Raw genomic sequence first — 283,718 nt, forward strand, 5'->3', positions numbered from 1 at the left:
AAAGATAAGGTGTCCCAGCTGGTACAATCCCATGTTGGGGGGGGTCCACTGTCAGGTCAGAATTTAGGGAATCTCCGCTCTTATGAAAGCATAGATTACTAAGCACAGAAAAGCTTTATATCGGGCTGGGAAGGTGGCTCAGTGGTAGAGCCCTTGCCTTGCATGCTGAAGAGCTGAGGGACAGCGCCCAGGCCCAGAGTTCAGGCCCCACGACTGGACCCAAAAAAAAAGAAAGAAAAGCTTTATAACAACTTTGTTAACATGGCACATTAGCATATGAATTGACCTTCGAACACTCCCTAGTGGACATCAATTTCAAGTGCCTACAAAGAGAACTGGGGGAAGGAGGGTACCCAACCAGACTTGCAGGGCTAAAGAAGAAGATACCTCTGCTTTTTTTATAGAAGGATCCAGCAGCCCCCTTCTTATACCAAAAGAGGTGCATTTTGACTCACAAAAGTTACTGAATTATCAACCACACATTTTAGGGGCGGGGTAGCCTAAACTCTGTTGCTCACCCATTTTTAGACCACAGTATTTTCTTTTTCCAGAATGAAGGTACAGAAAGAAAGCTTTCTTTGATTAGGGAGGTGTAGGGTGGTGGCAGTAGAAAGGGACTAGCTGAGCAATTGGATGGCTGTGATTAGGGAAAAGATGGGAAGGAGGGGTTCCCTCAGGGGGCCTTTTACAGCCTCTGTCTAAAGGGAGAAATTGAAATCCAGATCCTGAAGTGAGTAGAATGAAGAAAGACAAAAGGAATGGATAATTTTCTGAGTCCAACACACACACACACACACACACACACACACACACACACACAAAGAGGACAGGTTTGTTTGGGTATGCTATCTGTCTATGTGCTCCATTATGGGATTTTGAGTTGGGAGCAGAGGACCAGGACGGGGGGCGGGGAGGAGGAGAGAAAGATTGGAGGGTGGGAGAGAGAGAGACAGAGAGACAGAGAGACAGAGAGACTACCCCCAGTGTGTTTGCCAGCCAGCCACTGTCAGTGATAGGTAGCAGATGAGGCAGAGGCTTGTTTTGACCATAGTCTAGAATAGGGCATTTTATTTTATTTTTGGGATAAGGGTCCAGTTGTGGGGCCTGAATCCTGGGCCTGGGCGCTATCCCTCAGCTCTTCAGCTCAAGGCTAATGCTCTACCACTTGAGCCACAGCGCCACTTCCGGATTTTTTCTTTTTTGCTTATGTGGTGCTGAGGAATCAAACCCAGGGCCTCATGCATGCAAGGCAAGCGCTCTACAACTGAGCCACCTTCCCAGCCCCAGGCATTTTATTTTTGGGTTGCATGACAGTAGCTAAACCTTGGCATTTAACTTTAATAAGTCTTCTTCTTTCTTTCTTTTTTCCCCTCTTAAGCCAGATATTTAAAGATGTTGAAGGATACATTAAGTAGCTCTTGTTGGCATGTTTGGGGCTGAAGGATTTAGTCCTGCCTCATTCCCCACGGTCAAGCAAAATACCAGGTGTATGCTCACGTGCTTGTCTACAGGTTGGTCATTCCAACCTCGACCTATAGAAGACAATAGCCCCACCCCCAGGCATTCCACGGTGGGCCTGGTCCAGGACATCTTTCTAGGCCCCAAGAGACCATGACCCTATTTCCATTTTCTTGTTCCTTGTTACCCCATCCCCAAAATGCAGTCCTTGGCACAGCCTTCAATCCCGAGGGAAGGTCTGTGCCCCTCACAGTTCCTCAGTAAACTGTCCTTGCCTGTTCTTTTTCCATTCTCTATTTTCCCAACAGGGTCCCTGCTCTAGATTTTGGAGTTCAAGCTGGGCTGTTCACGCGTTGCTATGACTCTATTTCCAACATAATTAAAGTTGCTTTACCTTTCTGGAGGGGCTGGCTGAGGTAGAGGTTCACCCACCCACATGCTGTGTCAGCCCCTCAGCTTGGCAGGCTGCAGGGCAAGGTCTGCAGAAGGAGTCTGCTTGGAGTGGATAGACAGGTTCAGCTAAGAGAATCTGGGCAGCAGAGGGGAAGAAAGCAGTGGCAAGATCAAAGAAGGGAAAAGGCTTGGGCACAGAGAATCTCTGACCATTTGCCATTTCATTGGAAAGACTTATTTTGCAGTATTGTGGGGTGCAATTATAGGCCAAATCTGAATGCAAAGGTGAACAAGTTGTTTTATCCTGAAAAATTTCCCAAATACCAGAATGAGAGCCAGACACCATTAAGCAAGGATATTTTATTTCTCTGCCTAGGGACCACACTTTGTCATTCAGGAGACAAAGAGTAGCAACTCAGCTGAAAACCAGATCAGGTTATTTAGGCAAAAATCACAACATGCAAATGACCCAGTTTTGTTTCTACAGAACAGAAGCTAGACACACGTGGTTAACTTTGCCGGTGGCAGCAGAGTAAGTGGAGCAAGCCAGCAGAAAAGAGAAGCAGGGTACCTTGCAAAATTTTGGTGTCTCGAGCTAGCAGCTCGCTTCAGATGTGAAACTGTACACCTTCTGAGATTTCCCTCTTGTCTCTCATTACTTTCAGCTTCCTTGTCTCCAGCATCATCCAACCTCCCCTGCTTTGCCCTGTCTCCCATTGTATTTTCTCTAGGGTCTCGGTTCCTTCAAAGTTTTTGGGGGGAGGGTGTCAAATAAGGGCCCCCAGGTAATTTAAGACAAGCCAGAGGGCTGTCAGCTTGTCTGGACTGCTGGCACCCCATGTTAGAGGGCAGTGAACTAGGGGAGAGGGACAAGAACCTGTATTAGGGCATCCCTGGGTACCAGGTTAAGGCAAAAACAAATCCTCAGATGAATGAATGGATGTCCTCAAGTTCCATCAGCCAGAGGAGACCCCAGGCCCAGGCAGAAACGAAGCTGAACCCTCGGAGTATCTCCAAGAGAAAAGCCAAAATCCTTACTTTGCCCAAAGCAGAAATGGCTGGTAGTGGGTCGTCAAGGTCAAATCATGATATGGAGGTCTGGAGAACGGAGATTGGGAAGGTGCGGGAGCACCCAAGTGTTCTTAAAACTAAGCTCACTAGTTGCATCCACATAGGTCTAGGTCAAGACCTAGCCTCCCAGCCAGGATCTGAGCATTGCATTTCAAAGCCAGCCCAGGCAGGGAAATCCCTGAGACTCTTATCTCCAATAAACCACCAGGAAACTGGAAATGGAGCTGCAGCTCCAGGGGTAGAGTGCTAACCTTGAGCTGAAGAGCTCAGGTGGCCTCCCTTGGGTGGCAGTGAAGGAGCAAGAGCTAAGGGCTCCATGTCACATATGGCCACTGTTTAGCCAAAGTAAGCAGGAGGGACAGACTGGCTCTTAAAGGCACCTGGAACGGAAGGAAAAAGAGGGGAGAGGAAAGAAGGGAGAGGAGGTAGATAGAGATTCAAGGACGGGAGTCTCCCAGGGAGTTCTATCCTGGGTTTTGAAACCATGTGTTAGGACAGATCAAGCTGAGGCAAGGAAAGCAGAAGAGCAAGACCTCAACAGATCAGATCAGGCAGGACTGAAGCATGGCTGAAGAGGGGCACCAAGTAACACCGAACAGAGTCAGAGGTACAAGGGGTGGGGAGCGGGGGTATTAGGGTTTAAATATACTCGAGTGTGAGAGTTTTGGAGTTGAAATGCCCCTGTAGTTGTAGCAGGAAAGTCTGTGAGACTCTCATTATTATGACCTGAGGCTGAGACAATCCACAAAGGCGTGGTTAAAAGTGACAAAGGAATTTCATTTACACTATTTACACTAGAAAAGGGGCCTGTGACTACCTTGTCATGGGCTAGTTACCCAGAACGAAGAGTAGTGTGGACCTCCAAACCTCCACCCCTCCAAAGGGCAGCCCTGACCTTTATTAGTTGGTCTGCAAACCACCAATTAGTTGTCCTGCAAACCACCAATTAGTCAGTCTGTAAACATAAAAATCCCAGACCTCCAAAAGCTCCAAAGCTCCAAAATTCCTAAGAGGAAGGCAATTCCTGGTCAGAGAGCTGGAGGACATCCTGCCGCAGTGTTTGAACAGGAGATTTTGCAGTCTTCTGTTTACCTTTAGAGCAAAGAAAACTTCCTTGTTGGCAAAGGAGAGTGCGTTTGCCATTTTGTTTGGGAAAAAATTATTCATTTCACTTGATTCATTTGTATTTTCTTTTGGTTACACAACCATCAGCACTGACCTTTACAGTCAGATGCTGATTTTATTGAGATCATTGTATCCCCTGACAAGTCCCATGGCACAGGGTTATCATTACTTATTAGTTTGCATTTCATGTATTAGCTTTGTCTTTATTATTCTTGTGAAGGAGTTATACAAAGGGGTGACAATTCCATAAGTCTGGTAATAGTGCATGAATCTTAAGTCAGTATCATCCCTTCCATTGCTTTCCCCCATTTTCCCCTCTGCCCAGGCCCACAATTTGCATCGTTTGTTTGTTACTTAGGATACTGGAACACCATGACAACATCCACCCTTCCTCCCTCCATTCCTTACCATCACCTTACCCTCCCCTTACATCTCCCCCTTAGCATCACCTTTACTGAACAGAAGAGGAAACTGAGGCTGTCAGGTAAAGCAGACTGCTAAGGATGCTAGAGTAGAGACTGCCAGAGGTTAGCTTGAACCTGGGAAGCCAGTGCTGTACCATTTGAGCCACAGCTCCACTTTTGGGCAGAGGTAAGAGTCTCAGGGACTTTTCTGCCAGGGCCTGGCTTTGAACCACAAACCTCACAATTCTGCCTCCTTTGTAACCAGGATTGCAGACATGAGCCACTGGCATGAGCTGTAATAGAGTAGTATTAAGAAAGGCATTGTTATAGTAAGGCTGTCTTGACATACAGCATTACTGATGAAGACTTTTCTCTGTGTATTGATTGTGGTCAATCAATTATTTATGTATAAGTAGTGGTTGATCAAGAATCCATGATGGAGCTGGTGCCCATGGCTCTTGTAATCCTGTAAGCCTGTAATCCTAGCTGCTCAGGAGGCTGAGATCTGAGGATTGTGGTTCAAAGCCAGCCTGGGCAGGAATATCCGTGAGACTCTTATCTCCAATAAACCACTAGAAAACCGGGAGTGGTGCTGTGGCTCACATGGTAGAGCGCTCACCTTGAGCTGAAGAGCGCAGGGACCGCGCCCAGGCCCAGATTTCAAGCCCCACGGCCAACAACAACAACAAAGAATCCATGATGGATTGATTTATTAATTAGCTTACATTCATTGTACAGGGCCTTGGGGTCTTGAGTAAGCAGACATGTATACAGATAAAACTAGTAATAAAAACAGAAAAATAGCCACTGGCACTTAACCAACATGTCCCACATCTCCCAGATGACCTCCTGAAGAAGTCCCAGATGACCTCTCAAGGAGGTCCCAAATGGCTTCTCAATCAAGCCCCAGGAGGCACATGAGATATCCCATCCCAGCCTCAGATTCAGGGAAGTTATGCTGGGTTCAGCCTTCCACTGAGATGCAATCTGGCAAGCCTGCTCAGACTCACCCCTTCAAGGTTTCCAAATGACTCCTGTCCATGTTGGTCCTGGGGAAACAGACACTTGAGGGAGGCCATCTCCCCCCTGAAGGCCAACGCTTTCACCTGAGAACCAAGGCCTGGTGCCATCCAAATGGTTTCTCTCACTGGGGCCTCCAAATGTTATGACCTGAGAGCAAGACAATCCACAGAGACACAGTTAAAAGTGACAAAGGAATTTTATTTACACTATTTACACCAGACTAGGGAGCCTGTGACTACCTTGTTCTGGGCTAGCTACCCAGAACCAAAAGCTGCCTCAACCTCCAAACCTCCAAACCTCCAAAGGGCGGCCCTGACCTTTATTAGTCAGTCTGCAAACTGCCATTTAGCTGGTTTGTAAACCTCCAAACCCCAGACCTCCCAAAGCTCCAAAGCTCCAAACCTCCAAAGGGGAAAGCTTTTCCTGTTCCTTCCTTCCTCCTTCTCTGTAGGCCTCTTGACTCTCCACAGGCCTTTCCACAGGAACCTCCCAGCCCTACCCATAGTTCTCTTTGCAGGCTTCTCTGCAGGCCTCAGGCCTTTCCACCTGCCTGCCCTGCTCTGCTCTGGTAAAGCCCGCTCCATAGTCCTCTCACAGGCCTCAGGCTTACCATGCTCTGCCTCAGTAGGTACCTCTGGCCGTTTTCCTCTCCAGTGTGTCTCTCTACCTCCATTCCCTCCTCAGAACACGCAGCCTAGATATTAGCTGTGGCCCTCCCCCAGTCCAACAGTTCTAATGGTTTCACTGCCACTCATGCCCCTCCCCCAAGCCACCTACTGTGCAACTGCATGACGCCCTGGCCCCTCCAGCGGCTGGGCCTATCGGGAGATGAGGTCAGCGTGGTGGGCTTCGACCCCACTAGTTATTACCTTATCTCCAATGAACTATCAGAAGATCAGAAGTGATACTGTGAGTCAAGTGGTAGAGCACTAGCCTTGAGCAAAAGAGCTCAGGGACAGCATCCAAGACCTGAGTTCAAGCCCCAAGACTGGAAAAAATAAGTACTCTCGGAGAATGATAATAGTTATGATAAAATTAGGAGCATATATTCATAAACCTGTAGAAGGCTAGTATCATTATCAAAGCCCCAAGTCTCTGCTTCTCAATGTTAATGGAACATTTTATAAAGACAAGAACTGGAAAAACTTTATGGACAGTTTAATAGATTGACATCAAATGTATAAGGAGAAAAGAAAGCAGTTATTGACCACTTTGTCCACATTGAACTAACATAGCTTGAACTTTAATAACTTTGGAAAAGCATTTCAATAATGTAGATCTATAAATTTATATATTTGCTTGTCACAGATGTATGAAATAATGAATTATAATAAATAATAAAATAGTCATTTTAGAAACTTAACATTAAAGAGACACTTAAAAGTATTCCAATTTGATTAAGTTTGTTTTCTAAGTAGCGAAAACCTAACAAAATTATCAAGAAATACAAGAAATTCTCTTGATAAAATACAAAGATTTTGCCCATACATATCACTTTGCATAAACTTTTATAAAAGTTTTGGATTTAGCCAGGTGCAGGTGGCTCACACCTATAATCCTAGCTACTCAGGAGGATGAGATCTAAGGATCATAGTTCAAAAGCTAGCCTGGGCAGGAAAGTCCTTGAAACTCTTATCTCATAAACCACCAGAAAACAGGAAGTGGCGGTGTAGTTCAAGTGGTAGAGTCCTAGTCTTGAGCTGAAGAGCTGAGGGACAATGTTCAGGCCCAGAGTTCAAGCCCCACAACTGACAAAAAAAATTTTTTTTTAATTTAAAAACCAAGTGTTAATAAAAAGGTAATTGTTTCCCTTGTAGGTTCTGTTGTGTTTGTTTCTTTTTTTTTATCAAAACACAGAAAGGCTATTATTTGCATATAGAATTGTGCATGTTGTTTAGACTGTTGATTCCTAGTAACCTTACACTTAAAACCCTGGAAGAAAGCAACTTTAAACTTTTTTTGATGATTTATGAAAATATATTTATTGAGAGATCCAAATATTGAAAAGATAGTTAATCAAAGTTGTATTTATGTGAGTTTGGTCTCAACAAAGGCCCAGCAGCTTTGGGGGCCAGGAAGTATTGTTAGGGCTAGGGGACTTTATGACTATATGGCAGTTCATCCCCTGAGATGACTTAAGGTAACATCGGTTTCCAGGTAGGATAATTGTATTGACTATAGATCTCTTGCTGGTCTGGTTGCCTTGGGTAGTGGTGACAAGAAACATCAGGAGGAAATCACATCTTCAGTAATCAAGTGCATTCTGCACGTTGGAGGAAAACCACTGGAATACAACATTGATGTCTCTGAGTCAGTGATGATTTCACAAGTCAAAATTCCTGCAGTACTTTGGAGGCAGCTGCATGTACTTTAGAATGTCTCACCAGGTAAATATACACAATGGAATTTCATTCAACTGCCAGAAAGAATGATATTGTACCATTTGGAAAGAAATGAAAAGACTTGGGAAAAAATATGTTAAGTGAAGTAAAGGCCACAAGACAAAAGATCCATGTTTCCCTTTCTATTTGGGAGCCAGATTTAACTTTAAAGGTCCTTAGTAAATATGTTGGATGGTATGCAAGTGTACACTAATGTTACTAACTGAAATACGGTAGCTCCAATGGCTAATCCAAATAGTGTCATACCTTAGAAAGGCAAAGTCAGAGTTCAACAAAATATAATACCAGGAAGGAGGTACTTGAAAGGGGTGGGTTGGGGTCATGAGAAAAGTAGTAGACAAGAGAAGAGGAGAAAGGGGGGAAATGCAGACAAAAATCCAATGTATATTCTACAGAATTAGAAGGGTGAGGGAAGGAATATGTAAGGGAGGGGTGGGTGAGAATGTTGAAAGGGGTGACACTGATCAAGATATATTGTATTTGGAAACTGCTTTGTTGAATGGCCACTCTGTTGTGCAACTACTTCAAGATAGTCATTTAAATTATTTTGTTTGAAAACAATATCTCACCAGTTTTCTTATAAGCCATTACTATTGTTTCACTACAATATTAGCACACTGAAATTCTAGGACTTGCCTTTAGGTCACTGTACATTTCTGTGAATTTGAGGTCTTTGTTTTTGTTGCTGAGGCAAACTAAATATTGTTCAAATGCATCTATCTTGGAAGTGGAGCTGTGACACAAGTAGTACAGTGCTTGCCTTGAGTTGAAGAGTTCAGGGATAGTGCTCAGTCCCAGAGATCAAACCCCATGACCACCACCAACAACAACAAAATGCATGTAGCTTAGCTGGAGGCCTCAAGGTATCACAGAGAGAGAGAAAGAACAAGAGAGAGCTTTTTACAGCTTGGTAATGAGAAGAATCTATTGATCGCAGTTGATCTATCAAGTCAATTTACAGGCATATGAAGAGTCCCTAAACTCTAGCTTTTGTATTAAAGAGGACGTCAGTGTGCAAAATTAGAAGACATTATACTTAAAAATTCAGAGGTGAATCAAGCATGTATGATTTTTTTCTTCCTTCTTCCTCCTGGGATAGGGCACAAAATAAAGATTTAGACATCACAGTACCTCCTGGTTGTGCCAGGATTTTATGCATTAGCTCGAGGTAATCATCTCAGGTGTTTAATGAGGTTTTCTTAATGTAGAGTTACTTAACTTTGTGCCAGGATTTTATGCACAAGCTCAAGGTAATCATCTTAGGTGTTTAATGGGGTTTTCTCAATGTAGAGTTACTTAACTCTGAGAATGTGCAAGAAAAGAATGTACATAAACAAGTGGTCTAGGGGAGATTAGGGGCTAGTTGTATCAGCTCACCCAATACTCTGAAGAAATGAAGGGCATAGATCCCACAGCCTCAGCAGAGAACAAGGGATAAATTAAGAAAATAAGTCATGTAGTTTGCTGATTGTGTGTTTGATATTGACAATCATACATACATATATATATATGGTCACTAAATACATCACTGTGATAAGAATGTGCTCTTTTCACATTGTATGTTTAATACTTTTTAATGTGAACTGTGCAAGTTTAACATTTTTGTTCATGAAAACTACTCTATTATTTAATTTTATTATTATTTTTAGTTGCTATCAATAAGAAACTTATGTTAAAAAAAAATCCAAATGCTAGCATAGTCCAGAAAAATTGAACAGGCTTATTTATAATTGTTATAAAGTTGAACTGCTGGTGCTGGGAAGGTGGCTCAGTGGTAGAGTGCTTGCCTTGCATGCATGAGGCCCTGGGTTTGATTCCTCAGCACCACATAAGCAGAAAAAGCCGGAAGTGGCGCTGTGGCTCAAGTGGTAGAGTGCTAGCCTTGACTAAAGAGCTGAGGGACAGTGCCCAGGCCCAGAGTTCAAGCCCCACGACCGACAAAAATAAATAAATAAGTTGAACTGCTGACACTTGCTCACTGAACCATTTTGACGTGCATTAATGCTTTATATCCCCATATTAAAAATTCACACACAAATGAACATGGAAAAACTGCCAATACCTGATTTGTGTCTCCTATTTCTCCACTGGCAATCATATATATACTTAGGTGCATTTTGAGCCTATGAGGGAAAAAAGTCTCCCATTCAGGACTACTGATAACAAGAAAAGGGGTGGGGGGGCTTTGAGAATGAAATGCCTCCTATTTTAGTGGATTCTTGAGCCCGTTCTCCACGTATGCTGGCTAGCTTTTGGCACCATTGCTACCCATTTGGCATGGGTAGCACACAGATCAGTGTCTTCAGAGAGGCCAACCAGCTAGGCCTCACTGGCCTCCTGCAAAGCACCAATAGCTGCGCTCCGGAAGCGCAGGTCAGTTTTGAAGCCCTGAGCAAGGTCTGGGCCCAGCCGCTGGAGAGGGAGCTGGCGAATCGACTTCTGGGAGGGTCTCATCTCATGGCCGCGCCTCAGTCCCAGGCCCGCAGCCCTGTAGCTTCTTCACCCGGCCAGCAGGGGGCGCGCTCTCGCACGCGGCTTTTGTGGCCGGCTGGTCCTGTGCGCTCTGCGGCCGCTGGGCTTGCAGGCGGGAGGGCGGCATGGTGCGAGCCGCGGTGGGGAGGCCTTCCCCATCCCCTTCTCCTTCGGCTGGAGCTGGGCGAGCGGGAGGCGGCGCTGGCTGCGAACACGAAATGCATTGTTTTTATTTTGTTTTTCAAGCATCAATGCTACTAAGGAGTTTCCTGGTGAGGCTTTCGTACGCATGCGCAGTGTCGTTGAAATAGGCTCACACCTGCTAGTGCATTCCCGTAACCTTCCTCGGACATGCAAAGAATGCTGCTGTGTGGATTGCATCAAGACGCCTTCCTAGGCGCCGTCTTCATTCCCCCTCCTCCATCAGTTAACCACAAATGAGCACCTCGGGAGGCCGGAGTCCTCTGGTAATACCTCACTCCCTTTTTGGAATATTCTAACAATATGGTTATATTGTTCTGGGTTACCTCAACATTCTTGTCTGTGATTTCTGGACCGGCCGTAAACGAATATGTTCTCTCTTTTTTTGGTTTATTTGTTTATATTTGCTTTTCTACCCCTTTGAGCCTCAGCTCCACTTCCAATTTTCTGATGATTACGTGGAGATAAGACTGTCACGGTGACTTTTCTGCACAGGCTGGCTTCAAAACATGATGCTCAGATCACAGCTTCCTGAGTAGCGAGGATTACAGGTGTGAACCACCATATTCTTACTTCTAGTTAAAAATAAAAATATTGAAAACAAATATTTGCTTAGGCCAAAAAAAAAAACAAACAGAACTTGAAATTGATAGCCTGAGAACGAGAGCTTTGTATATTTGAAATTACTGTTACTGATCCCATTCCCGTGGATGCAGTGTAACTAGGCAGCAGAGGGACTATGACAGGGAGGTAGGAGTGAGATTCAGTGTCTGCACAGGAACTGAACATGGAAAGGTCTGCGTGGACACCGGCATCTTCAAGTGACCCTGCAGAAGGTTACACCCATAAGCACCATGTTCCCCAGCCCCAGGACCAAGCCAGAGAATCCCTGCTATATTCCCTCCACCAAAAGGACTATGGGGCCAGCTGTACTGTGTGCACAGCAAGGCCCACACTCCATCTACTTGGGGGTAAATATCCACTCCCAACCCACCACCCACAGGACTTTACTTCCATGATTCAGAACTGAAATCCTGGCAGAGGACAGCATGGCGGCTCCTGCCCATCATCTTAGCTGTGCTGGAGGCCATATTGAGTAGGATCACAGAGACTAACAGAGGCAAAGATGAAAGGTCCTTCCTAAAAGCACAGAGACATTGCTCCAGTGTTACAGTGCTGCTTAGCAGGCAGGGGGCCCTGAGTTCACACTCCAGTGCTGCTAAGCACAAAAAAATGAACAGAATAATCTATAATCATACACCTCTAAAATTGACTACAAAAGAAAATATTCAAGAGGTGAAATGTAACTAACTCAGCTTGACACCAAAAGTGCATTGGATGGGAAGCCAAGCACATTTTGTTAACGTTTAGGGTACATGAATACCCGTTCTTGACAGGTGAGCTTCAATTTGCTTGCTTTGGGCAGGAGGTGATCGGTTCATTATGCTGGACTTATTTCTAATTTTCTGGTTTTGTTACATGATTATGACCAGTAACATTTACTACCAAACTCTGGGCCCAGGATATTTCATTATTAATATTTTTTTCTGAGCCTAGGGCTTGAAACAGTTCCAGCTTGCTGTCCCTGAACTCTTTTATACAAGGCTAGCACTCTACCGCTTGAGCCCCAGCTCTACTTTCAGCTTTTGTGGTGGTTACTTGGAGATAAGAGTCTCACAGACTTTCCTGCCCAGGCTGGCTTTGAAGTGAGATCCTTAGATCTCAACCCCCTGAGTAGCTAGGATTACAAGTGTTAGTTATATTCCCACCTTGGGTCCTCAGCTCCACCCAGACCTGAGCTCCTCCCTGCCCTGGAGTTTGCACCCTCCTGCTGGCCCCTCCCTCTCCCCACCCAGACCCACCAGTGCATGCGCCTTACCTCCCTTCTGCCCTCACTTCCCCCTCATCTTGGATGGGGGCAGGTGCCATGTGCTCCCTCTCCCGGGACATATGGCCCCTTTAATAAACCTTATGTCTCTCCTGTGCTGCCTGCCTCTGCATGGTCCTCTGGGAAGGTCCCGAAGGATCCTTTCAACAAGCATGAACCAGTGGTGCCCAGCCCTGCATTGCTTCTTCTGTCTCTTTGGGAATCCGATGAGGTACGCTGTATTCTTAATATATTTATTATAGAGATGGGGGAATCAGCAAGCTGGAGCAATCTGCTGAGGATCCTGTCAATGCATAATGCCACAGAAGAGCTTGAACCCAGGTTGTCTACCCACAGATCAACCCGTTGTCCATTTCTCAGAAAGATCTAAACTGTAGTTTAGAAATTAAAACAAAGGAGCTGGGAGGGTGGCTCAGTGGTAGAGCGCTTGCCTTGCATGCATGAGGCCCTGGGTTTGATTTCTCAGCACCACATAAGCAAAAAGAAAAAAGCCGGAAGTGGCGCTGTGCCTCAAGTGGTAGAGCGCTAGCCTTGAGCTGAAGAGCTGAGGGACAGCGCCCAGTCCCAGGGTTCAGGCCCCATGACCGGATCCCCCCCCCAAAAAAAAAGAAAAGAAATTAAAACAAAGCATACACCAACCCCACCAGAATTCTGGTGGATGCTACATTGAGAGAATTTGACCTTTAACATTGTTCCAATAATTCCACAAGGAGCAAGGCGTGCACCCCCATGATATCCTGCCATGTCCAGAGGGAAAGCTGCATTTTTCCAACTTCATGTATGTGAGTTTTCATGCAAGTCAATTTGAACTCTGTGATGCTGCTGTTGCTGTTGTTAGCAATGCTTTTCTTTAGGTGCTATCTACTGCTATGCATTGGCTATTGGAAAATGATTTATTTTATTGAACTGATTTGGTATTCAGTAATGTTAAGGATTTGCCCTGGCATTCGATTGTTTTTCAGCCAATTAGCTAAATATAGCAGCCACTTGACCAAGTGTAAATTGTGAATTTCTGGAATTCATTCTGAAGAGTTAATTGTGACACTTCAGTTAATCTAATTTCTTTTTGTCTTTTTATTTGTTTTTTGGTGTGTGTGTGTGTGTGTGTGTGTGTGTGTGTGTGTGTGTGTGTGTGTGTGTGTGTGTGTGTGTGTTCTACTGCTTCAAGGGATTGAACTCAGCATCTAATACTCTTCCTTGTCTTACTTGCTCAAGTCTGGGCCATGGCTTTATTGTTGGAGATGGAGTCTCTAGCACCTTTATGCCCAGGCTGTCATACAATCTTGTGGGGTAAGTGCATAGTGAGTTACTTATGCACCTGCTCTCCCATTTCCAAAATCCTCTCTACCTTCTTGTCTGCTGGAAAATTATCCTCCCTTATCAAAACAATCATGTCCCCAGGATCAGAGACAGAACACAATGTAGTCATTACAAGAGTAGAAATAACAGGAAACTGATGGATTCTGTTATCAACTGTAGGGCAAAGTGAGAATGAAGCCAGGCACAAGTGACTGACACTTTCAATCCTTGCTGAAGACCTGCAAGTCATGACTTGAGACTAGCCAGAGAAGAAAAGCCCAACAGATTTCATTTTCAAAATAACCAGCAAAAGCCACTCTGAAGGCAAGACTCAGAAGGTAGACCCCAGCCAAGCAAGGAAGCTGAGTAAACAGGAGACCTTGAGTTAAAACCCACTAACTGGGCTGGGAATGTGGCTTAGTGGTAGAGTGCTTGCCTAGTATACATAAAGCCCTGGATTCAATTCCTCAGTACCACATAAACAGAAAAAACTGGAAGTAGTGCTGTATTTCAAGGGATAGAGTGCTAGCCTTGAGCAAAAGAAGCTCAGGGACAGTGCCCAGGCCCTGAGGTCTAGCCTCAGGACTGGCAAAACAAGAACAACAACAAGAACCACCACCACCACCACCACCACAGCAAACCCTATAAATTACTAATTTAAAAAATCCACTCAAAAATCAACCAGCCAACCAAAAAAAATCACAGAAAACCATTCCTGGTCAGAGAGCTGGAGGACATCCTGCTGCAGTGTTTGAACAGGAGATTTTGCAGTCTTCTGTTTCCCTTTAGAGCAAAGAAAACTTCCTTGTTGGCAAAGGAGAGTGCGTTTGCCATTTTGTTTGGGAAAAAATTATTCATTTCACTTGATTCATTTGTATTTTCTTTTGGTTACACAACCATCACCTCTGACCTTTACAGTCAGATGCTGATTTTATTGAGATCATTGTATCCCCTGACAAATCCCATGGCACAGGGTTATCATCACTTATTAGTTTGCATTTCATGTATTAGCTTGGTCTTTATTATTCTTGTGAAGGAGTTATACAAAGGGGTGACAATTCCATAAGTCTGGTAATGAGTGCAATGAATCTTAAGTCAGTATCACCCCTGCCTTTGCTTTCCCCCATTTTCCCCTCTGCCCAGGCCCACAAGTTGCATAGTTCATTTGTTACTTAGGATACTGGAACACCATGACAACATCCACCCTTCCTCCCTCCATTCCTTACCATCACCTTACCCTCCCCTTACATCTCCCCTTAGCATCACCTTTACTGAACAGAAGAGGAAACTGAGGCTGTCAGGTAAAGCAGACTGCTAAGGATGCTAGAGTAGAGACTGCCAGAGGTTAGCTTGAACCTGGGAAGCCAGTGCTGTACCATTTGAGCCACAGCTCTATTTCCCCCTTATTTGGGCAGATATTTGGACTCAAGGACTTTTCTGCCAGGGCCTGGCTTTGAACCACAAACCTCACAATTCTGCCTCCTTTGTAACCAGGATTGCAGGCAGGAGCCACCGGCATGAGCTGTAATAGGGACGTGTTAAGAAAGGCATTGCTATAGTAAGGCTGTCTTGAGCTTTTCCCTGTGCATTGATGTGGTCAATCAATTATTTATGTATAAGTGGTGGTTGATCAAGAATCCATGATGGATTGATTTACTAATTAGCTGATATTCATCATACAAGGCTTGGGGGCTTTAATTATTACTTTCCCACAAGCATATATAGTTTCTCCATTGAAACTCAAATGTTTCTCACTCCACCTGCTTTCATCAACCATTTCAACAGTTTTCCTTATTCTGTTCTCATAGTTGTAGATCCTCTGTTTTGACAATATTCAACCTCCTTCACCCTCTTATGTTTTTAAAATTCCTTTGGATATGACCTTTTCACTTTATTTTTAATTATTAGTCCAGGCAATTTAAGATGTCGATGTGTTTACAAGGGAAATGTTATATTCACAACATTCTGAAGTACTGGAACAAAGCTTTCTGCTGGATTTCAGAACAGCCACACACGACTACATCCCTTATCATGAACAGCTTGCATCAGTGCACTATTTTCTTATAGTAAGAGCACACACATAATAATATGTAGATGCCACACAGGTCAAGATTTCACCTGTAAAACTCATTTGATCTTCCGTATTTTATAGCTTGGACATATGTAGAAAGATGTGCATTCATGACGTGTCACACAGAATTACCTCATGTCCCCAAATCCTCGGGGCTCTAATTTTCCAACTCTTCCCAGAACCCTGGTCCCCACTTGTCATTTTCCTGTCTCCATCATTCTGTATTTCTTAAATATATTACTATGATAACACAATAGCTTTTGATATTTGCTTGTTTTCACTTGTTTACAATCTTTTTATTGGCAATAAAACCTTAATTCCTAGGTGCACCAAAGTGTATCTATTTACCTAGTGAAGGTCAGTAGGGTTGCTTCCACTTTTGAGAACGCAAAGGCCTTCCAGTTGGTTTATGATGCATTGGGAAGGGAATGGGTTGGTGAATTATTGAAATATCTCTTGTTATTTCTGTTTCTCCAGAGAGAAATATGCATTATTGCCATTTCTACTTTCCAGAGCTTCTTACTTTCTCTCCTTGTAGTAGATTTCACTCCCTGACAATAATTTTACTGGACTGAAAACGTAAAGCTCTTCAAAGATGTCAATTAATCAATTAAAAATAAGCAACAATCTGTCTATTGATTGAGATGAGCTGAGACACGTAAAACAGATTTCCAAAAAATGTTTTCATGAGGGGCAGTGCTGGCTCATGCCTGTAATCCTAGCTTCTCAGGAGCTGATATCTGAGGATCCTGGTTTGAAGCTAGCCCAGGCAGGAAAAAAAATCTGTTGACACTCTTATCTACAATTAAATCACAGAAAAAGCCGGAAATGATGATGTGGCTCAATAGGTACAGTGCTAGCCTAGCATAAAAGGAGCTCAGAGACAGCACCTAGGCCAAGAATCAACTTCAACACCAGCAAAAAAAAAAAAAAAAGAAAAGTAAACAAAGAAACTTTTCGGGTACATGGATGGTGAGGAGGTGGTGTTAGTAGATGTAAGTAAGTGATGGTTGCTTTCTGTGTAGGAATGTGCAATGAAGCACATCTTGACTGCTGTCACAAATGTCAGTTGAGGAGTCCAAATTCGGTCAGCTTATAAACAATCTCCCTTGCAACTAAAGTGCTCCCCACTTTCTTGTGTGTTGGGAGCCAACAGTAAAGCTCAAAGGTCATCTTGACCCCTGTGATCGCTTGAAGGCATGTACAAGGAACTGGCTTACTTGAAAGACACCAGGTACCTGGGATTGCTTTGCTATGTCTGCAGAGTTTGTTTTACTGTCAACCAGTTGACCTTGTCTTGTTTTTACTGCACTCTGTTTTTACTGAAATTTTCCTTGTTTTTCTGGACTATAGTAACCTTATGCTACTTCTTGACTTCTAACAGTATATATTAGGGAAAGTTAAAAATAAACGGTGCTGCAGTCTTGAGCTGCAGACCTCCTGACCCCATCCTTTGTCTCGTGTCTTTTTTTCCCCCCTCATTCTCGCCCCCTAAAACAGGATTCCCTTTCATTGCCGCCAGGCTCCGGCACTTGTGTGCTGGGGATTTGTCTTCTTCTTGTCCATTTCTCCCTGTGCACATAGACTGAGACAGAAACAGAGATTATTATAAAAATTTTAAGAGCAAGGAGACTTTTGTGGAATCTGTTAGTAGGGAACATAAATGGTGGCCTGGTGAACATGGCAAAGCTCCTGTGAGCTTGATTTCCTGGGCTTTGGTCCAAACAGGATGGAGGAAGAGAGTGCTATTCCCACTAAGTGATGGGTTCTGACTTCCTTGTGGACGGAGGGGTGCCAGCAAAGCCATGGGACCTGACACATGCTTCTACATGGAGGTTCAGTGAGGCTCACTAGGTATAAATAACCTTGAACTCCATGTACACCACAAGACAGAGAGCTCAAGACCAAATTTCTCTCTCCGCATTTGCTAAAGCTGATAGCTGAAAGCAAATTAAGTAGCATGAGGCCGTTGGTGTTCCTCCTGCTGGTCACTTTGGCCCTCTGCTGCTACGAAGGTAAGTGTTATTTATAGCCTGTCCAGCACCAGCTCTGGTAAGTTCCATCTCTCAACATTAGATATAATTTATTTGTGGTGGGGGTTGAGTTAAGGGAACTTTCAATATTTTCCATTTTATTTTCCTGACTTTCTTAAGGCAGCCTCCCATCCGAGCATAATGTCTTTTATTTCTTTAATACTAGGATCTTTAAGCAAATTTTAGGGATGATTCAGTGTGTCACTCCTTCAAGACTGTGACCTGTATTTCAGAAGTAGTGGATGGAATGGGAGTCTAGGCTCTATCCACTTCCCATCTGTTTTACATTTGGGACAAATGTGCACGTTCTGTGAGTTTCTCCTTATTAGTACTCACAGCTACAGCCACAGACACATCGGATGAGGGTGGGAGATGAATGCATGAAAAGCCTCATGGATTGTTCATGAGCATGGCATTATCAATCGTTTTTGTTCAACAGAGTGTCAATACAGGGTTCTATAGATTTTGAACTCCTAAATTTCAATTCTTCCCATGTAGCTAGAAGGCCCACAGCCCAAAAGATCCACTGTCTCTGAATCTCTGAATAAAACTACTTCAATACATTCTGAGATTTAGCACAGCCCTGCCTGCATTCTGGGAATCCTAATAGCAATGGAAGGAAAAGTGGTACAATCATTATTACAAAGATTTTCATTTATTCCAGATTTAATTCTAGCCACTCTTTCAACTATACGTGGTCTGTCATTCCCACCATGAGGAAGGAACCAAGTGTCACTGGCTTTTACTTTTCATTTGACTTCTGGATTCTCCCTCCTGCTCTCCCAGATGTCCCTGGCCTTACCCTGTCCTAATACTTCCCATTGCATGATGTTATTTGGTCAGGATCCCTACAGAAGACTGTTAAATCAACCTTTGGCCCTGTGAATGCCAGACCTTGGAGCTTGATCTGGTGGTGAAAACCTGTAATTCCAATTAAGATAAGGCTTGAGGTCTAAGTGTTTGTGGTCAGACCTGAGTAAAAGAAGAAAACCAGAAGATGTCCCATGGACATCTGGAAATCCAGGGTTTGAAAAATGGTTCTTCTTCATGTAACCACAATTTGAGAAAGAACCAAATAAATTCATTTTCCTCCTCTCATTCTCATTAATGATCTAGGCATCTATAGAAGGTAATAGAATGTCCCAATTTTGTGAAGAAGCTCTGGTCTTTGTTAAAATATTATTCCTAATTTTAGCTTTTCAGGCCACTCTACAACTAAGAACATAGACTAGATTATGAATTAATTTTTATATATCATTGTTTTTTGTTTTTTTTTTTGTTTTGTTTTGTTTTTTGTCGGTTGTGGGGCTTGAACTCTGGGCCTGGGCGCTGTCCCTCAGCTCTTCAGCTCAAGGCAAACGCTCTACCACTTGAGCTACAGCGCCACTTCCGGTTTTCTGGTGGTTTATTGGAGATAGGAGTCTCACGGTCTTTCTTGCCCGGGCTGGCTTTGAACCGCGATCCTCAGATCTCAGCCTCCTGAGTAGCTAGGACAGGCGTGAGCCACTAGCGCCCGGCTATTTTTTATATATCATTGTTTTTTGATTTAGGTAATGATTTATTTGATGACACTAATAGTGTGAGCAACAAACAAAAAAATGTATAACTTAACTTGATGAAACACCCAAATTGTCAAGGAGCCAGGAGCCAATAGCTCATGACTGTTTGTAATCCTAGCTGCTTAGAAAGCCAAGCTCTGAGAATCATGGTTCAAAGCCACTGCAGCCAGAAGTCTGTGAGACTCCAACCTCCAATTAACCCCCAGAAAACCCAGATTTGGTCTGTGCCTCAAGTGGTAGATTGCTAACCTAGAGAAAAGCACCTAAGGAAAGTCCCCAGGCTCTGAGTTCAATTCCCAGTAATGGCACGAAAAATATCCAAATTTTAAACCTCAACATTCCCTAATTTAACAATTTACTTCCTCAAGGTCTTGTGGTAGTTTTTTTTTTTTTTGTAAGAGTATGACTCTATGATTCATTTTAAAATTGTCACATTTAAAATTCCCCTGATCTACTATCCAAAACTAATCATGTGCAGCTCCATTGGTGGAAATAAATAATTTTCCCCAACATAGTAAAGGGAATTTAAGCCACCTAGAGAAGCCTTCAGAATGAATTTTTTAAGCAAAGTCAAAATGAGATCATAAAATCCTCGTTTTCCTGTTCCTGTGAGAGCTTTGGGAAGCCAGCCTGGAGTGTCGACCTGACCCTCTCTTTAGACAGGAGCAGAAAGCCCTGGTGGTTCTTCCCAGTTTCTAGTCTCAAGTCTGTGTAAGTGGGAAAATCTTGGACTTTCTAAACAACATTATCTTTCTACTCTCACGCCGCAGTGCATGCCGATTTCTGCCCAGATGTTCTCCGTGAACTTACCAGTTTGCTTATTCGTACCAAAATAAAACTGAAGCAGCGACTTGATGAATACAATTCACCTAGAGGATCTGCAGAAGCCTTACTGAAAGTGAAGAAATGCATAGATAAAATTCCCTTTTATGATAGAACACTAATGGCATCCGCACTGGTAATTCCTTTCTCCTTTATACATTGAGGTTTAATCAGCCAAGGACACGGGAAAGAGGTTGGCCTGTCATTTCCTGTGTGCACACAGAAGAGAGGCCACTTGATTTTCTGGTCACCTATGGGAAATTGATCTGGACCTACAAGGAGGAAGCTGAATTAAACTGCTGATTGAAACCCAGCTACCCACAGCCCCTATGGTAGACCTGTCCTTCCCAGGGCACATCCCTAGATGCCATGTTCTCTATGATGTCCTGAGAAAGACAAATGTGGCACCTGGAAGGGACCTTTCAGGGCTGAGTCCTGCTACCTCTGCCTTGTAGCTTTCCTGAGGACAGTAGAATTTTGTGCAGAATGTGAAGAATAAGAACAGAAACAGATGGGAGAGCCAGAACAGGAGCTAGCCACTGCCTGCGTGGGGTTGGATTCTCTGCCCACTTCCCTGACTGACAATTCCCTCCCTGGAATTCCCTCCACTACAAAGAGGGCTGGTCCTCTGAATCCCCCTCATCCCTGGCTAGCTCTCTATGCTGGCTCTCCCATGAGAGAGGAAAGTGTTTTTCACAGCTAGGATATAGCAGGACACAGAGCAGTTCTTTTCTTTTGCTCCTCCCCTTTCCAGTTCCAAGAACGCCTCAGTCTCATTCTTTATTAAAAATTATTTCACCTTTCAAGTTATCTTTAAGTGGTCTTACAAAGGAGTGGCCATTTAGCAAAGCCGTTTAGGAATATACAATGTAGCTTGATCAATGTCACGCCTTTCAATACTCTCACCCATCCCTCCCTTACTGGGGCCTTCCCTCACTGTTCATTTTGTAGGATTATTGAGTCAGCCCTCCTGGGATTTGTGTGGTTTCCCAAAGGATGCTCTCTCCTGTGCATTGTTTGTGATGTTATCTGTTGAACTCCTCAGGAGTTTTCCCAAGATACTCTGATTTTTGTAACTTCTGCCATCCAAAGTGTTGTTGTATGACAAAACTCTAGGATTATGTATTTTTGTTAGTATCTTTGCTATAGAATCTTTATGTCTGATCTCACATTTTTTCCCTTCTTTTTGTTTGTTTTCAGGTAAACGCTGGCATGAAATGTTTTCCTAACTAGGAATTCATTGTTCCTGGCATCATTCAGGGCTACAATCATGAAACAAACTATAAAGCTTTGAAAATTGGAAAACTTCAATAAATTACTTGCGCTGCACTTTCCATTTGTCTATTATTATCCTATGGTGTTTGGTCATTCACTGATGGTGCTTTGATTATGAAGTGAACTTTTGTGTTGTCAATAATGCCTTTCTGGGGCAAAACCTTGTGACCTATGGACACCTGATCATCAGGCAACAGAAAGGTAAATCTTTGGCAGGAATGGTTCTGCAATGTGATGCTACTTTCTCTTTCTGCAGACAGGGGTGTTCATGATGGCAAAGGTAACAAGCAATGGACACCACCAGTGCCACTGTGCAAGGCCAAGACTCAACACTGCCCCCTAGAAAGCATGTCAATCTATGTGCTTCTCTTCTACTATCTTGCCCTTTTACTCCATCTAACTGCCCTCTGGCAAGATTCCTATTCAGAAAAGGAACCTATTTTTTTAATTGTTTTTCTTAATTTTAACTAAATATATCTCAAATAGATTGTAGGATAAGCTGTCACATTCTCTGTCTATCTGTCTGTCTGTCTCTCTCTCGCTGGTCCTGGGGCTTGAACTCTGGCCTATGCAATGTCCCTGAGCCTCTTTGTGTTCAAGGTTGAACTAGGCTTCTGCCACTTGAGTCACAGTGCCACTTCCAGCTTTTTCTGAGTACTTTATTGGAGATAAGAGTCTCAGGGGCTTCCTGCCTGGGATGTGTTTGAACTACTATCACCAGATCTCAATCTTCTGAGTAGCTATGATTAGAGGCGTGAGCCACCAGCACCTGGCTCTATGGTTCTTCTGAGTGATTGAGTAAATGAGGAAAATCAGGTTAAAGAAAGACTATATTTTCAAGTTAATAGAGGAAGTTGTTAGGGATGATTAAGGATGGGAGATAATGGCTTTAAAGCACCAAAAAGAGTTAAGCTATATAGAGAAAGGTAGGAAATAGGAGCCATCTTCAGTTCCATATATATATATATATATATATATATAGAGAGAGAGAGAGAGAGAGAGAGAGAGAGAGAGAGAGATCGAGAGAGAGAGAGAGAGAGAGAGTATATATAGGTAGAGGAGGGAGCTAGGATTATAGACATGAGCCACCAATGTTTCGTTACATTATATTTTCTTTAAAGGCAAGAATACTAGAGTTTATCATGAATTGATAAACTCAGGTTTTGTTTCTCTGGCAAAGATTTCATCTAATTATATACATATATATTCATTTTAAAATTTTTATTATTAAGTAGTTTTACAAAGAGGTTGTAATTCCCTAAGTCACAGTATGAGGCCAATGCATCTTTGTCAATGTCAGCCCTTCCATCCTTCTCCCTCATTAATCCCCCTTCCCAGCTCATGTATGCTTTCATTCAAGTGGAGTGACTTCAAGGGAGAGTAACCCTCTTGCTTGGCTGTCACTACCACATCAAGTAGTTAAACCTAAAACCACTCTTCCTATTGATTTTTATATTGTTGGCTTTTCTTTAGTTTCAATAACAAGTATCCAGCAAGTTCTTCTAAAAACAGAATTAGATTATCTACTCAAGTGTTATTGCTCCTGAGTTATTTATGCCAAGTAGTGCTGGTCTATCTGGATTCTTTCCCCAAAAGGTAAAACTGATTCAGGGTTTCCTAAGCTGACTTATTTTTAAGTCTTGTATCCAGGAAAGATGCTGCAGGTAATGCTGAGAATCCCACCAGGTAATGCTGAGAATCCCACACTCAACTCCTCTGATTCCACTCTTTCATCACAGAGCTGCTAAAATTTGTGCTCAACTAACATTGTTTTACCATTTTTACTTGCTAAATCTAAAGCCTTAAAAGTGAGCTATCTCCTTCAGGGGACCTCCAACTTGACTCAGCACTCTGGAGCTCCACACCATAATTGTTCAAATCTAGTTTAAATTTTTATTGTTATTACAAATGTAATATATAGAGTGATTACAGTGACATAAGTCACAGTACATTTAGAGTACATTTTTTTTTTGGACAATGTCACCCCTTCCCTCATTCTCTTCCAATTTTCCCTCCAGAACAACTTTTAGGGGCTGGGAAGGTGGCTCAGTGGTAGAGCGCTTGCCTTGCATGAATGAGGCCCTGGATTCGATTCCTCAGCACCACATAAGCAAAAAGAAAAAAGCCAGAAGTGGCTCTGTGGCTCAAGTGGTAGAGTGCTAGCCTTGAGCTAAAGAGCTGAGGGACAGTGCCCAAGCCCAGAGTTCAGGCCCCACAACCGGACCCCCCCCCAAAAAAAAAAAACAGAACAACTTTTAATCTTAAAAACATCTCATTTTCTCCAGCTGCAGGTGATATTCCATTTGTAATTATGGTGTTGACATATTTCTAAGTTTCCTACAGTAGATTGCTTTAAATAGAATACTGGAACTTTAAATAATAAATCAGTAAATAATCAGATTATTTGTACAATTAGTGCAGTTTGTTTCAAGAGTACTAGAGTTTGAAGACAGGCTTGGCACTTACTACGCTGGTGCTTTACCACTTAAGCCACTCTGATAGCACTGTTTCTTTGTTGGATACATGAACTTATCTGCGTGGGCTGGTTCTTTCCATTCTCAGTTTCCAGAGCTGCTAGAACTTACAGGATGAGCCACCAGCACCAGGCTTTCACTTTTGTTTTAAACAATCTGTCTCCCATAGTTCTCAAACAGGAACCTACTCTACTTATGTTTGGGTGCCAAACTAAAAGAGTTTCCTGTATACCTGTATGGAAATCTGAATGTTAAATTATGTCAATAGAATAATATTCAAATGATTTTTTGGACTCTACCAAAGTGACTCTTAAGAGCTAGAATTTTCCTTTCTTTTTTTTAAATTATAATATTTGTCTTTGTTGATCACTGTAACAAATGTGGACTTCTTGAGTACCTGCTAAGTTTTGCCTTTGAATCTGTCTCCTCTGTGTGTGTGTGTGTGTGTGTGTGTGTGTGTGTGTGTGTGTGTGTGTGTGTGTGTGTGTGGTGTATACATTGTGAGAAATAGGAATTGGAAAGCCTTCTCAATATTTCTTGTCTTTTTCCATCATTTGCTGAGTGTTTCCAAAGTAAAGGAATTGGGACGTGGAGGGCTTTATTGTAATTATTATTAATAATAATATTGTGTAGTTGTACAAAGGAATTTCAATTCAACCTGGCAATTGATGACTATAATGTATCATGACCAGTCTCACTACTTCCATCATTTCCTCCCCTCTCTCCCAACACCACCCATCCCCTCAATTTTCCTGGTTCCATTTGCACAGGTGTACATTGAACATGGCGACTGCTTTCTCCCTCCTTCATTCATCTAATTCTTCCCTTGACTTCACTCCCTGACACCTCCAGTTCCTTGTCATCATTGTTTAGACTATGAGTTCGTTGTTGAAAGGAGTTATGCCATTGGAATTCTTGCCTGCATATAACAAACTTTAGTTAATGTGTTTGTGTACATGTGCATATGAGCTAATATGTGTTTACATATATATTCACAAATTAGATTTAACTTCCACAAGTGAGAGAGAAGATATGTCCTTTTCCTCTCTACACCTGACTTAATTCACTTTACATAGTTTTTGGAAGACTTTCTTAAAGGAAAAGACATTACATTCCATAAAACTATTCACACTATATAATTTTTAAAGAGTATATGCACCAACTGCTTTGACATTATCAACGACAATGTCAGCCTCTGATTTTCCTGTTAGTTGTGCTAGAAAGCATAAAAGGAGAAAGGAAATTCACTCTCATCACTTTCACACTGGCCAGAGTTTCATTGTACTGATTGAGAAAAGATTCTTTTTTTTTTTCTTTTTGCCAGTCATGGGGCTTGAACGCAGGGCCTGGGCACTGTCCCTGAGCTCTTTTTCTCAAGGCTAGCACTCTACCACTTTGAGCCACAGTACCACTTCTGGCTTTCTGGTGGCTAACTGGAGCTAAGAGTCTCGTAGACTTTGCTGCCAGGGCTGGATCCTCAGACCTCAGCCTCTTAAGTAGCTAGGATTACAGGCATGAGCCACCAGCACCCAGGAAGAAAAGATTCTTTTATTTATGCCATGGCATATCTTTCTTGGCAACTATTAACATAAGGCTCAACCACTTCCTAGTATTCACTCACAGACATTGCTGAATCCATTGCCCTATCAGTCACATGCTCAGAAGTGGAAGGAAATACTTAAAAACCTAATAAATGCCAAAGAAAATCAGTTTAAAGATGCATGAATGAATTAGGTGAACCAAGTGAAATAAGAGCTCATCCAAAAAAAGTTGGTAGTTTTGTGCAAAATGTAAAGCACCTTACAGAAAAAAGTTCCATTGTGTGAGGAAATCCTGCTCCACGGATAAGGAGTGTGGTGCTGCATTTTCCCCAACCATTAATCTAACAGAAACAGAATGGGAAGGAAGCCTATGACATTTGAAGCCAAGAGGAAAGGAACAAGAATAGGAAGTGAAGGAGAAAGAATGATAAAAATGAAAAGAAATAATTTAGCAGGAGGAAACGCTAGAAGATGAAGAGGAACATAAATATGATTCTAACTATGGATCTTTAGGCTGAAAAAGAGTGACGAGAAGGGGTGATTCCTTTTAAAAGCAACATTAATCCAAGTAATCAAAGAGGCAGGCTGGGTGCTGAGGACTCACGCCGATAATCCTAGCTACTCAGGAGGCTGAAATCTGAAGATCAGGATTCAAAGCCAGCCTTGGCAGGAAAGTCTGTTCAATCCAATAAGCTACCAAAAAAGCAGGAAGTGGAGCTGTGGCTCAAGTGGTCAAGTGTTAGCCTTGAGCAAAAGAAGCTCAGGGACAAAAATCAAAGCCCTGAGTTCTAGCCCTGGAACTGGGACCAAAAAAAAGGGGGGGAGGGGAGCATTTCCTTTGTGGAAGTTGTCCTTGCATAGAGCTACAAATAGTGCACCATTATTTTTCAGGATATGTCACCAGGGTCACAATTATAATTGTGAGAAAAGACATCTTTTCTATCAGTGTGAGCTGCTTAAAAGTTCATGCTAGCTGGGTGGCAGTGGCTCACACCTGTAATTCTAGCTACTCAGGAGGCTGAGATCTGAGGATCACAGTTCGAAGCTAGCTGAGGCAGGAAAGTCTGTGGGATTATTATCTCCAATAAATTACTCCAAAAAATCTGGAAGTGATGCTGTTGCTCAAAGTGATAGAGTCGTAGCCTTGAGTACAAAGAGACTCAGAGGGTCAGTGTCTAAGCCCTAAGTTCAAACCCCTGGACCAGCAAAAAGGAGGAGGAGGAGGAGGAGGAGGAGGAGGAAGAGGAGGAGGAGGAGGAGGAGGAGGAGGAGGAGGAGGAGGAGGAGGAGGAGGAGGAAGAAGGAGAGGAAGAAGAAGAAGGAGGAGGAGGAGGAAGAGGAGGAGGAGGAGGAACAGGAGGAGGAAGAGGAGGAGGAGGAGGAGGAGGAGGAGGAGGAGGAGGAGGAGGAGGAGGAGGAGAAGGAGGAAAGAAGTTCATATTTTGGCCTGACAGCTTGGCTCTTGTTGATTATTCTGCTATATTCTGCTTAGACAATATTAGCAAGTAAACAAAGGCAAAAAGAAACTGCTTTGGGATAAGGAAGGATTTTTTTAAAATGTAGGTTATTTCAAAATGGAATTAAGATACATCTCAGAAGACACACTTCAAATTGGTCAAGAAATAGCAGAGGATGTGGCTATGTTTTGAAATGACTTGTGTACTAATCTTATTTCAAAACCTTTTAATGGTCACTTTGTATAAATACATCTTGCCCTCTTCAAACTAGCCAGTCACAAGCAGAGCTCTGGCAATCCGAGCAGATGGGTGGGGCCTGCTGAATTGGGATAAATAGGAAGCAGCCTGCCTGCTCTTTGGCTTGCTCGCCAGATTTTGGCTAATGGTCCAAACTTGTGCACAGAAGTAAATTTACCTTGCTGAGATAATTCTTCATTTTTATGTCTTCAATTGTGCTTGGGAAGTGTGTTTATAACACCATGAACTCCAGGTTCAAATATCACAATTTCATATTTGAGTCAGGCCCTGAGCTGTTAATGACACTTCCATGCTATTGGATCCAGATAGATTTCTAAACCAAGCATCTATGTACCATTAATATAGAAAGAAATAAAAACTGCCCAGAGAGAAAGCTCAGGTACATACCACACACAAATACCAATTCAAAGTGGATCATAGACCTCACCATCAGACCTGAAATTTTGAATCTTGCAAGAGTGAGTAGGAGAAATACAACTCATAAACATAGGCAGAAACTTGTTGGAAAGAGTCCCACAGGCACAGCAGATAGGAGAGAGACTTGACAAATAGTATTACAACAAAATAAAGTTTCTGCACAGCAAAGGACAGTTTCTAAACTAGAACGACAGACAACAGACTGGGAGAAGATCTTTACCAGCAGTACATCAGACACAGACCTAATATCCAGTATGCAAGGAGCTCAAGAAACGAATCCCTCCCAAAGCTAATAAACAAATTGCCAAAGGCACAAAGGAGCTAAGGGGAGATTTCTCAAAAGAAGTAAGAATGGCAAAGAAACACAGGAGGAAATTGCTCATTATCCCTGCCCATTAAGGAAGTACAAATCAAAACTCTGAGATTCCATCTCACCCCACTTAGACTAGCCAACATTGTAAATTCAAACAGCAAGAAATGTTGGCAGGGATGTGGGGGAAAAAACCCTATTGCACTGTTGGTGGAAATGTAAACTAGTACAACTACTCTGGACAATAGTCTGGAGGTTCAACAAACACACATCTCCCCTATGACCCAGCCATACCATTCCTGGCTATCTACTCAGAACATCACAAGCCAGGATACCTTAAAGACATTTTCCTATCCATGTCATTGCTGCACTATTCATAATAGCCAAGCTGTAGAAACAGCCCAGATGCCCTATAGTAGATGAATAGATCCAAAAAATGTGGTACCTCCACACATGGAATTTTACACAGCCATTTGAAAGAATACTATAATCATTTGCAGGGAAATGGATGGACTAGAACAAATCATGTTAAGTGAGGTAAGCCAAATTCAGAGACATAAATGGAACATTTTTCCTCATATGTGAAAGCTAGGGATAAAATACTGGGACCTGATAAGTGATACAGGACTTTAGGTCTTCACACACAGTGAGACCAGAGGAGGATATGGTTAGGAGAGGTACAGAAAGGCACAATGCCTATGTGCAACTGATCATACAAAGTAATATTTCTCAAAATGAACTCCAGGAAATGGAAATACTTTTTCTTTATTCTTTTTGCTGGTTTTTTTGGTTCTGTTTCCGTCTTTGAGAGTGTAAGAGGAGGCACAGAAATAGAGTGAATTTAAAAAGAACAATTGATTTTTCTATGGCTTTGTCTTGTAACTTTTCTCCTTCTTGTATACACATAATTCATACATTAGGGCTTCTAATGGTGTCCCAGAGGTATTTCATGCTTCATTTGTGTGTCAGCTTTTTTCTCTAATTTTTTCTGCATGTCCAAATACAACCACCTTCTCTCTTCAAGCCTTGATGTTCTACCTTCAATTTGACTCAGTCTCCTGAAGACATTTTTCAACTGAGAGCTTGTTGTTTTTTTACACTGAGATTTTCATTTCTAGAATTTTCATTTGGTCTTTTCTCAGAACTTGAATGACTTGATCGAATTCTTCTTTCATGACCCACATTGTCTTATTTTGTTGTCTATTTGAGTTTTATTTGAATTCATTCATGTTTTTGTGCCCTCTAATTTCACTAGTCATTCAAAAGATGACTTTTTTCTGAGATATATTCCTACTCTCTTCAGAGTTTCTATCATAATTTTTCCCAAAGAGCTTGACCTCAGAGCATCAGCCTCTCACACAGCTTTCTTGCTGTGACAGAGTCACATGAGTCAGAGTCTCATGAACTTTTCTGCCCCAACTGGCTTTTTCTTTCCCACCCTGATATGGGGGATTGAACTCAGGACCTTGTGCTCTAGCTTAACTTTTTTTGCTCTACCACTTCAGCCATACCTCTACTTCCAGTTTTTTCCAAATAGTTGGAGATTCATATTTGCCTGCACAGGCTGGCATTACACCAAGATCCTCAGATCTCAGCCTCCTGAGTTACTAGGATTCCAGGTGTGAGCCAGCTAGGCCCAGCACCATCCTCCAATTTTTACTTCCTTACCTTTGGCAAAACATCAATAATAACTATATTTTTGCTCCTTATCTGCCCATAAGGATCAGCCTCAACTATCATAATTTCATCAGCCTGTGTTAACTTCAAATTTGCTTGTTTTTTTTTTTTTTGCTTTGTTGGGATGAAATCTGAGAACCATTACATACACCTGCATGACCATAATGGAGCAATACTTCCTTCTGTCAATAAGAGGCAAACAGAACATGAGTGGCATTTTATTTTGGTCATTTTGAGCATAGTGCTCAGGAATAGAATTTAATGGCCTCCACCTAGTGGCCAGTGGTATATTGCAGCTCTTTATCTGGATTCTACATGGACTGGTGTCACCTAGAGGTTCAAACCTCATGGTTATTCATCACCAGGAAACAAATAAATGTTATCAGGAGACCAAAGGTAAGGGACAAGGTCAGTGGAGGCAAATGCAGTCATAATATTCAATGCACATGTGTGAAAATGGTACCAGGTAATTTGAGGGGATGGGTGAGTTTGGGAGAGATAGGGGGAAATAATAGAAGGGGTGACATTGATCAAGATGCATTGTACAGCCAGGCACTGGTGGCTCACGCCTGTAATACTAGCTACTTAAGAGGCAAACATCTGACAATCGCAGTTCAAAGTGAGCCCAGGCAGGAAAGTCCATGACACTTTTATTTATTTATTTATTTTGGTCAGTCGTGGGGCTTAAACTCTGGGCCTGAGCCCTGTCCCTCAGCTCTTCAGCTCAAGGCTAGCACTCTAGTACTTGAGCTACAGCACCACTTCCGGTTTTCTGGTGGTTTATTGGAGATAAGAGTTTCACGGACTTTCCTGCCCGGGCTGGCTTTGAACCGTGATCCTCAGATCTCAGCCTCCTGAGTAGCTAAGATTACAGGCGTGAGCCACCGGCACCCAGCTATGAGACTTTTTTTTTTGTTGGTCATGGGACTTAAACTCTGGGCCTGAGCGCTGTCCCTCAGCTCTTCAGCTCAAGGCTAGCACTCTACCACTTGAGGTATAGCACCACTTCCAGTTTTCTAGTAGTTTATTGGAGATGAGTCTCAGAACTTTCCTGCCTAGGCCGGCTTTGAACTGCCATGCTCAGATCTCAGCCTCCTGAGTAGCTAGGATGATAGGCGTGAGCCATGGGTGAACAGAGCAATTTTGTTTTTTTAATTGATCAAGGAGCTTGAACTCTGGGCCTGGGCGCTGTCCCTCAGCTCCTCAGCTCAGGGCAGCATTCTACCACTTGATCCACAGTGCCACTTCCCCTGAGACTCTTATCTTCAATAAACCACTCAGAAAACTAGAAGTGGCACTGTGGCTCAAGTGGTAGAGTGTTAACCTAGAGCTGAACAGCTGAGGGACAGTGGCCAGGCCCAGAGTTCAAGGCACATGACCAGCAACAAAAAAGATGCACTGTACTCATATATAAACTGACAGGAAAATGATAGAATGGGTGATATTTATCAAGATGCATTCTGCTCATATATAAACTGACAGGTTGAATCAAAACCCCTTTGTACAGCTACTTAGAGAAAAGTAATAAAAATTTGTAAATGAGTAAGAATCATCATCAAGCTGGACACTCTAGTGCATGCCTATAATATCAGCTACTTGAAAGGTGGAGGAGATTTGTAGTTCAAGCCCACTTGTGCAAAGGCACCAAAACTCTATCTCAAAAAAATGAAATGAGGGGCTGGGAAGGTGGCTCAGTGGTAGAGCGCTTGCCTTGCATGCATGAGGCCCTGGGTTCGATTCCTCAGCACCACATAGGCAAAAAGAAAAAAGCCAGAAGTGGCGCTGTGGCTCAAGTGGTAGAGCGCTAGCCTTGAACTGAAGAGCTGAGGGATAGCGCCCAGGCCCAGAGTTCAGGCCCCAAGACTGGACCCCCCCCCCAAAAAAAAAAAAAAGAAAAAAAATGAAATGAAAGGGCTGGGGTTAAGCTTAAGAGGAAGTCTTATCTAGCAGTTAAAAAAAAGAAGACCCTGCCGGGCACTGGTGGCTCACGCCTGTAATCCTAGCTACTCAGGAGGCTGAGATCTGAGGATTGAGGTTCAAAGCCAGCCCGGGCAGGAGAGACCGTGAGACTCCTATCTCCAATAAACCCCCAGAAAACCGGAAGTGGCGCTGTAGCTCAAGTGGTGAGCGCTCGCCTTGAGCTGAAGAGCTGAGGGACAGCGCCCAGGCCCAGAGTTCAAGCCCCACGACCGACAAAAAAAAAAAAAAAAAAAAAAGAAGACCCGTTTGAGCCAAGTGCCAGTGGCTCTTGCCTGAAATCCTGCCTACTCAGGAAACTGAGATTTGAGCGTCATGGTTGGAAGCCAGCTTTGAGCAGATGACTCTTACCTCCAATTAAACCAATGAAAAGCCAGAAGTGGAGCTGTGGCTCAAGTGGTAGAGTGCTAGCCGTGAGCATAAAAGTTCAGGAAGTGCCCAATCCCTTGAGTTCACGCCCAGGATCAGCACACAAACACATATTCAATCATTCGAGCACTCCAGGAAAGTTCTATCTTGTACAGGAAGCAGAACTTTGAACATATTGCTTCAATATCATTAGCAAAGGCTTGGGTAGACTATATGTAAGAAACTGAGACTATAGAACAGACCCCCCTAAACTACCATAACCATTTAAAGGAAGCTCTTTTTTTGTTAAGGGAATGACAAAGGAAAACTAAAATGCTTGGGCTGGAGCAACTGTTTACCTTCAGCTAATTTGTATGGGTCAGTTCAGAGGAAGAGCTGACCATATTACATGCTCCAAAGTCAGCATAAGTTAATTCCCCATGTCATCTGTCAGATGATAACTCTGACGTCATGAGTTAGGCCTGAGGAAACCCCTCCATTCTGCTTAGGGATAACAGCTAACCTTCCTATAGCAGACTATGGAGGAAGCACAGATGGTACAGGGGCTCTGTGTCCTCAGTGCAGAAAGGATAAATACAGAGAAAGCTGGACTGATAAAGAGATAGACACACAGGCCCATCATTACGGATTAAAACAACCTGTGTCTTGCCCACATGGAAGTTGGTCATTGAAGAGGACGTCTGTCTACATGGGTTTGGTAGTTGCCCACATGGAAGTTGGTCATTGAAGAGGATGTCTGTCTACATGGGTTTGGTAGTTAGAACCTTAGAGCGAGCCAGGAAGAGGGTACATCCTTGTCCACCTGAGTGAGACAGGAAAGCCTCACCCCATAGCAACAAACTAGGCCTTGACAAAAGGAAGTGAGGCAGGTAGGGCAGAGGATGGGTCACAGCCAGGGAGTTGGCATTCCTGAACAGATCTTGCTAAAGCAAGAGAACCTCATTCATCTTCTCTGACCAGTGTGAAGACTAGGGCCCAGTCCATTCCTGGGAATATGAGTGTTGTTCACACCATCCCTCCCTAAGGTGAATGAAAATGAAAGATGATGAATATGTTTTCTTTTTGTTTGGGGGGGGGGGCGGTTCTTGAATTCATGTCCTGGGCACTGTCCCTGAACATTTTTGCTCAAGGCTAGTACTGTACCACTTGAGCCATAGCTCCACTTCTGACTTTTTTGGATGGGTAATTGGATGAGTCTCACACTCTCCTGCCCAGATTGGCCTGAAACCACCATCCTCAGATCTCAGCCTCCTGAGTAGTTAGGAGTATAGGCATGAGCCACCAAAACCCAACTGTAAGTAACTGAAAAAGCACAAAGGTTTACTTTTTTCTGGTGTAGGGGAGTCAGTTATGGGACTTGAACTGGGCAATGTTCCTGAGATTTCTTGCGAAAGGACAGAGCTCTACCACTGGGTTGAAATGGACTTAGAATATTTAGAGGTGCAGATACCAACATTTTAATAGTTTCCAGTCCATGAACACACTAAGTATATCCCATTTGTCTTCTTTTTCTCAGCAATGCTTTGTAGTTTGCTCTGCACTGGTCTTCTAGATCATTTGTCAAATGTATTCCTAATGTTTTTGTAATTATAGATGTTACAATCATTTGCATCATTTCTATTTCTGCTTACAGTTAACATGGAGAAATACAATAGTTTACATGTCTTGCATTCTGCAACCACGCTAAACTCACTCAGGTCTAATAACTTTTCAGTAGATATTGTATTTGCCTACAAGTCAACTCAGGTTTGGCTTGGCTGGTGCTGGCGAGTGAACTCAAACCCTTTGGCATGCTAAATACACACTTTATATACATACTTTATATCCACTCTATATCCACCACTGAGCTCTATCCCTAAGCCCTGAAGAGTTTAATTCTTCCTTCCTAATACATTTATCTTTTTCTTAGTGCTCTTGCTACAACCTTACCTGTTCAGAAGAGTGGGCATCTGTGCACTGAGCCTGGCAGAGAAGGAACATAGCCATTCCCCATGGACTGTTGGTTGCTACAGGATTTTGCTTCTATTTTTCCTTTTTTTTTTTTGTCAGTCATGGGGCTTGAACTCTAGGCCTGGGTGCTGTCTCTGAGCAATTCAGTTCAAGGCGAGGGCTCTATCACTTGAGCCACAGCACCACATCGGTTTCCGGGTAGTTAACTGGACATGAGTCTCATAGACTTTACTACCTGGCTGGCTTTGAACTGCAAGCCTCAGATTTCAGCCTCCTAAATTGCTAGGGTTACAGGAATGAGCCGCTGGCCCTGGCTTACCTATTTTTAAAATTAATTTTATCTTTTTTTGTGTTTGCATATGGTACTGAGGGATCGAACCTAGGGCCTCATGCATGCTAGGCAAGCCATTGAGCCACATTCTCAGCCCAAGTGCTTCTATTTTTTATACAAGTGCTTTATTAAAGTGAGGAAAACCCCTCAAAGTACACATTCACTTTTAATCATGAATTACTAATAACAAATTGTCAAATTGTTGAGTTTCTGTACCTACTAATTTAGTCCCATTTTCCTCTTGTATTAGTGAATGACACTAACTTTTGAATGCTAACTCTATTTTGTCGGGCTTCAATAGCTAAAACTGTGTTAGCAATTGACAGGAATGCTGGTGTATACCTGTAATCCTAACACGCAGAAGCTGGAGGTAGAAAGACAGCCAAGAATACATAGGAAGTCTGTCTCCCCATCCACTCCCCCAGGGTGCTTGGTTTATGAGGGCCAATGGTCTGCCTTTCTTGAAATATCTTTGGTTTGTGGCCAGGGCAATGTTTGTTTCATAAGAGGAATGGAGTATTCTTTCCTCCAGATTTCTTAAAGAAACCGCAAAAAAAAGTTTTTTTTTTTTCCCACAAAAATGTGGCAATATTCACCACTCAACTCTCTAGAATATAGTTTTCTGAAATTAAAAGTCCAACTAGGGCTTCTATTTCTTCAGTAAACTGAGAAATTCTTATTTCCATTTATTTAAATTGCCAAATACATTCTCATTTCGTTTTGGGATTTTTGTATTGTTTTCTCGTTTTGTTTGTGTCAGGGTCCTATTATGTGGCCTAAGTTGGCCCCAAACTCATTACACAGTCTAGGCCAGCCTACAACTCTAGATCCTCTGGCCTCACTCTCCTGTGTAGCACCAATTGGCTGTGATGCCAATGTCTCCTGATTTACAAGTTGGTATCTCACCTCTGTTCACCTCTGACCAGTCAATCTTGAATTTCTCAGTAACCAGTTTAGAATTTTCTCTTACTTTTCTAATACCAGTGGCTTCTTTTCTGCTACTGCTATTTTGGACCTTTCACTAGAATTTGCTCTTCCTTTTCTAGTTTCTTAACGTAGAAGAAATTGAGTTCACTGGTGAGGACTGACTTTGTCCTAATGAAAGCATTTAGGGCTACAAATTTCACTGAGTGTTGCTTTAAGTTGCGTTACAAGACACAGGTCCACACACAAGAATCAACTGTATTTCTACAAGCCAGCAATGGAACTAAACAAACAAAATCAGATAAACAATACCATTTACAGTAACTCCAAGAAAATAAATATATCTCACAAAATATATAGTTTATGGATGGTAAAACCACAGAATGCTGCTGGTAAAGAAACCAAAGATGTCAACAGAGGAGCTGCGGTGTTCATGGGTTGAAAGAATTATATCCTTTTCTCCAAAACTTATCTAAGGACAAACTGCAGTTCCAGCCAAAATCCAAGTGGAATGTTTCTGTAGATATTCAAAATTTCAAACTTTCCATGGAAAGTTAAAACAGAATAGCCAAAATAATTTTGAAAAGGACAATTAAACCTGGAAGAACTGCACCACCAGATTAAGACTTATTGGTGTTGAATTCCAGTGATAGGTGGAAAAGAAGAAACAAGCATCAATGGAGGAGGTTAAGAAGTCAGAAACTGCTAGGCACTGGGGGGCTCAAGCCTATAATCCGACTCAGGAGACTGAGTTCTGATGATCATGGTTGGAAACCAGCTCAGGCAGGGAAGACCAGGAGACTCTTATTCACCAGCAAAAAACCTGAAAGTGGAGTTGTAGCACAAGTAGTAGAGCACCAGCCTCGAGTGAAGGGATAGCACCCATACCCTGAGTTAACCGACATCAAAACAAACAAACAAACAAAAACCCTCAAAACTTGATCACATCAGTGTGGCTGATTCTTTCTTCCTTTTTCTCAGTCCCTACCTAGTCTGAACTCAGGAATTGATGATGATGAATTGAGTTTTGACAAAGACAAGAGGAATACAATGGAGAAAAGACAGTCTTTTTAACGAATATTGCTGGAATAACTACCAATAAGCCCTTAAACACAAACAAAACACAAATCTCACCCTTTAATTAAAAAAAAAAGTAACTCAAAAAGATCATATACCAAGATATAACATGTAAAATAAAGACATATTTAGAAGAGAGCACTGAAGGAAATCTTTGGGATCTGGGGCTAAAGAGTTCTTAGACATGACACCAGAAGAATATAACCTATAAAATAGTAAAGTTGGTCTTAGTCACATTAAAATTTCTTCTCTGTGAAGGAAATTTTTTAATGAAAAGCAAGCTGCAAGTGGGAGCAAATACTGCAGGACACATATCTGGCAAAAGATGGTATTCATCTTTTAAACTCAACAGTAAACCCAAATTTAAAAGCACTTAATTACCATTACGTCATTAGGGAAATGCAACCCAAAACCATGACCTATTAGAATGGACAAAACAAGAAATACTGACCATTGGCCATTGTGCTGAACAACTTTTCCTTAGAATACTATATAATTACATGCACAAGAAGTGACATTTTGGTATTGTGGTTTCAGACAAGACACCTGCTTTTCAGTCTACTACAGTCTCTGATAACAGGTGGCATCAGCTGGAACTGAATGAACCAAAGAAAGCTTTGCTTTCCACAGGCAGAGTCTTCTGAGCCTTCACTCTACCATGTAGGGTCACCATTTCCTCATTGCTTAAGGCACTGTTGTATTTAACCTTTATTTTTGTCCTAAGGCAGGAGTTGGCAAACTGTTTTAGTTCAGACAGAAAATGTTTCAACTTCTCGAGCTGCAAGTGTTCTGTAGAGTAGCAGTCTGCACAGCAGCTGGGGACAACAGGTGAGTGAATGGACATTTCTATTAGGTGTGTTCTCATCTAACTAAATACTGCCTACAGCTTGGCTGGACCCATAGTGTAGGGAGCCGAGGCGAGACTCCGCCCACTCCCTTGCAGCTTTGAGGTTTCCACCCCAGACGGTGCTTGGTGGGAGGCCTGGGCTGTGCGCGTGCACGAGCCAGGTAGAGTTCCCAGCCAATCCCATGACACCTGGTGACGGTGAAAGGCAGGCGACCAACAATAGAAAGACCTGTGTTCCAATTCCCTATATAAGCGGCTGTATTTCGGGTGCACGCTCTCTCGCGCCCAAGCTCTCCTACAACTAAAAGGCTCTCCAATAAAGCGTGATCTGAGAAGACTCCTGGTGTGGTGGTCGTTTTTCCTCGCTGGTCGAGTAGACGGTCACTACACCATAGGCCATAGTTTGCGACCCCCATGTGAGGGGCATGAGCAGTGGGCAGCTAGCGGGCAGGACCAGGGCCAGCCTTCCCTGATGCTAAGCACTGATTAAGCATTGCTTACAAGTACTGGTCCCAAGGGGGCTCAAGGGACATCGCTCTTCTCCATGGGTCTCAGGCTTTGGCACAGACCTGCAGACCTCAGCAAGAGTGGACCTTGAGTGGACACGCTGAGGAACACGCCCCTTTAACAAACAAGGAATATCTACCCCTAAACAGGAAGCAGCTATCACGAGATACTGACCCGTTTCCTGGGGGTTGTCTCACATCAGAATCACCCACACACCAGTACATCAGGGCAGGCCCCGCCCCCACAGGTGATCTTGAGGTACACTGCAGTGCCTCCAGAACATTCTACTGAAAACCCCCATCTCCACAATATCCACAGCAGGCTTCACGGCATATACTTTATTAATCTACCTCTCAGACACTAGAAACTAAAATTCAACTGAAATCGAAGAATCTATATACACAGTACTGCCTGAGGGCCAGTTGGGGCTGCTCCTAGTTCTTGAACCAACCTCCAAACTGGTCTGGGGCTCCCTTTCCCCTTGCAGCACAGAAGCCTGGCACTCAGAGGACAGCCACAGCCACTGCACGGCAGAACCCTCAGCAATGGCACACCAGGCGGCAGGGCACCAGCCCAACACGCACACCACACAGACAAAATAGACAGACAGACACAGACAAGACACAGGTCCCGAGACTGCCGGAAGGGCAGAGTGCACGCATGCCTCAGTACTTCAGGCTGTAGGCCAGGCTGCTGGGGACCCGGGGCCCCTGCAGGGGTGGTGAGTTCCACACGGCAGAGCTGGTGCGCTTGTGGTAGCGGGGCTTGCTCTTCTTGAAGATGTCCTCCAAGTCCAGGGGGAGAATGGTTCCAAAGAGCTCCGCAAGGTTCGGGGGGTGGTAGTACTGGTGGACGATGGCCTGGCTGAGCTGGGTGCCTGAGAGGAACACAGAAGGCCGGGTGAGCTTCCCTACTTCCTCCTCCCCACCCCCACGTGGCAGCGCTGCTCCTGCCCAGCCTCTCCTGCTGAGCCAACCCCCTGCCCACAGCACCTAGTACCCGGTTCTCCTCCTCCTCGCTGACATCTGCTGGCAGCCAAAGCCAAGAAAGCCGCCCCAAGAGAACCCAGGAGCCAGGCTGAGCTCCATGAGCCCTTGGCTGGGGTGCTGCTCACCCTATTTGGTACACAGGGAGACTTGCCTTATGACACACAGCACACAAGTGGCAGAGCCAGGTTGCAAAGAGGAGCCTAGTGCCAGAAGCACAGCACAGACACAGGAAGCCACCTCCCTCCCGCCTCCTTGGTGAGCTAGCTACTCTCATCAACTCTGTAGCCCAAGGTGCCGTGGACAGGGGGCTGAGGCTGTGGGAGTGCACAGCCCTGCCAGCCAGGATGAGGGAGACCCTGGGGCATGGGCCCAGCCCTTGTCCAGCAGCAGGTGCTGCTCCTGATTCGCTGTGCTCTCAGTAAAGCCCAGCTGGGCTGATGATCCCCCACAAAGAAGCAGAGTGAAAGCAGGCCACCTAAGGACAGCCACTGTCAGGTGACTTTGCTTGTCACACCCACACCGGCTGGCCACTTCTCAAGTGGCTTGAGACTGATTGATGGCTAAAGAGAGTAAGATTTCAGTTATTGTGGAGTTCAAATGATGTAAAACTCTCAAGAATGAGCAATCTGTACAGAGCTAGCCACCATGGGGTTTTCACGCTCTTCCCTTTGGGGCCTATGCCCTGCTCTAGCCTCCAGATCAGCAAATCTGCAAAGCACCTATCCTGGTCCAGTCCTGTTCCACACCTACAGGCCTCGGCCTCTGCTCCAGCCTTAGGTAACAGTCATGCACGCCTCCACTCCTCCAGAAATCTGAAAACTGTAGGTCACATCCTCTCCTGTGCCCCCATGTTCCTCCTTAGGGCCTGTGCTGGAAACCTAGGCTCCACTCTCAGCACACTGCCTAACCCCTACCAGCGCTCTCTTCTCCTCATACCCAGGTGCAATGTTACTCCAAGCCTTAGCAGCCCTACTGGGCAAGACTCTAAGGAGAGGCCTGGAGTCTCGGGTCAGTGCACTCAACACTTTTGCACTCAGAGATCAAAGGAACCCAATGCCCTAGGTCTGGTCTGCAGATGAACACTCAAGGCCCCAAGACAGGTTTGTTAGGTCAATACCTCATGGCCAGGTACTGGCACAACAGCCTGGACGACCTGCAGCAGGCAGCCCCATTACTGCTAGGCCCTGACAGGTAAGGCCAGGGGAGGATCCAAGTCTTCTGGGGAGCTCTGGGCCCCACTTACCTCTGGCCCAGATGGGGATGGGCTTCCGGGGATGAGCCTCATCATCAGTGGAGTCATCACTATTCAGGTCCATCCCATAGTTATCTGGGTTGATTTTGGGGTGGCTCTTGGGCCCTTGTGGAGTCATTGGATATGAAGTACAAACTGGAGACTGGGGGAGGGGGAAAAATCAACATGGCTGTCAAGCCTCCTGCCCTGCACTCCTGTATCTCACCGCTAGGAGGCCCTGAGCTCTCACTACTGCCCTCATCTCCCAAGGAAAAAACAAGTCACAGACTATGTACCACTTTGCATCTGCATCTTTTCCAGGGTAGTATGTTATCTTCAGAATGGCTCCAGCAGACCATGTGATTGAACAATAACTGAACGATCTACATGAACAGCCATTTAGCTAACTTAAGTTTTCACCATCCTAACTTAACTGAGAAAATCTCTCCTCATTCTAGATTTTTTTTTTTTGCCTGATGTTAGCACCGAACTGAAAAGAGCTTAAGTTCTCATTAACAAGAGCTGGAGAAAATCAGTTTAATTAACTGGAACACACACCAAAAATAAGACATCAACTGAGAGAGAGCAAGGAAAGGGGTGACATTGTCCATAAAGAAATGTATTATTTACCCAACTCAGGTAACCATAACCCCTCTGTACATCACCTTTATAGTAATAATTTAAAAAAAAAACAAGACATCTGCATGTATTAAAAATAGATGTCTATAATATACCAAATGAAAAGAAAAAACTCAAGCTTCCCAATGGGACCATTACTTATATGAGTATGTATGGGTGCCTATATGTCTGTGAATATAAAATGGCTATATTTGCCAGGTGCCAGTGGCTCACAGCTATAATCCTAGCTACTCAGGAGGCTGAGATCTGAGGATCACAGTTCAAAGCCAGCCCAGGCAGGGAAATCCATGAAGACTTTCATATCCAATAAACTACTCAGAAAAAGTCAGAAGTGGCACTGTGGCTTAAAGTGGTAGAGCACTACTAGCCTTGAGCCAAAGAAGCTAGGGTCAGTGCCTAGGCCCAGAGTTCAAACTCCAGGAATGGCTAATAATAATAATAATATGAACCCCAAGATAAGTATTCAAATATTTTTTTTTCTTTCATACAATTGTTTCTGACATTTTTGGGGGGGGGTCCGGTCGTGGGGCCTAAACTCTGGGCCTGGGTGCTGTCCCTTAGCTCTTCAGCTCAAGGCTAGCACTCTACCACTTGAGCCACAGCGCCACTTCCGGCTCTTTTCTTTTTGCTTATGTGGTGCTGAGGAATCGAACCCAGGGCCTCATGCATGCAAGACAAGCGCTCTACCACTGAGCCACCTTCCCAGCCCTGTTTCTAACATATTTATAAGATGATTTCTATGTTGCTTTGTATGTCCCTTCCCCACGGTATAACCCCTGCTTTCATTGTATTTGATGTTGGTATAATTTAGGAGGGAAAGGTCAAAAACAAATCGTTTAACTAGGGATACAGGTGGACCCATTGCAACAATGAGATGTACAACTCGTTATGTCGAAAAACAAACTTTACAACTTTGGTGGGGGGGGAGGATCAGGTGGGGGGAGGTGGGGGGAGTATGGGAAGGGATGGGAAGGGGAAACAAAGAGGAGGCAACAATGCTTGATAAGAAATGAACTCACTGGGTAGAGCGCTCGCCTTGAGCTGAAGAGCACAAGGACAGCGCCCAAGCCCAGAGTTCAAACCCCATGACAAAAAAAAAAAAAACCAAAACAAAACAAAAACTTATTAATAAAAAAAAAATGTAGGGGCTGGGAAGGTGGCTCAGTGGTAGAGCGCTTGCCTTGCATGCATGAGGCCCTCGGTTCGATTCCTCAGCACCACATAAGCAAAAAGAAAAAAGCCGGAAGTGGCGCTGTGGCTCAAGTGGTACAGCGCTAGCCTTGAGCTGAAGAGCTGAGGGACAGCGCCCAGGCCCAGAGTTCAGGCCCCACAACCGGACCCAAAAAAAAAAAAAAATGTACTCTTCCTACCCCACTTATGTAATGTAACCTTTCCTTTCCTTTTTTTTTTTTTTTGGGGGGGGGGTCGGTGGTGGGTCTTAAACTCTGGGCCTGGGCGCTGTCCCTAAGCTCTTCAGCTCATAGCGAGCGCTCTACCGCTTGAGCCACAGCGCCATTTCCGATTTTCTAGCGCCTTATTGGAGATAAGAGTCTGGTGACTTTCCTGCCCCGGCTGGCTTTGAACTGTAATCCTCAGATCTCAGCCTCCGGAGCAGCTAGGATTACAGGCGTGAGCCACTGGTGCGGGCTGGCATACTGTAACCATTCTGTACGTCTCCATTTCCCTAACAATTTGTAAAAATCAAAAGAGAGAGGGAGAGGAGACAACAACCCCTCATGCCCGACAAAAATGGAAATGGAAGCCACCGTAGCCACTGTATGGAGCAGCCTGAGAAACCCAACGGGCTTCTAACCGATCTGAGATTCTTTGAAGGTTTTTGCAATGTTAATCACAATCACAAACACAGATGGATGGTTTCTCCTGTCACTCCTTTAGAGGAACGGGAACAGGGTCAGGGAGAAGAGAGGCAGATCCTGGCCTGACCTGGGCGGGAAGATGGAAGGGAGACAAGACTCCTGAACTCCTTCTTCCCCTCTCTCTCCTCTGTCCAGAGGGTGGGAGCTTAGGGGTCGGCCACGGGACAAAAAGAATAAAATAAAAACAAAAAAAAAAAAGGAATGAACTCATTATCTTGCCCATGTAATTGTAACTCCTCTGTACAATATTTTCACAAAAAAAATAATAAAATCATTATATATGTAAAACATAGGACACACACTGAGCTACAGTTTTCTTCTGAAGACCCCCTTTTTAACTTTATACATTCTTATTTTAAAATTCTGGGGGTTTTTTTTCAAGTAAAATATTACAGAATATACCTATCAAAAATAGTAAAAACAGCCGGGCGCTGGTGGCTCACGCCTGTAATCCTAGCTACTCAGGAGGCTGAAATCTGAGGATCACAGTTCAAAGCCAGCCCGGGCAGGAAAGACTGTGAGACTCCTATCTCCAATAAACCACCAGAAAACCGGAAGTGGCGCTGTAGCTCAAGTGGTAGAGCACTTGCCTTGAGCTGAAGAGCTGAGGGACAGCACCCAGGCCCAGAGTTCAAGCCCCACGACTGACAAAAAAAAAAAAAAAAAAAAATAGTAAAAACAGAGCTGGGAATGTGACTTAGTGGTAGAGTGCTTGCCTATCATGCGTAAAGCCCTACGTTCGATTCCTCAGTAACATATAAATAGAAAAGCAGAAAGTGATACTGTGGCTGAAGTAGTAGAGTGCTACTCTTGAGCCAAAAAAGTTCGGGGACAGTGTCCAGGCCCTGAGTTCAAGCCCCAGGACTGGCATAAATTAATTAATTAATTAATTTTAAAAAACAGAATCCTACTGCAGTGTTACACACATAAAATCCCAGACTCAGGAGGCCAGCTTGGGCTACACTCTTGTCACCACCACCCCCAAAAGTATAAAATCAAGGGACATGAACCATCCCCTTTTAAAAAATGATTAAATATAATTTTATTGTTATTGTTACTGTGTTGTACAGAGGGATCACAATTCCATGAGTCGGATAATGAGTACAAATCTTTTTAATGTTACCCCTTCCTTCGCTTTCCCATTTCCCCGTCATCCCTGCCCACAAGCTGCATAGTTCATTTTTTACATAGTGTATATTGAATACTATGTCTGTATTTGTTTATCCTTCCTCCCTCCATTTCTGTGCTTCCCTTTTGCCACCGCCCCCCCCCAAATAACAACAAAAATATGGTCCCATTTCCTGAAATTCATTTTGATAAATAGTATTTTAGATGCTCAGAGGAGTTATGAACTTTTGGGTTCCTCTCTGAAGCATATCGTCCTCTATCTTAGAGTCCTAATATGCACAGACTGTATCTGTAACTACTAAGGCAGAAAATAATCGGAACAGTCAGAGCCCTGTGCGAGGGGCGTGAATCTCACCTGCACGTCCACGGTCACGTTCAGGTTTTTGCCGGCCCTTGCCTCCTCCTTGGCTTTCTTCTGCTCCTCCTGTAGCCGCTGCTCAGCCAGACGCTGCTGCTCCTCCTGTGATCCCCAAAGGCAAAAGGGTGTTGTGTGTATGCAGCCTCCCCTCCCCTGACCTCACTGCAGCCCATGCAGCAAGGCATGGTAAGCCTAAGCCCTGCTCCTGTGGGACCAGGCCTCTCAATCCCGCAGCTCACACAGGCCACATGGGGGAGCCCACGCGCCCTCTCCCCCAACTCCCCCCAGGCCCCTACCTTCTTTTTCTCCTCTAGTTCTTTCTGCAGTCGCTCCTTCTGTAGCCGCATGGCCTTCTCCTTCTCCCTAAAGATCAAGCAAGAGCTTGTTAAGGTGGAAGAGAGTCTAGGCCCTGGGATCTGTGCGTACCCTTTAGAGAGTGAGATAGCAAATGGGACACTGGCTTAGAGAACAGCTGCACCTTCAACCCCCACACTGGGAATATGCACTCCTGAAAGCATCAGGAGCACAAGTGGAGCCAGCGCCCACTGCAGTGGCAAGCAGACTTGAGGCTACAGACCTTTTCTTCTGTGATACCTGTCCCCCATCACTGTCACAAGAACTAAATGAGATGATCTGCACTACTTCTAGTCCTCTAGTCCTCTCCACCTGTGGGGCAGGCCCCCAATACTGTCCTGTGCCACCCAATTCTGAAACAGAGTACTTGCCACTTCTCCCATCTCCCCTTCCCAGACACTGAGAACGCTGACTCTGTCCCCAGAGGACCAGGAACACCAGTTAGCACCAGAAGACAGGTCTGATGGCCTCCCTGGCCCTCTTGCCTCACTTATTCATGAACCCTGTACCACCACAAGGCTGGAGGTCCCCAGGAGGTGGGGGCTGCAGATCGTAGCTGCTGGACCTGCATATCTGCACATATCGATGGTACAGTACTCATAGATCTCCTGGCCCACAGTAAGTGGGGATTATCCTCTAGATATCCCCAGGGCTCAGCACAACCAGGCACAGGAGGGGCCCTGGATAAGCAGTAATAAAACTAAATCTGTAATCCTGAGCTACTCAGGAGGCTGAGAGCTTGAGGATCCAGTCTGGGCAGGAAAAATCCATGAGACTCTTATCCCCAATTAATTACTAAAACCAAAACCAAAACCAGGAGTGGAGCTGTGGCTCAGGTGGTAGAGCACTAGCCTTGAGCAACAGAGCTCAGGGATAGCACCCAAGCCCCAGTACTAGTACAAAAAACAACAAAAAAAACCCAAAAATGCCATTTCTGTCTCTTGAACAGAAACACACACCACTGCTTCTGCAGAACCAGAAGAATGTAGGGCTCACTAGACCCCTGGTTCCCAACAGGGCCAGGCTGGTAATGGGGGCAACTCAGGAATAACCCGAGTCATCGTCATCACCAACATGAGGCTAGCTCATCCTAAGACTCCCCCCATCCTACTAGGACACTTGAGGAAAGGATTTCGGGTGAAGGTAGAACACAATGACCCAACCTTATGCTTCTTGACTCTCCCAGAGCCAATGTGCACCTAACCCAGTGGTCTAAAGCTGTAGACATCTGGCTTTGAAACCAAGGGAAAAGCTACAGAGTGAAGTGGGGAACGAAAAAGAGGTGAGGACCACATTTCCGGTCAACCTCTCACGAAGGCTTCCTTACTTCTCGGCCTGGAGCCGCTCTTGCTCCAGTCGCCGTCGCTCCTGCTCAGCCTGCTGCCGTTCTTGCTCCCGCTGCTCCGCCAGCCGCCTGGCCTCAGTGGCCTTGCGCAGCCGCTCCTGCTCCTCCTCCTCCTTCTTCTTCTTCTGCAGCAGCTCTTGGTGGCGCCGTTCCTCCTCCTCCTGAGACCAGGATGCAGGGAAAGGTGAGGGCACTGGGGCTAGGCCTGGGCCCACAGGGCAGGGGAGAAGCCGGCTGGAGGGGTCAGGGCCCACTCCTCTCCCAGGGGCTGCCACCAGTACAACAGTAGAGGCTGCGCAACAGGACCTCTCAGCAAGACCCTGCAAAACGCTGCAAGGATTGCCCCAGCCAGCCTGAAAGGCATCTGGCAACAGCAGCTGCAGATACAACAAGGGAAGCTCAGCACCATGCAGCCAGACTCAAGAGCTATATGAAGCTGGGCAGTAGTGGCTCACACCTATAATCCTAGCTACTCAGCAGGCTGAGATCTGAGGATTACTGTTCAAAGCCAGCCCAGGCAGGAAAGTCCATGAGACTATTATCTCCAATTAACCCCTCAAAAGCCATAAGTGGAACTGGGGCTCAAGTAGGAGAGCACCAAGCCTTGAGCAAAAAACGCTTAGGGACCACACCCAGACACTGAGTTCAAGCCCCAATACTGGCACCAAAAAAAAAAAAAAAAAAAGAACTAGGACATTGGGTGACTTGCTTGACTCCTGCAGCCTTTGATTTTCTCCTCCATAGGCACAGCAGTAGTACCTACGTCTCATGAAGTCGCTGAGTTAAGTCAAAATGATGCCTAACTTGGTATGCAATAAATCCTAATAGTAATAGAACTTCTCAGTGATGACCTTTTGTTTCTTACCATTTGGTTTCTAACAATTCCTAGAAAGAGGCAGGTTGCTACTCTTCCAATATTTGAGATGGATCTTGGCAGCAACCATGTGCAGAACATCCTAAGCACTACATCTATTAATGCATACATTCATTAACTCACCTAACCCTCAGGAAAACACCATTGCTACTTGTAGTAACAGAAGCACAGAAAGGTCAAGTAGCCTGCCCAAGGTCATGCAGCAATACATGGCATTGTGGAGATGGGAATATGGCTCCTAGAGAAGGTAAGGAGCAGGTGGCAGTCACCACCTTATCTCCAAGACACTGGGTGGACCTCCTCTGGGCTTGAAGATTTGCCAGGCTCAATCCCACAAGGTGGCGTATACCTGGCAGCAATGAGACAGTGCCTGGTCTGTGCACACAAACCTGTTGGAGCCACTTGAGCCTGCGTGCCTCCTCCTCCTGCTTCCTGCGGGCCTCCACCTCTTCCATCTTCTTGGCTGCAGCCTTCTTCTTGGCCTTCTCCTCGGCTAGCCGTTCCTCTTTGGCCTACAGAACCCACCCACAGGTGCTTATTAGAGCAGCCAGTTTCTCAGCCCTGTACAGAGGGTCCCTGAACTCTGCTTGATGGTCACCCTGTCTCCCTGCTGCTGCCCACAGGAAAGGGGCATTGGCAGCCATGCCTGCCCAGGACTCCCCATGCACCAAAGGCTCTAGGAAAAACCGAGGCCAGATACCAAATTCTCAGCTCAGAATGGACCCTAGGGCCCAAGGGACAGATGAGGCCAAACCTGGAGGTCACTAAGTCTGCGATGTGTGGGCTCAACTATGACCCAGCCCACCTAACAGCTTGGCCACCACCAACCCAGGCTCAAAACCTTCTCCGTCTTCTCATCAAGCTGAGCGAATTTCTGCTCAATCTGCTTCTTCTTCTCCTCCTTCATCTGTTCCACCCGCTCTCGGGCCTGCAGCACCTTACGGAGGCGCTCTTCCCTCTTCCTGTGGGCACAGGGCAGTCATGAGGAGCCCTGCCAGGGTCAGCGCAGGACATGCTGGGAGCCCGGCCACTTACTGCTTCACTTCCTCCAGCCGCCGCCGCTTGTCCTCCTCCACTTTCTGCCTACGCAGCTGCTCCGCTACCTCCTTCCGCCGAAGGTTCTCCAGGCGCTGCCGCTCCTTCTCCTGGGAGTTTGGGGGTGAACTGGGTTGTGAGTGAGGACAAACCCGAGCCCCCAGGCTGTCAGCTGTGTGCACCAACCCTCAGCCAAGTGAGCAAAAGCATCTGATTGCTTCTTAAATGCAGAGATGGCTCCAGCATGCCCTCCGTGCCCAGCCAGGCCAGCCCCAAGGCTTCCATCTCTGATACCAGGACACAAACACTTTCCCAGAGCCATAGTTGCAAATGCCTTCAACTGGGTGCTGCTAAGTTGTGGGTGGCACAAAACTCAATCTCAAAACCAAACATGTGCACTGCAGTTAGTTAAACAGTGCACTTGAAAAGAGAATGGGGACTGAGACTGAGAAGAGACAGAAAGGCAGCTCAGAAAGAAAGTTACAGCTAATGCTTGATTTAAGAACTATCATTTTTAAGTCAGGTGCTAGTGGCTCATGCTTGTAATCTTAGATACTCAGGAGGCTGAGATCTAAAGATAGCAGTTCAAAACCAGCCTGGGCAGGAAAGTCTATGAGACTCTTTTCTCCAGTTAGCCACCAAAAAGCCAGAAACTCGGCCTTCAGTGAAAAAGCCAAGGGAGAATTTAGAACTAGAAATACATTAACTGAAAATCTGAGACACAAGCTTTCATTACTTATGCTCTTAGGCTGAATTTTACCAATTTTATAAGAAAATTCAAGGTTTCTGAGTCTCATACAATTAATTTCTCCTCTTCCTCAGTCCTCAAGTGAGCTGGGTCATCCCTGCTTCCCGGAGCCACCCACAAGATCCAGAGGGTGGGAGGAAGCAACAAGCTGGAGCCCTTCCCTCTCCAGAGGCCTCACCCGACTGCCTGCTCTCTCTGCCAGGCACCAACCCCCCACTTTATACCAGACCCTGCACTCAGTGCCTGACTCAGTCATGCCTGGAGCCACCAAATCTCCACAAGTATTCGTGAGACTCTCCATTTTGTGACTTAGGACCAGAAGTTAGGAAGAGTGTCCACAATCCCAGGAATCTAGAACCTTCCTCGGTCCCTGGTCTACCAGCTAAGGACTAGCTATACCCACCAGATGTCCTTGCAGAGATCTGAACTGCCCAAAGCAGGTATGGGTAATTTCCTGGGCCTGGTAGTCAGGCCCAGAAAATTGGCCAAGGGAAAAAACATACATGACCCTTCCTAGGAGCCTAGTGCACAGCAGGTACCTGGCACAAAAACAGGTACCTAAGGTCACAAAGCTCACTAGTCAGTATATTGGAAGGCACGTGCTATCACCTTGTAAACTAGAGAGGTAAGCTCAAGACCCACTGGCCAGCTGCTGAGAAGCCCCTCCCACATGCCAAGGCCCTCAGCTAGAGGCAGAAGACCTCAGGGTGGCAGTGAGTGGCTTCTCAGAACTCCTATGGCAATAAAGAAAGGCACTGTAGCTTGGCAACAGACATAGAGCCAGGACTGTGAGCAACCCACGGCTCTTGCTCCTGGCCAGCAGGCTGGATCAGCTCAGCTCGGAGGTTTCTGAGAAGAGAACAGTTTGGGTGATCTTTTTCCAGAGGCCACTGCCAACAATTCCACTGTAACCAAGAGGGCAGACCCAGTCTCCAGCCTGGGTTCAGTAGCCAGAACTCCCTCCCCATCCCTTCCCATCAAAGTCACTGCTCAAGTGTGATCTAATACATCTCTCAGAGACTCTAAGGACCAGCCACAACCTGTCTGTTCTCTTCACAGCCTCACAGGCTCCAGTGCTAGGGGAAAGAAATGGCATGGGATGCACTTCAAACTGTGGCTATCACACCCCACTGTATCCTTCCCAGAGCAGTGCAATGTCAGGACCAGAGATAGCAGAGGGAGGACACAGGTCCCCAGCATGGATGAACACCTCAAGTGTCTCCCACGGCCTCATCTCTTTTCCAGTGATGTTAGTGATTATATAAGGACTATAAGCTATGCAAACAGGGCTACAGAGGAAAACCACTACACACTGCTTGGTTACAGGACAGGACAAGACAAGCTTTACTTACAACAAAGCTGCACTGTGGAGGAGAAGAGACAGCAAAAAGCTGAGAGTTAATGTCAGGCTAGGAGATGGCCCACAGAGCAGACCTTGCGCCCAACTGCAGCAGCACATCTGCTCTGGGCCTGCACCTCTAACGTCCATGTCAACCCAACCCTCTCCCCCAACCACTCGCACTACCTAGGCTGTGGGAATGGAGGGAAGCACAGTGGTCTGCTATGGCCACGCTGCTACCTGCCAGCCCAGGACTCTCTAACATGGTTAAGACTCTGGGTTACAGTCAGAATCCATAAGGCCCTTGCCCAGGGCCAGGCCAGACTTTCCTTCTCCTGGATCTAGGCTCTCAGTAGCCTAATAGAAGACCAGAACCTTCAGCCATGGTTCCAGTTCCAGCAAAGCCCAGTAGGGGGCAGCCTCTCTCACCTTAGGGTCCACGCGCAGAGGAGTATTGCGCTTAATGAAGGATTTCATGATGCTGCTGCGGGAGGCCGAGGTAGGGGTCATGAGCAACTGGTTCCTCTGTACTGTATGCAGGAAGGTCCGGAGGGGCCGCACCACCTGCCGACAAGGGCAAGCAAGGGTCAGCACTGAGTGGGCACACAGGGCAGAATGCAAGGTAAGGGCAGGAACCTGCTCACCTTGTTGGCTGGATAGGGCGGAGAAGGGGTCTTGGTCCTGGGGGGCTGTAGGTCCTCATCCTCCTGGAAATTCTCCTCATCCAACTCACTCATCGCCTGCTTATAGCTACGTTTCCTTCTGTCCAGGACAGGTGACAGCATTACAGGGCAAATCTAGGAACCTTCCCGCAACCCTGCCACACCTCATAAGAGCTCACTCTGTGAGCAAATCTGGGCCCAGACCATAGGACTCTAGATCAGAAGGGACTGTGCAGATCAAATCATGACGCCTACTCAGAGAAAGGGAAGTGTCCAGTCACACAGCCAGGAGGATAGAGAGAGTCAGGGTCTACAGCCACATCACCTGATTCCCCAGCCAGCTGCTCATCTCAGGCATCATGCTACTGTATTTGCTGAGACAGAACACCAGGCCACCACCCCAGACAACAGGTGACAGAGCTTGGGACCACATGTCCACACACACATGCTTGGGTCATGTTCCTGAGCCCCTCAGAGTCACTGGCTTGCCTCTTCACAGCACAAACCTGATGCTCTGGGGCGGCTCCCTGTGTCCATCTGCTGGGTCAGTCTTGGACTCTGGAAGAGAGCAATTTCAACAAGATTGGCGCATGATGTTGACGAGGGTAAGGGGTGCATGAAGGGCTCAAGGAAGGGGCCCACTGGTAGCGGCAGTGACCATAGCAAAGGCAAGGCTCCCTTTCCTGATAGCCTCTAGGTGGCCTGGGGCAGAAGCTTAACACCAACTGGCCTTGAGGAATCTAAATTCAACCAAAGCCCAAAACATCTCCAGGACAAAGCCCTCACCACGCCCAGACATCTATGGCAGGAATGGCAGAGCAGTCCCATCAAAGCCCTCACCATGCCCCACTCTCTGACACAAAGAGCAGTGTTTAGCACAGCTGCTACACGCGCACGGCCTGGCCTTCAGCGGGTGCCACCAGAACAGGAGGGGAGGCCTCCTACACAGGGCCACCATGAGGGACAATCAGTATGGTTGTTTTCACCATCACTTAAGAAAGCACCTTTGAAAGAGTGAGGGAAGGGTAGATACTGTATGAAAGGAAATGTGCCTGACTCATGTCATCGTAATCCCTTTGTATATCATCTAACAATAAAGTTTTGTTTTTATTTTTGCCAGTCCTGGGACTTGAACTCAGGGCTTGGGCACTGTCCCTGAGCTTCTTTTGCTCAGGCTACCACTCTACCACTTGAACCACAGCACTACTTCTGGCTTTTTCTGTGTATGTGGTACTGAGGAATTGAAACCAGGGCTTCATGAATGCTAGGCAAGCTCTCTACCACTAAGCCACATTCCCAGCTGATATTTTTAAAAAAGAAGGAAAGCACCTTTTATTCCAAAGGGTCCTTGCAGCACCCCTGGGGACTGTGGGGCTAGCATGACTACTATCACTTTAACCCCCCACCTTTTTTTGGTCAGTTGTGGGGCTTGAACTCTGGGTCTGGGCACTGTCCCTCAGCTCTTCAGCTCAAGGCTAGCGCTCTGCCATTTGAGCCATAGCACCACTACCAGCCTTTTCTGCTTATGTGGTGCTGAGGAATTGAACCCAGGGCCTCATGCACACAAGGCAAGCATTCTACCACTGAGCCACCTTCCCACCCCCTCACTTACCCCTTTGTAGAAGATTTTAAAACCAGTAGCCAACAATCTCAGAGCATAAGCCTATAATCCCAGCTATGCAGGAGGCTGAGATTTTGAGGATCTCCATTTGAAGTCAGCCCAGGCAGAAAAGTCTGAGAGAGTCTTACTTCCAATTAACCAGCAAGAAGCCAGAAGTGGAAGTATGGCTTAAGTGGTAAAACACCAGACTTGGGCAAAAAAGGCAAGTACAAACATGAGGCCCTGAGTTCAAGCCACAGAACCAGCTCCCATACACACAAAAACAAAACAAAACAAAACACCCACATAGTATTTTCCCACAAGAGAAAAAAAAGTGCCCTGCCGGGGAGACATCAGCCAGACTCCAAGACTCTTCCAATACCCTGGAAGCCAGGTAGATCCAGACCCGCTCTCAGAGCCCTCTGTCCTCTTTAGTCAAGAAAAGATAGAAGTCAGAAGTGCACCAGAAGACCAGGTGTGGTGATAAAGCTTGGAATCCCAGCTACTCAACAGGTGAAAGTAGGAAGACTGTTACCTAACTCAAGACTATCTTAAAAGCAAACTAAAGCAAATTAAAATTAAAATTCTGAAAAAAAAAAAAAGTTTAAAAAAACCAAGCCAGTGGAAGAGACAAAGCTGGAGGCCATGTAAGAGTTCAGACCCCCAACCTACAGCTCTTCCTGATTTAACCTAGGTTTCTTTCTGATTTAACCAGGGCTTGAGGCATGGCACTGGCACCTTTATATTCATAACCTAATTCCAGTCCTGCCCCCTGCTTCCTGGTCCAGCCAGCCACCATTATTCACACAAAGTACCCAGCAGCAACCAAAAGACCTGTTACCTAAAAAAAGGGGCTTCTTGTCTCTAGAAACAGGGCCAGGCTGAGGCCACCACAGCCCACTGCAGCTCTGGGAATCTGTGTGTACTCACCCTGCTGCTGTTGAGGGGATGTTTCTTGTCTATATGCCCCAGGCTTCAGTCTGGGTGTACTAAAGGTACACAACGTGCTCCCATCATTCTTAGAGTCCTGCAGGGAGACGTGAGGCTTGAGGACATTGCACCTGCAATCTAGGACTCAGGACAGCCATGTTGTAGTGCTTGAGCCCTGGAGGCCTCAAGGCCTTCCCTCCCTGGCCACCTTACCTCTGTCTCCGCTCCCTCTCTGGGCTCAGCCTCCTTGCTGGGATCCTGCTCGGGACTAAAAGCAGAACAAAGGCTCTGTGAGAGTTGCCCAGGGAATTGAAGCTCTCCTGACTCTCTGGGATGGGGTGAGTGTGGGATGATCTAACCTGGACCACAAACCCTAGCCCCCTCGGATGCAAGGACACGGCCAATGAACAATAGCTTCTTGAGCAGAGGAAGTTTCTGAATTCTACTTCATCTTATCCTATCAGCACTGATTCAGGCAGGCACCTCTATATTGTGGATCATAAATGTCCTCCAAAGGCCTAGGGGTTAAAGACTTCTTTCCCAATGTAGTGTTAGTGGGAGATAGTAGAAACTTTTGGGGTGGAGCCTAGTGGGTGGCCTTCAGGTATGGTCTCTACCACCACAGGCCTATCTGGACATGGACTGAAATCTCAAAAACTTTTCTCCTTATGAGTTAATGTATCTCAGGTTATTCGTTACAATAATGGAGAGCTTTGCTTCCAGCTCTGCCTCAATCTCCTGGGCCCAGATGAACCCCATCTCTTTTGAGGCTGCTCACTATACACCAGGGACTGGCCAAGCCAGCACTGTACTTAGTAATCCCATCTTCCTATCTCAAACACTGACTTCTGCCCCAGAGCAAGGAGGAAAGGGGCTAGTTTTAATGATGACAAGACATGGCCTCAGTATCTTGGCCCCCAGAAGTAACCCTGGATGTAACCCTAGAGTGGACAGTATTCCCTGACACCCCCATCCTGACTGAAGTTGGCTTCCCATGGCTGCTCAGCTACATTTACAACCCATGGAGTCCACACTCAAGAGATCAAGGCTAACCAGGGCTGACAAGTGCTATACAGAGACCTGATACCCACACTGCTCACTGCCTAGTTTGATAGGGGACCGTGGGGGGGGGGGGGGGGGGCGGGAAGCGGCGTGGACTAAAAGGAAAGGACTGCAGTAGGGCCATGGGCAGCCCAGGCTGAAGAAGGCAGGTTCAGCCCCAGGAAATGCCTCTGCCACAGTCTTCACTTGACCCTTCAGTTCAAGTGTGTCCTGCTCAGTATAGGATTATCCCTAAGCCCTGGAACTCAACTCACCCAGCTTTCTGAGGTACCTCAACATTCAGGAGCCTCTCCAAGTAACTGTGACCTGAGGAAACACAAAGGAACAAAAGGTGTCATCAGGAACAACCAAGTACCACACCAAAGGTCTACAGCATCCGCCTCTAACAGGGGTGAGGCAACCGCTCCTGTCACAGACAGAGCCCCAGTCGAGGCCTGGGCCTCACACTTGTATTCAACCTTGCACCCTCAGCAGAACTGTTGGCTTCATGTCTCCTGACAACACACTCATCCAAGGGCACATCTCTGCTCTTTCACTGGACTATGAGTTTCTTAGGGAAAAGGACAATGTCGCCAGAGCTGTGGGCCCAGCTCCCAGCCTGAGACCAATACAAGACAACTACTTACTATGTGCTGGGCTCTGACACAGGCTTTGGGACTCAATGGTAAACCAACAGAAATACTGCCAAAAAATCCCAGAAAGGACAATTGTGGTATGTGCAATGACAGAAAAGAGCAAAGATTCTGGCCCTAACTGGCCTGGATGATGGGATACAAAGATGAAGGATGGGAAGATGTTCAGGCCAGTTATGTGCAAAGAGTATTCTCTGACTTCTACAAATTTCCAAGAGCATTTCACGGCATCCCTCAGGTTCTGTTTTCATTATAATCCTAAAGTATTACTTCCCCTTTGCCCTGCATTAATGAAGCCAAGGGGAAAGGAGAAAATGAAGCTCAACACTAATCAAGGGTGTCCTATCATACACTCAGGAATGGCTCTGAAGAGGTACCAGTTGTATTACATCTGTACTCCAGTTGTGTCTCTAATTCTCTGCATAACAAAGGTGGACATATGCAAGATGTCCATTTGCTTCAAACCCAAGTCTCTATGAAAAGTGCCCAGATTTGAGTTACTGGCTGAACTAGTTCTGTCCTTTCTTTATTTTTTCCCCGGTCGGTCGTGGGGCTTGAACTCTGGAGCTTAGGCACTGTCCCTCAGCTCTTCAGCTCAAGGTGAGCACTCAACCACTTGAGCTACAGCGCCACTTCAAGATTTCTGATGGTTTTTATTGGAGATAAGAGTTTCACGGAAAGTCCGGCCTGGGTTTGAACCATGATCCTCAGATCATGATCCTCAGATCTCAGCCTCCTGAGTAGCTAGGATTACAGGAGTGAGCCACCGGTACCTGGCTAAGCCCTGACATTTTTTTTTTTTTTTTGGTCCGGTCGTGGGGCCTGCCTGAACTCTGGGCCTGGGCGCTGTCCCTCAGCTCTTCAGCTCAAGGCTAGTGCTCTACCACTTGAGCCACAGAGCCACTTCTGGCTTTCTTTTTCTTTCTTTTTTTTTTGGCTTATATGGTGCTGAGGAATCGAACCCAGAGCCTCAGCATGCAAGGCAAGCGCTCTACCACTGAGCCACCTGCCCAGCCCAGCCCTGACATTTATAAAGCACTGTTTCTAACTGAAAGAACAGCTGGCAATCTGTGGTGGTTCAATGTTAGATATTCAGAGAAGCCATTTTCTTAAGACTGAATGAAGTCTGTTAAACAACATACTCATTGACAACAATAAACTGAGCCAAAGAAAGGCCAAAAATAGAACTTTGAAAAACACAGAAGCACCACAGCTTTTTTTTATACCTAAAGATATCCCTGACAGATCAGAAAACAAGTGTTTATTTTAATTTCCTTTATTTCAATAAATTGTATTTTAAATGTTCAGAGAAGTTACACCTTTGGGTTCCTCCCCTAAGGGTATCCTTCTTTACTCTGAATGTGTGTGAATGCCTAGAGACCTGTATAAGTTATCATGTCCAGTTATATTTTAGATCTAGCTCCACATATGAGAGGAAGCATGCCTCATTTGTCTTTCTGAGCTTGGCTTACCTCACTTAGCATGATTTGTTCTAGGTCCATCCATTTCCCTGCAAATGACATAACCTTATTTTTTCTAGCAGATGAGTAAAATTCCATTGTCTATCTATGTCACATTTTATGGCACCTGGGCCATTTCCATAACTTGGCTAATAGTGCAGCAATGCAAATGTGCTTTTTAAAAATATTATCTAGGGGGCTGGGAAGGTGGCTTAGTGGTAGAGTGCTTGCCTTGTATGCATGAGGCTCTGGGTTTGATTCTTCAGCACCACATAAGCAGAAAAAGCTGGAAATGGCACTGTGGCTCAAGTGGTAGAACACTTGAAAAGCTGAGGGACAGCGACCAGGTCCCACAACTGACAAAAAAATGAATAAAAATAAAAAATAAAAATATTATCTAATAATGTGTGGACATTTGGAAGATGTATGTAACTCAGCAAAACATAGCTTCCAAATGGCCAATGTATGAAGTTCTAAAACCACACAGTTAAACAACCCATTCAAAGTGTGTGATAGACCAATGAGCTCTCTCATTGTATTGGACATAATAAAAATATGTACAACTATTTGAAAAAGCTCATTTCAACTACACTAGTGTATGAGGCCAGATTTTTTTCCAGATACTTTAACCCAAACCACTTTAATACAATAGATCAGATGCAGATGCTGGCTGTCTTTGGCTAAGCCTCTCCATAAAGAGATGTGTAAACTGTCCAATGAAGCCAGTCTCCTCTCTGCATTTTTGTTTTGGAAAAGATATTTTCATTTAATTAAAAAAAAAATTTCACTTGACACTGGTGGTTCACGCCTATAAGCCTAGCTACTCAGGAGGCTGAGATCTGAGGATCCTGGATCAAAGCCAGACCAAGCAGGAAAGTCTGTGAGACTCTTTTTTTTTTTTTTGGTCAGTCGTGGGGCTTGAACTCTGGGCTTGGGCGCTGTCCCTGTGCTCTTCAGCTCAAGACGAGCGCTCTACCGCTTGAGCCACAGCGCCACTTCTGGTTTTCTAGTGGTTTATTGGAGATAAGAGTCTCACGTGGACTTTCCTGCCCGGGCTGGCTTTGAACCAAGATCCTTAGATCTTAGGCTCCTGAGTACCTAGGATTACAGGTGTGAGCCACCAGCACCTGGCTTGTGAGACTCTTTTTTTTTTTTTTGGGGGGGGGGGTCCGGTCGTGGGGCCTGAACTCGGCCTGGGCGCTGTCCCTCAGCTCTTCAGCTCAAGGCTAGCGCTCTACCACTTGAGCCACAGCGCCACTTCCAGCTTTTCTTCTTTTTCCTTATGTGGTGCTGAGGAATCGAACCCAGGGCCTCATGCATGCAAGGCAAGCACTCTACCACTGAGCCACCTTCCCAGCCCTGTGAGACTCTTATCTACAATAAACCACTAGAAAACCGGAAGTGGCGCTGTGGCTCAAGCAATAGTGCTCTCACCTTGAGCTGAAGAGCTGAGGGACAGCGCCCAAGCCCAGAGTTCAAGCCCCATGACCAACCAAAAAAAAAAAATCTCATGTTAAATCACGTTAAGTGAGGTAAGCCAAGATCAGAGAAACAAATGGTGCATGTTCTCCCTGATATGCGGAAAACAGATCTAAAATGCAGTGGGATAAGTTACACAGGATTCTAGATACCCACATACAGTGAGACCAAAAGAGAACAGTCTTAGGAGGAAATTACAAAGTTATAATGCCTAAGCACCTCTTCACATTTATATAAAATAACATGTATACTAAAATGAACTCCTAAGATATGGAAACAAAAGATTTTTTAAATTATTTTTTTCTCTTTCTGATGATTCTGTATTCTTTACCTTATATACAGTGTATTTGCATGTATATCTTTGGGAAGGTGGGGGGAGAGCACAGAACTTGAGGAAAAAAGATGAAAAAGTGTAGCAGTAGAGCTCACCGGACACTGATAAAACTGAACTATACAACTGGTAAGTGGAGATGGAAGGAGGGAATGGGACAGAATACGGGAAGAGAAGACACTGTAAGAAAGGAAATGTACTCATTACCTGATTCATATAAATATAACCTCTCTGTATAACACCTCTATAATAACAATAAAGTAATTTTTTTTTAAAATCTTATGTTAGCTAAGCACTGGTGGCTCACACCTGTAATCCTAGCTACTCAGGAGGCAGAGATCTGAGAATCTAAGTTCAAAGCCAGCCAGGGCAGGAAAGTCTGTGAGACTCTTATCTCCAATAAACCACTCAGAAAACCATAAGTGGCACTGGTAGCTCAAGTGGTAGAGCACTAGCCTTGAGCTGAGGAGCTGAAGGACAGTACCCAGGCCTAGAGTTCAAGCCCCACAACCAACAACAACAAGAAAACAAAACAAAATCTTATGTCAGCCAGGGGCCGGTGGCTCATGCCTATAATCCTAGCTACTCAGCTAGGATCGAAGTTCAAAGCCAACCTAGGCAGGAAAGTCCATGAAATTCTTATCTCCAAATGAACCACCAAAAAGCCAGAAGTGAAGCAGTGGCTCAAGTGTTAGTGTTAGCCTTGAGCACAAAGGCTAAGAGACAATGCCCAGGCCCTAAGTTCAAGCCCAAGTCTCACACTTAAAAACACACACACACACACACACACACACACACACACACACACACACACACACACACACACACACACACACACACACACACACACACACACACAATTAAGTAGTATTATAAATGGTTAATTCCAGTTTTTATTTCTAAAAGTAACTATCAGGCTAGGGATGTGACTTTGTTTGTTTTTTGTTTTTTTTTGTCGGTCGTGGGGCTTGAACTCTGGGCCTGGGCGCTGTCCCTCAGCTCTCTTCAGCTCAAGGTGAGCGCTCTACCACTTGAGCTACAGCGCCACTTCCGGTTTTCTGGTGGTTTATTGGAGATAGGAATCTCACAGTCTCTCCTGCCTGGGCTGGCTTTGAACCGAGATCCTCAGATCTCAGCCTCCTGAGTAGCTAGGATTACAGGCGTGAGCCACCAGCGCCCAGCTAGGGAGGTGACTTTGTAGTAGAGTGCTTGCCTAGCATACATGAAGCCTTGGGTTTAATTCCTCAGTACCACATACACAGAAAACACTAACCTTGAACAAAAGCAGCTCAGGGGCAGTGCCCAGGCTCTGAATTCAAGCCCCAGGAATGGCAAAAAAAAAAAAAAAAAAAATCAATAGATATAATCTCATAATAAAAAAACCTTGAGGCCTTTATCATTTGTAAAACTGGAGACAAGTACTAAGACCAAAACTTGAAAGCCACTGGTCTGGAAAGAAGGGAAAGCACCTGCCAAGCCCATGGGTAGGAAAAATGCTGATGGGATGAAGAAAAGGGCCAGCTCAGCATAGACCAGGGGGATATGACCAGAGCTGGGGCTGACAGGAAGCCAAGGTGAGGCCAGGTAGCACCCAGGAAAAAGGGAAGACAGGCAAGATGTTGGAATGGCCAACTGGCAAGACACAGAAAGAACCAAGCAAGAAGCAAGGCATCGGAAGCAGGGGCCTCTTCTTTCTGGGGTACAACAGCCAGGCTAGGAGACAGCAAGGGAGCAGCTACAGAGTGAGCAGTTACAGGAGGAAACTGTTCCCACTGGAGCCAGAAGATATGGCTTCCCTCATCTCTCCAGATCCACACTCCCTGATGGGTGAAAAGATGCCCATGTGACCACCCAACCTTCACCCATGCAAGAACTTCTTGGAATGATCAATGCCCACTTTATGCCATCCTGGCCTCCTAGCAGATCTGATAGCAGGGAGGTCACTCTCCCCTGGCAAGAGGACTGAAGAGCTGTTTGTCAATACAGAAGTGGACAAGGAGGCCCAATGAGGAACTTGGCTGGTATAGAACCCTCTAGAAATCCTGCAGCAGGGGCCACTATTCCTTGCTTATCCATTCCTGTGAACTGCTTCCAGGCAGCCCCTCCCCAGGGCAGAGGGCAGGGGCTTCACGCCCCCTCCCTGCAGCTCTACCCTCTAGGGCTCCACACTGGCTTCCAGAGGTCCCTGTGCCCTGCCGCTCCTGCCAGTCTCCATTCCCTGCATGTCCTTCCCACTCCATTCCTGCAGATTCTTAAGTCAAAGTTTGTTTCCACAGGAACCCAAACCCCACCCCAGAGCCTGGTGTCAGAAGGCACCCAGAAAGCATATCTTCCTACTTGCTGGTCCTTGTTCTGGGGCAACCTGGTCACTCTCCATTGAGCTTCAGCTACACAGTCCTTCTAAGGTTGTTGTGTTGAAACCAAATTGCCCATACACAAGCACTAAGGTCTCTCTCCACCTTCAAGCCACACGCCATCACCATTTCATAGATGGGGCAGTAAGATAAGTGAAGGGGTACACTAAAAGCCACCCAGGGGCTTGGTGACTCCAGATCCTGGACTCTGCTTTCTTGTCACCCTCTTATGTCCCTCTCAAGTCACAAAATGAACTAGAATTAGCATCAGACAGACTTGTTCATGCCCCAGTCAGCTCAGAGACCCCCTCACATGCAGGAAGAGACAGAATAGGAACAAGGGCTTAAAACCTGCCAGGTTAAGCCGGGGCCGGTGGCTCACGCCTGCAATCCTAGCTACTCAGGAGGCTGAGATCTTAGGATCGTGGTTCAAAGCCAGCCCGGGCAGGAAAGTCCGTGAAACTCTTATCTCCAATAAACCACCAGAAAACCAGAAGTGGCATTGAAGCCTCAAGTGGTAGAGTGCTAGCTTTGAGCTGAAGAGCTGAGGGACAGCGCTCAGGCCCAGAGTTCAAGCCCCACGACCAACAAAAACAAAAAAACTGCCAGGGTAGAGCCATCTTCCCAAGTGTCAAGTTCTATGGCCTCCTTATGCCTCAGTGTCCTTCTCCGTTCAAGTGCAAAAATGCTGACAAGCCATGGTGGTGCTGCGGACAAATTACATAGGCTTTTCTTTTGTTAAGCCTTGAAGTGTCAGCCAAATCCAGCTGCTAGTGACTATACCCTAGTGTAAACCCTGGCCCATCCTCTCCATCAGTCCTACTGCTAGGTCCATTCTCTGGCTTAGACTCTGCAACTAGCTCCTACCCAGTCTCCCTGTCTACCTCTCCTCATTTCCTCGTGTGTGTGTGTGTGTGTGTGTGTGTGTGTGTGTGTGTGTGTGTGTGTGTGTGTATGTATGCGTGCGCACGTGTGTGTGTGTGTGTGTATGTGTGTGTGTGTGTATGCGTGCGCGCTATTAGTACTAAGGCTTGAACTTGAACTCAGGGTCTTAAGCTATTTTGTTCAAAGCTGACAAATCTTTTTAACTGGAGATAAGAGTCTCACAGACCATCTTACCTGGGCTGGCTTTGAACTGCAATCCTGAGATCTCTGCCTCCTGAGTAACTAGGATTACAGGCATCCTTCCAAACCCTCCCAGCTCAGTCTCACCCCATCATGCAGCCAGCCCTGACCCCCAGAGCTGTCACCTCTCCTCTGTGATTCATAAACTCCTGTTCCCACTAGGATATCAACTCAACATCTGGAGTTGAGATCTGAATAACCAAACCAGCTAATATTACAGTGCCCTTCCTATACTAGGAGCCATCCTAGACACTCTATCTGGACCAATCAAAGAAAAGCTCCCAACATTCTCATGAGGTGACACCTAGCCAAGTTCACAGATAAAGCTCTGAGGCCTATGAAGGTATTTCCATAACCCATTCAAGGTCACAGAGTTGGGTAGATGATGGTCAAGCTGCACTCAAAACCAGGCCATTAGTCTCTAGAGTCACTTGATTCTCCCCTCCTCTACGCTCTGCAGATATGCAAGGCACCTGCTCCAACAATAAGCCTGCTGCAATGAGAACTCACATCTCCAGACCAAACATGGTTTCTTTCAGCACACACACACACACGGTGAATTTAAGTCAGGCTTTACAGAACTGGGAAGGGGGAGGAATCCTCTGGCTCTAGGGAAAAGGCTCAGGTTCAAGCTTTAGTGTAGCCATCTACAATACAATAGGGACACTGGTGCCAACCTCAGTTCCCTCTATAAAAACAAGGTTGAACTAGATCTCTACTATCCAATATGGCAGCCACTAGCTACAGGTGGCCATCTGTATCTAAACTGAGTAAAATGTGATGACACTTAAAATTTACCTCCTTAGTAAACTATTCCTGCAATCCCAGCACCCAGGAGACAGAAGGAAGAGTCTGAAGCTGGTCTGGGCTACACAGCAAAGACTCTAATCTCTAAAATACTAAAGTCCAGGGATATGGCTCACTGGTAGAGTACTTGCCTACTGTGTGCAAAGCCTTGAGTTCAATCTGCAGTACCACCAAAAACATAAGGTATAAACAAATTACCTCAATTCTTCAACCAAATTAAGAGTTCAATGACCAGCTATAGCTAGCTAGACCTACACGTCACACAGAAAAGCAAAAATATAGAAAATTTACATCACCAGACAGGTCTATAGAAAGTCCCTTAGAAACCCTCTAGGTGTTGGCGCTGGGAAGGTGGCTCAGTGGTAGAGCGCTTGCCTTGCATGCCTGAGGCCCTGGGTTCAATTCCCCAGCACCACATAAGCAAAAAGAAAAAAGCCGGAAGTGGTGCTATGGCTCAAGTGGTAGAGCGCTAGCCTTGAGCTGAAGAGCTGAGGGACAGAGCCCAGGCCCAGAGTTCAGGCCCCACAACCGGACCCAAAAAAAAAAAAAGAAACCCTCTAGGTGAGCCTGGCACTCAGGACCACTCCCCAACCCAGGATACCCCACACTCACAGATGATGCGGGCAGAAGCAGCTGGCTCTTTGGTGGCCTTCTTGGAAACCCTTCTGCTTGATCTGCGGCTGGTACCATCCTGTTTGGTCACAAGGGAGTACTTGTGGGCCAGGGAGTACTGTTGGGCCAGTGAGACTTGGGGCCCTGAAGGAATCAGGCTGTGCCGCATTGACCGAGTATGCCTACGGGAGCCGTTGGTTTTGGAGCAGTTATCTGGCAGGATGGGGACCAGCACACGCTCTTGCCATGGATAATATGAAGAGTCAGTTGAGTCCCGGGAAGCTTGAGCAATCTTAAGCTTGGAAGCAGATCGCCCTGTTCCAGCCCCTCCATTCTTAGGGTCCTGGGGGGTAGTCATCAGGGAGCTCACTGTGACAGACTCCAGTCTCCCAGCCTCTGATTTCTTGGGTGTTGGTTCTTCATCTGAAATCAAGACGTCCTGAGAAGCTGGGGTGGGGTTCACAGCTTCTGACAGAGTCAGGGCAGCTGTGAGCTCAGTGAGACGCCTCTCTGCATTCTGGCGGTCACTGATGCCTATCTTCACCGTAACCTTCTTGGTCAGTTCTATGGGAGACCCAGAGGTGGGCAAAGGAGCAGCCGATGGCACAGAAGCTGCTGCGGCTGCGGCAGCCGCCCTGGTTACCCGCCGCAGCACAGGGGAGCCGTTCTCTGCCACTACTGTGGCCAGTTTCTCCACCTTGTCTCTGCTGCGGAGCTGTCGGGTGCTCGGCTGGCTGCTCCGAGTCCTTCTGCGGGATAACCTATTAGGGTGACAGAACGGAGACTGTTGGCAATCCACGAGGGCAAGGAAGCACCCCTGTAAACAAGTTAGGGCATAACAGATGCCCCCAGTGGCTACCAGCTTGTACGAAGTATGCATCAAAGGGGTCACAGAGCAGCTCTTCCACCTCAAGCCACCAGATCCCAGTTGCTCCTCTACGAGATCCAGTCTCCCTAAGTAGAAACTAGAAATGACACCTAGGCCTCACCAAACAGCTGACATCTAAGTTAATGACACTGTGCTAAGAACCTTGGCTTCAAACTTCACTTGTGCTCTCGTTTTTTGCTAAAAGGTAGTCCTGGAAGGTGAACTCCATGATTCCCGCACTTTGGAGGAGGAATGAAGAGAGTCAGAGAAGTCAAAGATTACTCTCCAGGGCATGCAGCTGCTAAGGCAGAGCTAGCAGCTTTTACACCCAGGCCTGCCTTGACTCTCAGACCCAGGGCTTCAGCTCTAATACTCCAATTACCATCATTCCTATGTCTGACTATACCAAGCTCAGATACAGGAAGATTGGGGATCAAAAGGTAAAAAGGTCAGCTATTGCTAGGTGCTGGTGGCTCACACCTGTAATCCTAGCTACACAGGAGGCTCAGATCTGAGGCTCATGGTTCAAAGCCAGCCTAGGTAGGAAAGCCCATAATACTTTTATCTCCAATAAACCACCCAGAAAAATGGAAGTGGCGCTGTGGCTCAAGTGGTAGAGCGCTAGCCTTGAGCTGAAGAGCTGAGGGACAGCGCCCAGGCCCAGAGTTCAAGCCCCACAACCAACCAAAAAAAAAAGGTCAGCTGCTCTTTCTCCTCCCCCAGTCTGGAAGTCCTTCCTCTCTCCTCCCCCCCAAGGTTCAGATAAACCCCTACCAAAACCCCCACCACACACCTACACAAGAAGGGACACACCCACTCTAAACTGGTCTCAGTGAACACTTCATTTCCCTGTAACATCTCATCCCCAGCAAGGGGACCACCCCACTACCATAAGCTGTTGTCTCCCCCACTTTTTTCATGTCGGTCCTGGGGCTTGAACTCAGGGCTTAGGTACTGTCCCTGAGCTTTCTGTGCTCAAGGCTAGTGCTCTAGCACTTTAAGCCACAGTGTTATTTCAGCTATTTGGTAGTTCATTGGAGATAGGAGTCTCCTGGACTTTCCTGCCTGCCTGGGCTGGCTCTGAACTTGATCCTCAGCTCTCAGTTTCCCGAGTAGCTAGGATTATAGGTGTGAGCCATCGACACCCAGCTCTGCTGCCCCTAGTTACAACTTTAGAAGCAAGCTCACCTATGGAGGCCACCTGCCCCACTCACCCTTCCCTGGCCTCTCCTACCTTTTCCTGATGGGATCCCGATTTTCATCCTGAACATTAGAAACTCGTCTCTTCTTCTGTCGGTTCTTCTGAGAAGGAGTCTTGGGCATCAGCTCGGGCTCTTTGCTGAATTCTCTGCTTTGTAAATACAAGGAGGGTCACACTTGAGGCTTCCTGGAAACTACTGGCCTCCCTTCCCACTAGCCTCCCTTCTTCCCCTGTTCTGGCAGTGACAGGTCAAACTGGGGCAAGTAGCACCAAAAGAGCTCTCCAAAATGAAGTATAAGCCAGGTATCCAGGGCTTCCTCCTAGAAACATGGCAAAGAAGCCAGCTTCCAGAAGAGTCACCACACCCTGCACCTGAGAGGCCCAGCTCAGCCACTATGAGCCAGGCAAGGTATTCAAGCTCTTCTTCCCCTACTCACCTCCAGCTCATGAGGTGCTCAGGAAGGAGCCCCAACAGGCCGTTTGGCCGGCCAAACAGAAAACTACAGCAACACTGGCAGCACCTGCCACCACCCCCAGTCACCACCACACCAACAAGCCCCTGCCTTAACCTGGTGAACATGCGCTTGGCCTCCTCTTCAATTTCCTGGAGCCACACCATGTCTTTATTGTCCATGTTGCAGACAAAGTCCATAAGCTTTTGGTCACATAGTTCCAGCAGGTGAATGGGCCCTGGGGCTGTGGTCTCCATGTTGGCTTTGTCTGGGAAAAGGCAGAGACAAGAGGCACAAGGACTTGGGTTTGGGGACCAGAAGAGTCTACCAAACAGCCCTCACTCATAAGTCACCATAAAACACCAGACCCTTCCAAGTGTATCTCCTCCCCAATGCAGAACTCCAAATACCAAGCCAATGGCCTCATTTCTAGGAAAAGAAACTTCAAACCCCCTTCCCCTGATGCGCACATAGTTCCCACACACAGAGTATGGCTGTCCTTAGGAGTTCACACTTCCCAGCTAATTTGGATTTGAACCTTACAAATGGCCTTTTGGGGGCTTAAGATACCTGGATATGGCCACCTACCTTCCTAGATCTGAGAGAAACTGCAATTACACCCTGTCCCTGCCCCAAACACAAGCCTATTCTTACTCTATGATGGGCTCTCCTCCTACTGTTTGTAAATGGGTAAGAAAGGAGTAAGACACCTATGCTGAATATGAGCTGATGCCAGCCATCAAGCAATGACATTGACTCCAGCTGTCTCTTTATAAGGTCAGTGACCAGAAAGGGGTTGTTTGTTCCTGTAAAGGTTCAGAGACATACTCCACAACTGAAATGACCTAAAAATGGGTTGGGGAAGCATGAGAGAAATGTTGATAAACAATTCCTTGCTTTTAGGAAAACCTGTCTACAAATATCAGGCGGGGGGGGGGGGGGGGGGGACGGACGACAAAACAACAACAAAAAAAGAACACAAATTTTTGTTTGTTTAAGGCAAGGACTCGAACTCATTATCTGATACTTTTGCTCATTCTCTGGTACTCTATCACCTGAGTCACACCTCTGACCCCCAAATTTTTCTTAAAAAAAATTTTTTTTGATGGTCATGGGGCTTGAACTCAGGGCTTCAGCACTGTCCCTCAGCTCTTCAGCTCAAGGTGAGTGCTCTACTGCATGAGCCACACCACTTCCAGTTTTCTAGTGGTTTATTGGAGATAAGAGTCTCACAGACTTTCCTGCCCAGGTTGGCTTTGAACTGAGATCATCAGATCTCAGCCTCCTGAGTAGCTAGGATTTTAAGTGTGAGCCACCGGTGCCCGGCTTTTTTAATTTTTTAAATGGTTAGGAGCTTGGGCATCCTCTTCTGCTTAGGAGCTTAGGATCTGATCATAAAATCACTGCAGCCAGGAGGAAGAGTGTTATAATCATAGTATGATGAATGAAAGTCAAAGTGACGTCTCAAGCCATCACGGAATGAATCCTTATGTCAGGCAGTGACCCACCATCCTGATTCAGACCATGAAAAGCAAAAGGAATCATGCCTAACTCAGTATCCATGTAGGATGAAAGGATGCTAATTCTTTGATCCTTCTGGAGCTTAAGACCATGTCAGATCGCAGCCTCAGGAGGCTTTTTTGGTCCTGATATTGGGGAACACTAGCCATTGTCCTTAAAACAAGCTCTGGGGGCTGGGAAGGTGGATCAGTGGTAGAGTGCCTGCCGTGCATGTATGAGGCCCTGGGTTCTATTCCTCAGCACCACATAAGCAAAAAAGCCGGAAGTGGTGCTGTGGCTCAAGTGGTAGAGTGCTAGCCTTGAGTTGAAGAGCTGAAGAACAGCGCCCAGGCCCAGAGTTTAGGCCCCATGATCAGCAAAAAAACAAACAAAAAAACAAGCTCTGCCCTCCATCAGGAACATTTTGTTTCCAATTTTGTATGGCTTCCTCCTTCAGATCTCAGATCATCAGGGAGGAATGAACACCAATGTAAAGTATCACCCAGGCCACAATGGCAATCACTGGTTTTAATTCTTTGTACAGTACTTGAGTGACTTGTTCATTACTTGTCTGTCCACTTACTGTTTCCCAGGGCAAGCCCTTCATCTTGCTCATCAGCCAGAGCTTAGAGCTCAGCACAGTGCCTGGTACTCAAATGAATTCATCCATCCATCAACTAATGCCACATATTCTCCTTGCCGCACCCTCCTACCACCAGCACCACTAACACCTCAGCACAGGTTAGGGCAGGCCAAAACACACCCAGAGGCCCAGCTCTTAGGTGCCAAGGGCAACACTAATTGAGAGAGAGTTTAGGCAAAGATCTCTGCTCTGCAGCCAAGGAATCAAGGGCATAGCTTCTCCTCTGCCATCTCTCTTAATTCCTCTGCACCCAGATCACAGCCCTGGCAAAGTGCAAAACCCCAGTTCAAGGCCAGGAGGGGGAAAAAAACTGCTCAAGAAAACCAAAGATGCCAAAGATGCCGGGTGCCAGTGGCTCACGCCTGTAATCCTAGCTACCCAGGAGGTTGAGATCTGAGGATCACTGTTCAAAGCCAGCCGGGGCAGGAAAGTCTGTGAGACTCTTATCTCCAATAAACCACTAGAAAACTGGAAGTGGCGTTGTGGCTCAAGAGGTAGAGCGCTCACCTTGAGCTGAAGAACTGAGGGACAGCACCCAAGCCCAGAGTTCAAGCCCCACAATTGACGAAAGAAAGAAAGAAAGAAAGAAAGAAAGAAAGAAAGAAAGAAAGAAAGAAAGAAAGAAAGAGCCAAAGATATGCAAAGGAGCTACAGAGAGTACCTATTTCAAACCTGCAAAATGCTTCTTTCACAAAATCCAAAAAAGCATTTTCCATGGATTTTAGTAGGCCATGACTTAGCCATTTTAAAGAATGAAAAAAAAAAAGTCACCGTTAGAACAGAGGTGACCCTGGGAAGAGTCAGAATTACGAAAATCAGTCTCCTTGAACAGTAGCAAAATCCTTATCCTTAACTGGTTGACATTGACTGAGATACCTTGTAGTCATAAATTGACAGGCTCAAATGAAAACCCTTTGTACAACTACTTAAAAGTGTAGGAAGTTCAGCACCTCCCTACCACACCTCCAAACAGAATGGTCTATTCTACTAGCCACTCCCTTTTATTGAATCCTCCTCCAAGCTAGATAAGGAAACTGAGGCCACGAGTTTAAATCCATCCCCCGGGAAATCGAGGGCGAAGCATGGATTAAAACTGCACTCTAATCACTAGCTAGAGGAGACTCCAGGACTTCAGCTTCAGAAAGGTGGGCGTCAAGGCTTGGCTCTGGGCCGCCCCCCAGGAGCAGCCCCCAGAGACGGGGTGGGGCTGTGTCAAAGTAAGGGCGGCGTGGGCCTCAGGAAACAGAAATGGACACTTTAAAAAGAGACCCCACAGCAGCAGGGGAGCTTGGACGAGGGGCTTCACGGTACGGAGAGGCCTCCGGGCACACTAGAGCCAAACAATCCGGTCCGTTTCCAACTTCCGGAGCTCAAGTAAGTCAACAGTCTCCCAGACACAGAACAAGATGTCAGGCACCCGGGAAGTCGCGGCTTCGGGCCTAGATGGGAAGTTGGGGCGTCACCTCAGGACCCTAGAACCAAGGCGGGTCACCTCGCCACCGGGATAGGCGGACCCCCTCCATTCCCGGGCCGGAAGCGGCGGGAGTGAGGGAATGGGTCACACCCCCGGCCTCGACCGGGCAGGGAAGGAGCCCAGAACCGAGGACGATCGAGTCGCTACCCACCCGTACCCCGCTGGCCGCCCGCGCGCACTCACTCGACTGCATCGCGTCTCCTAAGGACTGTTCCGACCCAACTCCACGACCTCCGGACCCCGAAGCCCAGCCTGCCCGGACCCCCTCGGCTGCGAGCCTTCAGGGCTCACTTCACCGGAGGAGCCACCGGGTGGTGCAGCGCGGGCGAAATCTACGATTTTCAAACCTGAAGGCTCAGCCAATGGTTGGCAAGTTTGTCAGGGCGGTTACAAAACTCCAAGCCAATAAGGTAGCAGAAGACATCAGTCAACCCACCCATTGGATTTCCAGATTGCCAATCTGCGGGACCAAGAGGCGGGGAAAGGAAGTTATAGACACTTTAAGCCTCCTCAGCTTCCGGGAACGGTGCGTCGAACACGGAGGACTCCTGCGTTGGCCCGGGACGCGCGGGACTCCAGGAACTACAAATCCCGGCGTGCAATGCGAAGGCCCGGCTCAGTGAAGTACTCTCGCACGACGTGAGAGAAATGAGACGTGGGTTCTGAGGGGATGCGGATGCGGTTCGCCTAAGCCTTCGCCGGTCTTGCGTCTGGCTTTCTCGAAACTTCGTTCCCGATAAATGCGTGGTAAAACTGACCGCAGCTACTCAAAGAGGATAAGATCTGGGGACTGTGGTTAGTCACCCATCAGCCAGAAGTGGAGCTGTGGCTCAAGTGGTAGAGCGCCAGCCTTGGGAACAGAGACAGCAACCAGGCCCTGAGTTCAAAACCACCTTGTAAATAGCACCAGTTTGAACTTACAGAGCCGTGTTTTTCTGACAGCCATGGCTCTCAACCCAGGGCGAGTTTACAAGCCCGGCCTCTCCGAACACACAACAGAGCTGACCATGTAGGGACCAGTTTTCGTTTGAGGGCTGGAAATGGAACTGAGATCCCAAAGGTAAAGACGGGCTGTGTTGCCAAGCACCGGTGGCTCACGCCTGTAATCCTAGCTAGTCAGGAGGCTGAGAAGTGAGGATCCCGGTTCAAAGCCAGCCCAGGCAAGAAAGTTTATGAGACTTTAATCTCCAATTAATCACCCACAGTCAGAAGTGGAGCTGGTCCAAGTGGTAGAGCACTAGATGAGTACAAAGAGGCTCAGGGACAGTACCCAGGCCCTGAGTTCAAGCCCCAAAACCAACAACAACAAAAGAACATATAGGAAGATAATGATTTGCTGATAGGTGGCTCAGCCTGTAATCCTAGCTACTCAGGAGGCTGAGAAGTGAGGATCCCGGTTCAGACAGTTTGAGCAGAAAGTCCAAAGTGAGACTATTTCCAATTAACCACCAGAAAACAGAAAGTGGCACTGTGGATCAAAGTGGTAGAACACCAGCATTGACCAGAAGAGCTCAGGGACCATGCCCAGGCCCCAAGTTCAAGCCTCACAACCAACAATAAATAAATAAATGAAAATTCTTTGCTTTCAGCAAGGTAGAAGCACACTGGCAATAATTACCAATGCTGTCTCTCTCTGAACAAAGAAATCAAGGAGTTTTCATTGGGGAAGGTCATACATATTCATGTAGGAAAGGCGGCATCACAAGCTGAATTGGGCACATTCCTGAGCATGCTCAGTTCAGGATCTTGCTTTTTTCATACATCAAATGTTTTTGATTATGTGTGCCAATACTGGTATTTAAACTTAAGGCCTGGGTGTTGTCCCTTAGCTTTTTCATTTAAGTCTGGTGCTCTACCACTTGAGCCATCGCTCTAGCTGTTTTTTGCTGATTAATTGGAGATAGTCTCATGAGCTGTTAGGGATGGCTTGGAACCTCTGTCCCCAGATCTCAGCCTCCTAAGTAGCTAGGATTACAGATGTGAGCCACCTTGGAGGCATGCATGAGGCTTGGTTCCAGTTCTAGCTATCAGTCTTGGCAACTATTTATCCATTGGGCATCAGATAACATACAGATAAAACCTTATGGCTTGTAAGAACACAATGCATAGGGAAGTGCCCAGAACAAGGTCTACATTGGGGATGCAGGAAATACTGCCTTGGATATAAAGTGGAATTACACTCTGAACAGCTGGGAATTGCGCCTGGTCAGCAGCATTCAGGATAGATCCAGTCTATAGGCTGGGTGGATAGAAAGAACAACGTTTCCCTCTGAGTCAGGTGCCTTCCTTCTATGTCTATGACCTCCAGTTTGTTTTGACACCCTGGCCGCCTTGATACCCATTTGGAAAATGAAACTGTAGCAGTGCCATATTAGACCTGAGAGCGAACAGAGTCCAAGAAAAAGTGTGCTTATTGTTCTCAGGTGAAAAGAGATGGAGCAATTGCATCAGAATCAAAATAAATCAAAGCCACAGGAATTTATAGCCACATGATCCAGCCTTACTGCCTTTAAATTTTTTTTATTGTGGTCAAAAACAAAAGGGATAGCTGAGTAACAGTGGTCTGTAATCCTAGATACTCAGGAGGCCGATCTGAGGATCAAGGGTTGAAGACAGTGCACAGGACTCACCTCCAATTAACCAGCTAAAAGTCAAAAGTGGAGCTGTGAGATAACAGGCATATTTAGCTTTTTCTATTCAGGTGATGACTCATGAACTTTTTTTTGCCTAGATTGGCCTGGAACCATGAGCCTCCTGACCTCTGCCTCCCAAGTAGCTAGGATTATAGGTGAAGGCACCAGCACATAGCAACCCAGCACATTTAAAGAAGGAAAAATAATAATAATTGATACAGAAGATGCTTAAAATACAGGTTTATGGGGTTGGGGTATTGCTCACCTGCCTAGGACGAGGTCCTAAATTCTAATCCCTGAGCCATAAAACAGTCCAAATGGCCAGTGGTTCACTCCTGTAATCCTAGCTACTCAGGAGGCTGAGATCTGAGGATCACAGTTCAAAGCCAGCCCAACCAGTAAAGTCCATGAGACTCTTATCTCCAATAAACCACTAAAAAACGAAGTGGTACTGTAGCTCAAGTGACAGGGAATTCGCCTTGAGCTGAAGAGCTCAGGGACAGTGCCCAGACTCAAGAGTTCAAGCCCCACAACTGACAACAACAACAACAACAACAAAAACCCAAGCTTATCAGTAACTGTGCTTAGATGGTATTTAACAGTGCTTAACTCTTGTCCCAGTGTCCCAGGGAAATGTAGGTCCCTACCATTGGTCTCACACAGCCAGGCTTCAGCTCCCTGCATGGTCAACCACAACAAATAAGGTGTCCCCCTTCTTTCAGAAATTGCATTCTTTCTCTTTGAATGATTCAATGAAAAACATGAGTTGCCTGGGGTGTTTTCATTTTGTCCAGTTTTACTTTTATTTATGACCAGAGTGCTAATTCTGTGTCTGTTTCTCTATGGTAGCTGATAGCACATTTACCCCCAGGCTGTGTTTTATTGAGGGCCCAAGGAAGGCCTCAAAGATTCAGGCCTGTTTATTACCATCTAATATCAGTGACTAGGAGAGGAGACTTACTTATGCTAAAACACATGTAAAAAGAAGATGTATAGAAGGATGCTTACATGTCAGTAGCTTGTAGTAAAGAATAAAACTCAAATGTCAGGCAAACACCAGTGGCTTATACCTGTGATCCTAGCTACTCCAGGAGGCTTAGATCTGAGGATGATAGTTCAAAGCCAGCTGGGGCAGGAAAATCCATGAGACTTTTATCTCCAATTAACTAGCAAAAGCCAGAAGTGAAGCTGTGGGCTTTGGTGGCAGGATTCAAGCCTTAATCAAAACAGCTAAGAGGGGCTGGGAAGGTGGCTCAGTGGTAGAGCGCTTGCCTTGCATGCCTGAGGTCCTGGGTTCGATTCCTCAGCACCACATAAGCAAAAAGAAAAAAGCTGGAAGTGGCGCTGTGGCTCAAGTGGTAGAGTGCTAGCCTTGAGCTGAAGAGCTGAGGGACAGTGCCCAGGCCCAGAGTTCAGGCCCCATGACCGGACCCAAAAAAAAAAAAAAAAAAAAAAAAAAACAGCTAAGAGCTAGCACCCAGGTCCTGAGTTCAAGCTTCACTACTGGCACACACACAAACATAGAACTCAAAAAACCCTTGTGTAAAATCCACACAGTCTCCTTCCTAACCCTGGGCAGTGAAATCATAATCAGGCTCATTATTGAGGATTTATTATGAATCATGTGGATAGGCTGAGATAGTTTGGATGTAATCTAGTGCCTTCTCGAAAGCGCAATGGAAACCACATATAATCTTGAGGTTGACTATACTCAAGGAATCAGCATGTACGTTAATGGCTTGCAGATGCATACAGTTTATGACAGGGAGAGTCTTGCCAGTGAGATCAGACACATATGAAATTCATAGCTCTGAGCCATCCTTCCCTTTGGAACATGAAATACTTCAAGTTAGTGGCCTGTACAATTCCTGGATAGGAAATGCCAGCATGAGCCTCTGCCCTTCCTTTTGCTTTGTTCAGGTGTAGATCTCTGCTCCGATCCTTTATTAGTGATCTCAGAGTTTCCTTGCCAGATGGCAATCGCATTTTCTACTTCCCTTACTTCCAGGTATGCAAGGAATGCTGACCTGTGGTGGCAAGTGCTGAAAGGAATCGGGCACATTCATTTTCTGCTGCATCCCAGACGAATTTCTTTTACAGAGACGCGGGCTCTGGGATATCCTACTTTCCTTGGATAGCTTGACTCTTGAATGTCCCTTAAAGGCCCCAATTGTGTGTTTGTATGCACCAGTACAGGGACTTGAACTCAGGGCCTGGTTACTGTTCCTGAGCTTTTTTTGCTCAAAGCTAGTGCTCTTCTACTTGAGCCACAGCTCCACTTCTGGCTTTTTAGTGGTTCATTGGAAATAAGAGTTTCATAGACTTAACTGTCTGGCCTGGCTTTGAGTCTCAAGCCTCAGGTCTCAGTCTCCAGAGTAGCTGGGATTACAGGGGTGAGCCACCAGTGCTCAGCTCAAAAGTAAACCTTTTGTCTTCATAAGTTGGTTTCCTCTAGTCATTTGTTATAACAACAAAAAGTTAACTAACACAAGTACAGCACTCTTTTTCCCTGGCACAAAGAGACATTGTACAAGGAATTCATATACAAGGTGAGTCACTGAAGGGTCATCCTTCCATCTAATGATTATGAGACTGCATCAATCAAATAACAACTTGGCTTTGAAAGATATGAGAAAATAGTTTATTCTAAAGCAGCATAGGCTTGAGAATGGACCTGAGGTTGGGGGGGGGGGGAGGAACAGTTTATTTTGAGCTAAATATGAGGAACATGCATTCAATTTACCCTGAATGGCACATTTCACCAAATAAGAGGTTATATGAACTTTTTAAAATCATGGAACAAAATAAAGGCACAAATTAGTACCATCACCAGCTACATTGGTGGGAATCTCATGTAGACAGGCTATAACAAGCCAGGGAAGACTCAGTTACAGTTTCATGTGTTTTTTACGGCATTCTTAGTATTAGGTTGGTAGAGGCTGGATGTCTACTCAGCTTTGTGATTCATTGCAAGAGGTTTAAATAATAGTCATGAGAATGTTAGGCCAGATATAAATGTGAAGGTAAGTGGCTATTAAAAGCCTTAAGCTGGGGCTGGGAAGGTAGCTCAGAGGTAGAGTGCATGCCTTGCAAGCATGAGGCCCTGGGTTCGATTCCTCAGCACCACATAAACAGAAAAAGCCAGAAGTGGTGCTGTGGCTCCAGTGGTAGAACACTCGCCTTGAGCTGAAGAGCTGAGGGACAGCGCCCAGGCCCAGAGTTCAGGCCCCATGACTGGCAAAAAATAAATAAATAAAAATAAATAAATAAAAGCCTTAAGCTACTCCAGGATAGTATAAACCTCCAACCTACAACATTCCATTTCTTCTTAGTCATGATATCCTTGTCAGCCAGGATGTGTGTGTGTGTGTGTGTGTGTGTGTATGTGTGTTTGTGTTTGTATACTGATCCTACAGCTTAAACTCAGAACCTGTGCACTGTCCTGTGCTTTTTTGTCAAGGCTAGTGCTGCTCTACTACTTAAACCACAACAGTACTTCTGACTTTTTGGTGGTTAATTGAGATAGTCTCACAAAGACTCCTGAGCTGGCTTTGAACTGCAATCCTTAGAGTTTGGCATCTTGAATAGCTAGGATTATAGGCATGAGCCACTGATGCCCAACAGGATTTTCTTTTGTTTTAAATAAAGATAAGGTGTTGCAGTATAATCCAAGCAGGCCTTGGACTCAGAATCCTGCTGCTTCAGCGTCTCCAGTGCTGGACATCAGGTATATACTACCAATCCTGGCCTATATACAGGAATCCTACCAAGTCTGAGACTGGAAGAGAACCAGAAGTTGACGTTTTTGCAACATCCTGAGCTACAGAAAGGGATCCAGACTTGTAGCTTTGGGGAGGTGGGGTTAGTACTCGGTTCTGGGAAGGTGAAAGGTGGAATTTATAGTGAATAAAGATAACTTGGTTCAGATAGTAACAGTTTTCTGGGCAGAATAGGTAACAGTTCTGTTTCCTCTCCTGTGGTATTTGGAGGCTCTACGTTAGTCAGATAGGAAATTTCAGGAAAAACAGGGCCTTCCTGAGGTCTCAAGGACTCTGAAATGATCACCAGGTAAATGGAACTCAGCTTGGGTGCTATTACCTGCACTTCTGCACTTCCTTATGCCACCACAGATGGCGCTCGAGTCCATAGAACTGGTTGGAGTCTACGTGGTTGAATGCAGGGAGATGAGATGGAATAACCCCCAGCTGAAGACACCAGTCTCCCCTACCTCAAAACGAAGGAATTGGAACATATGGCTTCTTAAGTTCCTGGCTCCACCCTTAGGACAAATTCTTACAGCATCTGGAAAATTAGATGTTCATTTCTGTGTTTAGAGGAGCTGTCTGTTATGTGTTCACTAGGGGGCAGTAGCTTTCTGTGTTTGGATCCACTTGCCCTTCAAATAGTGTGGGTTTTTTTTTATGTGGGTGGGAGGGTAAGGAATCTGCTTTGGCTTTTCCCTCCATACCAACCTCCTCTACAATAAAGCTTTGTAAGGCTGAAGGATTTAGGGCAATAAGAAAAAAAAGTGAGTTTTGTTGTTGTTTGTTCAAGAAATCACAAAGGCCAAAGACTTTTCCAAGTTGCATGAGAGGAAAATCATGAAGATAGAATATGAAGAAAAAAACTTTTCTGACAGAAGATGTATAACATTTGAGGCCTAAAATGTACTAAACGTAGAAGAAAGTTGGGGGGTTTGTGTCTGGAATGTAAAATGTGCTTAACCAGGAAACTGCAGCTTCAGTCCTGGAGTAGTGGTTTAAGACCTTCCATTCAACGTGTGGACAGAACAGAACACATCCTATTCCTAAAGGAAACTTTATTTGGGTGATAGGAGAGTAGTGAAGTTTGAATTCAGGACTTTGTGCTTGTAAGTCAGGCACTTGCTAGGCACTGGTGGCTCACACTTGTCATCCTAGGATGCTACTCAGGAGGCTGAGATCTGAGGATCTCAGTTCGAAGTCAGCCCAGGCAAAAAAGTCCCTATGAGATTCTTATCTCGAATTAACCACTTAAAAAACCAGAAGTGGAGCTGTGGCTCAATGTGGAAGAGCAAAAGAACTCAGGGACAGTGCTGGGCCCTGAGTTCAAGCCCCACAACCAACAAAATAAGTCAGGTACTTTACCACTTGAACTATATCTCCTAGGCTTTTTTTTGCAGGGGGCTTTATTTTTCAGACATGTCTGTTTTACCTGAGGCAGCCTCATACTACAATCCTGCTTTCTATGCCTCCCACACAGGTGGGGCCACCTGCTTGGTTTATTTGTTCAGATGAAACCTCATTGACTTTTCCACCTGGGCTTACCACAAATTGTGATCCTCCCAAGTCACTGGGATTGCAAGTGTGAGGCAATGATCACATTATGTTCATTAGCATTTCTGTCACCTCTAACATCTGTCTATCTATTTATCTTTTGGTGTTGAGAACATTCAAATTCCCCTCTGCTAGATATTTTTAGTATATAGTAATCATCCTACTGTGCTTTAGAACAGTAGAACTTATTCCTTCTTGCTGTATTTTGGTGATTCTATATGACCTTTGAAAGCCCAAAACCTATAGGAATGGCTAACTCCCAAATTCTAGAAGCTAAGGGTATGGTGACTCTCTCCTTTCAAATTGAGGTTGAATTCAGAGGTCAAGTAGATGCCAGCAGAGTAAGCAGAAGGGAAATGTTGCCAGTGTCCTTGCCAGCATCATTGGTGTGTGAAGCACATAGAAGTGGCATTTGTGTGTGGACAGGAAGATGATCAGACCACAGGCTGCAGAGGTTTTGGAGTGATACCTTAGCAGCCTCAATGTGATTTTAAGCAAGTCCCCCAATTGCTCAAACTCACTGAGGGACGAGACTATCACTCCATTGGGATTCTAGTCCCTATGTTCCTTCAAAGACTGGGAAGTGACTTCCCAAAAGGACCATCAATGTGATCCCTACAAAAAGCTCTGTCAAGATTCAGGATCACTGGCAAAGCAATCAGTTACACCTCAAAAGCTCTCCTCTCAGTCTGACCTTGAAGCAGAGATGTACAAGTCTGGCTGTGTGTTAGAAACCCCGAGGGGAGTTTTGGGTTTGTTTTAGTTCTGATGTCTCAGCTCCACTCAGAGGTTTAGATTTCATCCCTTCCTGGAAGAGGCTCTGAAATTAGTCTTTTAAAAGCTCCCCAGGCTATTCTCATGTGTACCCTGATCAAGAGACACTCACACCTTCAGACAAAGAGGCATTCACCTTGCACCAAGTATATAAGAAAGTTCATGGGAAATTAAGCATGGAAACACAAAAAGCAAATCTCCAGACCCTCAGATCTCAGCCTCTTGAGTAGCTAGGATTGCAAGGCATGAGCCACCAGTGTCTGGCAAATGTTTCCATTTCTTTTTCTTTTTAGAACTGAGGCTTAAACTCAGGGGTTTTCAATCACAGCTGGAGCTCTACCATTTGAGCCACAGCTCTACTTCCAGCTTTTTGGTAGTTAATTGGAGATGCTCAGGCTAGCTTTGAAACATACCCCTCAGGTCTCAGCCTCCTGATTAAGTAGGGTTATAGGCGTGAGCCACTGGTGTCCAGTTTGGGGAATGGGTTTTTAAGCCCTGTTCTCGGGCTGGCCCCTTGTAGAACTATGGAAAATAACTGCAGGCTGAAGGGCAGACCAAGATGGCAGAGGTAGATGGGCTTTGTGCTCAGATGCTCACTGGCTCCATCTGGTGGTGCACATCCAAGTCAAGTGGTTTTTAACTATGGCCATGTAAGGCCAAAGAGGAAACAGTGGATGAGAAAATTAAGGGGGAGAAATAGCCCACAAGAAAGCAGAAGTAGAAAGAATGTTAGAATAGGTTGTTCAGTAGAAAGTGGTTCTGGACAATAAAGCTTACACTCTGGCCTTGGGGGACCAAATGAAGAGGGCAGCCTGGCGTGGAAACTGAGGAAGTGGGGGCCACCTGGGCTCAGAGGACATTTGGATATCCACAGTGCTCACTTCTGTGTTTCTTTTTGTCTCCTTTCTCTTTAAACATAAGAGATCCTTGTGCTCCTCTGCAATAACACTGGTTCTTGCTTTGCTGAGGTACATAGCGCCCCCCCCCTCCCCAGGGAAGGCAACAGGACCCATTCTGCTCCCTCTGTGCCTGTGTGATGGAGTGGAGACAGGTGGACTTTTCTCTTTTCTTTTCTCTTATCCTTTCTTTCTTTCTCTTTGCTGGTTCTGGGGCTTGAACTTAGGGCTTGGGCTCTGTCCCTGAGCCTCTGTACTCAAAGCTAGCACTCTACCACTTGAACCACAGCACCACTTCCAGCTTTTTGTGTTTATGTGGTACTGAGGAATCAAACCCAGGGCTTCATGCATGCTAGGCAAGCACTCTACCACTGATGGCACGTGTGTCTGAGTGCACAGCATTGAGGACCACAGAGTCAAGAGGGATGGCTATTTCTTTTCCCCGACCCATCCCATCCCTCTCCTCTTTCTTCTCCTTGCCTAAATGTCTATTTTTCCTTTTATTTCAAAATGCCTAGTAAAGCACATAGTATAAAGCAAGAAATGATGATAATGAGAAGAAACCAGCAGATGCACACATGAGACATAACTGATGATCGGAGTCTTCCAAACTGGCCATAGAAGTGGAGCTGTTGCTTCAGTGGTAGAGCACTAGCCTTGAGCAAAAGCACTCAGTACTCTGTGTTCAAAGAGACCAGCATGCGCGCACGCACACACACACACATACCACATGACTACACAGCACCTGCAGTTCTCCCCAGGTCATTAAGGAACATCCATTCAGCAAGAACACTAGGACTTCCCTCTCCCCTCTTGGCCCATTCCTTCCAGGTATCCAAAGATGGAATATGAAGGATTGACCCTCACCATTTTCCCAGGTGCATACAGATGCCAGGCAAGCCACCAAAGACAGGAGCAGACTGCCTGGCGCCAGCAGGGTAATCTACCTAAGCCTGGCTGTACACATTCCATCATGACCCAACCAAAAAGCCCCCCGCCCCCCCCACACCTTCCTTGACCTAGTGGCTTTTTCATTAACCTTTGCCTCCTTGCTCAGACCTCATAAAACCCCTTCATGAACCCAGCTCTACACACAGTCTCCAAACCTGTGGGAAGGCTTTGTCCCTCACTGCTCTATCTCAATAAACAGTCCTCACCTGTGGAAGATAGAGTCCAGCCTTTTTCCTTCCTTTCCCCTCCATTTTCCTAACACTTGATGCCTTCTGGAGAGGTTAGACTTGGGCAAGACTCTGCTTCTGGGATAGATTTCTAAACCGAAGACACTGGCTGTTGACAGACAATGGATTGAAAAAGAAGGAATTCCACCTGCCCCAGAAAGTACAGTCTGAAAAGTATGTATGAACAGTCTGAAAAGGAATGTGTGCAACTGGACACACACACACATACACACACACACACTTGGATTTGGAGCAAAGTGTGGCCTGGGCTTTAGCTCACATTAGAACAGTTCTCAATGGGTCATGACGGTGGCCAAGGCAGAATGACAGAGAAGATACTAGAAGGGGTGGCCTTTGTGTAGCCAGCATTGGGACAAGCCCAGGATACATTTTACTCCCAAACAACACAATTATACACACAAAATAAAATATGCTTTAAAAAATAAAATACAAGTATGGAACATACACACAGCCAGTATGAGCCATGCTGGGATTACAAGCCTCAACTACCATACTCGGCATCTTGTTCGTTCTATAATTGGATGTGTGGCTTTTTGGTCTCTTTCCCTTCTGGTCTTTACCTGGACCCTTACTTTCCCTATTAATCTGGAGGCAGAGCCTATACAGTGTGTGTGTGAGTTTGAATCTTTACTAGACATACTTCTCTCCCCCTTACAATGCAGCTCAGCACACCCTCACTGTTTTTGCATTTCCTGACTGGCTGGCTCAGAAGCTGACTGAGATCGAAGTCAAGGAAGAGACACATAGTGATGGGGACCACACTGCATGGTGTGAGCTCCAAGCTCAGTAGGGTGGGGAGATGGGAGGAAGATGGGAAGTGCTGGGGGGCAGGGCAGGCCCAGTTCAGGCATAGCAGCCGCCACCCTGCAGGGTTCAAGCATGGGGACTGCAGTATCAGTGCTGGCCCACCTGGGCTCAGGAATTGGAGCCAGCCAAGTCACGTGGTACATGGAGGAAATCACAGCCCCTGTGCCCAGACTCACGTTGCCTTATTCATCCCTACTTAAGTATTCCCCCCAAGTTATAGAGGAGGAAACTGAGGTGTGTGGAATTAAACAACTTGGCCAAGGTAAAGAATTGAATCCAGCCAACTACCAGTGGCTCACACCTGTAATCCTACTACTCAGGAGGCTGAGATGTAAGGATTGTGGTTCAAAGCCAGCTCCAAGCACAAAAGTCAGTGCGACTCTTATCTCCAATTAACTACAAAAACAAAAACAAAAACAACCTCAGAAATGGAGCTGTGGCTCAAAATAGTAATCTTGAACATAAAAGCTCAGGGACAAGCTGGGTGTCAGTGGCTCACACCTGTCATCCTAGCTACTCAGGAGGCTGAGATCTGAAGATCATGGTTCAAAGCCAGCCTGGGCAGGAAAGGCCGTGAGACTCTTATCTCCAGTTAACCACCAGAAAACCAGAAGTGGCACTGTGGCTCAAATGGTAGTGCACTAGCCTTGCTGAAGAGCTCAGGACAGTGCCAGGCCCAGAGTTCAAGCCCCATGACTGACCAAAGAAAAATAAAAGCTCAGGGACAGCACCTAGGTCCTGAGTTCAAGCCCTAAAACCAGAAGAAGGAGGAGACAGAGAAAAGAAGCAAGACTCCCACTCTGCAGACAATAAATGTTAATCCTAACTCCCAGGATTATAACCATTGAGAGAGGTGGCTCAAGCTTGTGCCTGGTCCCCACTCTAGAACCTCTTCACCAGGCACAGATATGAAGCATGATCTTGTCAGTGGAGAACGGATAAGGCCTTCCCCTAAGCTTCTTTTTTTTTTTTTGGTCCAGTCGTGGACCTGAACTCTGGGTCTGGGCGCTGTCCCTCAGCTCTTCAGCTCAAGGCTAGTGCTCTACCACTTGAGCCACAGCGCCACTTCCGGCTTTTTTTTTTGCTTATGTGGTGCTGAGGAATCGAACCCAGGGCCTCAGGCATGCAAGGCAAGCGCTCTACCACTGAGCCACCTTCCCAGCCCCCCCTAAGCTTCTTGGTTTCCACACAAAACCATAAGTCCTTGAGATCTACTCATGAAAAGCATTTCACAAAAAGGAACACCACAAGGCAAATGCTTTCGCAAGGATTTATTGTAATACGACAGGGTTAATAACAGGAAGAAGTAGAACAAGAGAGGGAAATATTTCCTGCTCACTGGACAGCTATTATCTGCTGCCTTAACTCCTTCTGAGCTGGGAGAAGTCACGTGGTCATGATGGCTACCAGCCCCTAACCCCAACCATTGGACAATAGTTCTGGGTAGCCAAGATGGGTCCTGCTAATTATTCTAAAATAGGGTGTTGAATTTGGGCCTACCATAATATCAAGAAAATAGGAGAGATTTAAGGATTCTTTCCCCTGAATAAGCTACTTACATTTCTGTCTCTAACCATTTACAGAGTGGTCAGGTTCCTACCATTTAGACAGTTTCTCTTATACTGCTAATATTATAACTTAATACTTAAAAAATGAGGTATGGTGTGTGAGAAGCTTGTCTGCTTTTCCATTTTACTTCCTGGTTTTAACTCCTAAATCTGGCGTGTGTGTGTGTGTGTGTGTGTGTGTGTGTGTGTGTGTGTGTGTGTGTGTGTGTGTGTGTGTGTGTGTGTGTGTGTGTGTGTGTGTGTGTGTGTGTGTGTGTGTGTGTTGTGTGTGTGTATATGTATATATATATATATATATATATATATATTTCCTTTCTTCTCATTAATTTATTCTGCTTCAGTCTTGCAGTCACCCACATTCTCTGTGCAGTCCCAGGAGCACACTCTGGGTTTCCAGGAAGTCAGGGTCTCTTGAAGCAAGCCCTGTGTATCTAAGAAGGATCTAGGATGGGGGAAGGTGCCCTCCACGGTCAGGACAGGGATCGAGTGTCTCCTTGCTGTTTGTAATCAGGAATATTATCACCCTGGTTGGCTGACCTTAATTCAAAGCAACTTGTAACTCTCCCCAAGTGTTTTCCCCAGTCTGATTTTACAACCCCTTAGGCTGTAAATAACAGATATAGAACTGAATCACTTAATGTGTTTTTATTACCCAAGCAGCCCTTTGGCCTTCTGCCCAGTCCTTCTGTGCTGTTGCCATTCTTTCCTTTGCCTTCTAGCCAAAAAACAACAAAACAAACCTATCTTTCCCTGCCTATTACATTTCTGCCAACCTATTAGATCTACTTCCTGGTTCTCAAAAAAGTCTCTGTTTACAAATGTCTCAAATCAGTTACAGGCCAGAGTGTTCAACTGTGCGCAGGCAGCTGTGTTGGTATCTGCTGTTACCTCGTTACTTGGCATGGTCCCTGTTTGCTTCCCAAGAGGGTTCAAGGCTCCCTGAAGACTTGCTTTCCAGAGGCCAGAGATGGAGGATGCCAGGAAAGCCCTCAATAACTTCATGTCATTAAAGAGTACTTCATTAGTACGCTTTACTGATTTATGTAACTAACTCCTCTGTAGATCACCTTTATAATAACAATAAAAAATTAAATAGTTCAGTAAAACAAAACAAAACAAAAAACCTGGGTGTAAGTGGCTTATGCCTATAATCCTAGCTACTCAGGAAGCTGAAATCTGCACAATTCAAAGCTAGCCGAGGCAGGAAAGTCTATAAAGCTCTTATCTCCAATTAACCATCCAATTTTTTTTTTTAAAGGCAGATGTGGAGCTCAGCTCAAATGATAGAACACTAGCCTTGGACAAAACAACAACAATAACAAAAAAAAAGGCTCAGGAATAGCACCTAGGCCTTGATTTCAAGCCCCCAGACCAGCTTCCCCTCCCCTCCCCCCAAAAAAAGTTCATTCAATTTCTGGTGTAAATAGCCTCCTACCTTAAATATATTGAGATGGAAGTTTTAGCAAGCAGAAATCCCTAAAGCATTATCCAGGACATTTTGAGTGGACTTTAGAAGTAATGCCTTGGATTTGAGGAACAATTTGTTACACAGTGATAAGTAGCTGATATAGACGTGCATACAAGGTCTTTAACTACAGCTCAGTGCATAAGAGCAACAACCTAGGAGACAACTCAGGTGTCCACAAGTGATGGACAAACCACCTGCCCCAAGCTCAGATCAAAGAACCCCAAGAACAGGACAACCTCACCTCTCATGATAAGCTACCAGCTTTTAAGGTCTCCTGGCTTGAGCTAGGGAAGGGGCTCAGTGGTGAGCTCTTATGCAGCATGTGGGCATGTGCAAGGTCTTGGATTCCATTCTCCACTATGGAGGAGGAGGGAAGAGGAAGAGGAGGAGGAGGAGGAGACAATGATGATTTTCTGGCTTAATTATCAGAAAGGATGGAGCTTGGTTGTAGACCATAGTCCTGCCCCAGCTGTCTTTCCTCCTGTTCTACCTTTCCCCAATGAATGGCAATTAGGATGTAGATGTGACCTACCTCCCTTCCTGGCCCAGTCAATTCATGGTCAAGGTTATGAAGATCTAATGCTACACACAGTAGGCTTGCCACTCCAAGTTTCTGCCTATGCCCCCGTACCACTGTAGACAAGATTATGTTCCCATTGAAAAGAGTCTTGAATACCTTTTCATACTTTTTGTTTCTTTATTTTTGCAGTGCTAGGCATGGAACCCAGGGCCTTGTGCATGCCAGGAAAAGGCTGTGAGTCACCTTACTGTCACTATGACAAAATACCCTGAAGTAAGTGACTTAAGAGAGGCTAGTTTCCATTCAGAGGTGTCAGGCCAAGGTCAGCTGATCCATCATGGCCTTTGGGCTGGTGCATTTCAGCCAGAAAGCATACTACGGGCTGTTTGTCCTGAGCACTGGGGCTGGAAAGTAGTTAGAAAGCAATAAATCTTGTTGAATGAGGTTTAAAAAAGAAAAAGAAAAGTGATGCTTGTGTAAATGTGGCCTCCTGTTTTATTTACTAAGACATTGAGCAGTTTTTATTCCTTTCTATACTTCCTTTGTTTTTAGTTTCTATTTTAATAGACATATAATAAAGGTACACATTTATAAAGAACATGCGAACAACAATGTGTAAGAATTAGATGGGGTAACTGGGTTAACTGGATTATTTACCACCACAGTGTGTGTGTGTGTGTGTGTGTGTGTGTAAGAGAGAGAGAGAGAGAGAACTGGATATGAACTAGGCACAATGGCCTAGGCACATTGTCCTTAGTTGGTTTTTGTTTTTGCTCAAGACTGGTGATCTTCCACTTGAGTCAAAGGTCCACTTCTGGCTTTCTGGTGGTAAATTGGAGATAAGAGTCTCACATTTTACTGCCTGAACTGGCTCTGAACTACAGTCCTCAGATCTCAGCCTCCTGAGTAGTTAGGATTACAGGCGTGAGCCACTCGTGCCTGGCACACCCCAGACTCCTCATGTTAGGAATATTCAAAATCCTATCTAGAAGATCTTCTAAAATGTTTGATTCCTTGTCACCCATAGTTGTCCTTCTGTGCTATGGATCACACATATGGATTCTTCCCATCAGGCTACAGCCCTGCACTATGAACCCAGCCTCTGCTCCTCCCCACCTCTCCCTCCTCTTTCCTGTCCTCCCCACACTCTTCCCAGATAACTACTGTTCTATTTTTTGTTGGTGGTGGTGGTGTTGGGCCTGGGCCTGTCCTGGGCTCCTTTTGCTCAAGGCTAGTGCTCTACCACTTAAGCCACAGTGCCACTTCTGGCTCTTTCTGTGATTAATTGGAGATAAATCTCAAGGACTTTCCTGCCCCAGCTAGCTTTGCAACCTGATCTTCAGATCTCAGTCTCCTGAGTAGCTAGAATTACTGCTTTAAGATCAACATATTAGCTTCCATTTGTAAGTGATAATATGTGGTATTTAAGATTCTTTTTTTATTTTTATTTTTATTTTTATTTTTATTTTTTTTGTCGGTCGTGGGGCTTGAACTCTGGGCCTGGGCGTTGTCCCTCAGCTCTTCAGCTCAAGGCGAGCGCTCTACCACTTGAGCTACAGCGCCACTTCCAGTTTTCTGGTGGTTTTATTGGAGATAGGAGTCTCACGGTCTCTCCTGCCCGGGCTGGCTTTGAACCGCGATCCTCAGATCTCAGCCTCCTGAGTAGCTAGGATTACAGGCGTGAGCCACCAGCGCCTGGCAAGATTCTTTTTTTAGTATTTAAGAACAACAATATTATTTAACTCTGGAATCTTCTCTCTAACTATGCCCAGAAAGTTATGGCTTGGATAAGTTGATTTAGGAGGTAAAGTGATGGCAGGGGGATCTATCTATCTATCTATCTATCTATCTATCTATCTATCTATCTATCTATATATATATATATATATATATATATACTTTGGTGAGGAGGGAGGGGTTTGGCACAAGGACATGGGAATGGGCCTCTCAGTGCTGCCCTTGAATGGACCAGCAATCCACGTTTTGTTAGTGCAACAGATCCTAGTCAGTGATTGTGGCTCCCTATCCCTGCCATTGCACTCTTTAAAAGAGGGACGTCCAAACACTGCCTCCCCCAGAGGACACTGTTCTCCAGCCTGAAGCCTCTTCACCCCTACACCACCTCAGTCCCAGGGCCAAAGGACTCCCTTGTTTCTCTTCACAGCCAGGGTGCTGCTCACAAATCAATTATTTTGAAATTACAGATGAAAAAATGACTAGAAAGTTGATTTAAAAGAAATGATATCCAGGGGCTGGGAAGGTGGCTCAGTGGTAGAGCACTTGCCTTGCTTGCTCGAGGCCCTGGGTTCGATTCCTCAGCACCACATAAGAAAAAAGCTGGAAGTGGCGCTGTGGCTCAAGTGGTAGAGTGCTAGCCTTGAGCTGAAGAGCTGAGGGACAGCGCCCAGGCCCAGAGTTCAGGCCCCACGACCGGACCCCCCCCCCAAAAAAAAGAAATGATGTCCAAAACATGTCTCCTTTTCATGTTTAGATTCTCAGAATCACTGTGAAATTTTTTGAATCTGAGCACCAGTGATTCACACCTGTAATCCTAGCCACTCAGGAGGATGAGATCTGAGGATTGCGGTTCAAAGCCAGCTCAGGCAGGAAAGTCTGTGAGACTTATCGCCAATAAACCACCAGAAAACTAGAGGCAGTGCTGTGGCTCAAAGTGGTAGAGTGATAGCCTTGAGCAAAAAAGCTCAGATAGGGTTGGGAAGGTGGCTCCAGTGGTAGAGCGCTTGCCTTGCATGCCTGAGGCCCTGGGTTCGATTCCTTAGCAGCACATAAGCAAAAAGAAAAAAGCTGGAAGTGGTCCTGTGGCTCAAGTGGTAGAACACTAGCCTTGAGCTGAAGAGCAGAGGGACAGCGCCCAGGCTCAGAGTTCAGGCCCCATGACCGGACCCCCCCCCCAAAAAGCTCAGATAGTGCCCAGTCCCTGAGTTCAAGCCCCACAACTGACCCCCCAAATTTTTTTCTAAAGAGTTTCCCTTCACTTTTGTCTTTGTAGGCTAGGTAAGCTCCATCCCAGGAATACAGTTTGGGTAAGCTGTGATATAGCCCATCAGGAAATATTATAATAACAAAACATAAAATAGTATAACCAACACCAAAACATACCACGTATTATAATGATATAAGTAATAGGATCATTTATTGACAGGGGTTTAAAATGATATTTCTCTTTTCTTTAGCTCCTCCCCTCTGTTCTCCTTTCCCCCTTCCTCCTTCCCCTCCAAAATCTTGCAAGCAAGCCCACTGGATGACCTAGACCTCTCTAGGAGTTTATTAATCCTGTTTTACAACTTCTCCAGGCAACAGGTGGGAGCAGAGCCAAGAACCTCTGGGCAGAGGCGGCTGTGACAATCCTGACAGGGCGAACATTGCAGAAGAAGAGATAAGAGGCATTCATCCTTTGTTAAGCTACAACACTGTGTGGTGCCAGCATCCTCATGGTAGTGGCCCTGGCACCTGAGCTCACCCTTGTGGCACCATGGGGGTATCACCCCATGTCTTCCCCACCTGCTTTGACTCCCACCCTGTGAATTTCAGCTTGGTTCTGCCATGCTATCCCCCTGGGGCTTTCCCCGTGACCCAGGCCTCGGGTTCATTTCCTGGGTTTCTGTTTCCTAATCCCCACAGCTGCCCTGATGATCTCAGGAGGATTTCCAGATAACGGATTCAGCTTCCCATTCTTTCCTCAGTGCCCACTCATCAGTGGAAAGACAAGCTGCAAAGTCAGGTGTAGTAGCACACGCCTTAATCCCAGCACTTCGGGGCTGAGGCAGGAGGATAACGAGTTGCAGACCCAGCCTAAGCTATATATGGAGTCCCTGTCTCAAAAGAAAATGAAGAGTAAAAAAAAAAAAAAGATGATTCCTAAAGAAAGGAGTTGTTTATTGCTGGGTTTGTGGCTTAGTGGGAGAGTACTTGCCTAACATGCATGAAACCCTGGGTTTGATTCCTCAGTACCACATAAACAGAAAAGCTGGAAGTGGCTCTGTGGCTGAAGTGGTAGAGTGCTAGCCTTGAGCAAAAAGAGCTCAGGGAGCGCTTGCCTTGAGCTGAAGAGCGCAAGGACAGCGCCCAAGCCCAGAGTTCAAACCCCACCACAGACTAAAAACTATAATCCACTTTAAAAAAGAGCTCAGGGAGGGGCTGGGAAGGTAGCTCAGTGGTAGAGCGCTTGCCTTGTATGCATGAAGCCCTAAGCAAAAAGGAAAAAGCCGGAAGTGGCGCTGTGGCTCAAGTGGTAGAGTGCTAGTCTTGAGCTGAAGAGCTGAGGGACAGCACCCAGGCCCAGAGTTCAGACCCCATGACCGGACCCAAAAAAAAAAAAAAAGAAAAAGAGCTCAGGGACAGTGTCCAGGCCCTGTGTCAAAGTGCCAGGACTGGCGCAAAAAAAAAAAAAAAAAAAAAAAAAAAAGAGTTGTTTAAAGCTTGGTAAGGAAACCAATGTATGGGAAATGTCATATTGGGGAAATTTAGGGGTAGGGGCTAGAGCCAGCCAGAGGAGGAGGGAGTCACAGTGAGCAGAATGCTAGGATGCTATGCACTGGGTTTGGGGGGGAGGGGGGAAGTTCCAGGAACAGAATACAAAAGAAGAGGACTGTAGAATCAACTTATTCAGGAACTTGTTCAGGAACCAGGTGGCTGGAGCTGTGGTAGCCTAAAGTGCTTTGGTGGCTGAAAGTGCTGCTTCTGGTGAAGAAGCTCAGTGCAAGCCCCTGCTAATCTCATGAGACGGAAAACAGAAGTAGCTGCAAAGTGGGAACTGTTTACCATCTGGGACTTTATGGAAAAAAGTTTGCCAACCCTGATATATAGAAATACTTGTGCAGGCTTGTTTGCAATAATAAAAAACTGGAGCCAGGCTCCAGCTAATCTTAGCTACTCAAGAGGCCAAGATCTGAGAAATCCTGGTTTTCAGCTAGCCAGGGAAGAAAAGTTCATGAGATTCCTAACTCCAAATAAGCAGCAAAAAGATGGAAGTGGAGGTGTGGCTCAAGTGGTAGAGTGACAGCCTTAAGTGAAAATACTCTAGGCCCTGAGTTCAGGCCCCACTACTGGCCCAACAAGCTCGGCACCAGAGGCTCACACATGTAATCCTAGCTATTCAGGAGGCTGAGATCTGAGGATCAGGGTTCAAAACCCAGGCAGGAAAGTCCCTATGAGACTCTTATCTCCAATTAACTACCAGAAAACTATAAGTGGTGATATAGCTCAAAGTGGTAGAGAGCTAGCCCACAGCAAAAGAACTCATTGACAGCATCCAGGTCCTGAGTTCAAGCCTCATGACCAACAACAAAAATGTAAGTTCATGGTCAATATCCTTGAGAAACTTCAAGGGGAAGGTCATATACTAGACTATCAGCTGATGCTTGTGGTCAGAAACCACTAACCTGAGGCTGGTTTGGTTCTTGCACACACAATGACGTCTAGGCTCTTCCCCATGCCTGGAAAACATGGCTTGCAGTTACAGAAACAAGTTCCCCAAGTGGTCACTTTTCTGCAGTCATGATGTCTGGGCTTTCCTCATTGGTTCCTCCTGTAACCGATGGGAGGGTGCAGTCAAACAAACCCTGTCATGTCCTGACGGGTGTCTGCTGATTGCTGAGTATTCCTGCCTACTTCAGCTTTCCTGATGAAATCACAGAGCCCTCAGATGTTTGCCCTGAAGTCAGCAGGCCTCCTGTTTCAAAATCCACAGGCCTGAGACAGTGACTCACTTCCTTTAGCCTACTGGGTTCAACCACTACTTCCTGGATCAACAAATCCTGGCATCACCCCTCCAGAGCTCCCCAGGACCCCAACATCCCCACAGCCAACGAGACAGGAGTTCTCTCTCTGACTCTGCTATTGATGGGGAAAACAGCAGTTATGTGAATAGCTAGGGAGCATTTCTACCTCTAGAATCCTGTAGGGTTGGGGGAGGGGAGTGTATGGACATGCATGAAATGGGACTTGAACTCCAGGTGTTCTCCCTTACCTTTTCAGCACAACTCATATCTAACCACAAATGTAAAGGTACATTACAAGCCAGGCCGGTGGCTCACGCCTATAATCCTAGCTTCCTCAGGATGCTGAGATCTGAGGATCAAAATTTGAAGCCAGCCAGGGCAGGAAAATCAGCGAGACGCTTATCTCCAATTAACCACCACCAAAAAAAAAAAAAAAAAAAGCAGAAGTGTGGCTCAAGTGGTAGAGTGCCATCCTTGAGTGAAAAAAAACTCAGGGACAGCACCTAGGTCCTGAGAGGCACAGAACTGGCACACACACACACAGAGGACAGCACATTACACCTTAGTCCAGCTCAGTTGACCCCAAAGCCAGCTCTGTTTCCTGTTGAGCCGATCTGATTTGACATGCCAGTATCTAGAATGTCTTCAATGAACACTAGTCATCTCAGCAGCCTGGATACCTTGAATCCCTGTAGGTGTGGGAGTCCCTAACACGTGGTTCCAAGCAGAAAGCCCACCAATTAAGTAAGTCAAAGTTGAATGAACATTCTCTTTTCCCTGGAGCTCCACTGTTTGGCCCAGCCAGACAACAGGGCACTTGTCACTGTGTTTGGCATATGCTCTTAGCCTCCTTTGTGTCACTGAGCCCTGGAGACCACACAATAGCTGTTACCCCAGGTCCCATGCTGACTCTGGGGCCTTTGTTCTTCTAGCTAAGGACTCATTGTTCCCAGGCCCTTTTCTTTCTACTTTGTCCTCTTGTTTTTGACTCCATCTTAGTGACTGACTGCTTTCCTCCATTTTTCTCTCTGTGATCAGCTTTTATTTCTTCTCCTTGTTAGCTTTTGCTTTCTCTTTTTTGTGTTTGTTTTTATTTTATTTGTGTGTGTATGTGTCAAGTACTAGGGCTTTTGGCTGGTTTTTCTGCACAAAGCTGATGCTCTACCACTCAAGCCATACCTCTGCTTCCAGATTTTTGCTGGCTAAAGTGGAGATAAGAACCTCACAGGGGGCTGGGAAGGTGGCTCAGTGGTAGAGCGCTTGCCTTGCATGCATGAGGCCCTGGGTTCGATTCCTCAGCACCACATAAGCAAAAAGAAAAAAGCCAGAAGTGGCACTGTGGTTCAAGTGGTAGAGTGCTAGCCTTGAGCTGAAGAGCTGAGGGACAGTGCCCAGGCCCAGAGTTCAGGCCCCATGACCGGACCCAAAAAAAAAAAAAAAAAAAAAGAACCTCACAGACTTTTCTTTCTGTGCTGATTTTGAACTGCAATCTTCAGATTGCAGACTCCTGAGTAGTCAGGATTCTAGGCATGAGCCACCAATGCCTGGCTCCTTACTGGGTTTGAATAGCATCCCATCCATGAGCCCTTTCTTTATCTTTCATTTCTTTAAACTTTTTAGTCCTAAAAATACTGAAGCTGTTTCTGTGTAAGGTCACTTCCTGCCATATCACACCTTCTGAGAATCTCCTAGTCACTGACTCCTCGGCCTCTCCTGGGACTGCATGTTACTCAGCTGCTCTAAGGACAAAGGACAACCTCCTTCTGTTGTCCCATTCCCTGTCCACAGAACACACTGTGCAGAGCACGGAATGGGAGCATCCTCTGGGCTGTGACAGTGGCTCTACCTTGTCCTACGATCAGACTTGAATGGAAGCAACCAAATAGTTCTGGCTACTTCATGCCCAAGTTCTGATTGATTTCTATTCTCCAGGGAGAGTGATGGTTATGATCCTGCTGCTATTTCTTTCTCTTCCTGGGAAGAAATCTCCTTTGCTCAGCTCTTCTACGTAATCCTGACAGCTTCAACTCATCTATTCTGACCTCTAATTAGTCTTCTCTGCAGGTCCGTTCATCGTGCCTTTGGGAATATCTAATTATGAGGCTGCCTAGCACTATGTTCCCACCTCATCTCATGGTTCAGGGAACTGCACTGAGGCCCTGCCTTCTGTCGCTCAGACACTTAGCAGTGAAGTTGGTAACAAATCCTCCAAGGGAACACATAAAATAGGCCTCTAAAATACATGGGTTTAGCAGACATGGGTCATTTCCCAACATAGATCTTGACTTGCCTCAATTGCTAACTGCAGCTATTTCTTACCCACTCGGAATTGTGAATCCTTTACTCTCAGGATCTTCAATAATATTGATGATGATGATGATAATGATAATAGCAATAATAATAAAGCTGGGTGCTGGTGGCTCACACCTGTAATCTTAGCTACTCAGGGGGCTGAGATCTGAGGATCACTGTTCAAGGCCAGCTCCGGCAGAAAAAAACCCTGTGAGATTCCTTATCTATAATTAACCACTGAAAATCCAGAAGTGGAGCTGTAGCTCAAAGCGGTAGCATGCTAGCCTTGGGCAAAAGAGCTCAAGGATACTGCCTAGCCCCTGAGTTCAAGCCCCATGACTGACAAAACCAAACAAACAAACAAAAAAACCTTCTAAAATATCCACAACTTAATTACAAGGGCCAGAGGGACCAAAGGATGGAGAGAAAATGGAAATTAACTTAACAGCTGCAGGAGAAACTAACTAAAGACTCTGTCACATTCCTGAATGCATATGGAAACCCTGACTTCCATCTCTTCATGGCTGACCACGAGGGCCAAATTTAAGTATAAACTTCCGAGACTCATCCCTAACTAACCCAGAGCAATGAATATTCCTACTGACTGCCCTTCTATCCCAAAGCTTCCCTTTTTCCACGTGATCCCTTCCATTAACTACAGCTGATAGAGGTGCAATATCAACAACTTATGCTTTCGTTCCCCTCCCCATTTTTTTTAACCAGGCCTGGAGCTTGAACTCAGGGCCTGGACACTGTCCTTGAGCTTTTCACCTGAGGGTAGCACTTTACCATTTGAGCCACAGCTCCACTTGTGGCTTTTTGCTGGTCCATTGGAGATAAGGAATCTCACCAGACTTTCCTGCCTGGACTGGCTTAGAACTGCAATCCTTAGGATCTTTAGATCTCAGCTTCCTGAGTAGCTAGGATTACAGGTGTGAGCCACCTGTGCCCAGCTTATCTCAATATCTGTTATAAAAATACTCAGCTCTAGATCTAGTGGACATTTTCCAACTGCCATGTAACTTTGCTTTTGGAACTTGTCCCAGGTCCCTTCTTCTGGCTAGCATTTATAACTGCTCAATAAATCCTTTGATTTAGATATTCTTTCATTTCAAGAGTTTTGGCATCAAAGTCAGTATCAAGTGATGGACATCCCTTGGGACAAATAGTGCAAATGCCACAAGACATGGGGAAAAGAAAGCCCTACTAAAAGAAGTGAAAGTCTGAACTAGGACCTATTGCTGCCATTAGTAAGATGGGCTCCTGTCTCATACATACAGTCCAAGCTGAAGGAGGCCACATAGGTACCACAGTCTGAAACTGGAAGTAGGGAACTTTTCCTAGGGCGCAGTATTTACTCACAAGACAATGTTGGTGGATGCTATCCAACAATGAACTAGTCAACACCAAGACCCTGGAGAGCTGTATACTGTACACTGCCTCTGGGCTACAAGGAGGAGGTTAAATTGATGACTGAGGAGGAAGAGATTCTAAATAAAACATGAGTAAAAGAAATTCAAAACAGCCTGAGTGCTAGTAGCTCACACCTGTAATCCTAGCTACTCAGGAGGCTGAGATCTAAGAATCTCAGTGCAAAGCCAGCCCAGGCAGAAAAGTCCATTAGACCATTAGACGACTCCTCCTCCCCCTCGTCCTCCTCCCCCTCCTCCTCCTCCCCCTCCTCCTCCTCCCGTCCTCCTTCTCCCCCTCCTCCTCCTCCTCCTCCTCTTCCTCCTCCTCCTCCTTTTTTGTCGGTCATGGGGCCTGAACTCTGGGCCTGGGCACTGTCCCTCAGCTCTTCAGCTCAAGGATAGCACTCTACCACTTGAGCCACAGCACCACTTCCGGCTTTTTTTCCTGCTTAATGTGGTGCTGAGGAATCGAACCCAGGGCCTCATGCATGAAGGCAAGCGCTCTACCACTGAGCCAACTTCCCAGCCTATCCATGAGACTCTTATCTTCAGTTAACTTCCAAAAAGCCAGAAGTGAAGCTGTGGTTCAAGTGGTAGAGCACCAGCCTCAAGAAGAAAAAAAAAGCTAAAGAACAGTGCCCAGGCACTCCAACAGCACACCCCATTCCCCATGCCGAGAATGCTTCCAGGACTTTCCCAGAATTCCATCTGGCAATCCCCCAGGATCCAGCTTGAGCCCTGCCTCCCCTAAAAAGCTTTCACGCCTGGCTTCTCTGACATCCAAAGCTGCTGCTACTTCAGTGCCTGAGTTGCTTACACCTTCATGGCGTCATCTCTTTAGTAAAATGCTTTGCACTTCCAAAATAGTATTCAGGGTTCAGGTAAGCAGAGAGGACCAAGACAACCTCTCAGCGGCTGGGAAGGTGGCTCAGTGGTAGAGCGCTTGCCTTGCATGCCTGAGGCCCTGGGTTCAATTCCTCAGCACCACATAAGCAAAAAGAAAAAAGCTGGAAGTGGCACTGTGGCTCAAGTGGTAGAGTGCTATCCTTGAGCTGAAGAGCTGAGGGACAACGCCCAGGCCCAGAGTTCAGGCCCCACGACCAGACCCCCCCCCCAAAAAAAAGACAACTTCTCAGTCCCCTCCCTCCCGCCAAAGCCCCAGCCCACCCGTTCTGTGGCCCTTAGTGATCCTCCTTCACTAAGCTCTCAGTTCTACTTGCCACACTCAGTGCCTGGGCACAATGAGTGCTCAGCAAAGAGCAACTGAATGAGATCGGAGATCAGAAGCAGCAGCGAACTTTACCCAAGACCCTGAGGCAGAGAACAGAAGCTTAAAAGGACAGGGCAAGGGATTAGAAAAACTTGGGTGTCTAGCTACTGGGAAACTGGCCAATATTTACAAGTCCCAGAATAGGAAAGCTACACAGTTAAAGCTCAGGCTAGGGGTATCGTGTGTCTTGGCTCCAGAAATCCTGGAGGAACTGGGTATTGGAGAACATCATTCAGTGTTTGCTGAAGATTAAATACAATATGTGTCTGCACAGGACTGGGGTCTGAGAACTCAGGGAAGCCAGTTCTGCCATCCTAGCTCAGATGATGTCCTTGGGCCTCTTGTTTCTCCTTTAAGAAATCCTGTCACCACCCACTGTGAGTGGCTGATCATGGACTCATTTCCTCTCACTTTTGTAACAAATTGCTACAGACACAATGACTTCAAACAATACTGATTTGTGATCATATAGTTACAGACAGAAAAAGGAATCTTTCAGGGGCCACAAGCAAGCTCTAGTGAAGAGGCTATATTCCTTGCCTTTTCCAACTTCTAGTTTATTGCCTGGTAATCTTTGCTCACTTCATAACTCCTTTCAGCCCTGACCTTCTGCCTCTTTCTTTGTAAGTACATTGGATCCACCCAGATGATCCAGAATAACCTCTCCATCTTAAAAATCCTTACTGTAATTGCATCTGTAAGACCTCATTTGCCCTGTAAGGTAACATATTCACAAGTTCTAGGATACGGACCTTGATAACTTTTTTTTTTTGGTCGGTTGTAGGGCTTGAACTCTGGGCCTGGGCTCTGTCCCTCAGCTCTTCACTCAAGGCTAGCCACCTACCACTTGAGCCACAGTGCCACTTCTGGCTTTCTCTGTTTATGTGGTGCTGAGGAATTGAACCCAGGGCCTCAGGCATGCAAGGCAAGCACTCTACCACTGAGCCACCTTCCCAGCCCAGGACCTTGATGTCTTTAGGGACCATTATCCAACCAAGCCCATGGTACCCTATGAGAGGACATGTATGCCATCTACTTTTTTAGTGGAAACATCAGGTTTACAGTACAATGATGTGATTTTAAATATATATATATATATATATATTAATATTTAACTTGCTTCAATTTTACCATCCTACTCTACATATATCTTATTTTTTCAAGTAATAAAATATTAAAGGCAGCCAGGCACTGGTGGCTCACATCTATAATCCCAGCTACTCCTAGTTGAGATCTGAGGCTCGAAGTTCAAAGCCAGCTTGGGCAGAAAAGCCCTTGTGAGATTCTTATCTCCAATTAACCACTCAAAAGCCAGAAGCAGAGCTGTGTGGCTCAAAGTGGTAGAGTGCTAGCCTTGAGCAAAAGAGCTCAGGGACAGCACTCAGGCTCAGAGTTCAAGCTCCCTGACAGACAAAAAGAAAAAAAAAATTAAAGGCTAGCGTTTATTGGTAGAATGCATGGGCTGTCTTTCATGTGTAAGGCTTTGAGTTTAATCTCCACCACTTCCATATTTTATTGAAGATTGAATTGAAACCCCCTTTTGTAGATCTCCCCAAACTTTTTATATTCTTCAAATTAATTTAAGCATTGTCTTAAATTTAGTGTTCCCATCATGGCTTTATTTATTTAGTGTCCCAGAGCACACTAATTATCTGCTCAAGCAGTACAGAGCTGCTTTTCTTACTCCTCCTCCCCCCCTTTTTTTTGTTGGTCATGAGGCTTGAACTCAGGGCCTGACCACTGTCCCTGAGCTTTTTCATTCAAGGCTAGTGCTCTACCACTTTGAGCCACAGCAGCACTTCCAGTCTTCTAGTAGTTAACTGGAGATAAGAATCCCTTCAAGCCCCATGACCAACAACAACAACAACAAAAGAATCTCAAGGACTTTCCTGCTGATGCTGGCTTTGAACCCCAATCCTCAGATCTCAGCCTCCTAAGTAAGTAAAATTAAAGGCATGAGCCATGGGCACCCAGCTTTCACCATTTTTTACTAAACATTACAGCTTATGAGGCAGAATAAGTCTTAAAGCAAAAATAGTGCTATGTGCTTTTAATCCAATTATTTTTAATCAAATGAATCTATTAATATAGTATCTCTGCATCCTGGCTACTATTTCCCATGCCTCATTTTCCCTGATCTACCCTGCCTCATTCTTTTTTTTTTTTTTTTTGTCGGTCATGGGGCTTGAACTCTGGGCCTGGGTGTTGTCCCTCAGCTCTTCAGCTCATGGCTAGCGCTCTACCACTTGAGCCACAGCGCCACTTCCAGCTTTTTTTTTTCTGCCTATGTGGTGCTGAGGAATTGAACCCAGGGCCTCATGCATGCAAGGCAAGCGCTGTACCATTGAGCCACCTTCCCAGCCCCTGCTGAGTATAATTCTAATATACAAGATGACCCCTAAATGCAGTCACTTCTTCCCCTGAAGCTCAGCAGAAGAGCAGGCAATCCACTGCATGGCTGAAGGAAATACTGGCTTGGTCACTCAGTGGAGGAATGACATGGATGACCTTCCATGTGAGAATGTGCCCATACCCTAACTTTGGAAATTAACCAGCACCAAAGACGCAGGCCCACCAGAAGGAATGGAGTCTTGAGGCACTAAGAGGGTTTAGCCAAGAATGGGAAGATAGAACAAAGTAACAAGGACGCTCCTGGGAAAAACAGGCCACACACGGGTAGCAGAGCACATGTACTGGCTGAAGCATTGGAAGGAGGTGAACAGTGGGGACCAGACCCTTCAGGGCTCTATGTGTTGGGCTGTACACCTGAATTTTACCTTCTAGGTGATGGGGACAGCCCGTCTAAAGTAAAGAATGGGATTGATACACCTAAGTGGAATTCTGGCTATGGCATCTCTTGACTGTGATGACCCCTGCAAATATTACTCAACCCCTTTCTTCCTGTTTTCCCATCATAAGACTTCTTTATTGTGGTGTAAAGAAGAATTCAGTGAGGTAATTCATATTTAGGAGCACTGTCTGAAACGTGAAAAGCATTCACTAAAGGACAAACCCACTCCAGTGTGTTATTGTTGTTGTTGAAGGCATTCATGCAAGAAAGAGACAGGAGCTTTCTTCCTGGTTCATCTGGGCCTAGGGAAGAGGGCAGATTTGCAGTGCTACAACCTGTAGGCCAATCTTTTCCTGGCTTAGTCTACAGAAGGTTCCAGGAAAGCTGGCAGCACGGTGTGCAGTCACCTCCAGGGAATTTCCCAACAGCTCAGCCTCCCAGGGAGCCAAAGACAAAACCTATCAAGAGGCCAGGAGTAAGCCAGTAGTTCATGCATATAATTGTAGCTACCTGGGAGGCTGAGATATGAGGATCACAGTGTGAAGTCAATCCCAGACAGGCAAGTCCATGAGACTTACCCCCAGTCAACCACTTCAAGTGTCAGAATGGCAACCTTAAGTGAAAAAACTAAGAAACAGTGCTCAGGCCCGGGGTTCAAGGCCCAGTACCAGCACAAAAACAAAAAGAGAAAAGAAAGGCTGGCACCTAGCTACTCAGGAGGCTGAGGTCTGAGAATCTGTTTTGAAGCCAGGCTGGGCAGAAAAGTATGTGAACTCTATCTCCAATAAAGTAACCAATGGCATGGAATGGAGGCATGGCTTCAGTGGTCAGAGTAATATCTATGAGCAAAAAAACCTGAGCAAGCACACAAGGCCTTGAGTGAAGCCTAGTGCCAGCATACATACATACACACAAAAGATCTCCTAGGACTGGTAGAGCACTTTCCCAGCAAGCAAGCGCAAGGCCATGAATGAAAAAAAAAATCTTATACAATTACTATATCATCTTACATAGTGTGTGTGTGGGAGGGGGGGCCAGTCCTGGGGCTTGAACTTAGGGCTTAGATCTTGTCCTTAAGCATTTTGCTTAAGACTAGCACTCTACCACTTAAGCCACAGTTCTACTTCTGACTTCTCAGTGGTTAGTTGGAGATAAGAGTCTCATAGACTTTCCTGCCCAGGTGACCTCAAACCACAATCCTCAGATCTTAGTCACCTAAGAAGCTAGGATTATAAGCATGATCTGCTGAAAGATCAATTTAATAATGGAACACATAGACACACAATTCATCACAGTGTATTAGATTGACTTTGTCAAAATTATATATATATATATATATATATATATATATATATATAAAATTCATGGAAGATATTGCAACAAATTTTCCTCTTTGAACCTTGAATATTGATATGACTGCAGTTTCTAGACTTTTCCAGAGAACATCTTCTGGGAAAGGGCTCATACATGTGCTGAAAGGCTCTCTTCTTTTTCAACTGTCCAAGTCAGATAAACACTCATAGACTCTTAGAGGTCTTAGCTCGTGAGTTACTATCCCTGGAGAAGCTGATAACCCCCATATCTTATCAGAGCCCTTTCTACTAATAAGCCCTCTAAAGGACAAAGTTCTGAGTCCAGCCGAACGGCTCAAGTAAGAGGAAATCCCTTGGTCGCCTGGGGAGTGTCTGGGTCATTCCTTTGAGACTAGATCACCTACAGGCCACAATCAGCTGCCTGGGAGGACTTGTGACAGCCAGTTCTCCCATTTTCCCCACACCGACAAAGAGACAGAAAAAGGTGGTACCTGTGGGCGGGAAGAATTGGGGGTGAGAAGTGGGAGCAGAAGTATGAGGCAGAAAAGAGGGGCTGTCTGTGGCATTGAATGACACACCTTTCTTTGCACTATTTTCTTTCTCCTGACTGGACTGGAGGCACAGCCCCACAGGGGACTTGGTAGTGGTTCAGATTGTTGCCCACAGACCTGACCTTTTTCAGGACTCATGGAGAGGAGGGTGATAACACTGGCCTTCAAGCTGTCCTGAAAGTACCTTTTCTGCCTTTTGTCTTTCCTTCCATCCATTCTTGGACATCCTGAGCTAACTCTGAAGGGAACTGCTCAAGAGAAGAAGTGAGGAAAAGAAGGAGGGAGAAGGACGGAGGACAAGTCTATCTGCTTTTTTTTTTTTTGGGGGGGGGGGGTCCGGTCGTGAGGCCTGAACTCTGGGCGCTGTCCCTCAGCTCTTCAGCTCAAGGCTAGCACTCTACCACTTGAGTCACAGCGCCACTTCCGGCTTTTTTGTTTTTGCTTATGTGGTGCTGAGGAATCAAACCCAGGGCCTCATGCATGCAAGGCAAGCGCTCTACCACTGAGCCATCTTTCCAGCCCCAAGTCTCTCTGCTTTCTATACCTCCCAGGTCTGTGGTCAGCCGTGGGACTCAGCAGCTCTGGGCTGCTGAGCGGTGCTGTAACAGCTGGTCTGGATGTCCATGTGGGTGTGGAGGTCAAGCTTTCACTTCCTGTGGAAATTCCTGCACTTGATCGCTGAAGCTTCTACAGTATGTGGGTCCTCATTCCCCTGGGGGTTTTGGTTCACAGGTTCTCTGCAGTAGATCAACTTCAGTAAGATGACACACATGTTTGAGTTCCCTAAAGGCTATAATCTCAGTAATTCTCACACCCAGAAACCCAAGACACACTGAAACCAGGTGAATGAGTTAGAAAATATGTACTCTAACTGGAATTATAGGAGGACTCGTGGCTTGACTTCTAAACTCATTAGTGTCTTCCAAATTCAGTTGTGTACTACCTCATAGGAGCCCAGGTACATGGTAAAGACCCAAAGCCCTAGCTTATTATCAAGAACCTGAAGGCCCAAGCTTCATACATCTGGTATGAGGAGGAGTTGGATTCAGAAACAGGACCAAAATCAAAGGGTAGGATAGGTAATGAGAAGGACTTTCAGAGCAAAGGAAAAGGGTCCTAGGGGCAAGGATAACAGGCCAAATCATCTCAAGAGAGGAGTGCGTGCAAATTACTCTGGGACAGTAGGGGTCTAGAAGAAACTCTAGAGATGCCCCTTACCCAAGTCTCTGCCACAGTGTAGTGGGCCCCAATACCCAGGCACTATGAATATCACAGAATGATATGAACTCACAGAATTGTCTTTGGCTGAAAGGATCCACCTGACCATGAGTCACCCCCAGGGATGACCTGCAGGTAATGGTAGCCTGACAGGGACAAAGCCAAGCAGTGTGACAGGAGATCTGAGATTCTGGAATGACTATAGAGGGACAGCCCAAACAGAAGGAACCCCGGCTCCTTCAGCGTGGCCTGGCCTTGCTCACTTACTTTTAAAGCTCAGCAAGCAAACCCAGTGCCAATGGCTCACACCTGTAATCCTAGCTACTCAGAAGGCTAAGATCTGAGGATCGTGATTCAAAGCCAGCCCAGACAGGAAAGTGTGAGATTATTATCTCTAGAAAACTGGAAGTAGTGCTATGGATCAAAGTGAGAGAGTACTAGCCTTGAGTGAATAAGCTCAGGGACAGCACCCAGGCCCAGAGTTCAAGCCTCATGACGGACACGGACCGGACACACACACACACACACACACACACACACACACACACACACACACACACACACACACACACACACACACACACACACACACACACACACACACGAGTCTCATGGAATTTCCTACCTGGGCTGGCTTCAAGCTGTGATTCTCAGAGCTTAGCTTCCTGAGTAGCTAGGATTACAGTACAGACATGAGCCACTAAGGATTTTATTTTTAAAAAAATAAATGAATAAGCTGGGCACCAGTGGTTCATATCTGTAATTCTAGCTACTCAGGAGGCTGAGATCTGAGGATCATAGTTCAAAGCCAGGCCGGCAAGAAAGTCTGTGAGACTCTTATCTCCAATAAACCACCAGAAAATGGGAAGTGGCGCTGTGGCTCAAATGGTAGAGCACTAGCATTGAGCTGAAGAGCTGAGGGACAGTGCCCAGGCGCAGAGTTCAAGCCCCACAATCGACAAAAAAAAAAAAAAAAAAAGGATACTATGATCTACATCATACATGTTTATATATTCATTATAAATATATACAAATATTCTTAGTGCACAATGAACTTATAACATAAATGAAAAGAAAGGCCAATGACCCAGAAAATTCACTGAAGTACAAATAACTCATAGAAAGACAAAGGTAAATATTACAAAACAGTATGAAGAAATACCCAATCTCGCTTATAGTAAGTAAAATACAAATTGACTTAAAGAACTATTCCTCATTGATCAGACTGGCTAACATCCAAAAACTTAATAAAATGCTCTCTTGTCTAAGCAGTGAGAATATGGCATCCTCACACACTGCTAGAGGAATATGAAGAAGAGAACTTGGCCATGGTTAGAAAATCCACACTCCTATTTGCCCTTTGATCCTATAATCACACTTCTAGGAACTCATCCCAGTGACCAAATGCACACAATACAACAGTCACAGGGACCAGGCTGTTTACTACATTTCTCTTTGTAATAACCCAACCCTGGAACTAAGCCACATATCCACAATAAGGTACTGAAGAAATCATCAGGAGTCCATCCACACAATGGCCTACTTTGTAGCCATGAGAACAACATGAAAACAAATGAAATGATCCCCAGGACTTTGTATTACAAAAAAAGAAAAAAAGTGGCCAGGTGCTGGTGACTCACACTTGTAATCCTAGCTATTCAGGTGGCTGAGATCTGAGGATCATGGTTCAAATCCAGCATGGGCAGAAAGGTCATGAAACTCATCTCCAACTAATCATCCAGACCCTGAGTTCAAGCCCCAGGACCACCACATACACACACACACACACACACACACACACACACACACACACACACACACACACACACACACACACACACACACACTACACACAGTGAGGTGGAGAAATGCTTATGTAATATACTCAGAAATAGTTGGTTTTTTTCCTAAAAAATGGAAAATATTTAAAAGTGTAAATTTTCAAATTTAAACAGTGGTTGCCAGACATGGGGTACGTATCTGTAATCCCAACACATGCTACGCTGGATACGTAGTGAGACTCTGGGATCAATCATCCACCAGCCAATAAAACACTAGAGTTTAAACAAAACAAAAGGTTGGACAGAAAAGACTAGGCTCTAGATTCCTTTCAATCTACCTTATATTTTAGATTTGACTTTATCATGTACCTATTTCACCTCATTATAGAATTAAATTTAAAGCAATCTATAGGCTACAGTGTAGCTCAGTGGTGGAGAACGCTTAGTGCACTCAAGGACCTGGACTCAATCCCTAACCTGAAAGAAAGAAGGAGAAGAAAGAAACAAAAAAACTCAATTCCTAAAACTTGAAAGCAAAATGTAGTAAATATCCCTAACTGTGTAATGGAACTACTACAAGTGACTTTCACACAAATTAATTTTACTATAAATTCCCAGTGGAGTTAACTCTAAGAAGAAAACTACAGTAAGCTATATTCAATGACTGTTTGGGACTGTTATGCTATGATTGGTATAGATGTGGTATAGATAAGTGTAATAATTCTGTGGATGTCCTCAGGAACTAACAACTGGGGTATGGGAGAAATGTAAGTGAGGTAGAAAAAACTCTGACTAAGTTCAAACCCCAAACGTCTTTGTGTATATGTTTATATGTATGTGTGTGTATGTGCGTATGTATCTGTCCATCTATCTGTTCTGAGGCTTAACTCAGAGACTAGGAGCTGTCCCTGAGCTTTTTGGCTGAATGCTGGTACTCTACCCCTTGAGTCACAGCTCCACTTCCCACTTTTAGTTCTTAATTGTAGATAAGAATCTCACATACTTTCCTGCCTGGGCTGGCTTTGAACAATGATCCTGAGATCTCATCCTCCTGAATAGCCAGGATTACCTGGCTCAAAAGCCAGAATTCTACATTTGAATAATACTCTCAGAAAGCCATGTTCTCACTTGGCTTTTCCACTGCTGACTGGCACTCTAGCACTTCAGTCACATCTCCACTTCCTGATTTTTCCTGGTTAATTACAGATATACATCTTTGATTTGTCTGCCTGGACTGGCTTTGAGCTTTAATCCTCAGATCTCAGCCTCCTGAGTAGCTAGGATGACAGGAGTGAGGCACCTCACATCTGAACTCTACTCACTTTGCATATTTATTTGTACTCTTCACTCTTGCACTTAGTCATGTTCCTTTGGTAGGAAATGTTAGTCAGAGGCCATCTGCTATTAGATGTGCTCATTGTGTCTACATTGCTCAATAAAGCTCAGTCTTTCAGAAATGGAAATAGAACTTATTTTTATTTTAAGAAATATGAGCCGGGAGCTAAGACCTGAGGATCAAGGAAAGTTTATGAGATTATTCTCTCCAATTAATCACTGAAAAAGCTGGACGTGGAGCTGTGACTCAAGTGCTAGCCTTGAGCACAAAAGCTCATAGATGGCATTCAGTCCCTGAGTTCAAGCGCGTGCGCACACACACACACACACACACACACACACACACACACACACACACACACACACACACACACACACGACTCCTTAACCAAATAAGTAAAAGATGTAAACACTGAATACCATAAAACACCACTAAATGAAATCACACAAGACATGTCTAAATCAAGATATCCTGTGTTCTCATAATACTCAAAGTAGTCTACAGATTCAATGAAATACTTATAAAAATTCCAATGACACTTTTTTACAGGAAAAAAAAATCCTAACATCCATATAAGATCTGAGTAGCCAAAACAATCTTGACAAAAGAACTCAGTTGGAGGCTTCCAACTATCTAATTTCAAAACATGTTACAAATCTACAGCAATCAAAACAATGTGGGGCTGGCATAAAGATAGACAGGTAGACCAAGGAGATAGAATAGAAAGCCTAAATTTAACCCCCCCACACACACATATATACTTCATAGCAAAATGTAAGGTCCTGAGTTCAAGCCTGCAGCACCAGCCTTGTGCCAGGTCGAGGCCTGGAAAACCAGGAACTGTGTCCCCAGCCCTCAATAAACCTGTGCACTGGAGGAATAACAATGCCACAACACAAGTGTCTGCTATCACTCAACTAATGTAGAAGGGATGTTGGCAGATTCATGGGAACAGATCAACTCCAAATCCAAGAAGTGAGGAACAAGGAAAGACTGGAACTAGAGTTTGGAGAAAGGGCAGTGCTTGATAGTCAAAAGGGGACAGGTTTGGAAGGAAAAACTTAAGGAAAAGGACAGAGGTGGGGCCCCTGTTGGGCCCCGTAGTGACTAGTATAGATGGAGCAGGGGCTAGTGGAGCCTGAAGGGGAGATGGCAGGGAGGAGATCCAGGCAGTCCCTGCCTTCCCTGCCACCTGTCAGGCAACTGTGCCAGCATCATCCAGGAACAGCTGTTAATTAGCAACCCCTCAAGGGTAAGTAAAGGTCAGCTAGAGGAAGACAGCATGAAGGAAAAGGCAACCAGGTTAGGTGAGGAACTTCCATCAGCCCTTCCACAGGCTCCCTATTGGCCTGATCCTGACTTTCATTTCCTGTTTCAGCCAATACTGGTCAGAAGCCCTGCACATTTGCCCTGCACAGAAACCCTGTTCAGATATGGAAGGTACTTCAGTAGGCTCTGCTTATGGTTACTAATTGATGCTCTGGCTCCCAGGGAGGTCCTAGTGGGGAGATGGCTGCATCTTCTGCAGCCTGATTAGTCCAAAGGTGTGGCTGGCAAGGTGGTTATTAAAGACATTCATGAGGAATGTGTTAGGCCAGGGTAGAAGCTCCTAAGGGCAGCCCCAGCCTTATTCTCTTTGTCACTTTGTCTCAGTGGCGTGACCCCAAGTTCAGCCCAGGTTACTGGTTAGATATTTATTGAATGAATATCTTGTTAAGCTATTCCCTTCCTCTCCAGGTTCTTGACAGACCAAGTCAACACTGTAGCCCGTGTAACACAGTGCAAGATCTTACCATGAGTATTTTCTTTATGAGCAGACCCTAAAATAATAGCCAAAAAACAGTTTTGTATAATGAATATGTAAACCAATAGCACAGTTATTATTATCATCACCAAGGATGGCAGACTGTACATAATTATGGGAGCTATGTGTCTCCAGGACTGACAGTGCGGTCAGTTTATGATCACCACAAACGCAAAAGCAGTGGAGTGCAGTTTTGCTATAACATCACAAGATGATTCAAAAGGTTCAGCTCCATTATAATCTTACAGGATCACTGTCATGCACATGGTCCTTTGTGTTGGCAAAAACAACATGCAGCACATGACTGTGTCTGTGTGGTGTGCACATGCACTAGTGTGTTGTGAAACTTTTCAGAATCCTGTTTTTTATCTCTTGATATTTCTCTCATCTGTCCTCTCTCCTTTTTTTTTTTTTTCCAGTCCTGGGGCTTACACTCAGGGCCTAGGCACTGATCCCGAGCTTCTTTTTTTGCTCAAGGCTAGCATTCTACCACTTGAGCCACAGCACCACAGCAGGCGGACGGGCGGGCAGGCAGGCAGGCAGGCAGGCAGGCAAACCTGAGGCAAGAGGGAGTAGACTACACCTCAATATTAGGAAGGTGAGCAAGTGTTACCAGAAAATTAGCATAGCTAGTCAACCTTGGTCCAACATGAGAAGAATTCAGGCTAAGTGAAAACAGAGGGAATTTATTAGGAAAGAAATAGAGCAGAAAAGAAGGCTATGTGGCATAGATATACCACAGGAAGCCAACATCTTAGTCTCCCATTAGCTATCTCTGTCTTCTAGGGTAATACATTAGCCACTGGTTAAATAAGAACTGAGAGCAGGGTATGAGAAAGTCACAAGTCACAGACAGGGTCTGAGTAGCTTCAGAGAGTCTATTAGTCCACTGTCTCAGGATTGATCAGGTAGGACCTCGTTACAAAGGATCATTAAGGCCTGACAGATAGTCTGGTCCATTTTGGATTGCAAGATGGCCACAAAGTGACCTCAGAAGCATTAAGACCCTTCCCAGTGTGGCTGGTGGGTGGTTGCTGACCAGCCCATGGGGTAGGGCCTCTCCCAAGGGCTGAGAAGATATTCTGAATTTCATGTGACCCCCTAAGGCATAGCTTAGAGGTCCAGGTAAAGATGTTAAAGAACTGTTATTTTATAACTATTTGTTGACCCATCTTGGGCTGAAGTGAAGCCTATCATTAATCCTTAGCCAGGTGGAGTACTTAAAAATTAAAAATAAAAAAAAAAAAACTATACAGGGTGCAGGTGGCTCACGCCTGTAATCCTAGCTACTCAGGAAACTGAGATCTGAGGATCAGGGTTCAAAGACCGCTCAGGTAGGAACGTCCTTGAGATCCTTATCTCCAGTTAACCACCAGAAAACCGGAAGTGGCACTGTGGCTCAAGTGGTAGAGCCCTCACCTTGAGTTGGAGAACTGAGAGATTAGCGCTCAGGCCCAGAGTTCAAGACCCACAACCCACAACCCAAAACCCAAACAAAACAAAAAAGCAACTATCTTGTGACACTGAATGACCCTGGTGGCCAGAGACTGGTCACAAGTAAGTTGTAAGGCTTAACTGCATTGCTTTCTCTCAGACCCATGGTCTTATATTCCATTCTAGGTTCCCTTCACATTTTCCATTGCTCATGTCTGCAGCCTATCAGAAGCACTGGGCGAGGAGCTAAAACCAAAGTAAATCCAATGTGTCTCTCAGCTTTCTGAAGCTGGAGCTTTGCTGGGTCTGCAGAGGAGACAGAAAAGGCACTGCCGAGATAAACAGGGCAGGAAGGCCCCTTCTGGTGGGGACTTCTAGGGAGAGATACAACAGGGTCATTGCAAAACTGAGGGGCCCTGAAGGACACGAAGAATGAGAGTTCTTCACTCTGCAAGGGAGTGAGGAAAACCAAAGGGAGGATATTTGAGCCAGAAGATTTTGTTTTGCCAGTCCCTTGAACTCAGGGCCTGGGCACTGTTCCCTGAGCTTCTCTTGCTCATGGCTAGCACTCCACCACTTAGCCACAGCGCGATTTCTGGCCTCCATAGAGGCCTCTGCAGAGGCGGCATTCTCTCTTCTGACTCCCTCAGAAGCTGCTGGCTGCCCTTTGCCTAGCAGGGCCTCCCTTCACTTGGCCAGAGTAGACATGGCTGAGCCAGAACTGAGGGATGTGGGCACACCACGTGACTGGGGCCAGCTGACAGCATCCCCTGTGGTAAAGTAGCCTAGGAAAGGTCCAGCTCCAGATACCATAGATAAATAGGGGAAATCACAGCTCCAAGGGGCCAGGTAGTCTCTTTGAAGCTTCTAGGATGTGAGCAGATGGGGGCAGAGGGATCACTGGGAAGGATTACCACAGGGATCTAGCAAAACAAAACAAAACAAACCCCTGTTCTCCAGGGGCCTACATGCCAACACAGAAATGGATCAAGGACAGTGATCAAGCTGTTGAGACAGGAAGGACCTCCTCTTATGCTAGCTTCTGTGGACACAGTGTAAAAGTCTCAAAGTCCAAAGGGAAGCCAGTAGAGCAAACAAACAGTCAAGGCCCCAAGGTATGGCCTCTGGCAGAGACATAGGGTGCTGGCCTACCTGGTCAGAAGCTGGGAAGAGTTCCCAGAGGTAGGAAGGCCGGAGTGGCCTTTCCAGAACTTTCCATTCACTGTTGTCCACTTACTCTCCAGGCTGTAGATGTCAACCTTTAGCCTTCTGGAAGACTGGGGGCAGGGGGCGGGGGGAAATTCTGGGTACCTAGACTTGGGAGTCTACATGGCCTCCAGAGCTTTCAAGAAATGATTGAAGGTGGGAGGGAAAGTGGGAGAAAAACGAGAGAGGGTAACAATGTTCAACAAGAAATGTACTCATTACCTTACCTATGTAACTGTAATCCCTCTGTACAGCATCTTTACAACAAAATAATATACATATTTTTTTATTTTTATTTTATTTATTTATTTTTTTGTCAGTCATGGGTCCTGAACTCTGGGCCTGGGCGCTGTCCCTCAGCTCTTCAGCTCAAGGCTAGCGCTCTACCACTTGAGCCATAGCGCCACTTCCAGCTTTTTCTGCTTATGTGGTGCTGATCGAACCCAGGATCTCATGCATGCAAGGCAAGCACTCTACCACTGAGCCACCTTCCCAGACCCCTAAAATAAAATTTTTAAAAAAAGAAGAAATGTACTTATTAGCTTACGTAACTTTAGCACTCTTCTGTATAATATTACAATAAAACTAAACTAAAACACCTCTGTTCAACACTTTTACCGTAAATCTAAGTTTAAAAAAAAAAAAAAAAGATTTAAGGCTGGGAATGAAGCTCAGTGGTAGAGTGCTTGCCCTGGGTTTGATTCCTCAGTAAAAAAATAAAGAACTAAAAGAGAAAAAGAGTATTTAAAAAAAATGATTTAAGGAAAAGTTCATAGTTGCATCATCCAGAAATGTACCCAAAACAGATTGAATAGTGGGTTTTTGGTGTTGGTTGTTTTTTCCTCCAAGTTTGGAATTTCTGAGGTCTAATTTCCTTCATGTTTCACTTCAAGGGAAATCCCATACTTTCACAACACTGGTTCTTAAGTTCAACATGTCTTCCAACCCATCCTCACCCCTGTGATCTTTCTTCATTGTAATCTCCTTGAGGGAACTCTTTTGGACTCTGCGGTTTTCCTCATTATTCTTGTACCCCATCGTGTTTAATGATCACATGGTGCTTCCCCTTGGGCTTTATCCTACTTTTTACCTTGCATTTTGGCCATTGACTCTACAGCCTCAACTATGCCTCTCACCTTCTCTGAGCCTTCCTTACTAATCTACAAAATATGGTGCTTTGGAAATGCTGCAATGGCTAGAAGACAGACCCAATATGAGAAGTGATACCTCTTTTCTGGCAAAAAGCCAAAACGAAACCAAATTCAAAACTACTTTGTTCCAGATTCAGCCTCCTCTGGCCTTTGTCCGTGAAGGAAATAGGAAGAAACCACAGGCCTCCTGCCCTTTGTCTCCCAACAGTAAAAAGACATCCTTCCAGATCAAGTGATTTCTCCTCCCCTCCATGACTAAGCACTTTTGCAGCCTAGGCCCCACCCTGGGATATCAGCAGAGTGCTGAGTCACGGTGGGACAGCAGCTCCTGCCCAGCCCCCACTTCCTTTTCACTCTGGAATGAGCTAGTATATTCCAGAAACAACCTACTCTTCTCTGCCTTGTAGTCCTTCCCACAGCTCCTGGCCCTGAGAGGCTGTTTTGCTGGGAGGCCAGCCAAACTCCCGCCTTCTGAAGTCATGAGGAACCAGATGGGTGTGGGAAGGCAGAAGGCCTGTCAACAAAGGCCCAAAGACCAGGCTGCATCTAGACCTTAGACCCTCAGTTCTCCTAAGACGAACAGACCCAAGCAAATACAAACTCACACCTTCCATTTTCCTCCCAGCTGGCCTCTCTCAGTGACCTCAACATAGTACAAGCTGCCCTTGTCTTGCTATGTCTCTGTCACTGCAGCTGTGCACTTATCTACCCAGCACAGTGCCCCATATGGTTTCATGAAGCCTACTTTATGGCGCAGACAGACTTCTTCCCAGTGGGGTCCAAATTTTTTTTGGGGGGGTGGGTGGGAAGGTATTGGGGCTTGAATTCAGGGCATCATGTTCTTGCTTAGCTTTTTTTTTCAAGGCTAGAGTAGAAAGCCCCACTTCAGCCATGCCTTCGAGCTTTTTTGCTGGTTAACTGGAGATAAAAGTCTCTTAGATTTGTCTGTCCAGGCTGGCTTTGATCTATAACCGTCAGATCTCAGCCTGAGTAACTAGGATTATACAGGCACAAACAGCACAGGCCAGCTTTGTACTGACTCTTGTCCTCTTGGATGTAATAGAGGCCCAGTCCAAAATCAAGATGACTTGTCCAACAGCCTCACCCTAAATCTGCATTTTAACACCCTATATATGGTGACTTTACTGGATTCCCAGTCATTTGACTGGGGGGTGGGGAGAGTCCATTTTCTAAAAACATTTGTCTCCACATAAGGTTTAGCCACTTTTTTTTATAGCATACATCCTTGCTCCTATATTTTGCCCTTTGCTGCATTTCCCAACATGCCTCCCATGGTCCCAATGGACACACTGTAAGGACATTTCCACACCTTCACATCTTTGCATCTGCTATTCCATCTACTTGGAACTGCCTTGCCTTGTCCATCTTCCTCCTCCACTTCCCCCAGTAGAAACTTTTTCTTCACATTTAGCCCCCTGACTTCCTTTCTTTTTGCCAGTCCTGGGGCTTGAACTCTGGGCCTGGGCACTGTCTCTGAGCTTTTGCTCAAGACTAGCACTCCACCCCTTGGGCCACAACACCACTTCTGGGGTTTTCTGCTTATGTGGAACTGAGGATTCTAACCCAGGGCTTCAGGCATGAAAGGCAAGCCCTCTACCACTAAGCTACCTCCCCAGCCCTATACCCCGACTTTCTATCCAGTCTACATAGAGTACCCCTGTCCAGCAGCACTTCTTGCTTACTTTATTGCAGCTGTGGCACCATTAGATCTTACTCCTAGTTTGTGCCTGGACTACCTGACCTGTAATCTACTCCATAGGTGAAGAGCAGGATAGTAGCTGGGCCCAGTGGAACATGACTCATCCCAGCGACCTTTGGGAGCCTAAAATAGGAGGATCTCAGTCCAGATCAGTCTGAGTTAAAGCAAAAACGAACAAGCAAAAACCCTCTTTTCAACTGCAATAGAGCTAAAAGAGCTGTTCAAGACTACAGTGCCTGGTGCCTGCCAGTCAAATATAAAGTCATGAATACAGGCCCCAACACTGCCAAAAATATTTACCTTTCTGGTTAGTTTTGAAATGAATAACGACCCAAGAAATCTCTGTCATTACACGGACAATTCGTCTTCATGTTCCAGTAGACTACCTTAGGACGTCTGGAAGTTCTGCTGCCAGTTGCACACTTACGAGTACCCTGAAAAGGTCTCCCGTCGACGTCCAAACTCGTGGAAGGGAGTCTGTGTGGCCTACCTCCCCTTCTGCTACCCGCAAAGGCACGGCCACAGGTGGACAAGGCCACACGCGGCGGCCTGGCGCCTGCAGGATGTCCTACACCCGCCATCTGCCCCGCAGCCCCAGCCGATCCTCCCCAAGGACACCCGCAAGGATGTCAGAGAAAGACAAAAGAGGCCATCTTGAAATGGCCTCGGCAACGGAGGAGATGGGTTTGTGCCAGATGGCTTTTTCCAGGTCTCCTCCCGCCCCCCCCCCCCCCCGTCCGTGTAACCCCGGAGCCAGCCTCCTTTCAAGTGCCCCCCCCCACCTCCCCGTGGGGATTTCCTCAAGCCCCGGGGCCACACCCGCTGCACACACGGAGCCATGTTGGCTTTCTGCAGAAACGCGGCCCCTGGTTCCCGGGGACAGAAGGGGGCGCGCCCCGGGCTCTTAGTCCCGGCTCCCCGGTGTTTCTGCCCGCAGACTTCGAGTGATTCTTTCTTTGGTATGCCCACACCTACTTCTCCCTCACCCACTCGGTGGGTGAGCCCGCCGGCGTCCCCGCCTCGGCCGCGGGGTGGGGGAAGAGGGGGCGGGAAAAACGGGGGGGCGGTCACGTGGCCCGCGCGCGCGCCACCGAGAGGGGCGGAGCTCAGTGGGCGCACGGTGCTGATTGGTCGGGACGTGTCTGACGCAAACTCCCGCTATAAATACCACACGGCCGGGCTGCCTGCGCCAGACGATCCTCGCCGAGAGTCGCCGCGGTTTCCTGCTTCAACAGTGCTTGAACGGAACCCGGCGCTCGACCCCTCCACCTCTCCCATCCCGGCCGCCCGCTCCGAGCCACCAACCTCCCGCCACCTCTTCACCGCGTCCTCGGACCGCCCCCGGGCCTCCGCCGCCACTCCAGCGCCGCGCCGCTACTCCGTCTCTCCTAGCCGCCGCCATGACGACCGCATCCCCTTCGCAGGTGCGCCAGAACTACCACCAGGACTCGGAGGCCGCCATCAACCGCCAGATCAACCTGGAGCTCTACGCCTCCTATGTCTACCTGTCCATGGTGAGCGCGGGCGACGCGGGGACCCGGCCGAGGCCGCACCCGCCCTATCCCCGGGCCCGCTGGGGACCAGGCGGGGTGGGGGTGTGGCCAGACGCGGGCCCGGGCGCCCTCTGGGTGAGAAAATGGAGGCCTCCCCGGCCCGGGAAGTCTCGAGGCGATTGGTGCTTTCCGGCTGTCCCCTAGGAGTACTCCCTCAGGCTAGACCCGTTTCTGCACACTTTTCTCCAGAGAGCCTGGTTTCCGAAACCCCACAATTGCACCGCTTTCTCCCCCCACCCCTCGCTCCCCTTTCGCCTCCCTTTACGTTCAACTTTGTGGTCAGGTTAAGAAGTTGGATTTTGCACTCTTGGACCCGGTTATTTTTCTGGTCGCCCTTAGGCCCTCTTGTCTTGTTTGGATATCCAGCTCCCGTCCCCCCCCCCCCCCGAGTATGGCAAGGACTGCTGGGTAATGGTGTCCAATAGCAACCTCTGGGGGCTGGTGGGAGGTGGTTTATCTCTTGTGTGCTTGCTTATCCGACCCTCCTGAGCAACAGTCCCTACCTCTGCTCCACTTATCTCTTAGACTCACTTGTGTGGAGGCCTTATCTCTAGAAATCTCTCTGTTACCAAAGTGCCACCATCCTTGCACTTTGGGGTACCTCTTTATCGTTTCATTGCATGAGAGTGTTGGGGTTGTGGCTCCCTAGTTATCGAAACCCATACTTTAGACATGTTCTAATGGATCTGATAAAAGTCTGGGTTTCTGTAACTGACATTCCTTCACAAAAATACCCCAAAAAAAGTTTTAAGATTGAAAGTCAAGTTTTTGCTTTTTCTTAAGTTACAACATACCACGCCCAACGGAAGAATAATTTAAATCAGCAAGCTTCCTGTATACATGGCAGTCTCATGAGCTCATTTTAACCATGTTTTAGTATAGTCAGGGTGGAGAGTTAAACTGGACAAAACAGTGCTGGGGTGAATGCCCCAGCACCCTCACTTCAGACAATGAAATTTGGCCCTGCCATAAGTTTGTTCTGAAAGAGTACAGATCCATAAGACACTGCTGATGGCAATTCCCATGATGCTGTAAAAGTTCCTTGAAGCAGTAACCTTTGAAGATCAAGTTAAGTTCTCTATTTCAGAATGAAAGTAAACTGGTGTGTTCACTATAGGAACAAAACCATCCACAGTCTTCTTACTTTGAGGAAATGCTGAGGGCCAGGGGTGCAAGCACAAGTGGTAAAGCACTTACCTATTCAAGGTCCAGAGTTCAAACACGACTGACATGAGAAAGGCAGGCTGTCAGCCATTACTACTCATGGTTGATCCCAGCTGCCTCCTTGTAGGACCTTCCAATACCTAAATGTGTTCCTGTTCTGCTCTCAGTCTTACTACTTTGACCGAGATGATGTGGCTTTGAAGAACTTTGCCAAGTATTTCCTTCACCAATCTCATGAGGAGAGAGAACATGCAGAGAAACTGATGAAGCTGCAGAACCAGAGAGGTGGCCGCATCTTCCTGCAGGATATCAAGGTGAGCAGGGGGCCGGTGGTGTGGTCTTACAAGTGAGTAGTTGCTCTTTTATGCCTACTTTCTAATGTAGGAGAATAGTAGTGAGAAAGGTATTACAGCAGACGCTGTTGCTTTGAGAAACTTAATCTTAAATTGGCTTAACTTCCTCTCATTCAGAAACCAGACCGTGATGATTGGGAAAGCGGGCTGAATGCGATGGAGTGTGCGCTGCACTTGGAAAAAAGTGTGAATCAGTCACTACTGGAACTGCACAAACTGGCCACTGACAAAAATGACCCCCACGTGAGTATTGGGAAACCTAGGGGGTACACAGAGGTAATTTTTTGCCATGGTGGCTGGGAAAGCAGATGACTACTCATTCTTCCTCGGTCTTTTTTTTTGTAGTTGTGTGACTTCATTGAGACTCATTACCTGAATGAGCAGGTGAAATCCATCAAAGAATTGGGTGACCATGTCACCAACTTGCGCAAGATGGGAGCCCCTGAATCTGGCATGGCAGAGTATCTCTTTGACAAGCACACTCTGGGAGAAAGTGATGAGAGCTAAGCCTTGGGCTGATTGCCCCAAAGCCACACGTGACTTCTGGTCACCAGGGCTGTGCATGCATGTTTGGGGTTATCATTACCTTTTCTATAAGTTGTACCAGAACATCCTAAGTTCTTTTAATTTGTACCATTCCTTCAAATAAAGAAATTTGGTACCTAGCTGTTGTGTTTGTGAAATCTGTTTTATTAAATTTCTTAGTTTAGGAACAATACCAGGTTATAGGTGTGTAAAATTCACTTAAGACTCCTGCTTCTGAATTAATTGTTCTGAGCTACTTGCTTACAGGGATTCATTCCAGCTTAGCTTACATTTTGTTACTACTGTTAAGGCATTTAGAGGCTGAAGTAATCTTCTGTGTCGATAGTTGTATGTCTGCATAACCAGATCAGAGTTCAGTGGCATGCACACTGGCAACCAGGTGTGCCCCTTAGCAAGCATTTAGGTACAGGCTTCATCCCTGTGGAAGATGTAAGAAAGGTGTGAGAAGATTTTTGTTTTGTTTTTTTTTGGAGGGGGGGTGGTTGGTCCTAGGGCTTGAACTCGGCCTGGGTGCTGTCCCTGGGAGCTCCTGCTGAAATCTAACATTTCACACTTGGGCCATTCTGGCTTTTTCTGGGTAGTTAGTTCACTGGAGATAATAGTCTCATGGACTTTCCCACCAGGGTTGGCTTCAAACAGCAATCGTAAAATCTGACTCCTGAATAGTTACTACAGGTATGAGCCACTGGCACCCAACAAAGTTAATTTTGTTAGAAAAGCTGAGGCAGATTTTGGGCCATCTTTCTTATACTAGTTGGGATAGTCTAGCCCAAGAAGCAGAACTGAAATTGTTACCCTATGTTACCCTTTGCGTTTCAATCACAAGCTGGGTGTTGTGACCACAAAAATAGCTTACAGATGTAGAAATGGGAAGTCATACTTCCTATATTGTGATTAGAATGAGGTAGAGTTTCTCACTGGGCAGAGAAGTCTAGAATCAGGAACTCTTGACAGCTGGAGGCTTAAGGAAGTAGTAAAGTTTTAGAAGTATAGGCAGGATCCCTAAAGCATTAAAAAAAATAATCCCTACCACCTGCCTGCCTTGCTTCTGGACTGGATTACTTTCCCACCTTGAAGACTAACAAGAGTCACCATCACTTAGACCCTTGAGTACAGTACATAGAGTCCCAGGCCATTCTGCACAAAATAAAGAGGGCCCTTTGATAACATTGGCCCACCTGAATCTGGTCTGCCACTCCCGGGCTTCCAGGGGAGTGGTGATAAGATCTTGGGTACAGTAAACAGCCACCCTCCTCCTCTTAAGTCCATAGTGTGAGGGACCTATATACTATGCCAGACAACTGGAGGAAGGTTGTTCACAGAGGGGAATGCAATCAACCTGCTTTGGGAGGACATACCTGTTCTCCAAGGCTGAGAAGGGATCTGTGTGATCTTTGAGTATAGTGTGTCGATTTCTTGGTGATTGCTCCAGAAAAGGGTCTCTGAGGTAATTCTTGGGGATCTCTGGCATATGGTTTAGATTAAACTCCACAGTTTTTTTCCTCATGTGACCTTGGTGCGCCATCAAAGTCTCATCATCTGGGAGCAATTCAAAACTTTCCTTGGCCTCAGAAGTCACAGGATTTAAAAGGCTTTGGTCTTCTGTGTCTGTGCCTGCCATACTGTGAAGCCTCAAGGGTACTGATGGCTCTGGGGGAAAGACAATGGGGGTGTGGCTGAGGGGTGTCTGAGGGGCACTGTGGTAGCCTGGCCTCTCATAGAATGATGCCGCTTTGAGCGCATCCACCCCCTTAAGTCTCCAAGCTTTGCTGTCTTCTTGTCCCCTTGGATGTTGCTTGGCATTGGTGGGCCGGCCCTCCAGGTACGATTCCTTCCTGGACCTTAGTAGCTTGCTCTTGGAGTCTGTCCTGGGAAGACAGTGGTCATGGGACTGCAGCCCTAGGAAGCAGCCAATGATGTCATTGTGAGTGTCCTCCTGGTTTGGCTGAAACTCCATCTCTTCTTTCTGCAGGCTGGCAATAAAAAGAACGGAGACAGTCAGGTCTGAGTGGGTAGACAAAAGCTGACCTTCCCTCCCTGGGTCTGGAGCCAAAGCCACCCATGCATGTGTGCGTGAGTATGTGTGTGTGTGTGTGTAATTACTGTTTCACTCAAGACTAGTGCTCTACCACTTGAGCTACAGCTCTACTTCTGGCTTTTTAGTAGTTCGTCAGAGATCATTTTCACAAACTTTACTGTCCTAGCTAACTTCAAACTACAATCTTCAGATCTCAGCCCCCTGAGTAGCTAGGATTATTGGCATGAGCCACCAGCACCTGGCTCTGTCTTCTTCCAATGAATGGCCCAACTCTCCCCTGACATCCCGCAACTCCTTCCAGGCCCACTTCCTCTCACTATTCTGTCTCCTTGTCCACTGTTAACTTACAACTCCCAAGCCTGGCATGTAAGAGTATCTTCCAGCTAAAACCTCTAACCCCAGGCAAAAGGAACTCCTGGTCCCCCTGGGCCATTCACAGTAGGTCCAAGAGTGACAATCCCTTGAGCAAGACAAAGGGATTTGTGGTTCCTCAAGGGATTTTTTTTGTTTGTTTGTTTCCGGTCGTGGGGCCTGAACTCTGGGCCTGGGCGCTGTCCCTCAGCTCTTCAGCTCAAGGCTAGCACTCTACCACTTGGCGCTGTCCCTCAGCTCTTCAGCTCAAGGCTAGCACTCTACCACGAGCTACAGCACCACTTCTGGCTTTTTTCTTATGTGGTGCTGAGGAATCAAACCCAGGGCCTCGAGCATGCTCTACCACTGAGCCACCTTCCCAGCCCCTCCTCAAGGGATTTTTAGAAGCAACACCTGCCAAGAAAGACATTTGGCTTCTTCGCAGCAGACCTGCTGTGGCCCCAAGACCTTCCCTCTGCAAGAGAGAGCTCACCTACTCCAGAGCGGCCTGCCCTTGCCCACCTCCAAGTCCTCCGTGCTCCAAGGCCTAACTTTAGGCTCAGGAAGCCTCCCACCCACCCACCCAAAGGCAATCTCCATTCTCCATCCTGTCCCTTCCTAAGCATTCTCTTCTCTATGCCTTGTTCCCAGAGTTTGGGGCCTTGAGTATTACTACACACTTGTGTGTTCCTTGCAGGCAACATCTATGCACTGTTTATTCTGTCATCTGCCCTCCCCTCCCCACCCTAACCTTCAAATGTGGGGGTGCAGACAATGGAAGGCTCCAAGGCAACCTGCAGAAATGTTTCTGACCTAAGCAAACTGAAATGGGACTTGGCAGAGGAAATTGGGTCAGTACTGGGGCCTGAACTCAGGGCCCAAGCACCGTTTCTTAGCTTTTTCACTCAAGGCTATTGGTGCTCTACCACTTGAACCACAACTCCAATTCCAGCTCTTCGGTGGCTAGAGAGAAGGGTCTTACAGACTTTCCTATCTAGGCTGGCTTTGAACTGCAATCCTCAGATATCAGCCTCCTGAGGAGCTAGGATTATAGACACGAGCCACCAGTGTCTGGCTTACAAAGTGTACCTAGGAGGTGCTGAATGGCCCTGCTCCTGTTAAGCTCCCAGTTTGTCAGAAAGCAAAGATCAGAACAGAGTCAGGGAACAGGTTCTAAGTTCCCACTGGGTGCTCAGCCACCCTTGAGCATGTCTCTTTTCTCTCCGGGCCTCAGCTGTGGTATAAGAATGCAATGGTTGGGGCTGGGAAGGTGGCTCAGTGGTAGAGCACTTGCCTTGCATGCATGAGGCACTGGGTTCGATTCCTTAGCACCACATAAGCAAAAAGAAAAAAGCTGGAAGTGGTGCTGTGGCTCAAGTGGTAGAGCGCTAGCCTTGAGCTGAAGAGCTGAGGGACAGCGCCCAAGCCGAGTTCAGGCCCCATGACTGGACCCCCCCCCAAAAAAAAAAAAAAGAATGCAATGGTTGCAGGGCATGGTGGCTCTGGCCTGTAATCCTAGCTACTCAGGAGGCTAAGATCTGAGGATCATGGTTCAAAGTCAGCTCAGGCAGAAAAGGCCATGAGATTCTTACCTCCAATAAGCCACTCAGAAAACTGGAAGTGGTGCTGTGTCTCAAGTGGTAGAGCGCTAGCCTTGAGCTGAAGAGCTGAGAGAGCACCCAGGCTCAGAGTTCCAGCCCCATGACCGACAAAAGAAAAAAAAAATGTGATGGTAGGACTGGGAATGTGGCTTAGTGGTAGAGTGCCTGTCTAGCATACTGAAGCCCTAGGTTCTATGCCTCAGTACCACATAAACAGAAAAAGCCAGAAGTGGTGTTGTGGCTCAATTGGTGGAGTGCTAGCTTTGAGCAAAAGATGCTCAAGGACAGTGCCCAGGCCGTGAGTTCAAGCCCCAGGACTGGCAAAAAAAAAAAGAATGAGATGGTAGAGGCAGACATACCGGGCTCAGATGTGCCCTTTGCTAGCTATGTGGCTTTGGACCAGACAGCTTAGCTAACCTCTTTGAACTTGTACCTAATTGTCTGAAAACTGGACATAACAAACTAGCATAATTGGGGAGGAAAAACAAAGGCAATTTATGTTTCTGAAGAGCCTCCTATGTTGCCTGGCCCTTATTAGGCATCTTAATTATATATTATTAACAAAGGCTATTCTGGGCTGGGAAGGTGGCTCAATGGTAGAGCGCTTGCCTTGCATGCATGAGGCCCTGGGTTCGATTCCTCAGCACCACATAAGCAGAAAAAAAAAAAAAAAATCCAGAAGTGCCACTGTGGCGCAAGTGGTAGAGTGCTAGCCTTGAGCTGAAGGGCTTAGGGATAGCGCCCAGGCCCAGAGTTCAGGCCCCAAGATTGGACCAAAAAAAGGCTATTCTAAGTTGCTAAGAAACCTGCACCTCAGGGATTTCCCACCAAGTTTCTGGCACAGCTCACCTGATATTGAAGGTAGAACCCAAAAAGGAAGGTTGGCGTGACTGAGCAGAGGCAGCCGTGTAGGGGGGATGAGGTTCCATCTCATTCCAGTACATGTCCCGTTCCAAAGGAGGCAAGTCCTGGTGCATTTCATCCACAGACAACAAGGACACCTGGTCTCCAGCGACAGAGGGGGCAATCCAATAGACAGTTCAGCCTGGGCAGTACCATGCACTTACCTAATGACTTAGTGAAGTCACTTTTCTTTCCCCCCCTCTGTGGACCTACCTCAACAGATGCTTCCTTCTATCCTCAAAAGTGGAGATGAGCCTAACAGTGACTCACACCTGTAATCCTAGCTACTTGGAAACTTGATATTGAGAGGATTGTGTTTCCAGGCCAGCCTGGGTAGAAAAGTTCACAGAAATCCCCCATCTCAACCAAGAAGAAAGCTGGGTGCAGTGGTACATGCCTGCCATCCCAGCTATGAAAGAAGCACAAATAGGAGCACTGTGGTCCAAGCCAGCCCAGGCAAAAAGTGAGACCCTACTAGAAAAACAACAAAAGCACAAAGGACTAAGGGCACGGCTCAAATAAATGGCAGGGCACCTATCTAGCAAGTGTAAAGCCTTGAGTTTAAATCTCAGTGCTAACACACACACACACACACACACACACAGAGTTGAGGTGAGAATTCTGTGAGCGAATGATTGGCTATGAAGGGGGTTGGGACTGGGCACAGTTCACTATAAGGCATCCTACAGAACTGTGGGGGACCACCCCCCCTCCTTGGGTCCAGCTTGGGATGGCTCCATAATGTGTCCTCCCTCCCTTCCCCCATACCTGCAAGTTCCTGTCAATGATCCAATTGGTCTCAAAATCATCATCATCCTCTCCAAAGGGGTTGATGAGCTGCTCTGCCACCTTGGGGGACAGATGGGACCCTGGGAACCCTGAGTCAAACCTCCTGAAGCTCTGTTCCCCATTCTTTTTTTTTTTTTTTGGTCATGGGGTTTAAACTCAGGGCCTGGGTGCTGTCCTTCAGCTCTTCAGCTCAAGGCTAGTGCTCTACCACTTGAGCCACAGGGTCACTTCCGGTTTTCTGAGTGCTTTATTGGAGATAAGAGTTTCACAGCTTTTCCTGCCCGAGCTGGCTTTGAACCGTGATCCTCAGATCTCAGCCTCCTGAGTGGCTAGGATTACAGGTGTGAGCCAACAACACCCAGCTCTGTTCCCCATTCTTAACTCTTAGAGCCTATTATCTCCACATCTGCCTGACAAGGTGTCTTCAAAGCCACAGCATATGGCCAGGGGCCAGGGGCTCAGGCCTGTAATCCTAGCTACTGACTCAGGAGGCTGAGATATTAAGATCAGGGTTCACCTGGCTGTGACCACTCCAGCCAGGGTCCCGGCCTGGTGGGTGTGGGAAGGACTCACTTTCAGCCAGCCCATGTAGAAGAAGAACTGCAGGAATGTGTACAGAGGCACAATGAGGTCCATCTCATGGCCTGGGTAGGCCTTGGCTGGGTTCAGAAATTGCCGCCCCACTAGACAAGCCAGGAAAAAGCTGTACACTGCCACCGTCACCACCTGGAAGGGATGGGGGTGGGGGGGACTGAGCAGGGACTTCCCAGACTAAAGAGTTCTCAGGGTGAGAGTCTTAAGCTTTGTTCTGACTTTCACCCGGTTTCTCCTCTTTAAGATGGGTACCAATGGCTCTGCCTATAATCTTAGCTACCCAAGAGGCTGGGATCCAGAGAATTACAGTGAGACTCTAGCTCCAATTAATCAGAAAAAATTCCAGACTGGCCAGGCGCTGGTGGCTCACACCTGTCATCCTAGCTACTCAGGAGGCTGAGATCAGAGGATCGAGGTTCAAAGCCAGCCTGGGCAGGAAAGTCAGTGAGACTCTTATCTCCAATAAATCACCAGAAAACCACAAGTGGCGCTGTGGCTCAATTGGTAGAGCGCTCGCCTGGAGCTGAAGAGCTGAGGGACAGCACCCAGGCCCAGAGTTCAAGCCCCATGACCAACAAAAAACAATGCCAGACTGGAGGCATGGTTAATAGCATAGCATGCCAGCTGTGAGTGAGAATGTTGAATGAACACTTAAGGCCCTCAGTTCAAACCTCAGTTACCCCCCCCACACACACACACACAGCTCCAACACACACAGATGAAGATAATCAGTGTCTCTATGAGGCTGGACCAGGCAGGAACCTGAATGCTTTGGACTTGGCATGAAATAGAACCTTCACATTCCAGACACAACTACCAGCATGACCCCCCCACCCCGCCCCCAGCCTCTAGGATGAGTCCACTTCCTGGGGGCTTCCTGGCCTCCATTTCCTAAAGGAACGCACCTTCACCAGCCTAGCTCTCACCTGCGTGTACACTAGTGGGACACTGATCCAGTCATAGGCATACAGGTGTCCACACTGAGTTCTCAAGGTGCTCATCTCCTAGGGGGCAGAAAAGGAAGGAAGGATGGGGTTCTGATACTACCTGTTCCCCCAAGCTCATCTTCAGCTCTTCCTAGTCGGGTGTTCATGGAACAACCCTGACTTTGTTGCCACAAACCGTTCATTAACCTCCCTCTGCCAGTTTCCTTATCTAGCACCAAGGAGCCAGGATGTCACAGGCTCACTTAGAGAGGCATGGAAGGGGCATTTGGAGAAGGGCCATCTTGGGCTGTGGAATCCTGTGAGGAAAAAAGGAAGATCCTCGGGGGCTGCAGCTTTCTCTGTGGAGGAAATCTTGTTCTACCAGAGGCTCCACCCTTCCGGCTGCATCCCAGCCCCATCTGTGTAATGGGCTCACATTCAGCAGGCTCTGGAGCAGAATGGGGTCCCGGATTCGACCTCCAAGCCAGGCCTTCATGGACAGGTTGGCAAACCACACCCAGGGCACCCAGAACATGTTGTGTGACAGGCTCAACTTCTCCAACTGCTTGTATTCTGCAGGGGTCATAAAGCCTGCAGAGAAGAGCGAAGACAGCAACAGACGGGAGGAACTGCGGAAGAGGTGACTGGCACTAAGGCCCTTCTGAGCCCATAAGGATATGTGTACTTCTTTATTATCCTCTTTCTTTTTTATATTTTTAATTAAAATTTTTATTGTTATTCTAAAGATGATGTACAAAGGGGTTAACAGTTACATAAGTCAAGTGAAGAGTACATTTCTTCTTTTTTTTTTTTTGTAGGTCATGGAGCTTGAACTCTGGGCCTGAGCTCTGTCCCTCAGCAATTCAGCTCAAGGCTAGCATTCTACTACTTGATCTACAGCGCCACTTCCGGTTTTCTGGTGGTTTATTGGAGATAAGAATTTCACGGACTTTCCTGCCCAGGCTGACTTTGAACTGTGATCCTCAGATCTCAGCCTCCTGAGTAGCTAGGATTACAGATGTGAGCCACTGGCTCCCAGCTGAGTACATTTCTTTATGAATGATGTCATCCCTTCCCTTGCTCTCACCCAGTTCTTCCCTCCCATCCCCACCCACAAGTTGTATAGTTTCATTTTTAACAGTGTCTAGTAAGTCCCACTGCTGCATTTGTTCACCCTTTGTCCCTCCATTTCTCTTCCTTCTTTCCTTCCTTCCTTCCTTCCTTCCTTCCTCTCTCTCTCCTCCTCCCTCTCTCTCTTTCTTTTTCTTTCTTTTTTTCCAGTCCTAGGGCTTGAACTCAGAGCCTGGGCATTGTCCCTGAGCTTCTTTCGCTCAAAGCTAGCACTCTACCACTTGAGCCACAGTGCCATTTCCGGCTTTTTCTGTTTATGTGGTACTGAGGAATCAAACCCAGAGCTTTAAGTATGCAAAACTAGCATTCTACCGCTGAGCCACATTTCCAGCCCCTTATCCTCCATTTCCATGCACCTCCTTACCCTCCCAAAGACAGATAAATGAACAAACAAGACAAAAGGAAAAGCAAACAAAACCAGCAAATGGAAAACAAAAAAACTTCCATTTCCTGGAGATTATTCTCTTTCTTTGAACAAATACATTGCCATCTGCTGATTTTGGCTGAGCACGAGGGACAGGCTGTGTTAATGTCCAGAGTCAACTTAGGGCAAGGCCTCCCCAGAGATCGGAACAGAGTGAGGCAGATCCAAGACCCTCAATCCTTTCCCAAGTCCCCGGGGCTCCTTCCCTTATCACAGGAAAGTCCTTGACCCTGCTTCAAACCCTGGCCTGGCCCCACTTTCCAGCTCATGCCCCGCCCCCAGATGCTGGCCCCACCCCCTTGCCCTCCACTCAATCCTCAAATCTGAGAGACTCTGGCTCCACCCACCGTCCGCTCCCGCCAGCCACTCAGGCTCTGGCCCCGCCCACCCACCTACTTGTGCCCCGCCCGCACAGCCTCACGCCCCGCCCTCGCGGCCACGCCCACGCGCCCACCTGCGTGCACCAGGTGCTGGAGGCTGGGGAAGCGCTTGTAGACGGCGGTGCTGACGCTGCGCAGGATGAGCGCGCTGCCCAGGTTGGCGTAGCGGATGAGTGTGCGCCGCAGCAGCCGGCCCTGCTCGTCCTTGCCCTCCACGAAGCCCGACACCTGGCTCATGAGGCGATCGAGCCACGGCACGTTCTCATACTGGTTCCACCAGCGGGTCACCACCAGCGTCACGTAAAAACCTGGGGCACGCGGGGCGAGGGGCCGGGCTGTGGCCAGAGACCGGCGCCGGCTGAGGCCTGGCTTCCTCCATCTTTCTGATGAGAGCGGCCCAGCCCAGCCTTCCTGGCATGGGGAGGCAATCAAAGCCTCCTTTCCTGAAGGCCCGCAAGCCTCGATTGCTGGGGCCCCAGAAATCCTACAGACAGCTGCCGGCGGGGGCTCCAGGCTCCTCCCTTGAGCGCCAACAGCAAGACGTCCTTCCTAATATCTACCTTTACCTGAGGGACACAGAGGCACTCCTGACTCCCTCCTGCCCTCCTTTCCCAGCTCCTCCTGGTCAGCCCCAGGGTCTAGGTGGAGCCTGCAGAGGCCTGGGGCCGGGGGCCAGCCGAAGGGAGCACTCACCCAGCACGAAGGAAATGGGGATGAGCTGAATGTAGCTGTCACAATGCAGAGCCAGCTTCTCAAACAGGAGCTGCTGGTCCTGGGAGAGAGCCAGCCTGGGGGCAGGGCATGGGGGTGAGTGGGCACGGTGAGGAGATGGTAGGTCCAGCTTCGCCGTGGAGCTGTCCCTTCCACGAGGCCTGGACCCAGAGCCCTTCCTCTACCTGAGCCAGGACAAATGACAGCAGGTGATGAGCCGGCCCTAGTGCAATTCCTGCACAAATCCTCCTCTGACCATTGACTGAGGAGTAGAAAGATGGGCCAGCTCTGGGCAACAGAGATTCTTTTTAAAAATCAAGGAGCCAGCATTCAAAATCAGGTTGAGATTGATCTGGAGAATCGTGATTCAAAGCAGAAAAGTCCATCAGACACCATCGCCAATTCACTAGCACAACTGCAAGACCAGAGGCATGTCTCAAGTGGTAGAATGCCAGCGTTGAGTGAAAAAGTTCAGGATAGTGCCTAGACCCTGAGTTCAAGCTCCAGTACTGAGACCATAAAGAAGAAGGAGAAAGAGGAGGGGATGGGGACAGGAGGAAGAAGAAGAAGGAAGGAAGGGAGGGCCAGTAAACTGCTCTTAAAAAAAAAAAAAAAAAAACTCAAACTGGGGCTGGGAATGTGGCTTAGTGGTAGAGTGCTTGCCTATCATACATGAAGCCCTGGGCTCCATTCTTCAGGACCACATACACAGAAAAAGTCAGAAATGGTGCTGTGGCTCAAGTGGTAGAGTGCTAACCTTAAGCAAAAGAAGCTCAGGGACAGAGCCCAGGCCCTGAGTTCAAGCCCCAGGACTGGCAACAAACAAACAAACAAAACTCAGACTGGCTGAGATGGTGTGGGGTCCTATGAACTCTTGCCTGGCTGGCTTGAACCATGATCCTTTCTATCTCAACTTCCTGAATAGTGAGGAGATGGGCATGAAGCTACCCCACCAGGATGTTACTTATTTTGGTAAAAAGTCTATCCAAAGCTGGACGCTGGTGGCTCACGCCTGTAATCCTAGCTACTCAGGAGGCTGAGATCTGAGGATCGCGGTTCAAAGCCAGCCCGGGCAGGAGAGACTGTGAGACTCCTATCTCCAATAAACCACCAGAAAATCGGAAGTGGCGCTGTAGCTCAAGTGGTAGAGCGCTCGCCTTCAGCTGAAGAGCTGAGGGACAGCGCCCAGGCCCAGAGTTCAAGCCCCATGACGGACAAAAAAAAAAAAAGTCTATCCAAAAAAAAAATCTAGGCAGGCACTGATGACTCACACCCATGACCAACAATAAAATAATAAAATAATTCTAGGTATTCGATAGTTACCAATACATTCTAGTCATTAATACACTTTCTCACCTTAAAATGTAGCATATATTCTGCAGTTGTATTCATCCTTCTCTCCTACATTTTATTGTTTAGTTTTATCAAAATATATGTGTATATATATACATATATATATATACACAAAGATATATATATACATATATATATATGTATATATATATATATATACATATATATATATGTATGTGTGTGTGTGTGTGTGTGTGTACCGGTTCTGGGGCTTGAACTGAGGCCTGAGCTTTTTTTTGTTTTGTTTTGTTTTGTTTTTTGGGTCCGGTCATGGGGCTTGAACTCTGGGCCTGGGCACTGTCCCTCAGCTCTTCAGTTCAAGGCTAGCGCTCTACCACTTGAGCCACAGCGCCACTTCCAGCTTTTTTCTTTTTGCTTATGTGGTGCTGAGGAATCGAACCCAGGGCCTCAGGCATGCAAGGCAAGCGCTCTACCACTGAGCCACCTTTCCAGCCCCAGCCTGAGCTTTTTTTGCTCAAGGTTAACACTCTACTACTAGACCCACAGCTCCACTTCCAGCTTTTCAGTGGGTCTTTAAATTTTTTTTTATTGTTATTGTAAAGGTGATGTACAGAGGATTTACAGCTTTTTTTTTTTTTTAGTTCTTTAGAGATAAGAGTCTCATACCTAGGCTGACTTTGAACCATGATCCTCAGATCTTAGCCTCCTGAGTAGCTAGGGTTACAAGCATGATCTACCAGCACCTAATGAAGTACATATCTATTTCAAATGCACAGTCAGAGCCTGAAAGCCTGTAGGAGAGACTCATAAAATGGGCAGACCCGGTGAGACTAGCTCAAGCCTGAGGTACAGAGTGCTCCCTGGGTTGGAACAGGGCTTGAGGTACTCCTAACCTCAAGCTCCTATCTTCCTAGTCTGATTTTTGTGTTTTGTTCTTCCTGTGTTAGGAATGCAAATCCAGGCACTGTGCATGTTCTAGGTGACACCTCAACCCTCAGTCTGACTTCTTGTCTCTCATCAGCTCTCCAAGGCTTGGCCAAGATGTTAGCGCAGCCTTATAGCTAACTGGCACTGACTGGGAGAAGCCTCAAACTTGCCCTGGCCCCCTCCCTCCCAGGCCCAGGCCCCAGCCCCACCACCCATACCTGTAGATGAAGCGGATGGCATAGTAGCAGAACAGAAAGATGAGGAACTCGCCATAGAGCAGCTTGTAGATGCTGCCCCTCCAGCACAGCAGCAGGCGCCAGAAAGAGCCCAGACGGGCATTGGCTACTTGGTTTGTATAGGTGATGGTCATGGCCAGACACCGGGCTGCTGCGGATGCACGTGGGTCCTGGTGAACGAGCAGATGGTGACTTTGGTAGAGATCACAAGCCAACTTCCTGTCTGGAAGGCTTGTGTGACTTTGGCCAGGATCCTGCCCCGGGCCTTGACTTTGGGAGAGGAATGAGGTGGGAACCCAGGAAATCAAAGCCAGAGGCTGCCTCCCCAGCCTTGGCAGGGAAACCCAGGCCTGTGAATTGCTAGGGACCTCTAAGTTGTACGATGATGTAGGCATTGAGCTCAGCCACTCAGAGCCAGGCAGGGTTCTGACTTTGTCTTGTTCACCAACTTCCCCACGCTCCCTCAACCTCTCTGAAGTGAGACATAGGCAAGGGGCCCAGTCAGTTTTCATCACTGTGTCCCTATTCCTAGCACAGGGCCTGGCTAGAGAGGATGTCCACTAGTGACCTCACGGTCTTTCCACTTGCTGATTCAGCTACCTAGGGGGTAGCATGGCTCATTCCCACTTCAGGTCACCTTTCCTCCCCCCCATCATCCTACTGAGAACGATGCCCCATCGCCACCAGCCTGTCCTCTTGGCTGGCCTGATTTTCAACACAGCATGTGTCCCGACACAAAATTCTATTAGACAGGATATCTGCATGCAGTTTGCCATGTGTGTCTCTTCCCACCAGAAGCTTCCATGTGTTCGCAGAGCAGATCCTCAGTAAAAACTCATGAAAGCAATAATTGACCCTTTCCCCCTCCTCCATTTGTCTTTAATGCTACCCCAAACTGGCTATTTCCCTGGACCTTGAACACACCAAGGTAATTCCCACCCAGGACCTTTTCACACCCACAGGTGCTGCCCGTGCATACGCAAGGGAAGTCATCCATCCCCTAAAGGCTCTCAAAGCCCTAGCCCTTTCTACCCAGGGTACCCCCTACTCACAGGTAGGGCTCCAGGCTGCTTGAGTGATCCCACGAAAGGTCTGGCCACTGGGATGACCGCACTCTCTGAGACCCTGTGGCCAGTGCCCCTACCCACACTTAGAGGCCAGCACTGCCCACGTCCATGTGTACCAAGGGGTCAGCTGACGGCATAAACCAGGGCCTCCACAAAGACTTCCTTATCTTGGCTCCTTTTCTTGTAATCTGCTCAGAAGCAGCAGCCAGCACAGCCTGGCCAAGGCCCCTCTAATTCCTTCCTGGGGAAGTCCCCCTAAGACCAAGGCCCTGGAATCCAAGAGTTTGAGTCTGCACCCACAATCTCCTGTCCTGACCCCTGAGATCTTGCAGGGAAGAAGTGGGGGAAGGGGGGCAGGGCTGAGCCTCAGGCCTCATCTCCTGTGTCAGAGCTGCCTGGGGACAGGGCTTTGGCAGTCTCATTGGCCATGCAAAAGCCAATCTGGGTTATAGTGAGAAGTCCTGGCTTCTGTGTGCTGCCTTTGGGCCGGCCTCCTCTCCTCTTTGCCTCAGTGTCCCCGTGTGAAACGGTTGGTAGTGTTACTTTGGAATTTCATCATGTTAGTAAGAGTGATAGAATTCTGCACACAAGGGTGAGGAGCTCTGATTGGCTGATGGTGACATCACAGGCCTCTCAGGCTGTGATTGGTTGGAAGGGCTGGTTAGGCGGGACTTCAGAGCTAGGGTAGGCGACCAGGGCCTGAGAGCCCAGCCTAGAGAGCCCTCTTGTGTGACCTGATGGGTGTGTCCAGGGGCTTGTGCTGCTGGCTCCCAGCCACCCAGAGCAGACGGCCAAGGCTGTAGATCCCCAGGGGTGCAGATCTCTAAGGGAGGCAGTTAGCATCTGAAGCTTATTTGATCCGTTACTCCCCTTCCAGACTTCTTCTAAGGCTCTGGTGGTATCTACAACCTGCTCATCTTACATTGCGTGGCTGGTCTACAGGGTGTGTATGAAACTTGCTGCTTCTCTACAATCAGCTCCTGAATTTTTTCCAAGCACTACAGGGGTTTGGGGTGTGAGTGGTTTGGGGACTGCATTTCCAAAGGCCCTGATTTACAACCCTGAGCCTTAAAATGAATCCACTCTCCTCTCCCTTCTTTTCCCCTTCCTCTGCCCACGCTGTCAGACATAGTTGCTAAGTGCGCTGAGTTGCAGGTGATATTTGCATATTTTTTGCCTTTATAATATATACATATAACTGTTTCATAATGGCCTTGGTTGATTACTTTTCATTCTTTTCATTTTGGGGCTAGCTCTGGAGTTTGAACTCAAGACTCTTCCTTAGCGTTTACTACTGGAGTAGTAAACACTAAGATTGGTGCTCTACCACTTGAGCCACATCTCCACTTGGGGCTTTCTGGTGGTTAGTTGGACATGAGTCTCATGGACTTTCTTGTCCTAGCTGGCTTCAAACCAAAGATCCTCAGATCTTATTCTCCTGAATAGCTAGGAGCCCAGCTAATACCTACATTTTTAAAAAATTAAAGTTAAAATATGTGCCTGGTATCATGCCTGGAGTAACTCACCTGACTATTTGTTATGGAGAGCCCTTGTTTGGCAAATGAGGACCTGAGTTCCAGCCTCTATACTGCCAAAACCAACCCCTCAAAAAAAAAAAAAACATACACACAAAAGACAACAACAATAAATCTAGAAGTTTATTTTATTAATTTTCAGTGGCTCAATCCTGTAACCCTAAATACTCAGGAGGTACAGATCAGAAGTAGATGATCTGGCAAAAAAAAAAAAAAAAAAAAAGCCAGGCACCAGTGGCTCACGCCTGTAATCCTAGCTACTCAGGAGGCTGAGATCTGAGAATCACGGTTTAAAGCCAGCCCCGGCAGGAAAGTCTGTGAGACTCTTATCTCCAATAAATTACTAGAAAACCTGAAATGCTGTGGTTCAAGCAGTAGAGCACTGGCCTTGAGCTGAAGAGTGCAGGGAAAATGCCCAGGCCCAGAGTTCAAGCCCCATGACCGACAAAAAAAAAAAAAAAGTCCACAAGACTCCATCTCCATTATTGGCTGGATGCAGTGGTACACGCCTGCCATCCTAGCTGTGGGAGTAGCACAATGGCTGGGCACACAGGTGTGCACTTGTCATCCCCAGTGACACAGGAAAGCACAAGTAGATGGATCATAGCACAGGCCAGTCTTCATATGAAGGCAGTTGCATACCAGTGTGTTAATCCGACCCCTTTTTACCAATGGTTTCATCAAGAAGACTCTGCCAGAGGAACCATATTATAAGAAGAAGATATTGAAAAAAGAAGCAGGTGCATAAGTGTGTCTCTGTGTCCAGGTCTGTGTACTTACCACTATTCTGTGTACTTACCACTATTCTGTCCTGTGTGTGTGTGTGTGTGTGTGTGTGTGTGTGTGTGTGTGTGTGTGTCCCAGGGCCAGCCACCTACCTGATAAAGCAGGATGATGAAAGAAGGTTAATGCCAAGAGAGTTAGTGCCAAGTAACAGGGCATGCTAGATTGGCATTACATAACCTTTTGGCTGTACGCTGGAGCCCATGATTCAGAGCTTTGGGCACTTCAGATGTACACGTATGATTTGTGTGTAGACTCTCATACTTGGCTAAGTTGGGAAAAAATAACAAGTGCAAAAAGCGGCTGGAGGCATGGCTCAAATGGAAGATCACCTTCCTGGCAAGTTCCATCTCTAGTCTGTCCCCCTCTGGGGGGGGGGGGGGGGGGGAATTGGTAAAATCAGGTTTCTGCTTTCCCTGTAGTGTCCACGGGAGGGCGCATGTGATTAGTTGGTTCTTGCTGAGGAACCGTATAGCTGGTCAGTGTCTAGGCAAACTGAGCAGATGTTGCAAGGTTCTGTCAGCAGCTACAGAGACACAGATACTCTGGAGTATCTAGCTTCCTTTTTCCCAGAATGCCAGGATTCTAGGCATTAATAATCCAGGACCACCTAAGAGGTTCCTGTGTCCCTGCCCCTCTCAGATGCCTTAGGAGGTCCTCAGACATACCCCATGAGCAGCTTCTATTGGCCCCACTCCAGCGCTGAGAACAGTGCAAGTCACTGTCTCTCCCACCAGCTGGCAGCCCTCAGGCACATGGTAAAGCCTGAGCCAAGGACCAAATGACCCAACCTGTACTGGGACAAAGGGCTAAAAGATTGAGCCTGTAAGACTGGTATCCTGGGCTGGGAAGGTGGCTCAGTGGTAGAGCGCTTTCCTTGCATGCCTGAGGCCTTGGGTTCCATTCCTCAGCACCACATAAGCAAAAAGAAAAAAGCCGGAAGTGGTGCTGTGGCTCAAGTGGTAGAGCGCTAGCCTTGAGCTGAAGAGCTGAGGAACAGCGCCCAGGCCCAGAGTTCAGGCCCCACTACTGGACCCCCCACCAAAAAAAAAAAAAAAAAAAGACTGGTATCCTGCCAGACACAGATGGCTCACACCTGTAACCCTACCTATTCAGGAGGCTGAGATCTGAGGATCACAGTTTGAAGCCAGACAGGGCTTCATCTCCAGGTAACCACTAAAGCATTGGAAGTGGAGCTGTGGCTCAAGTGGTAGAGTATCCGCCTTGAGCAAAGAAGCCAAATGAGATGGAGAGGCCTTGTGTTCAAGCCCTAATACCGGCACACACAAAAAAGGAAGAGCTGGGCACTGGTGCACTCCTAGCTATGCTATATAATCCTAGGGCTGAGATCTGAGGATCACGGTTTGAAGCCAGCCCAGGCAGGAAAGTCCATGAGACTTTTATCTCAAATAAACTTCTTAGAAAAAGAGGTAAGTGGTGCTATGCTTCAAGTAGTAAAGCACTAGACTTGAACACAAAAAGGCTCAGGGACAGTGCCCGGGCCCAGAGTTCAAGCCCTAGGACTGGTGCGAAAGGAAGAAAAGAAGAAAGAAAGAGAGAATGGTACCTAATTCACAGTGACCTTCTTCAGTTTCTGTTCCACAAAGTAATTGTTCAGCCAAACATCCCTGGTGCCAGAACAGAACTATTCTCACTCTTGCCTCCAAGAATCCATAGTCAAATGAAAGCCAGGAAAATACTTAAATACCTCAAACACAGAATGACAGAGCCTAAGATCTGTGCCAAATTCATAGAGGTCAATGAAACTTTTACAGAGAAAGGAGCATTGGAACTGGGTCCTTGAAGCATGAATAGGAGTCTGCAGAAGTTCAAAGTCTTCCTTGGCTAATGTTGCAGAGCTATCAATGACTTGGGGCTGAAATCTCAATCTTCCCATTCTTGGGTTCGGTGCCTTTTTATTCCCTCAGACTTCTGCAGCAGACAGGAGTTTCTGAGATGGAAAAGGGGAGCCTGTTAGGCTGTTAGGGTTGAAGGGAGGCCTGAGGAATGGAGGATTCATGGCAGAGGCCTTGACTATGGCGGAAGCTGCTCACTAGTACCTCTGATAGCCAGCTGTGTCTGGGGCAGGCAGAGCAGAACCAAGAAGATGAAGGTTCCAGAGCAGAATGTTAGGCCCATCTCCCTTAGGATCACCATGGCAACAGGAGCATCACAGAGGACCTGCTCCAGGTAGATGGGAACCCAGATTGGCCGGGAGGGGAGGGGGAGGGGGACAGTGGGCAGGAGGCCCTGGGTGGGCCAGCCAGGCCTGGATGCTGCTTCCAGGCTCTGTGTAGGGTGCCTGCCAGCCCACACCCCTCTCTTTGGCCAATCACAGGCCAAGAGAGGACAGGAGGGGGCTTGGCACAGCAGGATAGGAAGGAGAAGGGACACTGGCAGTCCAGGGCACAGAAGGAAGACACAGAACGCCACCTCGGCCCTGATGTCAGGCAGCCCTTATCCCTGAAGGGCTTGGGAAGACTAAGCATTCGAAGATATGAACCTGTAACCTCTGACCACTGCAGGAGGACCCCAGGCACCAGGGGAGGCAGGGAAGAATCCACGAGCGACACATCTCGATCCGGTTTCACCAGGCCTGGTCCTGCCAGAAATGACAGAATAGTATAGACTAGGCCAGAGCCAGCCCAACAAACGAGAGACCCTGGGTGAGAGACTTCACCAGTGCCTCGAAGAGAACCCTGGGACCCCCAGCCTGTCCTATCCCCCATGGACTCTGGCTCCCTGAGGCCAACCAGGTAAGGCCCTGACCCTTCCCCTTCCATCCTTCCCTATTCCCCATCCCAAGCTCGGACTCCGGGCTCAAGGGCACAGGGCAAGGAGGCATTCATTGCCCTGAGCAAGCAAACACCAAAGTCACAGGCACAGTTCCTCAATGACCATGAGCGAGTGTCTGCTGAATCCTGCCATGCTGCTTTGTCTGCCATCCCAGACAAAGACTAGGAGGTCAAGAGAGAAGAAAATGGCCTGGCTATAAGTCACTGAGAAGGAGGCAGGAAGAATTAACCTGCTAGGTGAGCACAGTGTCTCTGGGCTCTAGGATTTCTCTCTCTACCTCCGCCCGTGTCTGTCTCTTACCGTCTGAGAAGCTACTGGGTGCCAAGATGTGCGCTAAGTGCTTGTAAAGGATAATGTTCTGTCATCATGAGTTCCATTTCTCCCCCTCTCTTTTCTGCCCAGGCTGGCAGGAGGATTGAAAATTCAAGATCAGTCTCCACTACACAGTGAGACCCTGTCTCAAAAACTTCACACAAAATTTAAAATAATTTTCTGTATTTTTTTTTCTTTTGGCACCAATTGTGGGGCTTGAACTCAGGGCCTACATGTTATCTCTGAGCTTTTTTTTTTTTTGGTCAAGGCTAGTGGTTTACCCCTTGAGCCACAGCTCTACTTCTACCTTTTGGTGGCTATTAGAGATAAGAGTCTCACAGACTTTCCTGCCTAAGCTGGCTTTGAACTGCGATCCTTCGATCTCAGCCTCTTGAGTTGCTAGGATTATAGGCATGAGCTACCTGTGACTGGCTACAAACTTTTTTTTTAGAAAATGAATATTCTACCTTTAGCTCTTATGCTTGGGGTTTGAGGAATTTTGAGTTAGTTTCTGTCTGTTGGGATGAGGTAAAGGCCCAATTTCCTTCTACTATATGTGGACATCCAGTTGTGTCCACACAGTATTCATGGAAAAGCATCTTCTTTCCTCATTGCCTGGTCTTGGCACTGTTGTTGAAAATCAAATGGCGATAGACTCATGGCCTTATTTTGGGATTCTTGATTCTACTCCACTGATTGATGTGTCTATCTTTAGGCTAGTCCCACACTGTTTTCATTTTATAGCTATTTAGAAATCTTGAGATAGGGAGGTTAGTTCTCCATCTTTCATGTTTGTATGCCAATACTGAAGCTGGAACTCAGGGTGTTTTCTTGCTCATAGCTAGGGCTCTACCACTTAAATCACACTTCTTCACTCCACCTTTTGCTGGTTAACAGGAGCTAAAAGTCCTTTGAGTTTGTCTGTCTGGGCTGGCTTCAAACAGAGATCCTCAGATTTCAACTTCCTGAGGAGCCAGGGTTAAGGTATGAACCACCAGCACTGGGCTTGCATTTGTATTTTGTGCACTGTCTGAATCAGTTTGTGTGTGGTTTGTCCTTCCAAAGGTTAATGTGAAAAACTAGGTAGTTCCCAAGCGTGAGTCCAGCTATAGAGGCAAAGTAAAGAGGAAGGAAGTCGGGCCATTTCCACGTGTGCACACTCTTGCTCGTGGTGTTGTGTGCTCTGATGCAGCATGAGGTTCTCAGCTTCTTATGGCATGTGGTGCTCAGCAGCTGTGGCTGAAGGAGTTGGCACTTGTCAATCTCCATTCCAGAACTACAAGCCAAAATAAACAACCTTTTTCTTTTTTTTTTGGCCAGTCTTGGGACTTGAACTCAGGACCTGCAAGCTGTCCTTGAACTGCTGCTGCTTCTTTTGTTGCTGCCGCTTCTGCTTCTTCTCCTCCTCCTCCTCCTTTTTCTGTCAGTTGTGTGTCTTGAACTCTGGGCCTGGGCACTGTCCCTGTGCTCTTCAGCTCAAGGGGAGCGCTCTACCACTTGAGCCACAGTGCCAGTTGAAGTTTTCTGGTAGTTAATTGGAGATAAGAATCTCATTGATCTTCCTGCCTGGGCTGGCTTTGAACCAAGATCCTCAAATCTCAGCCTCCTGAGTAGTTAGAATTACAAGTGTGAGCCACCAGTACCTGGCTCCTGAGCTTTTTTTGCTCAAGGCTAGCACTCTACCACTTGAGCCACAGCACCACTTCTGGCTTTTTCTGTTTACGTGGTACTGAGGAATGGAATTCAGGGCTTCATGCATGCTAGGCAAGCACTCTACCACTAAGCCACATTCCCAGCCCCTTGCCTGGAACTCTTGATCTTCCTGCCTCAGCTTCCCGATTGTGAAGATTACAAGCATAAGCACCACACCTGGCTTGGTGAATTCCTTTTCTTTTTTCTTTTCTTCCTATCTTTTTTTCTTTTTTGTAGGCACCCAGCTTTTGGCAAACTCTTTGTTAAAGATGCCGACACTTTGCCATCGGTAAAAGTGTTTTATGAAGGCTACTTGCCTTTCAGTTTGGGTTATTTTTTCCCCCATGGATGGTGGGAAGAGTATAAAGAAGTTTAAAATTTTTATTTCAACAAATCTGTTGATTCCTAGCTGGGCACCAGTGGCTCATATCAGTAATCCTAGCAACTCAAGAGGCTGAGATCTGAGGATGGAGATTTAAGGTAAGAAAGTCAATGAGACTTTTATCCCCAATTAACCTCAAAGAAAACAGAGGTGGAGCTGTGGTTTAAATGGTAGAGAGCTAGCTTTGAGCAAAAAAGCTTAAAAGCAGCTTTCAAGCCCTGAGTTCTAGCCCTAGGACTGACACACACACACACACACACACACACACACGCGCACACGCACGCACACACACACACACACACACACACATCTATTGAGTCTTTTCTGTGGAGATCTCTTTTATCACTTCCAAGTTTAGAAAGTCTTTCTCTTACAGGATATTTGATAAGCAAATGTTCACAGCTATTTTTTGTGCATGTTGTCCTTAGCAAGACTCTCTGGTCATTTTCCTCTACTGCTAAAAAATGTTTAACAGTCTCTTTCCAGCCTTTAGGATAAAGTCCAACTTCTTTAACTTGGCCTGTCAAGCTCCCAGTCTGAACCTCCCTTCCCAGCCGTTTTTTCTTGTTCTTTTCTCTCCCTGTACTGAAGCTGAGCTCTGAGCAGAATGAAGAGTTTACTCTCTGTGCATGCATCCATTTTTTCCCACCTCCCAGCCTTGTCCCTGCTTCCACACCCCTCCCCCTCTCCAGCGCCAAGAATGCTCAACCTCCACTTTTATTTTTTTTTATTAATTTATTTTTTATTGTAAAGATAATATACAGAGGGTTACAGTTACATGAGTAAGGTATTGAGCATTGTTACCCCCTCCATTGTTTTCCCCCTTCATCCCTTCCCTCCCTACTTTCCCCCAGGTTCTTTTTTTTTTTTTTATTGTGATTAAGTGATTACATAATTTCCCAAATTTCACAGTATTGTGGAATAATGATGCTCATTTAAAGTCACAAGTTCATTCTAACTTTCCTGGAGCAAATTGTCTATCACAGTCTATAACATATAACGGTGTACACATGTTATACACCATACATGTGATCAGCAGCATTCAACCTCCACTTTTAAATAGAGCTTTCCATCTTAACTTTCCTTCAAGCCTTAGTTTCTCTAGAGAGCCTCATCTTTGCTGACACCAGTGACTCAAGCCTGTGATCCTAGCTAATGAGGAAGCTGAGATTTGAGGACTGCCATTCAGAGCCAGCCTGAGCAAAAAAAAAAAAAAAACAACAACCAGATAGAGCTGTGGTTCAAGTGGTAGAGCACCAACCTTAAGCCAAAAAGCCAAGCAAGAGTGAGAGTCCCTGGGTTCAAATCCCAATATTAGAAGAAAAGAAGGAAGGAAGGAAGGAAGGAAGGAAGGAAGGAAGGAAGGAAGGAAGGAAGGAAAAGAAAGAAGAAAGAAAGAAAGAAAGAAAGAAAGAAAGAAAGAAAGAAAGAAAGAATGAATGGGGGCTGGGAAGGTGGCTCAGTGGTAGAGCGCTTGCCTTGCATTCATGAGGCCCTGGGTTCGATCCCTCAGCACGACATAAGCAAAAAGAAAAAAGCCAGAAGTGGCGCTGTGGCTCAAGTGGTAGAGGCGCTAGCCTTGAGCTGAAGAGCTGAGGGACAGCATCCAGGCCCAGAGTTCAGGTCCCACGACCGGACCCAAAAGGAAGGAAGGAAGGAAGGAAGGGAGAGAGAGAGAAAGAGAAAGAAAGGGTGCTGGGAAGGTGGCTCAGTGGTAGAGTGCTTGCCTTGCATGCATGAGGCCCTGGGTTCGATTCCTCAGCACCACATAAGCAGAAAAAGCCAGAAGTGGCGCTGTGGCTCAAGTGGTAGAGTGCTAGGCTTGAGCTGAAGAGCTAAGGGACAGCGCCCAGGCCCCACAACTGACAAAGAAGGGAAGGAAGGAAAGGCAGGCAGGCAGGCAGGCAAGGAGGAAAGAAAGAAAGAAACTTTTCCTTCTGGAAGGGCAAAGATGAGCTTTGACATTATTTATTTTTTTTTATTTTTTTTTATTTTTTATTTTTTTTTTTCTTGTGGGGGCAGAGACGGAGCACGGGTGGAGCTTTGACATTAGACACACATCTGAATTAGAATCTCCACTCACCTTCGCTTGTTTGCCACTGGCCAAACCCTTTTAGCCTTTTCCGTGCTGGCGATGGCTGTGCAGTGGTGGCCATGAGCTGTCATCTGGGCAGGAGCCGGGCACTGTGGGTTGCTCAGAGCTTTCAGGTGGCAGTGTCTGTGTTCTCCTCTGATTGTCTGCCTGACTCTCACTTCCAGTGAGTGACTGAGCTGTCATGTTGGACAGGTTTCATCTCTGACAACCCAGCCTAGCCCCACCCCCATAGGACTCTAAACCCCCTCTTTCCTTTCCTCTTCTTTTGTCTCTCATGAGATTGTCTCCAAAGAGGAAATCCTTCATCTTATGCCATCAGCACCCCTCAAGTATGAAATAAAGAGCATCCTTTCCAATTTTATTTTATTTAAACGTGCCTATATTGGGGCTTGAACTCAGAGCTTGGGCATTGTCCCTGAGCTTTTGTGCTGAAGGCTAGCACTCTACCACTTGAGCCACAGCTCCACTTCCAGCTTTTTGTATTTAATTTGGAGATAAAAGTCACACGGACTTTCCTGCTTGTCTGGCTGCAAACCACAATCCTCGGAGCTCAGCCTCCTGAGTAGCTACGATGACAGGTGTGAGCCACCGGTTCCCTGCGGGGCCTTGCACTCTTTTAGCATTTCCTCTCAAACCTAGCACTTTAACCCTTGAGCCATAACTCCATTTCTGGTTTTTCACTGGTTAACTGGACATAGGAGTCTCATGCACTTTCCTTACCAGGCTAGTTTTGAACTGTGACCTTCAGATCTTCAGCTAGGGTTACAGACGTGACTCAGTAGCACCTCATCCTTGCCGTTTTAAATGTTTTAAATTCAGTAAACTGAGGCTCAAACTAACATCCATGTACTTGGATATAGACTGTATGATGGATCTTTGTAGCCAGGCCGGGGGGGGGGGGTGTCAGGAGGGGAGAGGGAGGTGTGAGCAACTAGCCCATAGCAGGAGATTGAACAAGAAAGAGCCTTCTGGTCCACGAGGAGGTTGATGTCACTCTGAAGCTACACACTGTGTGTGTGTGTGTGTGTGTGTGTGGTGTGTGGTGTGGTGGGGGGAGGGTATGTGTGCATGCATTTTCATGAACTTAGGGTAAGCACATACCTGTTACTTAGCTTGTGTTGCATGAGGAAGAATCAGGCTGACCATTCAGTGGCTGGGGAGGGGAGGGGACAGGTCTCTAGAGGGGGGGGGAGGGCGTAGCCTTCCTGGACAGGGAGAAAAGCGAGCTTGGCATGGTAGCCTGGTTTCAGTTCCAGGTCTGCAACCAGGGTGTCATCTGGGGAAATGCAGCAGAGAGGTGCTGGGGACCCCGATTATCTGTATCTATAAAGTGGGAGTGTGGAGGGGACAGCCAGGACAGATTGCATTCTTAGCATTCTCCAAGCGCTGGCCCCTCCCTGAGCTCGGATTGTCCCTCAGGCTTGACTGCTCCACATTGGCCAGACTAAACCTCTGACACCCTTTGGCTGTCTCTTCCTTCCGTCCTGCCCTCCTTCCCTCCCCTTCCCCCTCCCCGGAGTCTGGCCCAGTCCCCCCCCCCTCCCCGTGCAGAGGCAAGCAGGTGGTCGGTCATTTTGGTGTGGGTTGGGGGCACCTGGATGGTCTCGAGGCCCATGTTTGACCTCTGGAGTCTCGTTCCTCTCCCTAGAGCCAGCCATCCTTCCCGGGCTGCTCCTCCCTGCTGGAATCCGAGCGCTGGGATCCAGGGAGAATTCTGGTTGCAAAACATTCCAGCCAGTTGTCCAAACTCTGCACAGCTGGAGGAGGGAGGGGCAGCCAGAGGCGGCTGTCCGGAGCTGGGGCTGTTGTTTTAATGAAAACGAGGGAGAAGTCCTCCAGTGGAGGGCCAAGCCTGGCAGAGTGGGTTCCCTGTCTGAGAGGACAGACAGGAAGAAGACAGGCATGCATGCCTGTGTACCCAGCCATGCACACAGCTCAGGCCTCCGTCAAAGCACCAGTCCGTGCCAGAGAAGAGCCCGAGTGACCCAGCCAGATGTGCACAGCTGCCGGGGCTGGGAGGTGTCCGAGCGGTGGGCGGGCAGGCGGGGCGGGGCGAGGGCAGCCCTTCACCTCCCCTCCTGATCCGGCTGGGCTCCACCGCAGGAGGGGGGGCGGGGGAGGGCAGGAATGAGTTGGTGACTGGGAGATGGCAGGCCCCAGAGGGACCCTGAGCCACCCCTGGCCTAGCTGCCTCCCGGGAACCCCATTCTTCAATGACCCTGGTTGAAGCTGCAACCTCAGTTTCCTCATCTGCGAGAGAGGAGGAGCGGATTTTTCTGGCTCTGATTTTTCCTAAAGTCCCAGCCCAGGGTCCACATGGTCGGCGTCCAGTGTGAGCGGAGTTGAGCAACTCTGACTCAGTTTCCCCAGCAGGGAGAGATCAGCAACTGCCCTCAGCCAGGCTGAGCCCCTGGTGATCCCGCCATTTTGGGGGGTGGCTGGGGGGAATCAAGAGATGCTCTCCCTCTGCCACACATCCTGTTTTCCCCTAATAGTTTCCAGGTGGGGTCAAGGTTGCCCTGCAGAGGAAGATGGGGGCACGGGAGAATTTAGCAGGGGGTGAGCAGGGAGCAAAAACAGGAAAGGGGTGGGAGCAGGCTATGGAAAATTCTCGGCCAGGAAAGGAAGGCCAGCATCTGGTTTACATTAGGTTGAGAGGATTTTGCAGGCCAAAGCAAAGTAAGGAAGCAAGAGATACTGTTATCTGCCGACTGGGTGGGGTCAGGCACTGGTGGAGACTTGAAGCTGCTCCCCAGAGGGATGACAGGAGGGGAGGGGAGCATGGCCGACTGGAGGGGAGGGGAGCTTTCTTTCCACCTACACTGGGGCAGACACTATGCACAGGTGATCCATCCATCTTCACAGCCACCTGGAGAACTGTGTTCATTTAACCTCCTAGAGAGGGTAAGTCACTTAGCAAGGTCACACAGCCAAGGCCTAGGGTGTGGGGGGGGAGGGGGGACTTCCTTTTAGCCAGGTGCTTGTAATCCTACTCAGGAGGCTGAGATCTGAGGATTGAGGTTCAGAGTGAGACTCTTACTCCCAATTAACCACCAAGCAGACAGAAGTAGAGCTGTGTGGCTCAAGTAGACAGTGTCTGGGCCCTGAGTTCAAGCTCTAGAACCAAGAAGGAAGGAAAGGAGAGAGGGAAGAAAGGGAGGGACGGAGGGAAGGAGGGAGAGAGGGGAAGGGAAAAGGAAAAGGAAAGAAAAAATAAAGAAAAATGGGAGAGTATTTGCATATCCTGTGTAGAGAAAAAGAGTGGTTTGAGCTGGGCACAGATGGCCCACACCTGTAATTCTAGCTGCTCAGGAGGCTGAGCACCGAGGATCACAATTCAATGCTCATAAGACTTTTTTTTTGGTGGGGGGGTGGGGGTTCCGGTCATGGGGCCTGAACTCTGGGCCTGGGCGCTGTCCCTCAGCTCTTCAGCTCAAGGCTAGCACTCTACCACTTGAGCCACAGCGCCACTTCCGGCTTTTTTTTTTTTTTTTTTTTTTTGCTTATGTGGTGCTGAGGGATCGAACACAAGGCCTCATGCATGCAAGGCAAGTGCTCTACCACCGAGCCACCTTCCCAGCCCCATAAGACTCTTATCTCCAAAAAATTAACCAACAAAAAGTCAGAAGTCGAACTGTGGCTGGAGTGGTAGAGTACTAGCCTTGAGAGAAGAAAAGCTCAGGAACAGTGCCTAGGCCTTGAGTTTAAGCCCCAGTACCGGCACCAATGATAAATAACCAAGAGGGAGCGGAAGGGAGATGGGATTTAGGCACAGGCGCTCATGTGGAAGTTGCAAGGGGACACTGAGGCCTGGAGAGATCATGTAGCCATCAGTGGTGACACAGGCTCTGTACAGCTTGCCCGCAGGGGTGGCTAGGGGACAGACAGCCCCTTGCTGGGCCTGGTTGAAGTCTGGTGCCTTAGGTGCAAAGGGAAGACTTCCTACCTCCCTCCAGGTGTTTTACCTTCTCTGGCCCTAGGCCCAGAGCCCAAGAAAGAGGCTGGAGCTGGGGCCCTAAGAGTTAATAATTATGACTTAAGGAGATAGGGGCCCAGCTGTGAGGCCCCGCCCTCCCGAGCAGCTGGTCTGGAGAGATTGCAAAGGTTAGTGGGAGGCTCAGTCTGGTAAGGGAGCGGCCTCTGCCATCTGCCCTCCCAGCCATCTCTAGAAGAACCCTCCTGAGTGGCCCCCTCCCAGGCATGGACGCCGCCGCTGAGGAGCTCCGCCAGTGCCCTGCCAGAGGGACATGCCCCGTGTACCTGGCCATGCGCTCGGGGGCTGTCCGTTATGCCCCATCAGGCCCTGTACAGGAGAGCAACTTGGGAGAGGAGCCCTGGACTACAGGCAGGTGAGCTGGGATCTGTCATTTCTCTGTGAGAGGGGCAGAGGAAGGGTTCTGGACAGCTTGCTAGATGGAACTGGGAGGAAGTTCAGGCTCCTCCTTGCAGGGTCAACGCCAAAAGAGGGGTACCCCTGATCATCTCATCCCACTCGATAGTTACACTGAATGGGAACTGCAGTTTGGAGCGGGCAAGGCACCTGTCCTGGGTTGCTGGGTGCTGGTGGCTCGTGCCTGTAATCCTAGCCATTCAGGAGGCTGAATAGCTAGGATCTGAGGATCACAGTTCAAAGCCAGCCTGGGTAGGAAAGTCTGTGAGACTCTTATCTCCAATAAACTGCCCCCAAAGAGTCGGAAGTGGTGCTGTGGCTCAAAGTGTTAGAGCGCTAGCCTTGAGTGAAAGAGCTCACAGGGACAGAGCCCAGGCCGTGAGTTCAAGCCCCAGGACTGGACAAAAAAAAAAAAAAAGCACCTTAGGATCAGTGCTCCAGTGAACCTCTGGTTGCTAGGAGACTCAACCTGGCAGTGTGACACCAGGCAGGTTCCTTAACTTCTCTGAGCCCATTGATTGGCCATGGATGGGGTGGCAATGGCAGGACAGTGTGTGGCGGGTGGGGGAGGGAGGCCATAGTAGCTGGATGCATGGATGACTGGATATTTTTGGTTAGTAATCGGATGTCAGTGTTTGCACAGTGGACCCACACGTCCCCTGAGGCTTTCCTCAAGGGCCTCTCCAGCCAGCCTGCTCCCTCCCAGGCTCAACATTCTTCCTCAGGGGGGCTGCAGGCCCTGGGAAGACACCCCATCTACCCTTCATCCTCCTCTAGTCTACCTGCCACAGTTTATCTTTGCTCAGGTTTTCAAAAAGACTTGGAGAGCAAGCTCTCCCTTATTATCATCCTCACCGCCTGGAGAGAAGAAAAGACAGGAAAGCTGGAGTTTTTCAAGGCTTAGCTGGGGGTAGATTCAAGTCAACAAACATATGTTGACATCTGATTTGAGTGAAATCCAGGCAGGGACAGAAGAACAAACACCCCTCTAAGCCCAAAGTCTAGAAAACAGTTACTGAGCACAGTGAAATATATAGGAGGCCCAGGCTGAATGCATTTGGAAAGCTGGACCGGTGGCCTCAAAGGCTGTCTAGATTGTCCACTGCATAAGAAAGCAGCCCTAGGAGCTGGTGAGGTGTCACATAAACCCTGGCCTCCGCGCCCCAGGTCCTGTACCTGGTGTCAGCTGGGTCCACTTGGGAAAGACATGTCCTTTTCTAGTTTGAACCAAGTCACCATTACTTAGTAAAAGCAAACCCCAAGCCAGGCACCAGTGTAATCTTAGCTATTCAGGAGGCTGAGATCTGAGGATCATGGTTCAAAGCCAGTCTGGGCACTAAAGTCCATGAGACTCTTATCTCCAATAAACTACCAGAAAACCGGAAGTGGTGCTGTGGCTCAAGTGGTAGAGCACTTAGCCTTGAGCTGAAGAGCTCAGCGACAGCGCCCAGGCCCAGAGTTCAAGCCCCATGACCAACAACAAAAAGCAAACCCTAGACAAGTAGAGGTAATGGAAGTAGAGGTCCTGAGAAGGCAGTATGTCCCCCACCATATTGGAGCCCAATAAACTGGGACGTGCCTGTGTGAGTCCCAGCTTCTCAGGAGGCTGAAGAGACAGGAGCTCTTGAGTCAAGAAATTGAAGACCAGCCTGGACAACATAGCAGACCCCCTGAAGCTGGTGGCTCATGCCTATAATCCTAGCTGCTCAAGAGCCTTGTAATCTCAGTTTTAAAGCCAGCCTGGGCAGGAAAATCTGTGAGCCACCTATCTCGATTAGCCACCAAAAAGCCAGAGTGGAACTGTGGCTGAGACAAAAAGCTCAGGGATAGTGCCCAGGCCCTGAGTTCAAGCCCCAGGACCAGCCTATCAAACACACACAGGACAGAAGAAAAGCCATATTGGAGCCCCAGGGAGGTCTGGGCCTTTAATCCTTAGACTGTGATCAGAGTTGGAAGTTTAGTGGACTGGATGGGTGAGGGGTGTTCCTGAAGTTTGTTCTGTTCTACCCTAGCAGCTGAGAAGAGAGAGAAGAGAGATGGTTGTGCTTTGATTGGATTGGTAGAAGAGATCGGTGGTCAGACCCAGGATGGTGGGGGGGGGGGTGTGGCAAAGGGACTCTGGGCGGGGTCACCAGTGTGTGTGGGGGTCTCCAGTTTGGGGGGACGGGGAGGGTCTGAGACACAGGGTAGATGGTGGAAGGCAGGGATGGGCAGGCTGAATTCAGGGCTCAGAGGGCAGACTCCCTTGAAACGCTCAGAGACTGAGAAAAGTTGCTTTGGGGCCTGCCCCTTCCAGCCAGCCGAGTGTCACACAGGGACAGAGGCAGGGAGCTCAGATGGGGGGTGGGGGGGCAGGGGGCGAGAGGGGGGCCCTGAGTGAGACAATGGGTGCTGAGGGGGGGCCCTCGAGGGCTCTGGAGCAGCGCTGGCCCCCGGCGGAGCGCGACCCGAGGGCACCGCGGAGCCGCTGGGGCTGCGGGACGGGGCGGGGGGCGAGGGGTCCCCCCTCCCGGGCGGGCGCGGTCGGGTCCCGGGCGGGGCGGCGGGTGGGCTCCGCAGAGGGGCGGGGCCGGGCACGTGTCCTGGGGCCCGCCCCCTGGCCACGTGACCCGCCTGGGGTAGCGTCGGGGCGGGGCGGGGCGGGGCTGGGGATCCCGGGCTGGGCCAGACGGACCGAGGGACCGACGGACCGACAGACAGGCTGCAGGCGGGACTGGTGGGCGGCGGGGCCGCTGCGGGCCCGGGGCGGAGGTGGCCGAGACGTGGGACGCGGCGTGGGGAGAACGGACGCCCGGAGGCGCCGGGATGTGGAGCGGGTAGGTGGCACGCGCCAGCGTGGGCCGCGGCGGCTCCGGGCGGGGGTCGGGGGTTCCCCGCGTGGGGGGATGGTGGCGCCGCACCGGACTGCAGCGGCGCGGCGCGTGGTGGCGTGACTCGCGGCGGGGCGGTGGAAGGACGCCGCGCGGGCTCGGGCTCCCGGCGCGCCCCAAAGTGAACCTGGGGCGCGCGCCGAGGGGAAGGACCCCCGTCCGCCTCCCCCCGGGCCCCGGGAAGCAGCGCGGTGGGGAGGGGGGCCAGGGCTCTCCAAGGTCGTGGCCCGCGGTGAGAGGCTGGAGGGGCGCGCAGGGCCGGGTCCCGGGCGAGGGGCCCCCGGGCCCCCGGACGGGGGTCGTGGTGTGCGTTCCCGGGCGATCTGACGGGAGCCCGGCGCCCCGCGGGCGCAGAGAGGGGGATGGAGGTCTTTGGCGGAGTTGGGCGAGCACTTCCTCCCCCTGAGGCCGACGCCCGCGGGGGGGGGGGGGCTGGTCGTGCGCCCGACTGGACGGGGTGAGTGGTCCGGGGAGGGTCGGGACCCGGGGCCACGGAGGCCTGGGCAGGGCGCCGGGGTGGACCATCCCCCCCCCCCTTGGAGAGCTGGAGCTGAGGCAGTTAGGGGTGCTGTGGGCGGGCTCCTGGGGGGGGGGAGTGTGGCCGCGAGAGCCTGGAAGCCCAGCCTGAGTTTGTTGGTATTTGGGGGTGAAGTGTGGGTGGGGTGGGTTTGTGGGACCCGGAGAAGTCCAGGTGGTGGGGGGGGGGGCGCGGGGACGCCAGTGTCCCTGTTCCTGCTAAGGGATCAGTGTTCCAGAATCAACTTTTTAGTGCTGGAAGAAGCTTAGGTAGACTGAGGCAGAACACGACTGCTGATTTTGCTGGGTGACCCTTAAAAAGTTCGTTTTCCCTTCCGGGCCTCGAGATTGTGAGCTGGCCGTCATTCTTCCTTCCAGGGAGAGAATCCATGCCAGAGGAGGGCCAGGAGATGGACGGGGGTCAAGGGTCTCAAGGTCTTGGGTAAGGCCTTGCTGCCAAATTCCAAGGGCCTTCCTGGGAAAACTAAGATACAGCCCCACGAACCCCTCTCACCACTACCCCGCCCCCCCTTGTCTGGACTGCTGGGGCACAGTGCACATGGTAGGGACTTCATAGATGCAGGTGGAAAGCATGAGGGGCAGGAGGAGGCTGTGGTCACCTGAGGGTGAGAGGCAGAGTTTTGGGGTCCCTGGAACGCTGTATGAACCTCCTCATTTGGCGACAAAGACCGGGACTTGGGAACCAGGAGCCAAGCTGTCAGCTCCCACTGGTGGCTTAGGAGTTCATCAACTCCTACAGCAATTGATTGGGACTCTGCTTGGGGTTCAACTTGCCCAGGTCACTCTTAAGTGTTCTGTGTTTGTGACCTCTGGGAACTCAGGGCAACTTTTGGGGAGAAGGGCGGCGTGTGTGCGTGTGTGTGTGTGTGTGTGTGTGTGTGTGTGTGTGTGAGATATATATATATATAGGGAGAGCCAGGTGCTAGTGGCTCATGCTTGTAATCCTAGCTACTCAGGAGGCTGAGATCTGAGGATCTTGGTTCAAAGCCAGCCTGTGCAGGCAATTCCATGAGACTCTTATCTCCAATTGAGCACCAAAAATGGTTCAAGTAGTATAGCACTAGCCTTGAACACAAAAGCTGAGAGCACCCAGGCCCTGAGTTCAACCCCCAGGACTAGCACAAAAGTAAATAAGCCAGGTGGTGGTGGGTGGTGGCTCACGCCTGTAATCCTAGCTACTCTAGAGGTTGAGATCTGAGTATCACAATTTGAAGCCAGCCTGGGCAGGAAAATCTGTGAAGCTCTTTATCTATAGTTAAACACCAGAAAACCAGAAGTGGTGCTGTGGTTTAAAGTGGTAGAGCACTAGTCTTGATCAGAAAAGTTCGGGGACAGTGCCCAGGCCCTGAGTTCAAGCCCCATAACAAACCCTCTCTCTCTCTCTCTCTCTCTCTCTCTCTCTCTCTCTCTCTCTCTCTCTCACACACACACACACACACACACACACACACACAGTAAACAAGTTATATATAGTAACTATAATTCTATTATTATATATTATATGTTTTGGTAGACTTTTGGTTCTAGACCAGGGGGTTTGGGAAATCCTGCCTGAGCCATCTGGTGTTTCTAAGTCTTGGTTTCCTGGTCTGAAAGATGAACTGAGATGTCTGTCTTGGGTGATGGTTAATGGCCAGCCCCTAATCCCAGGCCCATTCTTGGACTTCGGGCTGCTATCCTGGGGGTGAACAGAAGTGGCTGCAGTATGTAGGGGGAGGGGGCAGGAATGGAGGGGCTCTTGCTTGAACTCTGATCCCAGCCCTACTTAAGGGATTGGCCCTCTCCCTCCCCACCCCCTCCACTCCAGGTGACAGGACGAGGCTGTCCACAGCCAACAGTACTGGGCTTTGGGGACTTGGTCAGCAGAGGCCAGAGTTTGAATTCTGGGCTGACTCTACCATTGAGTGGCCATATAACATTGCTGGGTGTTGGCCCAGGGCCCACCTGGCAGGACTCTCCCCTGGGAGGGGGTCCTGCAGTCTCTGATCGACCTGCCTACCCATCCTGCCCTGCCACAGGTGGAAGGGAGATCTTGTCCCACTGCCTGCTGCCCATGGGAAGGCTTGGAGCTGGCGAGGTGACTGGCACATGGTAATAACACTCTAGGCATGGCTGGATGGCAGGTCTGGGGTGTGTTGTGTGTGTGTGTGTGCGCACGTGTGCGCTGGTATAGGAGCCTAAACTCACTGCCTCATACTCTTCCCTTTTTTTTTTTTTTTTCCAAATAGGGCTATTTTTTTTTTTATTATTGTAAGTTAGCTTGGCGGCCTTTATGACGTTCTTGACAGTTCTTTGATCAGATTTTTTTTTTTTTTTTTTATTTAAGGCTGGCATTCTACCACTGGAGCTACACCCCTGCTCAGTGCTTTTGCTGGTTAATTGGAGATAAGAGTCTTTCAGATGCTCTGCCTAGCTGGCTTCCGTCGGTGATGCTTAGCTGTCAAGTTGCCTGAGTAGCTAGGATGACAGGCATGAGCCACGTGCCTGCCTCAACTCTTAGACGAAGTGCACAGGGACTTGCTTGGTGGATGCGAACTGTGTGCTGTATGCCAGGCCCTGTGCAGAGAGAGCCAGACTCCCTCACACCCAGTGAGGTTCCAGCTCTGTGCAGAGGCCCCCATTCCCCTCCGGGGCTGGGCTGGGTGGTCAGGCTGGAGGCAATGGGGAAAGACTCATCCTAGCCACCTGCTCTCCTCTTCCCTCTGTTCACCAACACCTGCTGCTGCTTCTGCAGCTCCCACTGCTGCCCTGTGCTTATTTATTTTTTGCCAGTCCTGGAGCTTGAACTCAGAGCCTGAGCACTTCCCCGAGCTTCTTTCGCTCAAGGCTAGCGTTCTCACTTGAGCTTCAGTGCCCCGTCCGGCTTTTTCTGTGTATGTGGTACTGAGGAATCAAACTCAGGGCTTCAAGCATGCTAGGCAAGCACTCTACCACTAAGCCACCTCCCCAGCCCCCTCGCTCCCCACTTCTGAGAACGGCCCCTCCCTGTCCCTTGGCCTCTCCTAGCCAGACTCCAGGCCCTACCTTCAGTAAGACAAGTTGCCCTGTCCGCTTTCAGGGCCTCCCTCCAGTCACCCCTAGCCCAGGCTGCTGGAACTTCTCCCTTAAGCGGCCCCTCCCAACATCTGTTACTGTCTCCGCATGAGCTGCTTCCAGAAAGCCCATGCCACCCCTTTTCACTTCCCAGTGGACCCCCTCCCACTTCCTCCTTGCCACCCTGGGTTCTGCTGTTCCCATTCATCCTGTCCTGAGCTTTTGATATCTCCATCAGTTACCACACTGTATTTTTTTTTCCTGCCCTTTATCTGCCTCCTGGTCCTTCCACAGTTCCCAGCGGAGTCTATAGGGTCCCTCCCAGCCCTGGGCATCACCCTCTCCCATCATACCCCCTCCCCCGCTTTGGGGTGCACTGTTTCACACATCCCGGCTGCATCCTGCTTTCTCTGAAACCGCCCTTCTTCTTAGGGAAAAGTCCCATGACACGTTCTGGGTTCATTTCCCCATCTGCCACTCCCTTACTGTGTGTTAGCCAAGTTACCAACCCTCTCTGGTCCTTCCATGCCTGGTCATTAAAACTAGGCCGTCCCCATATAATGAGACTGTGGAGACAGAAGAGTAGGCAGCCACACACTTGACCTAGAGACTAGAAATCCTGTGTGCTTGTGGCTTTGAGCCTGCAGACTTGGTCCTTTATCTGGATTGAACCCCCACCCCCCACCCTGGGACCCTAGATACCTGTCATGTAGACATCAGCCTTAATCCTTTGTGGACCATACTGGGAACCTGTGAGGATGAACCTGAACTGGGCCCCTAGGCCTTGGCACTGCCTACTGGGAGCTAGGCCCTGGGTAGGGCTTCTGGGCAGAGGGTTGGTGCTTCTGATGGACCTTTAGCCCTGTCCTTTCCCTGGCTCGCAGGCTGCTCTCCCTGCCCCCTCCCCTGCTTATTTTGTCAACGTGGTGCATATGAGCTACACACAGAGGGACCACCTGCGCATTCACCAGAGGGTACAAAGACCTGGTGGCAGGCTGGGGAGGCCTCCCAGGGTCTTCGTGATGACTGCTGGCTGGGCTCTGGGGGCCCTGGCAGAATTACTACAGGCAGAAGTGCTGCTCATCTTGCTGGTTTGGGGGAGAGGGCAAAAGCCTTGCTGGCCTTCACAGGGCAGGCCTGGTGCCCCCCCCCCCCCCCGGCATTGCATTTCCTAGGGAAGTGGCCTCGAGGAGCCTTTCCTGTATGAGCTGAGGAGGCTCTGGCTGCAGGAGCTGGTTCCAGAAGGAGGGCACTGGCCACCTCTACCTGCCCAGACTTGTTTGTTTGTGCCAGTCCTGGAGCTTGAATTCAGGGCCTGCGTGCTGCCCCCCAGCTTCAGTGCTCAAGGCTAGTGCTCTATCTCTTGAGCCGCAGCTCCACTTCATGCTATGTGGTGGTTAATTGGAGATGAGTCTCATAGACTTTCCTCCTGGTCCTGGCTTCAAACCTTGTTCCTCACATCATATTGAGTAGCTAGGATTACAGGCATGGGCCATGGGTGCCTGGCTACTTCCAGCTTTTTTTTTTTTTTTTAAATGTGGTTAATTGGAAGAGTCTCGAGAACTTTCCAGCCTGGGATGGCTGTGAACTGTGATCCTCAGACATCAACCTGTTAAGTAGCTAGAATTACAGGTTGTGAGCCACCAGCACCCAGCTTTGATTTTTTTTTTTTTTAAATCAGGACTTGAACTCAGGATTTTTTGCTTGCTTAGCTAGTCTTCCCACTGGAACCACACTTCCACTCCAGCTTTTTGCTGGTTCTTTTGGAGATGAAGTCTTATGGACTTTTCTGCGTCTGCTGGCTTTAAACTGTGATTCTCCAAACCTGTGTCTTCATGAGTGGCTAGGATTACAGGTGTGAGTCACCACACCTGCCTCGACCTTCACTCTAGAATCTCTCACTCCTGAGCAGACCTCAGGAGCCTCTACAGTTTGTTCCATATACAGGACACCATTCCTGTGGGGAACAGGGCCAAGGAGGGGCTGGGAGGCTGGGCAGAAGAACCTCAGCGGTGGGCTGGATCTACCCTGTGCCTGGGTGCTCATGCCCAGGTTTTGAGGCTCAGGTCTGGAAGGGTGCTGTGCATGGAAGATGGGAGACTCTGACTTGGCTGGGCCTGAGGGCCCCAGTCCGCGCCTCCTTCCTCTGAACTTTGTGAGTCACAGGAGTTGGCTTCCAAGCCCGGAAGTGGGAGGGGAGGAGGGTCTGTGCCTGGGCTTCCCTCCATGCACTGGCTGAGCCCTTCTTTCCCTCTTGCTCCTGCCACCCCTGGCCCAGGAAAGAGGGGAAGTTGGTGACTACAGAGACCTGTTACGCCAGTGTACTTTCTGCCATTAGGATGTGAACGTGGGGTATTGCCATGGAGTATGGGGTATTGCCATGTCCTCTGGCTGGAACAAGAGCTTGCTGGGAACATGGAACCCTTCATCCCAGACCTTCAGTGTTGTCCACTGTACCCAGAGGCCCAGGTCTCAGGTAGACAAAGCTTGGCCCCTCAGGTGCTGGAAGGGGACACTTTACAGTCTTGTTCTCTTAAGAGCAATCAAGGGATCCTTGCCTTGGGAAAGACACACGGGCTGGTGTCTGAGGCCTGGGGTCCTCACCATGTCCTACGTTGTCCTGTGTGGATCACCCAGACCCTGGACTGGGCCAGAAGTGAGCAGCTGGCCAGGTGGGCACTGATGCCCATGGCCATCCTCTTCCACATGCAGAAATGGGGCTGGCTCCCCAGGTCCCCAGGGAACACCTGGGGCCCGAGGTTTCACGTTCAGGACCCAGGCTTCCTCTACTGGACATGGTTATCATTGCATTTCTTCCGCTGGCACCAGGTCTATTGATCTTATTTGATGCTTACAGCGCCTCCTGCAGGTTTCCAGCCCACACTACAGGGTGAACACGGGTTGCGAGGATTTCATTCCCAGTTCACTGTATTCTTAGCTACTTCTTCCCTCCCTTCCCCCCCCCCCCCACAAGTCCCCCTCCTGGAAAAGTGGTTTCTGGACCTGAGCAGAGTCTGAGGAGCCAATTCGGGCCATAATTGGGTCAAATTTCCTTGCTACAGCCAAGGAGGAGCCTCTGGAGGCCCCCTGGGCCCAGCAGTCCTTCATCCTGAGACAGATGCACTGATTCCAGAACTCACCCCACCGCTGGGCCACTTGGCAAGAAGCCTAGATGTGGCCGACTAGTCTCAGCACTGCCCTGGCCAGCTGTGTGACCCCACGCATGGCCCCTCCCTTCCCCAAGTTCCTGTCCCTCATTTATAGAATGGTGGCCTATGGGGCCACCATTGCCTTAGGGACCGTGTGCCAATAAGACCCCTCCTTCCAACCAAGGTATTGGAAGAGATCCCTTGCCGCCTGCGCAGTGCTGGCAGAATGATAGCTTTCTGTTCTCACCTAATTCATCTAAGGTAGAGCTGGGCCCAAGCTGGGAAGCTTCCAGATGACACACTAGGCCAGTTCTAGGGGAGAGGGCAAGAGCTGGGCAGTGGGGCAAGGTCATATGAAGGGCTGACCCATGGACTCATTGCTGGGGTCTCTTGGGCATTAGTCTCTTTGTGTAACTCAGGGAAACTGAGGCACAGAGGCCTGGCTGCCTGGTGACCTTCCTGTGGTGCTGAGGACAAGGAGAAGAGAGGAGATGGCTCTCAGCCCCCTCCCCCCACCTCCTCAGCTGTTCTCCTTGGCCTTGTGCTCCTCCTGTGCGGGTGTCTGGGAGCCCCTCCTCCCCCCTCCCCCCTGCTATCAGCCGGCCCAGCCCCTGCTGCTCAGAAGCTGCTGGCTCAGGAGCCCCTGACTTTTGCTGAGCAAGCAAATCTAGAGGTGCTGTCTTGGCACAAATCACCACTGGCTGGGCTCTCCTCTCTCTTCCCTCTTCCAGGGTCTCTTTTCGAGTTGGGCGGGGGGGTGTACTTGGAAAGATGGATGACAAAGGTCTCCCGCATGGCCTCCCGAGTCTTTCATCTCAAAGGAGAGAGAATCCTGAGATGGAGGGAGAGAAGGGGCTGTTTGCCCAAAGTCATTGCAATTTCCCCTGATGCAGTCTGGGAGAGGGGGTGTCAGGAAGTGGGTCTTCCTTGCCTGGGCTATTTGCAGAATTTCCCTGGCTGCCCAGGCCTCATGCTTCCTCTCTGGCCCTCCCTGAAAGGGTTGCATCCACATTGACTTTGTCCTATTGGCTATCAGGTTAACTATGCCAACAAGTTTATATTCATTGTATCAATGAGGCTGCTCCCATTAAGTGCCTCCTGTGTGCCGAGGTTTCTGCATTGGAGCAGTGACAATTAGGACAATTACTTAGGCCCCATTGAGTCGAGTGCTGGTAGCTCATTCCTGCAAGCATAGCAAATAAGGAGCCTGAGATCTTTGAAGATTAAGGTTTGAAGCCAACCTTAAGCAGAAAAGTACATGAGATTCTCTTTTGTTGTTGTTGGTTGTGGGGCTTGAACTCTGGGCCTGGACACTGTCCCTGAGTATTTCAGCTCAAGGAGGGCGCTCTTATCACTCGAGCTGCAGCACCACTTCTGGTTTTCTGGTGGTTAATTGAAGAGGCTCACGGACTTTCCTGCCCAGGCTGGCTTTGAACCAAGATCCTCAGATCTCAGTCTTCTGAGTAGCTAGGATTACAGGCATGAGCCACTGGCACCTGGCCTCCATGAGATTGTTATCCCCAATTAGCCAGCGTGGCTGGGCACAGGTGGCTCACATCTGTAATCCTAGCTACTCAGGAGACTGAGATCTGAGGACTGCAGACTGCGGTTCCTCTTATCTCCAATTAACCACAAAAAGCCAGAAGTGGAGCTGTGGTTCAAGTGGTAGAGCACTAGTCTTGAGCACAAAAGTTCAGGAACAGCGCCTAGGCCCAGAGCTCAAGCCCCAGGACCAGCTAAAAAAAGAAAAAAAGAAAAGCTGGAGTACACGTATGGCTCACGTGGTAGAGCACCAGCCTTGAATGGAAAAATCTGTCGGTTAGTTACCAGGCCCTGAGTTCAAGCCCCAGTACCAGCACACACATCCAACACTGCTGCATTGACAGTCACCTGCGTGTTTAATAAGTGCATACTGAACACTGGGCATGTGCTTAACACTCACTGAGTGCCACAGGCAGCTGTAGGTCCTAGGCTGGCAGTGGGGTTGGCAGAGGTGTCTGAGCCCTGTCCTAGCTCTTAGCTGTAGCTTGCAGTGATCCCATTTCACAGATGGTCAAACTGAGGCCCACGTGGCAGATGCACATTGCCCTGGGTCGGTTCCTGCTCAGTTGTGCAGAACTCAACCTTTGTGTCTGCTGATGCCATGGTTTGCTTGATTCCTCGCAGCTCACCCCAGCCAGAAGAGGGGCTCCCGCCACCCCTCACTGTCCCAGCTTCCTGGAAGAGCGTGGGTCCCTGCAAGAGCCACAGGGAATCCCCAGGAGCCCTGGTGGAGACCTCTGCAGGGGAGAAGGCCCAAGGCGAGGAGGGCCCCACAGCTGCCCACCTGGACGTGTCACGCCTGCGCAGCAGCTCCATGGAGATCCGAGAGAAGGGCTCAGAGTTCCTGAAGGAGGAGCTGCACAAAGCCCAGAAGGTGGGGGCCCAAGGCAGTGTGTGGGGCGCTCAGTGAAGAGGAGCCATGGAGGTGGCCAAGGGAAGGGGTCATGAGTCTATGCAAACTTACTCAGGCCTACTGTACACTGGGTCAGTGCTGTGCAACCGGAAATGACATGGAAGAGCCCAGTTCTTATGTCTTCTCCTTTCTGGTGCTGGGGATAGAACCCAGGACCTCTTTGACTTGCTGAACATCTGCTTTAACTATTGAGCTGTATCCTGATCCTATCCAAAAACTTGCTCCAAATTCATCCTGGGTAGCTCATGCCTGTTAATCCTAGCTACCCAAGGAGGCTGGGGTCTGAGGATTGTGATTGGAAGCCAGCCCGGGCAAGAAAGTTTGTGAGACTCTTTTTTTTTTTTTTTTTGGTCAGTCATGGGGCTTGAACTCTGGGCCTGGGCGCTGTCCCTCAGCTCTTCAGCTCAAGGCAAGTGCTCTACCACTTGAGCCACAGCACCACCTCCAGTTTTCTGAGTGGTTTATTGGAGATAAGAGTCTCATGGACTTTCCTGCCTGAGCTGGCTTTGAACCATGATCCTCAGATCTCAGCCTCCTGAGTAGCTAGAATGACAGGTGTGAGCCACCGGGCGTCAGGCTGAGACTCTTACCTCCAATAAACCACCCAAAAACTCTGGAAGTAGAGGCATGGCTCAAGTGATAGGGCACTAGCATTGAGCAAAAACGCTCAGCACCTAGGCCCTGAGTTCAAAACCTAGTATAGGCAAAAGAAAACAACAACCACCTTGCTCCAAGCTCTGATGGGCTGACACGCAAGATTTTACCCTTGTGCCATGAATTAAATAGTTCAAAGTATTGAGGCACCAAGAAAGTAGGCTGGTGTCCAGAGTCACCTACCAGATGCTTGTGGGTGGGGCAGAGCCTGGTTGGGGGGGGCCAATCCCCCCCCCCCCCCAGAGCCTGGCTAGGGTCTTCCAGGGCTGACAGCCTCTGCCCGGCACAGGAGCTGAAGCTGAAGGATGAGGAATGTGAGCGACTGTACAAGGTGCGTGAACAGCTGGAGCGGGAGCTAGAGGAACTGACAGCCAGCCTGTTCGAGGTACCCGGGTGGGCAGGCGGGCAGGGGAGCCTGGGAAGGGGTGGCCCAGGTGTCCAGTGACTCCCGAACCGCTGATGCAGAGGCTGCCCTCTTCCAGGAAGCCCATAAGATGGTTCGGGAGGCCAACATGAAGCAGGCTACGTCCGAAAAACAGCTCAAGGAGGCCTGGGGCAAGGTGAGAACCGCTCTTTGTCTGCCTGGACCACAGGGCTCTGGCCTGGCCCCCGGCTCAGCCGTCATTAGCCACCACAGGTCCAGGGAGGGCAGGCCAGGGGTCTGAGATCTCATAGCCCATACCCCAACTCCGTGTTTCTCTTGTAACAGAGACTTTCCTGAGCCTTCCAGGGAATTGGAGGACACTGTGTCATTTCCTCTCTCTCCTCCCAAACCCCTTACAAAGCAGAACCTTCTTCCAGTAGCTTCCTCTCTCACAGGCTGTTTGACTCTCTTCCCTCTCCCCCCGCCCCCCCCCCCGCCCCCATAGGAGGCCAGGGCTGTTCCTCACTCATGGAGAGCCTAGGAGCTTCTAGACACTTGGTCCTAACCACCTCGCAGAATATGGCCTCAGTTTTCCTATCTATAAAATGGGGCGTGTTGGTCCCTGCGGCGGGAAGGGTTTGGTACCAGCTGCCCCTGGGGATGGGCTGGCATTAAGTTAACGTTGACTTCCCTCCCATCCCTGCCAGATTGACATGCTACAGGCAGAGGTGACGGCCTTGAAGACCCTGGTCATCACGTCCACGCCAGCCTCTCCCAACCGTGAACTCCACCCCCAACTGCTGAGCCCTACCAAGACCGGGCCCCGAAAGGGCCACTCACGCCATAAGAGCACCAGCAATGCCCTCTGCCCTGTCGTATGCCCCGCTGCAGGGAGAACGCTCACCCCAGACAAGGAGGGCAAAGAGGTGAGATGGCAGGCCGGCGATGGGCACCGGATGGAGAAAGGGCTCCTGTGCCAGCTAGATCAGAAGCCAGTGAGAGCCAGCCTAACCCCCGCCGCGCCCCCCTCCCGCTGTGTGCCCCCGAGCCTGCCTTGCACCTCTCTGGGCCTCCATATTCTCTGAGCTATGAAGATTGGGAAGTTCCATCTTCTTAGCCTCCTGTAACATGAGCGGTCTGATACTGCTTGTTGACTCCATGCAGTGGCCTGTGGTCTCTAAATGGGAATCTGGTTTTGAACCCAGAGGATCTTTCCTTAGGTCCTCCGGGAAGACACACATTGCCTGAGCCTTAAAAGGCTTGGCGTAGACTGTGAGGCCCCCTGGGTCCTGTATGGCTATAGCTTTGAGGCCTAGGACCACCCCTTGATCTCAGCGATCTCTGTCGCCCTGGCCTTGTAGTGGGAAAGTAAGGCCATCCCTCAGAACCCCTTATGCCACAGGAAGAACTACCAAGACCCAAGGCCAGAGCCGGCCGGGGCTGCATTGGGAGAGACACTGGAGAGAAATACTGGGAGGAATTCAGCTTTTAGGGGTTCTCAAGCCAGCCCCCCCAAGCTTAGTGCACTCCTCCATCTCTGCAGGAAACATAAGCAAAGCCCTTCTCCTCCCTGTGTCCCTTTTTTTTTTGTCGGTCGTGGGCTTGAACTCTGGGCCTGGGCGCTGTCCCTCAGCTCTTCAGCTCAAGGCGAGCGCTCTACCACTTGAGCTACAGTGCCACTTCCGGTTTTCTGGTGGTTTATTGGAGATAGGAGTCTCATGGTCTCTCCTGCCCGGGCTGGCTTTGAACTGTGATCCTCAGATCTCAGCCTCCTGAGTAGCTAGGATTACAGGCATGAGCCACCAGCGCCCGGCTTGACCTGAGCTTTTAACCAGAAATTGATACGTCCTCTTCCTTCTTGTCTATCTCTGTGTGTGTGTCTGTCTGTCTGTGTCTGTCTGTGTGTCTGTCTTTTTCCCTTGGCCCAGCCTGGGCTCCCTCCTCTACTCTCCCTGCTCCTCTGTGTCATCCCCAGCAAGGCCATCCACCTCACCTATGAGCCGGCCTGGCAGCTCCTGCCTGGAGAGCCGGTCACGGCCCCTACTTCTGCTACCTCTTCCTCCTTTTTCCGACAGGTAATGGCTGCAGACCAGGGGCTTCCCTTTCTGTTCTCCTCTGGGCTTCACTCAACTGCATGCAGCCCCGGGCAGGCCGGCTTCTCCTCCTCTAAGTATACAGCAGGGCAACCTGGTGTGCTCCCTCCGTGTGCATGCGTGTGCCTGTGTTTTTCCCCTCTGTGCGCACGTGTGTGCCTGCGTTTCCCCCTCTGGGAGCATGCGTGTGCCTGCATTTTCCCCTCTGTGCATGCGTGTGCCAGTGTTTTCTCCTCTGTGTGCATGCATGTACCTGTGTTTCCCCTGTGCGCACGCTTGTACCTGTGTGTATGTCCTGACCCTCAGGGACCTGCAGATTGGATTCTTACAGGCTCCATGTGGGTCTTTAGGATGATGCCAATTCTGTAATCTTTATTATTATTATTATAATTATAATTATTGTTGGTCATGGGGCTTGAACTCTGGGCCTGGGTACTGTCCCTCTGCTCTTCAGCTCAAGGCGAGCGCTCTACCGCTTGAGCCACAGCACCACTTCCGGTTTTCTAGTGGTTTATTGGAGATAAGAGTCTCATGGACTTTCCTGCCCAGGCTGGCTTTGAACCGTGATCCTCAGATCTCAGCCTCCTGAGTAGCTAGGATTACAGGTGTGAGCCACTGGCACCGGCTTATTATTATTATTATTATTATTATTACTATTATTATTTTGGTGTCAGTCCTGGGGCTTGGATTCAGGACCTGAGCTCTGTTTCTGAGCTTTTTTTGCTTAAGGCTAATGCTCTACTACTTGAGTCACAGCTCCATGTCTGCTTTTTGGTGGAGACTTTTCTTTCCTGGGTTGGCTTTGACCCATAATCCTCAGATTTCAGCCTCTTGAGTCGCTAGGTTTCCAGGTATTAGCCATTGGCTCAGTTCTGCGATCTTGAAGCACCCAGACATTTTAAACTCCTCTGAGAGAACAGTCAGCTCCGACGTCTTGGGTGCAAAGGCAGATGGGAAGCCCTGGTGTCCTTGTCTGCATGGCTGCCAGCCACACAGAGGGCCCTCCCACCTCTCCCCTTGACTGGCCCCTTGACTGGCCCTCGACCTTGACGGTCCCCACCCTTGGCTCACCTCCCCTTAGGTGGACACAACCCTGTTTGCAGAGTTCCAGGCCTGGAGGGCATCGCCCACCCTCGACAAGACCTGCCCCTTCCTGGAAAGAGTCTACCGAGAGGATGTGGGCCCCTGCCTGGACTTCTCCATGCATGAGGTGAGGTGGATCGGGGGGGCTGGCAGGGACCCCACACACACCCAGAGACCCTACCTCACCACCCCACTTCTCTCCTTGGTCCACCACAGCTCTCCGCCCTTGTCCGGGCTGCTGTGGAAGACAATACACTGACCATCGAGCCCATTGCTTCGCAGACACTGCCCGCAGTGAAGATGGCCACTATTGAGTGTGGTAGCTCCAGCAGCAAGTAAGCTCAGGGCCTTGTCCACTCCCTGCCCATGCACGGACGCCCAGCCTGGAGTCTGTACCCAGGGCTTGGATGGGCTGAGTCTCAGGGCTCCTGAGTCCTGGTGTGGGGCCTGAGGGTGGGCAGGTCTGTGGCATTCAGCCCTGGGGTATATGACCTAGCCTGGCAATGCTGAGATATAATGAGAGGGCCAGGTAGCATTTTTGGCAAAAATGCCTGCCCGTCCCCCCTCCCCCAGTCATGGACTTTCCTCCCCCCCCCCCCCCCTTCCTGCAGGCTTTCCAGAGAGGCTGGGAGATGTGTCTCTTTCTGACCAGCCTAGCGCATGTGTGTTGGCTGTCTCCCCGCCCCCCCCCCCCCCCCCCGCTCTGTCCTATGAGAGTTCTGGGCCCTAATTGTCAGTGGTTGGCTGTGTTTCCTGCCAATAAATATCCAATGATCCTTAGTGAGGCTGGCGGGCAGGCCGCTGAGTACTCTGGAGGGGCTTGATTTAGTGTCAGCTGAGTACCTCAGTTCCTGCACGGGTGGGGAAAGAGGTGGCCAGGTCTGAAGCTCCCAGTAAAAGAGGGGGAGACAAGGGGTTTGGCCCAGGGTTTAAGGTCTGCCGCATGGATTCCTGAGACCACCCTTCAACTTGCCTGACCGTGGGCTCCTTCAGAAGCTGGGTGGGAAGGCAGGCCGGCCGGCCACTCCTTGGATGCCTGTTCTTGCTGCCATCTCCTCTCTGTGAACCGGGGAGTGGGGCGGGGGGGGGGAGGCGGTCTTGTCAGCTCCTGCTGCCACCTTTGCCCCCTCCAGCACGTGTGCCCTGAGCGGGCTGGCCCGCACCTGTCACCACCGCATCCGGCTAGGGGACTCGGAAAGCCACTACTACATCTCGCCATCCTCCCGGGCCAGGGTGAGTCACACTTTGGGGCCACACCAGGGTGGGTGACTCGGGGCTCCAGGCCTGGAGCACAACTCAAGACTTCGCCTAGATCTGCAGGGTGTGAGATTTGGGCTCAGAGACGGAGAGATGAATGTGAGCCACAGCGAAGTCAGGTGTCTTAGTCTGCTACTGCTGTGTGACAGACATAACGTTCTGGACACAATTGCTGTTCCAGATGCAATGGCTCTCACCGGTCCCCTGGGCTAGGAGTGGGGTTTTACTCAGTGACTCCATATGGCTGTAGTCAGGTGTCAAGCAGGGCTGGATTCCCTTCTGAGCTCATGTGGTTCAGGCTGGGCTTAATGTGGTCAAATTCAGTCCCACATGCTTGCAGGATGGGGTCTTTGTAGGGTAGCGACCCCTTCAGCTGCTAAAGATTGCCCACAGTTCCTGCCATGTGATCTCTCTGGACAGAGATATACCCCAGGGTACAATCTGGGTGCTTCTAGCCACCACGTCTGCGCCCCTTGCCCCGTAGATGGCTGTCCACACCCTTGTTTGGGAGCCACAAGTCCCCTCACTCTTACTTTTTTTTTTCTTTTGGTTGATGGTTGTAGGGCTTGAACTCTGGGCCTGCGTGCTCTCCTTTAGCTCTGCAGCTCAAGGCTAGCGCTCTACCACTTGAGCCACAATGCCACTTCTGGTTTTCTGAGTGGTTTATTGGAGATGAGTCTCATGGACTTTTCCTACCAGGCTGGCTTTGAACCTTAATCCTCAGATCTCAGCCTCCTGAGTAGCTAGGAATATAGGTATGAGCCACCAGTGCCTGGCTCTTTTCTTTTCTTTCCTCTTCCTCTTCTTCCTCTTCCCCCTCCTCCCCCCTCCTCCTCCTCTTCTTTCTCCTCCCCTTCCTTTCCCCTCCCCCTGCTCCTCCTCTTCCTCCTCCTCCTCCTTCTCTTCCTCCTTTTTTTTTGGTTGGTCATAGGGCTTGAACTCTGGGCCTGAGCACTGTCCCTCAGCTCTTCAGTTCAAGGCTAGCGCATACCACATGAGCCACAGTGCCACTTCTGGTTTTCTGGTATTTTTTGTGTTGTTTTTTTTTTTGGAGATAAGAGTCTCACAGACGTTCCTGCCTGGGCTGGCTTTGAACTACAGTCCTCAGATCTCAGCTACCACTTTCCCCCACTCTCTGCCCTTGCATCTCTCATGGGTGTCCACTACCTACCTACTGTCCGAAGTGACCCCACCCCACCGCAGCCTCCCCTCCTCCCCTTCCCATGTGGCACTGGGCTCAGTCTCACACCACCCAGCCTTGCTTCTCTAGCCTGTGGGTGCCTTACACATAGGGCTCCTCCTAGGTGTCCTGTGGGGGCTCTTGTGGGCCCAGCTGCCAGCTACCTCCCACTACCTCGGCTGGATTCCCTAGAGCCAGCCTGGAGTGACAGACTTCCTTGTGACTTGTTTTCTTTTTTTTTTCTTTTTTCTTTTTTCTATTATAGGACCAGAAACATTTTATTGTAGTCATGAACTGTAAGCGCTCCTTATTTAGAATTTTAGCTAGCATAATCTCTGACATATAGTAGGAGATTTTTGGGGGTGTGGGGATTGGTCGTGGAGCTTGAACTTGGCCTGGGCGCTGTCCCTCAGCTCTTCAGCCCAAGTGAGCACTCTACCACTTGAGCCACAGTGCCACTTCCAGTTTTCTGATGGTTAATTGGCGATGAGTCTCATGGACTTCCCTGCCTGGGCTGGCTTTGAACTGTGATCCTCAGATCTCAGCCTCCTGAGTAGCTAGGATTACAGGTGTGAGCTACCAGCACCTGGCTAGTAGGAGATTTTTTTTAAAGTTGGTTGAATATATGTGTGTTTTTTCATTAAAAAATTTTTTATTGTAAAGATGATAATACAGAGAGATTACAATTATATAAGTCAAGTAAAGAGTATATTCCTGGGCTGGAATGTGGCTTAGTGGTAGAGTACTTGTCTAGCATGAATGAAGCCCTGGTTCAATTCCTCAGTACCACATATAAACAGAAAAAGCACAAAGTGGCTCAAATGGTACATTGTTAGCCTTGAGAAGTTCAGGAACAGTGTCCAGGCCCTGAGTTCAAGCCCCAGGACTGACCACCCCACAAAAAAGATTATATTCCTTTTTAGCCAATGTCGCCCCTTCCCTTACTTGCTCTGTTTTTCCCTTCCATCCCCACCCACAAGTTGTATAGCTCATTTTCAACATAGTGCTCGGTGAGTACCACTGCTGCATTTGTTCACCCTTTGTCCCTCCATTTCTGTGCTCCCCCTTACCCTCCCAAAGACAGATAAATGAACAAACAAGACAAAGAGAAAACGAAAATGGCAACAAAGTAAAAAAGCCTCTTATTTCCATTACCTGGAGTTCATTCCTGTAAATATTATTTTATACCATCAGAGTCACATAAGCATTGTGCCTTTGTATTCCTCTCCTACGTATTCTTCTTTGGTCTCACTGAGTTTTCTGTAACTTTTATTTTTTGCCAGTCCTGGAGCTTAAACTCAACTCAGGGCCTGGGCACTGTCACTGATCTTCTTTTCTGCTTAAGCTAGCAACTCTACCACTTGAGCCTTTTCTGTACAAATTGAACCCAGGGCTTTATGCATGCCAGGCAAGCACTCTACCACTAAGCCACATTCCCAGCCCCTCCCATAACTCTTGAGAGCAGAAGAAGCCAAGTGGGCACAAGGAAAGGAGCCAAGTTGTGCCACCTTGTCAGATCCCTAGGGACTGGGGCAGAGCTGGTGCCACCAGGCGAGTTGGTGGCTTTGAGTTCCCTCTGAGTCAAGTCGACTGTCATTGGCTGAGGTCTGCAGGGTGGGGTAGGGGTGCAGAAGAAGGCACCTGTCAGCTAACACCAGCCTACCATCTCAGCATCTGGATGGGGCCTTGACCTGGGGACAGGCTCCAGTAGGGTCCCCATGTGCCATAAGAGGTCCATCCCCATCTGCTTGGCATCTCTGCAGATGGGTCCTTCCCGGTGGCTACCAGAATGGTGTCTCACTAGCCTCTAGACCATGGGTGGACATTAGTGGACTTCTACTCCCAGGGACTCCTACTCAGGTCCCTGGGGCTTCCTGCTCTGGTATCAGGCCACACTCTCCTTCTGCCCACAGATAACTGCAGTGTGCAACTTCTTCACCTACATTCGCTACATCCAGCAAGGCCTGGTGCGACAGGATGGTGAGCGCCCCCTGGTGGAGGCTTCGGGAATGGTGCTGAGGGGCCGGGATGGGTGGAGAGAGGCGGAACAGGGAGACGAGGGGAGGGACAGGGCAGACAAATGCCTTCGGGGAATACCTGCCCTGGACAGTGGCAGCACACTGGGGCTCCCCCAGGAGATGGTTAAGGTTGTGGGTTAGCTTTTAATCCTCCTTGGTGCTGAGTCCCATGGGGAGAAGAGCGGTGGAAGAGGCCTGCAGCTGGCATGGGTACTGGGGTACCTGGGTCCAGAGGTATTTTCTGCCAAGGAAGCTCTATAGAAACTTCCCCATGGCTGTGTCTCTCCCCATTATCACTGAAGAGTATGTGGCAATGTGGTCACTGCTCGAGGTGACCATGAGCTCCCTCCCTTTTTTCTCTCTCTCTTTTCTCTCTTTTCCCCCCCTCCCTCTCTCCCTTCTCTCCCTTTCTCCCTCTCTCCCTTCTCTTCCCAGCCGAGCCAATGTTCTGGGAGATCATGAGGCTGAGAAAGGAAATGTCACTGGCCAAGCTTGGCTTCTTCCCCCAGGAGGCCTAGCACGCATGGCCTGGAGGGGGACTCTGAGCTGGAGCAAGACATCTGCCTCATGACAAACAGGATGACAGGGTCCTGAAAACAGCCCTGAGCCAGAAGCTGAAAAGGACAAACAGCCAAGCTATGAAGGCACCACTGAGCCAGGACCAAATGTCCTTCCCAGGACAGACAGAGGGACAAACTGGCCTGGACAGCATGAGATGACCCTTTATCTTCTCCACTGACTAACCACCAGAAGAATTTCCAGAAAGCACCAAAGACCAAGGAGCCCTGAGCCATATTTAAGGGGGGGGTTGGCCCTTGGGAGAAGACACCTGGAGACAGCTGCTCCCCACCCCCATCCCAGGAGCTGCTACTGTTACTGCCACAGCTCCACAAAGGGGCTGATGGTGATATCAGGGTATCTGCCATCTACCAGCGCCCCCTTGTGTCCATCCTTCAACTTGCTCCCTGGTGGGCTTGGGTGTTGGGACTGTCCCCAGTGGCTCTTGTTATTCTGAGGGCCTGTGTGCAAGCAGGGCTTCCTAACAGCTCTCTCCTCCAACCTGCACAAGTGCTGGTCCAGGCCCCTCCATCTTCCCTGTGCATTCAGGCTGCCCTGTCCCCCCTGACCTTTCCATCTCATTCCTGGCCTCAGGAGCTCCTGCTCCCGAAACAGCTAGTGGACTGGAGCCCTTTTCCTTCCAGAGTGTGATACAGAGGGGGCCTCAGGACATATTCGCAGCCACAGTGGGGGGAGGGGGAAGGGAGGGTCCCTGTATGTGGGACTAGGAGAAGTGGGCAGGACCTGGGCCCAAGCCCACCTGTCACGGCCCACTCAGAACAGACCAGGGTTAGGGGCGCTAACCTGGACATGTCCCTCACCATGTCCCGATTTCCTCCTTTGGACGGAATGTAACACAATCTCTATTTAATAAAGGAAGGCTTTGTTGGTAGGGGCTGGACAGGGGTGGCCTGCCTTCACTCCTGCGCCCTGGAGCTCTGGTCAAGGCTTGGGCATCTGAAGGAATGAAACCAAATCCTTTCCCTGCCCGCCCTCGTGCTTGGGATTAACCCCAAATCCTGCTGGTCACTTTTCCTGCTGTTACTGAAGACTTTTGGAGTTCTCCTCAGTATTGCAGGGGTGGGGGGCAGCCTCCCTCTCCCAATCCTTACCTCGGGGTCCCTCCACCCCTGAATGATGACCTCCAGTCTATGATAGCAGCAGCCTTGGGGTCCAGAGTTGAAGCATCCAGGTTGCCTGTGGGCAGTGCAGGATCCATTGGTTTGGTTTGCCAATACAGAGGAAGGGGGAGACTGACATGAGCATGGAAGTTTAGGATCCTTCCCGCCTCTCCCCCCCCCCCCCCGGGTCTTGGGTGGGTTCTTTGCAAGGGACAGCAGACACAGATGAAAGAGGGTAGGGGGTGGCTAGATTCTCCAAGGACCCACAGTGGGACAGAGGAGGAGCTATGGTGTCTTGGCCTTCACCAACACCTGGAGGACTTTATGCCTTCCTGGGCAGCAGAGCATAGCAGCTGTGGGTTGAGGCAGTGGGTGCTGGGGCTGGTGACACCTGAGGCCCAGAATAAGAGGGTTGGCAGGGCAGCCCGGCTGTGCAAGTGCTCCGGGCTCTGCCGCCTCTTTACCTGACCCTTCCTCACCCCTTTGTTCCTACATGCCATTGTTGCCCCTTGTAGGTTCAGTCCCTCCCAGGCCTGGCCTCCTGTCACCCAAATCCTCCTGTCACCTGAATCCATTCCATACAGTGGACTTCTCTGTGCTAAACAAATTCCAGGGTGCCAGGTAAAGGAAAGGGCCAGGTGCTGGTGGCTCACGCCTATAATCCTGGCTATTCAGGAGGCAGGGATCTGAGGACTGCAGTTCAAAGCCAGCCTGGGCAGGAAAGTCCATGAGACCTTTACTTCCAATTAAAAAAAAAAACAGGTGGAGCAGTGGCTTGAGTGGGAGAGCACTAGCCTTGAGCAGAGAAGTCTAAGGGAATGTGCCTAGGCCCTGAATTCAAGCCCTAGGACTATCACGCAGAAAGGTGGGGGGGTGCATTGGGAAAAGCACATGTGCCAAAGTGGGGCACAGGGCACCTTCTGCACAGCAACACTTCTTTCTGTCGGGCACCGTGTCAACTATGGGTCAGTTGGGGGCAAAACAAAAATACCAGAGCTCTGGAGCCTCAGATCCAGCCAAGACCATGAAGGCAGGAGCAAACACTCCGGAGCCCCACACCCCAGACTAGTGGGGCACTGTCAGGCCCCCGTGAAGCCATGGTGAACAGGGACCCACACGTTGCTTTACAACAACAACTGCTAACATCAACTGATTATGGGCTGGGCATGGCTGGCTCCAAGCCCTTCTAACAACTCACTTCAGTATTAGAACAACTTTCTCTGAGGTTGGTAGACTGAGGCACTGAAAGGTCAGGAAACAGCCATGGTGGCCAGCGGATAAGAATGAGTGTTAACGGTCCTATAGGGCTTTTATGAAATGCCTGTAGTTTGGCTTTAATTCTTTAAGAGATACAGATGGCTAGAATTGTAGCTGAAAGGTAGAGTACTTCCCAGCATGCACCAGGCCCTGGGTTCCATCCTCGGTACTGTGAGTTGTATGTGTATGTTCCAGTCCTGGGGCATGAATTCAGGGCCTGGATGCTGTCCTTTAGCTTTTTCCATTGAAGCTGGCACTCTGCTACTTGAGCCATACCTCCACTGCTGGCGTTTTGCTAGTTACTTAGAGATAAGCATCTATATAGACTTTTTCTACCCAGTCTGTCTGAGAATGTCATCAGATCTCAGCCACCTGTGTAGCTGGGATTACAGATGTGAGCCATCTACTGATGCCTGGCTTGGGAAAAAAGTTCAGAAATGGGATCAGTCCATAATCGCGGAGCTGGAATTCGAATCTCTCTGCTTCTCACGTTCTACCCCAGTCCAGCTGTTCTCAGTGGCTCTTGGAGGTGGCTGGGAAGGGCTGGCTGACATCAGCTGCACAGTTGTTTTTAAGTGAATGTTCTCGATAATGCAGGCCTCTCTCAATGGGCCTGGCGCATAGGAACCATTTGAATCCTCCTTAGCAACGTCTTAAGAGGCAGCCCTTAGCCTGGCCTCTGTGGATGGTGGCACCAAACCCAAGCCCAGGGCCTTGTGTAACATCCTGAGCATTCATACTTGTCCGGATCCCAGAGCAAGCCACTTCTCTCAGCCTTTTGATTTATCAGTTGGGAAAATTGGGTTAAATGGCCTCTGCAGCGCTGCCTTTTTTCTTTCTTTTTTGTTGGTCATGGGGCCTGAACTCTGGGCCTGGGCATTGCCCCTCAGCTCTTCAGTTTAAGGCTAACTCTACCACTTGAGCCACAGCACCACTTCAGGCTCTTTCTGCTTATGTGGCGCTGAGGAATCGACCCCAGGGCCTCATGCATGCAAGGCAAGCACTCTACCACTGAGCCACCTTCCCAGCCCCTCCCTCCCTCCCTCCTTCCCTCTCTCTCTCTCTTTCTTTTTCTTTCTTCCTTTCTTTCCCTCCTTCCCTTCCTTCCTTCCTTCCTTTCTTTCTTCCTTTCCTTTTTTTTTTCCCCAGTCTTGGGGCTTGAAATCAGAGCCTGGGCACTGTCCCTGAGCCGCTTTTGCTCAAGGCTAGCACTCTACCACTTGAGTCACAGCACCACTTCTGGCTTTTTCTGTTGATGTGGTACTGAGGAATCAAACCCAAGGCTTCATACATGCTAGGCAAGCACTCTACCACTAAGCCACATCCCCAGCCCCTCCTCTCCCTCTCGCTCTCTCCCTCCCCCCCCCTTTGTTTTTTAGTTGGTTGGTCACAGGGCTTGAACTCTGGGCCTGAGCCCTGTCCCTCAGCTCTTCAGCTCAAGGCTAGCACTCTACCACTTGAGCCACAGCACCACTTCCGGTTTTCTGGTTGTTTATTGGAGACAAGTTTCACAGACTTTGTTACCTGGACTGGCTTTGAACCACAATCCTCAAAGCTCAGCCTTCTGAGTAGCTAGGATTACAGGTGTGAGCCACAAGCACCTGGCTTTTTTTTTTCTTTATTGTGGTTTACAAAATGCAAAATTTACCATTGTCATGTTTTAAGTGTACAGCTGAGTAGCATTAACCTAATCCACTATTCTGAAGTAGATCTGCAGAACTTTTGCATCTTTTAGAACTAAATGCCATGTTGCTGGCAAGGAACATTCTAAATATTGCCGTGTGTGTGTGTGTGTGTGTGTGTGTGTGTGTGTGTGTGTGTGTGTGTGTGTGTGTGTGTGTGTGTGTGTGTGTGTGTGTGTGTGTGTGTACTGGAGCTTGAATTCAGGGCCTCTTGCTTTTGCTTGGCTTTTTTACCCAAGACTGGTGCTATACCACTTGAGTCACACCTCCACTTCTAGTCTTTTGCTAGTTAATTGGAGATAAAGGTCTCACAGTCTTCTCTGTCTAGGCTGTCTTTGAACCATGATCTTCAGATGGTAGTCTCCTGAGTAGCTAGGATTACAGGCATGGAGCCATCAGTGCCCAGCTTGCTTTTAGTCTCTGAATGTGAACACCCTGCAGACATTTTTAAATTGGGATAATAAATAGAGTCATTGTCTTCTATGCCTTGCATATAATGTCCTCAGTGTTCATGCATGTAGTATTGTGCGGCAGGATTTCCTTTTTAGGGCTATATTCCATCGTATATGAATAACATCCCATTCCAAAGTGATTCTAATGGACAGACCTCATCCATACGTGGGTGTGAGTTTCTTCTGCCTCTTTGTTCTTGTGAATCATGCTGTTATGAGCGAATATGAGCACATTAATACCACAGGAGGCCTTGCTTTCTGTTCTTTTAGATAGATTCCCCCAGGTAGGATTGCTGGATGGTCTGGTAGTTTTTCAATGGAGGGCCTCCATACAGTGTTCCATAGTGGTTGCAACATTTTATACCCTCAGCAGCAGTGCACAAGGGCTCCATGTCTCCATATCCTCATCAACACATTACTTTATGTGAGTGGGGGGGTGCGCTGGTCCTGGGGCTTGAACTCAGGCCTCTGTCCCTGAGCTTTTTCATTCAAGGCTAGCGCACTGCTATTTGAGCCACAGCTCTAATTCTGGCTTTTTTAGTAGTTAATTGGAGACGAGTCTCAGATTACAGGCATGAACCCCCAGTGCCCAACACTTTATGGGGTTTTTGATCGCAGCCCAATCAGATGTGAGAGGGTCCCTCACTGTGGTTTTGACCTATAGCTCTGTTCATTAGTTGATCATTTTTGCACCTTTGCTGCCCATTTGGGTTCAGACCCTTTCTGCCAAGAAGTGTTTTGAGGAGGCCTACCTTTTTCTGCTTATGTGGTGCTGAGGAATTGAACCCAGGGCCTCATGCATGCAAGGCATGAGCCACCTTCCCAGCCCATCCAAACCTTTTATATAATTCTGCAGTCTCTGCCTCCCCTCACCCTGCCTTCCCAGAAGGGTCCTGTGTGGAGCTGATAACCAAGCTCCCTTTGGGCTGAGCTGCAACTCAAAGCAAATAGGAATGCTTTGACTCGAGTCCCTTCTGTGTCTATGTGGAATCATTCATAATTTTTTTTTTTTTTTGGTCAGTCATGAGGTTTGAACTCAGGGCCTGGGAGCTTTTTTTTTTTTTCCTTCTCAAGGCTAGCACTCCACCACTTTGAGCCACAGCTCCACTTCCGGTTTTCAGATGGTTCATTTGCAATAAGAGGCTCACTGACTTTTCTTCCCCAGGCTGGCTTCGATCCAGGATCCTCAGATCTCAGCCTCCTGAGTAGCTAGGATTTTGAGACCACTCTTTTGGATAGGCCCAGAGCCTTTTCTCAAATCTGCCCTGCCAGACTCTGACTAGCCTGATTAGCTTGCCCAGCCTTCCTGGCATTCCATGAATATCACCTGGCTCCAGGACCGTAGTTGGTAGCTCTATGTGGGGCGGTGATTTCAGTGGGTCCAGGAAGAGGTCTCCATGGCGGGCAACTGGGGGCAGAGGCTGCATTCAAGGAGTTCTCTCTTGTATCAAACTTCCTCACTTCCCTCCCCTCCAAAAAACCAAAAACTACAGCTGGCCAGTCCCCTCCTCTCTCCGTGTGCGACACACACACACACACACACACACACACACACACACACACACACACACAGCCTGGCCCCAGCCCAATGGCAGCTCAGGAATGTTGAGTGACGCCTCTCCCTTTCCAAGTGGTCTGAGAGGCCCAGGCTGCCCTGCCTGGAGTCCCACGTTGTCCTGGGTTGGAAGCAAAAGAGTTTAAGGCGGTCTATGGAAGCCTCCGAGGCCTGTAGAGGACTAACACGGGCGAAGACGGTCACAATGTAAGCTGCAGGTAGACCGAGGGCCCAACCACCTGTCACTTCATGCGGGACTGATGTGGCCAGAGGGGTGGCGTGGCCTAAGCCCTGCTCTTGGCTTAGCTCCTGGGGAAATCTGTCTTCACCTTCCCCATCTCTCATGGTGTGTCTAGAACACATGGAGTTGTAATCTATGCTAACCCCTGACCACTACCCACATCTGGGCTGAAACCAGGCCCAAGCCCAGGGAAGGAGCTTCAGAAAGCCACATCTGCCCAGCAGGCTGCTGAAGGCAGGGCCAGGACTCCCTCAGGAGTCCGCTGCTTCATCCCTTGTGCGCAGGGGGAACAATGTATGTGATTGAGAGGGGGTAAAGAAGTTCCCATCATCCCTTCCACCTCCACTCTGTGCACGGGATTCAGCAGCTCCCATGAGTGGCAGCTTCCCAGATCTCTCTGATCGTCCTGGCTACTCAAGGCAGGTGTTCCTGCATCGGGGAGAAAAGCCCCAGAGGTTCTCCCCGCCCTTCTTCAATCCCTGCTCTGTCTGTGGCACAAGTAACTGCCAGCCTTCCGTTTCCACATGTATTGCATCCATCACCTGCAGACTCAATAGGCATCAACTGGAAATGTTCAGAAGAAACAATTCTAAAAAGCGACAGTAGAATTTGCCAACATTCACCCAGACACAGTAATCCATATAAATGCAATAAACATGGCGCTAGCCCAGGCTCTGTGCAGTTAGGCCTAGGATAGTTGCATCCCTACTGAGCTCATACAGAGCAAACAAGCTAAGAGCACTCAGGCCCTGAGTTCAAGCCCAAGAACCAGTACAAAATAAAAATTATATACATATATATACACATACACACACATATATATCCACACATACACATATATATGCACAGAAGGATATGTGCCATTTTATACAAGGAAATTGAGCTCAAGGGGGATTTTGACAACCACAGGGTATGCTAGAAACAACCCCTCACACAATAAAACGGGACCAAGATGTTATACCTATCAGGGAAATGTGCTTCAGATTCTCGGAATCGTTTTCTCCCCACAAACTGGTTAGCATCACCTGGGAACTTGCTAGAAATAGGCCTCTGCTCCCAACCTGACCTCTTGAATTAAGTGTGGCAGCTGCTGTATGTTAATAACCAGCCCTGAAGGCGGTTGCAATGGGTGCTCAAGTTTGACAAGTCCTGCCCGGGAACACAATGTGATTCTTAATAGGTGTGACTGCTTCACCGTTAGCACCAGGCACCTATGTCACCGAAACCCAACCATGTGGGAGTCTGTCCACACTCAGAAGCGGACTCAGCCTGTAATGCTAGGGACTTGGGATGGGGCTGGAAGCCAGCCCACCCAAAGACTCCCATCTCCCATTTACGCGGCCAAGACAAACGAGGGAAGTGAATGTGTGGCACAAACAGTAGGATGCCAGCCTGGACCGGAGCGGGGAGGGGTGGGGAGGCCCAGAGTTCAAGTCCCAGTCCTACCACCAAAAAGGGAGGGATTGAGTAGAGAGGGAGGATGGGGGGGGGGAGGATGAGAGGCGGCGACAAGCCAGCCACCGGCCAGCGCTGGCTCGGGAGATGTTGGGGAGCCCTTTGTTTGAAACCTGTTTACAGTCACCCCCTAAATAATGTCCCCCTATGTCTGTGGCCGTCCAGACTTAGAGAGTTCCAGGAAGGGGCGTGTGGAACGGCATCCCGGGGCCCGAGGTGCGCGGGCCGGGGCTGGGGGGGGGGTGATGGAGGGAGGGAGGGGTTCCCCCAGGCGCCGCCGGGGAGCCCCGGGGAGGGGGCGGTGCGGCGGCCGGAGCCGGGCCGGACGCGGTGGCCGCGGCCGCGCGCGGAGGAGCCAGCGCCGCCGGCGGCCCCGCCCTCCCCGGGCAGCCAATGGGGATCGGCGCGGGCGCGGGGCCGGGGCGCGGGGCGGGCGCGGCGGGGCGCGGCGGGCGCTGTCAGCGCGGGTGGGTATAAGAAAGGGAAAAGTTGCCGGCGCCGGAGCCGGGCAGGCGCACGCTCGCTCGCTCGTACGGCGGCCGCGGCGGCGGGGCGGGGCTGGCCGGGGCCGGCAGGGGCGGCGGCGGCGAAGGCGAAGGCGAAGGCGAAGGCGAAGGCGGCGGCGCGAGTCCCCGGGGAAGGCGACCTCCCTCCCCGCCGCCCCCTCCTCCTCCGCCCGCGGCGCGGACGCGGCACGCGGCAGCATCCCCTCCCCGCGCCCCGCTCCCCACGCCCCGACCCCCGAGGACGCAGCCATGAGCGGCGTCGGGGAGCCCGGCGGGGGAGGCTCGCGGCCCCGGGAGGAGCCCCCGCCGCGCGCGGCGCCGCTGCCCGCCCTCCGCTGGGAGCAGATCCGCCCGCACCACCTGCCCGGCGACAAGTGGCTGGTCATCGAGCGCCGCGTCTACGACATCAGCCGCTGGGCGCAGCGCCACCCGGGGGGCAGCCGCCTCATCGGCCACCACGGCGCGGAGGACGCCACGGTAAGGCGCGGGGCCGGGGCCGGGGCCGGGGGCGAAGATCCGCCGGCGGCGGCGGGTGCGGGGCCCCGAGCATCGCCGCCGCTTCTACCTCGGGGGGCCTTAGCATCCTTCCTGCCCTGGCTGACCTTTGACCTCTGTGTTGGGATGGAGTGGGGGGGGGGTCGGTGGGGAGGGGGCCGTCCGAGGTGGGCGTGCCGCGGCCTGCCCTAGGTGGGGCCTTCCCTGGAGCTCCGGGTGTCCCCCCCCCCCCGCCCGCCTCCAGCAAGGCAGGCATCGCGCCTGGTGCTGGGAGCTGGCCATGGGGGTCCCCAGAGCCGAGGCAAGGGCTGTGCCAACCCGGAGAGGCTGGGAGCTGGCAGGGCCTGGAGGTCTGTGGCTTTTAACCTCTGTCCCTCCCCCACATCTGCCCCCCACCAACTGCTCTCAGGGCCAGTGACTCACCTCTGCTGGGCTGGCAGCTCCACGTGGGAAGATTTTGCCAGCCAGGCTGGGTGGGCCTCCTCAGGAAGGACAGTCACCCCAGGAGCAGGACGGTCCCCTGGGGACCCTGGCTTCCCATTCCCAGCTCTAGTCATAGACCAGAAGGGGTGTGGCCCGGCTCAGCGCTGGACCAGCCGGCTGGAGCGCCCCCCTCCCCTCCCCCTCTCTTCCCCCTCCCCCTCCCCCTCCCCTCCCCTCCCCCTCCCCTCCCCCTCTCCCCTTCCCCCGTGGAGGGGGTCTATCAATAGCAGATTTAGCAGCCTCCCTTTTCCTCAGGCCCCTATTTGGACAACAGGGGTTGAGGCTGCCCTGCTCCATCCTTGACCAGCAAGAATTCTGATAAACCATTACACACACACACACACACACACACACACACACACACACACACACACACACACACACACACACACACACACACACACACACACACACACACACACACACACACACCCTGTAATCTTAAGTATACAGGAGGCAGGCTGAGATCTGAGGATCCTGTTTCAAAGCCAGCCTGGGCAGACAAATCCAAGAGACTCTTGTATCTCCACCTAACCAGCAGAAAAAGCTAGAAGTGTGGCTCAAGTGGTAGAGTACCAGCCTTGAGGCAGGGAAAAGGTTAAAAGGAGAGCTCAAGGTCCTCAGTTCTAGGTCAATCACCCTATGGCTTTGAGACCCGAGAGAATGAGTCTCAGGGGAGCTTTGGCAGGTGAGCAGACTGCTCCACCCTAGGACTTCAGCCTCCCTCTCTCTTCTCCCTTCCTCCCAGGTTGTTGAGGGACTGGGTGAGAAGGTTCTTGAACTCAGCAGCGTGTGGAGTCGGGAGTGTGTGTCCATATGCATTTGAGTGTGTGTGTGTGTGTGTGTGTGTGTGTGTGTGGTTCTACTGGGGTATGGCAGGCATTCAATATGGCATCTCCTCACCCTGAGCCCTAGTTGCTCTGTGAAGGTTTTAGGGGAGATCACCCTGGCATAGGACAGAAGGGGGGCGCAGGCCCGGGGAGACTTCAGACTGTATTTATCCATCACTTTTCCTGCTTGGGGAGCAGGGGGCTCCCACGTGGCATTCTCAACTTTATATTTAGCTTTTGATTGTCTTTGATCCACTGTCAGTGAGCCCCATTAGAAAATGAAAAGCAAGAGAGAGATCTCTTGTTTTCTTCCATATCTTGGAATTTACACACACACACACACACACAGAGACACATGCACGCACACACGTATGACCTTTTTAAACGTTTTTTTATTTTTTGATGATTTTTTTGCCTTCTTTATGTATGACGTATTCATGTCAGGAGAATGGGGGGAGGGCACAGAACTTGAGGGAAAACCGGTGAAAAAGAGCGGCAGTGGAGCTCACTGGACATTGATGAAAGTGAACTACACAACTCTTATGGGTGGAGACAGGAGGGAGGCTGGGAAAGAGCGAGGGACAGAAGATACTGGATGAAAGGAAATGTACTCATTACCTGACTCATGTAATTGTAATCCCTGTGTACACCACCGCTCTGATAACAATAAAATAAATTAATTATTAAAAAAAAATCTGTTCTCTGGGGCTGGATCCTAGCTCTCCCACTGCAGGCTCTACATGGCCGTAAGCAGGCATGCCACTCCTTGGACAAGCCTGAGTTTCCTCATCCGTCACGTGGGGAGAGCAGGGGCCAAATGGCAAGCTGGCCTCGTTGGCAGGAACATATCTAATTATGTGGCCCTAGGCCGGCCATGTTGTCGATGTGTAGTAAATGTGGCTAGCCTCTCAGTATGAGTGCATCTATGCAGTGCACTGGGCCACCTTGTCTGGCCCTAACCCAGTGTAATAAGAAGGACTGCTTAGCTTCTTCAAGGCTCCAAACACTGGGCTGGCATAGCCAGAAATACCTGGTCTGCTCAAGCCACAGGGACAGGGAGGTGGCTGGGTATATAACACCCCCTGGCTTCATTCATTACGGCCTCACAGGCATACTAGGAACTAGACTAGCCAGACACTCTGTATGATCAAGCTCAGATGCCAAGCACCTCATCCCAGGCCCTGGAATTCAGGTGTGTGGGGGAGGGCACTCAGCCCCCTCTCACCAGCTGTTCTTATGTCCAGGCAACAGAAGCCTTCCTGCCAGGAAACGCTCTGAGTTCCTGTGCCATGAAGTCAATCTGTGACCATCCTGGGATACAAAACCCAGTGCCCTGGGGAGAGCACTCTGGGCCTTAGGCCAGGTTTGTGTAAGATCCTGAGACTAACAGGACCAGCCAGCCAGGAGAAAGGCCTAGCCACTGCTGGCCTAAATATATATAAGGGCCACACACTGAGCATCTTCTATGTGCTTGACTCTAAATTCAGTACTTGTTATTGCTAATCTTTCAATTCTCAAGGTAGCTGGACATCTGTGGCTCACACCTGTAATCTCAGGAGACTGAGAACTGAGGATCGTGGTTCAAAGCCAGCCCACGCAGGAAAGTCCAAAAAGCCAGACACACATACACACACAGAGGAGGAGATCCCTAATGGAGAGGGCAAAGGTAGAGAGCTTCCCAGGAGAAGAGCAGGGATGGTAGTAGCCTGTTTTCCCTTTGGGGAGACCATGCATAAGGCGCCATTCTCCTGGTCCTCAAAGTGTGAGCATGGCCAAGAAAGAAGATTAAGAGATGCTGTGAACACAAGGACACCATTCCCTATCAGTACAGATCAGAGTGCTGTCATCCTCAATGACTGGGTTGTCATGGGCAACCAAGACCATAGAGAGGGGGAGGATTTTCCCAGCACTCTGCCATGTCCTTTGGGCTGAGGCACCAAGAGTTGTGGGAGGATCCAGGATCCAACAGACCCCTGAGCCACCCACCCAGGGAGCTTCCTGCCGGTCCCAGGATGGAGGTGTTCAGTCAGTACCACCATCCCAGGCCATGCCATGGTGTCAGATTAGTCTTCGATTTCAGATGCTGTGCTAGTTATTGTTGGCCTATTTTGCAGATGAGGAAATGAAGGCCAAAAAGAATAATGTAATGAGACCTGCCTTTCTTGGGACCCTGATAGGATGGGACCTGCATCGGGGGGGGGGGGCTTGGAAAGTGAGATTTGTGTCTGGATGAAAGCTGAGGAGGGACAGGGCAGATCTGAGGCCACGTGAGAGCACATCTGGACCCCGTGACCTGTTTCTACCTGTCACATTGGTGGCCTTCGGCCCACTGTGGGCCTTTAGCAACCTTATTCCCCTCCCACCCGCCTCATGCTGCCATCTAGCCTGGCTCTTTTCCCCTAGTAGGCTTCTCCAGGGGAGGAGTTGGGCTTGTCTGGCGCTGGCAGGAATGCAGTCTGCAGAGGTGGGAATGCTGGTGACCTCAGCGTAGGGGACAGCTGTTCCCATTCTTCCCCCAGGGTGTCCCGGCTGCCACAAGTTTCTGATAAAGCAGTCCAGGCTCCAGTGGTGAGGTGAGGACAAGAATGCCGGAGTGCCTGGCTGCTTTGGTGAAGCTCACCCTTCATTTGGCCCCCGGGGATGCTGGGGCCAAGGGCGGCTTCCTTCGGGGCATCTGCCTGTAAGCTGGGCTCTGTTACTAAGGCTGGGATTGGATGGGCCCTGTTCAGCGTGTGCCTTGGTTTCCCCCCTTGGGTCTCCCCTCTGTAAAAAGGGCAACTTTTTACATCCCTATTCTCCCCCCCCCCCCCCCCCCCCCGCCTCCCGGAAGGGATCACAGGGAGGGAAATGGCAAGGCACATTTACATGCAGGGCCTGGGTTCCTTGCTTTATACTCCAACCTGGGAAGAGCAGAGAGGAGGGGATTTGCTGGGGGTTTCCTTGGAAACCCAGTGCCCACCTCTCCCTAGCAAAGGTGCCGGGAAGTAGCAAAGAACACACCACCTGGGCCTCAGCAGGTCCTTTGTGGCCCATTCCAGGTCCTTCCTGGCTCATCAAGAACACTCATCATTTTTTGGCCAGTGACCAGAACTCCCTCCCCGCCTCCTCCTCCATATTTGGGGTAGACGACGGCTGCTCCCCCTGCCTGTCCCTCCTGAGCCTGGACTTGACTGACAGATCTGCAGCCACTGACTTCTGGGGTCACATCCGGGCCGTGGGACTCAGATGAGATCTTGGCTATGGGGCACTTGCTGGCCTCTAAGGCCCCTTCTAAGCGCTTTACCTCTGTGACTCAGGCTTCCCAGCAGTCTGCAAGATGGCCATTAGTGGCCTCCATTTCACTGATGAGGAAATGCGGAGTAGATGGAGCAGGAGTGGCATTGTCTGGGGCTCCTTGGCTCCTAAGTGGCCGCTCAGGTTCCAGCCGGGGCAGGCAGGCTGATTCCAGTGTGTCCCTCTCTCTCCCCCCTCCCCGGCAGGTCCCCCTCCCCCTCTGCGCTAGCCAGCAGCTACTTAGTGAGAAGCAGGGGCTGTGATGGCCAGCCCAGCCACTTGGAGGTTTGCAGGGACCGAGATCCCTGCAAAGACTGTAGCTATCTTCTGACAGAGTTTGAATGGCGGGTGAAGCCCAATTCTGACATGACAAACTCTGGGACCTGGACAGGTGAGGCCCCCATTCTCACTAGCAAATGGGTCCACTTCTTTTCTTTTTTTGCCAGTCATAGGGCTTGAACTCAGGGTGTGGGCGCTGTACCTGAGCTCTTTTGCTCCAGGCTAGCTAGCACTCTATCACTTTGAGCCACACTGCCACTTCCTCTCACTTTCTTCTTAAAGACCTTAAGCAGAGGTCAAGGGAGGACTGGTCACATGACCCTAGCCAGGAATATCCCGCTCAGTCTGAACTCAGTGTCCAGGAACCTACTTTACCAATGCTCCTTGCCAGCATGAGAACCCCGGCTCCATTCACAGTGCCCCCTCAGCCCCAGGACTGTTGGACAGCCCCAGCCTGTTGCCTCCTGCCTGCCCCTTACCACTAACTAGAGTCCTGACCGCATTCCTGAACATTTCTGGCCGGTCTTCCAAGGCCAGGCGGGGAGGTGGGCGGGTGGAGGGAGGGAGGGAGGGAGGGCTCACATCTTTCTTTGTAAGAGACAGACTCAACTGGAAAGGCGCTTGGGTGGGCCTTGCTCTGTGTCCTCCTCTGGGCTAGTGCATGAATCAGCACTGGGGAGAGGAGGCAGGGCTGTCCTCCGTCCTGGTGCCTCCGTTTCTCAGATCCCCAAACAGACACAGGCGACAAGAGAGGGAAAAGCTGGATGGGAGGAAATGTTAGACCTGTATCATGTACCTGTGTGTGTGCAAGATTATGTCCTAAGTCTAGATCGTGTGTGTGTGTGTGTGTGTGTGTGTGTGTGTGTGTGTCTGCCTGCCTGCCTTCCTGTGGCTCAGTGTGCACTGGGTTCTGTGTAGCACACCTTTCACGAGCACTCAGCCTTAAAAGAAAGGCACTTCTGGCACAGGCTACACTACAGAAGGGCCCGCAGGACACGAGGCTAAGTGAAATGAACCGGTCACAAAAACATCGTATGAGCCACTTAAATGCGGTTCCCGGAGTGTGGAGAGAGTGGAGTGGCCGGTGCCAGGGGCTGAGGGGGGGGAGGGCACAGCACAGGGACTATAGGGTTTCAGCTGAGAAACTTCTGGAAATCAGTAGGAGCAATGAATGCTCAACCACATGAAATTATTTAATGCTGGGCCGGGAAGGTTCGGCTCAGTGGTAGAGCACTTGCCTTGCATGCTCCAGGCCCAGGTTCGATTCCTCAGCACCACATAAGAAAAGCTGGAAGTGGCGCTGTGGCTCCAGTGGTAGAGCGCTAGCCTTGAGCTGAAGAGCTGAGGGACAGCGCCCAGGCCCAGAGTTCAGGCCCCACGACCGGACCCCCCCCCAAAAAAAAAATTAATGCCACTGAATAGGATACCAGAAAATTATTCATTGAGATAGTTTATCATCCCAACGGTGGCTCCCGCCTGTAATCCCAGCTAACTCAAGAGGCTGAGATCTGAGCATCGAAGTTTGAAACCAAGCCCGGGCAGGGAAGCCTGTGAGACTCCTTATCACCAGTTAGCCATCAAAAAGCTGGAAGTGGAGTTGTAGCTCAAATGGTCGAACGCCAGCCTTGAGAGACAGCATCCAGGCTCTGAGCTCAAGCCCTGGTACAAAAGAAGAAAAAATAAGTTAATGCTAAACAGCCTAGAGCGAGCAGGGCTCTGAACTCTCTGACTTGGTTTCCCCAGGAAATGGAAGCTGGTGATTAGGTCAGCAGAGTCCCCAAGACTAGACTTCCCTTGTGGCTCCTTTCCCTAACCAACCCCAGCTCCTGAGGAGCTTCCTTGGGCCCTGGCTCCCCTCATCCCTTCTTTTCTTCTCCTTCAATGTTCATTTCCAAGTTTGCCTCTATTGAGACCCACATTGGCCTGGATTATTCTAGAAGCTGCAACTTCCAGCCCCATCTACCAGTCCCTGGACTGCCCTAGGCCAGGAAGTAAAGAAGTATTGGGAAAGAGGGCTCTAGGTGGGTGCCCCGGCAGGAATGATTTCTAAATAGTGGCCTAGGGCCATGCCCCAGTGCTCCCTTCACCCAGGACCATGCAGAGACCACAGGACTGCCGTCACGGCCTATTTTAGTCTGTCTTTAATAGGCAATAAAGCGGGGTGTTTGTGGCTCATGCTGGTAATCTCAGCTACTCAGGAGGCTAAAATCTGAGGATTAAGATTCAAAGCCAGACGAGGGGAAGGAAAGTCCGTGAAACTCATCACCAGAAAGCTGGAAGTAGTTGTAGCTTAAGTGGTAGAGTACTCATCTTGAGTGAAAAAGCTAAGGGACAGCACCTAGGCCCTGAGTTCAAGTTCCAATACTGGCAGAAAATAAGAAAATAAAAATGGACGAGAAGAACCCATAGTCCTAGGATCTAGCAGATAGCCTAGAGCAGGGGTCTGGGAACTGACTGCGGTAGCATAGTCCTTGGATAAGCCATGTCACTTTGTGTGTGTGCCGGTCCTGGAACTTGAACTCAGGGCTTGGGTGCGATCCCTGAGAGCTTCTTTTGCTCAAGGCTAATGCCTTACCATTTGAGCCACAGCTTCACATCCAGCGTTTTCTGAGTAGTTACTTGTGGCTTCAAACCACAATCCTCAGATCTCAGCCTCCTGACTAGCTAGGATTACAGCATGAGCCACCAGAGCCATGTCACCAGAGCAATGTCACTTTTAAACAAGCTGCTAGGCTCCTCAGGAGAGAACAATAGGGGCTCCTGGCCTTCACCAGCCTTCTTCAAAGACATTTCCTCTCGCAGCCAGAAACCCCTCAGTGACCTTTCCCAGACCCATGGGACAGGACAGGAGGTCACCGCCCAGCCTGTTTCTACAGTCCTGCTGTGTTCACCTATTCAGAAGGGGGAACCTCTGAAATTGATGGCAACAATAAAAATGGGGAACAATTAATGGGCCCAATTCATTGTCATGTGAGAATAAAGCGGTGCCTAGTACCCAAACCACCTCAGGCAGAAATCAGGATGGCTGAGCCCTGAGGTGAAGTTCAAGTGGCCTCTCACTACTTGCTGCTCTCTCCTGGCTCCTGATCTTTCTCCTTACCTCTTGTGTCTTCCCACCCCCTTTCCTTTATCTTCTTTCTCTTGCCTTGCACCTACCCTCCAGCCCTATGACACACACACACACACACACACACACACACACATGCACACACGCACGCATGCATGCACACACGCACACATGCATGCACACCAGCACGAGACTTGAACTCCAGACCTTGTATGCTCGCTTAGCTTTTCCACTCAAGGCTGGCACTTTACCAACTGAGCTACACTTCCACTTCCATTTCTTGGTTGGCTGATTGATTGGAGATAAGAGTCTCACAGACTTCACTTCTGGTGGGGTAGGGGTGGGGGTGCCTTTGAAATGTGATTCTCAGATCCCAACCTCTTTAGTAGCTTAGGATTACAGGCATAGCCGCCAGCACCAGACTCAAACAGCTGATGTCCTGTTCATCTTTCTGTCTGCTTTGTCCATCCATCAACGGCCCTTCTTGCCCTGTCTCTGCTGGTTGCTTGCAAGTGCAACTCCAGCTGTCTGTCTGTCTGTCCACCTAACTGTCCACTCTCCTTCAGGATGCCTTCCATGCCTTCCATCAAGATCTTCATTTTGTGCGCAAGTTCCTGAAGCCCCTGCTGATTGGAGAACTGGCCCCAGAGGAGCCCAGCCAGGATGGACCTCAGAATGTGAGGGGGTACAGGAGGGGTTGGGGGGCCTTGCCCACTAGCAGTAGCAGATCCATCTGAATCCCACACACACACCAGGGGAAGCAGAGCCAAGACTGGTCTGCCAGCCCCAGCTGTAGCCATCATGCCTTGTGGGAGGGGGAGCCCCAGATCTAGCTTGGGGTCTCTAGGCAGCCCCCTACCCTCCTCTGAATCCAGGAGCCCTATCTGCCCTGAGGATGTTTGGTGAGCTGGCTCTGGCTCTGTTTATCACACTGTGCCTTTTAGTCATCAGAGATTTGGCCATCAGCTAGTCACCCAGCTCAACCCTAGTTGTAGACTCTCATTCCTACACCTGTCACATCCTGTCCACAATTCTTGGGCCTGACATTGGGCCCTGGAAGGAGTAGCTGGGGTTCTGGGGAACTGTGGGAGGCTTCTGGGGACAACAAGAGGCCTCGCTTCCTCTGCTGACTGGCCACTCTCCTGTGATAGACCCAGCTGATCAAGGACTTCCGAACTCTGCGCCAGGCAGCTGAGGACATGAAACTCTTTGAGGCCGATCCTGTCTTCTTCGCTCTCCTGCTGGGCCACATCTTGGCCATGGAAGTGCTGGCCTGGCTTCTCATCTACCTCCTGGGCCCTGGCTGGGTGTCTAGCACCTTTGCTGCTCTCATCCTGGCTCTCTCCCAGGTGACTCTGGGACCAAGCAACACACAACAGGGCCAGTACATGTGGGCACTGGAAAAATATCTGCTGAATGAATGAATGAATGAATGAATGAATAAATAAGAGAACAACCAGATGGCCCCAAAGGTATCCCTGTGGGTCACAGTGGATTCTGATGGAGCTATGGAAGTTTCTTCCTTATTTAATAAGCTTTGAGCAAGCACAGGTTGGGGAAGTCACAGCAGAAGGTCACAGCTCCATGTCAAACTTGTGTAAGGGAAGAAAGGTCCCAGCCCATCCCAATGACAGATGACAGGTTCTCAGAGGAAAGCATGGCATCATAGTTTATTCTACCATAGTTTTATGGGACACAGGCACCTGCAGATTGAAGATCCAAAGATCCAGTAATCAATCTCTCTTTCTCTCTCTCTCTCTCTCACTCCCCTTCTCCCCCTCCCCTATTTTTTCAAGTCCTGGGGGCTTAAACACAGTGCCTAGACAGTCCCCGAGCTTCTTTTGCTCAAGGCTAGTACTCTACCACTTGAGCCACAGTGCCTCGTCTAGCTTCTTCTGTGTATGTGGTACTGAGGAATCAAATCCAGGGCTTCATGCATGCTAGGCAAGCACTCTACCACTAAGCCACATTCCCAGCCCTTCATCTATCTATTTTTTTGTTGTAGAGTTTGAACTCAGGGCCTGGGTGCTATCTCTGAGCTCTTTTGCTCAAGGCTAGTGCTCTACCATTTGAGCCACAGCACCACTCCACCTTTTTTGGGGGAGGGGGTAGTTTCTTGGAGATAAGGGTCTCATGGACTTTCCTGCCTGGGCTGGTTTGGAACCTCGATCTCAGATCTTAGTTCCTGAGTAGCAAGGATTACAGATGTGAGCCACCAGCGCCTGGTTTGACCTGTCCTTATTTATTTATTTCTTTGTTTGTTTGTTTATTTTTGCCCCTCCTGGTGCTTGAACACTAAGCCACATTCCCAGCCCAACCTATTCATTTTTATACTTAGGTTCATGAAGCCACCATAATATAAATATGATGACACGAAAAGGGCCAGAAATAATGACTAGACAGGAAACCTAGTGAGGTCTGTCCAGATTCTTCTGTTTGTTCCTCCCAGTTATGTGGGGGAGGGTCTTAGTATCTGCTATCATGTAGGAGAGGTGTGAGGATTTATGGCCAGCTCCAAGACAAATGAGAAAATTAGAGTCAAGATTTTTCGGCCTTTGGCTGGGTCTTGGGAAAGAGAGGCTGTGGTTTCCATGACATACCCTGAGGAAGAGATTGTCTTGAGGGAGGAAAGGATGCAGGAGTTAGGAAACCTAGGGAAGATTGGAGATGTGCTTGGCTTTGGGGTATATATGTCCCAGCACTTGAGATTTCCTCCCTCACTGACTCACCTGCCCTGATCTGTAAAACGAAGCACTATCCGCTGGGACTTGGAGTGGGGCATTAGCAGTGGGTAGACCCAAGGATCTGGAGAGAGCCTGGAGCACTTTGCCCTCCCTGCCTGGGCTCCCTTCACCAGCTCCTGACCCACCCCTCTCTCCAGGCCCAGAGCTGGTGTCTACAGCACGACTTGGGCCACGCCTCCATCTTTAGGAAGTCCCGCTGGAACCAGGTGGCCCAGCAGTTTGTGATGGGGCAGCTGAAGGTGAGCAGAGGTAGATGGGTGGGTGGGCAGCCAGGGGCTTAGCTGGGGCACTGGGCTGGGTCTGTCCAAGTGTGGGGGCACCCAGTGTGGGTGCACGGCTTGAGCCTCCACCTCCCCACAGGGCTTCTCTGCGCACTGGTGGAATTTCCGTCACTTCCAGCACCACGCCAAGCCCAACATCTTGAACAAAGACCCAGATGTGACCCTGGCGCCCGTCTTCCTTGTGGGGGAGTCATCTGTGGAGGTGGGTAGGGAAGGGCACAGGCCCCCCGACCCCCCAGGCCAGGCCAGCACCTCAGAGGACATGGCAGCGGCCAAGCTACCTGCCCATCTGGTCCCCAGGCTTAGTTCCCACTCTAGCTCTAGCTCCAACCCCTGGCCCAGTGTGCTTTCTCCCCATCTCCTTAGCCAGGGCCTGGTTGCTAGAATCTAGAGTTGCCTTTGACCTTGGCCTCATCAGCCCCTTGAACTTGGCCTGGAGAGCTGTTCTCCCCTAGCCCACCGCCTGTCTCCACAGTACGGCAAGAAGAAACGCAGATACCTACCCTACAACCACCAGCACCTGTACTTCTTCCTGAGTGAGTGCCTGCCAGTCCTCCTGGGGTAGGGGCCTGGAGGGGCCACACCTGAGCCTCTACCGCCCTCCCCATGGTCCTGAGGGACCTCAGCCACCTCTGGCACTGTGAGGTTTCCCCCAGGAGTGGGGGCGGGGAGGGGGGAGAGGGGGAGGGCGGGCGGTGCAGGACATGGTGGGACAAGAGCCGGCCTTGCGGGTGATGAGGGCTTGGCCCAGGCCCAGTATCAGTAGTGATGCGCACTCCTGGAGGAACAGAAGCCTCTTCCGCTCCATGCACACCCTGCCTTGGCACCCCAGCCCCGCTCCTGTGCTCCCGCTCCTTCTTACAGTTGGACCCCCACTGCTCACCCTGGTGAACTTTGAAGTGGAAAACCTGGCATATATGCTGGTGTGCATGCAGTGGACGGTGAGTGACATGTGGCTGTGGGCGGGGCCACAGGGACAGCTTTGTCCCTCCATGAATGCAAATAGGTGCCCCTGTGTACGCCATGGGGGTAAGGGTGGGTGCAAGGGTGCATGCGGCTGTATGTGGGACACGGGGGTGGAGCATGGGTCTCTGGGAGGTGGTGACTCCATAAGGAATCATTGAGACACTGACTGTGCCAGGTATCTGAGACCCTGGTTGGGGCTACTCCAATGCACCCTTCATGGTCCGCTCTGAGCTAATGTGTCTGGGACCTTGTCCATTTATCCAGCTGGAAAAAAAACCGGAAGCCTAGGGAGAGCCAGTGGCCTGGCCAGGGCCCTGAGACAAATGAAAACAGAAGACTGGGTGGCCCTAGATCCTCTCAGTCTCCCCCCCCCCCCCCCCACTCCAGCCACCTGGAGGCCACTCAGCATTTCCTCTACCCTCCTCGCAGGACTTGCTCTGGGCCACCAGCTTCTACTCTCGTTTCTTCTTGTCCTACGTCCCTTTCTACGGTGTCCCTGGGGCGTTGCTTCTCTATGTGGCTGTCAGGTATGGCCAGATGTGGAATGGCAGGGAGTGTGTAGGTCACCCAGGAGCCTCTATTTGCCCTCTCAGAGTGGGCACCAATGTCGCTTTTCTGTGTGGCTAAGGGGAAATCGGGCCCAGGGGATGGGCAGGTGACCTCTCTGAAGCAGGGTTACTCCGCCTTCAGACTCCTGGGGGACAATCTGTTCAGTTTTTGCCAACACCAGGCAGGGAGACTTGCAGAGTCCTGGTTTACAGATCAGGGCGCTGGGGCTCAGGTCTGAGATAGCCACACTGGAGTGTCCACTCAGGGGGTCAGTGTGAGCTGGGTGTGGGGCAGTACCTGAGCCTCCCCTTAGGGTCCTGGAAAGCCACTGGTTCGTGTGGATCACACAGATGAACCACATCCCCAAGGAGATCGGCCATGAGAAGCACCAGGACTGGGCCAGCTCTCAGGTGGGCAGCAGCCAGGGCTGGGTGGGCGCTGTGCTGGGTGGAGGGCTCCTAGCTCAGAGCTAGCGGGGCAGGGCTGGGTGGGCCCTGGTGGGGCTGCCATGTGTGGGAGGGATGGTTGGGGTCCGGATCAGAGCCAGCCTCCCTCATCGATGCCCTGCTTGCTCCTCGCAGCTGGCAGCCACCTGCAATGTGGAGCCGTCGCTCTTCCTTGACTGGTTCAGCGGGCACCTCAACTACCAGATTGAGCACCAGTGAGTGTGACCCAGGGGACCTGATGGGTAGGGGCTGTCCCAGCATCCCCCTCTCCAGCTTTCCCCAGAAAGCCAAGGCAAAGTCCTACACTGCCCAGGGACTCTGGGAGAGGTAGGAAGGGGGGTCCTGGAGGTGAAGAGAGGGTACGGCCCTCTACTGCAGGTGTCAGCTATTCCTGACATACCACCCTCTCCCCAGCCTCTTCCCTACCATGCCAAGGCACAACTACCACAAAGTGGCCCCGCTGATCAAGTCGCTATGTGCCAAGCATGGCCTGCATTATGAGGTGAAGCCCTTCTTCACCGCCCTGGTGGACATCATCAGGTAAGGCTGCATCCAGGCTCTACTTTGCCCTAGTCAGCACCCTCCCCCCCCCCCCCCCAGGCAGCTGGCCTCTGAGCCTTGTGGGGGCCTTCCGAAGAACTGGTGTTCCAGGCCTTTTTAGATCAGCACAGGCCTTCCTTCCCTCCCCTATGACTCATCCACACAGAGAATTCACAGAGCACTTACAAATGCATCAGTGTGTAATACAGGCCAAAGGTCCTGCCTCCCTGGAGCTGACTTTCCAGGTGGGGAAAACAGACAGCAAGCAGCTTTGGAAGAAAAAGAAAAGAAGAGCCAGGTGCTAGTGGCTCACGTCTGTAATCCTAGCTGCTCAGGGGGCTGAGAGCTGAGGATCATGGTATGAAGTCACCCTGGACAGGAAAGTTGGTGAGACTCTGACCTGCAATTAACCAGCAGAAACCCAGAAGTGGAGCTGTGGCTGAAGTTGGTACTGTGCCAGCCATTAGCAGAAAAAGCTAAGGGAGAGTACAAGGACCTGAGTTCAAGCAAAACCCCAAAGCCCCACGACTATTGGAACTTAAAAAAAAAAAGTACTGAAAATGTGGGAATTGCTTTGACAAAGCAAGAAAAACCTAGGGTAAGCTGAACACCCATAACTCATGCCTGTAATCCTAGCCAATCAAGAGGCTGACATCTGAGGATCATGGTTCAAAGCCAGCCTGAACAGGAAAATCCGTGAGACTCTTATCTCCAACCAACTACAAAAAGCCAAAAGTGATGTGGCTCAAGTGATAGAGCACTAGTCTTTTTAAAAATTTTTTTGGTCAGTTGTGGGCTTGAACTCTGGGCTTGGGCGCTATCCTTCAGGTCTTCAGCTCAAGGTGAGTGCTCTACCACTTGAGCCACAGCGCCACTTCCGGTTTTCTAGTGGTTTATTGGATATAAGAGTTTCACCAACTTCCCTGCCTGGGCTGGCTTTGAACCATGATCCTCAGATCTCAGCCTCCTGAGTAGCTAGGATTACAGGCATGAGCCACCAGTGCCCAGCTAGAGCACTAGTCTTGAGCACAAAAGCTCAAGGACAGTGCCGAGCCCCAGAGTTCAAAGCCGAGGACCAGCATACACACAAAAACACCCCAATAAAGCCTAGGGTAGGGCTAGGAATGTGGCTTAGAGGTAGAGTGCGTGCCTAGCATGCATGAAGCTCTGGGTTCAAATCATCAGTACCATATAAACAGAAAAAGCCAGAAATGGTGCTGTGGCTCAAGTGGTAAAGTGCTAGCCTTGCGCAAAAGAAGCTCGAAGACAGTTTTCAGGCCCCGAGTTCAAGCCCCAGGACTGGAAAAAAAGAAAAAAAAAAAGCCTAGGTAGGGTCAGGTGAGGGGAAAGAAGGCCAGGGAGAGACTTAGTTGTTAACAGGGTGACAGGTGTAAGCAGGGACAGGAAGCTGATCATTGGGGCACTTGGCAGAACATTCCAGGCAAAGGGTACAGAAGTTGCAAAGGTCCTAAGGTAGGCATGGGCTGGGATGTGGGAGAACCACTCAGCCAAGGGGAGACTACCAGGTTTACATGGAGAGAAGAGTGCTTACATAGATCTCCCTCTGCTGAGCTCTGCTCGGGTGTTCTTCCATCCATCCTGCTATTTCAGACTCAGGCTTCTCCTTTGTGATCTTTCCCAGCCTGATCCTCTGAGCCGTAGAGCCTTGGCTCACTCCATCCAAGCACCTGGCACAGGGTTTCCTTGTACAATTTCTGGTCCTCCCTCCCCGCACTGACTCCAGGCTCCTGGTGGGCAGATTCTGTGCACTTCCTGTATGTCATTGGCTCACAAGACTCATTGAGTCTTGGCTGGCTGCCCTCACTGCTAGTCTAACTCATACTCCCACCAGTGAGTGCCTGGCATCCTCTCCTGACCCCTCTCCCTGGCCCCACAGCTGCCTCCCCATGAGAACAGGGCCCCATGAGGGAGTGGGGATGGGTGAGTATCTTGCAATAGAGTCCTGATCCCTGCCTTCGCCTCCCAGGTCCCTGAAGAAGTCTGGTGATGTCTGGTTGGATGCCTATCTCCACCAATGAAGGCAGGACTTGCCCAGGTGGAGAAGTGGGGGAAGGGCCCCAGCCCCAGGACCATCAAGCCACTCCAGGCAGGCTCTCCAGTGCCATCCACGCTCGCTCCTGGTCCTGCCTCTTCCCTCCTCAGCAGCTGGATGGCCTTGGCTTTGCAGCGCCCTCAGGACCAGGGGTGGAGGGAGAGTACTTAAGGCCCTTCTGCGAAGTACAGCATGTTTTCCTAGATCAAGGATTGGGGAAAACTGATATTTTTTATATAAAAATCAACTCTATATATTATAGAGAGGTGTCGAATGTGTGTGTTTGGAAGCTGGCGTCTGCCGCAGCCTCCCTAGTGGGGCGTTGTGTGTACGCAGCGGAGGGGGGGGAGGGGGGGTTGAGCTGCCTCCTCCCCAGCACATCTACTCCTCAGGATCCTGGGGTGAGTCATGGGACATGGGTTCTGGGCCCATGGAATGCTAGAGAAGCACACCCCATCCTGCACTGTCTCCCTCCTACAGCCCTCCAGGCAATGGGGTCCTCAGGAGGTCTTGGTGGGGGCGGGCAGCACGTGGATAGTAGCGGTGAAGCCTGTGCCTGGTGGTGCCTGTTCCCCAGCCCCACCCTGGGCCAGGTACTTGCCGGACAGTAATGCACTGAATAAGCCCAGCCACTTTGCCCCCTGGTATCAGAGGATTCATCCTCAGAGCAAGCACTGCCAACTCATCGGGGCTCAGCCTCCTCATCTGGACAATGGGTACAGCTAGGCCAAGCCTGAGTATTTTGGGAAAACAGTCAGTATCAGACAATTCTGTGTCACACAATTCATTTTGTTTGTCTGGGTGGAATTCAGTGCCAGTGAGTGCCACAGCCCCAGTCCCAGAAGCTGGGGACTGCCCAGAGCCCAGCGCAGAAGGCCTCAGTCTGCTCTTAAAGGATGACAGCCTGGATTTAGCACACTGCGTCCCTAAGCCCGGTCCAGGGGAGCACAGGCCCCAGCTCCACCTCCTATAATCCCAGCTACTCAGAAAACTGTGTCCAGAAGACAAAGTTAAAGCCAGCCTGTACAATCTAACAAGACGCTGTTCCGAATTTTGTTTTCAGTCCTGGGGCTGAACTCAGGGTCTGGGCATTGTCTCCAAGCTTCTTTTACTCAAGGCTAGCACTCTACCACTTGAGCCACAGCACCAGTTCTGGCCTTTTCTGTTTATTTGGTACTGAGGAATCGAACCCAGGGCTTCATGCATGATATGCAAGCACTCTGCCACTAAGCCCATTCCCAACTACCCAAAATAACTTTAAAAAATTACTTTAAGGGCTAGGAAGGTGGCTCAGTGGTAGAGCGCTTGCCTTGTATGCATGAGGCCCTGGGTTTGATTCCTCAGCACCACATAAGTTAAAAAAAAAAAAAAAAGCTGGAAGTGGCACTATGGCTCAAGTGGTAGAGTGCTAGCCTTGAACTGAAATGCTTAGGGACAGCGCCCGGGCCCAGAGTTCAGGCCCCATGACTGGATCCAAAAAAAAAAAAAAATTACTTTTAAACAGGGATGAATGTATATAGCTCAGTGGCAGAGCACTTGGCTAACATAGTCAAGGACTTGGGTTGAACAGGAAAGGAAGGGAAAGAGGGAGGGAAGAAAAAAGGGAGGGAAGAAAGGAAGGATGAGAGGGAAGGAACAAAGAAAGGAGGGGGAAAAGGAAAAAAAAAAGGAGGGAAGGGAGGAGAAAAAAAAACCCTGGGTACTGGGTCCCTGCATAGACTGTTCCCTCTGGGGGAGTCTACCACTTGCCAAGGCCTGACCCCTGGTTGCCACCACACACAGTGCTAGAGGGCTCAGATGGGATTTATCCATGCTCTGGCAGGCAGTCACCAGAATTCCAACGGTGGCTCTCGTGTTGGGGAGGTATGTCCCCGCCACCCCCCTCCTGCCCAGAGGAGCCACTGGACCTGCAGCGCCCCCTAGGAGCTCCCAGAATGCCTGCACCTCTGTGCAGCAGGCTATGCTCTATGCTGCCCCTGCTGGTGGCCCAGGGAAGTGCACTCTCCCCTAGGCAAATCAAGAATTTCTCAGTAACTTGTTTGACTTCCCAGAGGTTTTCTTCTTTTGCAGAGTAAAGACAGGCCATGTTTCTAAAAAGAATAGAGAAAGGCCTCTGAGGAACATGGTGTCTTTTTTTCTTTTTCTTTTTCTAAAATCCCTGCACAGAAAACAGCAGCAGCAATAAAAACTACTGAAGGGGGAAAAAGAAACACGACTGTGTTGATTTGTTTTCTCAATCAACCAACCTGAATCTCCTGTGGCCAGGACAGGAGAGCCAGCTCTTCCTAGCATATGGGAGTGGCTGGTGGACAAACAAACAACATGTTCATGACAGGATAGACCGTGAGTCCTGGAACTGGACACTAACGGTATTGGCTCTTGTTCTTTTTTTGGGGGGTGGGGACAGGGAAGAGGGGAGGTCAGTTGTGGGGCTTGAACTTAGGGCCTGGGCTCTGTCCCTGAGCTCTTTTGCTCAAGGATAGTGCTCACAGAGCCAGTTCTGGTTTTCTGGGGGCTAATTGAAGATAAGTCTATAGACTTCCTGCCTGGGCTGGCTTTGAACCATGATCCTCAGATCTCAGCCTCCTGGGTAGTTAGAATTACAGGTGTGAACCACCAGTGGTTGGCCATTATTGACCCTTTCTAAGCCTATATCACTAGCTCTACCATTCATTCTTGAGCCAGATGACTAAACTTCCTTCAGAGTCCCAAGAGAAGTGGGGAACAGAGGGCAGGAGGACCATGATGGTGAACTCATTTATGTGTTGAACCAGTTTGGTTAGCAAATGTAAAATATTATCAAAGTAACACTCAAATACTGAGCACTTGTAGCTCCCACCTGTCATCCTAGCTACTCAGGAGGCTGGTATCTGAGGATTGAGGTTTGAAGCCAGCAGGATCAGGAAAGTTCCTGAGACTCTTCCCTCTAATGAACCACCAAAAAGGCTGGAAGTGGAGCTGTGGCTCAAGTGGTAAGAGTGCTAGCCTTAAGCAATAGGTCCTGAGTTCAAGCCCCAGTACTAACACTAGGAAATACACACACACACACACACACACACACACACACACACACACACACACACACACACACACACACACACACACAGAGCAGATGGGCCCTGGATTCCCAGGGCATGGGCTGCTTCCCACCATCTGTATCCCAAAGCATCCTGGGGTAGCAGGCCCAGCCCACGGGGCAGGCAGAATAGTAGTTGATTAAGGATAGATCTCCAGTGGGGCACAGCTGGAGGTTTTCAGTACTGAAATACAGAATGGTGGGCCAGTGGGTTGGGAGGCCCCAGCGCCCTCCCTAATCCTGCTGGAAGGAGCCACCAATTGACAACCCCTGGGGTGCTGGCTTCCCTGTGCCTCTTGGCTCTTCTTGTACATCTGGAGTGACCTATCCAGGCCAGTCCGTCCAGAGCCAGCTGATCAGAGAAGAGCCTTGGCCTCTGGAAGGCAAGCTGCTCAGGTGCCCGTGGTTCATCCATTCACTTGTTCCAAGATCTGGGGGTGAAACCAACCTAGGACCTAGACCCAGTCCCTCGGTATAGAAGCAGGTGACTGAGGCTGAGATGGTATCGGCAACCTTCAGGCCATGAGGACTGGATGAGCCACTGCACAGAACAAGATGGAATCAGTTGTTTTCCTTGGCAGCGTCTTTGAGGGAGGACAACAGTTCCATTCACCCCCAGTACCTTATAAATGAGGTCCTCATCCCTCCTGGAGGGCTTTCCCTTCCCTTCCAGTCCCCGCCACCCCCAGTGCCAACCCCCCCCCCACATTAGCATCCAAGAAGCACACTAACCAGCCAGCCATTGGACTGAACCATAAGTGAGAATAAAATTATTTCTTTTATTTCCCCAAAACTTCAGGGGCGAGGAAACAACACGTTAACAGTTACGATTGGACTCACTCGGGGAGAACATACAGCAGCTAGTTGGTTTTTATTTATTTTGGGAGGTGTTTCCATGGTAACCTGGAGGTCTCTGGAAGCCAGCTGGTCTCTCCTGGCTGGCCAGCCAGAGCTGGGAGGGACTAGAAGGCTCCCTCAAAGGTCCCCAGAGTCATTCACATCTGAATCTAAATACTGGTTAGTGGGTTACATCTGAAGACCCAGCTTGGGTCCCGTCCCTTCCAATGGGACAGCTGTCCCCTCTTCCCCTCCTACTTCTCCATTACTACCCAGCAACCTCCCACCCCCACATTTCTCAGATCCTGTTTGGTCCTCACTGGGTCCCCACCCACACGCGGGTACCCCATGGTGGCTTCCTTCCCCTTGTCTCCCCTACCCTTCCTTCCGACAGTTCCAAGCCAGTATCTAACGACGGATGGTCTCAGCAGGTGAGCCCAATGGAGCTCAGGGAAGCCTGACCAGAAACATCTAGAAAAGGCAGATTGTCCTAAGACCCAGTCTTCCTGCTACCCTCCCTGTAAGAATACATTCTGGTTAGAAAAAAAGACTTAAAAAAAAAAACAAACAAACAGTGAAAAAGGAGAGATCAGGAGAGAGGCTGAGGAGCTGGCCAGCCCCACTCAGGGGCCCAAGTGGCTAGAGACTGGCTGGGGGGGGAAGGGAGGGGTCCTCCCGTAACCTGCCATGGCCTCTGCTGAGCTCACCCAAGGCGCTCTCCCTTTGGACCCAAGGCCGCAGCCTCTGGAGTTAGGAAGATGATGGAATAGGGCTTTGCTCCAGCTGTGGGAGAGGGAAAGAGATTTCTCTGGGCCTCAAGGTCAAGTTCAGGGCTTTGCCGCAGGCCTGAAGCCCTCCAGAGCAGGAGGGAGACTGTGCATCCATCCCAGCCACAGGAAAGAGAGCAGAGCACAAACAGGCGGACCCCTTCAGCTGTTGGGGTGGGCTGCAGGGCTGGACCCTCCCTGCAGGCCACTGACGTTTATGAGGGATGAAAGGAGGGAGTTTGGGGGTAAAAGAAGGGGAGTGCCAGGCCAGACTCTGGGACCTCTGATCTCAGATCTCGAAGGGTAGAAGCTGGAGGGACGGAGCCACCACCTGCAGCCCAGGCTCTCCCTGGGCCTGCGCAGAAGGGGACCGAGGCAGAACGGAGAAGACTGGATGATTGGGAGGCGGAGGAGCAAAAGGGGGGGAAAGGGAGACAGAAAAGTGTGTGTGTGGGGGGGGATCCACGAACTGCTGCGTACCCCGGCCTTACGAGAACACTCAGAGTGAAAGTCCGCCCCTCCCTATTGTCGCAGCACCCACGCCTTCGCCCCTCCCCCCCGGGTGCCCCAAGGGCTGCGCTTCATTTGTGGAGGTAGGCATCCAGCCATAGCTGCCCGGACTTCTTCAGAGAACTGCAGAGAGAGGGTGGGGGGGTCAGAAAGGGTTCAGGCACCAAGGAAGGACATGGGGAAGGCATGCTTCCCACTCAGAGCAGACAGCCAGTGGTCTCCGTACTGTCCACGGTGAGGGATCCCAGCTAGGTGCCTCTCCATGACCTTCACCCCCCACCCCAACCCCTTCCTATATCCCCAGAGCCTCAAGGACTCCATACCTAATGATGTCCAGTAGGGCCCTCAGCAGCGGCTTCTCCTGGTACTCGATGCCATGCTTGGCACACAGAGATTTTACCAGCGGGGCGATCTTGTGCAAGTTGTGCCGGGGCATGGTAGGGAAGAGGCTGGGGAGAGACACAGGCAGGGGGAGCGTAAGGATGCTGGGGGCTCAGCCACTCACCCCCACCCCTTCCTCCCACCGATCAGGAGGCCCTGTCTGCAGTTAGGACAAGGCTGTGTGTGGCTACAGGAGTTATCTGGGTTAGCAACTGGCACCATGCTGAGGGTAGGAAATTGGAAAGAGAACTAGATGGCCAGCATAATTTTCAAGAAAGGAAAGGAAGCTGGGTGCTGGTAGCTCATGCCTGTAATCTTAGCTACTCAGAAGGTCAAGAGCTAGGACTGTGGTTCAAAGCCAGTCCAGGCAGTAAAGTCCCGGAGAGCCTCTTTTTTTTTTTTTGGTCGGTTGTGGGGCTTGAACTCTAGCCCTGGGTACTGTCCCTGAGCTCTTCAGTTCAAGGCTAGTGCTCTATCACTTGAGCCACAGTGCCACTTTCGGCCTTTGCTGTTTATGTGGTGCTGAGGAATCAAATGTAGGGCCTCATGCATGCAAGGCAAGCACTGTACCACTGAGCCACCTTCCCAGCCCCTCCATTAACCAGCAAAGAGTGGAAAGGGGAGGCATGGCTCAAGCAATAGAACCACTAGCCTGCGTGGAGAAAAAAAACAAAACAAAACACTAAGAAACAGTGCCAAAGCCCTGACTGGCACAGAAAAGAAGGAAGGAGAGGGGGGAGGAAAGAGAGGAGAGAGGAACAGAGGGGAGAGGAGGGAGGGGAAGGGAAGGACAAAACCCGAGCGTCAGTGGCTTATGCCTGTAATCTTAGCTACTCAGGAGGCTGAGATCTGAGGATTGAGGTTCAAAGCAGGAAAGGCCATGAGACTCTTATCTCCAATAAACCACCCAGAAAACCAGGAGTGGCACTGTGGCTCAAGTAGTAGAGAGCTTGCCTACAGCTGAAGAGCTCAGGGACAGCGCCCAGGCCCAGAGTTGCAGCCCCACGACCGACAAAAAAGAAAAAAAAGTGGGGAAAAAAAAAAAAACGAAAATGAGAGAAAGATAAAAGATGGAAGAGGACAGGGACAAGAGACCAGAGCAAGGACAGTCCCTTGTCCACAGGGGCTCCAAGCAAGCGCTCTCGCCGGCCTCAGTTCACCAGTCAACCAAGTGGGAATGGTTTTCCCTGCCTTGCTTGCATCCTGGCATCACGAGATGCGGGTACAAGCTCTAACCACAGCCAGTGCCTAGGCCTCGTGTGGCCTGCCACCACGCTTTGGGGTGCGTTCACAGCCCAAGGGACTCCTTCCTTCCTGCGCAGTCGTGCTGGCCGCAGAGCCATGCTTTCAGGATGGGATAGTAACCTTGCCAGTGGCAGGTGGAGAGCAAGAACGCATATCCCATGGTGCCTTGTTCTCCCACTCACCACCACCCCCCATTGCCTCTTGTTCCCGCCCTCCCCCCCCAAGCCTGGCCGTGTCACACTCACTGGTGCTCGATCTGGAAGTTGAGATGCCCGCTGAACCAGTCATTGAAGAAGGACTGCTCCACATTGCAGGTGGCTGCCAGCTGAGTGGGAGGCAAGGGAGCAAGGTCAAAGGACCAGACCTCATCCGCACAATGGCAGGCTTTATGCAGAGTCCCAGCTCTGTGTCCCATCGTTCTGCCAGTCAGCCTCAGTCTACCCGCCCAGATTCGCCACTGGTCCCTTTCTTGCTCAGCCCTGAGGCTGCCAAGCAGAAGGACACAGGCATCTCTAAGGATGCCCAGCACATTCCTGGGTCCCCCTGGCAAGCCACATCTGGGGACAAGGATCCTGGTTCAGGACTCTGGCTTCCCTCACCTGGCTACTGAACCAGTCTCGGTAGTGGTCCAAGTCGATCTCCATGACAATATGGTTCATCTGTGTAACCCACACAAACCAGTGGCTCTCTAGGAACCTGGAAGAGAGCACAGCTCTGAGCTGGAGCCCCCAGCCATGAACAACACAGCCACATCCCCCGCTCCCCTGCCCGGCTCAGGGCAGGAGCCAGACAGCCTTCCCTCCTCCCGCTTACGCCACAGCCCCATGGATGTTCCCGGGGAGGCAAAGCTTGCTACCTGATGAAGTTGAGGAAAACCAGAGCTCCCAGGATGCCGTAGAAAGGGACGTAGGTCCAGAAGAAGCGAATGTAGTAGCTGATGGCCCAGACCAAGTCCTGAGAAGAGAGACAGGATTACAGCCACGCCCCACATCTCTGGCACTGAGAAACTAGATGTATGCACACACCTTCCAGCGCTGGGCACAGGCCTCTAGGAAGTTGAGGATCAGAGAGGTAATACCTCCCTAAACTGCCTGCTTGCATGGGTTTGTACAACTGCCTTGGTCTCCAGAGAAATGGAGGGAGGAGGGGGAAAGAGCTGAGGGGCAGCTATGGGCAGGGACTGGAGAATCTGAGAGTGTACAAAATCCACACGTCTCCCCACACTCGAGGCCCTGTCCCTGTGTGTCAGCACCCTGGCTCTCCAGTGTAACACTGACAGGCAGGTGCTCTCTAGAGTGGACCAACGCTCTCCACTTCCTCTCCCACCCAAGCCCAGTATGTCCTGTCTGGACCACAACAAGCATGTGCATTGGTCTCCTGCGTGTTCTCATATATCCATGGCAACCAGTGCCCTGAGCTCCCAGCATCCTTCTGTGGCCACAGAGCTCAGGATTAGGAAGCTCTTTTGCCTCAGCACCCTGGCCCAGCTTGCTCCTGCCTTAGGGCCTTTGCATGGACAGAGCATTCTCAGCCAGGAGTGCTAAGTGCACTTCACAGGGGAATGCCCTGTCACTGGTAAAACATGAAAGAAGGGCTCATATCATGGATGAAGAAGTGACAAATTGCAGAACAATTTAGAAGACAAATGTGGCTGCATTTAGTGATTGCTTGGTGTGAGGAATCTGGCTTTGCTTCTGCTTTTGGCCTAATGGTCAGGACAGAGGGAAGGGCTGACGAAGGGAGATGAAGAGCTACCAGCTGGACCTCTAGATCCAACAAAACGATGATCTAACTTCAAGGGGACAAGGGAAGGCTGATTTTCTAAGTTCTCCTAATTTTCTTCATACTCAATGAACATTTATTATTCTGCGAGGTGTACCAGTGGTTCAGGCCTGTAATCCTAGCTACTCAAGAGGCTGAAATCTGAGAATCATGATTCAAAACCAGCCCAAGCGGGAAAGTCTGTGTGACTCTTACCTCCAATTAATTACCAAAAAATCTGGAAGTGAAGCTGTGGCTCAAGTGGTAGAGCGCTAGTCTTGAGCTAGAGAGCTGAGGGACAGTGCCCAGGCCTAGATTTCAAGCCCCACAATGGACCAAAAAAAAAAAAACCCCAACAACTCTGGAACAGCACCTAGGCCCTGAGTTCAAGCCCCAAGACTGGCACAAAAACAAAAATAAAAGGAAGAAAGAAAAAGAAATGGAGAAAAATTATTCCTTTCAGGGTTAGAGATAGAACTTACGCTCACATGCACTCTAGGTAAGTGCATTACTACTGAGCTATATCACCAGTGCCATTTTAATGGTTTTGTGTATTTGTAGTGCAGAAGTATGTGTCTGTGTATGTGTGCATGTGTATAATCCTATATATAGAATAGTAGTATATGATAATATCATACATGATGTCATGTATAGTAACAGGTATACCACACACGTGTTTGGGAGTGGATGATGATGTATTTATTGTCTGTCATGTGGGCCTGGGCACTGTCCCTGAGCTCTTCTGCTCAAGGCGAGAGCTCTACCACTTGAGCCACAGCACCACTTCCTGTTTTCTGGTAGTTCATTGGAGATAAGAGTCTCACAGATGTTCCTGCCCCAGCTGGCTTTGAACCGCAATCATCAGATCGCAGCATTCCCGAGTAGCTAGAATTACAGGTGTGAGTCACCAGTGTCCAGCTTAAGGTATTTATCAACATCGAGCTACACATTTCTTGGACCCTCCTACACCAGGGGCAGGGGTGAAGGAGACACAGCAACACCACAGAGCGGGGCAGGGAGAGCAGGGAGGAGAGCCAGAGAGGTGGAGGTTGGGAAGGTGACAAGAAGAAGGCCAAGAGGACAAAGTTCCAGTATGAGATCCAACCCAAGGGCAAGTGAGGCCTGGGGAGTAGCCCAGCTGGCCGTGGGAGCCTGTGGGGATCAGTGAGCACTTCCCTTCGGAACCTTCATCTATGTGTGGGGTGTTTCAGGATCCACACTCAGGGCATCTGGACCGGCTGGGGCTTTGCGCATTCTCATGAGGGCAGTGTCTTTTGTCTTCTTTTTGTCAGTTGTGGGGCTTGAACTCAGGGCCTAGCTTTTTTGCTCAAGGCTAGCGCTCTACCACTTGGAGCCAAAGTGCCACTTCCTGTTCGTGGATGATGATATGTTTATCTTTTTTTTTTTTTTTGTCTGTCATGGGGTTTGAACTCTGGGCCTGGGCGCTGTCCCTGAGCTCTTCTGCTCAAGGCGCAAGCTCTACCACTTGAACCACAATACTACTTCCTGTTTTCTGGTGGTTCATTGGAGATAAGAGTCTCACAGATATTCCTGCCCCAGCTGGCTTTGAACCATGATCCTCAGATCTCAGCCTCCTAAGCAGCTAGAATTACAGGCATGACCCACTGGCGCCAGGCTAGCAGAATGTTTTAACACAACTGCCTCTGGCTAGATGCCAGCCCCACCTGGGGATGATCTATGTCTACATATTGCCAAGTGGCCCAACAGAATTGGAGCTGTTGGGAGCTCAGGCTCTGCCATCTGAGGATGTGAACAGAGTCTAATCTCCTTGCCTGCTTTTCCCCAGCCAATGCTTTGCTCCTTATGGAGCAAGCACTGTAAATAAAGAAAACACAAGTACACACGCATGCGTGCACACACATACACATGCCCTACTTTCTATAACACTGGTTAAAACACCTCACCCAGTCCTCTTACACCCCCCCTTGCTATAACACTGGTTCAAGCTCCCCACCTGGCCCCCTAATCAGCACATCAGCACCCAGCTCCTTTTCAGCTACACCTTGCCAAAGCCTAGCTAAATCCTGCTGGAAGCAGAAGTCCTAGTAGGGAAGGATAGGAGATGGATGTTTCATGTCTGTTACTCAACTGACTCAGAAACATTGTCCTTCTATCCTTCCAGGGCTGGCAGGGTCCCACCTCCTCCCCCCACCAGTTCCAGTTCTATCTAGAAGCAAAATCCTGTGCCCAGCCCCCACAAATAGCACAGAACTCGCCGCAGTCCGGAGCCCTTCAGTGCTCTGTGAACAGGAGTTAGGCTGGGGCTTGGGGGGGCAATGGGGTACTGAGTGTAGGTGTCAGGAGACCACACCACCCTTAGTTGTCACACTGATCAGCCTTCATGATATTCATGATTGAGACAGTCTGGGGGGGTTTTGTGGTTTAGAAAGGCCAATTGTAACTAACAGGTGACTGTGAACATGTCTGTTCTTTCTGAGACTAATTGCTAGGCTCCCGTCCCAGAGAACCCTTTCTGCTTGTGGTGACCACTTCATATAGCTTACCTCACCACAAGTACACTGCCATCTTGCACAAAACCATGACTGCACATCTACGAAACCCAAGGTTGGGCTGGGAATGTGGCTCAGTGGTAGAGTGCTTGCCTAGTATGCGTGAAACCCAGGGTTCAATTCCTTAGTACCACATACACAGAAAAAGCCAGAAGTGGCGCTGTGGCTCAAGTAGTAGAGCGCTAGCCTTGAGCTCAGAGAGACTGGCCAGGCCCTGAGTTCAAGCTCCAGGACCAGCAAAACAACAACAAAAAACAAACAAACAAGGTCCCCTTGAGCACCACTCTGAAGTCTTCTCTAGAGACCCTTCCTCTTCCTTTTTTCTTTCCTTCCTTCCTTCCTTCCTTCCTTTCTTTCTTCCTTCCTTCCTTTCTCTCTCTTTCTCTTCTTTCCTTCCTCCTCTTCCTCTTCTTTTCCTCTTCTTTCCTCCTCCTCCTTTTCTTCTGGACTGGAACTTGAACTCAGGGCCCAGGTGCTATCCCTCAGCTTTTCACTCAAGGCTAGTGCTCTGCTAGTTAAGCCACGACTCCTAGCTTTTTCCTGGTTCCTTGGTGGTAAGAGCTTCTCTGACTTGTTTCCTAGGCTCACTTTGAACTGAGGTCTCACCTTCCTGAGTAGCTAGGATTACAGGTGAGTCACTAGCACCTGGCTTCCCTTTCTTTGTCGGAAGCAAAATCAGCAGACTCGTCTAAGTCTGTTGTCTGAGGCGAAACTGCATCATCCAATTTCATTACCCTGAAATTCTAATTACCATTAACTTCAGAAAGTGACCTTGGGCTCCTTCAAGGGGGTGACGAGCTAATAGGAGGTCATTAGGCTGAGCCATGAACCCAATAGGACTGGTGTCCCTTTAAGAAGGGAGATATTTAAACAAAGATGAGGGGGGGAGAGAAGAAGAGACAGGAAGGGCAGGAAGGAGCCCCACCTCCTAGGTGGGAGAGGGGAGGGGCCTGGAACAGAGAGACCTCCCAAGGGCTGGTTCTGGACTTCGGGCCTCTAGCTTAAGACACCCAATTTGGAGTACTCTGTGATGCAGCCTTAACAAAGGAACCTGGACCGTCAGTGTCCAAATGCAAAGGTAGCAGCTGCCCTTGTGGGATCCCCATGTATATATATATGGGGGGGAATCTATAGGATTATTTTACTGTAGCTTTCTTAGCTGTGGGGACCCCTGAGGGAGAACCTTCTTAATAGCAATAAAGGGGTGAACCAATCCAACAACAGCAGTCACTGGACACTATGTTGACAACAAACTATACAATTCATGGGTGGGAATGGGGGGGGGGTAACTAGGAGAGAGCAAGGGAAGGGGTGACATTGTCCAAAAGAAATATACTCCTACCCAGGTGCCAGTGGCTCACGCCTGTAATCCTAGCTACTCAGGAGGCTGAGATCTGAGGATCATGGTTCAAAGCCAGCCCAGGCAAGAAAATCTGTGACTCTAATCTCCAATAAACTGGAAGTGGCGTTGTGGCTCAAGTGGTAAAGTGCTTGCCTTGAGCTGAAGAGCTGAGGGACAAGTGCCCAGGCCCAGAGTTCAAGCCCCATGACCACCACCACCAACAACAAAAGAAATATACTCCTTATCCGATTTACCTAACTATAACCCCTCTATACATCACCTTTATAATAACAGTTCAGCCAGGTGCCGGTGTCTCACAGCTGCAATCCTAACTACTTAAAAGGCTGAGATCTGGGGATTGTGGTTCAAAGCCAGCCCAGGCAGGAAAGTCCATGAGATTCCTATCTCCAATTAACCACCAGAAAATTGGAAGTGATGCTGTGGCTCAAGTGGTAGAGTGCTCGCCTTTAGCTGAAGACTGAGGGGACAGTGCCCAGGCTCTGAGTTCGAGTTCCACAACCAACAACAACAAAAAAGAGAGAGAACAATAAGGCAGATACCCCCCAGGGGAGGTGACTGAGACCCCTCAGGCCCTCTGCTGCCCATGCCCCTCCCCCCATCACCCTCCCACACTCCCAGCCAGCACCCCTCCCGACTCACCACCCAGTCCCTGCGGATGATCATGGTCATGATGATCTGGTACTGGAAGTACATGGGGATGAGCAGTGGAGGCCCAACTGTGGGGGAGAACAGAGGGTTGAATGAGCGACCCAGCCGGGCCCAGCCAGACAATCGAATGCCAGGTCAGCTCGTGGACCAAGAGAGGTCTGTGTGGGCTGTCTGCTGTGGCCTCTCCTTCTGAGACAGGTCTGATGTCACTCTTAGGGTGTGGAAAGGTGTGGAGGGGTGGTAGAGGGAGAGAGGCACTCTGTGGGGGAGAGCAGGGTCAGGGGGTGGTATTGGATGCTTAGTACTTACTCAGGAAGAAGTACTCGTGCTGGTGATTGTAAGGCAGGTATTTCAGCTTCTTCTTGCCATACTGAGGAGAGAGAAGAGATGGTAAGTAGCTGCCTCCCACCCAGGCCCTTCACCCATTTCAGATCAGCCGCTGTCACTCCCGTCAGCCGGCACCCAGGCCTGCCAGAGACAGCAGTGGCCAAGATCCTCAAGCCCTGCCTGTGTGTGCCAGCATCAAGCAGCCGGAATCCTCTCAGGGTCTGTGGGTAAGTACTGTTCAAGTTCAGGCTTAGGGTTCAATCAGTGCCCAAGGCCACGAGATGGGAGATGGCTTGACTCTTTTCATTTGTGTGTTCGTGTCTTGTTATTTCAAGGGCTACAACCCAGGGCCTGAAATGACCTAGGTAAATGCTCTACCACCAAGCCACACTTCCAGCCCTGCGAGCCTGCCTGGCATTTAAATCTTCACACAGGCCTGGATATTTGTAGAGGACCCCTGGGCCTGACTCTAGCCCTGTGGGACAAGCAGAAGAGCTCTAGGTCCCTCTCAGGTGCTCTGGGGAGGGCCACAGCCGCTGGGAGAACACAGGTGAGGGCCTGGGGATTACAAATAGTCCTTAGATGAGGAGTAGCTGCTCCTTGGAGTCTTCTAGAACTTTCTAAGCACTAATCAGCCCTCCCCAGAGAGGCATGAGCAGAACAGAAGAGGCCATGCACAGACAGGCTTAGAGCCACCACATAGCTGGTCACCTGACACCCTGAAATTCCAAGGCCCGGTTCCCCAGTAACACAGCTGGCTAAGAGGTACCTGATCTTCTCTCCTGCAATGCCAGGGGGCTGTGAAGGGAGCCTGGGCTCGGACCCATCCTGGCTTCTCCTAGCGCATCTGGCATGTAAGTCACTTTTTTTTTTTTTTTTTTGGTCAGTCATGGGGCTTAAATTCTGGGTCTGGGTGCTGTCCCTGAGTTCTTCTGCTCAAGGCAAGCACTCTACCACTTAAGCCATAGTGCTACTTCCGGTTTTCTGATGGTTAATAGGAGATAAGAGTCTCATGGACTTTCCTGCCCAGGCTGGCTTCCAACTGAGATCCTCAGATCTCAGCCTTCTAAGTAGCTAGGATTACAGGCGTGAGTCACCGGCACCTGACTATAAGTCACTGGTTTTCACTTCAAGCCCTGATACACACACACACACAGCGCCAGCATCCTAAGGTGACAGTGTTAGTCATTTCACCTGTGTGCACACATGAAGTGACAAACCACTGCACACCCATGTCTACTTCAAGGATCTTTAATGGGACAGGTGCAAGGGCACTGTGCCCAGCATACAGAGGGACCCAAAAACCAGAAAAGACAAGCATGGGCTCTCAGGAAAGGGATGAGAAGTGTTGTGGGATGTATTGAATTGGAAGAGTGAGCCTCTGGTTCTTCATTGATGACACAACCAGTCACCCAACCAAGTTCCAAGTGCCGGTGAGGTAGCTTGGAGCAAGACAGTCCCAGTTCGGATGTGGGCGCTGTTGTTTTCTGGCTCTAACTTTGGGCAAGTCATTTCCTGCCTCAGGCTCCGTCTTTCTAGCTATCCAAGGGCTGATAACTGCTCCTGCCTCATGCGCTAAATAAAGATCAAGTGGCACTGCGCATGCCCAGGGCTCCTCACAAAAGCTCAGCTGCAGGGTCTAGAGGGCAGGAATCAGGGGATCCCACTCAGCTCTCCATTCAGCAACGCCCTTGTCCACACAAGAAGAACTCTTAGGAGTCAAGGCAACAGCTTTTTGTGGCTGGACCCTAAGAAGGAGACAGTGGCACGCCCAGAGCTCTCCTTGAACAGGGACAGCTCATTTCCAAAGTCAAGCCTGTAATGGGGACACAGGCCAGGCCAGCCCTGGCAGCTGGCCTGACCTTCTTGCACTCTGCCTCTCCCCAAGGACCACAGGCTGGGCAGCAGGATGCTGGGCCTGTGGGAGGGACTTTGTGGAAGTGAAACGAAATGTCTGAGAAATGAGACAGGGCTTTCCTTGTTTGTCTAGGGCTGGAAGGAGAGCTGTCCCAAAGCCTGGCCACTGTCTCTGGCAATCCCTAAATTCATGGGGGTGGGGGAGACAGGGGGGGAGAGAAAGAGGGAGAAAGGGAGGGAGGGGGAGAGGAGGAGGGGGAGGTGCATCATGGCTGCATTCAGGTGTGGATGAAATGGCAGGATCCCCAACCCAGGGGGCCCTGGTTCCTGGGAGTCATTCATAGTCCACTAGAAGCAAGAGGCCTAGGGTTCAGCTGTAGAGAGGCAGACAGCAGGAACACATCTGGATGGGTTGAGGGGTGCTCTCAGGCAGGCACACCCCAGGAACCCATTTACAGCACTCCAGCAAGGCAAAACTACTACTACATCATCATATTTAATTCCCCTCTGGGCAGTCCCATCAGTGCACTAAAAACCCAAGTGGAAATGAGAGAGTGGATGGAGCCATTAGGAAGAGATTAAATTGTCCTGATTTTTAAGACGATCATCTACCCAGGAAGCTTGAAAAGAATCAACTGGAAAAACTGGAACCATAAACCACGAGCTGGACATAATTGAGCCCTATATTGATAGTTTTTCTGAATACCAAAAAAACCCCAAGCACATGGCAAAATAGAAAATTTAGCATGCACCAGGCCTATAAAGAAAAGTAGAAGAATCTTAAGAGAAAAGAGAATTTCAGTAAATGGAAAGGCCTTGCTGCTATATGAGAAGGAAGAGTATAATGATACACATTCTTTCAAGAATGGGAAGTCAGTCACCTAGCTACTCCGGAGGCCAAGATCTGAGTATCACAGTTCAAAGCCAGCCCTGGCAGCAGCAAAATCCTTTAGACTCTTTTTATTTTGTTGTTAGTCGTGGGGCTTGAACTCTGGGCACTGTCCCTCAGCTCTTCAGCTCAAGGCTAGCACTCTACCATTTGAGCTACAGCACCACTTCTGGCTTTTTCTGTTAATGTGGTGCTGAGAAATTGAAGCCAGGGACTCATGCACGCAAGGCAAGCACTCTACCACCGAGCTACCTTCCCAGCCCCTTAAGATTCTTATTTCCCATTAACCTCCAAAAAGCCAGAAGTGGAGCTGTGGCTCTAGTGGCAGAATGCTAGCCTTGAGCTCACAGAAAGTGCCCAGGCCCTGAGTTCAAGTCCCAGGACGAGAGAGAGAGAGAGAGAGAGAGAGAGAGAGAGAGAGAGAGAGAGAGAGAGAGAGAGAGAGAGAGAGAGAGAGAGAGAGAGAGAGAGAGAGAGACGGGGGGGAGGGGAGGGAGAAAGGGAGGAGGAGGGAGGGAAGCAAGTTACTACACTACCCCCAGAAGAGGAGTTAAGTGCCGAGGACAGGTAAGAATGACACCTAGATCACCCCACATGTACCTCAGTACGACATCCAGAGCAGACCCCGGGATTCATCATTTAGAAAGGGTAATAGAACCAGGCACCAGTGGCTCATGCCTGTAATCCTGTGATCTGAGGATCACAGTTCAAAGCCAGCAGGAAAGTCTGTGAGACTCTTATCTCCAATTAACCACCAGAAAACTGGAAGTGGCATTGTGGCTCAGGTGGTAGAGTGCTCACCTTGAGCTGAAGAGCTCAGGGACAGCACCAAGGCCCACAGTTCAAGTCCCACGACCGACAAAAACAAACAAACGAAAATGGTAATGGAGCTAGAGAAATGGACTTGTGCCAATTCCTGGATAAAAGCTAAACACAAGCCGGGTGCCAGTGGCTCATGCCTGTCATCCTAGCTACTCAGGAGGCTGAGATGTGAGGATCTCGGTTCAAAGCCAGCCTGGGCAGGAAAGTCCGTGAGACTCTTATCTCCAATAAACCACTAGAAAACTGGAAGTGGCGCTGTGGTTCAAGTAGTAGAGTACTCACCTTGAGATGAAGAGCACAGGGACAGCACCCAAGCCCAGAGTTCAAGCCCCACGACCGACCAAAAAATAAATAAATAAATAAATAAATAAGCTAAACACAGAGACACAAAGGCATAACACTGATGAAAAACTAGCTGGACATAGAGGTGCACACCTATCATACTAGTTTCTCAGGAGGTGGAGTTAGGAAGATCACAGCCTCAGGCCGCCAGAGCAAAAGTACAGACCTTATCTGAACAACAATGGAAGCAAAAAGAACAGGAGATACAGCTCAAAGCGTAGAGCACTTTCCTAAAACAAGAATGAGATCCTGAGCTGGAAAGGTGGCTCAGTGGTAAAGCACTTGCCTTGCATGCATGAGGCTCTGGGTTCGATTCTTCAGCACCACATAAGCAGGAAAAAAAAAACCAGAAGTGGTACTATAGTTCAAGTGGTAAAGGGCTAGCCTTGAACTGAAGAGCTGAGGGACAGTGCCAAGGCCCAGAGTTCAGGCCCCACAACCGGCCAAAAAAACCCCAAAAAACAAAAAAAACAACTTCCTTTCCCTAAAGCCTGCTTGAGTCCCTGATGCCTGGCCACAGAGAGCCTGGGTAGCAGATCCTGCTGGGGCTTGTGGGTTCATTGTCACCCGTGAGGAGACCCATCCCCTTCCAAAGGCAGCATTGGGCAACCAGGAGCCTTGGAAACACAGGCCCTTCTCTTCCTGAACTCCAGGGAGGTGGAGGTGGGAATTTCCATGAGCTCCATAACACTGGACTTAAAGTCTCCTAAACACTACTGGCACCTGGACGTGCAGATCTCTGTAAATTCACACCCCAACAGCCACCCGGGAGTACACAGGAGACAAGCTTGCCAGCAGCAGAGCTGGTGAGACTGGGCTCTGTGGTCAGGGATACAGAAAAACATGTGTCCGAACAGCCAGGGGCTCGCCACAGAGGAAAGGAAACCTTTGTCCTCACTATCAGGCCTGGAGTTAATCAGCCCTGCTATCTAGACACCTCCAATTAAAGCTAGCTGCAAGCTGTTTCCTAGAAGAAAAACAAAAGGCATGTATTTGGGCCAAAAAAAAAAAAAAAAAACCCCAAACCCAAAAACCCCTCTGCTCAACCAGCTGGAGAGGCTCAATGCTTTTCCAGAGTTAAGAACTATGTGATTTCCTATGAATGTACCATGTCAACAAAACTGTGCCCCCCCTCAGAGCCTCCCTTAATGGGGAGGGGTCCACTCCCCCCCCCCCCAGCCACACAGGGGAAACTGCCCGTTCACGGTGCCACTGTTTACAAGGGTGGATTGGCTTGGTTCACAAATGCTTTTTGTGCTCCTACTCTGGGCCTGACACTGTGACTCCTCTTGTCCTCTTCTTCCTCCTCCTCCTCCTCCTCCTCTCTTCATTCTTTCCTCCCCTCTTCCTCTTTTCTTAATCTAGTGAGTCTTGGTTCTTTTTTATTCTAAGGAGGGAAACTGCTGGGTGCCCTGGTCTCTTCCTCCTTGAGCAAGCTGGGCAGGTGCTCAGCCACTGAGTCCAAGCCTGACTGCCATTCTTTCTTTCTTTTTTTTTGGATTGATCATGGGGCTTGAACTCTGGGCCTGGGCACTGCCCTTTAGCTCTTCAGCTCAAGGCTAGCGCTCTACCAGCTGAGCTACAGCACCACTTCCAGTTTTCTAGTGGTTTATTGGAGGTAAGAGTCTCACCAACTTTCCTATCTGGGCTGGCTTTGAACCTCGATCCTCAGCTCTCAGCCTCCTGAGAGGCTAGGATGACAGGCATGAGCCACTGGCGCCCCGCATGACAGCCATTCTTAAGATGTGCATAAAAGGGGCTGGGAAGGTGGCTCAGTGGTAGAGCGCTTGCCTTGCATGCCTGAGGCCCTGGGTTCGATTCCTCAGCACCATATAAGCAAAAAGAAAAAAGCCAGAAGTGGCGCTGTGGCTCAAATGGTAGAGTGCTAGCCTTGAACTGAAGAGCTGAGGGACAGAGCCCAGGCCCAGAGTTCAGGCCCCATGACAGGACCCAAATAAAAAAAAAAGATGTGCATAAAAGCCCACAAGGATATTCTGATAACTTTCCATCATCACTGTATGCACTTGCATATGTACTTATTCTTTTATTTTTGTAAAGGAAACAATATAAAAACTCTACTTAAAATAGGGGCACACAAATGGAGAAACAAGGGTGAGCAAATATAGTTGTTGAATTACATGACTTGAGGGAAGGGCGAGAGGGTGACACGGATCAGCATGCGTCGTACTCATAACCTGATTTTTAAAACTTAAAATGAAAATTTTTAATTAAAATATTAAGTTAAAAAACCCTCTTTTTTAGGAAAGTTGGTGAGACTCTTACCTCCAATAAACCACTAGAAAACTGGAAGTGGTGCTGTAGCTCAGCTGGTAGAGCGCTAGCCTTGAGCTGAAGCGCTTGAGGGCATTTTTAAGAGTGAATTTTTTTTTTTAATCATTTTGGTTTGTCATTTTTATTAATTTTTAAAATTCTGGTGCTGGTACTGGGCTTTAACTCAGGGCCTGAGGCTTCTCCCTTAACTTTCTCACTCTAGGATGACATTCTACCACTTGAGACACCAAGCCACTCCCACCTTTGGGTGATAATTAGAGATAAGAGATACAACTTTTCCCCACTGGCTGGCTTGGAGCTGTGATCCTCAGATCACTCCCTTCTGAGTAGCTAGGATTCCAGGTGTGAGCCACCAGTGCTGGCTGATGACCACCCTTTCATTTTGTATCTCCCTGCATTATTTCAACATTTATACAGAGCATGTTCTGTTTTGTTTTGTTTTGTTTTTTGGTCCGGTGGTGGGGCCTGAACTCTGGGCCTGGGCGCTGTCCCTCAGCTCTTCAGCTCAAGGCTAGCGCTCTAGCGCTTGAGCCACAGCGCCACTTCCGGCTTTTTTCTTTTTGCTTATATGGTGCTAAGGAATCGAACCCAGGGCCTCAGGCATGCAAGGCAAGCGCTCTACCACTGAGCCATCTTTCCAGCCCACAGAGCATGTTCTGGATTTACACTGAAAAAAAAAAAAGTGACTATAAAAATAAAGCAGTGTGGGTAAGTGGAAGGAAACGGCTTAGCGATCAGATTGGAGGCAGATAAGGGTGGCGGTCCTGATGCTTCTGGTCCCCTCTTGGAGCTTGCTTTGTGATCTGCAGGTGAGCAGCGTGGACCGGGCCAGGCTGAGGACCCAGCCAGGTTTAACATGACCTAGCCCAATTGGGGACCGTGCCTAAAGCCTAGACTCCTTCCTGTTGAACTTGAACCTGACCTCTACCTCCCCCCAGCAGGAGGTATGTACTGAGGAGAAGGAAGACCATAGTAACTGCTTCTGGAATAATGCCGGGTGCCTAGGAACGGTGGCAGCAGATGCCGAACGGCTCTGTAGCATGCTCCCTCTCCAGGGCCCCGGCTCTCCTCCCAGGACGCCTGATCTATCGCCGTGGCTTTACCCTTACCTCGAGGGGCTGCCATTCGCCCAGGACAAACACGTGGAGCATCTTCACATCCGGGTCCTTGTGGAAGATGTTGGGTTTGGCGTGGTGCTGGAAATGGCGATGGTTCCACCAGTTGGCGGAGGCACCCTGTGCGGGGAGAGCAATCAGAGTGAGCCGTGCACCTCACGAGAGAGCTCAGCCTGCCTCAGGCCCACCCTGCTCAGCGCCAGTTCCAGGCATATCTCCAGCACGCAGGGTTGACGTTTCCTTCACACTTGGGGGACAGGAAAACCTGAGCCTCTGAAGAGTTAGGAGATGGCCCGGCCACTTCTGAGTCCTCAGTTTCCCCTATCCGATGACTATGGCAGGTAAAAAGTGCAGCTCCGTGAGACTGCAAAGTGGGTTCTTAAGCAGGTGCAGGGGGTGACCTCCGCCTCTCTACCAACCCCAGAGTCTCCTGTGCCTGTTCACCCACTGCCTGTCTTCCTGGGTGCTATAGTGGAGCAAGGGAAATAGATACTAAAAAGTCTTCCCTACCAGAGAACTAGTATACAGCCAAGAAAAAGAAAAATGCGTCCACACAATAACTTGTAAAAACTTCCCATGTTTTCAAAACAGAATCCTTAAAAATACCCAAAAAAGAGTAGAAACAACTCAAATGTCCACCAACAGAAGAACAGGGAAGAAGAGCACGGTGCAATGATGCAGTAGGATAGTTGGGTCATGCTATAAAGGAATGCTACACGGACACGCACCATAAACACAGATGAAGCTGGAAACAGGCTGCTTCACAACAACAAAAAAAGCCAGGCACAGCGGGGCGCCCCGTGGCTCACGCCTGTAATCCTAGCTACTCAAGAGGCTCAGATCTGAGGATCATGGTTCAAAGCCAGCTCAGGCAGGAAGATCCGTGAGAGTCTTATCTCCAATAAACCACTCAGAAAACTGGAAGTGATGCTGTGGCTCAAGTGGTAGAGTGCTAGCCTTGAGCTGAAGAGCTAAAGGGCAGTGCCCAGGCTCAGAGTTCAAGCCCCACTGACCAAGGGGAAGAAAAAAAACCATAAAGACCCCCCAGGCACGTATACCCCACAGTACGTGGTTCCACTGGGATAGAATCAACAGAAGCTTTGCCAGGTGCAGCTGGCTCGCGTCTAAAATCCCAGCTACTCAGGAAGCTGAGATCTGAGAATTGAAGTTTGAAGCTAGCACAGACAGGAAAGTCCATGAATCTTTGCTTCCATGAACCAGCAAAAAGCCAGAAGTGGAGTTGTGGCTCAAGTGGTACTGAATCAACCATGAGCGAAAAAGCTCAGGTAGAGTGTGAAGGCCTGAGTTCAAGCTCTGGTACTGACACACACACCACCACCACCACCAGGAGACTAAAAGTTAGTGATGGCCCTGGACTAGGGTTGGTGGGCAAGGAAGGATGGGAGGTTTGGGTCCAATGGCTTAGGGATGTAGGGCTTATAATAATGAAGGAATAAATACAAGTATATACAATGATTTGTACACTTTGAATGAGCGAATGGTATAGAATGTGTATTATATTTCATGATAGCCTTTTGGTTTGGTTAGGGTTTTGGTTTTGTTTTTTTTTTTTGGTGCCAGTCCTGAGGCTTGAACTCAGGGCCCAGGCATAGTCTCTGAGCTTTTATGCTCAAGGCTAGTGCTCTATCATTTGAGCCATATAGCTCTGCTTTCAGCTTTTTGGTGGTTCATTGGAGATATGAGTCTCAAGAACTTTTCCTGCCCAGGCTGGCTTCCAACTGCAATCCTCAGATCTCAGCCTCCTCCTAAGTAGGTAGGATTACAGGTGTGAACTACCAGTGCCTGGCTTAGCTTTTCTTCTTTTTTCTCTTTTTTTAGATAAGTCTTTATAACCTAGGTTGGCCTAAAATCTGTGATGCCGCTGTCTCTGCCTCACAAGTGCCGGGATTACAGGTGTGCACAGTACAGAACAGAACCCTTCTCTTCCTTACTGCCATGCTGCAGATTCCGGTCCTATCAGAGCCTCCAGAGAGACCTGGATAAAGTCACTGTCAGGAAAGAGCAGCCCGGAACCTGGCACTTACCTAAACTGTGCTTCTGCAAGACAAGGAACAGAGCAAGAGTCTGCCTGCCTCCCTCCCTCCCTACCTACCTACCTACCCACCTACCTACCTACCCAACTACCTAGCTTCCTTCCTTCCTGTCCTGGGGCTTGAACTCAGGGCCTTGCATTCCAGCTTTTTTTTTTTTTTTTTTTTTTGCTCAAGGCCAGTGCTCTACCACTTGAGCCATGCCTCCACTCCCAGTTCTTCCCACTAGTTAATTGTAGATCTCTTTAATGTATCTGCGCAGTGGCTTCCAACCGTGATCCACAGATCTCAGCCTCTTAAATCAGCTAAGATTACAGGTGTGAGCCATCGGTGCCCCTACGGCCAATGTATTTCAAGGCTACAGAAGGTGGTGTCACCAGCTCAAGTTTTTCACCTTGAAGCATTCTGTGGCCTTCCACAGTAGACCATGAAGAAAATATAGAAGAAAGAAATCAACAGGCTGGGAAGGTGGCTCAGTGGTAGAGCGCTTGCCTTGCATGCTTGAGGCCCTGGGTTCGATTCCTCAGCACCACATAAGCAAAAAAGAAAAAAGCTGGAAGTGGCGCTGTGACTCAAGTGGTAGAGCGCTAGCCTTGAGCTGAAGAGCTGAGGGACAGCGCCCAGGCCCAGAGTTCAGGCCCCACGACCGGACCCAAAAACAAACAAACAAACAAACAAAACAGAAGAAAGAAATCAATCTTTTCTGCTCATTAGGAAGCACTCAAGTGTGACCAGATCATATGCAAGGGAGGCACTTCTGGTACACACACAGCCCTGGGACACAAAGAGATGGAGGTGAGGACAGCTAGGGACCCTCGAGGCTGGCAGACTCCCACACACCTCACAGCAAAAAGCAAGATAACGCCAGAGTCAAAGCTCAAAGGCTAAAGCGATCGGATGACACATTCATACTCAAGGCCAAGAGGAACAAAATTCCCGGGAAAAGAATTCAGTGGAGAAGTCTGACACCCAAGCACATGAGGATCGAGGCAGAGGAAGAGTAAACACTATTCACCATACTCCAACCTAGAGAGGCTTGTTGAATGACTCCTTGAAGGCACCAAAGAAGGACTGTGCACAGTCTTGTGAAGTGGGGTAGTCAGGCTTTCCAGGAGCTTGAAACAAACGACTATGTTTGCGTCTGCTGATTCTCTTCTGCTCTTTACCAGGCAAAGTTCTCCTCGTTCTTCAAAAAAAGCCTTCTCTAGTCAGGAGTAGTGGCTCAATCCTCTAATCTTAACTACTTCATAGACTGAGATCAAGCAATCATGGTCTGAGACTAGCCCAAACTTAAGTGTTTAAATGACCCTATCTCAGTCAATGGCTGGGCATGGTCATACACATCTGTCATCCTAGCAACAAAGGGAAGTGTGGTAGGGGGATCATAGTCTCTGTTGTACCAGGTAGAAAGCCAGACCTCATCTTGGTAATAACGAATGCAAAAAGGGAGAAAAGGCCTTTGTCCTTGGGGAGCTGAGAGGGAGGGTGCGGGGATAACACACCACACAAAGAAAGAGAGGTACTAACCACTCTGGGGAGGAGGCTGAGGCTGGCCTAGGAGGACTATCAGAGAGCCCTGGGAGGAGAGGGAGTGTCAAGAATGTTCCAGAAGCCAAAGAAAGGCCTTTTATTTTTTTTCTTCTCACGAGACAAGGTGTCATTATATAGCCCGGGTGGGGTTCTAACTCTCCATCCTCCTGCCCCGGCCTCCTGAGTGCTGGGCATGTACCAGAGACTGGCAGGAAGGCTCCTTGGTACAGGGTAACCAGAGGGCTGAGCAAAGTCATACTGAGCCTGAAGCAAAGGGACACTGTGAGTGACTGGCCTTAATGGAGGCTAAGTCACCAATAATACTTCCAGAGTTTCCTTGGGGGTTTATTCTGTTTCCAGTTGAGGGAAATGCTGAGTTTGACAATTTCTGTCCACTGACTAACATAGCTAAACCATTTTTCACTGCTTTATATTGACATAAGACAATGTAATGCAGGGCTGGAGAGGTAGGTTGGTGGTAGAGCACTCACCTAACTTATGCTGAAGGCCCGGGTTCAACCCTCAGCATTGAAGGGTTAAAAAAATTAATAATTAAAATAACTTTAATGAAGTGAAAGTACAATGAGCTCTATTTTGGTGTAAGTTAACACATTTAACCTTAAAATAATGTTGGGGGTTTTGAATACATTGACTTCTTGGATTCTTTTTTTTTTTTTAAATCAGTCGTAGGTCTTGAACTCTGGGCCTGGGCGCTGTCTCTCAGCTCTTCAGCTCAAGGCAAGCGCTCTACCACTTGAGCCACAACTCCACTTCTGCTTTTCTGGTGGCTTACTGGAGATAAGAGTCTCATGGACTTTCCTGCCTGGGCTGGCTTTGAACCATGATCCTCAGATCTTAGCCTCCTGAATAGCTTAGAATTACAGCTGTGAGCCACCAGCTCCTGGCGACTTCTCAATTTTAAAGCACTTTACAATTGTTCTGGGGAGAGGGGAATAAAATATTTAAAAAATATGGCCTATGAGTGCATACAGAAGAGTTTGGTTTGTAGTGCTTAATTAATGATGGGGTTTGAACTCAAGGCCTTTGACTCGACTGGCTTGCTTGCTCAGCTAGCATTCTACTATGCCTCCAGCTTGGCTTTTTGCTGGTTATTTTAGATGCGGAGTCTGTGGGACTTTTCTGCCTCCAATCAAGATCTTCCAGCTCTCAGCCTCCTAAGTAGCTAGGATTATAGGTGAGAGTCACTATGGATTGGCTTAGGAGCACAGGCTCCCCCCCCCCCGCCCCCCATGAGACTCAGTTCAGCCCCTACCTTCATTAGAAATTTGGGTATTTTTTTTGCATTAATTTTGATTTTAAAATACGCATTGAATGTTTATTTATCTTGATTGAGTACATCTGGAGACCCCTCATATTTTGCACTCTTGATGGTCTGACATGAGCCCTGGTGGTCTGAGATGAGACCGCAGGAAGGTGAGTAGATTCTCGCATCCAGATGCAACTTCCAGCTGATGCCCGAAGCTTGAGGCGTACAGTTCCACCCTCAAGGCAACACTAGATGCAAAAGGGTTTGTATAAAGCAGGAGCGTGCCACCTGTAAACCATCCTTGCAAAAGATAATCCTTAGAGGACAATTTCTATAGAAGAAATGCCCACCGGAAGCGGCAGGGGCTACAAGGAAAGAAGGGGTCGTCAGGACGTAGAGACCCTGATCCAGTTCTACAGTGGCACAGTTATGGTTTTACCAGGCCTCCTACACCTTGCTTTACTGGCTGCACCAGCTGGTGCTAAAACACCCAAGTTGGCAAGGCCAACTCCTTGCAAAGAGACCAGAGGAGCAGCTGTGTGTCTGCTAAGTACCAAGTCCAGATTTCAAGCAAGCCACCAGCCCTCACCCTGAGACAGCCCTGGTGAGCCATCTGGCCACGTGGCCGGCTCCACTCTGGGCCACAGCACCAAGGACATGGCTGTCATTCGTGCACTGAACCCATGTCCCCAAGCCTAAGGATGCTCTTTTTCTGTCGTGCTAGATTTGCGATTTCAGAAGCAAACATCTCACATGGGAGCTGGTCCTCTGCCCTGCCCCTGTCTTCAAGGACTCAAGGCTGGATTGACCTGCCATCCCCTGCCCAGAATCTGGAGCCAGGACACAGCTCATCTTTGTTAAAAGCATGGGGCCTGGAGTGGGGGAGGGTGGGGAGGGGGGATAGGGAAGAACACGGGTGGGATGAAATGTTACTTTCTGAAACCAAGGAGGGTTTTATCCAACAGAAAAGTGCAAACATGGAACAAAAGGCTCCACTATGCAAACCTTCTCCCTTCACCCCTGAGCTTCTGGAAGGAGTCCAGATTCTCAGAGTTTTGGGGCTTCAGGCCAGGGAAACTGTTGCTGAAGAACTGGCGATCAGCTCACTGCTGGCTTGCCCTAAACCCAGTCTGTAACCAGCAAGCCAAGGATCTAGGATGATTGTGGTCCTGGAGATGAGCTGTTTAACCCAGACCCAGACTCCAGACTCCTCCCTTAACAAGGGGACGAGGGGAGGGGGAGGGGGGGAGAATGGAGATCTTTAGGACCCAGCTTTTCTTAGGAAGATGCTGTAGAGCTCATGGAGGGAACAGTGGGTTGGGAAGAAATTGTTTTCTGGGCTGGGAATGTGGCTTTGTGGTAGAATGCTTGCCTAGCATGCATGAAGCCCTGGGTTCCATTCCTCAATATCACATAAACAGAAAAAAAGCTGGAAATGGTGCTGTGGTTCAAGTGGTAGAGTGCTAACCTTGCTGAGCAAAAGAAGTTAAGGGACAGTGTCCAGGCCCAGAGTTCAAGTCCCAGGATTGGTAAAAATAAATGTCTTAATCAAGGAGATAAGGCTTATCACATTCCCCCCCAGGCCTCTGGCCAGTGGCTCATCTTTACACACTTGCTGAATGGCCGTGCTTCTTCCTGAGGGTCTGCCTCTTCTGTAGGGCCCCCTGATCACCTGAGCTTTCATTATATAGTTTGATGTCCCTTTTATCCTAAGGATTTATATACGTGACGATGGTAGGGCTGGTCCCTAAACTGCAACAGTTGGACTTCAATGATTCTTTCATTTTATGATGGTGGGAACTGGACAGACATTCAGGAGACACCATGTCCGAGTTTTTATCTTTTCCTGGGCTAATGATTCACAGTATGATGGCCTCTCGAGGCTAAAAAGCAGCAATAGCCAAACATTGCGAGAAGCAGCGCACAGCCCACGCTGCATTGTCTTGCTGAGCCGTGCTGCTTGGTAAGTTTGATGCATTTCACATTCTTCCAACTTAGAATTGGTTATCTGGATCTACCCCCATCGGGAGGGGTATCAGTATCTACATCTTTTTTTTGTACCCCACATATGTCCAAAGAGCATTTCAAAAACGTGGCCGGCTACTAGTGGCTCATGCCTATATAATCCTAGGTACTCAGGAAGCTGAGATCTGATGACCCTGGTGAAAAGCCATTCTGAACAGAAAAGTCTATGAGACTCTTATGATTCCAATAATCCGCCAAAAAGCCAGAAGTGAAGCTGAGGCTCAAATGACAGAGCGCCAGCTTTAAGCAAAAAAGCAGTGCGAGAGCAAAAGGCCCTGGTCTTTTGCACCAAAGAGAAAGGACTCATTTAGAATGGAATGGTTACAATGAAGATAAAAGCATAACTCAATGAACTCCCCTCTGTACAGCTAATGTGTGCTAAAAAGAAAGAAAAAAGCCTAACTACCATTTGAGGAAGGGCAGGATGAGTACATGGAGAAGCTAGAATGAAGGGTAACTGCTGTTGCAGCTGCTGCTTTGCACTTCCAGGGACCCAGTAAGAAAAACTCCCAGAGGAAGACAATGTATGAAACCGCGCCCATCACAGTGAAAGAAAGCATCAAACTCCTTCAGACAGCCATCTCCTCCACCTTTGAATTCACAAGGAATGTCTTAGGTAAATCTATAGCTAAAAGATCAGCAACAATATAATCAACTGAGCTGCTAGACCAAAGAAGGGCGTATCAGACCCGCACTGGTGTCTCACAACTGTAATACTACCTACTCAGGAGGCTGAGATCAGAAGATTACAGTTTGCAGCCAGCCCAGGAAGAAAAGTCTATGTGACTCTTACTTTCAAATAATCAGAAAAAAAAAAGTTGGAAGTATAGCTGTGGCTTCAGTGTAGTAATTGACCTTGAGCAAAAAAAAAAGCCAAGGGAGAGTTGAGGTCCTGAGTTCAAACCCGAGTACTAGCACACAAATAAAGGAGAAAGAAGTAGAGAGGAGAGAGAGAGAGAGAGAGAGAGAGAGAGAGAGACAGACAGACAGACAGACAGACAGACAGAAACAGAAAGAGAAACAGAGAGAGAGACACAGACAGAGACAGAGACATGTCTGTTTCTACAGTTCAGATACAGTGGCTTTGTAGGTCTCACTGTACAGTGGCAGGGCTCAGGAAGTGACAGCCACCTCATCCCAGAAATGAACTGCTCAAAGAGCCCCCCCCTTGTTACCCAAGATGGCAACACAGCAAAAGGACTCGGCACTGTCCACTGTGCAATGGACTGTCGGCCAGGGTTGCTAACATTTACCTTTAAGTGGCCGATGACAAACTTGTGGACAACGTGGTTCCACTTGGACTTCTTGTAGACAGAAAGGTGGCCGTAATCGTGTTGAAGCCATCCAGCTTGGGCCTGGGGAGAGAGAGAGCCATGGACGCCATCATAGCATTGGCAAATAAGACACCAGGGCAGGGAGGAAGGGGAGCTGGGGGCGGGGCTTCAAATGCCAGGCCAGGGGGCCATGCCTCACCTGAGAGGTAGCAAGGACAAAGGCCGTGATGAGGGTAGGAATCCAGCCATTGCCAAAGTAGTGAAGGATGAGCCATGCAATCATCTCCATGACAATGATGTGCCCCAAGAGGAGGAAGAAGAAGAAGTGGTTGGTCTTGAACAAGTTCATGTCCTCAGCCGTTCTCTTCAGGGCCCGGAAGTCCTCGGTGATCTGAACCTGTCAAGTCAGAGTACAGAAGGGTATAAGCCTCTTGTCCTCAAAAGAGACTTTTTTTGGTGCCAGTCCTGGGGCTTGAACACTGTTCCTGAGCTTCTTTTGCTCAAGGCTAGCGCTCTACCACTTAATAAGCAACAGCTCCACTTTTGGCTTTTTGGTGGTTCATTGGAGATGAGATCCTTATAGACTTTCCTGCCCAGGCTGGCTTCAAACCACAATCCTCAGATCTCAGCCTCCTGAGTAGCTGGGATTACAGGCAAAAGCCACTGGTACTTGTCAAAAAAGAACGTTTGTCTTTTTCACACACACACACAGTGAACCCTCTAAAGCTACAGCAAGCAGAGGTAATCTGCACCCTAATCCTGACTACAACAGCTGTTTTACTATGTGCCAGAGCCCCAGGAAGTATTTGTGTCTGGCTGGAAAAGTGGTAGAAAAAGAATTCAGAAGTTTACACCTTGTATCCCAGTGTTTTTAGTAGCATTCTTCACAATAGGCAAGAAAGTTAAAAAAAAAAAAATAACTTCAATGTCCATAGATGGATGTGGTCTATGCACATGAGGGAATATTATGCAGCTTTAAAAAGGAAGGAAAAGCCAGGCAATGGTGGCTCACACCTATCATCCTAGCTACTCTGGAGGCTGAGATCATGTCCCAAGCCAGCCTGTGGACAAGAAAATCCTTAAGATTCTTCATCTCCAATTAGCTACCAAAAAGCTGGAAGTGGAGCTGTGGCTTAAGAGGTACAGCACTAGCCTTGAGCAAAAAAGCTCAGGAACTGTGCCCAGGCCTTGAGTTCAAGCCCCAGTGCTGATGCACACGTGCACATGCACACAGACACACGCATTAACAGAGCAGCTGGGAGAGAGAGGGCATCACGGGTCCTGGCCAAGACCTGGTTCTCAGTCAAGGCTCTGCAGTCCTTGCTGATCCCAGTGCCTTCTCCTCCTGGGTTGGCCCGTGTGAGGCTCCCAGCCCCAGCCCCATACTCTCACCCTCACCCAGAATGCAAGCCCCACTCACACTCTTGCCACGGTCCAGGCTGGGCTCCTCCGGGGCCAGCTCACCAATCAGCAGGGGCTTCAGGAACTTGCTCACGAAGTCAAGGTCAGGGTGGAAGGCACGGAAGGCATCCTAGAGAGCAGAGAGCCGGTGGTGGGGTTGAGCCTAGGCCTCTAGGAAGGGAAGGACAGTGCCCCAGCAGCACCTCCTGCCATCTGGTCCCAAACCCCCAGGACAGACTCCCCCGCTTCAGTGTCCAACTCTCAGGGTCAGGCAAAAAGGGACCCTCTGAGTTAATCCAAGAGTTATGAACAAGTGTTTTCCAGGGATGTGTGTGCTTGAGGATGACTGAGTTTAGGACTTTGCACAACACAACAAACTAAACAACACACTACCCAGAGAGATCTTCACCCACAAACCAAGAACTACCCATGAAAAGAACAAGGCCTGGAGGTTTAGCTCAGTGGTAGAGCATTATCATTACAAAAGGACAAAAAGGGAAAGAGGGAGGAAGGGAGGAAGGGAGGAAGGGAGGAAGGGAGGAAGGGAGGAAGGGAGGAAGGGAGGAAGGGAGGAAGGGAGGAAGGGAGGAAGGGAGGAAGGAAGGAAGGAAGGAAGGAAACGGGGCATGGTAGTGCTCATCTGTAATCCTAGCATGTAAGAAGCTAAGATAAAAGGGTTGGGAGTTCAAGGCTAGCCTGAGCTTCATAGGAAAAACCCTGCTGCAAACAAACAAACAAACAAAAAAAAAAACAGGGGAAGGTGTGGAAAAAGCTACCAAGTCCTAATAATCTTTTCAGCCAGGGAAAGGCATCTCCCAACAGTGAGCGCCCGTCTCCTTGTGTTTTCTCTCTGTGTCTCTGGCATCGAGTCTTTGTTCTATTTGTATCTACACTAATCTAACAAAGCAACACTTTTGGCAGAGGAAGGTTTGAAAAACAAAAAACCTGTGTGTCTCCCCTTGGCTGAGTGGGAACGGATAGATCAGATCAAAGGGTCAGGCAAATTGAGATGTTTTGGTTTTGGGGGGAACAAGAGACATGGGGCTCCAGGGCCCTGCACAGGCGTTGACAGCACTGACTGGCTGTCTCCAGCTTCTCCACAAAGCAAGCAAGGCCCAGCAAAGATCTAGCCAGCCTAGGCCTAAGGCTGAGAACATCCTCTCCTGGATCCCTTTATCCCCCACCCCCCACCCCACGGGATCCCAGCCCCGCTGAGAAACAAACAGGAAGTTCTTGGTAAGGCAACTTCCTGGGGAACAAAGCCAATGGACCATCACCAGGGAAAGCCAAGTTCCACAGTTCGAAATTGCCTTCACCTCAGAACTTCCTGCCTGTGCCCCCTCATCGGAGCACCCCACCCCCATCCCTACCCTACAACCTGTTGGGGGAAGGAGAGCACATGGGAACCCTGCTTTGATTTTGGCTGTTGGTCAGCCATTTCCAGATGGTTCCTGGGCAGCCTCACCTCCCTGCAGCCCGGGGAAAGGAGCAGCCACGTGCCAGGCAGGGAGCCAGGGACTTTGTTTACGTGACCTCTCTTCAGCCCCAGAGCCCTGGAGGAGAGGGGGAAGAGGTCCTGTGCTCCAGGTGGCAGAGCTAGGCTCAAATCCAGGTCCAGCTGCCTCCAGGGATTTCTTTTTCCCATGGAAAACCTTCTGACATTTGTGGGGGGGGGGGACAAATAAATAATTAAAGAGTACTTCCAGGAGTGGCCTCCCAACAGCCTTGGAATCCATCAAGTTCCTTCCCAGTGTGGGCTTGACCTCCTCGAAGCGCTTCCCAGCCTACCTCACCCCAGCCCAGGCTTTCTTGGGGAGACTGCCTCATTCCAACTGCTGCACAGCACTTAGCCAGACCCCAAACTTGGGTTCGCTCCCCTCTGTAGAGGACTCCTGTACCCCACAGCTGTGCACACTCTTAGCCCAGCTTTCCACCCTGCCGTCCCCATTTGGGCTCTTTTGTCTTCTGTTCTGAACAACTCAGTGAGGCTTTCTGAGTACCGCAGTTCTTCTTCTTCCCCATCGTCTTTTCTGGAACCCATACCCCTGAGGGTTATCTGGCACTGAGTGGCCTGGCCTACTCTACCTAACTCTGGTGCCCTCTCCTCATCCTGCCACAAAGATGCCTGTACACTAGAAAAGTTCCCAATTACTATTAGGCTACAGGGACATTAGGGTTGGCAGGTGAGCCGTGATTTTTATTTTTAGGAACAAGAATTGGAACCAGGCTCTTTCCACATCTGATAGGGAAAGAAGCCAGTCTTTCCAGGAAGCTAGCCTGGGACATGCGGAACAGAAGGAAGTAGAAAACAGCGACCAATCTGAATGTGTGTGTGTGTGTGTGTGTGTGTGTGTGTGTGTGTGTGTGTGTGTGTGTGTGTGTGTGTGTGTGTGTGTGTGTGTGTGTGTGTGTGTGTGTGTGTGTGTGTGTGTGACATGCGGAACAGAAGGAAGTAGAAAACAGCGACCAATCTGAATGGTGTGTGTGTGTGTGTGTGTGTGTGTGTGTGTGTGTGTGTACAGAAGGAAGTAGAAAACAGCGACCAATCTGAATGGTGTGTGTGTGTGTGTGTGTGTGTGTGGTGTTCGGGGTGGGGAGGTCAAGCTAGCTGGGGGAAGGAGGGTCAGAACTGGATTCCCAAGTGTCACACTTGCTGCTTTTTAACCGTTCCTGCTTGCACTATCACCCCGCTGCAATGCCAGCTGACTTTCTTAGGCATTGTTCCCTGCCCCTGTCTGCTCCAGGCAGAACTCACCAGTATCCCTGCTCTGAGCACCTGGGACCAGCACCTGTTCCTGGCTGTGCCCAGATCCTCTTACCATGCAAGGCTAGACTTAACGACTGCTTTTCACATCCCAGGGCTTGGGAAGTGTGAGATGAACAAACCTGGCTGGGGCACACAAGTGAGCAGGAGGCTAATTCTAGGGAGCAGGACAATGTAAAAACTGGTGATTTAAGGGAGGAGAGGCAGAGCAGAAACTCCAGTCAGTCGGATGTGGTGGCTTCCACATTTAATCCCACCTATGCAGGAGTCTGAGATCAGAGAATCAAGGTTCAAAACCAGAAAAGTTCTTAAGACTCATCTCCAATGGACCAGCAAAAAGCCAGAAGTGGTAGAATGCCAGCCTTGAGCAAAAAAAAGGTGATAGCTTAAAGCCACGTTCAAACCCCAGTACTGACACCAGCAGAGCAGTGGCTTGCTTTGTGCAGCTGAGAGGTGCAGGCAGGACAAGCGTCCTTGCGTCAAACTCCCAAGAGGACAAGGTTCTAGAAGGAGGCAGTGGTCTCTTACCACTATTACAAGGAGCCCTGGATGACAAAGTACAGTCCCATGTACTCTCCTGAGATGCAGAGCTGGCCTGCACAGGTGGACCCCAACAAAGCAACTTGGGCATAAGGAATGGTTGGTATGGAACAATCTCAAGTACTACTTGGAGATGGTGGGGCTGGACACAGGGTCCTCCTATGGAGTGTGCAGTAGCCATGGGATGGGTGCTACCTAGATCTCAAGGAGGTGGAGCCTTCCATACCCACTAACTCATAAAGCTGGGAATCAAACCCATCGTTTCTCCAGTATAGGGGGACAGAATTCCATGTTTGACTCCTGCCTCTTGGAAAGAGCTTCATAAGAGCAGGGGGCAAGGCTGAGTGCCCCAGCGTGTGTGTGTGTGAGAGAGAGAGAGAGAAAGAGAAAGAGAGAGAGAGAGAGAGAGAGAGAGAGAGAGAGAGAGAGAGAGAGAGGAGAGAGAGAGAGAGAGAGAGAGAGAGAGAGAGAGAGAGAGAGGAGGGAAGCAAATCCAGTACCTTCAGAACATTGTCCGTGAATTATTCATCTTTTCGCAGAGGCCCAACACAGAACCATGGAGACACTCAATGAATGTTTTATGAATTGTTCCAGAAATGAAAAGTCCCAAGTGGGGAAAGTTATGCACTGATGGGACCACCAGAAAAAAAAGCAGAACAAGTGACCCCTTCTCAGTGCCCACAGCAAAACAAAGACAAGAAAGGCTGTGGAGGACCAGAGGGAGAGATCAGAGAGGTGGGAATAGGGAAAGAGGGAGGGACACGGGAATGTGAACTTGTGCTAGCAGATCCAGAGTTCGAGGTTAAGTGCTGCCCAGAAGCAAGGCACTGACTCTCAGGACAGTGAGACATAGATTAAATGAGATAGCAGAGAGAGCAAATGCTAAGTGACCTTGTCTGTGTGTATATCCGTAAGTATGTATGTATGCAATATATACAGATATAACTTGCTGTTCATTGCTTTTCTATGTACCTAGGACCCTAATAACTTACCAGGGCAAGTGCTCTACCAGTGAACCACAGCCCCAACTTTTTTTTTTTTTTAAATTTTCTGGTGATTCTGGGGACTGAACTCAGAGCTCAAGGAGCCACGCCCACTTGCTTTCTTTAGAAACTAAGAAAAATCCTCTCATCAAGTTGGATTGTCTCCATAGTAGTTTTCCTTGTTTCCCGGCCTCTCCTTCTAAGCCCTTACTATGGGGACCCAAACTCCATCCTTCCCGGAACTTTTGGCCGTGCCATAAATCCTTTGCGCAAGGGGCAAAAGCTATTATCTCAACAGCTCAATTGCTCACCTACACATCTGCTGTAGTTAGAGAGGTGCAGCCCTGGCTCCAGAGAAAGTCTGGAGGTCCACAACCTCCGGGAGTGCAAGAGGAAGAAACGGAGGTCCTGGCAGGACTTTGCACCAGGGGGTTATTGAGTTGGATGTCCGAGACAGACCTGTTGCCCAGCCATACTAGGGGCTGCTCATGCAGGTTTCAGGCCTTCCTCTCCACCTGGGTTTTTCTTAATAATAATAATAACAACGATGATGATGATATATACTCCAACCCTTTCTTCTTTCACCAACGTTTTTGCACTCCAGTCGGCCAGAAGGTCGCCACTTCAGCGGGATTCGGGTAATCCCGGGGAGCGTGGGAATCTGCCCGGCTTGGCGGTCTCTCGCGGGAGGCCATTGTGAACCTCCCTCCCACAGAGCCAGGCCAGGGCCGAGCTCGGGTCCCCCCTTCTCCCCACGCCCCGAGTCTGGCTTCGGGGAGTGCGGGACGCGCTCCAGTCCCACACAGCGCTGCCCCGCGCTCCCATCCCTTCCCGCGGCGCCCCGGGGTGGCCATCTTCTAGCCCCGGGAACCCCGAGCCCCGAGCGCCCCCTTTGGGGAATCTCCCCGGGATCCCGCCGAGCCTGAGCGCCGCGCGCGCGCCGGGGACCCGCACGGTCCGCCCCCTCTGGGACTTTGTACCGACGTGCCACCCACAGGGGTGGAAGAGGGGGAACAACACGCAGCTCCCCGGCACCCCACAAGCCCGAGCCGACCCGAAGGAAAGCCGGCGCCACGCGCGGGAGGGCAGCAGGAAGGAGGCACGCCGGCCTGCCCCCGTGGACGTCGCCGGCTCCATTCAGAGCCGGAGATCCGTGCGTTTGGCGCCCCGGGATCCCGCACCCTCACCCCCCAGGGCGCGGGGCCGGGGAGGGGTGGGGGGAGAGCTGCAGACCCCGCCTGCCCCCGAGGGACGGCGATCGGCGTCCCCGCGTCCGCCCAGCCTTACCGTGGCATCCTCGCCCGCGTAGTGCGCGATGACCCGGTGGCCCCCCGGGTGCCGCTTGGCCCACGCGGTGACGTTGTAGACCTTGCGGTCCACCACCAGCCACTTGTCGGTGCGCAGGTTGTGCTTCTGGATCTCCTCCCAGCGGAAGGTGGGCATCGCCGCCTCGCGCTCGCCCGCCGCCGCCGCCTCGCCCTGGTTCCCCCCCTTCCCCATGCTCGCCGGGCCCGCCGGGCTGCGCACCCCACGCCCTCGCGGCTCGCCGCGCCCCGACGGCTCCCTCCCCGGGCCGCTGAGTGCGCGCGGCGCCCGGCTCGCTTTCGGCTTTTGTCTTCTCCTCCTCCCCGCCTCCCTCCTCCCCCTCCTCCCGCCGCGCCTCCTCCCCTCGCCTTTCGCTCCTCCTCGCCTTCGCCAGCGCGCGCGGATCCCCAGCTGCCCACTGAGTTACCCGGCTTCCCAGGACCCACCCCCCCACACACACACCCCCGAGCGGTCCCGGCCCTTCGCCCCACCCTCCGCCCGCCCGCGGTGGACTTTTCCCTCCAGTAAAAAAAAACTCCCGGGGTAGCTCAGGGATCCGACACCACCACCTTTTCCTCCTCCTCCTCCTCCTCCTCCTCCCTCCTCCCTCCTCCCTCCTCCACCCGCCCCCCCTCCCGCCCGGGGCTCCGCATCCTCCCGCGTTCCCCGCCACCCCGGGTTTCCACAGTGATCAGCAGAGCGCCTGCACCAATCAGGGCGCGTCGCCCCGCCTGCCATTGGCCCAGGAGGATCTTTCGAAGGCCAGCGGGCTGGAGCGCCGGCGGTCCCCGGCCTCCCCACCCCCGCCCGCCCGCCCTCCCGCGGGGCGGCGGGCTACGTGTCCGACCTCCTCCCCACGGTCCCCTCCCCGGGCTGCCGCTCCAGGGGAGCCGAGGCGGATCCCCTCCGCCCTCCCTGCCACCCAGCCCAGCCAACTGGGGCCGGGGGAAGGGGGGAGCGGCCAGCCGGGCCCGGCTTGCAAACCCCGGCGCCTGTGCGCGCGCGCACCCGGTGCGCGCGATTCGGAGATTTGCACCTGATGCCGGCACAAAGAAAAGGCTCAGTCGCCTCCCGGCGGTCGGCCACCCGGGCAGGCTGGCTGGCTGGCCGGCTGGTGAAGTCCGCTCCAATACCCGGGGCCCTGCTCGGCTGCTGGAACAGATACTCTTAGGGATGCCATTCTCAGCGCGGCTCACGTGGTCCGCGCGCTCCTGCAGCCTCCCCGGAGAAAGGAGCTTTGAAATCCAATCGTGGAGCCCAGAATTGCGGGACCTCGGCTTTCTTCCTTGTGCTCAGCGGGGCGGGATCCCACGAGGAATCCCACGTCGTGGAGCGGGGAGGGGGACGAGGGGAGGGTCCTCTGCCCTGGAGTCAAGAAGCACACAGCTTGTTTTGAAAACATGGGAGCGGTACAGGTACCTCAAACCACCGATCTGGCTCGTGCAGACTGCGTGAACTAAAGACCTGGGCTCTAAAGGGATTATTCCAAAGGGATAGAAGACACGGGCGGGTTTTCTAGATGTAAGACACGAGTCCCCTAGACCCTGACTGGAGTTACTTGTTTAGTATCAAGACCTGAGATCAAGGGCTGGGCCAGAGCTGTGGAGAAATGGGTCCAGGAAGAAGCAAAAAGAATGAGCTGAGAGATGTGGGTGTACCAGGCCTTCATTGGTCAATGAGACCTACAGGTCCTACACGTGCCACACGCTACTTACATTCTCATCCCAACCCTGTGAGGCTGACAAGGCTCATCTGGTCATATCTAACTGAAAAAACAAAAACCAGAAAGGCTGAGGTCCTGTGCAACCTTCCTTCACTCACCACACTGCAAGCAGGATCTTTCCAGCTTTGAGGAGAATTAGATATCCAAACAAAGGCTTTCCCACAAGGTAAAGTCACCAGACACCGGTGAGGGTTAGTGAAGTTTTCCTTTAAATGTAGGAACGCTTCACTTAGGGCCCTTGACTTCGATCGCAGAATAAGAATTTCTGGACAGGTCACAATGGTAAGAAAACTTGGCAGAACTTTATTGAGTAAATAAGCAAGCAGACAAACAGACAAAAAGCAGACAAACAGACAAAAAGCAGACAAACAGAAGGGCAGGGACATACAGCTGTTGGGCTGTTGGGAGGTATTTATAGGGTAAAAGCAGGGGGTCTGACTTCAAAGTTTGTGAAGGTAGGTGCTTTGTCTTTGCTCCAATCACACTTGGTGTTACTTTCTGGGTTTCCAGATAAGAATTCATCCTCCCATAAAAACAGATCCTTATCCTTGAGATAAGGATCTGCATTTTGCTATCTGCATTTCGGAAATGAGATTGCTTAAGTTTGGGGGAAACAATTTTCCTCCGGAAGGCAAAGTCCAGTCAGACAAGTGTTAATTCTTGGAGTGAGGAATGCATCCCTCAGGAAGGGATGTACCCTGGTGTCTAGCTTTGAAGTAAAGCTGGTACTTCTGTGTTTCTAAATACTATATTTCTGGGGCTGGGAAGGTGGCTCAGTGGTAGAGTGCTTGCCTAGCATGCATGAGGCCCTGGATTCCATTCCTCAGCACCACATAAACAGAAAAGGTTGGAAGTGGTAGAGCGCTAGCCTTGAGCTGAAGAGCTCTGGGACAGCGCCCAGGGCCAGAGTTCAATCAAGCCCCATGACATAAATAAATAAATACCATATTTCTGAGCTGCCTTCAGCAGGCCTCAGTTTTCTTAAGTAATCCTGCTTCATTTCCCCTAAAATGACTTTGTTCCCATAATCTAAAGGGAAGGAAGTTCTTGAAGGAATGTCTCCTGTTTTTGCTACAAGTGTGCCGTACCTCCTTTTCCCTTGTCTTACCCTTAATCTTAAGGGAAGTGGATGGACAAGCTTTAAGCTTGAGTCTTTGAATCCCTGGCAGCCATCTACCATGCCACATTTTCCTTAGGTAATCTATCCTGCCTCCTTAAGACATACTGACAGTGTCTGGTGACACTCTGGAAGCAAATACAGAAGATCCCAAGTTCCAGGCCAGGTTGAACTACATACTTCGCTTTGACACAAAGAGAATATGAGACAAGTTTTACATCCCAGCTTTATTATATATTAAAGATTTATTGAAATGACTCAGGCACATGTGATTCACCCCTGTCAATCTTAGATACTCAGGAGGCTGAGATCTGGAGGGTCATGGTGTGAAGCCAGACTGGGCAGAAAAGTCATCAAGCCTCCACCTCCCAACAAATAATCAGCAAAACACTAGAGCTAGAGGTGTGGCTCAAATGGTACAACACAAGTGGAGTGGAGCAAATGTGAGGTCCTGAATTCAAGCTTCACTAACAACAACAACAACAAAAATTGACATGGAATCAATGCATAGATGAGTTGGATGAAAAGTTTACAGGGTTGTAGAAGTAAGAGGAAGGAGTATCACTAAGACCCAAAGCTTGTCTCGCAGAAAGCCTTTGTAATGCCCACATTTTAAACTTTATTTTATACATAGTCATTTTGAAATCTTTGTCTTATTATTATTTATTTTTTTAGGTACTGACTGAGGTTTGAACTCAGTGTCTTGTACTTGCTAAGGTAAGAACTCTACCACTTAAGCCACACCTCTAGCCAAGGAAAGATCAAGAAGGCTCTGAGGATGGGCCAAGGCCCATAGCAGGGTCAGCCAGGGTCAGCTCTGATTAAAAAAAAAAAAAAAGTCAGGCACCAATGAATGCACTGGGAGTTCACAGCTCAGGAGAGGCCAGCAGTCGACAGAGCTCAAATTGAAAAGAGCCTAAAATGCTTAGGTAAGGACAAAGATAGAAGGGGTCATGGTGGAGGGGGGTGGGGAGCCTCAAAACTTCATCAAGAGAGAGCTTGCTCCCATTAGATCTGTGGTGTGGAGAGAATTCCAGAAGTAGGATGGGATGCAGGGCCCAGGCTTGAACTCAGGCCTAAGGGCTGCTCCTTGGTATTTTCACTCAAGGCTGGTGTTATACCACCTTCCCTCCCTCACCCCTTTACCCCTATCACTAACTAGATTAGCTCAGTGCTCCAGCAGAGTGAAGAGAAGACCTGTGATGACCCCACCCCAGACTCTGGCTCCCCCCTCTTCCTGTTCCTCTTATACTGATTACTCTTTCTGTTCAGATGGGCTAAAATAGACTACTTAGGGAAAACTACAGTATCCAGCTGATCCCTGTAGTCACATAGGAAGCGAGGTGATGTGAGTGTCTATGGCTTCTTCCCGTTCCTCAGAATCTGCACCCTGCTCCCCAGGAACACCAAGGAGCAAAGCTTCCTGTGGATTCTCCTTGTGATCCTTCATCTTTATGGATAACCAGAGATCAGCCTGAGTGGGTGGAGTCCCAGACCCTCTCAGCCCCCAAGCGAATGGCAGAATAGGCCAAGTAGGGAGGTGGAGAATGTGGAGATAGGGCCTGTAGGGATGGGCACCCATCTCCCCAGTCATCACAGAATGGTGAAGAAGGCTTTTTTCATTTACGTGTGTGTGCGCACGCGCATGCTCATGTGCATGCACCAGTACAGGGGCTTGAATTCAAGGCCTAGGCCCTGTCCCTTAGCATTTTTTTTCCCCCTCAAGACTGGTGCTCTAGCAACCACTTGAGCCACAGCACCACTTCTAGTTTTTTGCTAGTTAATTGGAGACAAGAATCTCAATAGACTTTCCTGCCTAGACTGGCTTTGAACTGTGCTCCTCAGATCTCAGCCTCCTGAGTAGCTAGGATGACAGGTGTGAGCCACCGACACCTGGCAGCGTTCATCGTTCTCACAAGGAGACTGGTGGCTACTGGGAGACTTGTGGGTCACTGGAGGAAAAGGCTGGGTAGTCAGAGGGACAGTGAAAACGAGCCACACCGATCATCCGTTCCCTTGGTGGGACAATACGAAGGAATATTCTAGAATATTCTAGAATCACAGCAGAAGGCATCCTCAGAAGGAGTGTTGCCCATCTAGGTCCCTTCCATTTCTTCCTTTCTTGTGGATAACTATGGCCACATTGCCCTAACCTTAAAATCAAATCAAATCTTCCCAGTAGCACATTTCTTAAACCCTGACACCCATTTCTTAGTGCATTCACTGTTGAATTTCATTAATGGTCTCTCATCTCTCATTCTTTTTTTCTTTTTTTTGGTCAGTTGTGGAGCTTGAACTCTGTTCAGCTCTTCAGCTCAAAGCTAGCACTCTACCACTTGAGCCACAGGACCACTTCCAGCTTTTTCTGCTTATGTGGTACTGAGGAATGGAACCCAGGGCCTCATGCATGCGAGGCAAGCGCTCTACCACTGAGCCACCTTCCCAGCCCCTGGTCTCTCACTCATTATTCAGATCATTACAATCTTCTCCAGTTCTAATAGTCAATCCATCTGCTTTCCATTACTGTAACAAATTGATATCATTAACTTGCAAAGAGAAGAAGGGTTATTTTGGCTCATGTTTTTAGAGGTTCCAATTCATGACCAGTTGGTCCCATGGCTTTGGCCCTGTGGTAGCAGGCAGGGGCCTGCAACAAGAACAAAACTGCTCACTTCATGGGCAAGACATAAGGCAGATGTTTTTGTTTTTGTTTTTGTTTTTTTGGGTCCGGTCACGGGGCCTGAACTCTGGGCCTGGGCGCTGTCCCTCAGCTCATCAGCTCAAGGCTAGCGCTCTACCACTTGAGCCACAGCACCACTTCCGGCTTTTTTCTTTTTGTTTATGTGGTGCTGAGGAATCGAACCCAGGGCCTTATGCATGCAAGGCAAGCACTCTACCACTGAGCCACCTTCCCAGCCCCAAGGCAGATGTTTTTATTCTGTCTTTGTAGAGGAAGCCAGAACAGGTCTCCTCCACTTGCTCACAGCAGACTGAGTCCTGGAACTCAAACCCCAGACTCCAAGGAAGCATTCTTACCTTGTTCACATCAAGCCTTTGGTAACCCACGGAGAAAGGTCACTATCACTGTGAGATCCCTTCTTAGATCTTTCCAGATGGGTGGCATCGGTCAGGCCACTGTCCCTTGATTCTGAGAATGCACAGTCCCCAATCTTTTCTCTGATCACACCGCCTAATTTTGGTCTGTCTGCTCCTCCTACCCTCTCCATATTCCTGGCCTTTGCCAACTCACACTCAACACAACCTCCCCAAATCAAGGATGCTCCCCAAGAGAAGCATCCGTTAGGCCTAACTCACTCTCATCTTTCCTGTTTTAAGATGGAAGCAAAATCTGTCACCTTCCCTTCTCAAAACCAGCCCTGCCTTTAAGACATTATCATTTCCCTTGTTCTCACTGCCATAGACTCTCAGAATTCTAGACTGTTCTGCCATTTCTCCTTGCTTACCTCTCCCTCTTACAAAAGGGTGGTGGTGTTTAGCAAGGTTTAATCTCGCCTTTTGTAATTTTTTTTTTTATACTTTCTTTTTTTTTTTTTTTTTTGTCGGTCATGGGGCTTGAACTCTGGGCCTGGGCGCTGTCCCTCAGCAATTCAGCTCAAGGCGAGCGCTCTGCCACTTGAGCTACAGCGCCACTTCCGGTTTTCTGGTGGTTTATTGGAGATAGGAGTCTCACGGTCTCTCCTGCCCGGGCTGGCTTTGAACCGCGATCCTCAGATCTCAGCCTCCTAAGTAGCTAGGATTACAGGCGTGAGCCACCAGCGCCCGGCTTCGCCTTTTGTAATTTTTTAAATTTTAATTAATTTTAATTATTCTGTGTTGCTGTGCTACTGCCCCGGCTAAGTATCTCTCCTCCCAACCACCAACTATTTGTACACATAGAACCCAGCTCACTGTGGATCTCCCTGTCCCCAGACTTCCTATGGGCCCTCAGTGCCTAGTAAGCTCAGCACAGAAGAGTGAGGAAGGAAAGCATATTAATATTAAGACCATTTCCCAGAGGTTGTGTAGCTAGTGTAGCTCAGTACTAGAGCACTTGTCCTGCGTACATGAGATTGTGGGTTCAATTCCCAGCACTGGGAAGTTTTTAAAAAGTGTTCTGGAGCAACAAATAATAGAAAATCAGAGGGGCTGGGAATGTGGCTTAGTGGTAGAGTGCTTGCCTAGCATGCATGAAGTTCTGGGTTTGAGTCCTCAGTACCACATACTCAGAAAAAGCCAGAAGTAGTGGATAGTGCTAGCCTTGAGCAAAAGAAGCTCAGAGATAGTGCCTAGGTCCTAAGTTCAAGCCCCAGGACTGGTTAAAAAAAAAACAAAAAACAAAGGAGCCAAGGAATCAGGTGAGTTCAACAAATCCTACAATATCAAAATTGGAGAGGCTTTCTTGGGACCCAGAGGAGAGAGGCAATGCACTCTGCAAATCTTATAGGGCTTGTTTTATCTAGGGGGAATAGGCAGAAGAATGGATGAATGGTGGCCACTCCGCGTTCCCCAGGCAGCCTGCATGGGGTACAGTATGTGAGTCCTTGATTCTCCTAGGCGATAGGATCACTATGTGCTTTATCACATGTTGCTTTATGTCCCTGCCAAAGGACACTGCATCATGAGCCAAGGGCTCAGATTCTTTTTCATTCCTCTCTTTCTTTGTTTTGTGCCAGTACTGGAGTTTGAACTCAGCAACTTGGGCTCTCTGCTTGGCTTTTTCACTCAAGGCTAGTGCTTGAGCCACAGCTCCACTTCCAGCGTGTACTGGTTAGATGAACATAAGAGTCTCACAAAGTTTTCGGCCTGGTCTGGCTTTGAACCATGATCCTCAGATCTCAGCTTCCTCAGTAGCTAGGATTACAAGTGTGAACCACCAGTACCAGGCTCAGGAGACCTAGATTCTTTTTTTTTTTTTTTTTTTTTGTCGGTCATGGGGCCTGAACTCTAGGCCTGGGCGCTGTCCCTCAGCTCTTCAGCTCAAGACTAGCGCTTGAGCCACAGCACCACTTCCAGCTTTTTCTGCTTATGTGGTACCCAGAGCCTCATGCATGCAAGGCAAGCACTCTACCATTGAGTCACCTTCCCAGCCCCGAGACCTAGATTCTTGCTCCAGCACTGGCCTCTGATGGCTGCGTGGTCTTTCTCGGCTGGATCATTTGATTTCCCTGAGCTTCAATCAACTCATCTGTAAAATGGGAGCAATACCTATTTTGTAGAATTAGGAAGGGAAAAATCAGACAATTGCAATGAAAACTAAAACCATTTGACAATCTATGAAGTAATTCCAACACTCAGGGCGGGGGGCTTATTAGCGTAGCCTCAGTGGCAGGACTTCACTGTTCACTGCTGCTGCTGCTATCCTTTGTTTCTATAATTAACGTTTCTTGAACGTTTACTAGGTACAAAGTACTGTTTCTGGTGCATAACATCCATTCTCTATTTGAGACCTCAGTGTAAGGTCACAAGACAGGGTCCATTTTCGTTTCACAATGCTGTTAGAAGGTTCAGAGAGATTACACGACTTGCCCAAGGTCCATGGCTTATAAACATTAATGGAATTTTGCTGATGCCCCAATCCATACTTTTTCCAACAAATTGCACAGCCTGACTGAGAGTGATGTCTAAACAAACTAAACAGTAGGTGAATGCTTAAGTCCATTCTTTGATGCATGCAAGAGTATTTGCTGAATTCTCACTCATGCCAGGCACAGTGAAAACAAGGTTATGAAATGCCAGTAGTGGAAGAGCTCTGCCCTGGGAGATCAGAGACTCTGATTTCAACCTTACCAAGTTCAAGTGCCTTTGCTCATTTCATCATATCGTAGATGTTAGATGCGGAAAGATCTTGTCTTAGATAACTACAGCCCAGCAAGGATGACATTCTTGACCAAGGCCACAGTGCAAATGAATGACAGAGCAAAGACGAGATATCCTGAGTCAAGTGTTTTTCTGACTCGGACTCAGTGTTTCATGAATGGCCAAAGCAAATACAGATGTGAGACCAGATTGATCTTGTACCCCCAAACTGACATGTGCAAGAGAATGTCACATTCTTTAGTCGAAGAACTCCCAAGCTCTCAGAGCCTGGGGCCCAGGGGCTCCTGCCTTCCTCCTTGGTTGCATCTGGGTCCTCTGCTCTCACCTCTAGACGTCTGCTGAGAGATCCAAGGTAGGAGAACTCCAGAGAACTCTACTCCAGAGTAGACTCCAGGGCCTTAGCACATGATCTGCAGCTGCCACATCCAGCCTCTGGTCCAACAAACAACTAATTACTACCCTTGGGCCTCGTCTAAAAGAAGGACTACACTGAGAAGTGGGGACCACTTTATCACTCTCAGAGCTGGCTAAATTGGAACTCAGTGAAGTCATCAGCCAATGGGATTTTGAGTTCAAGGTCTAATTGCCATGTATGATTTCTTTCCAAACTGATTTTTCTTTGAGTAACTCACTGAAGCCTTCACTAAGTCAGTTCTAGCACTTGTGGAGAGAGAGAGAGAGAGAGAGAGAGAGAGAGAGAGAGAGAGAGAGAAACTGACACAGGTCACTTGTGTCCAAGGGCTGTTATGACTCATCGGATAGAATGGATAGAAAAACACTTTGAAAAGTATTACAGATGTGGGCTGGGAAGGTGGCTCAGTGGTAGAGCGCTTGCCTTGCATGCGTGAGGCCCTGGGTTCGATTCCTCAGCACTACATAAGCAGAAAAAGCCAGAAGTGGCGCTGTGGCTCAAGTGGTAGAGCGCTAGCCTTGAGCTGAAGAGCTGAGGGACAGTGCCCAGGCCCCCACGACTGGCAAAAAAAAGAAAAAAAAGAAAAAAGAAAAGTATTACAGATGCAGCCGGGCATGGTAGCACACACCTGTCATCTCAGTACTCAGTGTTCGAAGGCAGGAGGAAAAACGCTTGAAAGCTAGCCTGGATTACATCATGAGACACTCTGTCTCAAAACAAAAAAGTATTGTAGACACAAGTTAAATAGCACAAACACATCTACCCGTAGATCTGACCTGTACACATATTTTAGCATGTTGGAGCTGGAAGCAGTTTATCACCTCATCTAATCATCTGAAAGCTGGGTGGCTTGCAGAAGCCAAGACCAGACTTATGTGTTGGTTGCTACCCCACAGGCGTCCTCAGGACTAGGCCCACACATCACCATGTTTCAGAGGACCCTTCTCCCATCCTAGGCTATGAAGAGGCAACTTTGGAAGACTCAAGAAGGGCCGAGGAAACACAGCTAAGGAGAGGAAGCCCAGGAGCAGAGTTGGTGCAGACAAGGCCTTGGCCCAGGAGAGGCATGCTCAGCGATACTCAACCTGAGACAAGACAAAAATGTAATGAGGCTGTGGAGAGAAGCGGCGTTCGCTTTAAGACAAGGACACTGGGGGCCAGAGATGGGCTTGTCCAAATGGCATGATAGGAAATGTAAGAGGCTTTCTGTTTTCTATTCTAAAGTGAAAAAGTCAATAAAAACACAAAATGAGAATAGAATGAGCTAGACATCTGGATCTGCCCTCTTACTGAAGATACATAGAAACTCCGAATAAAATACAGAAGCTGTCATGAAAATGTCACTGTTGCCAATTGTCTCAACTGTGCAAAGGCTTGTTGGGCCTAGCATGTTGTCCTGATGTCCGCAGGACGGCTTTGAGGTCTTGCTCCCTACCACCAACCATCTCCACCTGGAGGCCAAGCAGCGCAGTGGACAACCCCCGAGGACAGGCGAGTTGTCATAGGATGACAAAGAGAGATTGGAGCTGGGTATCATTGGCTCATTCTTGTCACCCTAGCTACGAAGGAGGCTAAGATCTGAGGATCATGGTTCAAATCCAGCCCAGGCAAGAAAGTCTGTGAGACTTTTTTTTTTTTTCTTTTTGGTCATGGGGCCTCAACTCTGGGCCTGGGCATTGCCCCTCAGCTCTTCATCTCAAGGCTAGCACTCTACCACTTGAGCCACAGCACCACATCAGGCTCTTTTTGCTTATATGGTGCTGAGAAATTGAATCCAGGGCCTCATGCATGCAAGGCATGCACTCTACCACTGAGCCACGTTCCCAGCCCTGTGAGACTCTTATCTCCAAGAAATTACTCAGAAAAAGCAGGAAGTAGTGCTGTGGCTCAAGTGGTAGAGTGCTAGCCTTAGAAAAAGAATGTCAAAGACAACACTCTGAGTTCAAGCCCCAGGACCAGCACAAAATAACAATAACAACAGCATCAATAAAAGAGAGGTTGGGAATGCCGTTAAATCATAAAGTGATTGCCTAAGTATTCAGTGTTTCCTGGGTTCCAACTCTGCAAAGACAGACAGACAGACAGGAAGACCTATAAATACAAGTTTCTTGCTTTATAAAGAAAAACAAACAGGGCTGAGATGTAGCTCAGTGGCAAAGCACTTGCCCAGCAAGTGCAACATCCTGAGTTTGATCCCCAGTACCAAAAAAGAAAAGACAAAAAAAGCACAGTTAAAAAATACCTCAAACAAGCTGGGCACTGGTGGTTCACGCCTGCAATCCTAGCTACTCAGGAGGCTGAGATCTGAGGATCTCCGTTCAAAGCCAGCCTGGGCAGGAAAGACCCTGAGACTCCCATCTCCAATAAACCACCAGAAAATCGGAAGTGGCGCTGTAGCTCAAGTGGTAGAGCCCTCATCTTGAGCTACAGAGCTGAGGGACAGCGCCCAAGCCCAGAGCCCCATGACTGACGCCCCTCCCCACCCCAAAAAATAAAACCACAACCAACCAAACAAAAATCCTTTAAAAGACTGGGTGCTGGTGGCTCGTGCCTGTAATCCTAGCTACTCAGGGGGCTGAGATCGGAGGATCATGGTTCAGTGTCAGCCTGGGCAAGAAAAACTATGAGACTTTCTCAACTAACTACAAGAAAGTCAGAAATAGAAAAGTGATTCAAAGTGGTAGAGTGCTAACCTTGAGCAAAAAAGCACCTAGGCCCTGAGTTCAAACCCTATGACTTAAAAAATAAAAAGGAATGTCAAATGCAGAGAGTATAGGCCCAATTTCCTCTCCCTCACTCTAATCCTCTTGTCTCTTCCTTTTCTTAGAAGGCAAATGGCGTTGACTAGATCTCTCAAAAGTCTATCTTCATCCGTGTTTCCTTATGGCTTCAAATACAAGACAGTACTTCCCCTGTTTCCAGGAGAAAGGGGAAGTTGGTGTGAGTGTGTGTGTGTGTGGTAGGGAGGGAGGGTAGAAAGTGTGGCTGGAAGGCTGGTGGCGGGGAGCAGTTGCCTAATTGTCTACTGAATCATCTGGAAATCCTGTCTGGACTGGTACTGGCAGGGTGACAAATTGCTAAGGGCCTTCCTGCTCTAGGAGATCCTGCCCCAGAGGGAAAGAGGCCCTGGGCCTTACTTACCTCTCCTTGCTTATCTCCTGCCTGGGGCCCTGACCCTGAGTGTGAATTAGACGTGCCTGCTCTCTCAGCTTCAAAGCAGTGAACTCCAACTGGGCCCTGAAGCAGTTTTCAACACCCACCCTTTAACAGGCTGCCCTCGGTCTTCTCTTTCCAGCCTGAGCTATGCATCTGGGCACTTAGGTCTCCAGGGCCTTCATGCCCACTTCGTTTCTTGGCTCCCCCCCCCCCCAATGCTTTACTCTTCAGCCATGTGAAACCGCACAGACTCCAAGCAAGATTTGAAATCTCCCAGCCCTTCTGGCTTTGGGGTCCTGGCTTTGGTAGTTTCCTGGCCACCAGCTTTTTCCTCCACCTTTACCTGCCTGCAGTTCCAATCTGTCCTAAAGATCCTCACTGGGAGAGTTGCCTCTTTTAGGGGGGAAAGGTGGGGCAAGGCAGGAATTCTCTTTTCTGGATCCCAAAGCACTTCTATATCAAGATGCTTTATAAAGCCATTCTGCCACCCATCCTGTAAACTCCCATGGGACGAAGCTCAAGTCTGACTTAGTGTTGAATCCTTGCCCAGGACGCTCCTTAAATGTAAGTGGGATTTGATTCTGGGGAGAAGGCTGGGGAAAGAAGACGGAAACTTGGACTCACCAGAGCTTCAGGGATTTCCTGCCTTGTGGCCCTGTTACTGGGCTGAGCTTCCAGAATCTTTCCAGAAGTAAGTATGTGTGGTAGACAGCCACATTCTTGGGTTAAAGACCATTCATGAAACTGGAGGCGTGGCTCAAGTGGTATAGCAACAACTTTGAGTGGGAAAAAGCCAAGTGAAAAGTAGAAGTGGAAGGAAGGAGGAAGGGAGGGAGGGAGGGAGGGAGGACAGACTGGATGCTTGTGGCTCACACCTATAATCTTAGCTACTTAGGAGGCTGAGATGAAGATTATGGTTCAAAGCCAGCTAAGGCAGGACAGTCTGTGTGACTCTCAGGTCCAATTAACCACCAAAAAGCTGGAAGTGGAGCTGTGGCTCAAGTGATAGAACACTAGTCTCAAGGAAAAGAGCTCAGAAACAGCACCCAGGCCCTGAGTTCAAGTCTCACAACCAACAAGGGGGGGGGGGAAGGAAGGAAGAAAGGAAGTCCATTACTCTACTTTTGCTTGTGTGGACAAGTCATATGTATTTATTCATTCATTCAGCATTTCAGAATACTGTGCCACTTTTTTGTTGTTGTTGTTGGTCGTGTGGCTTGAACTCTGGGCTTGGACGCTGTCCCTGTGCTCTTCAGCTCAAGGTGAGCCCTCTACCGCTTGAGCCATAGCATTACTTCTGTTTTTCTAGTGGTTTATTGGAGATAAGAGTCTCATGGAGTTTCCTGCCTGGGCTGGCTTTGAATCATGATCCTCAGATCTCAGCTCCTGAGTAGCTAGGATTACAGGCGTGAGTCACAGGCACCCGGCTTGTGCCACTTTTATACTGTGTCAGTTTAGCTAAGCTGAACTACATTTCCCAGAATTCTCTTATACCTAATGGGGTCCTAGGTTAGAGGTGGCCTTGAGAGACTTAAGTACAAGGTTTGGAAGGGAGAAGAGAAGCATGCCATTGTGTTCAGTGTTCTTTGGTTTTATGTGGTGAGCATAGGGACATCCTATATACTTTAATTCTGGCTGATCTCCTGGTCTGGAGCAGCCAATGGGGCCTTCACTTCATCTAGGTACTGGGTCAGGTGTATGGAGTTCTGTGATGAAGGACCCCATTTTGCCCCACAGTTTATCTGTATCATCAAGATTGAAGCCCCTGGGGTCTAAGAGTTGCAGGCCAGCCTGAGTTACAGAGCAAGACCTCATGAACTAAAATATAGTCAGGGGCCAGTGGCGCATGCCTGTAATCCTAGCTACTCAGGAGGCTGAGATCTGAGGATTGAGATTTGAAGTCAGCTGGGGCAGGAAAGACTGTGAGACTTTTGTCTCCTGTTACCCAGAAAAAAGGTGGAAGTGGAGGTATGGTTCAAGTGGTTGTCAGCCTTGAGCCAAAAAGCTAATGAGCATGCAAGTCCTTGAGTTCAAGCCCTGGTACCCTTGTGCACATGTACATAAATACACGCAGACACAGACACAGACACAGACACACAGACACACACACACACACACAGACACAGACACACACACACACACACACACACACACACACACACACACACACACACACACACACAGAAACCAAATGGCTGTGAGCATAGCTGAGTGCTTGCCTAGCAATAATGGTAAAGCTCTGAGTTCAAATTCCAGTACTAAAAAAAAGACTGTCAATGGCTCTGTGAAATGTATGGCTGAACAATTCCTCCCACCCCTCTAGCAGAGCTCATGGCCCTTCTTCACACACCGTGTGCTTGGCGAGCTGTCCTCTGCTCCCAGCACAGGACAAAGTGAATCAAGAAGAAGCCCAGAAACCAGGCTCTGATGACTTTGAGGTTGGTCTGCCTAGCATTAAAAGAGAGACCTTTGGGCTCTAGCCACCAGTTAGGTTAGCCAAATAACTACATGTTATTTTTCTTTCTGTGACTCCTGAGATCAAAGCCCTTTTGTGTTCAGCATGAGAGGTGAGAGGTCTGCAGCTTCCCTCCTGGACCTCTCAACCATCAACAGCGAAGAAATCACTTTCTTGTTGGTGTCAATTTCCAGTTGGATACATAAAATGGAATCTCTCAGAAAAGAAAAAAGAAAGCATTAAAAACTGGACATCAGTTGCTCAAGTTTATAATCCTAGCTACTCAGGAGAGTGAGATCTAGAGTATCTTGGCTCTAATTCAGCCTCGGAAGAAAAGTCTTCAAGACACTATCTTCAATTTAGTAGCAAGAAGCTGGGATGGAGGCATGGCTGAAGTGGTAGAGCACTAGCTGAGAAAGCAAGTCACTAGAGACTATGAAAGGGAGGACAGGTAACAGAGGAAGTTTAGATAATGGAAACATGTAATTAGAAGAGGAATTTGTTCTTGTGAACTTCATCCCACAAGTGACTAGAGGCTACAATTTATGACATATTTGAAAATAACTAGAAAATTATAAAGGTTCCCAGGGTATAGAAATAATAAATGTTTGACATGGAAATTCTAATTGCCCTAATCTGGTCCTTACACATTAAATTATATATACTATATCATATATAATTTAACTGTACCCCATAAACTGTACCTGTCAATTAAAACATTGGGTGGAATTGAATTCAAGGGCCTCAAGTTTACCAGGCACTCTGGCTACCATTTGAACCACGCCTCTAGTAATTTTTAAATATTTTTTGTATGTTTCAGTTCGGGGGCTTGAACTTAGGGCCTTATACTCTTGCTTGGCTTGTTTTTCTCAAGGCTGGCTCTCTACCACTTGAGCCACTTACTTCACTTCCAGCTTTTTGGTGGTACCTTGGAGATAAGAGTCTCTCAGACATGGGCTGGGAAGGTGGCTCAGTGGTACAGTGCTTGCCTTGCATGCCTGAGGCCCTGGGTTCGATTCCTCAGCACCACATAAGCAAAAAGAAAAAAGCTGGAAGTGGCACTGTGGCTGAAGTGGTAGAGCGCTAGCCTTGAGCTGAAGAGCTGAGAGACAGCGCCCAGACCCAGAGTTCAGGCCCCACGACTGGACCCCCCCCCAAAAAAAAAAAGTCTCTCAGATTTTTTCCAAGCTGGTCTTGAACTCATGATCATCCTGTCTCTGTCTCCTAAGTAGCTGGAATTACAGGCATATATCACTATACCCAACTTATCTTCTCATATATAAGCCATATACATATGTATATCATATGCAAACAGATATAGCATTTTCCCTGGACTTTAACTTCCATAGTTTCAGGTACCTGGTGTCCACTGCAGCCTGCAAATATTCCATGGAGCCGGGCACTGGTGGCTCATGCCTGTAATCCTAGCTACTCGGGAGGCTGAGATCTGAGAATCACGGTTCAAAGCCAGACCAAGCAGGAAAGTCCGTGAGACTCTTATCTCCAATTAACCACCAGAAAACCAGAAGTGGCGCTGTGGCTCAAGTGGTAGAGCCTTGAGCTGAAGAGCTGAGGCACAGCACCCAGGCCCAGAGTTCAAGCCCCATGACTAACCAAAAAAAAAAAAAAAATTCCACAGAATATTCCAGAAATAAACAATTCATACATTTGGAAGTGAAGGTGTGGCTCATGTGGTAGAGCAACAGCCTTGAGCCAAAAAGCCAAACATGAGTGCAGAGGCCCTTGAGTTCAAACCCTAGAACTGGCACAAAAACCAAACACAATCTATACATTTGAAATAAAAAACTTCCATTCCACCCTATTGCCACAATTATTGTTTTTTTTAATTAGTTATTGTTAATGTCTTGCTGAGCCTCACTTGTGAATTAAACTTCCCCATAGATATACACATATAGAAAGAAACACATTAAAGTTCAGTGCTATCTGTGGCTTCAGACATCTGCAGTGTGGCTTTAAATGCATCCTGCGCAGATAAGGACTGGCTCCCCACATATGTCTATCTGTGGTATTAGCGCCTGGGAACTGTCTACAACGGTTTCTTGGGGGTTCGATAATGAGAAAGTACAGGGGACTCTACAGTCCTGCCCTTACAGAGATGGATGTCACAAGCCAGGGAGGATTGTTTACACATGTCCTTGGGGTTCATGACTACTAGTAGAACCAGGGATGTCAGAATGACATTACAACAGGCCCCTACTAGTAGAACCAGGGATGTCAGAATGACATTACAACAGGCCCCAGAAGGCAGTCACACCCTGTGTAACTTCCGCCCTTCCCGCACTTGCCATTCTTTCGTACTGGGAAAGAAAGTTCCAGATCCCCAAACCATTCACCTGTCACTCCATGGTTCACTGTGATCTCTGAGTTGCCCAAAGAAGCTTCCAGATTATCTAGTTGCTGCATAAGGGATCCTGAGAGATCTGGTCCCTACCCCTATACCAGAATGATGCCTTCAGCTCACCCATGGCTGGTCAGGACACAGTTGAACCAGGCACTCATCCCTTCCTATTCTAGGATGAGAGGCTGGTGGCCACAGCACCCTCACACTGGCCCCCTCTACTCAAATCTACCCAACTCTGGGCTGGCCCACTCTCTGTGAGCCTCCACCCAGCTGGAGTGGTCTGGTGATCCTAAAATATACATCAGAAACCAGGGGCCGGTTGCTCACATCCTAACTACTCAGGAGGCTGAGATCTGAGGATCGCAGTTCAGAGCCAGCTGGGACAGGAAAGGCTGTGAGACCCATCTCTCCAATTAACTACCAAAAAACCTAGAAGTGGCGCTGTGGCTCAAGCGGTAGAATGCTAGCCTTGGGCAAAAGAGTTCAGAGACAGTGCCCAGGTCCTGAGTTCAAACCCCAGGAACCGGTGCACACACACATACCAACACCAACCCCTTCCTCTACCCCTCCCCCCAAAAAAGAAAAACAAAACAGATCAGATCCCATCATGCCCCCGCTTCATGCCTTTCTCATCACAGAGTAATCCAAACTCCCCATGTCAAGCTTGTTCACAGGTTTGGAAAGTCAAGTTTGTTCCTGTTTCATGGCTTTTGCCCAGACCAACACCTACTGCCTAAAATGTTCCATTTTGCCCCTTGCCCATGTCTGGTTTCAAAAGTTGTACCCTAGGGCTTTTCCCTAACTACCCTAACCTCCCGCCCATTCTCCACTGTCCTGTTCATTTTCCTTCATACCACGTAGCTGTCATGCCTTGTAATGGTGGGTTTGCTGGTTTATTATTGGCTTCCTTTCCAAGAGACTGTTAATTTTCCTGAGGGTGGGGTCCAGGTCTGGGTTAGACTCAGTCCCTAGGCATTTGTTAATTCGTTGGGGGAGTGAATGCACTCGGCAGCTAACATTGCACTGTACAAAGAAAGAAGCTGGTATGAACACCTGTCACCCAATGCTCCAGGGACCGGAAGTCTGCCCCTCCCGCAGGGGTCCTGCCATGAAGGATCCTCACAAATAGATGACATAAAGGGGCTGAGGTCAGAGAAGCTGCTTCCCAATATTCTCCAGGGTGTAGATCTTCTTGATCATCTACCAGTCTACACTGGCAATTACCTAGGCTGGTTAGCTTCAATCTCCTTCTCACCGGCCTGAGGAACAGCCGGCCCACAGGGCATCTCTTGATAACTTGGTCCCAAAAGCTAGGCAGGAGGGCAGAGGATGTTTCTCACCATTCTTACTAAGCCCAGCACCAATGGGCGCTTTCTGCCTGCTTAGACTCTTTCGTGATTTCTCTGCGATTTCCATGAAAAAAGTCTACCCCTAACCCGATTTTGCCATATTAGTTGATTCCACTGTTAGTAATACGGTGGGTTTCTAACACCTAGGAATTTTCCTATTTTCAATCTCTGCTACTGAATGAACACAATCGTCTCTGCAGTAGTCTGGGGAAGAAAATGGAAAGAAACATTAACTCTCTAGTATAAATTAGAGCCATGCTGGATGCTTTATAATTATTACTTTATTAATGAGTTACCACTTGTGAAGGAAGTTTTATTATTCTCCTTTTAGAGAACAGGAAACACAGACTTAAAGACAAAATGTTATGTATGCAGAACTGAAGTTATTCATTGGAAACCCATTAGGATCTCTTCTACTGGACGGCTCCTGTTTTTAAGTCTTGAGGGTATATGATGAAAGACGGAGTTGGATTCAACGAAGATATCCACTACGCAATCCATGCTTAAAGCAGATTTCACTGGAGAGAAGTCAGTGTAATAAAGCCAAAACAACAAGTGCTGAGCAGCCACTACGTGAGTATTGAGAAGTCTTGGCCAGTGTGAAAGGAGATTAGAGGAATTAGAGGAATTTAACGCAAATAGGAATGAAAACCTCAATCTTTGTTTATACCTTCGTGCCACCTCATGCTTTGCCACTCTGGGCCTCAGCTTCCCTGATGATAAAGCAAAGAGGTTGAATGAAATGCAGAAGGAATGCCCTTATTCCCAAACCCTGAAATGAAAATTTTTGTTAGTGCTAGAAGACCTCTGACAAATTCCAGAGTTTGGAGCATTTTGATGTGGGGAGTTTTGGATATCCAGATTAAGAATGTTCCATCAAAGAAAGTGTATGCAAGAATGCCAGGATTGGAAAAACTCCAAAAGTTGAAACACTTGTGTCCCAAGCATTTTAGTTGAAAAAGTGTGTCCTTCCTTCCTTCTTTCCTTCTTTCCTTCCTTCTTTCCTTCTTTCCTTCCTTCCTTCCTTTCTTCCTTCCTTCCTTCCTTCCTTCCTTCCTTCCTTCCTTCCTTCCTTCCTTCCTTCCTTCTCCACACTTCTTCTGCCCTGGCCTTCCTTTCTCCTTTTCTCTGACTTCCTTCTTCTCTCTCATCCTTCTGTTCTTTCTTCATTCCTTCTGTGCTTCCAAAAATACCAGTTCTACTCACTTGGCCCTTTGTTGGGCATTGGTATATTTTGGTAAACCAGACGGACTTGATTCCCTGCCCTATAGGAAGGAGGTTATATGGCATTGACTTATACTATCTAATACTTTCTGGGTGATGGAAATATGGTAGCCATTAATCACATGTGACTATTGAATCACATGTGACTTGAAACATAGCTAGTGTGACCAAGAACCAAGTTCTTTAATTTTATTTATAGCTAACTAATTTTAATTTTAATGAGCACAGAAAGCTGGTAACAACTATATGAATATCTCAGGCCTGTGCATCTAGAGGTAAGAGAGCCATTAAAAATGAATTTTAAATAAAGTTAAAACACTAAATTAAAAAAGCCCACTCCTTACTACGTGCTCCAAAAGAAATGAAAGTGAGAATTCAAACAAATTAGCTGGGCTCCAGTGTCACATGCTTGTAATCCCAGCTACTCGAGAGACTGAGATCTAAGGATTTTAGTTCAAAGCCAGCCTGGGAAGAAATGTTTGTGAAACTTTTACTCCTAGTTAACCACCAAAAAGCCAGATGTGGAGCTGTGGTTCAAGTGGTAGAGCATTAGCTCTGAATGGAAAAAGTCAAGGCTCTGAGTTTAAGTCCCTGTACTAGCACAAAACAAAGGCGTTCGAGGGCTGGGAAGGTGGCTCAGTGGTAGAGCGCTTGCCTTGCATGCTCGAGGCCCTGGGTTCGATTCCTCAGCACCACGTAAGCAAAAAGAAAAAAAATACGGAAGTGGCGCTGTGGCTCAAGTGGTAGAGCACTAGCCTTGAGATGAAGAGCTGAGGGACAGCGCCCAGGCCCAGAGTTCAGGCCCCATGACCGGACCAAAAAAAAAAAAAAACAAAGGCGTTCGAACAAATACTTACACCCAAGTGAGTAGTGGCAGAAAGGCAGTACTATCCAAATATCCAGGAGTGGGTAAGAGAAGGGGACAGCCATTGTGTCAGTTTGCCTCCTGTGTCAACCACAGTCACCCAGGACCCTGACACTAGGCATGTAGGGGCTCCCCCTCCCCTCCCCTGCCTGTGTGTGTGCCTCCCACCTCCCTGCCCCAGGCCAGGAGGAGGCAATTCTGGGTGAATTAACTCAGTTCCATGCTGATGCTTTCTTTCCAGAGACCGTTCCCAGTCCTCAATCTGTCCTGCTGCCACACATGCTTCAGCTATAATCCGTTAGACCTGGATTGTTTTACCTATGTTTGACCTACAGGCTGTAAGTTAGGGTTCCCATAACCCACTCATCAGGTTCTGTTAATTTGCTTGAGTGATTCACAGAACTCAGGGAAATGCTCACTTCCATTGATCAGTCCACTATTAAGGATATTACAGTGGATACTGATGAAGAGATGCAGAGGGCTAGACTTGGGGAAGTATGCTGAGCTTCCATGTTGGCTCTAGGGACACCATCCTCTGGGGGCTACCATAGAGTTAGCTGTCTCCAAACTCTGTTCCTTTGGGGTTTCATGAACACTTCATTGATAGGGTGGGAAACCCCAGGAAAGCATGTCTTTGCAGATTCTTCTTGGCCTATCTGGTCTGAGACAACCCCTCTGGAACTTGAAGGATCTTATTTCCTGCTGCTGGACAAGGGTAGAACAGGAATTTCTTTATGACCAACTGCAAGACAAGCAAGGCAGAGAAGATTCATTTTTATGGCCCACTTCTAATTTCTAAAGCCTCCCCTGAAGAGGGAGTTATGAGCCAAAACTATGAAGGAAAATAAAGATACATAAATCACAGTATCACAGCCATACCATAGAATATTATTCAGCCGCAAAAAAGAATGAAGTACTGACACATGTAACCTTAATGGACAAACTTCAAACATTATGCAAAAGAAGCCAGATGCAAAGGTCTCATATTGTATGTTTTTTTTTTTTTTTTTGGTCAGTCGTGGGGCTTGAACTTTGGGCCTGGGCGCTGTCCTCAGCTCTTCAGCTCAAGGCTAGTGCTCTACCACTTGAGCCACAGCGCCACTTCCAGCTTTTTCTGCTTTAGTGATGCTGAGGAATTGAACCCAGGGCCTCATGCATGCAAGACAAGCACTCTACCACTGAGCCACCTTCCCAGCCCCTTGCATGATTCTTTTTATATAAAATGCCCCTCCCCCCCAAAAAAAGCAAAGATGTAAAGACAGAAGCAGATTCATTCCTTGCAGGGACTGACAGAAAAGAGATGATGGTGGATCACTATTCATATGTACAAGGTTTCCTCGAGGGATGACAAAATGTGTTTTTGGCAGTGGATAGAGATAAAGGTTGCACAACGTTGTAAATATACTCAGTGACACTGTCTTATGTACACTTCAAACGACCGATTGAATGCTATGTGCATTTTGTGTCAATAAATAATACATGTAAACTTCATGCTTATTGCGATATTATAAGCTGTGAGTGGGAATGAAAGGGCGCAGGGAATGACCCTCAGGCTCCAGGTTAAATGGAGATTGGAAGGTGGTGAGGAAGTCTTGGCTGAGGAACAAGTTGGAAATAGAGGGCTCTAGGGAGAGAGAAACAGCAGTAGGTAGCCGAGGGGCCGAGAGCCTGGCATCTCTGGGCATTTGCAGGATGCCACAGCACACTTTGCAGGAGCTGGCAAAGTAGGTAGACTGCAAGCTGGGGGCCACAGCCAGGTGAGCTGTGTGTGATGAAGCTGGCCTTTACCTTGCTTCCTTTATTATTGCTTTCGTTTTTCTTTTTTGGTGCCCATCCTGGGGCTTGAATTCAGGGCCTTGTGCTTTGACTTGTTGTTGTTGTTGTTTTTCTTTTCCCACTCATTGCCCACCTTCAATGAGTGATATGTTAGCTGTGCTGGACACAGGTGGCTCACATCTGTAATCCCAGCTACTCAGGAAGGCTGAGAGCTGAGGACTGAGGTTCAAATCCATCCTGGGCAGGAAAGTCTGTGAGACACTTACCTCCAATGAACCACCAAAAAGCTAGAAGTGGAGCTGTGGCTCAAGTAGGAGAGCACTAGCCTTGAGAAAAAACAAACAAAAAAAAAGCTCAGGGACAGTGCCTGAGCCCTGAATTCAAGATCCAAGACCAGAAAAGAAAAGGAAAGAAAAGGAAAAGGAAAGAAAAGAAGACATGCCACCTGCCAACAAATCTCACATTTTCATTCTTACTTCATTGCTTAAACACAATCCAGTTGCTTTTGGGAAGGTGAAATGCTCAGCAGATTATACAAAGACAGAAAGGCAACAGACAATAACAGGACTGACTGACGATTTCTCAGAATCAGCTGAGCTTCATGTACACACATGGGAAATTAAAAGTTTGTTTTTAAATTTTCCTTTTTCCTTCCTTCGTTCCTTCTTCCCCTTCCCTTCTCCTCTACTTCTTCCTCTTCTCCTCCTCCTCCTCTTTCTCCTTTTCTTCCTCTTCCTCCTCCTTCCCCTCTCTCTCTTTCATGCTTGGTCAAATCATGTACAAATAAGGTAGTTTACTGTATCGGCTTTGACAGTCTTGCTTGGATCTGTGGACAATGTCTCCATCATTCACATACTCTGTCTGTTGCCTATACAGATAGGCAGCAGGCTGGAAGGCCTGGCGAGGCCTGATAGAGGACAGGGGTGGCCAAAGGGGATGGGCAGCACACCACGGAGTCCTCTGCCACGTTCCTATGCTTTCCACTTTGTAGAGTACTTGCACTGACGTCTCATTAGATTCTTGCAACTACCTGTGGCTCTTCTAGGTTGGCTGCTGCCTCTTTGGTTCTCCAAAACCAGGGCCAGAGATGGAGTTGCATGGAATTCATTCAATAAGCAGTAGGACTCAGGTCCCTGGATGCCTGATGCCTCCTGAGACTGCACCCCAAAGGCAAACAGCTTTTCTTCCCAAGGAGCCTTTTACAAGAATGCTAGGGAACTTCAGAGGACTGGAGGAAGGCTTCCGGTTCCTTTTGGGGGTCTCCTATGGGAACAAGGCTGCCCTTGATCTTGGAAACCTAAGATATCAAATCCTCTGAACACAGGCCTTCCAGAAGCGCCCTTTCCTTCCCTCCCTCCCTCCCTCCCTCCCTCCTTCCTTCCTTCCTTTCTTTTGTGGGTTGTGGGCCTAAACTCTGGGCCTGGGCACTGTCCCTCAGATCTTCAGCTCAAGGCTAGCACTCTACCACTTGAGCCACAGCACCACTTCCAGCTTTTTCTGCTTATGTGGTGCTGAGGAATCGAACCCAGGGCCTCATGCATGCAAGGCAAGCGCTCTACCACTGAGCCACCTTCCCAGCCTCAGAAGTGCCCTTTCTGATGGCATCTGGAGCTCTAGGCTGGCTAGGCCTGCCTCTGTCCCCTCTCCCCCCTCTCCCCCTCCCCCCAGGTTGTGATGCTTCTGCAACCAAGACACCAACAAGGACTCCAGCAAGGCCAGTGTCAATTCATTCTGGAGAAGAGTAACCTCAGGGCTGCAGCAGCAGGAGATCAGACTGTGTCCTCCTGTCCCTTCTATTGCCAAGATGCCACTGGCTGCCCTCCTCCCAAGGTCACTGGGGTCAGGAGGATACTATCAAGGCAACAAAATGACATCAGTAGATCAGATATTGTCCTACACCTGTGCTACCCACAGTGGATAGGGGCTGGGATGGCCTGGCCGGAAGTGGGCACCACATTTCAGTAGGTGTGGGTTGATGACAGCCCTGAAGCCAAGCTGGAGAATTCCAGAGAAGGCTTCCAGCTGCTCCATTGCTCCCCATGAAGACATGGCTGCTCCTGGAGGCAGGGGCTGGCCTGGGATGACTGGAAATTCACATTACTCACACTCAAGTGTGTCTGCAGGAGAGGGCAGACTGTCCCCCAGGACAGCTACGTGCCCAGCCTGCAGCATCACATCCGGGGAATGGGTGTGAACCCATGGCTTCTCCCCTCTGACCTCTCCAGTGCCATTTGATAAATTAAGGGAACATCCAGACAGGCAAACAGTGGGGGGTGGCGGTCTCCTTCCAGGCTGGCACTTTCTGTGCCAGATAGGGCTAAGGGCAAAAGACCAGCTGCACGGTCCATTCCAGCGGAGGCCAGGTGAGCCCGGACCAGCTCAGGTGAAGGACAATTTCTGATTCACTGACGTCATTTTGCTGCCCTTGATAGTGTCCTCCTGACCCCAGTGACCTTGGGAGGAGGGAAGCCATTGGCTTACTCCATCTGCGTCTTGGCAGTGGAAGCGACAGGACACTGTCCAATTTCCTGCTGCAGCCCTGAGCTTTCTCTTCTCCAGAATGAATTGCCACCGGCCTTGCTGGAATCCTTGGATACAGGAGCATCACAATTGGGGGGGGGGAGGGCAGTCGTGAGGGGGGCCAGGGGCATGCCTGGCCATCTGGAGCCCTAGAGGCTAAGTCAGAAAGGGAACCCAGTGTGTCATCCAGTGGTCCTCTCTAGTGGACGTAGTGTCATTGGAGATGGTGTGAGCCAGGGGACAAGGACCTGGGCCATCACTCCCCTCCACCCTCCTCACTCAGCCAGGGTTCCTCTCCCAACACTGCCTCATCCCATACACCAGCTGCCTCCAGTGTGGATCTTGCTGCCTTCAGCGCTCTTTGCTCCCCCTTCCTGAAGCCTGGCACCCCTCTGGGGTACCTGTTGTCTGTTCTGGGAACTCTCTTAGAATGCAGCCCTGGCCTTCCCAACCCCAGGGGAAGGTGGAAGGAAAGTCTACTGAGGCATAAAATCTCCCCAGTGGGGGAACTGACCTCTGCATTAGCTCAGGCTCGCTCTGCAGGGCTCCTCAGGAAGCTCCCACTCTCTGGGAGATTTCCTCACACCCCCTAGATCCAGTCAACTACCCATGTCCAGGGCCAGGGGCACTGGCCAGCAGGGCGACTGGACACAGTGGGAAGACAAGTCTGGAATCACTGTGCTGCGGCTGAGACAGGGCCCCTGGAGGGCACTGGTTTAGCCTGGAGAGCACAGTGTCACCTTTCTGCTAAGGCTAGGACAGGAAAGAGGACACGGGGAGGCAGGAGTTTGTGTCATCTCACTGCTAAGGGCACCAAGCCTGGATTCTGTGCTGTTAAGTCCTGGGAGCCTGAGCAGCCGGACGGGAGGTGGAGTACACTGAACATTTTAGGCCTGAGGGGCGTGGCTTGAACATAGAGCTTTATGCTCTTGCTTTAGCTTTTTCACTTAAGGGAGGCTCTCTACCAGTTGAGCCACACCTTTATTTCCAGCTTCTTGGTAGACAATTGGACTTTTCTGCCTGAGCTGGTGCCTGGGCTGGCTTTGAACCGCCATCCTTAGGTCTCTGCTTCCTGAGTAGCTAGAATTACAGGCATGAAGCACCAGCACCCAGTACATATAATCTCTTAGGCTGTGGGTGACCCTGCCATTCCTCTGTTTGCTGGCTAGCAAGGGCACTGGCACCTGGGTGATGATGAACAAAAGGTGCCATGCCCCTTAGGAGTTCGCAGTCCGGCCAAGGAAACAAACGATCTGGATCCTGGAGCAACGTAATCAGAGGCACAGAGCTGAGGGCGGAGTCCACAGAGGTGACATTGGAGTTGTCTCTGGGAGGGTAAGGAAGAGTTTGACAGCCTGAAAGGGGAGGGGGTGTGGGCGGGAGGGAGGAGAGTTCTAGACCAAGCTATGTCACGAGCAAGGCACAGAAAATATCGTGGAGCCCCTAGACAGTAAAATGATGAAGAAAAATCATTTGAAGTTGTAAGAGGTAACTTAAAGGATGTCTTTGCTGGGTCCTGTGAATTACCTAGACCCCCTTTCCTCCTGCCCCCCAAGCTTTGGATCTGTGCCCTTTGACTTGAGCTACTGTTTGCAAAAGTCCACTTTGCAAGCACCATGGACTCCAAGAGAGACCAGATTCACAGATAAGCAATCCTGGGTGGATGGCAAACTGCCCTTCACACAAGCCATGTCTTGTCTTCTTAGCAGCTTAAAGCAAACAGCCAAAAACTCAGGAGACCACCTCGTTCCTGTTCCGGTCTAGTAATAAAGTGATGACAATCTCTCCAGAGCTCCTTCAAGGACCAAGGCTGAGCTAGTGGTCAACCAGGCCATTCCTGGGACCTGGGACTGTATTAACTCCACACACCACTCGCACTCCCTGCCCCCGATCCTCCCTATTGAACCGGAAGCCAGTGTGGGCACCTCTGACGATGGCTGGAGGTGAACAGAAGTGCTGTCTTCCCCAGGCGGCCATGGAATCAGCCTCCTTTCCCTGCCCTTCACCACGCCTCTTTATTTGGCATATGGAGGTGAGTGGATGGGGCTTAATTGGACACTCCTGGCCTTTGGGCCTGGGGTCTAAAATCCTAGTTTAAAAATAAGTGATTTGCTCATTGACACACCCCACCCCCAGCCTTCCCTGCACAGAAGCTTCTCTGTTGAGCTGAGTGGGTAAGTATTCAAAAATGAAATAGTCTCTGCCTTTAAGGAAGTCTAGATGGTCAGTGAAAATAAGAGAGCAAGTAGCTGAGGGTTCTGGAGTGCTAGCTGTGCATCTGGAAACTTCCAGATGGTCTGTCTCAATTTCCTTTTCCTAAACATGGAGAAGCAAGAGACTAATTTGCCCAGGACAAAAAGCCACCACAACAGAAAATTAGCTGGCTGGGAAGCCAGAAGAAAGGCTAAGACATCTGCCTGGGGATGAGCGGATGACGGTCCATTTCAAGGCTAAGAAGTGTGCGCATGCTCGGGGGATGGTGCTGTCCAATAGCCCTGGGCAGAGAAGACAGAATGGGGCCAACTAGAGCCAAGGATAGGGTGATAGGTGGGCCTGTCCTTTCATGGATTATCTAAGGTGGTGATTTATTATTATTATTGCCAGTCCTGGGGCTTGAACTCAGGACCTGAGCTCTGTCCCTGAGCCCCTCTGTGCTCAAGGCTAGTGCTTTACCACTTGAGCCATACCACCACTTCTGGCCTTTTCTGTTTATGTGGTGCTGAGGAATGGAACCCAGGGCTTCATGCATGCTAGGCTAGCACTCTACCATTACGCCACATTCCTAGCCCTGATACTCTTATTTTTGAACAAGAAATGAAGAGCCATTGAAAGGCCCTATAGAGCCAGATGCTGGTGACTCAGGCCTGTAATCCCAGCTACTCAGGAGGCTGAGATCTGATGATCAAGGCTCAGAGCCAATTCTGGCAGGAAAAGTCCAGGAAAATCTTATCTCCAATTAAGCAGCTGGAAGTGGAGATTTGGTTCAGGTGGTAGAATGCTAGCCTTAAGCGAAAAATCTAAGGGACAACACCTAGACCCTGAGTTCAAACCCCAGGATGGGTACACATACACTAATAAATAAATAAATAAATAACTCCAAACCCTCTAAAAGATAAAAAAGGAAGGAAACTTTGAGATATGCTACTCATGGAACAAACCTTGAAGTTATCAAGATAGCTGTCTAGGATCCAATTTAGCAGATGAGTACTTAGATAAATTCATCTAGACCGGAAGTGGTTTCTAAGGGCTGAAGGAAGAATGTGAAGTTACTGTTTACTGGGTATAAAGTTTTCATTTTGTAAAAGGAAAGGAGTTTGGAAATAGGTGGTGGTGATGGTTTCCAACACTGTGAATGTATGTATTCAGTGCCACTCAGCCACACACACGTAAAAATGGTCAGGATGCTAAACTGTGTTATGTGTATTTTGCCACAATTTAAAAGAACATACTGGGAAAAGATGAACAGCTATGAGAGATTGGGATGGGCAAACGTTTTTGACACAGGTGAATGGTTCTCAGCTCTGCAGGCTGCACAGCCTGTCACAACTCGGCCCCACCAAGGTGTCATGAAAGAAGCATACAAGCGCACATGGTTGTTCCAATAAAACTTTATTAACAGAAACAAACAGGAGAGCTGGCAGTGTGGGTGAAGTGGTAGAGTGCCTGCCTGGCAAGCACAAGGCCCTGAGTTCAAACTCTAGGGGGAAAAAAGCAAAAAAAAAAAAAGGAAGAGAGAGAGAAAGAGGGAGAGAGAGAGAAAGGGGAGGAAAGAGACAAAAGATTTGTCATGTGAGTTGTGGTCTGGCAACTCCTGATGCAGGGTCTGGTGACTATTGATGGAAGTTTTATGGGTTTGTGAAGTATTCTCTTAGTATTGTATCTCTGAGATATAATAATCCAGATTTTGCCATGGAGGACACTACCAGTTCTGTATCTGATCACCATTCTTCATTTGTGTGTGTGTGTGTGTGTGTGTGTGCGCGCGCGCGCGCGCGTATGTATGTTGGTACTGTGATTTAAACTCAGGGTCTGGCACTGTCCTTGAGCTTTTTTGCTCAAGGCTGGTGCTCTTCCATTTGAGCCACAGCTTCACTTCTAGTTCTTTGGTGGTTAATTGGAGATAAGAATCGCGTGGACTTTCCTGTTTGGGCTGGTTTTGAACTGTGATCCTAAGATCTCAGCTGCCTGGGTAGCTAGGATTGCAAGTATAAGCCAGCTTTTTGTTTGTTTTGTTTAATCTCTGTAAATATCTGATTCCTGAAATGTTCCTGGGAGCCATCTTGACTATGCTATCCAGTCTTCACTAATGCCTCCAAAGCATGAAACAAAACAAAAAATGAACTCTACAAGAAATTAAAAGAAGAAGAAGATGATGCCAATGGCTCATGCCTGTAATCCTAGCTACTCAGGAGGCTGAGATCTGAGGATCCCAGTTCCAAGCCAGCCTGGGCAGGAAAGTCCAGAAGACTCTTATCTCCAATTAACCACAAAAAAGCTGGAAGTGGAAGTGTGACTCAAGTGGTAGAGTGCTAGCTGTTAGGTTTTTAAAAAGAGGTTGCCGAGTAAGAACCACACCATGCACGTGGTATTCAGGTAAGGGGTAGGTTTATTCATTGTTCCGGCTGGCACCAGGCCATCTTGGCCCACCATGCAGCTGAGAAAGGCCTGGGAAAGACCTGGGAATGAGAGCTGGGAAAGAGAGCTGGGAAAGAGCGGGGAAAAAGAGCTGGGAAATGGAAGTGGCACTGTGGCTCAAGTGGTAGAGCGCTTGCCTTGAGCTGAAGATCTGAGGGACAGCTCCCAGGCCCAGAGTTCAAGCCTCACAACCCACAAAAAATAAATAAATAAATAAAAAATAAAAAAAGAAGAAAAGGTTTCAAAAAAAAAAAAAAAGAGCTTGGAAAAAGAGCTGGGAAAGAGAGAGAGCTGGGAAAGAGCGCCTGGCCCTGGGTTAGGCCTTATCTAGGGTAGGGGCAGGGAAAGGTGTGTCCAGGAAAAGGGAATTGGGACCAGGTAAGAGGAAATGGGACCAGGTGGGAGAAAGGTGTGGCCACATCAGATCCGTGTGACCTCAGCAGATGCAGATGTGACCTCTTCCAGGTGTCCCAGTTGCCTAGGTAACGCAGGTTCTGGGCAAGGTCTGCTCGCCATCCAGGAATGGACCTTACACTAGCCTTGAGCACAAAAGTTCAGAGACAGTGTGTAGGCTTTGAGTTCAAGCCCCAGGAAACACACATACACACTCCACACACATAATAGAGATGGTCAGGAAGGACCTGAGGTGGCAGCCTTTCAGAAGGGTCAGGAAGGTTGAGGAGATTGGCTGGCATGGAGGATGGATGCCCTGGGTACCAGGCAGGGGAGATGGGAGAGGTCTCCTGTACAGACTTGGCCTCCATCAGGGCTGATGGTAGAACCATGTGGGAGGTGGATTGCGCAGGCTTGAGTCCTCCACTTACCATCTGTGGAATGCTAAGCACCTTGAGCCCATTTCTTCATCTCTGGATATTGGCTTTGCTCCTCAGCCATTGGCTCAATGGCCTCCAAGGGGGGAGGGACTTGCTTCCTGTACTGAATCTCCACCTCGGGCCCCAGGCTCCCCCACTCCTCAGCCACTCCTCTGTGTCTGGGGAGCCGGGGTAGTGAAGCCTCAGGGGCAGACAGACCTGTCCTGGCCAGCAGCCCTTGTGCTCAAATCCATTCCATTAATCATTCCCTGACTCTGGCTATAAGCTACGAATCCCTGAGGCCTAATGCAATGATTTATATTTTTAGAGCCCTATTTGCTCTTTCCAGTGAGCTATTATGCAATCCCGAACACAACTCTGTGTGGTAGGGAAACGTAGGTAGTGGCACAGGGGCACACGGTGCCAGAGGGAAGTGACTTGCAAGTTGCTCACTCTGACACTTCTGCCCTTCTTGGGTGAAGACAAGGGGCTGTGCCAGAGGTCAGCAGAAGGACGAGGTCAGTCCCGAGCTCCTTAAATTGTTTACACTTGTGTGATGAGGAGTTCGCTACAGTTCAGCTAAGGCTTTGCAGGGCTGCTGCTGTAAAAGCTATCTCAATGGGACGACTGGGGGTGGGGGGTGGGGGTGGGGAATCACCTCCCACTCTGAAGTTTGGACTTGGGTTTGCTGGCCCTCCTGGTCCCACAGACCGAGGCCCCAGGGAGCCCTGGGACAGCTGGGATGAGGGTTTGTTGATTGTTCCAGCTTTCCTGCTAATCAGGGTTATTTCCGGAAAACCCAAAGTCCTCTAGACAGGCACAGTGGCTGGGTGTGAGCCTGGCTGCAGCTCCAGCCATGGGAACATACTCCCTCCACTCTCTCACTGTGCTGCTGGGGCCAAGTCACGAGGCACAAACACACAGCCAGGCAGGTCACTGGCCTGCCCGCCTGGAAATGCACTGCTCAAGCCCACTCCAGCTCCAAGGACCCAACAACAGAACCTTTCCCCAGTCCGGGAGAGCTTCAGGTGAGCCAACGGTTCCAGACAGGGGGATCCACACAGAGTCCATACCTTCTTTATTGGCCCCAACATTCATGCCCAGGCAAATCCCTGCCAATCCTTCCTGCTGTTTCCTTAATGCATAAATCACAGAGCTGCCAGCCGCACCACTGGGAGGCACATTTCTAAGAGAAGTAGATGTCTAGCAAAAAACAAAAACAGACACAAAATACAACAAGCACAAGAAAGATCGGGATAGCTCTGTTCCTTGTGGCTGCGAATTAAACACACATCAAAAGGGCTTCCCAACCATAGAAAGGTTAAATCAGTCATAGTTCTACAATGCTCACTGATACAGAAGAACAAACTAGCTGGGTGCCAGTGGCTCATGCCTGTAATCCTAGCTACTCAGGAAGCTGGGATCTAAGGATCATGGTTGGAAGCTAGCTGGAGGAGAAAAGTTTGTGGATTCTCATCTCTAATTAACTACCAAAACACCTGGAAGCCGGGCGCTGGTGGCTCACGCCTGTAATCCTAGCTACTCAGGAGGCTGAGATCTGAGGATCGCGGTTCAAAGCCAGCCCGGGCAGGAGAGACCGTGAGACTCCTATCTCCAATAAACCACCAGAAAACCGGAAGTGGCGCTGTAGCTCAAGTGGTAGAGCGCTCGCCTTGAGCTGAAGAGCTGAGGGACAGCGCCCAGGCCCGGAGTTCAAGCCCCATGACCGACAAAAAAAAAAAAAAAAAAAAAAAAAAAAACACCTGGAAGTGAAGCTGTGGCTCAGGTGGTAGAGCAATAGCCTTAAGCAAATAAGCTAAGGGACAGTGCCCAGGCCCTGAGTTCAAGCCCCAGGACCAGTATTAAAAAAAAAAAAAAAAAAAGACGTGTATCTTACTGCAATGTATTGTATGTCAGAAAATAAAAAAGGCCACATCTAAAAATCTGCCTGTAAGATATGCATTCTAGGGTTGGAAATGTGGCTTAGTGGTAGAGTGCTTGCCTAGCATGCATGAAGCCCTGGGTTCAATTCCTCAGTACCACAGAAACAGAAAAAGCCAGAAGTGGCACTGCGGGTCAAGTGATAGAATATTAGCAAAAAGATATGTATTCTGACACTCTTGGGATCAAAGGAAGCATCATAATGGTTCTTGCTCTGTCAGCTGGTTGCTGAGTCAGATGTTTCCATAAGTAGCCCTTTAGAGCCTCAAAGTCTTGCCTATAGGAGCAGCCCCTTCTCTTTGCTCTTCTCTGTTCTCTTAACCTGTATTAAGCATCAGTGGTAAAAACAGAGGGAAAGATGAATTCTACACAGCGACGTGCCATGGTATTGGTCAATTTTCCATCACTGTGTCAAAAATATCTAAGGCAGGGTACTTTACAAAGCAAAGAGGTTTCTTTAGCTCATGATTTTGGAGGCTGAGCATGCAAGGTCAGGTAGCATGTTGGTTCAGACTTGGATGGAGGCCTTCTGGCTATATCACATCACGGCGGAGGGATGGGGGAATGCAACATGGGGGAGACAGTCATACAATGAGAGAAGGCAAGAGGGATTGGGGGGTCAGCTCTGTTCTTTTTCTTTTCTTTAGGTCCAAGATGGACTCAAACTCAGTACCTGATGGTTTTGCTCATTGTCTAGAGCTCTACCAACTGAGTCACCCCTCCAACCTCAGGCCTGTTTTTTTTCTTCATTTTTCCTTTAGTGGTACTGAGATTTGAACTCAGGGTCTTATACTTGCTAGGCAGAAACTCTACTACTTAACCCATACCTCTAGCCCAGATTTTGGCTGATTAATTGCCCTTTTCAGCCCAGTCTGGCTTTGAACCTTAATCCTAGATAGCTCAGCCTCTTCTTTTTCTTTTTGTCAGTTGTGGGGCTTAAACTCAGGTACCGAGTACTATCCCTGGGCATTTTCGCTCAAGGATTGTGGGCTACCATTTTGAGCCACAGCTCAGGTTTTCTGGTAGTTAGAGATAAGAGTCTCATGGGCAGGCTGGCTTTGAACTGTGATCCTCAGATCCCAGCCTTCTGAGTAGCTAGGGTTACAGGCATAAGCTATCAACATCTGGCAGTCTCAGCCTTTGGAGTGGCTAGGATACAGGTATGAGTGACTTGTACCCAGCTTAGGATCTCCGAGTTTTGCCTGGGCTGGCCTGGACCCCTAGCCTCTCATGTTTCCTACTTAGCTGAGCGGACTGGACCGCTGGCACTACTATACCTGGCTTTTTATTGGTTGATTTGAGATCTCATGAACTTTTGTTCCATGTCAGCCTGGAACCTCAATCCTCCTGATCTCTGCTTCCCAAAAAGCTGGGACTACAAGCATAAGCTACCTTGCCTGACTTGGGTTGGCTCTTTTCCTAACCACTGATTCTCAAGGTAACTAACTGGGATCCCAAGAAAAACACTGACCTCTTCCCAGGGCAATGCTCCTGGGGATCTAGCCACCCTCTACAAGACCCTGCCCAACAGAACCACGCTAGAATCAAGCGGACAACAGGCACATCTGTGGGACACACTCATGGCAGGAAGCTTCCAACACACCTCCCCAGCTTCACCAAGGCCAGAACTCCAGGGGAGGGAATAATCGTAGGGAAGCTGCCAAAAAGGGCTCTAGGCACAATTGTCATGGATCCAGCTCAGCAAAGTAGCCAGGACAGCCTGTGAGTTTCCCATGCTCTGGGACACAGATGACTATTCTGGACACTTACCAACCATGGGAGAGGTAGATGCTGGAGAAAGACACACACACACACACATACACACACACACACACACACACACACACACACACACACACACACACACACACACACCTACCTTTATCCCCTGGAGACTCAGACCACCTCCCTCACCCCAGAGAGAACAAGTCAGAGTGAAGATATGGTGGTCTCTCATGGGGAGAAGGGGAGGAGGGCAGAGATCTCATTTCCTCCATTGTCAGAATTGTTCCTATCTCCCGCTACACTCAACAACTGTATGGAAGGTTCATCTGGCTCTTTCCCTTGCCTTTAAAAAACATTCTATCAAGTTGGGCACTGGTGCCTCATGCCTATAATCCAAGCTGCATCAGAAGGCTGAGACCTAAGGATCCAGGTACAAATGTGAGACTCTTTATCTCCACTTAACCACCCCAAAAGCTGGAAGTAGAGCTGTGGCTCAAGTGTTACAACACTAGACTTGAGTGGATGAAGCTCAGAGCAGTGCCCAGGCTCTGAGTTCAAATCCTAGGACTGGCACCAAGACCCCTCCACCCCCCCCCCCCACTAACCAACCACCAACCAAATGAAAACATTCTGTCCAACCAGTGTTGCAGGTGCAAGAGAAAGTTAATGAGTATGCCAACCCAGCCTCCTGCCAGTGGCCCTCCCGGCCCCTGCCTTAAGTCTGCTGGGCTGGGCTAGCTCAGTGCCCTGTGAGCCCTAACAGAAAGGGTATGTTTGTGAGGGCTGAAGTTGGGGTCCCTTCTCTTCCCAGACTCTCCCCTTTGTCTCCTCTGCCCCACAGGTGAGCCCTCATTTTGCTCTAGCTTTCCCCAAGACTTCCTCCAACTTTGAACAAGGGACTCAACCATAAAGGTCTCCGTTTCACTATCTGAAAAATGGCCCTCACTTTACCTTAGCTACACAGATAAACCAGTGGGCTCCGGCTGGAATGGGTCTCCTAGAGGTCCCATGCTAGAATCTTAACCCCCACAGACACATCCTTGACATGTGGGGTCTTTAAGAGGTGATTAGGTCTGAGGCAAATATTCTCATGAACAGATTAACATAGAGCAGCTTTGTTATAAAAGTAAATTCAGGCTGGGCACTGGTGGCTCACGCCTATAATCCTAGCTACTCCAGAAGCTGAGATCTGAGGATCATGGTTCAAAGCCAGACTAGGCAGAAAGTCTGTGAGACTCTTATCTTCAAATAACAACCAGAGGGCTGGGAAGGTGGCTCAGTGGTAGAGCGCTTACCTTGTATGCATGAGGCCTTGGGTTTGATTCCCCAGCACCACATAAGCAAAAAGAAAAAAATAAAAATAAATAAAACAAATAACAACCAGAAAACTAGAAGTGGTGTTGTGGCTCAAAGTGATAGAGTACTTTCCTTGAGCAGAGAAATTCAGGGACAATGCTCAGCCTCACAATCAAAAAACCAAGTAAGTTCAGTTGTTTTTGCTTTCCAAAGTTCTCTCCGGGTGGCCTTCCTGCCATGAGAGGTGCTGTCATCTGTGCTATGATGCTGCAAGAAGGCCTTCATTGGCTACTGTCCCTTGAACTTGGACCTCCTAGCCAGAACTGTAAGAAATAAACCCTTGCACTTCATAAATCATCCAGCCTCAGGCATTCAGTTATAGTGACACCAAAATGGCCTAAGACAAAGAAAGATATGCTATAAGAGCTTTTGATGTAAAAAATGTTTTCCTTTTAAATTTTGTTAGGAAACTGAGTCAAGGGGATGAAAGAAGAGAAAGAAGACAGACCTCCACAGACCAGAACAGGCTTTAATTAGCACTGCAGAAGGACTCCATGTAAAAACCCAATAGAGCCCAGTGCTGGTGGCTCACACTTGTAATCCTAGCTACTCAGGAGGCTGAGACAGGAGGATCGTGGTTCAAAGCCAGCCCAGGCAGAAAAGTCCATGAGACTCTCATCTTCAATAAACCATCAGACAACCGGAAGTGGCACTGTGGTTCAAGTGGTAGAGTGCTTGCCTTGAGCTGAAGAGCTGAGGGACAGTGCCCAGGCCCAGAGTTCAAGCCCCACGACTTAAAAAAAAAAAAAAAAAGAACCAAGTGGGGTCAGAGAGACAAAGAGCAGGGAGTGTTGGGGTGGGGGCTTAGGTTTTTATACATTCTAAGATGAGACTCCTCTTGGGAAATTCTTCGACCTGTTCTGCTGGGAGTTAAGTGCCAGAACTGTCCTATTTGGGGTTTACAGTGTCAACAGCCATGTTTGGAGGGTTTTATGGTAGAGGGTCTCGGGTCCTGCTCTTCCATGGTGCCTTTCAGATAAGGCAGGTGTGAGGCTTTCCAGGAGAGGTCAGTGGGCCTGCGCCATGCGAACACTATGGAGGTGTGAGAACAGAGCAGATTCCCATCAGGCTTTAGGAAACAAATATTCTGTAAAGATTGCCCATGTCAGCAATTGGAGGCAAACACTCCCAATTTCCTTATAGCAAACTAAATCTCAAGTCTGAGAAGCGATATGAAATCTGGAATATAGAAAATTTGATTGCACAAAACATCAGATTCAGACCCATCTCCTCCTCCCAGCAGCTCTGGGTGCAAGGCACTGAGTTCAAACCCTAGTCTAGCCCCCCAAAATTATTTTAAAAAGGCATTTCTCTCCCTGTTAGTGTTCTTAGGATTTAATAATGCTTTTAGTGGCTGGGTGCAGGCCTGTAATCCTAGCTACTCAGAAGGTTGGGATCTGAGGATTGCAGTTCAAAGCCAGTCCAGGCAGGAAAGTCCACAAGACTCTTATTTCCAATAAACAACTCAGAAAAACAGAAGTGATACTGTGGCTCAAGTGGTGGAGCGTTAGCCTTGAGCTGAAGAGCTGAGGGGACAGCACCCAGGCCCAGAGTTCAAGTCCCATGACCGACAAAAAAAAAGAAAGAAAGAAAGAAAATGTTTTGGGTTGTTTTCTTTCTTTCTTTCTTTTAGAGAACTTATCTTTGTTTGGGGTTGTTTTCTTTCTTTCTTTCTTTTAGAGAACTTATCTTTGTGAGCTACACGATGAAATATTTATGGATGAAATGCTTGAAATGCTCTGATGTCTGGCTGCTCATTTAGACCTCACAGACTCCTGGATGGGGAATTTGTGACACGAAGTTTGCCTTGTGGTGGAAAACAGAGAGGCAGGATGAACATCTGACTGTGCTGCTTGTGTCTACATCTGAACGTACTCATCATCACCAAGAAAGACAAAATGATTCTGTCCTTCGGCTCCAATATTCTAATCTCCCATGGCTTTTCCCTTCCAACAAAGGCATCTCATTTTTTAACCACATCTAATCTCATCTGGGGGAGGCGGAGAGAAAGAGCCAGAAAAAAAAGCAGTGGAGAACTATTAGATTGAATGGGACATTCAATACTATTCATTATTCCAATTCTTTCTTCCTTTCATAGCATGTGGTCCTGGAGGAGATTTCTATGGTTTAGATGTGTTTTGGCCTCAAAAGCTTGATTCCTGCCCACCCCCCCACCTCCACCAAGTGGTGTTGAGGGATGGTGTGGACCCTTTAAGAGGCGGGGCCTCGGTGGGTGGTCTGCACTCAGCTATTTGGTTGCAGCTCTGGAGTGAGCTGCCTGGATGTTCTCTGGTTTCCTGTGTTGAGACATGATTTCTTGCCCTTGTCACCTTGTCATGTGTTCCTGCCATTGCCACTGGCTACAAGGAGGCGAAGCCGAGGCTGTGAAGTGCTGTTTAGATGGTCAGCATCTCTGACCTTCTTTTAAAATAAAGTTAATCTGCCTCCGGTGTTTCATTACAGAAACAGACAGAGAGATCCAGAGCAGTGAAGAGCTGAGGTTAGAGCAGGGAGGTGGTGGAGGATGGGGCCGGGACAGCTGGGCTTTCCCCAGGCCTGGCTGAAAGAACTTCTGGGAAATTGCCTACAGGGATAATAAACTGTCCTTGGCTGGGGCCTCTCCCCAGCAATGACTGAACATTCTGAGTTTTCTAGAGACTGTCCAGTACTAGTCCAGGAAAAGCACACTCAGAGCCTGCTTGCTCACCCTAGAAAAGATCCAAAGGAAACATGGCAAAAACCATGTTGGGCTGGGCATGGTAGTACTCACCTGTAGTCCCAGCTTAGAAGGCTGAGGTGGGAGGATTGCAGGCTTGAAGCCAGTCTGGGTTACAGAGCAAGAGGCTACCTCGAACAAAAGGAAACAATAGTCAGGTTGAGTCTTTTTTTTTTCCAGCTGCAAAAACTGGACCTCAGCTTAGAAAAGAAGAAAAACGGGGATCTGTGAGGAGTAGGAAGAAATGAGTTGAGGCTGTTGAGGGTTAGGGCTGATGGATAAAAGCACCAGGAGGAGACGGGAGGCAGCCCACAGCAAGCATACGTGGCGTCCGGAGTAGAGACAGCTTACAAATAGCTGGAAGAAAAAAAATGACTAACATCTCAACAGAAAAAAAGAAAAAGAAAAGATTATGAGCAGATAAGAAATCAAAGTAGGGAATGAAATACAATGAGATGCTCAACGTTTACATGACCACAGAAAACGTGGTAGCCCTTGATTTCAGAAACTTCACTTATTCACAGCACACAACTGCACTCCAAAAAAAAGAAAAGAAAAGAAAAGAAATGGAAAATTCCAGAAAGAAACAATTGGTAAGCTCTGAACTGTACTCCCTTCGAAGTAAAATGACGAAATCTCAGTTCCACCCTGGATGTGAATCACTTCTTGGTCCAGCAGGTCCATGCTGTGTCCACTGCTTGTTGGTCAGTCACTTAGCAACCATCCTGGTTATAAGATGGTATCACAGCCTTTGTATTCAAGTAAGTCTTATCTGGTACCTAATCCTACTTCACAATGCCTACATCTCGTCATGAAAAGATATTTTGAGATGGTCAGGCATGGTGGCACATGCCTGTAATGTTAATTACTCAGGAGAGGTCATGAAGACCATGTTTCTAAAGGCCAGCCCAGGGCAAATTAGTGAGAACTTCATCTCAATCAATGAGAGCCAGGTGTGGTGGTACATACCTGTTATCCTAGTTAAGTCGGAAGCACAAACAGAAGCATCATGATCCAGGTTGGGCTAGGCATAAATGTAAGAGCTATCTGAATAATGCTTAAGGAAAAAATGGCTGGGGTGTGGCTCAAGTGGTAGAGTATCTACTAAAAGCACAAGGCTCTAAATTCAACCTCCAGTGCCATTAAAAAAACTATATATATATATATATATATATATATATATATATTTAATCTGGGTGCTGGTGGCTCATGACTACCAGATAGGAGACTCTCCATGAGACTCTTATTTCCAATAAACTACTCAGGAAAGGCCAGAAGTAGTGCTGTGACTTGAGTGGTAGAACACTAACCTTGAGCACAAAAAGGCTCAGGGACAGTACCCAGGCTCTGACTTCAAGCCCCAGGACTGGCAAAAATAAAGTAAAATAAAAAAAAAAAAATATTTTCTGTGAGAGAAAGACCATATTCACACAACTTTTATTACTATTAATATTAGTACATGTTATGATCATTGTTCTACTTTATAATTAGTTATTGTTAATTTTGACATGTCTACTTTATAAACGAAACTCTGCCAAGGTGTTATATAGGGCTGGGTATAATCCAGGGTCTCAGGTGCCCACTGGGGGAATGTATTCTCTGGGGATCAGGAGAGACAATTGTATCAAACAACAATGAGAAGTATTTTTGGTCATTCCTACTGACAAAAATCTTACAGTGGGGGCTGGGAAGGTGGCTCATTGGTACAGTACTTGCCTTGAATGCATAAGGGCCTGGATTTGATTCCTTAGCACCACATAAGCAGAAAAAGCCAGAAGTGGTGCTGAGGCTTAAGTGGTAGAGAGCTAGCCTTGAGCTGAAGAGCTGAGGGACAGCGCCCAGGCCCAGAGTTCAGGCCCCACAACCAGCACAAAACAAACAAACAAACAAAAAAACAAACTTAAAGTGGATAATATTCAAGGTTTTATGAAGATATCATTGCCAATACATAAACATCTAAACCACTTCAAAAGTGTGTGAGGAAGCAACTTGATAATTATGTCTGAATTTAAAAACATATATTATATTATATATTGTATATTGGGGGCTAGAGATGTGGTTCAAGCATGTAAAAGCAACTGGAGTAGGTGTGAGGCCCAGAGTTCAAATCCTGATAATAGAAAAAAGATAGCTAGACACATAGATGATAGATAAATAGAGAGATACATGATAGATGGATTGATAGGATAGGTGAAAGGTCTCTAAAGCCAGTAATTCCGCTTCTGGGAACTCATTCAAAGGAAACGATTTGACAAGTACCTAAGGATGTTTATATAAATCTGCTCTGTTTATTGGCCCACAGTCACAAGGAAACACCCACACACCCTCTTCCATGGGAGTGGCCAATCGGCAACTCTCCATTTGGTCCTTCCTGTAATCACGTCGCCAACCCACGCTGGATTCCAGGCCCTCAAGTTCATTCAATCAAACTTCCAAAAAGTCCTGTGTGTTTTGCTCCATGTCCTGACATCTCAGTCCTCCTCAACCAGGTCACTGCTCCGTACAATCACGGCTAATGCAGGTCAGGCTAATGCAGGCCTGAGGTTCTAGCTCAGTGGTAGAGTGCTTATCTACCATGCATCAGGCCTTGGGCTCCATCCCCAGTCACACACACATTCCCCTCCCCCCCCCGCCCCCCAAAAATCATTGCAATTACTTATTGTTGCAAAATCCAGTGGACTCTATTCAAGGTCTCATGGAAGCTTCTGGTACTTTCCCACTCCCTCCTTCTGCTCTTACCCTGGCTGCCAGACCCTGTGGCTTCTGAGTGGCCCTCTTTCCTTCCCAGCTGCCCCTCTGGCAGACTCCCTTCCACTGCCCAGCACCTTGCCGTTGTTGTTCCAGGAGTTCTACCTCACTCTGATGTTTTTCTGTGTAGTTTGGTTCTGAAAGAGAGACAGACAGACAGAGACAGAGACAGAGACAGAGAGACAGAGAGATATGGAGAAATGGACAGGGGATGAGGAGGAGTAGTAAAAGGAGCAAAGATCTCTCTAGTAGAAAGCCTAAGCCATTTTTCATACAAGTTGGCAAACTGGTTCTTGGAAGCCCCTGGCTCTTTTCCCTTCTGAAACTCTCCAGAAAGCAGGCCAAGGCCTGCGAGGGGGTTCCAGAGTGGCAAATGACACCTATCCTCCATTTTTTTTTGTGCCATCCTTGGGGCTTGAACTTGGGGCCTGGGTGCTGTTCCTGAGCTTTTGTGTTCAAGGCTAGCGCTGTACCACTTGAGTCACAGCACTACTTACAACCTTTTTTGTTTGTTTGTTAGTTTATTGGAGATAAGAGTCTCATGGACTTTGCTGCTCAGGCAAAGATCCTCAGATCTCAGACTCCTGAGTAGGGAGGATTACAGGCGTGAGCCACTGGTACCTAGCCCTTTCCTCCATTCTTGAATGTAAAAAGTCACACTGCCTTTGGAACACACAGCCAATGAGACCACAGAGCCTTCGTGAGTCCTCTGCCTCCCCCGCCCTCCATGGGCTGTAATCTACCTGCCAGAACACATTGGGGAGGTCAGTCAGTACCAACTTTTGACAAGATTCCAGGAGGCCCTTCGTGGAAGCAAAACTCCAAAACTGGAAATGCTCTGACCCTGGATCTAACCAGATCTGCAACACCTCCTCCCTGACCTCCAGGAAACCTAGGCCATCATCCCAAGAAGACACAGTGCCCATGCCCTGGGGCCCTCTGCCTTCCTGGGCCTCAGAAACTACATCCTTGGTTCTTGGCCAGCCATGCGGGCTCCTTCTGGCTCTGGGAGGCCCGCCCTTACTAGGACTTGTTAGGACAGAGCAGGTTCTGTCTCACTGACCTTTGTGCCAGGTGTTTCACTCTCAGGAGTTCAAGAGTTTGAGTCCTTGTTTTCCTTGGCTCATCACAAACTGCCCTAGCAGGGCCTTAGAGAGCGGACAGTTCCACATTCATCCTGAGAGACGTGCTGGGGCCTCGTAGCAAGGCCTGCTCTGAAGTTGGTAACCAGCCAGGGACCCCAAAGCCCTGGGCAGTTTATAATTCCAGCAAGAGAACCCAGAATCAGATTGTCTTAGATCCTCAGGTCCACAGAGAAAAGTTCATGGGAGTGGCAGAGATGCCAGACAATCCTCCTGGACTATGGCAACTATGGAAAAAGCTCTGAGTGACTGACATGAGAGGGAAGTCCCCGCTCATCAGGGAGGTGGTGGTACAGAATCTTCTACTGTGGCTCATTGAGGGCAGAGCCCGTACAGCTTGTCTATCTCAGCAGCCAGCCGAGACCTTGAGGGTTGCAGCCCTGTAGCAGGCAAGCCTGCCTAGTGTTGTAGCTCAGCAGCAGGCAATGCCTGCCAGTGTTGTAATGCCACGGCTGGCCTCTACAGCTATAATCTCCTCAGGTTCTTGTCTCAGGAACTCAATGAATGAAGTCCCTCTGTCTGTCCATTCTGTGTTCCCTCTGTCCATTTTCAAATGCCCTCTGTCTTCTCCAGAAAGCCCTATCTTGGTGATTCTGAGTCTAGGAGTGCTTTGATGTTGCCTGTATTTATGATGGGGTGTTTTAGAAGGTGTGTATTATTGGTCAGATCCCTCAACGTTCTGATTGATTATTAATTTCTAGTTAGATCCTCTCCCAGGGTCACTAGAAGGTTATCAAAACTAGAAGAGGCTAGGGAGGGTCAGGGGCAAGAAGCAATGTCTCCCTCGTATCTCATTTCAGCTTACTAGGCTAAGGTACTGTCCAGGGTCCCTGGGTCCTTACTAATTTTCCTTTTCAGTGGTAGAGAGCCAGCAAACAGCCATCCTCTTGGACCCAGAGGCCAGTGTCTCTGAGGGGAGAGAGGACAGGGGATGAGCTCAGCCCGTGCCTACATTCTTCCCACTATCCTCTGCCACTTTGGTACCTCAGTGAAAGAGTCTAAGGGACGGTGTCCCCATGAACAGAGCTCTTAAGGGGTAATGTTGCTTATTAACCCTAAAAGCTCTTTCCACTAGTCTGTTTGGGGGTCAGTGCTGCCCATGGAATGACCCCTCATTTCTAAACACCTCTCCAGAACTGCCTGAGCTGGTAACGACCTTCCTGTGCTCACTCTGGATCATTTGTGAGCTAAGCAAGGTGTTAACGATTGGAAGTAGAGGTTGATGTCCTGAACTTTGCTTGCCTATCCATCCCCAAGGCTTCCCTGCTGCTACAGGTTGAAGAGGGGTTTAAGGACCATGTTTAAGTTTTCTAGAGCCTTCTGGAAGACTCTAGAGAGGTTGGGTATTGTGGCGAATTCCAGGAATCCCAGCACTCAGGAGGTGGATAAAGGAGGATCATGACTTCAAGACCAGCTTATGCATTATAGTGAGATTTTGCCTTGAAAAAAAAGAAAAAGAAAAGGAAAGAAAGGAAAAGAAGGACAGAAGGAAGGAGAAAGGGAGGCTGGGAAAGGAGATCACAAGACAGAGACTGAAAATGCAGCCCTGCCCTTGCCCTTTGACTGCCCTAAGATTAGACACCAAATATGAGCTTCAATTCTTTTATTTTTTTGTGGGTCATGGGGCTCGAACTCTGGACCTGGATGCTGTCCCTCAGCTCGTCAGCTAAATGTGAGCACTCTATCCCTGGAGCCACAGCACCACTTCAAATTTTCTCCTGGTTAACTGGAGATAAGAGTCTCATGGACTTTCTTGCCTGAGTAGCTAGGATTACAGGCGTGAGCACCAGTGCCCAGCCTCTAACTCAGATCCTCCGGCCTTAACCTCCCAATAGGAGGGATTACAGATCACCCAGCTGAGCTGTAATTCTTAGGAAAGATTCCTAAGAATCCCAGATATTCCAACTAGAGGCAACTGGCCCAGTGGCTTACGCTGGCTTCTGATCTTGCCCTGTCTGACTCATGCCTCAAAGCTCTTGAGACAAGACATTCTTAGAGCCAATGCTGGTGCTTGGAAAACCTGCAAAATCGGGCCTTCTCCCAGGGGTGGGGGAGGAGAGGGAGTGACTACTTATTAGGTAGCGGCTTTCTTTTGGGAGTGATCAGAATGTTTTGGAACTCCACACAGAGCTTAACATTCTTAATTTTATGTCCCATGAATTTGATCCCAAGCTCACAGGCTGAATATTGGGGATCCTTCTCTCTGCCAAGTTACTGTGGCCCTGGCTAAGCCGGCCAGGCATTTAGTTCTCTAGGACAGAGAACTTTTCTGTTAAGTTTTCTTAACAACTAACCTCTAAAGGTTTCTAACATGTTAATCAGAAACTTCAGACCTTACATCTTGGGGGCTCCAGAGTACCTAGTGGGGCTCAGTTCATACCACCAGCCTTCTTGCTGCTGCAGGGGGGGTAGGGGTGGGGCGGAAAGACTCAACATTATTCTGCAGAAGCTTGTTTCAAAATGAGAGGTTCACATACGGTCATGTGATCGGATTCCACGGATTTTATTCAGGGCAAGTCAGAGGAGCAGATTCCATTGTGAGTACATGGGCAAACCATTACAGGATTCCAGGACAGCTTAAGGATCCAGGCTGAGGACAAACAACAGAGCAGACCCTCGGCCATGAACTGTGAAGGTGCTGGGCACCCGCAGAGGCTGGCTAGCTTGTGCCTGTTGCTTCAGGATAGGGCAAGAGCCAGCTTCTGGGTCTGGGAAGCCTAACACGGGCAGAACAGAGAAGTACCTCTGGGCATGAACACTTGCTTTAACTGCCAAAGCTCTCTCTGAGCAGTTCATTGGGTTCTTTGCAGAGGAATACACTTGGTTCTTTTGGCTGGGGTAAATGGCTATGGGCAAGGGCAGAGGGGGGGCGGGGAGTATGGGGTATGAGGTGAGACTTTCACTGACCCCCACCCCCTAGCCAACGCAGCCTTGATCGACCCTCTCTGTCCATTGGTATTCCCCTATGGCTTCTGCCCACAGCTGGACTGGTTCCTCTAGCACTTATTCTTTTTTTTTTTTTTTCCCTTGTGTTCGTCCTGGGGCTTGAACTCAGGGCCTAGGTGTTGTCCCTTATGTTTGTTTTTTGTTCTTTTCGTTCAAGGCTAGTGCTCTACCACTTGAGCCGCAGCTCTACTTGCAGCTTCTCTGCTGGGGCTAATTAATTGGGGATAAGAGTCTTAGTGATTTATTCAGCTGGGCTTGTGTTGAACCATGATTCTTGATCCTCGGATCTCAGCCTCTTCAATAGCGAGGCATCTCAAGCATGTGCCATCAACAACCGGCTCAGTGCGCATCCTTGGCTGTGGTTTCAACCATTCCTTTTCACCCTTCCAGATATTTCTATCTCCTTTATATTTCTACTAAAGGCAGTTAAATCCCTTGTGGACTGCTAGTGCATCCTGGGTCCCTCGGTTTCATGGATTTTGTTTTCTGTTTCTTCTAACTTCAAGTATCACTTGTTCAGTTGGTTATTCTGCAAGAGAGGTTAGATTAACCCCTTTCACTTGAAGGCTGTAATCCACACTGGAGATCATCTGTCTCCAGAGAGAGCTGCTACTTGCTTTTATGAGTATTTATGTCCTCATATAATGCAGGCTATGGCCTGCCAACCTCTGGTTGGCAAGCAACTGGTGTCTAATGTGTGTCCAAACCTAGGCAGTGGATGAAGTATTTTACCCATGCACATCTCTCCTTGTGGAAACCCAATGGAGAGTAAACTCCCTGCTACCAGATAGATGAGCTTACCGGGGCATCCAACCTTATGTGGGAAACGCTGCCCACAGGGCTTCTATGTGCCAGCTGTTGTTCTGGATGCTGAGGACTCAGGAATGGACAAAGTGGTGCCCCTGACTTCCTGGAGGTCACAGATGGACCACCATTAAACAAATGAATCAGTACACATGGTATCGGGTGGTGATCATGCTATGGAGAAGAATTAAGGAGAAAGCACACAGGAAGCTACTTATTTGTTTATTTCTTTGTTTATTTATACTGGTAAGGAGGCTTGAACTCAAGGCCCTGAACTATTGCTTAGCCTTTATAAACCAGGCTGGTGCTTTACCACTTGAGCTTCACCTCCTCTTTTGGCTTTGTGCTAGTTACTTTGTGCTAGTTTCTTGGATTTGTCTGCTTGGGCTAACTTTGAACTAGGATCCTCAGATCTCAGCCTCTTGAGGAGCTCAGAATACAGGCATGAGCCCCTGATAAGCAGCCTGGGATGTCCTTCTATACCAGATAGGAAGACTTCACTGACAGGATAACACTGAGACTCAAGGACAGACCATACAAACTTCCTCTTGGATAAAAGACATCTGAGACAAGCCTCCTTTCCAGAGGGGAATGAGCACTTAGAAAATGTAGACAAAGATCCAGATCCTTAGATGTCTTGATTACGTGGCTACTTCTGTAGGAAACTAACTTTGCAGCCTGAGAAACCTGTCCAAACATTCTTGATTAGCTGATAAATCAGTTTAGGCGGAAGTTCCAAGTAAAGCTAAAGTTGATCGGATCCTTTCCTTGGCTTATTCTTAGACTCCATCCTGCGAACTATAGATTTCTTCTGCAACTTTATCCCTTCCACCAGACATAATGAGATAAAACATCTCTTGTGAAATTGTTTGGCTATCAAATGTCTCTAACATTGAAAATATAAACATTAGTGCTGTTATCCATACCAAAGTTTGTAAAACAGGTTTTTAAATAACTAAAAAAAATCCATAGAACAGTATGATACCATTTATGTAAAAAAAACAGAAATGGGCCTACACTCTCTCTCTCTCTCTCTCTCTCTCTCTCTCTCTCTCTCTCTCACACACACACACACACACACACACACACACACACACACACACACATCTACACTCATATTTATAAGCATATGCCCTGGTAAACTGCAAAAAAAAAATCCATGAATTCTCTACTTACCTATAGGTACCCCCTTTAACAATGTGACCGTCCATTACTCCAGAAAGTCTAGTTCTCCTCCGGAACAGACTAGGCCATATAATTTGTTTTGGCCAAAGATTTAGCAGCAATGACAATGAAAGCAGAAGTGCAAAGTTTGCTTGGGTATTAAAGTGGAAGCCTATCCTGAGACTTGAACTCAGGGCCTAGGTGCTAACCCTGAGCTTTTTTTTTTTTTTTTTTCTCAAATCTAGCACTCTAGCACTTGATCCACAGCTCCACTTCTGGCTTGCTTTTGGTGATGCATTGAAGATAAGAGCCTCACAGACTTTCCTGCTCAGGGCTGGTTTGGAACTGTGATCCTCCTGAGTAGGTAGGATTACAGTGTGAGCCACTGGCACTCAGCCATGTCCTCCATTCTTGAATGAAATGACAGAGCCTGTCCATAATCCTTCTTAAAACTGTGATCTTTTTTTTTTGGACCCGGTCATGGGGCCTGAACTCTGGGCCTGGGCTCTGTCCCTTAGCTCTTCAGCTCAAGGCTAGCACTCTACCACTTGAGCCACAGCGCCACTTCTGGCTTTTTTCTTTTTGCTGCTTATGTGGTGCCGAGGAATCGAACCCAGGGCCTCATGCATGCAAGGCAAGCCCTCTACCATTGAGCCACCTTCCCAGCCCCTGGTTATTTCTTAACTGATTATATTGCCTAAGAGATGAGATGTTCAGGGTGGAAGGCAGGAAGATGGAAAAAATTTCACTGTATTTCTTTTTGTTAAAAACTACATGCGGTAGGCTGGGAAGGTGGCTCAGTGGTAGAGCGCTTGCCTTGCATGCATGAGGCCCTGGGTTCGATTTCCTAGTACCACATAAGAAGAAAGCCGGAAGTGGCGCTGTGGCTCAAGTGGTAGAGCGCTAGCCTTGAGCTGAAGAGCTGAGGGACAGCGCCCAGGCCCAGAGTTCAGGCCCCACGACCGGACCCCCCGCCCCCCAAAAAAAAACCTACATGTGGGCTGGGGATGTGGCTTAGTGGTAGAGTGCCTGCCTAGCCTGCATGAAGCCCTGGGTTCCATTCCTCAGTTCCAGATAAATAGAAAAAGCCAGAAGTGGTGATGTGGCTCAAGTGGTAGAGTGCTAGCCTTGAGCAAAAGAAGCTCAGTGACATTGCCCAGGCCCTGAGTTCAAGCTCCAGGACTGGCAACACACACACACACACACACACACACACACACACACACACACATGCACACACACACAAACAAAAAAACCCCACACGAGTAGTTGTGGCCAAGTAGTTAAGGTGATAGCTTTGAAAAACCACCTGAATGGCTCAGCACAGTAGATCACACTTATAATCCCAGCTATTGGTAAGGTGGGGAACTGGAGGATAATAGTTCAAGGCCTATCCTGACCACCTTCCCCCCCCCCCAATAAAATGTTAGTGAGATCTCATCTTAATCAATAGCTGGGCCTGGTAGTAAGCACCTGTCCTCCTAGCTATGTGGGAAGCATAAACTGGAGGATCAAGATCCAGGCCAACCCAGGCGAAAATGCAAGCCCTAGCTGAAAGAGTCAGTAAAGCAGAAAAGGTTAGGGGTCGCTAGGCATCAGTGGCTCATGCTTGTAATCCTAACTACTCAGGAGGCTGAGATCTGAGGATCACAGTTCAGAGGCAGCCCTGGCAGGAAAGTCTGTGAGACTCTTATCTCCAATAAACTACCAGAAAAATAGAAGTGGAGCTGTGGCCCAAAGTGGTAGCATGCTCGTCTTGAGCAAAAGGGCTCAGAAACAGCACCCAGACCCTGAGCTCCAGCTCCTGACTGACTAACTAACTAACTAACTAATGTTGGGGGTGTGGCCCAAGTGATCGAGCGCCTGTATAGCCAGTGTGAGGCCCTGAGTCTCAACTCTATTTCCGTCTCCTCAAAAAAGGCCACATGAATGACTGGTCTAAAAATGCATAATATACACCATTGTGACATATTAAATTTATGAACTATGCTTCATGGAAAAGGAAGTTTGGGTTCAGAAATTGCACTTTGTGTTATTATTTCCAAAACTAACTGAACTGCAAATGAACACACAGGACTTTTGACTCTCTTTTCTATGCTCAGATGGGTCTCAGACCTCTGTCCTGGAACACAATGACAGCTTCAGTATAATTTCTAGCATTCGAGACAACGACCCAGTGTCTTGTCCACGCTGCAGCGTGCTTCAGAAAGTTCATCAACCCACCAATGCTCTAAGGCATTGTTTCATTCGGGTCTTGCCAAGGATCTTACTATAGTCTGGGCTCTTAAGAGCCAGTGCTGTCTCCTCACGGAGGAAGAAATGGATGAGCACTCAGATCTGAGCTCTGCAGGGTGCCTGGGGAAAATTCACATTGGCTCAGGGGAAAGGAAAGACTTAGCAACGGTTGGCCCATCTGACTGGCTGGAACATCATTTTATATAATGAACTTAAACCTTCAAGGAAAAACTTCACCTCGTTCCCTGTCCCAGGGTCAAGTTCTCATGTGTAGATGAGCCAACTCCAGCCTAGAGCCCCATCTCTCTGGAGAACAAGCCACACGTTGGAGTGGGAAAGGAGCCATTTTCAGAAGGAGAATGTTGCTTCTAGAAGGAAAAAGAGGGTGGGACAGAAAACCAGACTGAGGACAGAAAAGTCATGGGTTTGCTCAAGACCAAGTTAAAACATGAAAAATATGCTTATCCTGCCCACCCTCAGCTACTAACGGTGTGTGTTCTTCAAGATCTAGGTGTGACAGGAACTCCAATAGGCCCTAGTGTTCTGGAAGCAGAGGTATGGTTCAAGTGGTAGAGTGCCAACCTTGATGAAAAAAGCTACAGGACAGTGCAGCCCATGAGTTCAATCCCTACTACTACGAAGGACAAGAAAGTGTGGTGGTCCTGAAAGTATGAAGGTGAATTACTTCAGAGAGCCTCTGCAGGTCTGAGGATCAGCAGACTCAACCAGAGTGTGGGAAGAGGAAAGGAGTGCTCAAACAGAAAGAGGGAGTGTTGACGCAGGAGGCACCAGTGTGCCCAACTCAAAAAGAGAGCCTTGTGTTGGGTGCTGGTGGCTCATACCTGTAATCCTAGCTACTGAAGAAGCTGAGATCTGAGGATCACAGTTCAAAGCCAGCCCAGAAAAGAAAGTTGGTGAAACTTTTATGATTAATTAACCATCAAAAAGCCAAAAGCAGAGATGTGGCTCAAATGGTAGAGTGCTAACCTTGAACAAAAAAACTTAGGCACAGTGCCTAGGCTCTGAGTTCAAGCCCCAGGACCATCACAAAAGAAGAAGGAGGAGGAGGAGGAGGAAGAGGAGAAGGAGGAGGAGGAGGAGGAGGAGGAGGAGGAGGAAGAGGAGGAGGAGCAGGAAGAGGAGGGGCAGGAGGAGGATCTTTGTCCCACCTCAGCTATTTAAAACCAAAGCTCACATCTAGAACTAACATTTAATGTCTGTGCCTCCATTTATGGGCAAGAGCAGCTGTATAAATGCTGAGCTCTGCTGTTCCCAAACTGTCCCCTGCCTGGGCAAAGCTATATCTTCCTCCAAAAGAGATGAATCACATCTTTATTCCTACCTTCCCCCTAGTCCTCAGAATCTGTCTCTCCAGAATTTACTTCCTCCTGCTCTTCCTTGGTTTCTCCCTGTTTTGGTCACTCTCTGAAATTATTTGTGTATCTTTCTCCTTGACTAAACATAAGCTGGGCAGGCAGCTCAGTTCAACCCCCAGCAGTATCAAGAACAATGACAACACAGCATCATGGTGCCTAGAATATTTTCTCTCTACTTTGTAGCTGCAGTTCTAGTATTTAGAATAGTGCTTGCATGGAGGAGATCCTCAATAAGTACTTGCTGAATGAATGGGTATATGACCTCCTACTTTTATTTTTCCCACCCTCTAATTCCCTCTTTTCAAGCAACTTTAAACTACAATCTAACTCTTTAGTATTGACTTGCTGGCAAGCCTTTTTTATTTTTTTGGGTCCGGTTGTGGGGCCTGAACTCTGGGCCTGGGTGCTGTCCCTCAGCTCTTCAGCTCAAGGCTAGCATTCTACCACTTGAGCCACAGCGCCACTTCCAGCTTTTTTTTTTTTTTCTTTTTGCTTATGTGGTGCTGAGGAATCGAATCCAGGGCTTCAGGCATGCAAGGCAAGCGCTCTACCACTGAGCCACATTCCCAGCTCCCTGCCAAGCCTATTTATTTTTAATTTGTTTTAATGCCAATCCTGGGGCTTGAATCAGGACCTGGGCACTGTCCCTTTTTTTCATCAAGGCCGGTGCTTTATCACTTGAACCATAGTTCCATATCTAGCTTTTTGCTGGCTAGTTGGAAATGGCAGTCTTGTGGACTTTTCCTGCCAGTGCTTGTTTTGAATTCTGATCCTCAGCTCACAGCTTCCTGAGTAGCTAGGATTACAGGTGTGAGCCACTGGCATCTGGCTGTTTAGGATCTTAGTAGGATCTTTCTTGTCCAAAAGGATCAGAGGACAAGGTAACAGATGTGCTGTTCTACAGGGTTCCATATCACTTCCGGCAGGAGGGCTTGCTTCCATGATGGTTGTGTTCTTGGCTGGCCAGTGTCTAAGCCGATCTCTAACACTACAGGAAGGACTGATCTGAAAGTAGCCACATACTTACATGAACAAGTAAATGATAAGAAGAAGCCAGGTTTATAGAGACAGGAGAGAACACTCCAAAGGAAAAACACAATCTGGAGTGTGGAGACAGAAAAGAGACAGCGTGGCTGGAGGATGAGCGTGTGAAGTCACTCACAGGGAACTGGCCAAAATGAGATTTGGTCAGGTCATTGAAGACCTTGAAGAGCTTGCTCAGTAAGGTGTTTTTAAACAAACTGAAAAAAGCACTGGCGGGTTAAGACGGGGAGACAAATGATATGCTTTTCATTTTAGTAAGATTGCCCTTATATTTATGTATTTGCAGTACTGGGGATTGAACCCAGGGTCTCCTGCTCGCCAGGCAAATCCTCTCTTACTTGAGCCATACTCCCAGTCCTTTTACTCTTCTTAGTGTATTTTTCAGATAAGATTTCAAGCTTTTTGCTCAGGCTGGTCTTAAACGAAGAGTCTCCTACCTCCACCTCTTGAGTCGCTGGAATTACAGGTACTCACTGACTGCCGTGCCTGGCTTACTTTGTTGTGTTTGTAAAGAATACATCGTAATGGAACAAGAATGGCAACATGGAGCCCAGGTAGATAACACTTGTAGTAACCCAGGTGAAAAAATAACAAAACACCAACCCAACAAGCTTCTGTTAGATGCAAAATTGCTGGAGATATTAAGATGCAAATCAATTCAGAATATCTGTTGGAGGTAGAGACAATCAGATCTACTGATGAATTGGATGTAGAGGAGTCCTGATAGCAGAGTGATGAAAATAAGAAAAATGCAGCAAAACTTCCAGCCTTGGGTTTGAAGAACTGATAAGGTAGTGGTACATTTCCCAATATGAAACAATGGAGAGCAAGCAAGTTGATGGTATTCTTCAAATGTTCTTTTTTCCTTGGCAGTACTGGGATTTGAACTCAGAGCCTTTTATTTGCTAGGCAGGTGATCAATCAATCTCAGCCCCCTTTTTTTTTTCTATACATTCTTTTTCAGAAGGCTTATCTTGGACCAGAATCGTCCTACCTATGGCCTTCCACATAGCTGGGGTGACAGGTGTCCAGGACCATGCTAAGCTTATTGGATGAAATGGACTTTTTTATCTAGGCTTACTTGGAATCTTGATCTTCCCCATCTCTAACTAGCTGGGATTACAGCTGTGAGCTACCACATCTGGTTCACTATTTATTATAACTCTAGTAAGTTGCTCCATTTCATTAAAAAGGTACTAATTTTACTCAAGTCTAATATTCTCTCTTAATTCTTTACATATGATTATAGTACCTGTGAAAAATTTGCCCTTTCTATTATCTCTGACATCTATGGGTGAATTTAGGTTGCTTTTCTGTTTGGTTACTTTTAAAAAATACAATTTTGTCTTATTTATATTTTTGTTTCAAGTAGTTGTACAAAGGGATTCCACAAGTCTGATGATAAGTACAATGCATCTTAATCAATGTCACCCTTTCCATCATTCTTTCCCATCAAAACTGGTTGGCTCGAATGGTAGAGTGCTTGCCATGCAAGGCCCCGAGTTTAGATCCCAGTACACCAAACATACATTAACTAACTAAAGTTTATTTTAAGTCTGCTCAGTCAGAGATGTACAGTCACAAGCACTTCCCTCAGAAGGGAGAGAAAGCAGAATGGCATGGTGTAGAGAATTACAAGTGCCAATCACATTATGAGGTTATTACAGAAGGATTTTTCTGGCAGGTACTGGTGGCTCACATCTGTAATCCTAGCTATTCAGGAGGCTGAGATCTGATGATCATGGTTCAAAGCTAGCCCAGGTAGCAAAGTCCATGAGACTCTCATCCCCAATTAACCAGCAAAAAGCTGAAAGTGGAGCCGGGTGTCAGTGGCTCATGCCTGCAATCCTAGCTACTCAGGAGGCTGAGATCTGAGGATCATGGTTCAAAGCCAGCCTGGGCAGGAAAGTCCACGAGACTCTTATCTCCAATAAACCACTAGAAAACCGAAAGTGGCACTGTGACTCAAGTGGTAGAGCACTCGCCTTGTGCTAAAGTGCGCAGGGATAGCACCCAAGCCCAGAGTTCAAGCCCCATGACCGACCAAAAAAAAGCTGAAAGTGGAGGTTTGGTTCAAGTGGCAAAGTGCCAGCCTTGAAGGGAAAAGCTAAGGGATAGTTGGGAGAGATGGGGTAGAATGAGGAAAGGGATGACTCTGATCCAGATGCACTGTACTCATAAAATGATATGCTGAATTGAAACCCTTTGTACAACAACTACTTAAAGATAATTTTTAAAAATTAAAAAACCAAAACTTTCATACAATCCAGAAATCCCACCCTGGCTGTATATAAAAGCAGTTAGAAAAAAAAAAAAAGCAGTTAGGCACAACATCCAAGCCCTGAGTTCAAGCCCTAGTACACACACACACACACACACACACACACACACACACACACACACACACACACACACACACACACACACACACACACACACACACACACACACACACACACACACTTTTAAGTTATAAATCTCCTGGTGGACAGATACTGCCTGTAGTAGGAGCTGAGATGTTCTATAAATAAGTGGTCAAATGCAAATGGCTTCTTATCATCGTCTGTGCCTCCAAATGCCAAATAAAGTATAAATCCCATTTGGGCTGTTTAATTTTGTATATGTGTGTGTGTGTGCTGGGGCTAGGGCTTGAACTCAGGGCACTGTCTCTAAGGTTTTTTTGCTCAAGTCTAGTACCCTACCACTTGAGCCACAGCTCTACTTCTACTTTTCTGGTGCTTAATTGGAGATAAGGGTCTCACAGACTTTCCTGTCGAGGCTGGATTCAAACTGTGACCTTCATATCTCAGCATCCTAAATAGCTAGGATTACAGACATGAGCCATCGTTGCTGGCTTGGAGTTGTTAAATTTTTTATCTTTGTCCTTGCAGAGATTTGTGGATGTCACAAACATCATGGGGACAGTGCAGTTCAAGACTATCCATTTTTTATTGCTATTATAAAGGTGATTTACAGAGGGGTTACAGTTACAAAAGTCAGGTAAAAAGCACATTTCTTTTGGGACAATGTCACCTCTTTCCTCGCTTTCTCCCAATTTCCCCCTCCCATTCCCACCCACAAGTTGTAGAGTTCGTTTTCAACATAGTGTCCAGTGAATACCATTGCTGCATTTCTTTACTCTTCGTCCTTCCATTGCTGTGTCAAGACTGCTTTTAGAAGGGTAAGGAGGGACACAGAATTGAAGAAACAAATTGAGGAAACAACAACAAAACAACTGGGGCAGAGCCTGCCCCAGAAAATACCCCAAAAGACCTCTGCAACCCAGATGAGGACTGAGGAAATGACAGGATGGGGGGAGATGCACTGTGCTCATAAAATGACATGCTGGGGGGAATAGTTATTGGGAGAAAATAGGTCATAAAAGACTCCACACACCCAGTAAGGAGGCTGAAATCTGAGGAACATGGTTCAAAGCTAGCTTGGGCAGGAAAATCCATGAGACTCTTATCTCCAAGTAACCACCAGAAAACCAGAAGAGGCACTGTGGCTCAAAGTGGTAGAGTAAAATGGTATTCTGGGTGCTGGTGACTCACACCTATAATTCTAACTACTCAGGAGCCAGCCTGGGCAGGAAAAAATCCTCAAGACTCTATCTTCAATTAACCAACAAAATGTCAGCCTAGAGACATGGTTCAAGTGGTAAAGCATCAGCCTTAAGGAAGAAAGCTGAGAGTAAGCAGCCCTGAGTTCAAGCCCCAGTACCAACACACAGTCACACACACACACACACACACACACACACACACACACACACACACACATCAGTACACTGTGTTACACGAGCAATAGCCTCATACATCTTGTACTTATTGCAGTCTATCTCTTGATATCATTTAGAGGCCATGCAGAATAGCTGACCTAGTTCATTTAATGTGGGTAAGTACAATCTATGATGTTTGCACAATAATAAAACTGCTACACAATGAAACTACAGAACAATGCATTTCTTTCTTTTTTTAGAGAGAAGGAAGGGCAGGGCTAGGAAGGACATACCACCTGTCCAGTAACCGTAACAGTAGGACAAAAAGGAAGAGGGCTCCCCTCTACATATCTGAGCACAGAGCACAAGGAAATCAAAGCCCTGAACAATAAACCAAGACTCTTGTTCCAAGTCAGAAATGGATTGGACCTAAAACCACTGCTAAGCCAGAGTCTCCAAACCCAGAGGAGTGAGGAGGGAGTGGCTGGCGGGTCTCAGAGCTATGCATGGGGTTGGTACACTCAAATGAAAGATGATGACTGCTGTACCCATCATCTCTTGGGTGACCTGAAGGAGGTCTACCTGCTCAGCCTGCCTTCACAGAGGCAGGTCCCACTGGCCCAGCAGGAATTGGTTATCTCAAAGCAACAAGAACAGCAAAACAGATTTGGCTTTGTCTTCTCTGAACTTAGGGTGGCCTAGTACCAAAAGCATGTATTGAACTCATTATTTAGAGCTTCTGCAGAGGGGAAATAAAAAGCAGGAAGGTATCCAGGAGCAAATAACAGCCTCAGGCACCAAATTCTCATCTAGTTTCTGGGTCCTCAAGTCATTTTTCTGTAAAGTAGTGGGTTGAATATACATATTTCTAAAATATGGATACTGGACCTATGTAACACCATCTTGTCTTCACCACCATCTTGGCATCTTAATAGATGATGGGGACTTTCTGAGAACTCTACAGGTAATATAGGCCATTCTTTGAATTGAAGATGGGTCATGGATTGTTTAGCTCCAGGAAAAATTTGCTCCAGAGAATACTTGCCCTTGATTGCCCCTGATTGTTCCCCCTAGTTTGCTTTGCTTATGTCTAACATGGTTTTGTTAGATTTAGGTCCTCACACCAATTCTGTTTTTTTTTTTTTTCCTTTATAAGCTTTGTAATAACTTCAAGTTTTCTTGGGGAATGTGAGTCTCTGACTTTCTAACAAAGATTCTAATTCAACCTCTCAAAGTGTGGCTTTTCTGCATCTTGCTGATGGAATTTTCACATAACATTTGGGGGCCCCAGTGAGATCCCAGTGGCAAGGGAGCACTTGGGTTCCTTGAAGACACTGGTGGATGGCCTGGGGTAGGCTGCAGGTATTCTCTGGAGCAAATTTTTCCATAGGAAAGGTGCCTTCTGAGACATTCCAGGGCCCTGTCACCTTTCTACCACTCTGACAGCCAGACCATGAACGCCTGACATGTTACTAAATCTTTTTGGAGTCACTCTGGATGTCTCCAGATTATGTTTTTGATTCTGATTTCTGGAGATCATCTATCTGGACTATTGTGGAAGGGGATCAGATGTGATCAGTACCTCCCAATAGACCCGCAAGGCTTGAAATATCAGCTGAGGGTTTTGGTTTGGTTTAGTTCTGTTTTTCTTTGAAATTGGTACCAATCTGTTGTATAAACTCTTGTCTTCTGTGTTGTTGTTCTTTGCAACTCCTTGTTTACCCGTTCCCTTGGATCTTATCATTTGGTGAGTTAACTCATTTGGTCTTCCTGAATTTGGCCTTTACTTAACTTGGACACAATCTTAAGTCTTGTATGTACATTTTGGTTTTGATGGGACTTGGACATGACTCTAGTCTTCAGTGATTATTCCTTGTCAGACCTTTGGTGAATGAACTCATTTGGTCTTTCTGAGTTTGGTTTTGGGGTATTGTTCTTTGTCAGATGGTCTGGTCCTGACAAGGACATCCATCTGGTCTTGGGAGGACATCTGAGATCATTTTGTCTGTCAAGCTGTGTCCTTTTATGTAGTCCCCTTGTTTCTATGGCAGTTTTTCTTTGTCTCACTCTGGTCATTGTCAGCATTACTGCCACCTCCTTATGCTAATGTGTCTTATTACCAACGCTGTTTTAAAGGTTTCCTGTTCTTGGTTAACTCTGTTTAAGATTGGAGATTCGGTTAAATTATGTTTGCTGTTGGCAAAAGTTTTGTGTTTTATCATATATATATATATATATAATACACATACATACATATATATGTTTTTTAATTTAAAATTTTTTTGGTTGGTCGTGGGGCTTGAACTCTGGGCCTCAGCTCTTCAGCTCAAGGCTACCACTCTACCACTTGAGCTACAGCGCCACTTCTGGCTTTTTCTGCTTATGTGGTGCCAAGGAATCGAACTCAGGGCCTCATGCATGCAAGACAAGCACTCTACCACTGAGCCACCTTCCCAGCCCTCATCTTATATTTTGTTTAGGGTTGGCTGTTTTTCTGGTACTGACCATGTGGCTCTATAGTGCTATGGGCAAAAATATCTCTTGCCACTGGAATTTCAGAAAACTTATGGCTGATTTTTATGGTTAAAACCTAAGTTCACTTTAACCTTTACGCACAAGTGTGTGTGTGTGTGTGTGTGTGTGTGTGTGTGTGTGTGTGTGTGTGTGTGTGTGTGTGTGTGTGTGTGTGAATATGTTCAAAATAATATGGTATTTTAAAACATTAAAAAAGTTGTCATTATGATGTAAGAAAAAGCAGTCTTGGGGCTGGGAAGGTGGCTCAGTGGTAGAGCGCTTGCCTTGCATGCATGAGGCCCTGGGTTCGATTCCTCAGTGCCACATAAGCGAAAAGAAAAAAGCCGGAAGTGGTGCTGTGGCTCAAGTGGTTGAGCTGAGGAGCTGAGAAACAGCACCCAGGCGCAGAGTTCAGGCCCCATGACCGGACCCCCCCCAAAAAAAAAAAAAAAAAGAAAAGAAAGAAAGAAAAAAAAAGTAGTCTTTTCCATCAAACTAAGTTGCTCTGTTTTGTATGGTGATATATTTTGGTATTGATATTTCTTGAAATTGTTTGCTTTTTTACTTTAGTTGTAACTAGTATCTGCACTGCTTATGGAGATAAATCTTTAGCAGCCTCCTTTCTAATCTTGGTAATCTATTATACTCAGAAGTGAGCCTTCCTCCTTCACAAGGAGGAAGCAGAGTTTGGATTGTGATAAAACCTAGCAAATTCCTCTGCCCAGGTAGTTTAGTTCTGGGTAGAATAACAGTATTATACTCAGACATTTTTATTGTATTAAGTACATTTCCTATTGAGCATTGTTGCCTCCTCCTTTCTTTTCTCCCTACCATCCCTTCACCTACCTCCACCACTATCAACCCCCCACTATTATACTCTTTTACACAAAATTGTCTTGAGGAAAATCTCCCATGTCTACTATGTGTCTATTTATTCATTTCTGACACTAGAGAGTCACTGTACAGTTCTAAGGAAACCAAGAGTTAATTGGCTCTGCAGGCCAAAAGGAAAAAATGAGTAGTTTTAAACTCAAACGGCAAAGAAGGTCATCAGATTTGGGTGTTTACAAATGTTTCAAAGAATGATTACATTCAGAAGATTTTTCAGAGTTTCAAGATACAATTTAAGGAAAAAAATCAACAAGGAGATAAGGAAATGTAAAAAAAGAAAGGCTTTGGGAAGGGAATTGAAGATAAGAAAGAATTTTGGAAATAAGAATTGACTTAAAAGTTTATTTCAAAGTGGAGAAAGGAAGAAATTAAAACTACCAAAAGTTCCACTAAGTAGCAGATAGTATGACTATGTCTTGAATTTATACAATAGAGCTTATCAGTAAAATGAGTGAAGTTGGTATTAAGTTGGCTGTGATTTAAATAAGGTCAAGATTGATAAGGTGATCTAAACTAGCATCACATTCTTTTTTTTCTTTTTTTGCCAATTCTAGGGCTTGAACTTATGGCCTAGGCACTGTCCCTAAGCCTCTCAGTGACTGAAGCTAGCACCGGGACACCTCCCTACCTCTTGGCTAAGTTTCCTTCCCAGTATCTGTCACCTAGGTAACTGGCAGACCTGGAAGCAGTCACCTTCCCCTCCTGCTAAGTCACATCCCAGGCCATCTCTGGTCACAAGCCTCCCATCTGACCTTAAGAGGGTCCCAGACCCTGAGGTCACATCCAGATCCAGTGTGGCCACATCTTTCCCTTTCTGCCACCTGGCCACACCTCTTCCCGTCCCTGGCCTAAATAAGTGCTGGCCCAGAGGTGAGTCCCCCCACCCCGCCTTCCTTTTCAGCCATGCTTCTCCACCATGCATGGCAGGCAGAGGCAGTAGTTTGGTAAATAAACTTCTTTTCCTGCCTGAATAGCGCGTGGTGTTCTCTTCATCAGCTACCTAATGAAACCTACCTATTTAATATATCTTACATTGAGCCACAGTACCACTTCTGGCTTTTTTCAAAGTAGTTTATTGGAGATGGGAGTCTCAGGCCTTTCTGCCCAGGCTGGCTTTGAACCATGATCCTCAGATCTCAGCTTCCCGAGTAGTTAGGATTAGAGGCATGAACCATTGGCACCTGGCTGGCATCTCATTTTTTATGTCCATCTATGAAAGTAATTGTTTGTGTACTATTAAGTTTTCCAGTTTTTAACAATATAAAACTAAGTAGCAACTAAACTAAAGTTCACTTCAAGTATTTTTTAAGTGTTTATTTACGTCAAGGTTCTTCAAATGAATACCTTTTAGTGTGAATGCTATTGTTTGCTTTCTTTCCCTTCCTTCCTTCCTTCCTTCCTTCCTTCCTTCCTTCCTTCCTTCTTTTCTTCCTTTCTTTTTCTTTCTTTCTTTCTTTCTTTTTTTATCAGTCATGGGACTTGAACTCTAGGCCTGGGCACTGTCCCTCAGCTCTTCAGCTCAAGGTAGTGTTCTACCACTGGAGCCACAGTGCCACTTCCAGCTTTGTCTGCTTATGTGGTTCTGAGGAATGGAACCCAGGGCTTCATGTATGCAAGGCAAGCACTTTACCACTGAGCCACTTTCCCAGCCCCCTATTGTTTGCTTTCTGATATGTCTGTTTCCCAAGGATGTAATCCACCTTGGATACAAAGCTTCTGTAACAAGTATAGTCAGACCCACAGAGGGAGAGATGACTCTTACAAGTTTGTCAGATTTAACTGATTCTTACTAAGTTCAGGGTAAACCCAGCTTAAAAAACTATTTCTAG

At 48.5% G+C, this 283,718-nt stretch overlaps 6 protein-coding genes and 1 long non-coding RNA gene across 13 annotated transcripts; 4 read left to right on the forward strand and 3 right to left on the reverse strand.

Moving 5' to 3' along the window:
• Positions 1-37,935: 37,935 nt before the first annotated feature.
• On the reverse strand, positions 37,936-108,047 carry LOC138833817 (inner centromere protein-like). 4 transcript variants are annotated; one of them, XM_070032154.1, is made up of 18 exons: positions 107,997-108,047; positions 65,222-65,372; positions 64,686-64,802; positions 62,584-63,344; positions 54,038-54,089; positions 52,935-52,989; positions 52,722-52,818; positions 50,698-50,749; positions 50,174-50,291; positions 49,959-50,093; positions 47,443-47,552; positions 47,249-47,369; positions 46,797-46,919; positions 45,516-45,694; positions 44,131-44,197; positions 43,832-43,936; positions 39,845-39,995; positions 37,936-38,489 (listed from the first exon to the last, which is right to left on the reverse strand). In XM_070032154.1, the coding sequence occupies exons 2-18, from the start codon at positions 65,359-65,361 to the stop codon at positions 38,278-38,280; spliced, it is 2,595 nt and encodes an 864-aa protein (XP_069888255.1). In that variant the 5' UTR covers positions 65,362-65,372; positions 107,997-108,047; the 3' UTR covers positions 37,936-38,277. The 4 variants fall into 4 exon arrangements, with proteins under 4 accessions (XP_069888255.1, XP_069888253.1, XP_069888252.1 ...); XM_070032152.1 differs by lacking the exon at positions 107,997-108,047 and adding an exon at positions 68,905-69,029 and having other exon boundaries at positions 64,686-64,799; XM_070032151.1 differs by lacking the exon at positions 107,997-108,047 and adding an exon at positions 68,905-69,029.
• Positions 108,048-112,237: 4,190 nt separating this feature from the next.
• Fth1 (ferritin heavy chain 1) lies at positions 112,238-114,656 on the forward strand. The gene is made up of 4 exons (XM_070032155.1): positions 112,238-112,435; positions 113,806-113,952; positions 114,109-114,234; positions 114,337-114,656. Exons 1-4 carry the CDS (start codon positions 112,322-112,324, stop codon positions 114,496-114,498), a joined length of 549 nt encoding a protein of 182 aa, XP_069888256.1. The 5' UTR covers positions 112,238-112,321; the 3' UTR covers positions 114,499-114,656.
• A 94-nt stretch (positions 114,657-114,750) lies between these two features.
• Best1 (bestrophin 1) lies at positions 114,751-127,987 on the reverse strand. Its single transcript, XM_070031779.1, has 11 exons — positions 127,915-127,987; positions 126,845-127,032; positions 124,368-124,462; positions 123,749-123,982; positions 122,176-122,330; positions 121,740-121,817; positions 120,793-120,945; positions 120,199-120,279; positions 119,377-119,528; positions 115,896-116,510; positions 114,751-114,955 (listed from the first exon to the last, which is right to left on the reverse strand). Exons 2-11 carry the CDS (start codon positions 126,994-126,996, stop codon positions 114,937-114,939), a joined length of 1,734 nt encoding a protein of 577 aa, XP_069887880.1. The 5' UTR covers positions 126,997-127,032; positions 127,915-127,987; the 3' UTR covers positions 114,751-114,936.
• LOC138833517 (uncharacterized) lies at positions 116,412-123,352 on the forward strand. The gene is made up of 3 exons (XR_011373943.1): positions 116,412-116,606; positions 122,319-122,379; positions 122,558-123,352. It is a non-coding gene; the product is annotated as an uncharacterized lncRNA (long non-coding RNA).
• A 4,490-nt stretch (positions 127,988-132,477) lies between the features above and the next one.
• Rab3il1 (RAB3A interacting protein like 1) lies at positions 132,478-164,057 on the forward strand. Of its 4 annotated transcripts, none has more exons than XM_070032157.1 (11): positions 132,478-133,003; positions 141,684-141,873; positions 153,670-153,919; positions 154,902-154,997; positions 155,095-155,172; positions 155,684-155,902; positions 158,151-158,279; positions 158,369-158,487; positions 159,286-159,385; positions 162,503-162,569; positions 163,043-164,057. In XM_070032157.1, the coding sequence occupies exons 2-11, from the start codon at positions 141,725-141,727 to the stop codon at positions 163,123-163,125; spliced, it is 1,290 nt and encodes a 429-aa protein (XP_069888258.1). In that variant the 5' UTR covers positions 132,478-133,003; positions 141,684-141,724; the 3' UTR covers positions 163,126-164,057. The 4 variants fall into 4 exon arrangements, with proteins under 4 accessions (XP_069888258.1, XP_069888260.1, XP_069888259.1 ...); XM_070032158.1 differs by lacking the exon at positions 132,478-133,003 and adding an exon at positions 140,363-140,428; XM_070032159.1 differs by lacking the exon at positions 141,684-141,873.
• Positions 164,058-171,421: 7,364 nt separating this feature from the next.
• On the forward strand, positions 171,422-187,701 carry Fads3 (fatty acid desaturase 3). Its single transcript, XM_070032161.1, has 12 exons — positions 171,422-171,911; positions 180,428-180,538; positions 181,013-181,210; positions 182,743-182,844; positions 182,966-183,088; positions 183,362-183,422; positions 183,751-183,827; positions 184,282-184,379; positions 184,715-184,811; positions 184,983-185,062; positions 185,262-185,387; positions 187,375-187,701. The coding sequence occupies exons 1-12, from the start codon at positions 171,684-171,686 to the stop codon at positions 187,424-187,426; spliced, it is 1,353 nt and encodes a 450-aa protein (XP_069888262.1). The 5' UTR covers positions 171,422-171,683; the 3' UTR covers positions 187,427-187,701.
• A 3,574-nt stretch (positions 187,702-191,275) lies between these two features.
• Fads2 (fatty acid desaturase 2) lies at positions 191,276-223,608 on the reverse strand. The gene is made up of 12 exons (XM_070032162.1): positions 223,326-223,608; positions 217,771-217,881; positions 216,550-216,747; positions 216,330-216,431; positions 208,198-208,323; positions 200,869-200,929; positions 200,551-200,627; positions 195,113-195,210; positions 194,856-194,952; positions 194,502-194,581; positions 192,954-193,079; positions 191,276-192,753 (listed from the first exon to the last, which is right to left on the reverse strand). The coding sequence occupies exons 1-12, from the start codon at positions 223,536-223,538 to the stop codon at positions 192,702-192,704; spliced, it is 1,341 nt and encodes a 446-aa protein (XP_069888263.1). The 5' UTR covers positions 223,539-223,608; the 3' UTR covers positions 191,276-192,701.
• Between the last annotated feature and the right edge of the window lie 60,110 nt (positions 223,609-283,718).

Source organism: Dipodomys merriami, unplaced genomic scaffold (genome assembly GCF_024711535.1).
Source record: "Dipodomys merriami isolate MVZ:Mamm:240054 unplaced genomic scaffold, mDipMer1.0.p SCAF_21, whole genome shotgun sequence".
Lineage (NCBI taxonomy): Eukaryota > Metazoa > Chordata > Mammalia > Rodentia > Heteromyidae > Dipodomys > Dipodomys merriami.

Excerpts from the sequence above, each read along its gene's own strand:
- LOC138833817 (XM_070032151.1), bottom strand. Across the intron at positions 63,345-64,685 it reads CGGGATCCCATCAGGAAAAG|GTTATCCCGCAGAAGGACTC; the intron begins GTAGGAGAGGCC and ends TCACCCTAATAG. Across the intron at positions 47,370-47,442 it reads CGGCTGGAGGAAGTGAAGCA|GAAGAGGGAAGAGCGCCTCC; the intron begins GTAAGTGGCCGG and ends CTGTGCCCACAG.
- Fth1 (XM_070032155.1), top strand. The coding sequence starts at position 112,322 with ATGACGACCGCATCCCCTTCGCAGGTGCGCCAGAACTACCACCAGGAC. Across the intron at positions 112,436-113,805 it reads CCTATGTCTACCTGTCCATG|TCTTACTACTTTGACCGAGA; the intron begins GTGAGCGCGGGC and ends TTCTGCTCTCAG. Across the intron at positions 113,953-114,108 it reads TCTTCCTGCAGGATATCAAG|AAACCAGACCGTGATGATTG; the intron begins GTGAGCAGGGGG and ends CCTCTCATTCAG.
- Best1 (XM_070031779.1), bottom strand. The coding sequence starts at position 126,996 with ATGACCATCACCTATACAAACCAAGTAGCCAATGCCCGTCTGGGCTCT. Across the intron at positions 120,946-121,739 it reads TCCCACTAGTGTACACGCAG|GTGGTGACGGTGGCAGTGTA; the intron begins GTGAGAGCTAGG and ends CATCCCTTCCAG. Across the intron at positions 116,511-119,376 it reads GGTTCTACCTTCAATATCAG|CCTGCAGAAAGAAGAGATGG; the intron begins GTGAGCTGTGCC and ends TTTTATTGCCAG.
- Rab3il1 (XM_070032157.1), top strand. The coding sequence starts at position 141,725 with ATGGACGCCGCCGCTGAGGAGCTCCGCCAGTGCCCTGCCAGAGGGACA. Across the intron at positions 141,874-153,669 it reads GAGCCCTGGACTACAGGCAG|CTCACCCCAGCCAGAAGAGG; the intron begins GTGAGCTGGGAT and ends GATTCCTCGCAG. Across the intron at positions 154,998-155,094 it reads TGACAGCCAGCCTGTTCGAG|GAAGCCCATAAGATGGTTCG; the intron begins GTACCCGGGTGG and ends GCCCTCTTCCAG.
- Fads3 (XM_070032161.1), top strand. The coding sequence starts at position 171,684 with ATGAGCGGCGTCGGGGAGCCCGGCGGGGGAGGCTCGCGGCCCCGGGAG. Across the intron at positions 182,845-182,965 it reads TTGTGATGGGGCAGCTGAAG|GGCTTCTCTGCGCACTGGTG; the intron begins GTGAGCAGAGGT and ends ACCTCCCCACAG. Across the intron at positions 185,063-185,261 it reads AACTACCAGATTGAGCACCA|CCTCTTCCCTACCATGCCAA; the intron begins GTGAGTGTGACC and ends CCCTCTCCCCAG.
- Fads2 (XM_070032162.1), bottom strand. The coding sequence starts at position 223,538 with ATGGGGAAGGGGGGGAACCAGGGCGAGGCGGCGGCGGCGGGCGAGCGC. Across the intron at positions 217,882-223,325 it reads ACGCGGGCGAGGATGCCACG|GATGCCTTCCGTGCCTTCCA; the intron begins GTAAGGCTGGGC and ends TCTGCTCTCTAG. Across the intron at positions 194,582-194,855 it reads GAGACTGGTTCAGTAGCCAG|CTGGCAGCCACCTGCAATGT; the intron begins GTGAGGGAAGCC and ends CCTCCCACTCAG.